Source organism: Mesoplodon densirostris, chromosome 3, assembly GCF_025265405.1.
Source record: "Mesoplodon densirostris isolate mMesDen1 chromosome 3, mMesDen1 primary haplotype, whole genome shotgun sequence".
In the NCBI taxonomy this organism is placed as follows: domain Eukaryota; kingdom Metazoa; phylum Chordata; class Mammalia; order Artiodactyla; family Ziphiidae; genus Mesoplodon; species Mesoplodon densirostris.
Window position 1 is genome coordinate 39733728 of NC_082663.1, and position 288358 is coordinate 40022085.

At 36.7% G+C, this 288358-nt stretch overlaps 1 non-coding gene across 1 annotated transcript; it reads right to left on the reverse strand.

Moving 5' to 3' along the window:
* Positions 1-200398: 200398 nt before the first annotated feature.
* On the reverse strand, positions 200399-200502 carry LOC132487266 (U6 spliceosomal RNA). The gene has a single exon (XR_009531561.1). It is a non-coding gene; the product is annotated as a U6 spliceosomal RNA (small nuclear RNA).
* Between the last annotated feature and the right edge of the window lie 87856 nt (positions 200503-288358).

Below are 288358 nucleotides of genomic sequence, written 5' to 3' on the forward strand. Positions count from 1 at the left end.
ATTATAGACAAGCAAAACTAGTTATCTTACATGATGCACCAACACATACTTCAGAGGGGAATCCAAACTAATTCAATGATAAATTCTTAAATATTCATTTTTAATTTTTTTAAAATAAATTTTTAAATATTCATTTAAAATTAATTTTTGCGATATAACTAAGTGATAATGGAAATATGGCCAAGCAACTAACAACAAATAACCATGAAGGTTAGTTGTTATTATTATTATTTGCTATTTCAACAAGAGATAGTTGTTTTGATATTTTAAAGATACAGATCATCTGATATTTAAACTGATGCAAAAAATACCAGTTTCCCCCCGCCTTCTTGCTCCAGATATTTTAGATGTTGATATGTTGATATTGGATAAGAAAATGATATATCTGTGAGCAGAGACTTTGATTTTTTTCAGGCCCATGGCATATGAGATCAAAATAAAGATTTTATTAGAAATACATCTATTTAGTTCAGTTGGTTAAGGATGCAAAGGAATTGATGTGGAAATCATGTGACTCCAAGCTAATAAAATTTGGGAACTATTTCGCTCAGGAGCAGCTAAAACATGTCCTCTCTAGTTTGAATACACCTACAGCCTAGCTGTGGGAGAGAATGCCTTTATGTAAGGAAACTGAAACCCATCTTCTATGGATGATTCTTTACAAAAACAAATGTGCAGTAGCACCATGTCAGCACACTGGCCTCTCAGTGCAGGCTGGCGAGCGGCCAGGGCCAGCCTGCTGAGAGAGAAAATTAGACGAAGAATACAGCAGCTGCACAAGGTGAAGTCTGATGGTGGCTGTGGAGACTCTTCTGGGCAAACGAGGAGAAAAAGGTCAAGGTTTTGCTCGTGTGGTGCCTTCTGAGCTGAACCCATGGCTGGGGTTTCCTAGTTCCACAAAAGGCCCAGGCTTTTTGTAGGGGAAAAATACACATATATACAAGCCATCTCAGAGCTTGAGCACTGAATTGTGCTGTTAGGAATGAATATTCCCCAGAGGCCACTGTTTTGTTTTTAGCATCTGTCAATTGTAGGATATCTAGATTTCAAAGTCTATTTACTGACCTCTGGGTTAGGATCAATGACTCTTCAAAATTAATACAATCAGTGGAAGTGCTTCATTCGGAGAAGGAATAGGAAGAAAGTGACTTCATAGCAGAAAGTTTTTCTGGGTAAGAGAGCAAAGAGATACTCGGTCTCCTGGCCATAGGCTCTCATACCCAAGTCTTCCTCAAATATGTCTCACCGAGTCATTAATTGTTGGTGTCAGGTGTCCTGGCTGGAGAACATAGAAGTCTGTTTTTCTCTGAAGACTCTCCTCACCTCCCCAACACATGCTGACCCGTCTCTTTGACAATTCCAGTTTCACAGTTCACTCAGCAGATGGTTATTGAGATCCTACTGTGTGCCACACACCTCATTAGTATTTCTTGGCTCTTAGCATACATTATATAGTTATTTGTCATTTTTCTGACCACGTCCCATCTAGGGCCACCCAGTTGCAAAGCTTGAGGTGACATCATTCATGTTGTAGTCTATATAAATGACCTCTCTTGGAGAGGACTGTACGATCTTTGAGGGCAGAACCACTGTATGTTGCTTCTTGAAGTTATCTCTTGGGTTTAACAGAAGATGCTGTACTTAGTAGTTGCTCAGATAATGGAAGCATATTCGTATATCAGTGATGATTTTAGTGAATTTATCTCCTCTGAGGAAAGAATCTAGTATATACATAGACAGTTCAAGTTGTTTGGTCCCTGAATATTCAGCAGTAAGTGCTCTTTCATGACCACCTTATTCTTATTCCTCATCTTGAGAATGTGAACAGTTATCAGACTGGGGAGAGATTTCATTGTGATTGAATTTTATCAATGAAAACAATTGAGTTTAAATCAAACAGAGCTCAAATGATCTGGCTATAGATTCACATGGTTTATTTTAGCCACAGACAAGATACACCTTTGCTTTTGCCCCACTATTCAAACTGGTTTTATAGTAAATGAAATAGAAGTATTAACTTTATCTTCATGCACACGATTATAGTTCTTTATGTATGCTTTATTACCATCTAGATTGCTAAAACTTGGGACTTCCCTGGTGGTGCGGTGGTTAAGAATCTGCCTGCCAATGCAGGGGACATGGGTCCTAGCCCTCATCCAGGAAGATCACACATGCCGTGGAGCCACTAAGCCCGTGCACCACAACTACTAAGCCTGTGCTCTAGAGCCCACGAGCCACAACTACTGAGCCCGAGTGCCACAACTACTGAAGTCTGTGCACCTAGAACCTGTGCTCCGCAACAAGAGAAGCCAATGCAATGAGAAACCCGTGTACCGCAATAAAGAGTAGTCCCTGCTCGCCACAACTAGAGAAAGCCCGCGTGCAGCAAGGGAGACCCAACACAGCCAAAAATAAATGAATTAATTAATTTTTTAAAAATTGCTAAAACTCACTTGGGGGTCCCTGAACAAGCCTGTGCCCCATTGTTTACTGAGATCACTTGGAAATGATTTAACACTTTTTGTCCCAGTTTCTAAGTTGATTTTGTATTCCATGATGATATTTTTAGTTTTCTCATAGATATGAGACAGTTTCACAAGTCATATTTGGAAACTACGTATAATTTTCACACATTAAACTTTACTATTTATTTAACTTCCAGAGATAGATTCAAACTAGTATAATTGGTAACTACAAACAAATGCAAGAAAAAAAAATCAATCAAAGACCCAATTTGCAAGTATATATTGTTCAACAACTTGTTAGACCTTGGACTGGGACATGGAGGATTTTAAACTATGGGTCTTGTGCTCAAAGAACATATAATCTGAAGATTGATGGAGAAAATTACAAGTGGTTGAAAACAATATACTGATATAATGGCTGTATTTTGCATTTAATGTTATTTAAAGGATGCCAGAAATCCCAGAAGAATGGTGTAGAAGGGGTTGAACCGGTATTTTAAAAATGAGTTGAAACTGAATGCTCAAGGATAAGTAGTTAGGTACCACTCTCAGTCTCCATGATTACTGGAACAACCAAATATTTAACATGCACCAACATCTGTCCAACTCACAGCACATACACATGCATTTCCTCTGCTTGAAAGCTTTTTCCTTAGGCTTCAAATTAAATTTTTCTACCTCAGCCCTCTGTCAACCCAGATCTGGTTAATTCTCTATTTTACTTCCTTCTTTTGCTGCATTTATCAGCTCTGAAATCAAATAATTACTTGTGTAATTATATTTTTATGTTTACCTGCTTGATCAAAACGCAGGTTCTAAAGGGTAAGGATCAGTTATACTTTGTTCATTATACAGTGCCTAACACATCCTAGGTACTTGATACCTAATATGTATGAATGAATAAGCCAAGCAGAGTAGAAGCTGGGGGAATAAAGATGAACAAAGCTTGGAGTCAGACTTGAAGAATACAGCATGTAACAAAGAAGAGTAGGTGCCCATAAAGGAGTTAAGAGTTTTAGGGACAGCTTTTCCAGAAAAGTTTTATAATAAAGAATATTGAATGTGGAGAGGATTTATAGTGTTCCTGACTTGTGAAGATCACTTTGTCCCACAATATATAATTCAAGCTACCTAATATAAGCCTGAATGGGTACATGACAAGATCTACTTGCAGATTTTAAAGAATTATGAGACAAATGCCTTTGAGAGAGTAAATGCATTTGAAGCACCGTACTTTTAAAATAAATTACAACCCGAAATGGTACTCTAGGGAGAGTGGAGAGATTCAGAATGCTCTTTGTTCTTTGATTTTTCTGCTCATTCATATGTAATTACTCTTTTCTTTTGTCTTTGGAATTATTGTTTTATGCTTCACATTTCAACTTGTTTATTATATGACAAGGTTAATAACTGTCACACAAAAATAACCAGTAATTATATGCATTTACTACTTTATGAAGCAAAGGAGATGTCAATTAGCAGGATTTAGAACAGTAGAGATTTTATTTTTAGACATATTTTGCCTAATATTAATTACTATATGTAAGTCATCACACTATTTGGTTATAGTGGTTATAATTATGTTGGAAGAAAGAAATGATAATTCAGAAGTGAATATGTATGTGTATAAATATAAGACCAACATAGAAATTGTCCTTAGTGAAGGCTTAAGAGGAATACAACTGATTCAAACAAAGCTAAACAGTTTAGTACAAAGTGAATTAAGAGAATTTATTTTTCTCTTGTTTAAAAGAAAAATTTAAAATGTATTATTCTGGTGGTAAATGTCAATAATGGGCGAAGCTATGCATGTGTGAGGGCAGGGGACACAGGGAAAAATCTCTGTATCTTCTCAATTTTGCTGTGATTTAAAACTGTTCTAAAAAATGAGGTCTTAATAAAATGAAAAATACAAAACTGACTGAAATGTTAACCATGATTGTAACAGGAAATAAAGATATGTTCAAGGAAGACAATCCTATTGGAGAATTTAAGTCCATAAAATATTTGGTTATTTCTATTTTATCATACTAGAAGCAACCTTGCTATGAATGAGCTTGATGGTAGCACCAATACTGCTGGTCTAGGAAAAGAAGCTCAGTCATCAAATGCTCTCCCTCTATGTAAATCTTATGTCTGGGTTTTAGGTATGTGATTAAAGAATACTCTCTTCCTTTTGTGTGTGTGTGTGTGTGTGTGTTTCGGTTTAGGTGCAAATAAACGTCTTTCCTCTTACTTCAGTTCAAATGTATAAATATCACATATTGGGTATATGTAATGTAATATATAATATTATGCATAGCTGAATCATTCAAGGATACATTCATCAATGAGTTACATAATACCTGACAAATAATGGCTTTAAAAAAGTTAAGTTAATTTGCCTTTGTAACAATAATTCTGGAGGAAGGCAACACCTGCAGCACAGGGTGAGTGTAGCTGCTCCAGGAAGTCATCAAGGAACCAAGCTGCTTCTCTCTTTATGCTCTACAACAGTATGTGGCTTTCATCCTCATGGTCTCAAGATGGCTGTCACACTTCCAAGTAACACATTCACATTCCAGGTGGGAGGAAGGGGGCAAATAAGGGAATTTCCCCCCAATTAAGCCTTTATTAGGGAAGGGCAGCTTTATCCAGGGATGGTTTTCTATTTCCTATTGGCCAGAACTGTGTCATAAGGCACCTCCAACCACAAGATAGGCTTGGAGTTTGAGAATTTTACTCTCCAGCCTGTTGGAGAAGAAGACAAAAGAGAAGGGGGGTTGGAATGGATCTTGATTGAGCTAATTTAAGAAGTTTTTAAACTCCTAAGAAGTTTACTTAAGAAGCTTTGCCTAAGAAGTCTAACCTCCTTTCAAGAGATCCTTATAACACAGATACTTAGTAAATGCAGATGGAGGACAACTGCTTTGGTTACTCCAGCTGTGTAACAAACTACCCCAACTTAGTGGTAAAAACAGTAACTTTTGTATAGGCTCACACATTATGTTGGTCAGTAATTCAGACAGGGCACAGTGGAGATAGTTTGTCTCTGCTCCATGGTGTCTGGGGCCTCAGCTGATATGATTATGCAAAGGGTTGGGGGTGACTTTCATCATGGGGGGACTGGAATCATTTGGAGGCTGCTTTACTCAAATGCCAGGAGTCCTGCCTAGGATGACTTGACGGCTGTGCTCAGCTGGGGGATCAGCTGGAACACCTACACATGGCCTTCTCATGTTGCCTAGACTTCTCTCAGCACGGGGGCTAGAGTCCCAGAGAGAACATCACAAGAGCAAGTGTGTCAAGTGACCCAGGCAGAAGCAACATGGCCTTTTCTGACCTAGCCTTGGAATCCCATAGTGACTTGTAGAAGCAGTCACAAGCCCACCCAGATTCATGGGGAACAGACAAAGACCCCCTTCTCTCAATGGGAGGAGGCCCAAGGAATTTGCAGCCATTAAAAAAAAAAAAAAACTGTGGGCTTCCCTGGTGGCGCAGTGGTTGAGAGTCCTCCTGCCAATGCAGGGGACGCGGGTTCGTGCCCCGGTCTGGGAGGATCCCACATGTGGCGGAGCTGCTGGGCCCGTGAGCCATGGCCGCTGAGCCTGCGTGTCCGGAGCCTGTGCTCCGCAGAGGGAGAGGCCACAACAGTGAGAGGCCCACGTACTGCAAAAAAACAAAAAACAAAGAACAAAAAACTGTCACAGTAACAAGGATGGGACTAAACGTGGAGCACGATTCTCTAAGAATGACTTTCTTCAATTTTCTTTTCCATCTTCGCCATTCTTACTGCACATTGAGAAAAGGCAGTGTTAAATCTATTAGGGAAAAGCCCCTTTACAGAATTTCTGAAGTATGGTGAGCTGTTTAACCCACTAGGAAGCAGACAGTGCCCAGAGGTGAGGCTGCGCCCCAGCTGCCGAGTCTGATTATCCGGAGCATGGCCGGGACAGGGCTGCAGCCATGTAATTAAGCAGCCCCATCTTCACTTTCCTCTAAAGTACTGTCAGGGGTTTTTCTGTGTGTGGATTCTCTGAGAGTCGAAAATCTCTTTTCCATTTTCCATGCAGTGTGGAATGGATGACCTGTGTTTGTACAAAGGCAGCCAGCTATAAAGTTAGATCACTGAATGGACAGTGAAGTGGAACCAGAGAAGGCTCCTCTTTATCTGAAGCGAGGAGTGGCATGTTGTTATATTCTTTACAACAGAGGAAAAGTATCACAGCAACATTGCTGAGCGAATTAGGTCCATGAAGAACAATTTCAGGCATTAGATACCATTTCTGATTTCAAGGCCGTTATAGTAATATCCTTTGCAGCTAAGTGCAGTGGAATGATTTAATTCTGGCTCTGACACTTACTAACTCTGGGACTCTGGGCATGTTTCTATAGCTGTCTCTCTGCTGCTTTTTCTCACCTCAGGAAATGGGGATAAAAATGCCCATCTTAGTCACTGTGAGGAATAAATTCATATTCTTGCTGGGATACTACTCTGGCCTCTCTGAAGTGCCCTACCCTTGCCTCTGTCACTGGTGGTGGACAGTCTGCAGGTCCCTGAAGGATGTCAGCTCCCCGTGATACTATGAGGAAGTGGGTCAACTGTCTCACCTTCATACTCCCAAAGAGAGCTCTGGGCTTACCCTTGGCAGAGCTCTTAACATTCAACAATGCACTTCACAAATTCTAACTGAAAAACAATTATGTGCCAGGGACTGTGCTGGGGTCTGGAAATGCAGCAATGAATATAATGAGTGATCTCTGTTCTGGTGCTTTGTATACTCTAGTGGAGCAAAAGAGGCAACAAACAAGCAAGCAAAAGGATAAAAAGAATTCCACATAGTGATAAGGGCTGTAGGGAACCAAAGAACGTGGTAAGACTGAGTGACTCTTGAGGACACCCTGTGGGCAGATGGGAAAATCCTAGTCAAGGACATGGTATTTGAGTTTTGAAATCTAAATATTGTGAAGTAGTCAGACATATAAACTCAGTACAGATACTCTTATGAGCACTGTCTGTGTATTAATGTCCTTAATTCTCACAACAACCTCTTGCAGTAGATACTCTTCTTATTCCCACTTTACAGATGAGGAGACCAACGTGGAAAGGTGAATGACGTATTGTAACTTGCACAAGATTATACAGCTAGTAAATGGCAGGGCTCAGATTCAAACCCAGACAATCTGCTTTCGAAAGCCCATACTCTCACCACTCTGTCTCTCCAAAGGCATTTGATATTGCTTTGATATTTACTTTTTACTTGTATGTTTTTCCTACTAGACCATGAATAAATTGATGGTTAGAGTTCAGTCCCATGAATAATGCCCAGCTCTTAGTCCATTCTCAATAAATGTTTATCAAATGAATGCATGCTTGCAATGAGCAAATCTAGATGAAATGAAGCACTCATTCCGTGCTTAGCATCAAATAAGTAATTAAAATCTTTGTTCTCCCTCCCTGCCTTACTCCCCAACTTCCTGTCTTAGACTCATATAGCCTTCTGCTGAACTTGAAGTAACTAGAAGATTTATAGGGGAAGGGGGTCACCTTCATAATGTATCAAAAAATAAATTAAGAAAACAAAGTATTTTAATTTGTTAGCAAAAGATGAAAAGGAGTAACTTCAGTGAGTTTTGAAGAAAAAAACACGGAAGCAAGGAACCTGTAAAGTAATAAATTTCCTCCCTCCAACATAAAAATGATGGCCCCTGTGTTTTAAAGGAAAGCAATTTGGAAAACTTCCACACATACACATTCTGGGGAAAATGTAGGGAGAAATATGAAGTTAGGTAAATGTCTTTAATAGGCACTTCAAAGTCTTGGATCATTAAATCATTTCCACAGCTTTTTGACCGTTATCACCCCCCGAGCCATTGTCAAAACCACTCCTTGAAATGTTGCAATAAATTTGAAAGACAAATCAGATTTGGAAATTTTGCATGAAAGAGAACTGTATCATGTACTTTAGAAACAGTTTTCAATGTCAGCACATAGTTGCCTCCTGCCAAAGATGAGCTTGGGAGTGGTGACCTTTGTGGATGACTTCTCTTTGTTAGATTTTTGCCCTACAGGATTTTGGAAGCCTGGTCACGGGAATATTTAAGGATACCAGGTGGTTTTGAAATGCTTGGTTGGACTGGGTGACTTATCTAGGCCTGAATGTAACAATTGAAAAAAATTACTTTTCCATGAGGAAAGTGAATATTTATACAATATGAATCAGTCACAGGGTTCTAGAAGTAACTGTAAGGTATTTGTTGCTGCTGACGAGCTTGATAGAAAAGGATGGTGCTTAGACTAGATGTTTGTGTCCCTCTAAAATTCATATGTTGAAATTTGAAACCTCAAGGTGATGGTATTAGGAGGTGGGGCATTTGGAAGGTGACTAGGTAATGAGGATGGAGTCCTCATGAATAGGATTAGTGCCCTTATAAAAGAGAACTCCCTTGACCTTCTGCTTCATGAGGTTACAACAAGAAGACTGTCATCTATGGACCAGGGAGCCAGTCCTCACCACACACACTGAATCTGGGAGCATAATATCTTGCACTTTCCTGCCTGCAGGACTGTGATAAATAAATGTCTGCTGTTTATAAGCCACCCAGTCTACAGTACTTTTTATAGCAGTCTGAATGGACTAAGACAGATGATGAGCCTAAGAAGAAAGCAAGAGATCATTTCTTATATATACTTTTAAGCCCAGTACCATGTTGAATTTCTTTCCAGTTAAACGCGTAGATTGTCACAATCAAAATCAGCCCACGCCCAAAGCAATCTACAGATTCAATGCATTCCCTATCAAATTACCAATGGCATTTTTTTTTTACAGAACTAGAACAAAAAATCTTAAAATTTGTATGGAGACACAAAAGACCCTGAATAGCCAAAGTGGTCCTGAGGGGAAAAAAAAGGAGCTGGAGGAATCAGACTCCCTGACTTCAGACTATACTACCAAGCTACAGTAATCAAGACAATATGGTACTGGCACAAAAACAGAATTATAGATCAATGGAACAGTATAGAAAGCCCAGAGATAAACCCACGCACTTACAGTCAACTAATCTATGACAAAGGAGGCAAGGATATACAATGGAGAAAAGATAGTCTCTTCAATAAGTGGTGCTGGGAAAACTGGACAGCTATATGTAGAAGAATGAAATTAGGACACTCCCTAACACCATACACAAAAAAACCTCAAAATGGATTAGAGACCTAAATGTAAGCCTGGACACTGTAAATCTCTTAGAGGAAAACATAGGAAGAACACACTTTGACCTAAATCACAGCACGATCTTTTTTGATCCACCTCCTAGAGTAATGGAAATAAAAATAAAAACTAAAAAAATAAAATGGATAACTAATAAGAACCTGCTGTATAAAAAATAAATTAAATTAAATTAAAAAGAAAATCAACCCATGCAAATTCTGTCCCAAATGCTTTATCTCTTGAAGTTTCACTAAAAATATTAGTGGGTGCTCCAGCAATGTTAGGGTGAGACTTTCTGCTAAATGAATTACCTGAGGTGGTCATAGTTAGAAGAAAAATATAGCATTATATATTGCTAACCACCTAGCATCCACACAAAGGATCTGAAAATGGCATATACTTAGTCCCTATTTTCAACCTAATTTATAACTCCAGAGTTAGAGAACTGAACTTACTAAGTAGTAAAGTAGCACAAAGGGAAAAGAAGAGACAGCAAGGAAGCAATATTTGCTGCAGCCCAACATCTCCTGTTAAAGAGTTGACAGCCAGGAGTATAAGCAACCACCAAGTACCAAGTCAAGATAGGGTAGCTGGATGCAGGGGATACAAAAGAAATGCTATGCATTAGTGGTTTACTATTACAAATGGTGGTCTGATCTTATAGTTATGGCCTTGCACATTGTAGATACTCAAAAAATTTTAAAGACTAATTCCCTGAATGAGCAGCCTGATGTACTTGAAAAGAAAAAGAAATGGGGTTTCTCATGTTATCTTGCTATTAATTTGGAAGAAAGGGTATGACAAAAGAATTCATTGAATGAAAATATTAAATGCAGTAAGAGGTTCAAAGATCATCTTGAAGTGTGATCATGTGAAAGAGTCCAGGTTGAATCAGCTTTTTTTCTTTGCACCCATCCCTTAGGTTAGCAAATACACCATCAACCATAGGTAGAATTTACAACGTTCATAAATGCAGAATGAACAGCAGGTGGCAGCAAAGGATGCTGTAAGAGAAAGTGACTTCAGCAAGTATATTTGGGAGAATTCTGAAAAACTTATTTTGACAGGTTGCAGGTAGAGAAGGCACTCAAATGTGATTGCTTTCTTACCTTTGAGTAAAGCATCTGATACAAAAAAGAAAGCATGTGGGAAGGTTGATCATGATAATTAAGTTTAGATAATTTTGTGTCGTTTTAATCACCTTTTGACTAAATGAAAGGATTGAAAAAGCTTACTGAAAATACAAGTATCCCACAACAAAGCCCAACTAATCCTCTTACAAAATGGACATTTATGCTGAAGAGAGATTTCTGTAATAAGATATGACATGCAATATTTATTACAAAAATTATCATTCAGACTAGTGAGGAAATGTGCCAGTTGGTAGGTGATTTGTCTCTTGGCTCAGAAGAGATATTAATGGAAAGATATTAATATCATTCAAAGAAAGGATATAAGAAAAGAAAGCATGAAAGAATATAAGATATATATGGGCTCTCTGAAAATGTGACAATGGCATGAGAAAAAAGAACACAGAGCCTCTGGGTCTTCTTAAAGTATTTAAAAAGAGGAATGATGAAAATACTACAAAAATGTGCATCAATTTGTTGAAGTTAGTGGGGAAGGAAGAAATGTGACAGACTGTGAATATTTATAATACAAGGGATCTACTTACAAGTAAAACTCAGGGGGACTCAAATATTAAGAAACAGTTTCTAGGTTCCCAAGAAAACCAAAGTGATGGTCCTAGTAGATCAGTTTTTGCAAAAGACTAGACTTTATTTCTTTACATTCCAGCTGTCATATCATTTGTTGCAGTTGGTGTCCAATAAGCGGATGGGTAATGGATAGAGTTGAGTGCTTCCCAAGACATTTAAAATGATTGACAGAAGGAAAGGCTCATAGTAGAATGATTTTAGGTCATGGCCTCATCCCCACTGGGCTCCAAATGCCATTTCAGCCCTGGAATTACTGTGTGATGTTGTCCAAGTTATGAAATTCCCTGAGTCAGTGTCTCTTGAATGTGAATGGGCATTTAAGAATACCCCCTCTCGGGCTTCCCTGGTGGCGCAGTGGTTGGGAGTCCGCCTGCCGATGCAGGGGACACGGGTTCATGCCCCGGTCCGGGAGGATCCCACATGCCGCGGAGCGGCTGGGCCCGTGAGCCATGGCCGCTGAGCCTGCGCCTCCGGAGCCTGTGCTCCGCAGCAGGAGAGGCCACAACAGTGAGAGGCCCGCGTACCGCAAAAAAAAAAAAAAAAAAAAAAAAAGAATACCCCCTCTCACCAGGCCATGTGAGGATTAAATATGACAATGTATCAAAATACTTGCCTCATATTAGTTACTTAATAAATTCTATATCTCTTCTCTCTTCAGGAACATTCCCAAAGATGTTGAGGTATTTTGAGGACTGTCTCCAAAACATCTCCCTCACCGACAGCCTCAGTGTCAAAAATTCCTAGTTATAACATTCTGCCTTCAGATGGATCAAAATCCCTTGGACAATTAACAAGGTATGACTATGGGCAGACACCAGCAGTAGAGCATAGTAGGGGAAGTAGAGATGGTCACGCTGCAGCTGCCAGTTGGCCACAGTTCTCTGTTCTAGCTGAACAGACTATCTAGTTAAATTTATCTGAATTTAATGTCATATTCTTGAAAGAGAGACTCTGATTTATCTCTGCATCCTTGAAAAAGAGATTCATTCTTTTCTGGTCAGTGATGGGGAGGTGGAGGGTAGGGGTATTTGGAGTCAGATTGGCTTCCGGAGTGAAAACATGGCTGCCCAGGTTCAAGTCTGTGGCTGGAAGTGGAGTTCTCAGAGTGGGTGTCATTTTACCCCCAGGTATGTATATTACTACCACTACTATCACCACACACACACATTCATACACACTCACATTCTCTTCTATATTTCTCTTATATTATCAGAAAAATTATTACAAAATGAAAGCAAATTATGGATGCTTGTTATTTTGCTTAAACATTACAGATGAGAGGTTTTTTTTTTTTTTAAAGCAAACATGAAAAACAACATTTTTTTAAACCAAGTTGCCAGGGATACTGTGAAAGTCTTAGATATCAACAAGACTTCAAAGCAAGCACCTTGGTCAAACTGGTACTTATTTACTAGGAAAAAATTCACAAGGCTGGGAAGCATAATACAGATAAGCCAGTTCTGAAGTTGCTATCATGAATGAGGTATGGGGTGTGAACAGTTTCAGTGCTGTGTCTTTGAAATGTTCGTTCTTATGGTAACCTTAGAAAAATGCCTCTTATGATTAAAAAAATCTGTATTTTACATGTTTGATGTTTTATCTTATACTTAAAAGATCTTAACAAAATGAATGTTAGTGTAACTACAGATCACCTAAATGCAAAATTATGTTATGACTCTTGGTGAGAATAGATGAAGTGAGAACCTCCATTCTGTTGCTGTTTACAATTTTTTTCTATTTCTTTTGAGATATTTCCTCTCTAGTTGCTTCCTCCCAACATACCCTTCTGTTGTTACTAATAATGTCAGGCTCTTCTGCTAAAGTTTCCATCAGTGACATTGATCTGATTCTTGAGGAAGGAAGCTAAGAAAAAGCTTCAAAGATTTTATGCAGAGGCCCCTCAAAGGACAATCACAAATCTTGGCTCACCACTTAGCCAGAGGCTCAAAATTCAGCTGTTTATTCCCTCCTTTATATCAATTCACTTGTGGAGATCATTACAAAACTGTCAAAAACAGTATTCTTGGATTGCAGGACTAGGGATTAGGTTGGGTGAATGAAGGTAATAATAAGTTGACTAATTTTATTTTGGTATATTAAGTTAGTGGTATATTTTCCTTAACATATATATGTGATTTTTTTTGGTACCATGCAAACATTTCTAACTATACTGTGACTACTGAAAAGGCCACATCTCAAGAATCTGCACTGACAATAGTTGTCATTTAGGAGAACGAATACAACAAATAGTGACACACACACACACACACACACACACATATATATATATACACAACTTTTTCATTGACAGAATCCTGTTTTTTCTGGTGTGTTTATAAATTCACTAGGTCTAGCAACTGCCTTAAAATTATCCAGTGGGATTGCTCTATTTTTATTTATTTATTTATTTTTGGCTGTGTTGGGTCTTCGTTGCGGTGCGCCGACTTCTCATAGCGGTGGCTTCTCTCGCTGTGGAGCACGGACTCCAGGCGCTCGGGCTTCAGTAGTTGTGGCTCGCGGGCTCTAGAGCGCAGGCTCAGCAGCCGTGGCACACCAGCTCAGTTGCTCCGTGGCACGTGGGATCCTCCAGGACCAGGGCTCGAATCCGTGTCCCCTGCATTGGCAGGCGGACTCTCAACCACTGCGCCACCAGAGAAGTCCCTGCTCTGTTTATTGAAGAGAAAATTGAGATACAGCTTGACTAAAAGATTTGCCCAATGTGAGACAGCACCTTACTGCAGTGTGGATACTGGTATCCAGTCTCTAGCTTTGAACCAACTGCTATTTCTAGTCTTTCTCACAATGACAATTTTATATTAACATTATTTTGGTCGTTATTGGAGCTCTCACTACCTATGTTTACCCCAAGAAAAGAAGAAAACAAGAACCTAGTCTCAAAAATCTTAAATTATTTCAAGATACAATCTGACATTAAAATTCTGAGCAAGGCGTTCCAATAATCTGAAAAAAAGAAAAATCTTTGAAATAACATCTCCCAAGTAGTCTGGGGATAATGATGGGCCATGGTTTCCAAGTAGAATTAGTGAATATCAGAGGATATATATAAAAATTTAGTGTTAAACCAATGAACGTTTCCACTTGCACTCTAACCAGTAATTATTTTGGAAAGACACAGAAATTCTCCAATATTGGTTCTCTACCCTGCTTGCACATTAAATTATCTGGGGTGGGGGAAGGGTGCCTGAGCCCCACCTAAAATCAGTGAATCAGAATATCAGGATCCCTGAAGGTAGACCGGGGCGTGCGTGTGTGTGTGTGTGTGTGTGTGTGTGTGTGTGTGTGTACATTTTAGGCTAGAGTATATTAAACTCCCTAGGTGTTTCTAGTATGAGCCTCAGCTCTCGTCCCTATCCCACTTTAGCCCGCTAAGGGACAGCATCAGACCGCTGAAACTCAGGCGTTCCTCCACGGCGTCTCTTCCTCTTTGGGCGCAGTAGGGGGCGCTCCTGCACCGGGTTTACTCGTTGGCCACCTCATGCCCCCAACCCCCTAAAACGACAGCACCGCAGAAAAGGCGTTATTTGGAAGCCAGCAGAGAGGGGAAAGACAGGGAATTGCACCTTGTGAATTTACATATCCGAGAGCCGGCAAGTGGTCGTTTAAACAATATCTCCCTATTTGGCTTTTCGGAACATCTGACCCAACGGCAGCTCCCCTTGTTTTCAGCCTTTGAACTTGGAAAAACTTAACTTCCCGCAGGGGTAGAGTTCCGGCCCGGCGGCGGGGCGGGATGGTTTACGACTTTGGATCTTGAGCAGTTCACTGTTTAAATAAATCTTGGTGAGCAATGGAGAACAATCTCCACATTCATCTTGTGTAATTAGCGTTATAACCCTCAGCAGCCTAAGAAACACTAAAGACAAAGCTTTATGCAAATGTCCCTTCCCTCGCCTGCCGCCCCTCTGCCTAGCGGGGTGCCTCTCCCCCCAGCTCTCCCTACCCTCTCAATTCTGGCTCTGGCGCCCGCGAGCCTCCTTTGAATGACACGGCCCACTAGATACCTTAAAGTTAATGACAAAGTGCTTGACTTTAAAAAATAAAAGTACATAAAAAGGATTATCAGTAGCAACCTATGGAGGGGAGGGGTTTGCGCAGGCCGAGGCTATTAGAAGGATGTAGCCTATAGGGAATTGGCACCTGCTTTTGGCAGCCAGTACTGTCCAGTTTAGGACAGAACCTGCTGTGTGGGGAGAATTAGGGGTTGGGAGGCGGCATTTTCTCCAACCAGTTGCCCTTGGGGTGCACACCCAGGGTGGGCGCTCTTTTGGCAGGAAGGAGCAGCTAACCAAGTTCACCTCCAAGGATCCCACTCTGCCCTCCAGACGCGCACATTTCCCAGGCGTTAGTCTGGAACTGAGCCCTCGGCTGAGAGTCGTTGCGAAAACGAGATACGGCCCCCAAATGAGGAGGAGAGTGTGGAGAATCTCAACACACAAGTCTTTACCTGCAATTGTGGGGATGTAGGGGGAGCGGCGCGCACAGAGGCCGAGATGCGCGCACTGCCGCGCGCACACGCCCGCACAGACGCCGAGCCAAGGGCGGGCAGAGCCCCTGCTTGGCTCCGGATTACCTGCTCTGTGTTTACTGTTTCGGAGGGCTTTACGTGAAACGAATAAATTTTTACTTGCTCCAAGGACTGGCTTGTTGTTTTAGGGCATGTACTTATTTAAAGCCTCTTCTGTCGGTGTTGAAATGGTCCAAGCTCCTAAATACCGTGCAGGGCTATGAGCATGGAACAAGCCGGAACGCAACGAGCATCCGTGGCGCAGCAAAACGCCGTGGAGAGGCGAGACTTACTCTATTCTTACACACACACACACACACACACACACACACACACACACACACACTGCTTGCTTTTCTTTTTCACAAACCAGAACCTAATGGTTTTTCATGTCTTATGCAGAGGGTGAAGGGAATGCAGTCTGGAGAATTACACCTGAAATACTGCAGGCGTTGAAGAATTTCCACAGAAACTGTATTCTGATTAGAAACAAACCTCAGTACAAATCTATTTATCCTCCTTCCATCTGTATCCGCTTAGGGCTTATTCCTCCCTTTCCCGACCCCAGCCCCCCAACGTCGTACCTAAAGGTAAGCACAGTGCTAAGCAAAAGCTAAGACTTTGCTCTTTTAACCGTAATAACTGTCCTGTCTACACTTTGTTTATGAAATGGAATAAGAATGGGAGCTGGCCGTAATTTAACGGCACAACCGGGCTGTATAAATACAATACTCACTTTTTAAAAGTGAAGTGGATTTGGTTTACTCTGAAAAACAGTAATTCAAACAGCACCTATCTGCTCCAGATAGAGTAGCTATGCACATCTATACAGGCAAGTTTGAAATTTAGAACAAGGCTTTGATTTATTCCCTTTCTATCAGTGATTAATGTCCCTTAATTAGCTAATCTCAAAGCCATTATTTACAACCAGGGCAGACAAAGGGAAAACTGATGATCCAACACTTATGTCAGTTTAAAATTTTGAAACAACAACAAAAAAATGCTTTATTCAGAGTGCAGTCCTGAGTCTTTCAAATGAACCTCAGAATAACAAAGAAACCCACAGGAAAAATATTTAAAGCCAAACCAAAAAAATAAAGACCAAATCAAGCTCCAATCCCACCCCCCCCAAACAATCCCAACTATATCCCTCCAGAAAATTCCTCCTTTTCCTTCAGAAATTGCCTGGAGCAACTTGAGAATGTAGATATTTAAACGAAAAAGGAATAAATCATTTGTATCTTTCTTTCACTTAAAATCTATGAAAGTTCTTGATTTTGGTAGGCGAGGCGGGGGAGGGGTCTGTGGTTGAGTTTTCGAAAATCGTTGACGGGGGAAGAGTTTTTGGACTTGAAAGCAGTTTTCTCTTTGTACTTTTCCAAGGCAGGCGTTCAGGACTTGGGGAGCAGGCTTGCACCTCAAAACCGGGTGCTTCAGAACCCTTCCCGTCTTGGGGTCGTAAGGTGCCTCTTAGCACCCGGGCAGGGCCTAGGGGCTTGGGAATGTCTGTTTTAACCCTGCTCCCCAAAGCGCCGCACTCTCAGAGGCTCAATTTCAAGTGACCCTTAAAACTCATTTCTGGAGAGAGCTGCAGTTGCTCGGCCCTTTCTTGGTAGAAAACCAGATAGACCGGGTATCCTGGGGGCTCTTGGAGCCTCCTTCTTGGGGGCTCGAGGGGGACTCCTCGGGAGCCGGCTGGGCTGCGGAAAGCCGCGGACGAGCCTTGTAAAGGGGCGGAGCGGGCCAAGCCTGAGCTGGGACCTTGGATCTCCACTGGGAACAAGCTGCAGGTCGTCGCAGGCCACTTGGGTCATCACGGCTGTGTATCCTTCTTTGTCCCCTTTTCAGAATCCACAGTGAGGAGAGCACCCCTCATCCCCATCACTCTTCTCCAGGAAAAACCGTTCCTGCCCTGCGTCTCGAGTCCTTTGTGCGCTTTGGCATGTTCAGAAATAGAAAATATCTAAAGAACAAGACCCAGGGAAATGTTTCTAAGCCGATGTAGGCAAGGCAAGCAAGAGTGGGACTGGGGGGGGGGGCGCGGTGGTGGCGGCGGGGGGCTTGAAAGGCGCCCAATCCGAAAGGTCCGGAGAGAAGCTGTAGATTTTTTCGTGGACTCCTGAATCCAAGTCCAGGACGGGAACAGCAAACGATCTCCGGGAATCAGAGCGTGCCCTTCAGGCAGCAATATAATGGATTTAGAAATCCCGTCTGGAAAGTAGCCGGCCAAGGAGTGGGAAATAGCACAGGGCTGGAACATAGGGAGGGGGAAGGAAAGGCTTTAGATCGGGGAGTGTGTGTGTGCGTGCGTGTGTGTATTTGGTGGTGGTGGGGAGTTCCTTGGGGAGGGAGGGAGGAAAAGGAGAAGGGAAAAAGAAGCTAGGGGAGCGAACGAGGAAAAGCAAGAGGACCCGTATCCTTTGTTTGAAGGTACCCGCGTCCTAAATCGTAGGAACGAGGTCGTCATTAGCGCTCTGACCCGGAGGAGAGATGCATTAGAGAGAAATGAACAGAGAACCCGCACCTCCCCGCCTGGTTTATTTCTCCTTCCTTGAAATCCCTCGGCCTCGAGGTTCGCGTTGCCTAAGCTTTCTCCCTCTCTCCCTCCCCCGCCCCTTCAACGCACAAAGCACCGTGGCTGAGAGGGGAGGGAAGGAGGGAGTCAGGGAGAGAAAACCAACAAGCTTTTCAGGGTAAAAAAATAAACCTGCGCATCCAGATTACCAACATGTTTTTCCCCTTTTGCATCGACTTATTTGGAAACAGTTGTTGGAGTGATCATTTAGCCCGAGAGATGATTAAAGTCTCAAAGTTCCCAATGATTGTGGAATCCTGCTTGTAAAAATACCGATTTTTTTTTTTTTTTACTGTTTCTTTTTTCCCTCTTTCCCAAATGAAACCCCGAGAATGCGCTTTGGTCTTGGGGACAGAAGGCGTGGTGGGCAGACAGCTGTTGAATGCAAACAAAGACTATACTGGACTCCACGCTGTTTGGGGTTCCATCTAGGAGGATTTTCCCTCTCTTTCCCATTGCAGTGGAAAGAAACGGATTAGGAATGGGCTCTTCAAAATTGTGCATTTATGGCAGACAGATGAGACAGGAAAGAATGAACCTTAAGCAACAAAAGGATGATTGAGATTTGTTTTCTAGGTGTACAAATTTGGAAACCAAGAAAATGACTAAGGAAGCGATAAAGGTACCAACACTCCGGAGATATCTACAATGTTGACTCGTAAATGAATTATCTCTTTCCTTCTCTATCTTCCTCTCCTGGGTCAAGAATTGTGGCCCCATCTAGCAAGCTGCCTAGGAAGCCAAAACTGCAGGATGTCTTGAGAAATAAGGCTTTACATCTGCCTGAAACTAACAAAGCAACCCTCTAGTCAGCCAGATCGCCTCTTTCTCTTCCCTCTTCTCCTCTCTCTCTCCCTCTCACCCTCCCTTCTCCCATCTTTCTCCTGCTAGCCTTGCCCAAATTAGCCCCCAACAGCAAGTCAGTCTTACACCTGCTGGGGGGATCTTGGCGGGGTGGAGGGAAATCGTGGGTTTGGTTTTCAGCAGAGCGTGGAGGCACCCTGTCAAACCTGCCTATAACCACTGTAGGATCCTCTTCAGGAATATGTTGGAGCCAGAAACCAGACAGGCTTTCCTCTGACTGAGTCACTGCCTGTGGCCACTTTCAGTTTCTCTTATCAACCAATGCCTGCCACCTCTTTCCTCTGTCCTTTCCAAACCGTTCTATGCTTCACAGAGTTTGCAAAGCTCCCCTGCTGACTTAGGGTGCCAGGTTTGAAAAGGGGAGAATAGAGTGGCTTGAAAGAGGAGAGATCCACTGGGCTCTTCTTTTTAAATTTTTAATCTTATTGACACATCTTTGAAAGGTTTGTTTTGGTATAAGGCAAAGCTGCCAATTCGAAACACAAACAGACAGACATACACCGTGTATATCAGATGTTGGGAATAAAAATGGTTTATCGATTGAAATAATAGAGGCATTACTTTGATTTGTCTTGACATAAATGCTGATTTATAAAGCTCTTCCCCCATTGATTTCTTCTTGTAGTCCAGACACATGGAAATGATAAAAATAAAAAGCTCACCTTGGTGCTAATCAAGAGTGCTCGATGCACATTATAAACCTGATATTATATTTATTGCCTATCTTTATTTGAGGGGTTAGTCCCCATCCTAAGATTGTCCCCTTTCAAAAAAAATTTGGGGGGGGATGCATCTGTTTTCACTTTGCACTTTCAATGGGCTGGAGCAGACAATAGTGTGAAAAACATCTGAAAATATGAGGCGACAGAGCTGCATGTGTGTTTCATTTCTGCAGTGTTAGGGAAGAAAATAACAAAAGAAACACGCTACACACATGCACACTGGTCCAGGACCACAGCACAAAAGGCTCGTTGACCCAGGGCTAACATACAAGACAAATTAAAGAGAGGAGAAAATCGTAGGAGGGGCTAGGGCAACCAGGGGCGGGACAACTTGGAAAAAGATCAAGGACAAACTATCGTTAAGAAATTGGACACAGGCAGGGAAAGAGCAGAGGAAGAAAGTAAAGTGTCCAGGATTGGAACTCGTGTCCCTGAGGAGGAGAATAATTAGCTTTCTTAAAACACTGAGAGTTTTCCTTTGCTGCACGATAAAAGAAAACACATATCATAAAATATACACATATCCCTCAAACGAAAGCAACCAGCGACCCCACACCTAGTTGTCTCTGTTTAATTGTTGCAGGGACACAAGAGACCCCCATCGGGCCTGAGGTTGGCTCAGGACAAGTTGCGGTAGACTGAGGAACGCCTTCTCCGTGAGCGGGCACCAATATTTGTGGGGTTTGAGGAGGCAGGAATACAAAGGTGGGAGTGAGGTTAGCTGATTATCAACGGATACGGGAGGTCCTCACTGTTGCCCCCAACAGCTGACTACGTAAAAATTAATAAAGCACAGTTGGCAAAGAGGGGAAAAAGTATCAGGGAGAGCATCAGAGGGAATGGGATTGAGAGCGGCTGCTCCGGAGCTGGACCACAGCTGCGAGATGCAGCCAATCCCCGGGCCTGCGGGAGCCGGGGACAGAGCCCCGGGGCCACGCGAGTGCTAGCGGGAGCCTTCCCGCCGCAGAGCCGCGAGCACCGGGACTCGCCGTGTCCCCAGCGAGCGCGCACGTGCCAAGGGCGTTCCTGGGGAAAAGAGGTGGCGCTCGATTTCTCCGTGTCGAGTCTCTGCCTCTGTTTTCCCCCAGGACCGGAGGACGCGCCTTCAGAAGAGACGTCGCCGCGGGTGGGGGAGGATCGCATCCCTGGGACCCTGAACGCCCCGCACCCCGGCATTAAAGAGCGAACTCCGGTTCGGCCTGCTCTGCAGACCATTTTGTTTTTCTTACTAGTATCTTAGTTCATTGTTCAGCCTGTGGCTACCGCAGAGCCCCGGGGGCTCCCCCGTTCTCCTGCAGGGTGTCTTTGCCGGGACGCCGGCCCGCCGACCCAGCGAGGGGCACGGGCGGATTTTCCTGTTAAAAACAGTCTCCGACTCTGCGTGGCCGGTCCCCTCCAGAAGCTCACCTCAGGCGGTCGCAGGAAGTTCCAGCCCAGTCCTTAGCTTTCCTCTGGCAGGGACGGGATCGCCTGCAACTCCCGACGCTGCCTTCTCCGGGCGAGTTCCACGATAATTGCGCATTTCTGTACATTTCGCTCTTTGGAGATTTAGAGAGCACGCTTTCGTTTGTACATCGTCTGCCGACAGCGTCTTCGTGTTAGGGAATCTTGTCCCCCCTCCCCACACGTACGCACACTCATTTTTATTTTTCATAAATGATTTAAAGAATCAAAACAAACCTCTGCATCCGTCCGCCCAATTTTATGCTCCATCTCCTTTGTGTATGTGTTACATTCTCTCTGCCAATCGATGAGAAAGAGTGTTTAGGGGCATTTGCAATTTTCTTGTCACTTGCCACTCTCAGTGTATAGATTTTACATATCATTTGTTTACCAAATCAGTTTGTACGTTTTCAGCCCAGGATTCATGATTTGCGTTCCTGCATTAATTAATTGCCCAGTACTCAAACGACAGGACGTTTAGAGGAGCCACCTGATGCAGAAAGGGTCGGCCCGCATTAGGGCGCTACAAGGAGGCTGCTGTGACAGATCGGACCCTCTGCAGGCTCTGAATTAACTCAAAGAGCCCTCTGCCTTCGTTGGACTTTTAAAAAATACCATAGTTGAAGGGTGGGGGTGCCTAACGTCGCCCAGCCTCTACCTCCAGGCATTACAAGATACTTCTCACCCAGCCCAGAGATACTGTGTAGTTTCATTCCCCTGACTGCAGATAATATGTAGTCACTTCAGTTCTCTTGGCCATATGATGCTTACCTGAATTCTGGCCTTGAATAGCCTCAGGTTCCTTATTGGGTCTCACTGGTTTATTTATTGATTTCTTCACTAGACTAAATCATGATTCAATATGGCTGAGTGATGTGGAGTTTGTGGATGATCCTATTATTACCCCAATTAAAATTCACACAGAAAAAATTTAAAAGTAGTTTGGTGATGGTGGCTTTCTCAGAAAGCGTCCTCAAGTTTAATTTAATTTTATTTATTTATTGTTTTATTCCACAAAATGAACTTTAAATTGTAAGGCTCTCAAAATTACTCTTTCTTTAAATTTTTGGCTGCCAATTTTAGGTTTTCATGGCCACACTACCCTAGGCCAGGTGATGGCAAACTGGACCAGATGACCACTTGTCCACGTAAGAAAATCTTGTAAAAAACTTCATCACAATTCACCCACCAGTCAAATAATGGGTATCTCAAAATGGATCAAGAGTTTTGTCTATTTCAGCAGATATCATTTTCCATGGCATTTGAAATTTATAAAAATGAACTAGTTATGAGATATATTTTGGAGACAAATTAAATTTTTGCCTGGACCATTTGGTTTATCATTTATAAAGCTATCCTTGGGTGTAGTATCTCTTTATACCAAGCTTTCGGTGGTAACTACGGACACTAAGGTGAGGTGGTGGGTGCTGTCTGAGATGCTAAGGGCAACAAGCCCATGGGTAAACAAAAGAAAGCCCTGAGGCAACAACCTTACTTCAGGGCACAGCTGTTCCACTGGGTTCAAGGTGGCTTCTTTTACTCTTGTCTTTACCATTGAACACAAGTTGCCCTTATCTAAGATTATAATAAAAACCCTGGCACACCAATACTACATCTGGACCAGGATATAGTCTCTTTCTTTGGAATAAAAGGATAAATTGATAGAAAGCCCTCTTGGTTTTCCATGATGTTGTCTTTGTATCATGGGAGCAGAAGTGAGTTAATAAATGGGATTTGGAATAAACTATGAATGTTTGCCCTCCAAATATTAAGCTACAGATCAATATAGCATAAAGCAGAGAAAAGAGGTAGAATGTCTTCCCGGATGACAAAAGTTATATTGTAACCTGATTGAAGGGTTGGCAAAAAAAAAAAGAGTAATAGGCACAAATAATAGCTTGTCCTCATCCGATCATCAGCTAGGCCAGAAGAGATTTGGGCCAAGGAAATTCCAGCCCAATTCCCATTATTATAATTCTATGTTTACTAAGCAATTTCCTAATTATAATTTAGCTTGCTGTATGCATTTGCTGAGTTATGAGAATATGATTATTGAGGTCTCTGAGATACATATCTATCATCTATCTATCTATCTAACTATCTATCTATCTATCATCCATCTATCTATCAATCTCCATGGTCATTCTGATTTTAACATTAGTCTTAATGACTTTGGTGAAAGTGATTCTATGCTGAGTGACACAGTTGTTCTTGGTTTGCTAAGAAATAAGTTTTTCAGGCCTGCAAAACTGAGGATTAACCCTGGACGCTGAAGAGCTTTCTGGGAAAGGCATCCAGCCATGTCTTTTGGCAATGGCCAGTTACATCTTCTTGGTAACAGTAGCCACTCAATGGCCATCTGCTCAAACATTTCAACAGACAGCAACTTTGCTACTGTATCCCCAGTGTCTAGACTCTAGAAGTGACTGAGAATTATTTTCTAAATGAACAAATCAAAATACTACAAATGTCTGCATCTTTTATCAAAAATTAATTCATCTAAGCTATTCTTGAAATTAATTATAGTTTTGGTTCAACACCCTTTAATGTATTGTGTCCTTTTGTGTATCAGTACAATTTAATTGAATATTCTTTAGATGCTGAATTCTGCTATTTGGTGAGAATGTGTATTTTATTATTTTATAGTCTTTGTTCTTAATTCTATTAACTCTCATTTTTCCCTAGTGAAAGGAACTACCAAATTTATTTAGCTGACCCCACAGAAAAAATTTTAATCTCTTGATTATAACAGTGGCCCACCACTTAAGATTTTATGTTAAGTTTTTCTGGTATGGTGGACAGGATTACATCCACTACTTCAGAGATGAATTCATCTAAATTTTGTAAAAGTTTAGTTCCTACCTCTAGAGCTATTGGAGGATTAAATCAGATAAAACAAGCCAAAGATTTAGCACAGTGTCTGGCACTTAGTGCTAAAAAATACATTAGTTGCTACCATTTTTAGCATAGACGTCCTCTGGCTGAAACTTTTAGGGGATGGAGTATAGAGACACCTGTTCCTTTTTTCTTTGCTTGTAGCTAAGCACTTATAATTCTTCCTCTTATAAATATATTTGAAGTTATTTTTCCCTAAATACATTTCATTAAAGTTGTTTATGCTCAGGGATTTAATATAAACATAGAGATTGGCGCTTGCACTGTGCAACTCTTTTTACAAATTATTTTAAACAAAGTTAAAATAAGGTACAATCCATCACTGATCTCTTGGTGACCTCATTTTTCACACGTCTCTGCTTATAGATAGTTTACTTACCCTTCCCATTTCTCTGAATTGTGGAGTTGGAAGAAAACTTGAAGATCAAAGAATTGTGGAATCATTGAGTTTTCAACTAGATATGAATTTAGAGATATCTGGTTTCTAGAATCTAAGGCAATTCTTCATTAATTCATGGTAACAAAGCTGTTTTTTTTAATGCTCTTACAAATGTCCCTTTAAACATCTACCTAAATTATATCTCCTAATTTCCTCTTCTTCACACAGACTCTTCCAGCCCTCTTAAAAATGCTTTTCTATTACTGGGTCATGATTTTTTAATATATATTCCATGCTGCCTTTCCTCTAATAGCTGATGCTTTTTAAAAAAGGATCCTTTGCATTTAAATATTTTTTCTCTAATTGCTAGGAATTGAAACAGAACTCCCTGGTTATCTCTCTTAATTTTTTTATAGATGGCATTTTGCTAGCAACTCATCAGAACTAGAGTGCATGAGGATTTGCATGAGAAATTATTATATTGTCACTCCAAATTTCTCAATTTCACATTTAAGGTGCTTTTTAAGAACAATATTTGAATATCATTCCATCCAGGTTTATGACCTACTTGTTACTTAACTCTTGACTATGCTGTCCTGCTATAACTATGATGACTCAGACACTCTCCAAAGCCTTCAGTAAATTTCAAAGCAAAGAAATTCTTCAGTTTTACCATCATTTTTCTTCCATTTTAAGTGCAATTTTTACAGATTATTTAATGTATATGAAAGGATGGAAAAAGGCCAACAATCTGAGGATTTGGGCCAAGCTCTGTCATTATAACTTGCTGTGTGACTATAATAAAACCCTCTAAGTTGTTCCTTGTCTATTTCTTCATCTGTTAAATGGGGATAATTCTTTCTTCCTTATTATAAATGTTACGTGGTGTTTGTGTGTGTGTGTGTGTGTGTGAGACAGAGAGAGAGAGAGAGAGGAAGGCTCATGTTAGACCATGTAATTTAAAAGTCCAAGGAAGGACCACCTCCTGTGGGCCATACCTTGTGTCAGGCATGCTATATATGCTATTCCATTCAATAGTATCATCAGTCATATTCATGAAGTACATTTTTGGAGAAATTATTCAGCTCAAATTTCCAGCTTGCTACTTTCTTCTCTATCTGGCTCCGTGTTGCCAATCAGGGTACAAGATCTTGATTTTGTTCTTTTTTCATTAATAGCCTGTGCTTGCTTTAGGGATGTGGTCGCCTCTCTTATCTCCACTAGGAAATTGATCACACAGATATTTTGAAAGCTCTATTTGTTTTGGAAACATTTTTTTTTTTTCCCACAGATTCTTCAGACTTTAGAGTTGGGAACTTTGCTTTCAAGGTTTTGGCTTTGCCTGAATTCATGCTGAATTTTGGCTATGTGTTTGTCTTTGTAGTTGAGTTTCCCTATTTGTGTGTGGACATACCTTGCCTTCACTGGTTGCAAGGAAGGTTTTATGCTATGCTGCAGGGTGGGGTGTGTAAATAGTCCATCGTCTGAGCTCAAAACATCACCGTTGTGTTTGGGCTCATCTGTTAGCAGGATGCAGCACTGTTTCTACAACTCACGCATCCACAGGCACTGGTAACAAATGTTTCTGCTGTCCTCTCTTGCCGCAAGGAGGAGAGGAGGAGGTTTCCAAGTGCCTAACTACCTGGTACTCAAATGCCCTGGGCACCACAATAAACTCATAGGGGCACCATGGGATATTTTGAGAGAAAGAGTGATATTCACCATCTGATAGACACTGCAAAAACTACTAGATCACATTCTCAACATTAGATCATGCTACATCCCTTTAGATGATACCATATTTTTGTGAAGCTGGCATTTTGGAGTTTACTGTAACAAAGAGAGAGTACCATGTGAAAGTCAATGTGGGACAGGAAATACAGGTGACAGCGTCCAATATGGTTCCAGATTTGAAGAGTTGCATAGGGCCCAATACAGATACACATCCTATTAGTAAATAGTTGTGGTTATTTAGGAATGAAATACAAATATTTTTTCTTTCAGTCATACTATTCGAGTGGCTATTAAGTTGTTAAGACACAAATGCTTAAGTTGTTTGTATCTAACTACCTAATAAATACAACTGTATTTATTAAGTTGTGTATTTCTTTTGACCTCGGGGTAGGCTGAAAAAAAAATTACTGAGACGGGAAGAGTGGTGTGAACAGAAAAGGTTTGGGAAGCTCTGGTCTTAAATTTTTCATTGTGGTTTCTAGAGCAGCTCTTCTAATGGTCTGCCCAGAACTTTTTCCTGAGTCTTGTCTCTCTTGTTGCTGAAACGGAAACAGCCCTGAAACTGCTCTCAACACTTGCAACAGTTTTAAGCTGTGGTTCCCCCCATTTTCCTTTCCCATTTGTTTTTTGTCTTTTAGGGATTCCTAAAAACTTCTGACCCCCTAACATTAGTCCTTTGTTTTCCAGTGATGTTAAGGATTTTCAGGGTGAGATGGGGTGAGATGGCAGGGGCGGGTTGGGAAGGATATAGTGCTTTGTGTTTAGCCTCCCATTTTTATCCCATAAACCACATCGGAGTCTTTAGGTAACATTGGGTTTACAGAAATTTTAAAAACTTTTTTTTCCTTCATTATTTTGCTAGGTACTCCCTCAATTATTTCTCAGCTATCTATTTTTTTATTGCACCCGACATGTCATATTTTGGAGTATTTCCTCTTCGCTTTACTTAGAGATACTTGCTGCCTTACTAAACATACTATTTTGTATAGAAGAAATTATTTTTATTTGCCAGCTAGGAAGGCAGAATTATATCATTTTGTTTCCTTGAAATTTTACTTTTTTTTTTTACTGATGTTTTCCAAATTATTTTTATAACTGGCATTTTATTTTAGGTCCTTTTCTAAAATTAATTGCATGAAGAATTATTTGGCCTTTTGTCTCCACCTTGGATGTTGAAATCACTCTTGCAATCACTATTACATACTGATTTACTCATGAATATATCTCATTCTAATTTTTGGTCACATTTCATTTAAAAAATGGAGTGTTTTCCTTTCTGATATATCTTTAGTAGAGATTTGCAATCATAAACATTGACATATGATTAATGATCCAGTTTGGAAGTTTGAATTTTTCATAAAGTCATTACTCTTTTTTGAATTGAACTTTTTAATAAAATAACTCTCCCTTTCATACTTGGGACAGCACTGAAGATTTCTCTTAGTCAGAAAAAGAGAAAAAAATCATCCCTGTATTTTAGTCATTTTGAGCTGCTATAACAGAATACCATAGTCTGGGTAGCTTAAACAACAAACATTTATATCTCACAGTTCTAGAGGCTAGGAAATCCAAGATTCAGGTGCCAGTAGATCTGGTGTCTGGTGAGGGTATTCTTCTTGGATTAGACAGCCACCTTCTTGCTGTATCTGCGCATGGTAGAGAGAAGGGAAGCAAGCTCTCCTGTCTCTTCTTTTAAGGACACTAATCCCATTATGAGGGCTCCACCCTCAGGACCCAATTACCTCCCAAAGGCCCCATCTCCAAATATCATCACATTGGGTGTTAGGATTTCAACATATGAATTTGGGAGGTCACTTTCCACCATTGTTTCTAGATTTCCTCAGTTGGCTAGCACTAAGCATAGAAAAAGCCAAAGAACTCTTTTGTCACTTATCCGCTTCTGCATATTGAGCAGTTGGGAGAAGATCAAATGAGACTCTATTTACATGACATAAAATAACCGATTCAAAACTTCAATCAAACTGGCTATTAGTCCACACACACACACACAAACACACACACACCACATTCCATCAGGTGGGTGTGCACACTTAAACACAACCTGATCCACCTGCAATTAAGAGAAAATAGTGTGGATCAAAGCTGCCCTAGCATGTGCCACCTGGAAAATTTCAGTGGATCATACAAAACTTGGGACTGCTCTCTGTCTCTGCCCTTGACTGTAGCCTCGTTCCTCGCCAGGATGCTTCAGTGCCTAAACTTACCTCCACTTCTTTTGCCAACTTGTCTAGCTATACTATTGATACATTACTTTCCAGGAATCCATTAGTTTAGTTTACCAGATGAGCTTTAATGGAGAAAGTCCTGAAGCAAAGGGGCACTGAGTAGGTCGGTTTTAGTGGATGGGCAGGATGGCAGAAAAGTCTCATGGCTTTTTCAGTGTCAGGAAGGTAGTGAAGTTGTCATGGACTGTGTGAAGCCTGGAGTTCCCAGGTTAATAGATGAGAACCCAGCCATCCAGGAAGTGGGTTTATAAAAATGGAAGCGAAGTACAAACCTTAGCTATGCTAAGACTTTGCCTAGTGTCAGCTCTGTTGTGTCTCTTTGGGTTTGTTTCTCCATGCTACATTCCTTAGATCACCATCCAAACTGAATAGGCTGATAGAATCTGAGCTTTGGCCAGAACCCTATGCCCCAAAGTGTCATGAGGTGAAAGATCTCTTCAGTACCTCTCAGAATTTTAAGCAGAATGACTCCAAATCCTTTGTATCGACAACCTCCTCAATTTCCAGGAGTTTTGCAAAGAAAATAATATATAGTAAAACCCCATTATAGAAGTTGGACCCACTATCTTGGAATTTGTATTAATTCAAATAGGAGCTTCTCTGAGTTGACCCATTACTAGCAAACGATGCAAATTAAAATAATTGTCTACATAAGGCTTCAATGAGAAAACTGTGGAAAACTTAAAAAACAAATTGCTTGGGAATATCCTTAAATTCTTTATTCTGCATTTTGTTGGTCTAATTAAAGTTTATATGCTAATTTAAAATTTTTAAATTAAAATTTCATGATTTCCACTCTTTCCTGGAAGACAGATTGCTACCCTATTGCTCCAAAAGTAGTGGTGCATGTTGACTGATAAGAATTCTCAATTTCTTAGCATAGTTTTGTCCACAACTACTTCAGAGTTGGAAAACTTGAACATATTTATTTAAGGGATATTTAAATCAAACTTAAGTTTCCTAATTTGGTTTGTATGATTGGTCATGCATTTGTAAACTGGAAATATAAACCAGTGAATAAGTTCAAAATTTTCCAGGTAATGCTAGCTGAAGTGTTCCCAAACTGAGATAGTAATCTTGATCATAAGCTCAGCTTGGCAGGCAAAGTTCCATATGTCCCATTTCTTGTTTAAATATTTGATTTTTTAGAGGATTGCTTAGAATGGGGCCACTATAACCTGGGAGAGAGAAAACACTCACTCAAAATGTAGTTATTAGAAAAAGACTTCTTTGTAAAGAAATCCTATTTTGGGTATGCTTGAGTTGTCAGTGGGTTGAGGTATGTAAGACTGAGGGCATTGTTGTGTTTGATCTTGTGATTCACTATTTAGCCAACAGAAACCATGTCCCTATCATTGCAGCATTACAGAAAAATAACTGCTCAGAGCGGAGAAAATCCTGCTTTTTACTCTGAGGTAATTTTCTTTTTCAGAAATATGGGTCTGAATAATGTAAGTAGTGAGTCAGTAGCAAATCAAAGATGACTGAAGTACTGCTTTCTTTTTTTGTAAAAAAAAGGTATATTTTGGTGGGTCTTTCTGGTCATTCTTTACCACGTCTATTTTCTTTGTCACGTGCATGCCTTCTGGTCTCTGCAAATGGCAGTTCATCCCCATTACCATGGATGTTTATTTAGCCAATGCACAACAGCACATTATATTGGTAACTGTTGTTTCTGAGACAAGGAAGCTGGGACTCAGAGAAGGAAAGTGAATTACAGTCACACAGAGTTGGTTGGTTAGAATCACAGCAGGAACAAGAACCCAGTTCTTCTGGCTCCTAATCAAATTCTCCCTGCTCCCTTCAAAGCCCTGTTCCAACCCATATCATTTCAAAATGCCTAGCTATTGCTTAAGTTTCACTTCCAGCTTTTGATATAATTTGACCCTGGAGGGGCAAGTTAGATTGAGTTGATTCATGAGCAAACAGTGTAGAGAAAGTGACAAATATATTTCAGAGATAAACATGTTTAATTAGAAAACAAGTATGAATACCTATAATACGAACCTCACTTACTACTTCCAAGGGAAGGTAAAGCATAAGTGTAATTTTTCATGCTCTATTGTTTAGGAAATGAATTATGTATAAATTGTTCTTAAAATAGCATGGTAATTTATTAACATACTTTCAATGACTTCTGGGAGAATGTTCTAAGACACAAAGGCCATGCCTGTATACAATCATGGAATTTACCATTTTAATGTAGATTGAGTTTTTGCCAGGACATCTTATCAGACCAGTTTGGAATGACAGTGGTACATATGAACTATCTTCTTTATCTGTTGTTTTTTTCTATAGGAACAAACAAAATTAAAAAAAAAAGATAAAAACCATTGAATTGACTGAACATCCTCTCTGGAACTGGTTTGCCTTTGTTTTTGTTTTGTTTTTTTTCGATCTCTCTCTCTGTCTCTGTCTTATCTTCCTTTCAGTAAATGTGAACAATGACGTAGAACGTGAAATTTTTATGAGGTTTCCATTTATGTGGACTCATTCCAATCCATTCATTATTTATTTGGCAATTAAGAGAATCTGTACTGCTATTCAGTTTATTGTGTCAACAAGCATTTGTTACAAAGCTACTAATGTTCCTGGCTTCAAAAAAGTAGAAGTCCTGGAATATTCTAGAGAGCCATAACATTTAAGAACTCAAAATACTTAGTAAATAATATCCTGTTATTTAAATTACTCTGGGCAGATATGGGAAGGTACAGTTTTATTAGTAATGTTGAGTTCAGAATGAAAGCAGGATGGAAGATGCATATATTATACCATCACTGTACAACACATTTAACACTGAAAATTTGACTCCATATCACTGTTTTTGAATATCCAGGGGATAGTTTTTACTAAGCCAGGCTCCAGCCTTCATTTAGATGTTAAGATGAAGAGTACAATTTTTCACACTGCTCTTTATAAAAGACTATTTCAGATATGAATTCATCCATAAAAACCCAAAATGTAAGATTTGATTCCTTTTCAAAACCATAAAACCTAGTTCATACAAATTAATTTCATAATTTCACATTATGTATGTGTTAAATCCTCTAATATCTCTAACGTTCTAATAACCTAAACTCTGTGTCCCTCAGCCTTCTAAGATAACATCTTGTATTCAGAATGACAAGACTGAAGAACATTTGATAAAATAAGTTTTATGTGTTATTTATGAGAAAGACACTTAAAGATTTAAATAAGCCTTTAAAATATTTACATTTCTACTTCTGACTTTTTGTTTTATACTTTTTTTAAAATGGGCTTTTCTCCTATATTTGATGTAGATTTCAAACTTTAGATTTATAGTTCAACACCTTGCAACAAATTTTGTAAATATTCGGTGGGGGCTTAGTCTTGAAATATAAACACTTCTTGCTATTGAAGCACTGAGGAAAAGCAGAGCCTCTCATTTATTATGAGACATCCAGAAGACTAAAGAGATTTTGAACTTTTTTTCTTTTTTCTGGAACATCTTCTTCAACAAGAAAAATGAAATGTCATCATGCTAAGGTGAATCATAATAAATGTTATGTCTTGTCTGACACAGAAAATAAATCCAAGTAAGTCTGGAGAAATATTGGTGGCTTTTTCCCCCATAGAGGTTTAGATCAGCTTTATAAATTAAACAGTATGCGTTGACAGCTCAGGGGCAGTAAGTAAACTATTCAGTAGATAATCTCCATAGAAACCAAAAAAGTTTAGCCATCTCAATCTAAAATTGCACTGATGGATATAAAAATAGTGAATCTTTCTCTTCAAATTAATGATTAGGAAAAAAAGTGCCATTAAAAAAAGATTTGCTATCAAATAACTTAGAAGAAACACACAGGTATTAATGGTTGTGATGGTGATCTCTGTATGAGTGTTTTCCCCTGAAGTTTTCTAATAATCTTTGCTAACTCTTGGAGAGCGTTGCTTGTTTGTCAGGCATTGTTCTAAACACTTCATATATATCAACTCACTAAATCCTATACCAATATGAGGAGATTCTGTTACCCCCATTTCACAGATGAGGAAACTGAGGCACAGAGAGTCAATTAATTCCCATCCCCCTCCCCCAACCCGATGTAAGTGGTGGAGGTTGAACTTGACCCTGGGCTCTGTGGTCTGTCGTATTTCCTAGTTAAACTACATAGCTTCTCTATAGCACAAACCTACATGAACATTTGTAGCAATTGATTTGGTGACAAGAAGAAATATTAATTATTTTGAATGATAAAATCCTGAATCAGATTTCATTATCCACCAATCTCTGGCAATGTAATCTGACAGACATTAAAAGACAAATTTTCCAAGGTTTGCCTGCTCTACAGTCTGTAACTGCCTTAAATGTACATTATTTCCCCTTTCTTTGGTGATAAAAGCATTGTAGAATATAACAGAAAATCTTGTAAATTGTGAAGGCCAGCAGCTAAGCATAGATGAGTTTCTATATTTGTTTAGCTACTATGCTAGTATCCCTCCAATATTTACATCCACCTGCAACCTGTGAATGTGACTTTATTTGGAAATAGGGTCTTCATAGATATAATCAAGTTAAGATAAGGATGGGCCTTAAATCCAATGTGACTGCCCTCCTTATAAGAAGAGGAAAATGTGGACATAGAGACATTGACACACAGGGGAGAAGACCATGTGAAGACAGAGGCAGAGATTGGAGTGATGCAGCTACAAGACAAGGAACACCAAGGATTGCCAGCAACCACTAGAAGCTAGAAGAAGCAAGGCAAGTCTTTCCCTTAGAGCCTTTGTGGGGAGCAAGACCCCACTGTACTACTGAATTCTAGGAGCCTTCACTGAAGGCTATCTATTCTGGGTGGGCCAAGACACTGTTGTCAACTTTGCAATGTTTTCCCTCTTTTTCTTTCATTCTCTCATCACCTACAATGTCTACCTCCCTTTGTCTAGAATTGTACCCGTGGTATTCAATATTTATTTATTAAATAATTAACTAACATCTATGTTGGTTAAATTTATGTATCAACTTGACTAGGCTAAGTGATGCCCGGATAGCTGGTAAAACATTATTCCTGGGTGTGTCTGTAAGGGTGTTTCTAGAAGTTATTAGCATTGAATTGGTAGACTGAGAAAGAAGATACACCCTCACCAGTGCAAGCGGGTATCATTCAATCTGCTGAGGGCCTAAATAGAACAAAAAGGTGGAGGAAGGACATCTTTTCTCTCTGCTTGAGTTGGGATATCCATCTTCTCCTGTCCTTGAACAGCAGTGCTCAAGGTTCTCAGGCCTTTGGGCTTGGACTGAATTCACAACTGGCTTTCCTGGTTCTCCAGCTCGCAGACAGCAGCTTGAGTGAGACAATCCTATAATCAGTATCTTATCCCCCTCTCGGTCTCATGTATATATCTATATCTCCTATTGGTTCTATGTTTCTGGAGAACCCTAATACAGCATCAAAAATATGGTTTTAAATACGGAATACAGCAATGAACAAGATGGCATGGGCTTTCAAAGCCTTACTGCTTACGGTCAGTTGGCCATAAGCAGTCTGACACGTAAATAGATAATTACTATTCAGTGGGATAGCGCTTGGATGGGATGGAGGACATACGTTAGGGGTGACTTCCCTCTTGGAGGAGCTGAGTTTTAAGTACAAGTGAACCCTCTCTGTCTGCTTCTGTCTCTAAACTGCCATAGGTAGGCATATTGAGGGCACTCCTTACAAGGAAATACAAATGGTTATCAGGCCCATTGTCCTATTGGATGTAGAATTTTAATAGTTGTGAGCCCATAATTATAAAAGTTTAGTCCTTATTTCTGGTCATAAGAGATATATATATATATTTTTTTCGGTACTCAGCCTCTCACTGTTGTGGCCTCTCCCGTTGCGGAGCACAGGCTCCGGACGTGCAGGCTCAGCGGCCATGGCTCATGGGCCCAGCCGCTCCGTGACATGTGGGATCTTTCTGGACTGGGCACGAACCCGTGTCCCCTGCATCGTCAGACAGACTCTCAACCACTGCGCCACCAGGGAAGCCCGAGATACGGTTTTTTGAGGAGTGGAACTTTTTCAGTGCTCCTAAATAGCTTGAAATCAGTAACCTCTGACTTTGCCTTTTGTGTGGCCAAAACTTTGTCCATCTCTTTGTCTAGAACTCATTTCCTTTATAGGTTTGGTAAGAAGCCATCCTGGTAGAATGTTAGCAAATATCTAGTGAGTATCGCTCTGTGCTGAATTCAGCATAGTCACTGGGAATACACCAGTCAACAAGAGAGACAAGTTCCCCATCCTCATCCCCAGCTTGCTGTCATGGGAAAAGAAGGAACTGTGTTTCCCTGAGTTACTTAGATCTTCCTTTGAAGTTTCCAAGCTTTGCTAGAGTTGATATCGCTAGAGCTATGAACTTTTTAAAGATTATTCTACAACAACTTCAATAATGGTTGAAAAGGGAGCATTCTGCATCATTTGTCTATTTAAATTAAGAAAGCACTTGACCTGAGGTACTCCTCCCACCTCCAGCAGAATTTAAACCAAGTAAAGAACTTGGTCTAGCGTGTAGATATTTGTACCTTCGTAGCTGCAAAAAAAAGAGACCCCCAATTAAATGCTCAAAAGCATTTAATTACTTTCCTTTGAGACTTTAACTTTAACCCCATTTATTACTCTTAAACCACTCCAGAGGGAAATATTTTTTATTGGTGACAGACTGCCCAAACTGTTGCCAGTGACCTAATCTCTTTCTGCAGACGTGACTGCATTTTGCTGAGCACTGTGCTCTGGAAGGAGGAGAACGTGTGTCTATATTAAGGCAAGTACTCTGTTCCTTGTTACTCCAAATCTGGATGTGGTTTCATACAGATCCATTATGTAGACATCACAATTTTCACTTGAAATTAAGCACTGGATACTGTGGAACATGCACAGTTGTATGGCTTAATTCTCTGCAACATTTCCTCCTTGTGTTGGTAGAAATTTGGTATTTGTTGTCTGAAGTTAATCATAATGCAATTTTTGGAGGCTAGGAGGAAAGGTCTGCTTAGGATGCCTGGATTCAAAACCAAGTGTCAGAAAAAAAGGGCCTATTTTTAACTTTGCTAATCAACTTCAGACACATAACTGACATTTGCACCTCAATTTTTTACATATATTAAACAGTACTATTCACAGTTGTGTCTATGTATGGAGTTTTGAAGAGCAGTAGTCCATATAAGATAAGGGTTAATTATTGCTATCAAAGGTAGTGGCAGTATCTCCTGGCTTAATAATCACATTTTATTATCTCTACCTTTCCCAGTACTTCATGAATTAGTGTTCGTTGGTTTAAATTGCTTGAGTCAGAATAAAATTAATTTAATGTGTTGCATCAGTTAAGAAGCATGTAATGACAGATTTGGATAAAAAAATAATATTAAAGACGTGAGATCTTTTCTGCCTTATCTCCTTGTATATATGTAATCATATGTGTATAAATACATAATTTCTTAATTATTAACATTTCAAAAGATTATTTGGCACTTGCTATCAATGAGTCCTTGCAGGCACCTGGCACAAGAATGTATATAGAGATAACAGATGATTTGACAAAGCATTTTCAAGGCAATATGCCCAGTTCTGGCACATAAACCTCAATCCCCCCCCACCATTATTGGATATGGATTAAAAGGAGAAGGAAAAGAAGGAAAGAAAAACATAGAAATCTTCTATATCTAAACCATTGTAATTTTCAGTCTCAAACATTATGATGTTTCAATGTCACGTTTACTAGGAAAATAATTGGCCTTAAATTATGCATACTTAATTTCGGAGGGTCTGGAGAGATTTTCTAGGTAAGCATGGCCTATGGTACTATGAGATTGTGGGAATGCTTATGTAGAACAAAGAATATATGAAGGTGAATTCATTCCTTTATAACTGAGAGACTAATAAGTTATGATTCTTATGCAAGCTAGATCTGACTCAATAAAATGTTTGCACAGGGTTGCGTTTTGTGAATAGGATATAATTCTGGGTGCCATGAATTTTACTTGCATCTGTCAGTGCTTTGCTGATATATATACTTTGTTAGAAGTTCAACTACAAGAAGCCAGTGGGTTAGTTAAATTTCACATGACATCTAAAGCATGGATGATGAGAACTAACTCTCTCTCTCTTTCTACATATACGCACGCATGCACACACTCACTCACTCCCTCATACAAAGATTATGTATTTGACATCGTCACAATCACAAGTTAAGAAAGAGTCTTTGCTCCTTTTTAGGAAAAATGTAAAAATATTTAAAGATATATATGCGTATATAAATAATAATACATATATTTAAAGGTCTACTAATATTATCAACTATGTTCTATATTTTTAAAGATATATAACATGATGCACTCAAGGATTGTGTTTAATTTTTAAGTAACAAAAGAAAACAAACATACTCTCCAAACTGAAATATTCCTGTAGTATAAAAGAAAATATAATCAAATCTGGGCTCTCACTCTAATTATCTAAACTGAGAATTTGTTTACTTTACTTTGGGAACAGATGTGATCCATCACAGTAGCCCATAAATAAGGTGTCAAACTGTTCAGCTGATCAATGGATATAAATTATTGAAAAATAATGCAATTCCAAGGTCACCTAGGAATCAAGCTTACTGTTATTTTAAAAGAAAGACTTTCTATTCTTAAAAATATATGTGCATATTTAAGAATCAGTGGTTTTTTTCCAAATGGAATTTCTGGCCCTTAAAGGCAGATTTGAGTTTGCTCATAGAAATAAATGAAATTCTTACACTCTCTTATCTGAGTTTCAGCATTGTCCTCATTAGGGACAATTGTTTTGGACTTCTTACATAATCTCCAATGGTAGCTAAAATATGTCCACAAATCAACTGCTTCTCTTAAAAACGTGGAGATTAATTTCACTCCCCTTAAATGTGGGCTGTTTATTAAGTTCAGTAACTTACTTTTGACAAATAGAATATGGTGGAAGTGATGGGTGTGACCCAAGACTAATCCTAAAAGATGTTGTACTTCTGCCTTGCTCTCTCTTGGATCCTCCTATCTCTGGAAAAACACAAAGGTAGGCAATGAATGGAAGAATGTGGATTTCAGTTGTTGTGCTGTGTATTAGTTCTTGTGCCGGTTGTTGAAGAGACATCAGTTCTCTGCCACATGAACCTTCACAGGCTGCTTGAGTGTCAATTTGAGGTCCCTTGCAGGCCCTTTGGCCAAACAAAATGTATACCAAGGCAGAAAAACCATGGAGTAGTTTATCTAAAATTTTGACCCTATAGGAAAAAGAATCTAGAAAAGATATTCTGGGGACAAAGAGCACCAGTATTGTTTTCTAATTAGATATGATTAGAACAAATGATCAATAAATACAATTGAATAAATGAAGGAGGTGGAGGAAAATTTGGTTTTGGTCTAATGTTAAGTGTTCAAGACCACTGTTTCTGTCCTAGGTATGAATTAACTATGAACTCAGTTATACGTGATTTTTGGCAAGACGGTATATTTTGTAGGGAAATGAGGTGAAAGAAGAATCAATATGTGGTAGGCAGAATTCTAAGATGGCTCCTAAGATTCCTGGCCTCTGGGGTATATGCACTTTCTCTCAATTATTCAAACACTAACCTACATTTACTATGAGGAGATTCTGCAGGTGTAATGTAGGTCCCATTCATTTAGCTTTAAGATAAGAAGATTATCAAGATGGCCTGATAATCACATGGGCTCTTTAAATATGGATTTTGAGTTCAAAGCCAGGAACCAGAGATTTGAAGCATGAGACCAAGCATTACTGGCTTGAAGATGGAAGGGTTTACATAGAAAGGAAAATGGTAGCCAGTGGGAGCTTAGAGCAGTCCCTCTTTCCTTGGAAGTTGTTGGACTTCTGACCAATAACTGCAAGGAACTCAATTCTGCCAATAACAAAACTTAGTATGGAAGTAGATTTTTCCTCAAAGACTCCAGATGAGAATGGCCTGGCTGACACCTTGCTTTCCATCCTGTGATACCTTGAGCAGAGAACCCAGTCTGACCACATCAGAAATTCCCACATACAGAACTGAGCTATAAATGGGTGTTGCCTTAAGCTGGTAAATTTGTGGTAACTTCTTACACAGCAATAGAAACTAATACATGATAAAATTAGTGTCACATTCATATTTGATTTTAGTTAATGGCCACAGCAAGAAAGAACAATGAACTAATTCTTGAGATGGGCTGTTTTTAATACACTAGAACACAATCATTTTTATTTATATGTGTCAGTCATGCTCCAAGCTTCACTAGCTAGTAAGAACAATGTATGTGGCATTTTGAACAATACACTAATCTGAATTATCTGTTAAATTAGGGAGAAAAGAGGCTTAACAATGAAAGAAAAAATTTCATAATGGTGTACTTCCCTAAGTGCTTTTGTGGGAAAAATAAATATTATAGGAAAAAGAGAAATGAATTATGGCAGAAAATAATACAAAAACCACAAGTGACTCCTCAACTCTCAAAAGGTCTCTGGTTTAAGAAACATGGAACTATCTGTTTAATGTGTCCACTGTCTTGAAAACATTTTAAAAATATATACATTTAATAGATTATTTTGGTCAATTGAACCTATCATTGTAAATGTTACCATTAAAAGCAACTAAGAGACTTAGATTCTCTATATAGTTGTTTACCTTTTCCCTGGAAGATTATTTTGTGTAAGGAAAGGCTTTTAAATCTTGTAATCACATCAGGAAAACACAGAAAATATTTAAGCAAATATCAATTCCTTGACACAGCTATGGTAGAATAATGTCGTGTATTTTCAATTATTTATTAGGCTAGGAAAGTTTAAAAACTGAGTATTAAATACCTAGTGACATTGTTATTCTTCTATTGTTATTGTTGGAAAAAATCTTGTGAAGAATTTTTCTTGGCTCCTTTTGAGATTTCCTTTCTCCCTCAAAATGTAGCTTATAATTCATACACACACACATCCATATATGTTATCAGTTTGAACTGATTGCATACGTGCAACCCCCCAAATTGTGCTGGTCTCATCATATCACACATACCGTTTTATCTCACTTATTACTCAACATGCTGGCCCAAGAAACTGGAATCTCTCTCTCTCTCTCTCTCTCTCTCTCTCTCTCTCTCACACACACACACACACACACACACATGCACGCGTGTGCAATAGAGCTAACAAATGGCTGTGTAGGAGCCAAGAGAAATGGGGATGAGGTTCAGAGCTGTCATGTAAACTTCTGCATCCACCATTACCCCAGACGGTCCTAACACTTTGAGAAAACAAAAGTACTATGTCTGATTCCTGCCTTAGGGGCTCAGTTAGATAAAAATAAATCTTCAAATCTTACAGTTCCACTGAAAGTATAAGGGGGAAAAATGAGCTTTTTCTTTTCTACCAATCATGAATCCAAGAATATTAGAGAGTGGAGTTCTGAGATAAACCTTTTTTGTCATAAGTTCCAGAGGCTGCTCAATGTAAAAATAATTCTCTAAGTCATGTAACTATTGTCTTAAGCAATTACCTCATCTGCAAGTTGTTTTAAAAAACACTTAGACCTGATTTCTAAGTCATTGAGACACAGAGGAGAATTTATTTTGTATGGTTTCAGGATGCCAATGTCTCTTTTCTTGTTTTACATGGTGTTGGCATGGCATTACTGAATTGGACCGGAAATGAAAGATCTATTGCTGTAATCAGTGTCTTGCCATTAATCACTTCCTTTGTCCCTTTGCTCCACCATCACTCCTTCTTGGCAATAGCTCAGAGGCTATTTCAATCGTCCACATCCATTGAAGGATCTCACGACCAAAGGGCTTAGTGCTGGATGAGTCAGGGTCCAGCCAGAAGTTAGAAACCAATTTGAGAATTTAAAACAGGAATTTCATGTGGGAATTGGTTACCAAGAACTGAAAACCCACCTGAAACTGCAGGCAAACTCAGAGATAAGCAAAAGCAGGAAGCTGCTTTGCCTCAAGTCTGGAGGGACAGAGGCAGAAGGGCTATTGCCAAAAGAAGAGAATGCCTAGGAATAGATCTGAGACTAAATGGAGTTTGGGTAGACACAGAAACCATTAAATCTTTAGTAATGGCAACTGGAACTTCAACCCTCCCATCTTTCTTTGTTAGTCTACTCTCATTCTGGAGAATGGCTCTTGCAAATATTCTCCAGATGTCTAAAACTCCCTACCCCACCATCTGCCTCCCCATACATTCAACTTGAAACTCCTCACTTTCAATACAAACTCTGTCCTTTCTCTCACCATGGATGCACCCTCTCTCTCTCTCTCCTCCTAACATAGTCACCCTCCCTGGGCTTTGAATTCTATCTTCCTTCCTCTCATCAGGGAATTTAGATAATCGATTTTAAACTCTCTTCTGTGTCTTCAAACCATTCTGCTAGTCATTGCTGGCAACATTTTAACATGTTCAAGTCTCTGCTATTCCCCCCCCCCCCATAAAGAGAGAGAAAGAGAGAGAGAGAGAGAGGGAGAAAGGCCCACCTCTGTATCCTCCCATTCACGGTCAAGATTTTGAAAACATTGTTTATAATCACCGTCTACTACCTCCTTACCTTCCATTCACTTGTTAACTCATTGGAATCTGCCTTTTGCTCCCTCTTTCTAATGAAATGGCACTCTCCAAAGCCACAAAGGACCTTTTGTCTTTCTATAATGGAGAGAAATCTTTGGACTATTACAAAAATATTTTTTTGTCTTTGGTAATCCCTAACTTCCATCCTTTAGCTCCCATAAGAAGAGCCATCATTGAAGGTTTCAGAAAATAGTTTTCTTCACTGTCTAGAGAGAATGTCTCTTCCAAATTTAAGACTGAGTTGCTTTGAGGCTTAATTCAACCCCCTTCCCCTCAATCTGCAACCAATCAGCTGTAGAACAGTAGTAGTTCTCTAAGTGTGGTTTGGGGACCAGCATTATCAACAGCACCTGGACACTTGTTAGAAATGCAAATTCTCAGAATCCAACCCAAACCTACTGAATCAGAAGCTCTAGGGGGTGGGGCCTAGAAAATTGGATTTTAATAAATTCACCAGGTTATTCTGATGTGTGATAAAGTTTGATAACCACTGAGGAAGGAAGTAAGGAAGAGAAAATGGAAAATAGAAAAGAGGTAGGGGTGAATGAAGTTTGTAGGTTCTAAAATTTTTGATTTGTTCTATTTCTGCTGATGGGATGGGAGTAGGGAACATCAAGAGCTAAGTGGTGGGGCTCCCCTGGTGGCACAATGGTTGAGAGTCCGCCTGCTGATGCAGGGGACACGGGTTCGTGTCCTGGTCCGGGAGGATCCCACATGCCACGGAGCGGCTGGGCCCATGAGCCACGGCCACTGAGCCTGTGCGTCCGGAGCCTGTGCTCCTCAACAGGAGAGGCCACAACAGTGAGAGGCCTGCGTACCACAAAAAAAAAAAAAAAAAAAAAAAAGAGCTAAGGGGTGTAGCAGAAATCTCCAGAGAACATTGCGGGGGGAAGGTGAGTGAATGAGTCGGGTGCTTCTCCAGGCAAAACCTGGGGAGATTCACACATCATGACAAATTGTGGTTCTGAAGGGGCTAAAGCCTCAAGTTCATTGTGGCCAATTTATAAATCCCACTCCACCTTGGTGACCTGAGAGCACAGCTGGAATTCTAGACCAGGAGAATCTTGAGGACAAGAAGAGCAGGACACTGAGGGCACAGACCTTGGTAACTGGAAGCAGTTTTTGTATCAAGCAGCGGTGGTTGCTTGTGCTTGTCTAGAAGTCCATATGCAATCAGTTGTACCTTGGCAGTGACCAGTCCCAGTGTGGAATAAAGTGGACCCTCAGCACAGAGTCACGAGTGCAGAGTATAGGTCCAAGATCCCTCTTTCTACTCCACTATGAGGACCCAGTAAGGTCTTCTGCACTTGCACCTTCTGAAGGATAAAGATTGGGAGGGAAGTATTCTGAAAGACTGAGAACTTATTTGAAAGGAACTTTTATAAAAATAAGAAGAAATTTTGAACTAGAAGAGCTGGTGATATCATTAATTGGAAAGTGTAAATTTCCCTTTTTCTCAGCAGGGTGAGGGCTCATGGAAAATTTTAGATCATTGATGAAAAAATAGAGAAGAGAAACATCTCCTTTTTTTTTTTTTTTTTGTACTCCTGAGGATCCTGTTCATGACCTTTCTTGATGTCTGTTGCTTTTCATGCTATTCACCACTACCTTTTTCCTGAATGTTCTCTTCCTTTGACCTCAATAGCACTGCACTTTCACTGCCTTCTTCTTACCTCTATGACAGCTCCTTCTCTATGTACATAGTAGGTTGGAGTTCCTCCATTCATTCTTAAAACATTGATATTCTACAAAAAATTATATCTCCATCTTTTATCTTTCTGTAATCTTTAATTGTGTTTTTTTATCCACATGAATGCAAGATGGTTCCAATATCCTCAGAATCACATACATCTCAGAAAAGAAGAAGAAGGAAGGGAGAAAGAGGATAGGCAAAAATCCCCCTACTTTTGAAGCTTTGCTATTTAATTAGCAAGGGAAGCCCTCTCCAAGGGAACTCTGGCTACATCTGATTAGTTAACATGTTGGAAGGCGGAGATATAGAATATCTTCTGAACTGAGAAGGAACCGTAAAGTACACATGTGAATTTTATTGTGGGTAAGTTACATATAGGGTAGTGTGGTGGGGGAGGGGATGACCATCCAGAAGCATTCGAAGCTGCACTCTGCTCCACTGAAAATGGTAGAGGGGGATTTAAAGAGGCCAAAGCTAAAGATAGAATCTGACTACTAAGGAAGAAGCAAATACAAACTGATGCAGACCAGCGGTTTTTCCTCCCCTTGGAGGTGTCATAACCATTATTCCTTGCTGATCATTATTAACCATCTGTGTCAGAAAACGGCATTCTTCCAGTTATCATATCAGATGAAGGCAAGGGTTAAAGTTGATATGGAACTTACCTGGCTTGGGTGAATTCCTTGTGAGTAGGCTAAATCTCAGTCACATAGAAAGGGGAAGGGGTAGGACTGCAGACCTAAGATGGAGCTGACAAAATGGAGTCAGTGTGGTTCAGCTATACACAAAATTGCATCACATGGCCATTTCTAGCTGCAAGAGAGTCTTGGAAGCTAACTGTTTTAGTTCAGTTCATTTACCTTAAAACAAAAGTGGGAGAAAGGATTTTAGGTAGGAAACTACTAGTGTCTGCCTCAATCTCTTTTAATTCATGTTTCATAAACAAGCCACCAAAATGAGAACCTTCTATTAATCCCCAGAAAAAAATCCTTCAGTCACTTCAATAATGTTACTCAGGATAAAAATCAAAATTCCTTATTAACAGCATGTAAATCCCTTCCTGATCTGGCCTTTGCTTTGTACTCCTGTCTTGCCTCATCACATACTCCTGCCATCATTTGATGCTTTAATCCATTTGAAGTGTTCCCAGCATTATTTGTATACTTGTCTATATTGTTTCCTCTGTGAAGAACATTGTTCCCTGCATTTTCATTTGGATAACTCATATTTTTTTCATAGGGGTTCTAATTAAATGGCAGGAAGCTTTCCCTGACACCAGAGGCTGGGTGTCTATGTCTGTCTTATCCATGGAAGCACAAATGCACTCTCTTGAAACCTTCTGTTTACTCGTTTGCCTTCCCAAGAGACTTGATAAAAGGCATTATGTTTTATTTATGGTTATATATCCATCCTGGCACATAGTATGCGCTCAATGCATAGTTGTTGATTGAATAAATAAATAAAGTAGAATCAAAGTTCAGGTTTGAGTCAGTGAATTATATACAATCAACTCAAATATATAACGATGACTGTAAATGCTTAAACTACAATCTACATTTGACCTCTATTTTAATGTTAGGGAAGCCTAGTAAGAACTACTTGGAACTTGTCTGGAGAAAGAGGATCATCAGTGAATAATTTTGATTCTAGTTGAAAGTGTCACTTTTAACCAACTTTTAACTTTCATTCTTGTTTAGTAGAGCTTTCACGATTCTGATTTACTGTGAAAAATCTTTCAAGTAATATTAATATAATCAAATTAAACAGACACTAGCTGGTTAAGACATAATAAGTTTGGGGATTCTTTAATGCAGTTTAGATTGTCTAATAATCATTTTTTTCAATGAGGTTGAAAGCATTTCAGTTGTTAATAGGGACAAAATGTGAACCAAACAAAAAGATTTGGTTCAGAGAGGATATAGTATAAAGACTATGATATTAAACCTCCCTATTGTTTCCATATTACATATAAACCCACACATGACACTCATACATTTAGGAACTCATGTTCATGTATAAATAAGTATACTAACATGCAAAAGTACAAAACTCACACAAGCTCAGCCATTTACCCAAGAAGCTATAGAAATGTTATCAAAAACATTGTTCACTGTATCAGTCAATACTGACAAATTTTCATTTTCTTAACAAGTTGAGAAGATTCCTTCTGATTTTCCTTCTTCTTCTTCCTCTTCTTTAAAGACATTGTACATTACATACCTGACTCTTTAGTGCCTACAGTGATCAGGGCCAACTTTGAAATTCTATTATTGTGTTTACACTGGCTTTTACACTCTAATTTTTTTTTGTCTTCTAAGTTTACATGGTCTTGAATTTTTGCCTCAGCTTACATAAGTTTTAATACATTTTTCATATTTCTATTTTATCTTAATTTTATTATATTCAGTCTGTTGTAATTTTTCTTAAATCCTTTGTGTAATGAGTCATGGTATAAGCAAATAAATATTCTTTCCCATGTATACTCACACTTAGATGAGACTGAAAATACTTAAGGGAGATACTTTTCTATGCTTGTGCTGAGAATGTTTCACAGAATCATCCTAAATACAACTAATCAGGAGAGTATACTTCTTTGGTTGCATGTTTTCTTAGTCAATATTCTTTTGCCTTACTGATATATCACCATGCTGACTGATCTGACCAAAACTTACACTTGCCTGAAATTATTTTGCTGGTTTAAGTATCAACACAACAAGAGAGAATTGAGTTTTAGTGAAAAGCAATGACATAGTAAAAATTTAGGTCTGTGAGAATTGATTTCAGATTTATTATAGCAGGAGAATAGAAAATACATTTGTCAGGCATCTAAAAATCTTCTATGTTTGAGGAACTATAATAAACTTTACATATCACCATCTCTCATTGTATAGATGAAGAAATTGAGGCTGAGAGAGGTTAAAGAACCTGTCACTGTCACAGAGGTGGTAAGAGACACCCTTCAAAAATGTGATGAGATAAAAAGTCTCTTGTTACCATTCCTCTGGAGGTTAGAATCACCATTAAAAGAATGGCCTTTTGTTCCAGACACAGCTGTGAATGCTTTCACCTAATCCAGCTGTGTGACCCTGGACAATTGTTTATCTCTCTGTGCTAGGGCATCTTTATCAGAGTTTGATTACAATTTTATTTATCTTTATTAAATTATTTTGAAGAATAAATGAGATAATAATATAGAACTGATAGCACAGAGCCTGGCATATAGGTAGTGGTTAATAATTGTTAACTCATAAATGAAAGAAAGGTGAATATTTTCTTTCTATATAAAGCAGTGAACTATGTATACCTTAAAAGATTTCTATAGAAAAGAGATATAATCATAAGCTCTAAGCGGTAGGTTATTTTAAGTATGAGTTACTTTATTTTCCCCTTCAGTAAACTGAGTATATTCTTAACTTGATTTTAATGTCTTAGAACATCCAGTATTATGTAAGAGAGTATACTTTTCCCTCAGTTTTTATGTGAGCTTCTTGATTCATTTAAACGGGATCTGATAGCCTTGTGTGTGCTCATGGACATATTAATGTACATTCATATTGAGAGGAAAAACATCTCCAGCCAACCTGTATTCCTATGCTTCTTTGATTATCATCATCATCATCGTCCTCGTCATCACTGACATCAACAACAAGAAGCACTGATTAATCATCACCATGATATAATAATAATCTAAGATGGATTGATACAGATCTATGAATAGCAAGAACAAACTGAGATAGTATGGTCCCTTTGGGAAAGGGAGCAGGCAGAGGGGAATAAATTGAACTGGGATTTGAATGAAGTAGAATTCTGATAAGTAAAGTTGGAGTGGGAGAGGCTTTGGAAGAATGACCAAGAATAATGAGGGGATTAGGTCAGTTAGGTGTGGTATGTGTATGCATAGGTGGGTAGTCCTGTAGGGCAGTGGTGGAAAATAAGAACAGTAGGACTGAAAATGATAGGGATGGATTTGAACATCATTTCAGGGAGAATGATTGAAGAATTTTGAATAGGATCATACTGAATCAGAATAAATAAAATTCTGTCCAAAATGAGAATTATCTGATTGTAAAAGAGACTTCCTAATTAGCTTAAGTTTGATATCTAAGTAGTCAGCATTCTAGGATGATTTCCAGCTTGATGGAAGTATACTTTCTCAGTTCATTAAGAAAAAAGTTTCCAAACCCAAATAGCCAAAGCAATTTTGACAAAAAAGAACAAAGCTGGATACATATAGCCTCATCCAGCAGAGGGCAGACAGCAGAAGCAAGAAGAGCTACAATCCTGCAGCCTGTGGAAAAAAACCACATTCACAGAAAGATAGACAAGATGAAAAGGCAGAGGGCTATGTACCAGATGAAGGAACAAGATAAAACCCCAGAAAAACAACTAAATGAAGTGGAGATAGGTAACCTTCCAGAAAAAGAATTCAGAATAATGAGAGTGAAGATGATCCAGGACCTTGGAAAAAGATTGGAGGCAAAAATTGAGAACATACAAGAAATGTTTAACAAAGACATAGAAGAATTAGAGAACAAACACCTAGAAGAATTAAAGAACAAACAAACAGAAATGAACAATACAATAACTGAAAAGAAAAATATACTAGAAGGAATCAACAGCAAATAACTGAGGCAGAAGAACAGATAAGTGACCTGAAAGACAAAATGGTGGAATTCACTACTGTGGAACAGAATAAGGAAAAAAGAATGAAGAGAAATGAAGACAGCATAAGAGACCTCTGGGACAACATTAAACACAGCAACGTTCGCATTATAGGGATCCCAGAAGGAGAAGAGAGAGAGAAAGTATCCAAGAAAACATTTGAAGAGATTATAGTCGAAATCTTCTCTAACACGGGAAAGGAAATAGCCACCCAAGTCCAGGAAGTGCAGACAGTCCCAGGCAGGATAAACCCAAGGAGAAACACGCCAAGACACATAGTAATGAAACTGGCAAAAATTAAAGGCAAAGAAAAATTACTGATAGCAATAAAGGAAAAACAACAAGTAACATACAAGGGAAATCCCATAAGGTTAACAGCTGATTTCTCAGCAGAAACTCTACAGGCCAGAAGAGAGTGGCATGACATTTAAAGTGATGAAAGGGAAGAACCTACAACCAAGATTACACTACCCAGCAAGGATCTCATTCAGATTTGACAGAGAAATCAAAAGCTTTACAGACAAGCAAAAGCTAAGAGAACTAAGCACCACCAAACCAGCTCTACAACAAATGCTAAAGGAACTTTCTTAAGTGGGAAACACAAGAGAAGAAAAGGACCTACAAAAACAAACCCATAAAAATTAAGAAAATGGTAATAGGAACATACATATCGATAATTACTGTAAACGTGAATGGATTAAATGCTCCAAGCAAAAGACACAGGCTTGCTGAATGTATACAAAAACAAGACCTATATATATGCTGTCTACAAGAGACCCACTTCAGACCTAGGGAAACATATAGACTGAAAGTGAGGGGATGGAAAACAATATTCCATGCAAATGGAAATCAAAAGAAAGCTGGAGTAGCAATACTCATATCAGATAAAATAGACTTTAAAACAAAGGATGTTACAAGAGACAAGGAAGGACACTAAATAATGATCAAGGGATCAATCCAAGAAGGTATAACAATAATAAATATGTATGCACCCAAGATAGGAGCACCTCAATACATAAGGCAACTGCTAACAGCTATAAAATAGGAAATTGACAGTAACACAAAAATAGTGGGGGAGTGTAACACATCACTTACACCAATGGACAGATCATCAAAACAGAAAATTAATAAGGAAACACAAGCTTTAAATGACACAATAGACCAGATAGATTTAATTGATATTTATATGACATTCCATCCAAAAACAGCAGATTACACTTTCTACTCAAGTGTGCATGGACATTTTCCAGGACAGATCACATCTTGGGTCACAAATCAAGCCCCAGTAAATTTATGAAAATTAAAATCATATTAAGCATCTTTCCTGACCACAATACTATGAGATTACAGATCAATTACAGGGAAAAAAAATGTAAAAAGCACAAACACATGGAGGCTAAACAGTATGCTACTAAATAACCAAGTGATCACTGAAGAAATCAAAGAGGAAATAAAAAAATACCTAGAGACAAATGACAATGAAAACAAGATGATTGAAAATCTATGGGATGCAGCAAAAGCAGTTCTAAGAGGGAAGTTTATAGCAATACAAGCCTACCTCAAGAGACAAGAAAAATTGCAAATAAACAATCTAACCTTACACCTAAAGGAACCAGAGAAAGAAGAAGAAACAAAACCCAAAGCTGGTAGAAGGAAAGAAATCATAAAGATCAGAGCAGAAATAAATGAACTAGAAACAAAGAAAACAACAGCAAAGATCAGTAAAACTAAAAGCTGTTTCTTTGAGAAGATGAACAAAACTGATAACCCATTAGCCAGACTCATCAAGAAAAAGAGGGAGAGGACTCAAATCAATAACATTAGGAATGAAAAAGAAGTTACAACAGACACTGAAGAAATATAAAGAATCCTAAGAGACTACTACAGGCAACTCTATGCCAATAAAATGGAAAACCTGGAAGAAATGGACAAATTCTTAGAAATGTATAACCTTCCAAGAATGGACCAGGAAGAAATAGAAAATATGAACCGACCAATCACAAGTAATGAAATTGAAACTGTGATTAAAAGTCTTCCAACAAACAAAAGTCCAGGACCAGATGGCTTCACAGGTGAATTCTATCAAACAGAGAAGAGCTAACACCTATCCTTCTCAAACTTTTCCAAAAAATTGCAGAGGAAGGAAGGAACACTCCCAAACTCATTCTATGAGGCCACCATCACCCTGATACCACAACCTGATACCAAGACAAAGATACTACAAAAAAAGAAAATTACACCCTGTGCTCTGCCATGGGAGAGGCCACAACAGTGAGAGGCCCGCGTACCGCAAAAAAAAAAAAAAAAAAAAAAAAAAAAAGTGATGCTGGGAAAACTGGACAGCTACATGTAAAAGAATGAAATTAGAACACTCCCTAACACCATACACAAAAAAGAAACTCAAAATGGATTAGGGACCTAAATGTAAGACTGGACACTATAAAACTCTTAGAGGAAAACATAGGAAGAACACTCTTTGACATAAATCACAGCAAGAACTTTTTCATCCACCTCCTAGAGTAAAGGAAATAAAAACAAAAATAAACAAATGGGACCTAATAAAACTTAAAAGCTTTTGTGAAGCAAAGGAAACTACAAACAAGACGAAAAGACAACCCTCAGAATGGGAGAAAATATTTGCCAGTGAATCAACGAACAAAGGATTAATCTCCAAAATATACAAACAGCTCATGCAGGTCAATATTAAATAAACTAACAACCCAAATCAAAAAATGGTCAGAAAACCTAAATAGACACTTCTCCAAAGAAGACATAAAGATGGCCAAGAAGCACATGAAAAGCTGCTTAACATCACTAAGTATTAGAGAAATGTAAATCAAAACTACAATGAGGTATCACCACACTCCAGTTAGAATGGGCATCATCAGAATATCTACAAACAACAAATGCTGGAGAGGGTGTGGAGAAAAGGGAACCCTCTTGCACTGTTGGTGGGAATGTAAATTGATATAGCCACTATGGAGAACCGTATGGAGGTTCCTCAAAAAACTAAAAATAGAATTATCATATGACCCATCAATCCCACTACTGGGCATATACCCTGAGAAAACGAGAATTCAAAAAGACACATGCACCCAAATGTTCATTGCAGCACTATTTACAATAGCCAGGTCATGGAAGCAACCTAAATGCCCATTGACAGATGAGTGGATAAAGAAAATGTGGTACATATATAGAATGGAATATTAATCAGCCATAAATATGAACGAAACTGGGTCATTTGTAGAGACGTGGATGGATCTAGAGACTGTCATACAGAATGAAGTAAGTCAGAAAGCGAAAAACAAATATCGTATGTTAACGCATATATGTGGAACCTAGAGTAATGGTACAGATGAACCGACTTGCAAGGCAGAAATTGAGACACAGATGTAGAGAACAAATGTATGGACACAAAAGGGGAAATGTGTTGGGGTGTGTGTATGAAGAATTGGGAGATTGGGATTGATATATATATACTAATATGTATAAAATGGATCACTAATAAGAACCTGTTGTATAAAAAAATAAATAAAATACAATTCAAAAATTCAAAAAAACATTAGATATATCACACTCCTTGACTTATACTACAAAGGTACAGTAATCAAAACAGTATGGTACTGGCACAAAAACTGACTCATAGATCAATGAAACAGAATAAAAAGCCCAGAAATAAACCAACGTACTTATGGTCAATCAATCTATGACAAAGGAGGTAAGAATATAGAATGGGGAAAAGACAGTCTCCTCAATAAGTGGTGCTGGGAAAACTGGACAGCTACATGCAAAAGAATGAAATTAGAACATTTTCTCACACCATGTACCAAAATAAACTCAAAATGGATTTAAGACCTAAATGTAAGACTGGAAACCATAGGACTCTTACACAAAAATATAGGCGGAACACTCTTTGACATAAATCATAGCAATATTTTTTTTGGACCTGTTTCATAAGTCAAAGGAAACAAGAGCAAAAATAAACAGATGGAACCTAATTAAACATAAAAGCTTTTGCACAGCTAAGAAAACCATCCCATCAATAAAACAAAAAGACAACCTACAGAATGGGAGAAAGTATTTGTGAATAATATGACCAATAAGGGGTTAATATTCAAAATATATAAACAGCTCATACAGCCCAGTGTCAAAAAAAAACCCAAAAAACTGATTAAAAAATGGACAGAAGATCTGAGAAGACATTTTTCCAAAGAAAATATGCAGAGGGCCAACAGGCATGTGAAAAGATGCTCAAAATTACTAAACATCAGAGAAATGCAAATCAAAACCACAGTGAGAGATCACCTCACACCTGTTAGAATGGTTATCATCAAAAAGACCACAAATAACAAATGTTGGCAAGGATGTGGGGAAAAGGGAACCCTAGTGCAGTGTTGGTGGGAATGTAACTTGATACAGCCACTATGGAGAGCAGTATGGAGGTTCCTTAAAAAACTAAAAATAGAACTACCAGCAATTCCACTCCTGGGTATATATCTGAAGAAAAAGAAAACACTAACTCAAAAAGATACATGCACCCCAATGTTTATAGCAGCACTACTTATAATAGCCAAGATATGGAAGCCACTTAAATATCCATTAACAGATTAATGGATAAAGAAATGTGGTATACATACACAATGGAAAATTACTCAGCCACAAAAAAGAACGAAATTCTGCCATTTGTAACAACATGGATGGACTTAGAGGGTATTAGGCTTAGTGTAATAAGTCAGACAAAGACAAATACTGTATGTTGTCACATATTTGGAGCCTGAAAAGTAAAACAAATGAATCAGTATAACAAGACAAACCGACTCACAGATATAGAGAAAAAACTAGTGGTTACCAGTGAGGAAAGGGAAGAGGCATGATAGGGGTAGGAGATTAAGAGGCACAACCTACTATGTATAAAGTAAATAAGCTACAAGGATATATTGTACAGCACAGGGAATATAGGCAATATTTTGTAATAACTTTAAATGGAGTACAATCTATAAAAATATTGAATCACTCTGTTGTACACCTGAGACTAATATAATATTGTAAATCAAATTATATTTCAATAAAAAAAGTTTCCAATTCCACCTTCTTTCAAATTTTATGTCAAAAATTTGGAAAGTCAAGCTGCATGACGATTGGGGTGGGAGAATGTAGAAAATTTCTAGATTATAAAAGAATACCTTTTCAATTTAGAGTTGGTATAAGATCTGAAATACCAGCTCTGGACTAAGAATTCAGACAATAAAAGACTATGTTCAGGTTTAACTCTGCAAAGTTGTTCACATTTTTCATGTAGGAAATGTTATAATCCTGTATGGCTATTTTGGCTCTATTGTTTATATACATTTACCAATTGGCTTAAGATGTTTGGAATGTGAGATAATAGGACATGCTAGAGATTAATCTTCTCATCATGCAAGAGTATCTTTAAACTTTTCTTTAAAATATTCTTCCCGACCACCTCAATACCCTTGTTACTATGATAGACAAAAACACAGATAAGACATCTGGTGGTCTACTTATTTATTAATGGGAACTTGGACCAGTAGAGTAAATACTGTGCAAACATGCCCTACTTGGGCCCAGGTGGGTGGGGAAGAAGTAAGTAAACCATGCTGTGTCTGCCAAACACCTCTGATGATAATGGAAATGGAACTATTATATTTCTCTTCCAAATGGCTGGTTATTGCCCATTTTCATAGCAGAGATAAATGGATATATTCGAAGAATCCTGCCTACATGGATGGCCCCATTTAACTGGTGAAAAGAGTCCTATCCATGAATATGCTCAACTTCTAAATTAAGCATGGGTGTGCACACACACACACACACACACACAACTTTCAAGAGCAAAAAGTCCATGGTTAACTAGTTCAAATTATTTCAGCATGGAATAGTTAATGGCTATTATCCCTTTCAATCTGTGAATATGAGATTTATAATTTTGGGCATAGCATAATACACATATTGTGTATGCCTTTGGTGTTCCTTCCACGGGTTGCAAAAGTAGTTATCACTTGTATACACATCTATTAACACAAATTCATTTACACTTGTATACACATTCTTATCATGCGTAGAGTAATACTGCTCTTTCTGATGGAACAAAAAGCACAGCACATTTAAATGAAAATCTCTGAAAGGTCAGACATACAAAAATAGCAGTGATACATCACACTTTGAAAGAACATTTCATTAATAGATGGATCAGAATACACTTCTTGTTGTATATCATTTAATTGTTATGTATTTAAAATGAGACATATTTCTAATATTCTTTCCAAGCTTTCATATACTTCAAATTTATTATAACAGTTGTTAGTGGCAATGACATCACAAGATGAATTCAAAGCAATGATTGCTTTAACATTTAAAAAGCTTAGAGTGTACCGATAATTCAGGCTGCTAAGTGAAAGTACAAATGTCAGTTTAGCTATCTATAATCTCATACTGTTTAAAGGTTCATGAATTACACATGCAGTGGATAGAAATGGAGGAACCGAATTTGACTAAAAGACCTGTTTCACAAAAAATTTGCTGAAACGGTTTCTTCTAATGTATTTTAGTGATTAATCAATTTGATTTAAAATGTTAGAATTATTTAAGGTCTGTACTTTGGATTTACTGTGAACTCAAAGCATGTTTATATTTATTGCATCAACTGAGTAAACAGCATATGCTTAATGCTTTTAAAATGCTCTCCAGTAAAATTTAGGTCAGTACTTGCTTGTTAGCTATCAGCCCTGAAGATACATTGACATATTTGATTAACAGTGTGTTTCTCCCACAGTGCTTGGTGTAATTTCTGCACTTTTATGTCATTGGCAAGAATTCAGTATCAGCTGCTATCATATATTAAAGATGTTTTACTTACATTAATTTTCTGTATTTTTCAATGTTTACTAACTTTCTTTTCTAAATTATGTTTATCTTGTTTGAAGAACAAACAATTCTACTATGGAAATTCTTAGAGTATAAAAATAGAAATAGGATGCGTTGATTTCTTATTAATACAGTGTGCTGGTGGACATGGTGTCAAAAGCAGTGAGGAGCAATAATGACTGAAAATTAGGATTATTTGAAATTTTAACTACTATCTGACCCTATTAGGTACTACTCCTATTATGGTGTAGCTATAGCAATGTGTCTACAAAACCAGATTCTCCAGCAAACGATACCTGGTTTTGAGCAAGATTACTCCTAGATATAGTAATGGATAAGTGCTACAGTGGACACAGAAAAATAAAACGAGATAACTCAGCTAGAGATTGAGGAGGAAAAATGGTTTGATTATATGTTGGCTTCTACCAAATACCACATCTCTCTACTCAAGTTGTTTCATGGTTATTAATCTTCCTACTCACCAGGGAAAGAAAAGAGAAAAGGAAAATGATGAATGTTAGTCCAAAACATTTCAATCTGTCAAATGAAAGAGAGAATGAATATATAAATAATTATATCCGTTTGGGCATTGAAAAACCCTGGTGGCTACATTTACCCAGCGAGCAAAATGCCCTGATGGACTGTGGACATTTGGTTTAAGATAATGAAGTGTAGAACCACGAGCTGAAAAATGGGACTTATAAGGCTGAGTTCACTTAATTAAAAAATTGAGGCCACCAGAAACCCCTTGCATGGGTGCAAAGTCTCTTTAGGGTGAATGCTACTGTTCTACATTGGCCAGATATACCAGTACTGGTATCTAAGAGAGACCAAGTAGAAATTATCATAGGATCCTTTCATTTTTAGTTTTTGGAGAGGTAGTGGAATCAATGGACTGAGTTCATTTACATCCGGGTAGAGGAGAAGGACACAGGCAGGATTCAAGGATTCTGCCTCATGTTTTGGAATCGTCCCCATTATCCCTATGTTTCTAAATAATTCACATTACTCACTTGAAGTTATTTGGGTCAGCACATCCTTAATATTCACCCAGATATATTCCATGCACATATTAAAAAATCCTCAGGGTATTTCCTTTTGGAGGTCGCTTCAAATTTGGCATATTCAAGTCAGAACTCACTTTGTTTCCACCCAAGTCAACCCTCCTTCCCAGAGTGTCCCTTTGTGGGATTGCTGTTACTAGTTTTCTAAGTCATGGAGATGTTCCCAATAACTCACAACAACATTTACCCCTCCGTTCCATCTTTCCAATCTGCCATCAGCCCAGCATCCTGCTGTCATTTCTACCTTACCTGGGTTTCAATATTTCAAATTTGCTTTAGTAACTGGCTGTCTTTTTCAGGCAATTCGGCTACTACTGAGCCTTTAAACTGCCATACATTTCATATAACTAAAATATTTTCATGTTCAGAAGTTGAACTAATGTAACACTTGTGATTAGCTCCAATTTTGACAAAGTCTAGTTTTCAAAGATCTCTTCAGTCTGGCTCCTTGCGCCTTACATTAGTGTCCTTTGGTTCCAACCATATCAATTTCCCTCCTGAGCTCTGTACACATAATTCCAATTTCTGATCGGAATTCAGATTTCATACCCAGAAATAACCCATATGTTTTCTTGCCCTATCCAAAACCTATCTATTCTTCCAAGTCCCTTCAGGTCTCCCAAACTTACCTTAGATGTCCCTGAGTCCAGTCCTCTTCAATGTGCACTTGTCTTCGACAATCATTCTCCCCGTCTGAAGCCATCAGGAGTATCTAGAACAATGATTACATTTTCTAGAACCCACTCCCCATATCTCTTAGCAATCCCTTTTCCTTTTCCCTTCTAGCAACTGTGTTCTAAGCTTCCCAGGAGCTTCAAACTCCCAGAACTGATTTTAAAAGCCCTTATTCAATTGTTGAACTTTCCCATGTTAATTCAGTTGAGCACTCACTTGTGAGGTTCAAAGGTATCTTTGACTTCGAGTTCCACCAAATTTAAAAAGCTTTCCTAAAAAACTTAGCCAAGACCTTTACTCCCTAGAAATCAACAACACTATTCTGGGTAGGATTTGAGTATGGGAATTCTCAGTACTTGACAATAATTTTCTAAATTCTTGCAAAAAGATCTAACTTTCCTAGGATGTAGGGATTTGGGTTCTCCTAATTCCTCCGTGGTAAGTGTCAGGCAACTAATCAGTACGTATGTGGTTGAATTGAATTGAAAACCAGTAGAGGGAGAGGAATGATGTAACAGAGAGTAAGAAACTGTGTGTTGAGTTGACCAAGTACCAGAGAGTGGGAAGAGGGATTTAGTAACTTGTTATGAAGACTTGGCAGCTGGTGGAATGGGGCAGATAAATGAGGAAAATTTGATTTCACTAACATTAGGAAGTAGACCAGTGGGTCTCTAACATAGATACACATTTTAATCACCTAGGGAGCTTTTAGAAAGTTTTATTACTTGCTCCACTCACTACATCCCTCTCCCCCGTTCTGATTTAACTGATCTGGGAAAGAGCACTAGTTGTTTTTAAAAAGCTTTGTAGGTAATTTTAAGGTGCAGAGAGGGTTAAGAACCACTGATACAGGACTTTGCTACTCAATGTGTGGTCCCAGGGCCAATATCATAGACATCATCTGGAAGATTGAATTTCCAGCCCCACCCCCAAACTTCCAGAATCAGAATCTGCATTTAATGAGATTTCCCAGATGCCTCTTAGGCACACTAAAGTTTGAGATGTACTGCTTTATGGGATCCATGCTGATTTCAACATAGGGGACCACCTTGACAAGCCAAAATTCTAGTTTAAAAAACAAAGAAGAATCTAGTTTGGAGTTACCTTGGACACATTCACTGCACCTGGCTCAGACACAGCCCATCAACTTCCTGTGGCCGCTCACAGGCTGAATGGGTCTAAGAGAGGCAGGGAGGGTGGAAGAGAGAAAATGGGACCAATAGGGAGGCAGGGCTGGCAATTACTTCAATTATCACTGCCTCTTTTTCAGCATCAATTTTGTGTACTGTGACTCAGCACTTCTGCCTCCTTCCTGCCTTCTCTTCTAACAATTTCACCCTCCCCCCAAGAAAATCTATTTCTTCGTTGATTATCCACAGTTTTAAAGCTACTTATCCAAAGCTTCTTAAGAGGAGTATTAATGCTAATGGATTTAGTGCTAACCACACCGATCAAGATGGGAACCACATCCATGAAAGGATATTCCTGTTTCCTGACTCTTTCATGCTGGGGAAATAATCAATAGGAAATTTGGAAAGGATGTGTGTGTTGGGGAGAAGACATAATCTCTCAGTGTTGACAAGGGCTCTCTGTCTTTCAGTAACTAACCCAAAGTTTCTTTTTAAACTTTGAAAATTTAACATGTTACCTCTATCTAAGGAGATCAGCCCTGGTTCACCCCCAAAGTCATCAGGTGGAATGGTCCAGTACCGCACTGTCCAAAAGATAGCCATTAGCGACTGATACAGGACTACTGAGCATTCTGAATGTGACTAATCCAATCTGAGCTGTGCACACTGTATTTTGAATGTAAAAACAACTGATTAATAATTTATGTTGATTACATCTGATTGCATATGTTGAAACCATAGTATTTGGATATACTGGACAAAATAAAATGTTATTAAATTAATTTCAACTGTAATTTTTTAGTTTATAAAAATGGGACTACTAGAAAATTAAAAATACACATGAGGTTTGTGTTATATTTCTATTGGATAGCACCAATCTAAAAGAACTAAACAGCCCTTTCAGACAGTAAAAGTCTAGGTCAGTATTTACTCTTACCCTAACTTAATTATAAAGCTAATTTACAATGAAGTAGGAAGCTCATAGACTTCAGCTACAGTTTAGGAGGCAGTTATGGCTTGGGTGGCATGGGCAGGGACAGGAAATGGCAGAAATATTAAGTTATAGATAATTTGGTTTGAACCCATTTTTTTCCTGTCTACACCAGACTATCCAGAAAATTTATAAGCTTTCATAGTCTCAGGGTGATTTTCACTAGTTCAAGAGAAAATTTTGGAGATGGTTTTGCATGTGCTGACATGAAGAGATTTAGTGTTTGAGAACACATTCAGGAGATAAATCATATCTAAATAACAAGTATTTACTGAACACCTATTATGTGCAAGGCACTGTACTATGTGATGCTCCATGCTGAAAAGAGTTCATATTTTATAGGGGAGATGGCAAATAGGAGACAATGAAGATATTCAGTCTATTGGACCCAGTATGTCCAAACAAAACCGGTGGGCAATGTCAAGAACATGTAACACAACAGAAGTTGTGTCTTTATGAATTAGGTGAGCTAAATGCTCCACATCCGCATCCAGTTTGTTCTTACCATACTGGCACTTTCAAATCAATTCTCAGAATTATTTCCTTTTTTTTTTCTTTTCTCCTTCTCTATTGCTGAGAGTATTAGCTACATTCCTTCTTGGGCTTAGGTGGGCCAAGTTTCAGGCTAACCTTGTGTCAAATCTTACTGCTTAGAATAGATGAATTGTCAATAGTTGGAACAAATATGCTATATATTTGTTTTTTCTTGGGGAAGAATGTGATGATGAAATTAGACTCATATCGATCTGTGGTTGCCAAGTACTAAATTCTTAAGGTATCACAGGTAGGTCATTTATTTCTCTGTAGATTATTAAGTGAAATAATCTTTCCATGATATTCAACATCTATAATAACTTTCTTTTGACATTTTAAAGGGAATATTAAAAAACACAATATAAACTACCAATTCTATATAAAGAAATGATACACTGTGAATAGAGACCAATAACTGTCAGCCTTGACCAGGTAGTTATAATGCTAAGACAGATAAATTCTAGATAGAAAAATAGGAAACGCATCCTGAGCCCAAAGAGAATTGATACAGTGTAACGCCATTCATGGCAAAAGCGAGCAAATATATTATCAGAAACAGCACGTTCACATAGACCATTGCCAGGAGGGTGGCGATGGACTGTGCTTTAGATGTCATTAAGCCAGTGTTTTTCAACACTAAAAACAAAACTTAATAGGATTTAAGTTTTAAATCCTATTTAAGTTAACCAGAATTAAAATAAATAGCATAGCAAGTTATAAGAGTAAGTACTGTTTTATGAAAATATTGCTTTAGTTGTATGTGGGGTGTGTGCGTGTGTGTGTGTGTGTGTGTTCTGGGTCACCAGGTAAAATGTATCTCTTGTTGTGGACAGTAGTCAAAAATATTTAAAGATCAGTATAAAACACATTTTAATGGATGGCCATTAAAATGATAAGTCAGAAGTCTAGGAAAACTACATCTTTCCCCAAAGCCACAGAACTAATGAGAAGTGGACATAGAAATTTAATGACTCCCTGTAAACTTTACTATACTATACTGCTGCTTCACTTCAATCTTAAATATTTTACAGTTGAATATGGAGAAAAGATTCTGCTTCAACTTCAAAAATAGTTGAAGAGCTTACTACCTCATAGATTATTTTGTACATGACTTTACAGATGAGACAATTAAGAAAGTATACTCGTTGAAAGTTTTCTTCTAGTCATATTGTAGGTTTAAGTAACGGCAACTATGTTCATATTGAAGAAAAGGGTGACTGCTGATTTTCTCTCTTCTGAACAGATTCTAGTTGACAGAAACAAGTGGATGGACAGGAATTACCAGACGGTGAATTTGGTGAGATACCATAAAAGCATGTGCTGCTCTTCTGCAGCTCTTTAGGATTATTGGACCCAGTGGCAAGTGCAATCATGAATTTTAACCAACTGCCAAGGGGTTTATTCAATAGATTTGGGGGCAGGATTCAATAAGCTTGGTGTGGAAGCTGCAAAAAGTCTGAATGAAAGTGCTTAAAGACAGTAAGTCATTGTAAGCCTGTAAACTATTGTAAACCACTATTAGTCCTTGTAACAATTTAAATGGAAGGGAAAAAAACGCTTTGTAACCATAAAGATGTGTGTTCTAAATGGAAAAATAGTTGAACATATGTCTTCAAAAATGGGGATGTAAGATATTCATCAACTTTTTACCATAGTATAAAGACACATTTGTATGCATCCTTAAAATCATTAGCATCCACTTTAAGTGTATATTAAGAATGCAGTGACTGGCTGCTTTAAAATCCCTGTAGAGATAAAACTCAGGCTGAGACAAAATGAAGAACTTTGGACAAATCTGGATTCATTCTCTTCCTTTTCTCAACCCACCCTGAACCACTGAATGTAAGTTCCACACAAAAGTAACTATCATTTCTAGCAACCCTAGCATTTTGCTACTTTCTTTTCAGTAATTAGCATGAAAACATGAACCTCTTTCTAGGAAAGTATTCTCTTACTATTTGATGTCTTAAGTACTTTAGGACTGACTTGGCAATTTTTTCCAAAGCATTTATGGATGGTTTATATACATGTATATGTGCATACACACATAATTTAGACAATTATATTAGAATATTTATAGAATTACTTTTAAATTACTGGTAGAATAAATATTTTTCAGTGCAGCTGTATTAACCTCACCAGTATTTTTACTGACATCTTAATTGTTGTAAAAACATGTATTTTAATATAATTATCATTAACCTACAAACAATAACCTTTCTGCATGTTTAAAGTGGTTACAGAGCTTGTTATTATAGACTGCTTTCACTACTGTTCATTTTGTATGCTGTGTTTTTAACACAAATGTAACCCACTCTGCATTTTCCATTTAAAATGCATAAGGCAAAGTGCATCATAACAGGATGTAACTACGTATTAATCAAATTAGCACAACACTTCAAAGTCTTGGGCTTTTTGCTGGGTTACTGTTAGATCACAATTCATGAAGGAGAGAAGCAGCATAATGAATGGCTTGGCAAGGGAGCAGTTTATTTTCCTTCCAGAAAGATATAGAGTGGGTTAATTTTCATGACGGCAAAACATGTCAAGAAAGGGTAACAGTAAGCATTAAGCTAAAGGACAATAAGTAGAATTTAGGATACTATGTGGTTTTGCCACTGATAAAACATAAATTCTATAATTATTTGATGACACAACAGAACTCCAATGACCTACTGTTAAATTATTAAATCTTCATGACCCAAGCAAATACAAGCCAGTATCATCAATATTAATATTAAGAAGATGGCAGGTTAGATGATTCTTTGCCATTGTGAACAGCATGCTCTATAGCAATGGAAAATATAAAACATAGTGCATCTAAATACAGAACTCAGCGCAAACATAACATAAACCATGTAGTTTGGTATAATTCTAATTAAATAATTACTGATCTTTATCAGTGTTTGGCTTTGCACAATTTTAAATATGCATTCAGCACAGTGGACCAAAAAAAAAAAAAAAAAGGGAAAACATCTGGATGGAACTTAGCTGGGACTAATGATAAAGAAGAAAATAGATAGCCAAAAAAATGGAAGTCAATTATTTTGTTGAACATTCAACTGATTGTTATCATTAGATGCCTGGCACATGCAAACTTCCTCCTCTCTGTTACTGACAAATAACAAATGAACAGCTAATTTCCTTTTAATCTAAAACATTTTTTTTTCTTGCCATGGGGATTAGGATGAGGGGAGCTCACTGAGAAGCACCCATCTACCTCCTGATTTTTTTCCTAAAATAAGCGTACGAGATTATTTTAATGCTAAGCTCAGATTTTCTTTTTCCCATGTACAAAGTCCAGGATAGTAGTCTACTTGGGGCAAGAGAGCAAACAGAGAATTTTCAAAGCCAGAACTAGATTAAAGTAATTGTAATTTCTGAGTGATTCCGAGTTATGTGAAAGTCTATGCAAAGAAGAACTCTGCTTCCATTACACAAATCTGGATATCTGCACATATACAAAGGTGAGTGGTTTTAAGAGTGAGAAGTGCAGAAGAAAAGAATAAGGGTTGAGAGTGTGTTGGAAACTGGGCAAAGGGGGAGAGACAGGAGAGAGGAAAGAAATGGGAAAGGAGACCAGTGAAGCGAGGTAGAGGGGAAATAATAAGAAAATACACATGGCACTCCGCATCCACAGTTCCACATCGGCGGATATGGAGGGCCGACTAAGGGGCTTGAGCATCTGTGAATTTTGGTATCCATGGACAGGGGGAGGAAAGGTTGGTATCCTCAATCCCCAAAGGATACCAAGGGATGACTATAATGGCAAGAAGAGAGAAATTGGTGAGGGGGGGGAGAGGAATATAGAGACGATGGAGAGACCTGAATGACCCATCACCAGGGCAAGCAGTTTAACTGGACATCTCACCTCTGTTCTCAATCTATAAAATGCTGGTGGTGGTGGTGATGGATTACAGGAGCTCTGAAGAGTTTATAATTCAAAAGTTCTGTGACCTGGTGGCTTTATGACTAAGAAGTTCTACTGCCAAGTATTTCCACAACTGTCTGGCAATAATTCTCTTCTTTTTCCCCCATTTTTTTTTTAATAAGAGAAAGGATTTTCGTTTTAAAAGGGAGGTTGCTAGGCACAACAAAAGTCTCAGAAAAGAACCTCTGAAAATTCAGGTGCATTCACACTGCTAAATCCTACCACATGCTTTGTGTGTGTGTGTGTGATTGTTCACTTTTCTCTTTTATACAGAGTGGAATCCAAGTAAACCAGAGTTTCTCTACCTCCACACAACTGACATTTTGGGAAGAGAACTGTTTGTGTGTCATGTAGATTGTAGGATGTTTAGTAGCATCCTGATCTCCAGCCACTAGATGCCAGTGGCACCACCCCTGAGCTGTGATAACTAAAAATGTTTCCAGACATTGCCAAATGTCCCTGAGGATCAAAAATTGTACCTGATTGAGAACCAGTGACTTAAACCAAAAAGAGATCATATAGTCAGGACATTCAAAGGACAAAGATAAAGTAAATGAGAAACTTTTTATATTTCATAGCACATAATCACCAAATGGTTCAGGTAAATTGAAAAAATCTCCAGGTCAAAAGAGAAATTTGTGATAGCCTAATTCCATTAAAAAAAAAAAAAGACTCTTAAAGTGCATAAAACTTCAGAATTCCAGGGAGAAAGTAAATCTGAGTTTTTTTTTTTTTTTTTTTTTTTTTTTTTTTTTTTGCGGTACGGGGGCCTCTCACTGTTGTGGCCTCTCCCGTTGCGGAACACAGGCTCCGGACGCGCAGGCTCAGCGGCCATGGCTCACGAGCCCAGCCGCTCTGCAGCATGTGGGATCTTCCCACACCGGGACATGAACCTGCGTCCCCTGCATCGGCAGGTGGACTCTCAAGCACTGCGCCACCAGGGAAGCCCCTAAATCTGAGTTTTAAATAATATTTTGAGATTGAAAGAAGAAATGCAAGTATGGTGCAAATGGGTTTGAGAAAGAGACAGACAGACAGAGAGACTCCGCCTTTAGGTCAAAGACCACATAATTTAAATGTGACACATTTTGAAAGAGCCCATATGAATTTAGTAGACACATCATGAGCTGTCTTGAAAACCTTCCCAGAGAGACTAAAATCTACAGTTGGGTCAATTTATACTCACATCAGTCACAGATGAGAATCCCAGAACAGCGGGGAGCAACATGGCGCTCAACCTCATGACTTTTCTGGGGAGGGAAAAAAAATATTCTGTGCTGACCTTGCCTGAAGTCGGGTTTTCTTTGTAGCTGTGCTCAAGGACAGAAGGTTTAAGTGAAAGGACTTTGGTACTGAGATTCTTCTGGGGATAATTTGGTTGAAGACCCTGTGTTTTCCTCACACTAGACATGTAATGGTGGCTCGTGGCAGCCAAGGGGCAAGTGGGTGTCCCTCACGTGGAGCTTCACCCTGCCATAGCTCTCCCCCTGAAGAGTGGGCTTCAGAGTCACCTGGAGGGCTTGCTAAAATACACGTGGCTGGACTCCAGCCCCAGAGTGTGACTCAGATCTGGGTGGCTCTCAAAATGTTCATTTCTGACAAGTTCCCATGTGATGCTGCTGTGGCTGGGCTGGTCCAAAGTCCACATGTTGGACTATGTCTGCCTTAGTGCTTTCCTAGATGAACTCCAAACCAAGGGATTATTCCTTTCAGCTGATATATATATATATATATTTTTTTTTGCGGTATGTGGGCCTCTCACTGTTGTGGCCTCCCCCGTCGCGGAGCACAGGCTCCGGACGCGCAGGCTCCGGACGCGCAGGCTCAGCGGCCATGGCTCACGGGCCCAGCCGCTCCGCGGCATATGGGATCCTCCCAGACCGGGGCACGAAGCCGTATCCCCTGCATCGGCAGGCGGACTCTCAACCACTTGCGCCACCAGGGAGGCCCAATCAGCTGATATTTTTTATTGTTCAGGTGTTTAGTTAATGATGCCTATCTTACATTTGTTTATATGTTGCCTTTGACTATTTCACTAATTTGGGGGGGGGGGATAAAAGCCCTGTCTCCTTCTGTAGAACAGTTGCCCTGCCTTTCACTTATCACATAGGGCTGAGTGCACAGTAGATTCCTAACAAATGAGTCCTAAATATAGAATGAATGAAGACAATGTAAAGTGTAAAGTTACAGTATATTTTATCCTTTTGATTTTTTTTTTCATCACAAGTAGCTATGTTTTAGCTTGGCTTAATACCAACTCCATTTTCTTCTCACTTTAAATCATTTTTCCCCCCTGTATATAGACCTCATTTAGGAAGAACAAGAACACATATTATGGCTTACATATTTCAACATGAAAAGCATATAAAAAGACTTTATAGCCATACTTCTATTTTCATTATCTCAGTGTATTAGTAAAAGCAAACCTATTACATCTTCCTTTTGGGAAAGCCAAAAACATCTGGAATTTATGTTATGAGAAAGAGCTATGACAGACTTTATTTGACATGCACATCAACTGTAGAGAAAAAAAAATCACTAGAGGAAATGTTAAAGTAAGTTATGATGCTGGCCTGCCCAGAGAAGATTTAAGCTGGTTGGTTGGCTGTGTCCTGAAGATGCATGAAAATACGAAGGCACAGGATGGACAGCTGTTTCAGAGAGATCCACCCTGCATTATCCTAACTGATAAATAAATGTGCAACAGAATGTATAACTCTGGTTTGGGGCTCCAGATCTGAGATAATTCTTAAGAGCAAGGCTCAAGTGATTTGTTACCAGATCCTTGGAAGCAATGCTTTGTGTTACATTGTTGCACACTTTGCTTTTATTTAATGGGAGCTATATCATTTTTATTTGATTTCTTATTTATATTTCAGAATTCTTGAAAGGTTATTCTGCTATCAAAGTGAAACTATGTATATACGGCCAAGCCATTTGAGCTCATATATGTATAAATAAGGGATTTCCCCTGCCCCCGACTCTTCAAGGTTTACTGAGAAGTTCCAATTTTCATACTATGATCTGTAAGAGGGAATAGACATAATATATCTGTCCTTTTTTCCCTCTCTGGCTCCAGAACATACCTTTACTCCTCTTATTTGTGCATAACATGCCATATATATATATATATATATATATATATATATATATATATATATATATATATATACACATGCATTTGAACTTCAGATTCGGAAACATAATATAATATTTGAAATTAAGATTGCCTTAGAAAATCCATGACACACAATCATTTTAAGACTGTAAGTGTAATATTTAGAGACAGGGTTTTCTAAGAAATGTATGCTTTCAGCATCACAGCTACCTACTAGGAAGAAATCTGGAGGTGTTTGCTCCCAGCTTTCTTAGCTTCTCTTCTGCACCTGTCCACTTCCCTTCATGGTCAGGTTGCATTCCCTCCAGGAAAGTCCATTGCTGCCCCAAAGGAGACACAGTGAGGCAATTCCCACTCATGTGACATAGGTACCTGGCTGTGCTGTGGGGCAGATGTTCTGATCACATACTGCCTTCTCCTCCTTAAACAAATTTGCAAAGTGCTTTTCTCTATTGTTGTAAGTAAGTGTAACCTCTTCAATAGCATTGGGTCAGAAGATCCTGAATATAAAAAAATTGAGAAAAGCCAACACAGGATTGAAAAAATTAAAGCATCTAGTATTAAAAGTTTACAAAAGCCAAGACATTGTAAATATGAAAACAACCTAAATGTCTGTTGATGGATGCATGGATAAAGAAAACATGGTATTTACATACAATAGAATATTATTCAGCCTTACAAAGGAAGGAAATCCTTCCATTTTCAACAACATGGATGGACCTGGAGGACATTTGCTAAGTGAAATAAGCCAGACACAGAAGAGCAAATACTACACGATCCCAATTATATGAGGAATCTGAAATAGTCAAACTCATAGCAACACAGAGTAGAACGGTGGTGGCCAAGGGCTAGGGCAGAGGGGGGAACAGGGAGGTTTTAGTCAAAAGGCTTGAAGTTTCAGTTATGCAAGATGAAAAATCCTAGAGATCTATGGTATAGCATAGTGCCTATACTGTAGTTAACAACACTCTATTGTATACTTGAAATTTTGCTAAGAGGGTAGATGTTACATTAGTGTTTTTATCACACACAAACATAAATAAATAAAAATAAAACAAATAAAGAGGGCAAGAAGAAACGGAGGTGATAAATATCTTTACAGCACAGATTGTGGTGATGGTTTCACAGGCACATATTAATAGTTATCAAGTTGTGCACATTAACTATGTACAGCTTTTTGTATGTCAATCATACCTCTACAAAATTTTTTAAGTAAAAGTTTGTATATGACAATACTTTCAAACACTCAAATTTAAGACAACATCATTAGGTTATGCACAAAATAATGTTTTATCTTTAAATATATTAATTTATAATATGTAGTGGGTGGTATGTTCTGGTAATGACATGCACATCTAAAGTTGTATGAAGAACATTAACTTCTTTCCATTTTAGCAGTTTGTCTCTGGGAATATTTGTGTAACTTTATGTGAAAATAATGTCAAAAGTCTGTATCTGAGACCCTTCATGTATGTGAGGTCATATGGATGATCGTATTGGCTCACATTGTATAGGCATATGCAAGATATTTGCCAACGCACTTTAGAGAATTAGGCTTATTATTTCACAGATTTAAAGCATCCTGTAAACATGGAAGAAACCAGGTCCCAAGATTACTTAGATTTTACTTTTTATCTAGTGTAACTAAGCTAAACGTAACCTTCGTGCAAAGAAAAAAAAATACAAAAAAAAATCCACTACTGGTTAATGCAAGAAGAAATTCTGGTGCTCAGTACCTATGTGACTATGTATCAATGCAGTTGAACACCAGTGAACGTTATGTCCAAGCTTTGGTCAAATGCTAGTTAAGTAGGATACTTTTACTGGAGAGACTCAGAAACTCAATCTATTTACATTCCATATAAAGAAATTTCCATCTTTCTATCTAATTATCACTGTCAAATTTAGTCTGTAGATTTTTACATTTTAAATCAAGAGAATCCCTGTCCCCTTCTTTTTTCATTTTACTACTTCGTGTCACCTATTGTGTTGATCGTTTTGCAGTGTATACAAATGTGAAATCATCATGTTGTACACTTGAAACTAATATGATGTATGTAATTACACTTCAATTAAAAAATACTTCATCCCTAGGGGATGGGCAGAATGGGTCACAAATGAAGATAAAAGAAATGATACTCTTCCTGTCTTCAGCTAAAAAGATCATACTGTTGACAATAACTTTAAGGGAACTTCTCTTTGTTACAACAAAGCCAAAAGAGGAAATGTATAAATTTCATCAAGTGTGACTTTGCACCAGTTAATGCACTTCATAAAACCTTTATACAGTGGACCCCACTATACCCTCATTTAAAGGCAGTTCCCAGTGTATAATGCCGATTGCTCCAAGTCAAGGAGTGATACACATGCGTGCTTCTATGGCTTTGCCTTTTAAGGATTTGGAAATGATTATCTTGAATAAGGTGATATGGCTTTGTTTTCAGATAGCATATGTTCTTGAAAGTTTAAACTATTTAGAGATTTTGTTACCAAGTCATTTCAGGTGATAAAGTCAGATTTGCCTGGTTAAGCCATATTTTACATTGTAGACCCCATTGGATTGTTGCGTCAGGCTTTTTATATTCAACTCCATGTTCTGAGTCCTACTGCCCCTAATGTCTCTGTGTGGCCAGTTGAGACTCTCTAGTTATCGCTCTGGACAAGGTGGAGATAAAGTTATTTTTATCTGGAGCCCGATTCCAGCAGTTCTCGCCAGTTTGGGTAGCTTTCTCATATTCATCCTCCTAAATTTCCATTAACTAGATGCCTCCTTTACTGCATATAACCTGAGGCATATGTCTAAGAACTGTTTCTTTACCCACACTATTCATCAAGTACTTGTGGTTTCTAACTCAAGTTCTCTAAAACTCCATATTTCTCATTTTTCTTTGGATCCTTATCCACTCTTATCTTTTGAAAGAGTTACTTCTTTACAAGCTTCCAATTTTGCATTTCCTATGTAAACACTAGAGGTCTAATCTGGAGACACAAATATCTGTTATTTTTTTCCTTCCCAGGGACTATTTCCCTTAGCTCTCTGTAACAGTCACTCAATTTTCCTTCGAGTAATCACCCTTCTTCACAGTGATCCTGTGATCTGGGTGAGGCTAATTTTGGCCTTTGCTCTAGTTACAGCCATGTACCCAACCTTGGCCAATGAAAATGAAAGCTGGGACTTCAGCTGCAACAATTAGTAAAGAAAATCTTTCTTTCTACTAGGGTGACTTAGCTGGTAGGCAATAAACCCGGAGCTGTCGAGGGCCACTACCTAAAAGGGTCTACCTAAGAGTGAAGCTAATTCTGAGGGAAGCAGAGCTGATGTGCCTGATTCTTTAGTTATACTGTCAAAACATACTTTCTTTTCCTCTCCCTTTCTCTCTTACTACACTGGTTTCTCAGTGCCCATTATGGACCCATGAGCATGGTAGGAAGTGGTGTGCATATAAAAAGACATCCTACATGTTAATTTTATAGATAAGACCAGCACCCATGACCCAGAAAGCAGCAAACACCAGTGTATATTTAAATCTTAAATGCTAAGACACAGACCATAGATGTAGTGAGTCAGGAGAAGGAAGAGACCTTTGGGGTGATGTTAGCTGAAGTTTCCTTTGGAGAAGAGGTGTTCATTAAACCAGAATTTAAAGACTATGCAGAAGTTTGGTAGGTGTAGAGGAGTGGAGGGAAGTCTCTAGCTGGATGCTGAGGAGACCTCCTGACTGCAGGCAGGTTTGTGTTGGTAAGTTCTGTGTGATATAGTTAGCTAGGTCATGTGATACTATACTATGAAAAGTCTTTAAGGTAAGTAGAGAATTTTACATATATACAATGGAGTGTGAGGATGGAAGCAATTCTAGTTTGATAAGCAAGGAATGATATGCTGAAAGCAGTGATTTAAGATTGTGAATCCTCAAAGCTGGTCTACATTAAACTGCCCTGAGGGTTGATAAAAATACAGATTTCAGCTGCCCATTTCAGATATACTGAATCAGAATTTCCAGGTGGGGAGACCAAGAGTCTCCGTCTTCAACAAGCATCTCTAGGTGACTTTAATACACAACCAGATTGAATGGTTTGCACATCGAACACAGATTACCTTCACAATCGTATTGAGTTTTAGGCTTCCCGCAATTTTTTCTTATCATCATTTCATTCAACCTCCCCATCATGAGATTCCTTCTCTGCCTCTTTTTCATCTTAACGTGTACTCCAAGGTGTATATTAAAAACAATAATGGCTACCTACCCTAATGTAACTTAATGTCCTCATTTGTGAAATGGGTTTAATTAGGCCAATGCAATTGCCTGGTACTTCATGGGGGCTGAGAATTATTATCTCTCTCCATCTTCTCATCCTTATTTTCAATCTCATTGGAAGAAATTTATTTTCTCCTGCTCATTTCTACTGTGCTGTGCCATCAACCTCATTCCCTGACTCTAGTCTCAAAATTTGTCTGTTCAGTGATCTCACTCTGTTACTTTTTTTTTTTTTTTTCCTTTTTCTGGGCAGGTGACTGCATCCTGAAGTCCCCACTGTTCTTTCTCATTATTTATTTTTTTAATGGCCAAAATAGCTCAAAAAATTATCCATACTTGCATTCTTCATTTACTGAGAGTCTACTCATTAATTCCTTCTGCTGGTGTTTTGCAGAGCTAACAAATAGTTCCTCTCTCTCCTTTTCCTGGAACTTGGTGCCAATTAAGGGACAAAAATAGGGGTCAGGGTGAAAGAGATCAAAATGTCAGTTTTATTATCAGTAAAAACAATGTTGAACTATATGCTTACATATGAACTTTAACTTGATAGCGATATTGAATTAAACTTAGTCTCCCTAAATACCGACTTCGGTGTATGTGTGTCATGGGGAAGGTGATAGCACCTATCTCACACTGCTTGTGGCCCGGCTGTGACACTGTCTGCAGGCAAATGGATACCAAGAAATAATCTGTAAGTAGTTGAACTGAGCATGTCCATTTTTTCTTCTGGACTCACCAGTCAGATTTTTCTCCCAACTTCCACCCCTGGAGGAGAGAGTTAGGCGACAGGAAAAGGCCTGGATTTACAAATGGAAGCAATTCTCATGGACATGAGCGGGAAGCAGTGTGTGATCCAGCACTCAGTGGTCTTCACCTCTCCAATGAAACAGTATAATTGAATGACACAACTGCCAAACCTCTTCTGTTGCCTTCCTCTGTCATCTTTTTAATGGACTTCCCTGAAGTGTTAACTACACATGGGCCATGTAGAGGTGTCTGGTTTGCTCCCTTGCTCCAGCACCCCAGGTGTTCTCTAGAATGAATGTATCCACCCAGAGGAAGAGGTGCCATTTTTTACTTACAATGCAGAATGCACCTTGGGTGAAGTCTGCCCAGAAAGGCCACCCTTTTATAATTTGTCTGCTAGAGTGAGCCTCTTTTCAAAATTGGTTAAAAAAAAAGAGCTCTGAATACACACTCCTAAAAACTCTTCTATACTCCCCCTCTACCCCACATAGGATATAAATCTCTATTTGTCTCCTTCTATTTCTTTGACCATTCCCTGAAATTTTTTTCTGACTATTTTCCATACCACCCCTCTGGTTACCATTGTTCAGTCTTCAGCCTCAGCTAAGTATTCTTTCACTCTGTCTAGACACTAAGACAAGGCTGATGTACTTGCAATAGTCTAGAATGGTGGTCTGCACTGCTCAGGGTGGAGTGAGACTATCAGTTCTGTTAAGTTAATATAGGCTTGTCTGGTTTTTGGGGTTAATCATGCCACACCATTGGCTTATATTAACTCATCATAGTGGAAAAAAACAAAAGCCCTGCAGTATTGTTCATATATGCTATGATTTCTAGCATCTCTCCTGCTGTCTTTGATTTTTAATCTTATTAGGTGTGATGTGCCATTAACTTCTGCAAACTCAATCCTGGAATGTGTTTCATCCAGGTCAAGTGATGAACTCAGTTCAGGTAGAGCTCCCTTATGATCTCCTCTGCTCTGTTGGTTTGGGCCTCTTGCCAAACTGTTCCCTCTGCTTTCTAGTCTGAGGACTATATCCTGGGTAAAGAATGTGAGCTATCTGAGCACAGGATCAGTGTCATTCTTTTGTATCCATAAGGCCTGGCTTAATGTTCACTTGGTATATTAGTGAATGAATGAGAAAATGGACACAGAATTAGAGTTGTGCTTCCTATTTGGCTCCAAATAGTGAATTTATCCTTTTCTTATCCTTTTCTTAACTCAGCACAAAGCTAAATAGTCTATTTTTTTTTTCCTTTTCCATGTCCCAATTTATTCTTTATAATCCCTTAACTCTGACCTCTTATCATTCTTGGTTGGGTGCTCTTCATTCTGTCTTTGTGCAACCCCATTTAATACCTGCACCTGTGGAAGAGCTCCTTTCTTGCTACACTGGATTCTTAGGTGTTTGCTTGCCATCTTCTTTTAGGTAAATCAGAATTATCATGGTTTCTGTTTAAGAGCTTCTCTTGAACAACCCTTTTCAGGATCAGAGACTATTTTTCCTCTGGAATCTTTCAAAATCTGTTTTTCTAGAGTCTATAATCCATGTCTGACTTCCTGTCTATCACAAATTCTGATATTATAATACTACTAATAGTAATAAACATGAGATATTTCGTTGTCATGAACTTTTAATTTACCAAGTCTATTTTTTAAAATTTGAGAATGACTCCTTTCAAAAAAGATTACTGTTCCTTTTGCTTCACTTATACACTCCTCCTAGCAAGTCAGAGTGGTGGCAATACCTTCTGCCACTTCTTCTACACTTTGAGATATTAAATTGTCACCAAGAAACATTAAGAAACAGCTAGATATTCTTTTCATTGAAGGAGATGTCTAGCAAATGTATGAATGACCCAACCCCCTTCTCTTTATTTCTTGCATTTGATTTTTTACCAAGTCTTATAGTTTCTTCCCTTGCTATGTCTTTAGGATCTTTTTCTTCTTACTATCATTGCCCTAGTTGAGGGCACTTCAACCTGGATCAATGCAAAAGGCTTCTGACTGGCATCTCTGTCCTCAGGTTCTTTTCCTTTCAATTTATTCTGAAATCAACTAACAGATAAATCTGAAAACACTGTGTATAACACATAATGCTCCTACTCAAAAATCTATACCATATCCCAAGTAACAATAGGATAATTCCTGAGCTTCTCAGCTTGACATTCAAGGTCTCCACAAACAACTTTGCAGATTTATCTTCCTCTACTCACTGTTTCTTGACAGTAGTCCTCAGGGCCAGACACATTCACATGGCCCCATCTCTTAGATGCCTTCTCCTTTCTGGCCTCTGTACATTCTAACTCCACTATCTTTGATACACCCTCTTGATTCAGCTAGCAAATATTTTTTAATATCCATTCTGTATAATGCATTCTGTATAATGCATATAACAGGCAAAATTTCTGCCTACAAAGAGACTTGTGACTTGCAATTTATTGAAGTAGTATCTGTAATTTTGTAGTATGAAGAACATATACTGATACAGAAGGGAGACAATGACATGCTAAAACAAATGCCTTTATGTAAGCTTTGGGAAGACAAAATGAAAAGTAATTTTTTTCTGACCGGGGATTTGTGAAAGGCTTTATGGGAGAGAGGCCATTCCAGTTGGATTTTGACAGATGGATAAGATACCAATATATTGGAGTATGGGCATCCTGGGTTAAAGGAATAGCCAATCGTTCAGGATGTTGAAGTGTAGCTTGTGTATTTGGTGGGTGTGGAGGAGAAAATGTCTGAGATAAGGCTGTAGAGTTAGAGAGGCAGGGCTAAAGGGTTTACATTTTGCCATCTAGTCAAGAGGAGACTTTGAAAGAGTACGAACCATGGAATAACACCATAGAATCTGTTGTTAATCAAGATATCTCTGGAAGCAATATATAATGGATGGCTTTAAAAGCAAGAAAAACTAAGCTGGTGATCAAAGGAGGGGCTCTTGTAATAATCTACGCCAATGGTGATGAAGTTGTGAACTAGGCAAAGTAGTAAGATTGGAAAGGAAGGGTTAATAGGAAAAGCATTTTTGCAATAGATTCTATAAGCTTAGAAAAAGACAGAGGTAGGTGTTGGGAATTTGGGAGAAATAGTGATTTATTCAATAACATTTCATAGGACACTTAATATGTGTCAGAGCTCTGTTGTGGACTAGAAATACAAAAATGGATGTCATTTCACCAAACTGAAAAAGCTCACAATCTAATCAAGAATAGAAATATAAACAAATAAATACCATGAAAAGTAATTAAGATCTATCATCTATCTATCTATCTATCATTTTTTTCAGGGAATGGAGATACAAAAGTGATGCCTTACTAACATACTATTTAAACTGGTGATTAAAAGATAAATAGAAATTTGATAAATAACGTGGGGAAGATGAGATATTGAGGCACAGAGAAGAGCTTTTGCAAGCACTTGGGTGAGTTAAAGCCCGTGGTATGTTCCGAGAGTCCCTGAGCAGCTGGGGAAGGCAACAGAAGTAACTGATCGGAGGTAAGAAAGAAAATTACCTACATTGTGCTCAACAGTGCAATTTCTTCTGAAGGTGATTAATAAAACAGAAAAGGATTTAAGCCGATATCTGTGTTTAGAAAAGAACATTGAGCTGAAGATGAGCTGGGGGGTTAAGATGGAAGGCAGACGGTTCACAAGGGAACTATTGCAATACTTCAGGTGAGAGAGGATGAAGCTCTGGGCTTGGGCATCAGCAGAGGGAAAGAAAATGGAAGATTAAACGTTTATGTAGTTGGTGGAAACTGGATATAAAACAAGCTGAGTGTGGAAAGAGGTTAGAAGGTGACTGTGAGGCTTTTAATACGGATGATTGAGCTGTTGCTGCTGCCGTTAACTGAGAAGGAAAATACAACCCAAAGAACAGGATTTATGCAAGAAAGGGTAAGTGATAATAACAACAGCTAATATTTACTGAACATTTATACCAGGATCATTCTAGCACCTTTTGTGAATTAACTCTTTAACCCTCACAATAGAGTAATGATATAGGTACTCTCATCATCTCCATTTTACAGGCGAAGACATTAAGGCACAGAGAACTTAAGCAAATTGGCCAAGGTTGCACAGCTACTAAGAAGTAGAGTCAGAATTTGAACTCAGATAATATAGTTCAGGAAAATGTGTTCTTAACTTTATATTGCCTACCCTTACATTTGACTTAGGACACATGGAACTTTCTGTATTGGTAGAGCTGGAATTCTGAAGGGTGGGAGAGAGGTCCTAGGTAGAGATGTGGAAATGAGAGTCAATAACATGAATAATGGGTGGAGTAAAAGTAGAATGACAAAGGAAGAGGAGTGAGGATTGAAACTTACAAAACATTCCTCATCAGTGCTTGGAAGTGGTGTGTGAGTCAAGGCAAGACTCAGGTGTGATCAGAGGTGCTGGTGGAGAGGAAGGTGAGTGTCTTGTCACAGAACTCGAGAGGGCAGATCGTTCTAATAAGAAAGATGTGTTCACCAGCACTGAGACCAAGATGGGCAAGGACTGATAACAGACCAGGGGATTCGGCCTTTGAGAATGAATTCATATCTTTTGAGAAGGCAGTTTTCCATAAGTGTTACAGAGAAAAGCTAGCAGTCCATAGGTTGGGTTAGGCATTGCAGGGTGGGAGGAGGGCAAGCACAGGCTTTGCTTTTTTAAAAATTGTAGTAGAAAACACATAGCATGAGCTCTAGTCTCTCAAATATTTCAGTGTACAGTACAGTATTGTTAACTATAGGCACAAAGTTGTACAGCAGATCTCTAGAATTTTTCATCTTTTTTTTTTGGTCACACCATGCGGCTTGCAAGATATTAGTTCCCCAACCAGGGATCCAACCTGGGTCCCTTCAACAAAAGTGTGAGTCTTAACCACTGGACTGCCAGGGAATTCCCTAAAAGTTTTTCATCTTGAATAACTGAAACTTTATAACCATTGAATAGCAAGAAGAAGAGATAGGTAAGTAGCTGAGGAGGGCTGGGATTTTCACTTTTGTTTTTCTTTTTAGTGTTTTGGAGACAAATAATACAGTAGGCCAACAAGGAGCAGCAAACAATGAACTAGATGAGGTTTCAACAGAAAGACAATGTGAAAAATAGAATGACTTTCTTGGTGGGGGGGCGGTGGAGATTGGCTCTAACATACATATGGAAATTGTTGGTTTTTTAAAAAAAGATGAACACAGCTTCCTATGAATATTAGGGACTGAGAATTTGTAGGACAGCCTCTAATCCTTTGAAATGAATTTAACTAATTTCACAGTCATCATACAAGGGTACCATTATATTAAAAACCTGTCTCAGGTCTTTGCAATGTTATCGATGGGATTCATCCAGACCACCTCCCACTAGTGAAGCTCATCACCTTTCTCAGCATTCTTGGTCCATTGATTCCCTTGTACTGAGACTCAGCTTGGGTTTGCCCTCCGTTTTTGGTGTCTGTATTCTGTAACACCATGTAAGAAGAACTACTCTCCTTCCCTCCCCCATTCCCGGTGAAACATAGTAGCTTGATCTGCCTCTAGTCTTATGCTCTGCATTAAGGGAAAGGGATCAGATGGAAAAAATCTACGAAGAGAGCTTACAAAGTGTATGTTGGATGACTTCAATCTCCTGAGGGAAGTAGGAGGTGAGGTCATTTGCCGACAGTGGGTGAAAGGATGGACTTAAGGGCTTGAGGAGAATGGAGGTCGTTTGGAAGAATTTGAAGAATTCACTGTGAATAAAAGGATTTCTAAACAGTCCTGAGGGGCCAACTTAGATTAGATATCATAAATTTGTAGGGGAGCCAACTGGCAGTTTCTTGACTTTTTCCAGTATTACTTGGCACTAGGATGACAAGAGCAGAGAAAACATCTGGCTGGATTTGTCCAACCCTGGGGATTGGCAGGACAGCTGCAGAGGAAGTGTAAGATGGGTTAGAGGATTCTTGGTTATCAGTGAGGGAGGAGAAATGGGTGACCACAGAGCTTAGGCGAGGTAGACAAAGAAGTGAACCAATGAAAGCCAGAAGCTGACTGAGGAACAAGGGAGGGCAGAGAGGAGGGGAGAGTCTAGAGACAAACTGAGAGTCTAAAGGACAAGGAACAGGGTTAGTAGGTGTGAGAAGGAGTAGAAATGGCAGACGGACTTGTCATTACTTTTAGAGTGGAGTGGTCCGCTTTAGCATCTGTGAGCATGCTGGTCAAAGAAGAAAACGTTCAGGTGATGATAGGATGTGACACATGGCTTCCAACATGTGGGTTTCCAGAGCGGAATAAAGCAACGTGGAGGAAGTGAAGGTCTCAGATGTTGAAAAAGTAACCCGCTATAATGTTGAAATTAGCTATGGGGTGGGTTGGAGAAGAAATCTGTGAGGCAAGTGTGAAATCCCTCAAAGGTGAGAAAATGAACAAGGTTGTGAGAGATTAAAAAGGCCTGGCATTAAAATCATATCAACCTGAATGTGTGTCAGCTGTATACCATCCATATAGAAAGATGGAGGATGAAAAAAAAAAAAAGAGAAACAAATAGTTTGTTTAGATCTTATTTCACTGGTATAAAAACATTTAAAGTAAAACAACAAAAAAGCCACAATGGCACTTTAATGCCACCAAAACAGTAATTGCCTCTCTTTTTCTGAATTAACAAATGTAAAAGAAAATGTAAAGAAGATTCCTTTGTGATGTCTGCAGAAAAGTTCTTGGTCATATTCGTGTGTCAAGCCTCTCAGCTCTATTATTGATTTATTCATTAAGTTTTATTTCTGGACCATGGACATTATTTTTAAAATTCTGAAAATAGCAATAAAACTCCATATTTAACACAGGGATTTGCAACCACATGACCAGCACATTTCAGGAATAATTCTGTCTTCTCTTTCAATTCTCTTCCTGAGATGATTCCATCACATGGAAAGAATTATCAGGCAACAGTTTCGCAATGCTCAAAAGTGACTGGAAATGATCGCTTTGCTGTTGGGACGTTGGATGATGTCATCTGCTTTCCCATCCAGAAAACAACTGCACACCTCAGTACGGCCGCGGTGAGAACTGCAGCTCTGCTAACTGCCAAGCAGAAAGACCTGCTAGGTTATCAAACCGTTCCTGGCCAATACAAGATTCGTCACATTTACCTATTCCTGAGTGTTTTATCCACTGTCCTTTTAAATGCCTTAAGTCACTTGACTCCGGCTCCTTAGATTATTCTGTCTCACTTTGTCCTTGTTCTCTGATAGTCTCCGAGGAAACACTTAAATATTCTCCTCAATTTTCTCTTATTCTGTCTCACTCCAATCAGTAAGACCTCCCCCCCACCCCCCATCTTAAATGGCAATGCCTCAGTAAAGAAATGTTAGTATGAGTTATCTAGAAAAGTATTTTGAAGGTGGCACTGCAATAGTAAATACTTGGTGGGTTGATGTGAATATGCCATTAAGTAATTTATAGTGGGTAGGGGGTTCTTGTCATTGAAAGGATTATTCTTCATCTATTAAACTGGTTTGGTAATCTCCCTGATACAATTTTGACCCAAATTGTGTATATTAAAACAACCACTAAAAAAATCTGGCTTTTAGATAGTTTATCCTAGTTGTCTCCACTTCACTTGCTTCCAACTCAGTTCTCAAAGTCATCTTTCTGTCTTACCTTTGTGCTTAAGAGTTGGCACTTCCTAAGCTGACCAATCTTTCAATATCCATTTTTTAGTCTTTAAATTACTGGAAGTCTCTGATGCACTTGCTTTGCTGCTGTTCCCCTACACATCACTCTTTCTTATTATTCCTGTAATCCTTGACTCAAGTGCCATCTCCTTCCAGAAACTGTTGTGTGTTACCTTCTCCCTACCTTTCTCTGAAAGGAAAAGTACCTCTCTTAGGTTCTTCTGCAATATTCAGTGTGTAATTCTATCCACACACTGTCATGTTGAATTATAATTATTCATATCTCAATTTCTACTACTGAATTTTGAATTTCTTAATGGGAGAACAATGTCTTATTCTTCTTTGAATTTCTTGTGTTTAAGGATAGACTAGGCAATCAGATCATGCATGTTGAGTGAAATAATATACCAAAAAATAACAAAATCCAGAATTTATTTTTACCATGTGGTCAATGCATTTGGATCCTTAACAACTTCAATAAACAATAATTAGTAAAACAATGTATTTATTTTGATTAGGAAACAAGCAAGGCCAGATAAAGTTGGATGTTGCATATTATCGTATCTCTATGAGTGAGTGGACTGGTTTGCTCTACTATCCCTGTAAATGCCCCCCCCCAAAAAAAGTGGGGGTAGTGATAGTGGTGTTGGGGAGACAGAAAAGCAATTCCAGATGAATGCATATTTTTATGATTAGATCCTCAAATCCAATTCCACCCCAGGGAATTAGTTGGACGACTTATAAGACAAAAAAAAAAAAAAAAAAAAAACTATTCTTTTTCCCATTAAGGATCAAAAATTAGGCTAGAGCTTCCCTGGTGGTGCAGTGGTTGAGTGTCCGCCTGCCGATGCAGGGGACACGGGTTCGCGCCCCGGTCCAGGAGGATCCTACATGCTGTGGAGAGGCTGGGCCCATGAGCAATGGTCACTGAACCTGTGCGTCCAGAGCCTGTGCTACACAGCGGGAGAGGCCACAGCAGTGAGAGGCCCGCAAACCGCAAAAAAAAAAAAAAAAGAATTAGGCTAGATAGCACACCTATGTTCATTGCAGCATTATTTACAATAAGCAAGAGGTGAAAACAACCGAAGCGATCATGGATGAATGAACAGATAAAGAATGTGGTGTATACATACAATGGAATATTATTCAGAGTCTAATGAAGAAGGAAACCCTGTCAGAACCTACAACATGGATAAAACTTGAGGACTTTGTGCAAAGTGAAATAAGCCAGTACCAAAAAGACAAATATTATGTGATTCCATGTGTGTGAGACATCTAAAGTAGTCAAAAATCAGATCAAAACTACATCTACATGTGGAACAACTCCAACAGAACACATACTGAATGCTGGCAGAAGACCTCAGACTTCCCAAAAGATGCCCTCAGGTGACCTACATGCAGAGGTGGAGCCAAATCCAAAGCTGAACCCCAGGAGCTGTGTGAACAAAGAAGAAAAAGGGAAATTTCTCACAGCAGCCTTAGGAGCAGTGGATTAAATCTCCACAATCAACTTATACACACTGTATATGTGGAATACCTGAATAGACAACGAGTCATCCCAAAATTGAGGCAGTGGACTTTGGGAGCAACTGTAGACTTGGGGTTTACTTTCTGCAAACTGTACTATCATAATAAGGTAACAGACACACTAAAACACACCACTGGACGTGGTCCTGCCCATCAGAAAGACAAGATCCAGCCTCATCCACCAGAACACAGGCACCAGTCCCCTCCACCAGGAAGCCTACACAACCCACTGGACCAACTTTACCCACTGGGAGCAGACACCAAAAACAAGGGGAATTACGAACCTGCAGCCTGTGAAAAGGAGACCCCAAACACAGTAAGTTAAGCAGAATGACAAGACAGAGAAATACACAGCAGACGAAGGAGCAAGGTAAAAACCCACCAGACCAAACAAGTGAGGAGGAAATAGGCAGTCTACCTGAAAAAGAATTCAGAGTAATGATAGTAAAGATGATCCAAAATCTTGGAAATAGTATGGAGAAAATCCAAGAAACGTTTAATAAGGACCTAGAAGAACTAAAAGTAAAACAAACAATGGTGAACAACACAGTAAATGAAATTAAAAATTCTCTAGAAGGAATCAGTAGCAGAATAACTGAGGCAGAAGAATGGATAAGTGATGTGGAAGATAAAATAGTGGAAATAACTACCGCAGAGCAGAATAAAGAATGAAAAGAATTGAGGAGAGTCTCAGAGACCTCTGGGACAACATAAAACACACCAACATTCAAATTATAGTGATCTCAGAAGAAGAAGAGATAAAGAAAGGGACTGAGAAAACATTTGAAAAGATTATAGTTGAAAACTTTCCTAATATGGGTAAGGAAATAGTCAATCAAGTCCAGGAAATGCAGAGTCCCATAGAGGATAAATCCAAGGAGAAACATGCCAAGACACATATTAATCAAACTATCAAAAATTAAATACAAAGAAAAAATATTAAAAGCAGCAAGGGAAAAGCAACAATTAACATATAAGGGAATCCCCATAAGGTTAACAGCTGATCTTTCAGCAGAAAGTCTGCAAGCAAAAACATAGTGGCAGGATATATTTAAAGTGATGAAAAGGAAAAACCCACAACCAAGATTACTCTACCCAGCAAGGATCTCATTTAGATTTGATGGAGAAATTTAAATGTTTACAGACAAGCAAAAGCTAGAATTCAGCACCACCAAACCAGCTCTACAACAAATGCTAGGAAACTTCTCTGGGCAGGAAACACAAGAGAAGGAAAACACCTACAATAACAAACCCAAAATAATTAAGAAAATGGTAATAAGAACATACATATCGATAACTACCTTAAATGTAAATGGATTAAATGCTCCAACTAAAAGACATAGACTGGCTGAATGGGTACAAAAAGAAGACCCATACATATGCTGTCTACAAGAGGCCCACTTCAGACCTAGGGACACATACAGACTGAAAGTAAGGGGATGGAAAAAGATATTCCATGCAAATGGAATTCAAAAGAAAGCTGGAGTAGCAATTATCATATCAGACAAAATAGATTTTAAAATAAAGGCTATTACAAGAGACAAAGAAGAACACTACATAATGATCAAGGGGTCAATCCAAGAAGAAGATATAACAATTGTAAATACTTATGCACCTAACCTAGGAGCACCTCAGTACATAAGACAAAGGCTAACAGCCATAAAAGGGGAAAGCGACTGTGACACAATAATAGTAGGAGATTTTAACAACCCACACTCACCAATGGACATTATCCAAATAGAAAATAAATAAGGAAACACAAGCTTTAAATGATACATTAAACAAGATGGACCTAATTGATACTTATAGGACATTCCACCCAAAAACAGCAGATTACACTCTCCTCTCAAGTGTTCATGGAACATTCTCCAGGATAGATCATATCTTGGGTAACAAATCAAGCTGTGGTAAATTTAAGAAAATTGAAATTGTATCAAGTATCTTTTCCAATCACAATGAGATGCTATCAATTACAGGAAAAAATACAAACACAGTGAGGATAAACAATACACTACAAAGTAAGCAAGAGATCACTGAAGAAATCAAAGAGGAAATCAAAAAATACCTAGAAATAAATGACAATGAAAACATGACAGCCCAAAACCTATGGGATGCAACAAAAGCAGTTCTAAGAGGGAAGTTTATGGCAATACAATCCTACCTCAAGAAACAAGAAACATCTCAAATAAACAAACTAATCTTACACCTAAAGCAATTAGAGAAAGAAGAACAAAAACACCCCAAAGTTAGCAGAAGGAAAGAAATCATAAAGTCAGATCAGAAATAAATGAAGGGAAAGATAGCAAAGATCAATAAAACTAAAAACTGGTTCTTTGAGATGATAAAAAAAATTGATAAACCATTAGCCAGGCACATCAAGAAAAAAAAAGGGGGAAGACTCAAATCAATAGAATTAGAAGTGAAAAAGGAGAAGTAACAACTGACACTGCAGGCATACGAAGGATTATGAGAGATTACTACAAGCAACTATATGCCAATAAAATGAACAACCTGGAATAAATGGAAAATTCTTAGAAAAGCACAACCTTTTGAGACTGAACCAGGAAGAAATAGAAAATATAAACAGACCAATCACAAGCACTGAAATTAAGACTGTGATTAAATATCTTCCAACAAACAAAAGCCCAGGACAGGATGTCTTCACAGGCAAATTCTATCAAACGTTTAGAGAAGAGCTAACACCTATCCTCAAGGGAGTAACACTCCCAAACTCATTCTACAAGGCCACCATCACCCTGACACCAAAACCAGACCAAGATGTCACAAAGAAAGAAAACTACAGGCCAATATCACTGATGAACATAGATGCAAAAATCCTCAACAAAATACTAGCAAACAGAATCCAGCACAACATTAAAAGGATCATACACCATGATCAAGTGTGGTTTATCCCAGGAATGCAAGGATTCTTCAATACATGCAAATCAATCAATGTGATAAACTGTATTAACAAACTGAAGGAGAAAAACAACATGATCATCTCAATAGATGCAGAGAAAGCTTTTGACAAAATTCAACACCCATTTATGATAAAAACCCTCTGGAAAGCAGGCATAGAGGGAACTTTCCCCAACATAATAAAGGCCATATATGACAAGCCCATAGGCAACATCATTCTCAAAGGTGAAAAACTGAAACTATTTCCACTAAGATCAGGAACAAGACAAGGTTGCCCACTCACACCACTATTATTCAACATGGTTTTGGAAATTTTAGCCACAGCAGTCAGAGAAGAAAAAGAAATAAAAAGAATCCAAATCGAAAAAGAAGAAGTAAAACTGTCACTGTTTGCAGATGACATGATACTATACATAGAGAATACTAAAGATGCTACCAGAAAACTATTAGAGCTAATCAATGAATTTGGTAAAGTTGCAGGATACAAAACTAAAGCACAGAAGTCTCTTGCATTCCTATACACTAATGATGAAATATCTGAAAGAGAAATTAAGGAAACACTCCCATTCACCATTGCAAAAAAAAAAAAAGAATAAAATACCTAGGAATAAACCTACCTAAGAAGACAAAGACCTGTATGCAGAAAATTATCAGACACTGATGAAAGAATTTAAAGATGATACAAACAGATGTAGAGATATGCCATGTTCTGGATTGGAAGAATCAACACTGTGTAAGTGACTATACTCTCCAAAGCAATGTATAGATTCAATGCAATCCCTATCAAACTACCAATGGCAGTTTTCACAGAACTAGAACAAAAAATTGCAGAATTTGTATGGAAACACAAAAGACCCTCAATATCCAAAGCAAACTTGAGAAAGAAAAACAGAGCTGGAGGAATCAGGCTCCCTGACCTCAGACTATATTACAAAGCTACAGCAATCAAAACAGTATGATACTGGCACAAAAACAGAACTATAGATCAATGGAACAGGATAGGAAGCCCAGAGATAAACCCATGCACACATGGTCACCTTATCTTTGATAAAGGAAGCAAGAATATACAATGGAGAAAAGACAGCCTCTTCAGTAAGTGGTGCTGGGAAAAGTGTACAGCTACATGTAGCAGTAAAAGAATGAAATTAGAACACTCCCTAACACCATACACTAAAATAAACTCAAAATGGATTAAAGACCTAAATGTAAGGCCAGACATCCTAAAATTCTTAGAGGAAAACATAGGCAGAACACTCTCTGATATAAATCAGAGCAAGATCGTTTTTGACCCACCTCCTAGAGAAATGGAAATAAAAACAAAAATAAGCCAATGGGACCTAATGAAACTTAAAAGCTTTTGGACAGCAAAGGAAACCATACACAAGAAAAAAAATACAACCCTTAGTATGGGAGAAAATATTTGCAAACTAAGCAACTGACAAAGAATTAATCTCCAAAATATACAAGCAGTTCATGCAGCTCAATATCAAAAAAGCAAACCACCCAATCCAAACATGGGCAGAAGACCTAAACAGACATTTCTCCAAAGGAGATATACAGATTGCTAACAAACACATGAAAGGATGCTCAACGTCATTAATCATTAGAGAAATGCAAATCAAAACTACAATAAGGTATCACCTCACACCGGTCAGAATGGCCATCATCAAAAAATCTACAAACAATAAATGCTGGAGAGGGTGTGGAGAAAAGGGAACCATCTTGCACTGTTGGTGGGAATGTAAATCGATACAGCCACTATGGAGAACAGTATGGAGGTTCCTCAAAAAACTAAAAGTAGAACCACCATATGATCCAGGAATCCCACTACTGGGCATTTACCTTGAGAAAACCATAATTCAAAAAGAGTCATGTACCACAATGTTCATTGCAGCTCTCTTTACAATAGCCAGGACATGGAAGCAATCTAAGTGTCCATCAACAGACGAATGGATGAAGAAGACGTGGCACATATATGCAATGGAATATTACTCAGCCATAAAAAGAAACAAAATTGAGTTATTTGTAGTGAGGTGGATGGACCTGGAGTGTGTCATACAGAGTGAAATAAGTCAGAAAGAGAAAAACTACTACCGTATGCTAACACATATATATGGAATTAAAAAAAAAAAAGGTTCTGAAGAGCCCAGGGGCTGGACAGGAATGAAGACGCAGATGTAGAGAATGGACTTGAGGACACGGGGAGGGGGGAAGTGTAAGCTAGGTGAAGTGAGAGAGTGGCATGGACATATATAAACTACTAAATATAAAATCGATAGCTAGTGGGAAGCAGCCACATAGCACAGGGAGCTCAGCTCGGTGCTTTGTGACCACCTAGAGGGATAGGGAGGGATAGGGAGGGTGAGAGGGAGATGCAAGAGGGAGGAGATATGGGGATGTATGTATATGTATAGCTGATTCACTTTGTTATACAGCAGAAAGTAACACACCATTGTAAAGCAATTATACTCCAATAAAGTTGTTAAAAAAATAGTCAAAAATCAGGGAAACAGAAAGTAGGATGGTGGCTACTGGGAGCTGAAGGAAGGGGGAAATAAGGAGCTGTTGCTCAATGGGTATAGAATTCAGTTTTGTGAGATGAAAAAGTTCTAGAGATCCATTGTACAATGATGTGAATATAGTTAACACTACTGAACTATACACTTGAAAACGGTTGAGTTGGTGAATTTTATATTATGTGAATTTTACCACAATTAAAAATAAAATAAAATAAAATAAAATATTCTTAAAGAAAAAAATACTAGGCTAGATCTTAGTAAGGTGGGTAACTGACCTTCTCCTTCATGCCCAAATCCTGATATTGATTGTCTGGTTCTGAAAGATCTAATGTTGGCGAGAGGTGCAGAAGCATGAACCCAAGAGGAGATAGTCTTCCCTGCTTCTGCACCAACAGCAGAATTGGTCTAGCATCACAGTCCATGAATCTTTTACCATTGGCCTCATATTGGTGTCTACAGTAAAATTTGAGGGTCCAGTTCTCTCTCTCTAAACTATGAGGTAGTCTAAGAAAAGGCCCACCCATTGCAGCAGCTGCATAGAATAACCACAAATAATTATAAAGAAGTTAGACGAGCTACATGTTAAGGAATGTAAACTTTATACTGCGGCTAATATATGCTTCTGTTAGCCTTTTAGCATAAAGTGAAATAATCAAATATGTAAGTTAATGCAACTGCTCTGTTGGAGTGCTGTCTGGGTTGCTAAGGGAAAAGAGACGAAGATGGAAAGAGTGTTTAAATGCACCAGTGTTCTTTGGCTTAGATGACTGGGTAATTACTAGAACAACAGATTTAATGTCATAATGGAGGTAAGATAACAAACCTGGTGGCTTGAGAAGTGAATGGGAATTGAGAAATTGGAAAGAGTGAGTATAACTGGTGTCCTGTGAAGGGAGACACGTAAAATATTATTTAGAGGTGAGACAGTTGAGTGGATTTTTTCTGCCGAGGATGGAAGAGACTTAAGCATGACTAGGCAAGGAGTTAACGGAGAGGGAGAATTAGAAGATACAGGAGACAGAGGGATAAACGTCAGATCAAGTTACAGAAGGGACCAGTGAAGATCTAGAGCTAGGAAGAGGAATTAACATTTGAAAGGAGAGGGACACCTCTATTTTCAGAAGAGGGAGAGAGAGGATACATGTGAGATATTGGACGTAAAGATTTCTGAGGCTGAACAAGTTAGCTTCACTTCTCAATTTGCAAAGTGACAGCTTAGAGTCAACTTTTTGTAAGTATTATCATGCTTAATCTTGATTGGGTTAACTTTGATGAATCATTTTCTAGCCAAGGAGAGTTTGACTAAAGCAATGGATGAAAGAGTCAAGGTGATTATTAAGGGTAAGTTATAGATGTTTCTTATCTTTACTGGAAAATAGGACAACTAAGACACAGAGGTTTTCCAAAAATGTCCTTTGTTGTGTTGAGCATAATGGCTACTTGCCAGATGAATTGGCATCTCAGAGAAGCGTCAGCCCAGGGCTCAGATCAGTGCAAGGAAAGCCAGTGAAGGAGATGTCCAGTGAAAAATAAACTTGTTTAAATAATGCATAATGTGGCTTGGGCTGAAATTCAAATCATTTTCTTATTAGATGATTTCCCAGTGGTCATTTTATAGGGAGACTGGAAGTTTGGGAATCTTTTTTTGATGATTTTGAAGTTATTTCATGATGATTCAGTTTCTATTTCTGTTCAGAGTACTAAGATTATTTATAATCTTATAACAGTTTTTTCCCCCAGTTATTTTTATATCATCACAAAAGAACTCCTTCAAAATGGTAAATTGCTGACACCCTTTTCATATTGCCTTAATGATTCCTCCTCACTTCATTATTTTTATCATATAAATAACTGTATCATAAAATTTTCAATGCAAGCTCCCATTGAGATGTGAAGGGCAAGCCTTCCCAAGAAACACAGTCTTATTAAAATGCATTGCTTTACAGGAAACACTAAGGCCCATTGTGAACACAACAACATGCAGTCATAAAATGATTAAAATGTCCCTGATAATAAAATTTTGACCCCACGTTACTGACAGCAGGTTGCCATCGTTTAACCATCGACCACTACCTGTTACTATAGGAGGTGGAGGGGGAGAGGGAGAGTATTAGGAAGGTCTGTTGAAGACTAGACAAATTCCTGAGTGTAGAGGAATTTTCCATTATAAAATATAACACATTCTCCAAAACATCTGATTCTTCACATATACTTTGACTATCTTCTTTCACCACTGGACGAATATTGAACATGTGGCTTCTATTGGGCATTTAATGATAAAACGCTTTGTCCGTAAATGATCCTTTGTCATTCTCTTCTTCCTCAAGACAATTTCTTTTTTTTCTTTTCTTTTTTTTTTTTTTTTTTTTTGGCGGTATGTGGGCCTCTCACTGTTGTGGCCTCTCCCGTTGCGGAGCACAGGCTCCGGACATGCAGGCTCAGCGGCCATGGCTCATGGGCCCAGCTGCTCCACGGCATGTGGGATCTTCCCGGAATGGCGCATGAACCCATGTCCCCTGCAGCGGCAGGTGGACTCCTAACCACTGCGCCACCAGGGAAGCCCAAGACAATTTCTTTTTGATCAGGGAGACTAAACTGTTTGAACTGAAATATATATACATATATATACATAAGCACATGTATACATATGTACACATGTGCATATATATTTTAAAATGTTAATGGATTTTTGTTACATAATCACTGTAACAGCTTGAAACAATTCTGGGAAATATGAAGATAAAAGTAATCATCTGAAATCCTGTTGTCTTTATGTTAATTAATTAATTACATCTTTTACTCAATAAATATCTATTGAGCACCTTCTGAGCCCAAGGCATTATGGTTGGTTCTAATGAGTTGGTACTTCACTAAAGCAGTGAGCAAAATTAGCATGGTACTTGCTGTTATGATAATGGCACTGTGTAATATTTGGGCTAACATCTTTCTAGATATCTCTCTGTGAATACGGTTATATGTGAGTGTGTGCTCATATTTTAAATGCATACATACACACATTTATATTTTACATAAAGAGGTAAACTAATGACTCATTGTCCACAGCTTTCTTTTCTTGGGGAACAGTAGGTCGTGACTATCTTTGTCAGTAAATATAGGGTAGAGCATCACTTTCCTTGACTGCATCGTCATATATTGACTGAAAGTCTTAGGTGAGGTTCCCTGGTAAACAGAGTGTGAGACAGAGATGTGTCATGCAGGAAGACTACAGAGGAGTGGTCTTGTGAACATCTATGAGAGAGTGAGGGAAGAAGCATTGGTCACAGGGAAGGGTTGAACTGCAATGGAGTTGCAACCAAGGTCTCATACAATCACAAAGGAAACTCAGGAGCTGGCATAGCCCCTCAAGGATGTCTCCAGTTGAGGCCAGGCCTTTGCATCCCCACATCAACCAATCATTGGATGAAGGCTATCCTCAGGGAAGGGGTACACTTTTGGATGTAGGAGCCTAGGGCGATTACTGAAGAGGGACACCTACGTAAAGTGTTGAAACTGTTGCAAACGATCTTTGCAAATGGGGGAAGAAGACACTGTATGATTTCTTTCTTTTTTTTTTTCTTTCCAATTTGTTAGGGTGTGTTTTATGAAACAGAATGTGGTCTATCTTGTTGAATATTCCATGTGAGCTTGTGAAGAATGCATATTCTGCTGTTGTTGGATGAAGTAATCTTTAGATATCAATTATATCTAGTTGATTGATGGTGTTGTTGAGTTCAACTATGTCGTTACTGATTTTCTGCCCTTTGGATCTGTCCATTCCTGAGGGAATGGTGTTGAAGTTTCCAACTATGATAGAGGAGTCATCTATTTCTTCTTGCAGTTCTATCAGTTTTTATCTCATGTAGTTTGACGCTCTGTTGTTAGGCACACACACGCATTAACAAATACCGTATGCTAACACATATATATGGAATCAAAAAAAAATAGGTTATGAAGAACCTAAGGGCAGGACAGGAATAAAGACACAGACATAGAGAATGGACTTGAGGACGTGGGGAGGGGGAAGGGTAAGCTGGGATGAAGTGAGAGAGTGGCATGGACTTATATATACTACCAAATGTAAAATAGATAGCTAGTGGGAAGCAGCCACATAGCACAGGGAGATCAGCTCGGTGATTTGTGACCACCTAGAGGGTTGGGATAGGGAGGGTGGGAGGAAGACGCAAGAGGGAGGAGATACAGGGATATGTGTGTATGTACAGCTGATTCACTTTGTTATACAGCAGAAACTAACACACCATTGTAAAGCAATTATACTCCAATAAAGATGTTAAAAAAACAAGAATTGTTATGTCTTCTTGAAGAATTGACCTCTTATCATTATGTAATGCCCTTTGTTCATGATAACTTCTACTCTTTTTCTACATTTTGTGGTTTTAACTGAGCAGTTCAAATGATTCCATTTTCTTTCTTTTCTTTGCATATGAGTTATATTTCTTTTTTGACTTTTTTGAGTTGTTGCCTTAGAGTTTCCAATATACATTTACAACTAATCCCAGTCCACTTTCAAATAACGTTATACCAGGTCATGGGTAGTGTGAGTAACTTATAATAATAATAAAATAATCATAATTCCTTTCTCCTGTGCCTTGTACCATTGTTGTTATTTGTTTCACTTATATACAAACATATATAAGGATATACTAGAATATACATACAGATATGATAGATATATACATAAGCATACATAATCAAATATATCTTTGCTATCATTGTGGACAAGGCCAGGTAGAAGCCTCTAAAACTACCTCTCCTCCAGCCAATGTAGTAACTCAAAAATAATATCACATCCCAGGGACAATGGTAGAGATTAGTGACACCTTTAAGGATATAAAGTGTGCAGAGGTGTTTCTCATCCTATACCCCTTTCATTTATCAGACTGACTCCTACAAAACCAGATGGATTCTGGTGGATGACAGTGTCCTACCACAAATTTAGCCAGGTAATAGTCCTAATTGGAAAGGTTGTGGCTGAGGTGTGAAATTTGCTGAAATATATTAATACAACCACAAACACATGGTATATAGTTCTCTTCCATCTCTGTAAGAAAGGAAATAGTTTGATCAGAGATCAGAAATAGTTTGTATCCATTTGGGGCTGCCAACAGTATATACATAAGCTCTTGCCCCATGGGTATGTTATTTCTCCTGCCCTTTGTCATAATATAGTCAAAAGCGGGCTGGACTCATTGGATATTCTACAGATGATCATATTGATCCACTGTATTGCTAATATTTTGTTAATTTGACAAAATGAACAAGGAGTAGGTATACTGGAGGCCTGGGTAAGATGTGCTGCACAGGGTGCTGATAGTCATTCTGAATATCAGTGAAGTTTTTAGGGGCCCAGTGTTCTGGTACCTATGAGGACATCCCCTCTAAATTAAAGGAGGTGCATCTTGCACCTCCCACCACTAAAAGGAAGCACAGGTCTCTGTAGGTTCTAGAGACCACATATTTTATTCTTGGGACTATTGCTCCAATCCATTTCCTGGATGAAAGGAAAATCTGCCAAGTTTGAGTGGGACCCAGAAAAGCAAAGGGCTCTGGTACATGTCCAGGCTGCATTACAAGTGGCCCTGCATTTGGAGTCTTATAACCTGGTATTAGATATGCCCTTACTTAAGGCAGAGACTATTACAATAATCCAAATAAGACTTGGCAGTAGCTTGGACCAAGATGGTAGAAGTCAAAGTGGTGAGAAGTGGCTGAATACATTTTGAAGGTAGAGATAAGAGTGTTTGCTGATTAATTGGATGTAGCTTGTAAGAGAAAGAAATAAGTCATGGAGGACTACAGGTTACCTATCAGAGTACTAGTGTAAATATTTGTTTAAGCATCATGTCCAGCAATGAGACTGTAAATTCCTAGAGAGTAGAGATCATATCCTATTTCTCTTAAGTCTTCTGGACCTTGCTGAATGTCTGGTGCATAGTAGGCCCTCAAAGCAAGTGTCTAAACCAGTTTAATACTCATGTGTGTTTGCAGTGCTGCCACTGCAAATATTGTGATGGATTTTATTCACTTAAAGATTACTTAATCAAAATATTTCATAATTATTTATAGTTGTAGAACATTAATATTCTAAGCTGGATTATTTTTTTTGGTACAGAAATATAAGAGATAAATGAACAAGACATGACCTGGAATAGTTCAATGTTATTTTTCCTGATTCCAAAAGCACAATTATTGATTTTATTTTTATCATGGTTAGAATAACACTAAAATTTGTCACTCTGTCTTTTAGCACTCAGCTCATGTGGAACTATTAAAAGTTGCCCTTATAGATTGTGCCATAAATAAAACAGGGTTGCTGTATATGGTAAAACATACCCTTTTAGAAGGGTAGACAAATGCAGTCTATATGCTGTAATGTTATTATGACTAGGACATTTGGGTATTGATCAGTAAAGATAATGATGAAGATGCTTTACGGATGAATTATGTATCAATTGTTTTTCTGAAAAAAAAATACAGTGGAGGAGAACTTTATTTATGACTGGATTTCTTTAAAAGGGTTAGAAAGGTTGCTGTTTTATTGTATGCTCTAGGTTCTCAAATCAATATTTATACTTTGTCCTATGCTAATGCAATCCTATCCATTTGTTAAAATAAATAGTAAAATGTGACCTAGTTACAGTGCTCTCAAGTCAGTTTGCCTAAGGGTAGATATTGGAGAATTAGTAATATAAGATCTCTTTTTCCAATGGTATTTTAGAGTTTCTCATGAATACATTACTTAGGCATTGTCACCCTTCCTTCTATATTTATTCTCTGGCCACTTGGTACTTCCAAGTATCCTTATCTATCATGTAATGATTCTTGAATTAGTGTCTGGAGTCCTTGTGAAGAAATATTTCTCTTTACAAAGTTATAAGATCTATTAATAAGCTCTAGATGTCAACTACACTTTGATCTGTGGATGCTTTGCCCCACCCTCGTCCCTTTCTTATGAATGAAGAAGGTATTTTTGCCCACTTGCACGTTTGTCTTTGGTGTTTTTTAGAGCTAAGATGACAGATTGTCATGACCAGTATTCCCTTTTGGATAAGATTAATTTAACTGGCTCAGAACTAAACAGAAACTACTAACCTTTTTTTAAACCTGACCTCTCTTTCTGGTATGAGAAAAATGATTCAAATGTGATTTGCATCCAGAGTAGCTATTAGGTGTAGCAGTTTGGTAAGAAATTCATCAGTTGAACCCACCATTCATCTCATTTGATTGGGAATTATCTTAAATCATTCTTGTTTAACAATTTAATTCCAGGAAGTTCAGGTGTAATTCATCAGGACCCATTTACCAATAATGATTATAACTGCTTTTTTTTTTTGTTTTACTTTTAGGTGGCTCTCTAAAAGGGATATGAATCGTGTAGATTCTTGATCAAGAGAACACGTAATAGATTTAGGTTTCAAATATAAACTACACAACCTCTAAATCCTGTAGTAGGGGTTGTGCAGGGAAAGTTTGGCTTAGTAGGTACAGACTCATTATAAAGAACACTGGAATTCTGTTTATGGCTAAATTTTCCATAAACAGTATCACTGAAAAAATTAATATGCTAAAGTAAAAGTCAAGACAGAAATTTTCATCCTGTCTGCAATTGTAACACTTCACTATTTTGATTCAGTTTTGAGATTCTCCTAATTTACTGCTTCTAAAACCCTGATAAAATATGGTAATTAATAATAGACTACCTGCTAACACTGGGGGAAATTAGACAATTTAATAATTTTTACAATGATGAAGCAACTGTTCATTGAAACACACACAAAAAATTTATAATTAAGTAAACACTGGTACTTAAGCGATTGAAAGTAAATTAAGAAACACTGAATTTACATTTATTCTAAAAATTAATCATTTTAAATGATTTCATAATTCTTTATAAGCATATACTGTTTATATTTGGATATTTTCTTAGATTTTACAAAGTGTAATTCTATACATAATTGAATGACATAAGACACAAATGAAACTACTTTTGAAAAGATTTTTGTTTTTTCAAAAGAAAACTGTGGGGAAAGATTAGATGACTCATCCACCCAGTGATCAGATGTACTTTATTAAAAACCATAAGTTAGGGCTTGTTGTACTTACAACCAAAATAAGAAAAACAGGAGAGTAAACTATGTTATAATAATTATTTCACAGTGTCTACTTCTGATGTAAAACACAGCACCATGATCAGAGATTTCAAGCTGTTTCGTATATCCTATTAGAAAAACATGGAAGAATATAATGGAAAGAACATTATGCAACTTCAGAATAGTGCAATTAATTACGTTTATTTAGAATTTTGGGCAAGATAAATTATGAAAGCTACTTTTTCCTAGACTCTTTTTTTCCAGTTACATTTGATTTACAGTAGGTTCTCATGGAGTTGCTTAAGAAAATAAGGGAACACTAATTTTAACAAATCATGTTTTGCTGATGATCTTTAATTTTCTATCATGATGAGGGGTAGTGAGCAAAACACAACGAAATTTCCCCAAATTTTCTGAATTTTGTCCTTTTCATTAGTGAACTTTGACTAAGTTAAACTTGGTTATGAAATACAAAAACAGACAAGTTTTGATTCGATTTTTTCCATTGGGAAAAAACATTGATAGTGTTTTAGGAAAGATATAAATCAAGTAAATTAGTATAATTACTACAGAAATAACAACAACTGTAATTACAAATACTGATATCTGTTTTGTGTTTTGTATCAGTTGATTCTTACAATAACCTACTGAGGTTCTTCAATAAGTTACTATATCTTAATATAAAAATGTTTTTAAAGGCTTATTTATTACCAACCAGTTCAATTCAGCATATCAACTGTGATAATATGAATGATAGAAGTGAAATTACAGGTTCATTACCTGTAGAAGCCAGACTTTGTACTGGATAATATTACATATATACACATAACTTTCATTTGAAACGTGTTTTAGAATTCACAATTTGCTTTCCCAAATATTATCTGGTTTGATGTCCCAAACAACCTTGCTAGGAACTAAGGCAAATATTATAGTCCTATTTTTATGGGAGCAAACAGGCTAAGGAACTAAGATTTCACTAAGGCAAAAACTCAGATGAGATCCAGGATGTCCTCACTCCTGAGTCCTCCGATTTCAATAATGTAAAGTTTTGGGTGAGGAGAATTATAGGCACTCAAGGAAGCAGACTAACTCAGGCAAGGAGGTATCATTAATGACATAATTATTGCTAGGAATGCAAAAAATAAGGATATATTCCTAAAGATGTTCACAAATATTATCAAAATAAATCCAACCAAATCCCCATATTGTCAATTCCATAGGCTCAGTGTATCTCCTAACTTCCTACCATATTTAGAAAGTAGCACATATGAAGAAAATCACATCTACTTTAGAATCAATAATTCTTGCTTTTAATATATGTATACAATATTCATTTTGGCTTTCTGAGGAATAAAGTCAGATATATAACAGAAATTGTCTGAACTTCATGAAAAAAAGGTTGCTATATAAATACGGGTATTTTTATCATCATTAACATTTATAATGCTTGTCACCTCTCTGCCTCATAAAGGCACTGTAAACATTTGAATGAGGTAATGTCTGCGAAGCTGTATAAGTTTTCCAAATGAGAATTAAGATATAAATACAAAATGTTTTTATCAATAAAGTATTGGGTGAATCTGGTCTAGACAGAAAGTAATAAAATTTGGTTAGTGAAGTAGATGCTGACAGCTTTTTCCAAACAATGCCAGTGATTGGGTTCCACTGGTTTAGATTTTGAAATATAAATCTTTGTTTTCCTAAGATTGTATTAGCCTTAAATAAAATTTTAAATAAGATTCATTTGAATATTCTATACAGAGTAAGCTTATAGTTAACAGTCCCATTTTTAAAAAATACAAACTTCATAAGAAAAAGCCAATTTCTGTATAAAGTAATGGTTATTGCCATTTAATACAATTGAATCTTTCAGTCATTTTTTTGGTATCTTTTTCTCGACACTTGTGTCTATCCAATAGAAAGAGTCAATTGAAGTAACTAAGTTTGCAGATAGAGCAGATAACATTTTGTCATTTAATAAGATTATTTTCTTTTTCATTAATCATTCTTGTGATCGTGCATCAACTTACAGGTAAGCTGAAATACATTTTCAGGATACATATACAGTAGTCATAATATCCCTACTCAAGGAAGTTTGCAGTACTCCTTTGAAAATAGCATTTAGAGACACTGCTAATAGAACTAGGCAGACTATTTTAAGAAATGTTGCCTGGGCCTCCCTGGTGGCGCAAGTGGTTGAGAGTCCACCTGCCGATGCAGGGGATACGGGTTCGTGCCCCGGTCTGGGAGGATCCCATATGCCGCGGAGCGGCTGGGCCCGTGAGCCATGGCCGCTGAGCCTGCGCGTCCGGAGCCTGTGCTCCGCGACAGGGGAGGCCACAACAGTGAGAGGCCCGCATACCGCAAAAAAAAAAAAAAAAAAAAAAGAAATGTTGCCTGAAGAGCGATCCTTGGCTGCTTTTCACTAGTTCCTTTGCTGTTTATAGTTATCATTAGTGAAATGATCATCTCTTCACAGGGAGCCCTGCAGAGTCACATTTAAGGAGTTTCATATTTACTGCTGTGATGTTATATTAGCATTATTCCAATTGACAATGGATTTCTAAACTAAATAAATTAATGAAATGGTTTGTCCCTTGTCAGAAAAAAAAATCAAGACTTTGTAAGTTGAAGTCTTCATTACTATTTTAAAAGATTTCTCCTTTTGGGTCTAGTCTGTAAATCAAATTATATCTTTACCTGTAGAAGTTTTTAAATTAACCTCCATGATCAGACAAAGACAAAAGCATTACAGACACTTCTGTTCTAGCCTGTCATTACAGTAGCACAATGCCTGTGGGAACAAAATGAGAGAACGAGGGTTTCTTTATGCCGAAGTAACTTCAGAATCAAATTGAGGGCAGAAGTTGAGGTACGCTTGAGGACAGCCTCCCACAGACACACACAATAAAAGGCATCATATTTGCTTGAATCATTTTGATAACTAAAAAAATTACTTAAGGAGTGACTAAATTATGGAGACTACAGCCCAACCTGTCTCACTGTGGTGCAGAAAAGCTTACTTTTTGATATCAGTCAGGTTGGAAGGCCATATCTAATGCTCATTGGGAATAATAAACAGCGAAGGAGAATCTGGGATTAAGTCCTTTTCTCTTCTACCTCAGATATACTGCTTAGTTTATCTCCTGATTTCTTAAAATCTGAAAAGCCAGAGGCTGAACCAAGTCACCTGTTATTTCAAAGGGAACTTTAAAAGTATATGGAGATTATTTTAACAATTAATAGTCACAGAAAGTTTCCTGAAGAGCTTCTTTGGCATCTATATATTGGATTTTTAATTTTCTACTATCCAATTCAAGCGTTGAATCTGGATTTCTTTCCACCCCACCTTCTTTCCTTATTGGAGGAATAATGGCTGTCCTTTTCAAATCTCCTAGAATAGTCTTCTGCTCTGCATAGTTGTAACAGGATGTGACATCCAGTCCTGGTTAATCAGTGTTCAGCCCAAACCCACAGTGGCAGTGAAGGAGGTGGCACTTACAATTTACCCATGACACTGACCAGGTTTTTAAGGAATAAGAGTGAGGGAAAATAGCATAAAATACTTAAATTTTTATGGAAAAGGTATAACTTGGTGAAAAAGCACCATCATAAATTCCCAAAAAGTGTATCTTAATGATACACTTAGAGTAAATCATTTGCCTTGAGAGACAGGAGGTCTCTGGTGACCTGCATTGCAGCCACATGAGACTCCTAGACTAGCTACTTTCAGCTAAATGTACTCTCATATTAATATTTTAAAATGCCATAATGCCTCTCTGAAAACCTCAGAGGACAGATACATCAATTTGCGAGGTCTTCACTCCAGGAAATAGAAACAGGGATAATCTGCCATTAAAAGAAATAGTTCATTATGTCTGCTTCTAGGGAGCACATAAACTATGTCCCTCACATACTTAAGTTGCAAATCCTCACTTTAATGTGAAGGGAAACACCATGCCCCAGAGCTTTATTGTCTCACTGTTTATTAGTACAAAAAGGTTTGTTGTGGTATGAAATCTTAAGCTTGTTGCAGTAATCAATCAGCTTCAAAGAGTCTTTACCCTGAGCTAGATTCATTACAAATAAATCAATTAAACATAAAGTTTCTATTTTCAGGAGGTTTCCAATGTAGAATAGAAGCAAATGCATCACAGTTAGAGAAAAGAATTTTCCTGGAGCAATGTCTCTTCACAAAGAGCCCTTTTGCCTTTATTGCACAATGGAGCACATACTGTAGTTTGCTCTTTTATTTTAGTTAATTGCAGACATTCTTCTTCTTAGCATATATTTTTCATTGGGGGAAAAATCACATCCATATGAAAAAGATACGTGGTAAGCTAAAAATATTGCTGGAGTCAGGAAAAAGTAAACAATTGGTTTGTGTCTTCTTGTCATTACAAGACTGAACCTTCGTTAGGCATTTGGACAATTTTCACTCTTAAAGCGTTATTGTATTCTTTCAACCTCTGTGCTAAGATTGTTGACAGTGCAGGGAGCACAGTGGCAGAAGCAACAAAACAAAACAAAACCCCCCAAAGAAAACAACCGACCAAGAAATGAATCAACCAAAAACCTCTCAATATAAGGCTTCCTCATTATTAAACTAAATAAAGAACTACACATTCTAAACCAGGTGACCTCGTTCATTCACTTTGGGAGGGTAGTGATGAGGGAAAATAGGAGATGGAGAGACATCTTTCATTTTATCATCAAAATTGATGAGTGAAAATTGACAAGTTTGACTTATCAAGTGAACATCACAAAATTACTAATCAGTGACTTTAAATTCTTGTCCACATATTTTGTCTTCATGTGTTTTTAATACCATTAGCAGTTTGCAGAGATTCCCAGAAAGAGAGAGACCTTGGCTGTGAGAGAGGCCAAACCCAAATGATTTCTTACAGAAATATAGTCAAAAGTCTTACGGTACAGGGCTAGGTTGGGTGGAGTGGGGAAATAGGATGTGGGGTGTAGGGAGGTGGGGTGGTGGGCATAGGAGCCAATCTGTCTTATGTATCATTCTGCCTATCTAAATAAAAGGCAGGCCAGTCCAAACTCAAAACAAACAGATGAAAAGGTCTCAGCACCCCAATCAAGTATCTTTCTCTCATCAACCAGGACTAACAGTTGTTTTGACGATATATGATATGCTCTACATATGGTGACATGTGACAGCTCACTTCTGGAGCCATCCCAGAGAAAAGGGTAGAGAAATGACCGACTCTAACAGTAGCACTTCCTGTGCCGTTAACACCCTCTGCCTGCCTCCATACAGGGTACCCATTTAATAGGAAGTATAAAGCTCCAGTTAAACATTTTCTCTTAGGCTCCCAGTTGGTCTTTTAGAGAAAGAGGGGGAAAAATCATCTATTTCCAGGAATTGACAGTGTGATGGCACTGATATTTTTTGTCTGTGATGAGGTTCTTTCAAGACTCCGCAGTGGTAATACAACACCTGCTCTGAAAATAAACAAAACGTGCTGGAAAGAGAAAGGAAAATATCCCCATGAGCCATTGGCAGGCTTGTCCAACGTGTTTTAAAGGTTTTTCAGATGTGTTGCTTTCACAATATGCATTCCTTCTATTTTATCTTCAACAAAAACTTATTTTTTTTCCTGTGTGGCAATACCAAAATACACTCATGACAACATCAAATTAGCTAATATTTATGTTATTAGAATACAAATGCTCAAGGGAATAATGAATTTGTATTTTAATCAAGCAAATCAGAACTTGCCATGGTAATTTTGTCACTAATGGACAGCATGTATGTATTCTGTAGACATGTGCATTCTCTATGAAAGCAAATCTATTTCCTTCACATTTGTTATAGAAATATCTACTACTAAATCAGGTATTTAGTTAATTTCAAAGAACTCTAAACTTGAGAATTGGCTTGGGACATATTATTTCCCAATATGTCGATAGGACTATAATTTATATATGGTTTAGTTATATCCCTTAGTCTAAAAGGTCTTTGATGAGAAAGAAAATACTACTTAAAAAGTCAAGATATTTAAGTTAGAATTCACATGACAAAGCAATAGATAAAACACTAAGTACAGTAAAATAATTAGGTTATTTGTAGAAAGGTGGTTGATTCAGAGTACAACCAATAAGGAAACTTGTGCTACTTTCTCCTACATCCTTACTGGAATTATCTCATATGACAATGGAAGATCACTAGGTGTTCGCTTATAAAAAATGAGGACCTCTTCAGGGGATTTAGAGCTGATGATTTTATAAAATATTCTTCTATTTGTATAGAACATGCTATTAGAAGTTTAGACTCTATCTTTAAGATAATTAAGAAATATAATGATGAGACAAAATAGTTGATCACACAACAGATTTTAAAATGTGTAATATCTAAAATAAGATGTGTGCTCTTAATTGGTTCTGAAAACACATTCGCTTTGGCTATTTTAACTGAGCTTAGTCATGGATCAGTTTGGTAAAAATGACTCAAACCAGAAGTGTAGACATAGCCAAAGTAACAGTGTGTTCTGGACAGACCATCATGAAAAACAAACGTAAGGTGATGGTGATGATGATGATGGTGATCATGAAAGACATAAAGAGGAAAAAGATAAAGTTAGTGTGATTTTGGCATCATTGATATTGAAAATTTATTTTTGACTATAAGTAACCAATAAGTGAACTAACTCCTTAAGAGGAATTCTGAATTAAGGGAGTCCGACCATGAAATACACGTCTCTATGGTATTATCAGTGCAGAGAGAATATTTATTTTTACACTTGTTATGAAAGAATGTTTGTACATAATTATTCAAAAATATGATATTAACTTGACCACAGAAAAGTTCAAGTGTAAGGATAATAAAGAACATTCTGATTAGATAATTTGAGACAACTTGACCTACTGCTGATAACCAATTTCTATTTTAATTACAAGGTTAGTGTTATGATGAACGTTCTTCAAGAAAATTAAAATTTTATCAATATTTTGGCTCATCTGTAGATTTAGAAAAAGAAACACATGGTGATAGAGAATGAAATATTGCAATTGTTCTGAAAGATTTTCTCAGTGATGTAAAAAAAATGACTGAGTGATCAGTAGGTTAGCTATGCCTGAAGCCTGCTTGCCGCTCACATAGGAGATGAGACCCAGTGCTTAGACCGGCTAGTTAGTGAGAAGAAAGTTGGTAAAAAAGTGTGATGCTGGGGTTCTCTGGTGGCGCAGTGGTTGGGAGTCCGCCTGCCGAGGCAGGGGACATGGGTTCGTGCCCCAGTCCGGGAGGACCCCGCATGCCGCCGAGCGGCTGGGCCCATGAGCCATGGCCGCTGAGCGTGCGCGTCCGGAACCTGCGCTCCGCAACGGGAGAGACACCAACAGTGAGAGGCCCGTGTACCGCAAAGAAAAAAAAAAAAAAAGAGTTTGATGAGTTTGATGCTGAATCCAGTGAGCCCTTATGTACACAGTTTGGGATATAAAGAATTTCCTTTTTGTTAACTGAAGAGGTAGATATCCATCACTCAGAAGAGAATTTAGTTCAGGAGGTAAAGGATTTTTTGGGGGGCGGGGGCATCTATCTATCTATCTGTAAAGGCACATGATTATATATATATATATATATATATATATATATATATATATATAAAATCATGTGTCTCCCTGATTCTAGCCAGGGACCATTCTTTCTTTCATCTCGAGAACATACAGAGACTGACAAATGGCTACAGATTCAGGAGAAATAAGTTACTCAGTCATCCAGAAAAATTTGTGCCTATGTCCCCCTACTGAAATTATTCTTTTGGCAAATATGGCCTCAAATCTCCATTGTTGTGATAAATACTTTTGAATCTCAGGACTTCCCATTGAGTATTTCTGTGATTCATTTTTAAAAAAATACATTACTTAAAAAAAAAAGTAATGCATTTTCTGCTGAGTCTACTTGAGAGAATATTCTGCCTATTTACCATGGTACTTCTGGCTTCTCAGCAGCCGATGTCACAAGATGGGTTAACCAGTCTTCTATCACAGCTGTAAAAAACATGGAACATTCAGGGCATGTTTGGACTTGCCTGGATCAGTTGTGATGTTGTTAGTGGAGAAACCTCTCAGAAGACAGTTGGAACAGAGTGCTTTGAATTCTTTGCACTATAACGGAGGTTACTCATAGTATTAGAGAAAATCTTCATTTCATTTCAGCCTAATAAAACCTCTGAGCTTATTATTCCAGCTAAATATTTAGACTTGGGAATAAGTGTTACAGAACAAATTTAATAGGGAAATTCTAGCATATTCACTTTATGAAGACGTTCATATATACAAAAGGTAATTATTAAATACTCAATAAAATTGGCTTGTGGATCAAAGATATTATTTTGTTTTCTTGGACTAGCAAGTAGGGAAAGAAGATTTCAGAGCCAGAATGGAAAAATTGGACAGAAGGTAGAGACAGTAGAGACAACTATTTTAAAAGTCTAGCAGGGAAAGAAGAGGGGAAAAAAATGGTGGAAAAGAGGAGAACTTCAGGCTTGAGTAAAAGAACATTTTTTTTTCAAAGTATGGAAAAAAAATATGCGGGCAATGGAAAAAGAGGGAGAGGTTCCCCATGAGAAAAAGCTAGGTGATAACTAACAGGTCGTGTCTCTGATCATTATAAAGAAACAAGGGGAGCTCTGGAAGTGGGTCTTAGTCCTGAGTATGAAGGGGGAATTCACTGTGATGGTTTTGTTTTTCTAAGGAAAGTAAATGATGAGCTAATCTGTTCGGAGTGAAAGAGAGGAAGGGTATATTGGAGATTGAAGGGAGCTAAGACGTTTAGAATTGTTTTGTGAGCAATATCGGAGAATATTTATATGAGTCTAAGGAAGAGTTAAATCAAAAGATTTGAGACAGCCACTGTGAACCCAGTTTGAGTGAGAAAACTCTGATATCAATTCTATTTTTAGGCTGCTTTGACCTACTTTGAAATTTCCCAAATGCTCACAACTTTTCTGCTTTCTCTCTGGACTGCCACTGTGAGGTCATACAGTGCCCCTTCGCCTCATTTAAAAAAAAATGTGTTTCAAACCTTTCCCACCTCCAAAACCAAATTTCATTTGTTTCTTGCATCATACCAAATGAATATGGTAAATACGCAAATATAAAAAGGCATCCTAATTGCTTTCCCTATCCCTACAAGCTCTTTTGACTGTCATTCCTCCCAAAGAAACATTCTTTTTTCAATAGGATAATTTAGAAAATATTTCTAAATCTTAGAAGAGAAATACAAAATTCAGGGAGTTTCAAGTAGGATGGGGGAGCTTGTGAGGCAACTTATGTGGGTAGTGAATTTTGAAGGATTCCTTATATCACATCACATCACATAATTGGCTACGAGTAATATAAAATATATTTGTGTTTTTATATGTGTATATATACAATATCTATACAATTATCTATATAATAAATATTACTAGTACATTATGGATATTTTTCTTTCCTGAAAAGCTAGAGAGGAAAGATTGGGCTGTAGCTGTATAAATATTTCTCTCTGATTACACAGCATATAAAAATAAAATGACACTTTCAAAATACTTTATCCTGAAAACTTTTCTATTACTCAGGGAAGCTCTTCTTAACTGCTCCCTTCGAGTTTGGCCTGTGATTTACTGGGACCATTTAGAGACAGCTCATATTTTCTAGACATACTGTAGGTATTTTAATGCCTTAATCAATTTTTGCCACTTTAGTTCCTCTACTGGGCTAGATTAATCTTCCCCTAGGTTCCCAACTTTCAAAGAAGATCACTTATCAAAATCATCTTTACAGGAAAAAATGAAGCTGCAATTAAAAAAAAAACATATCTCTCTCAAGTCATATATCACAAATATTAACTATGATATAAACAGCTTTTAGAATAAAGGCTTAAGATAAATGTGTTCTTCGGTTCTAGAAAATGTGTAAAAATGAATATGGTTTGCTTTCCAGTTTAAGTTAATTTGATTTTTGGTTTTACTCTGTTAATGTATTATAATATGTCACTTCCAAAAGAGTAGAGATATCATACCGGAAGATTGTGGAATGGGTGAAAATGAGGTTTTAAAGCAGGGGAAATGAAATAAAGTAGGAGAGGGCATGGGAAACCCTATATAAACCAATCTCCAGTATCCATTTTGGGGAATATCTTAGTCAGTAGGATGCTGATTATCTTCTCTAGGATTTCACTTCCACTGTGAGCTTCTCTGGGCTCATGTGGTTCCCCACATACATGCTCTCTCCTCTTGACAGCAGTCTTCCCCGTCCTACTTTTCTAGGAGGCCTCAACTGCCATGCAAAGGGACATAGAAGAAAGGGAAAGTGGTTTCTTTTCTCTTCTGCTGCTGTAAGAGCAGAGACAACAAATTGGATTAACTACTTTTTTCCTCCCTTTTTCCAGAAGTCAAGGGGTTCCAGGAATACTGATCCTGACTGGCTTATCAAGGCAACGGATTATGATATTTGACTCTCAACATTTCCCCTGTGATGTCATTCCTCTTTGGTAAGTATCCAAAAGGAAGAAACACATTCTTAATTCAGGTAAAGTTACTTCTCTAGGTTCTCTTGATGTCTATGTTGATAAACATCTATGAAGGGGACATAATTGGCAGTCTAATCTTGGAATCCCAAGATCATTTTCAAAGAAATATTTTAAAACACTTCAAAATTTGCCAAGAGCTTATGTTTTCATATAATGAAATAAAATTTGGACCTCCTCTGAAATAAATTTAGGATCATTTCCCTCTGGAGCTAAACTTTAACATGAAAAAGTTTCTACCCCTCTCTCCCTTAAAAAAATTTGCTGCCGTTTCACATGTTTTACTGATAAGGAAATATAGTTCTGGTCGATCATGTCTATAAATATCTAGAGATGTTTTAATTACCTAAAGTCTTTGTGGTCATTGTTTATTGCTTTGGTGAGCCTGGAAATATGCTAACTCTGGACAAGAGGCAAGAAAGAAAACTTTGGGCTGAGAGTCAAGAGAATTAGAAGAGATGGGTTCCTGGCTGGACTCCAGTGTTAACTTTTTTGAAATCAGGTACACAGTTTCAGGGGCCTCAGTTTCCCCAGCTATAAAATGAGGAACCCAAGCTAGAGTACTCTCTGGGGTTTCTCCTAACAGTAAAAGTCTATATTTAAAAAGCTTTGTCCCAAGGAAGCAGCTTTAACTATTCAAAAAAGGTCTAAAATAAGGAAACTGATTAAAAAAAAATTCAAAAATGTCAATTCTTTGACTTCTCAATGTCTCTGATTTACCTCAAGTCGTTTTTTTGTTTTGTTTTGTTTTTAAATACATGTGCATACAGCTAGGTGAACTGGATATTTCCTTTCCTTGATTTTCTATATTCAGGACAGCCCAGCAGAGCTGTGAGGGGCCATAGTAGCGCCCTGAAGTCAGAAAGGAAGGACAGCTTGCGACCGTCACTCAGAAAACAGACTCAGGCTGATGGGAGACATTCTGAGTGGGATGGTGGTGCCACTTCCTGATCTTGTTTAATTGAAGCTGCATATTTGGAAGCCCATTGATAGGTTAAATAGAAATCGGATTCTATGCTTAGAAAGAAAACTGTTAATGATATGCTGTGGGAAGATGTTTTTCTTTTCTGCCCAGCAATTTGTATAGACTTACTCCTTATTTGTCTCTTGATAACCTCATCAATCTCATCCATGCCCTCCTGACCACAGTGCCTGATTGCAGTAATTCCATTTTAGGGGGGCTTTCAGGAGAACTTGGCTTTTGCATTTAGCTAGAGCTGCACGATCGTTTCTTCCCGAGAGTGAGCCGCCGAGATCATATTATGCTTGCCTTGATTTCTTTGTAAAGGCTGCCTATAGAATTTCATATTGATTTTAAGCTGGCGCTGTTTCATCTTTAACTCCTTTGTAAGCCAAGAGTCCGGTTATATTAGCGTCTCCTCTCTGTCATTCTGGCAGACACTGGTTATCTGCTTTTTGCAGACTTTACTCTATACACCATGGTAGCTCTTTCAGTATAGAATTTGTTGCCTTTACTCTTTTATATTGTTATTGTTTTGTTTGAAAAGCCCAGAGCAGCATAGTGCCAGGTTGCAAGGCTGAGATGCAATTAAAAAATAATATATAAATGAGAAACAAAGAGCTTCAAAAAGACAGAGAGGTAAGTAGAGGACGGGTGTTCATGCTGAGGACTCACATTGGCATTGGCAGCCTTACATTGTTCCAGAAAGGGTTTTGAAGAAGTGAGCCTTGCCAAGTAATGTGAAGCAGGGCCCAGTTGTCAACTGAACAGTGAGAAATGACTACAGGTGTGACTTATTGAAACCATACCTTAGTTTCAATGTTTATCAACTGGCTGTCCTCCAGAACCTCAATTTGGTGTCATTTGGCCACAAGTTTGACCTAAAGCAATACAGATTTATAAGTGGCACTGACACTAATCGCACAATCATTTTGTAGTGCTTTGGAATTTACAAAGCCTTTCAAATCCATCAACTCATTGGATCTCCACAAAGGCCCTGTAACATGGGCAGGGTAGGTCTTAATAGGCCTACTTCAGAGGTAAGGCAACAGAGGCCAAGAGAGTACAAATTAGTCAATGAACAGACGTATTATAGATAGAACCAGGGGCTGGAATTTCAGTTTCCGCACATGAAACTTGTTGCTCTTTAATTCTGTGGTAATCTGAAGTAATACAAGCAAAAATATCACTTGCATATGTTTTGCATTGCCTTTATATTTACAATTCCTTATTTATTTCCTTGTCTTTGTACTTTCAGGGTGTCCCTTCAGATTTACCTCCAGCACAGCAAAGATACTTTTATCACAAAGGAGAATCACAGAAATCAAGGTCTCCATGTTAAGCATATTATTCTTAACTGCTTAGAGAATTTTCCCACTGGGTTGCCCTATTGTGTTTTAAATTTTATTTTAACTCTATTTTCTCATCTGTAAAGTGAAGGGGCTAGGCTATGTTCTCATTCTATGGTACTATGATTAGGAGGAGGTGAGGAAAGAATCAGAGCTGCGAGTGAATATGATTATCATGGAATCACAAGTACAGTGCATTATGCATGTTTTAAAACTGGATATAGTATTTATATTCTAAAGTGTTTCCTTATGAATTACCTTCATCCTTCAATGTACTGTTTAGTCTTACTGCAAGAATAATCCTTACACAAATCCAAATCAATTTGTTTGTTCTCCACATAAGCTACTTAGAGTTTTCAAAATGTGTTTATGTCCAAAGACAATTCTCTCAGTTGATATAGGACTTTGCAAGATTGGCTATAAATATCCACTAAAGTACTCACATTTTCCCCCTAAGTCACAACTTTCTAGAGTACTTAAGCATTAGCTATCACTTTTAATTTAGTGATTCCATATTCTTTATTTAATGCCTCTCTGCTATATTTGAGACCAAACCATGCATTTCAACACTCAAGACCAAATGAATTTTGAAAAGACTTGTGTTGGATTCAATAATTTTTCTCTGAAAACTATTTCAAATTTTAAATGAGATAAATTTCCATTTCATGTTTTAATAATTGTTCTTATTGCATAGAGCTAAACTAATTGTTCATCGTGGTTATCTGCTAACCTGCTCATTTCTTAGCTGATAGAACAGGAGGAACTTAAAATATTCAGAGACTTAGAACAAAACAACGTTCATAAAATCTGCTCTTATAAAGCCCTTGAATAAATGCTGACTTTTGAAAGACTCTTGGGTTACATGTCCAGGCTTCAAATATGGATTTTGGAAACCAGTGACATCAGCATCAATAAAAAAACAAACACAACACAAAGCCCAGGGAAGTACATTTAAGCAGTAAAACTTTCTCTTTTTTCCTTCAAATTTAATTTTTATAATGCTATTAGTAGATTCCTAATAATACACTCATAATTTGACCTTTCATCTTCTTGTTTCTTTATAAGTCTAAATAAATAGGAACTCAAATTGTGAGGAAACTTAGGGCTTAATTCCTATTTGTGATTTCTAATATTTCATGTGCAGAAGTACAAACCCAGGCTACATGACGTGCTTTCAATTTTTGAGCATGATCTCCCCAGAGTTTATTAGATGCAAAGGCCACATGACCGCTTTTTCTTCTTAACACATACACTGATTTTTCTCCCAAGATTTTTAACATGATGGCTTTTTATTCCCTTAAGTTCAATCCTAAGGTGGATATGATCAAAACTGGTGAAAAGCAAACACATTCCCTTAAAAAAATCCATAGTCATAGTTACATCTGTGCACAGCTATGGCAGTGAAACCCCAAATCAGGCAAAACTCACCACTTTTTCTAAAAAATATACCATTCAATATGCAGCTCAGTTTCATTAGATGGCTTGTAGAGGTCTGAATGTCTCTCCACGAATCTGGATCACCTTCTGCACACATTCTGGGACATTTCTGGTTTCAGATGGAATTATTCCTAACTCTCAGTGTGCTGAGGTTTGCTTTGAGCCTTAGAGTTTATTCATATTGAAACTCGGGAGATATAAACTGAAATAAAAATACTATGTTCAAACTGTTGCCTGAAAGTTGAAACCACCAGCCTTCCACAGCTGCAGCCATTGTGATCCTCTGACCAGAGTCTCTGGGAGGCTGGCTTACCCTCAGTGAAGTCATTAACAGTGTAATTGCTCCAAAGTTTTATAGGCACATCAACTGGTGATGATAGAGCTTGGTTTAATTTTTCTAGTCTTCTTGCTTATTATCTCAGACTTATTTTCTGCGAGGCTTGCTCCCAGGACCAGGAGAGGTAAAGAAAAAAAATACAGGGAGGCAGAGTCGCAACTCCTAACGTGCATTCCCACTGCTGTGTCTGGTGGAGAATCTTAGAGTGGACTTCAGAGTGGCGAGCTGTGTGAGACCCCATATTGATGACTTGGTTGGCAGTGCTTCTCCGCTGAGTGCCAAGCCACAGATGCATTCCTAATCAATTCCCACAGAGCTACAGTTCAGAGAACTATTCTGAAAGAAAAGGGCATGACACTGGGGGCTGTGAGATGCAGAAACATCAGAGAAGGATTCGAAGAGAGCAAATCTCCAAACAAAGCAGAGCTACAGTAGACCTAAAGAGACAGAACTGCAAAATGAAGGAAGAAATAAGCCAAGCGAAGTGTGTGAGTGCATGTAGAATAGATGTAATAAAAACAGACTCAAAACAAATTGTCATGAGTTTGTTAGTTGTGAGGTATATTGGGGATTGCCCTATGCAGTAGAGACCAGATACCTGTTGTTGAATTAAATGAAATGGAATAAGCAAATAAAATCCTTAAAAACCCCAGCTGTTGAACAAACAAGTAAAAATATTATGTATATAATATACATTACTTTTTAATGAAATTTTTTGGTAATAATAAAATCTGATTGTATAACAATTATAGTTTGAAAACTGACTTCACTTACATTTTATCTGAAAACCTTGCATGCTATGTTCTGGGATCCATTTCTGTAGCTTCAGAGATTGTCCAGTGAGGGTCTTCATTCTCTACATGTGTGTGTAAATATTATGCTTAGGTATATGCTAATATAAATGTATTATATATGGGTATATGTAATATACAAAATTAACCTATTTTTTAAAATTCAGTATAAATATTGAATATGTATATACTATATACATATTGTTTATATACCATTTATGATCTGGTAAATAGGACTTACTGGAGGATTAAAAAAATGTCTGAAGAGAATTTTTTAAATATAAAACATTTTATATTTAATTTAAAGTTAAAAATATTCATTTTTAAAAACTGAAGACCCAAAATATTTGATTTTCATCTATGAAATGCTTAAAGTGATTAAAATGGACAGAAATTCACTCTTAAGGTAATGACTTAAAACTCAATATCAAGTAATTGTAAAAAGAGTTTTCTAGTAGAAAAATGAAAGAGCCTGTTTTTTTAATGTCACTGATTTTTAACTCAATGATTTAAAAATATGTACTTTATTAAAAATTCCACAATATTTTCTTGAAGCTTATGTTCTAGCTATTAGATTGGGTAACCAGCTGACTTAGGTAGAAATACATGATAGACTGAAAACTACATGTCAGTAATTCCTATAATAAGCAAGCATCATGGAATAAAAAAAATCAAAATCAATGAATAAAAATTGTCATATTTAACTAAAGAAAACATGTAGACATTCATTTTTAGTAAGTTTTATAGGACATGGGAGATAAGGTATGTATGAGCTGAAAATTTCAGAGCCAAAGTTCTAACAGGAAAATGAGTTGTTTACAATATTGTGAGGTCTCTCTTAAAAGTGTCATGGACAATTTGCTTTCAAAGGGAGTCCAGACCCAAGTAAGGAGCCTCAACAAGGAGCACATAAAATCATATTCAAATATATATTTCTTTTGCCTTAGACACTCCATATTTTGCAGCTTTATAAACATACATTTCTTTTTCAGATAAAAGATTTTTTAATATAATAAAAACTGATTATATAGCAATTACAGCTTGACAATTACTTAATTTCATAATTTCAATGTTATCTTTGGTTCTTCCAACCATGCTGTAAGGTTATTATCCCACATCCCAGGCAAGAAGCCTGGGTCCATGATGGTGAATGGAAATACTAAAACAAAACCATTCATTTCAAGCACTGATTTCCTTGGCCCATCTCACTTTTCTGGGATATAGTGCTGCAAAAATATATTTAATAAATACTTCATGATATATGGATAGAGTGATTATTATTAACCAAGATTCTTATCTCCTGTGAGATATTTATAACAGCATCTAAGAAAACAGAACAAACACCTCCTATTTTTCATGAGCTCCTTTGGCTTCTTCTATCTTTCCAGGAGTCAAGCCCAACAACTATGAGATCAACAAACCTCCTTTCAGGTACAAATACCTTTTCCATCCTCAGAACTCCCCTTCTCCATCCCCATGGCACCCTGATCAATGTAGTGCAAAGGGTCAATGGGTTTGTTATCAACCACTATGGACTTACTGAGCACCTGTTCTGAGAGGCATAGAAATGTTCAAAATAGGGCTAGGTGGAGTGGGTGAGCAGAGGAATAGCTGGCTTTTCATTTTTTCTTTCTTTTTTAAAAATTTTTATTGGAGTGTAGTTGATTTACAATGTTGTGTTAGTTTCAGGTGTACCACAAAGTGACTCAGTTATACATATACATATATCCACTCTTTTTTAGATTCATTTCCCATATAGGCCATTACAGAGTACTGAGTAGAGTTCCTTGCGCTATACAGTAGGTTCCTAACTAATAATATACAGTAGGTTCTTAACTAATAGATAAAATATCTGTTTTATATATAATAGTATGTATATGTCAATCCCAATCTCCCAATTTAACACCTCCCCTTACCGCTGGTACCATAAGTTTGTTTTCTACATCTGTGATTCTATTTCTGTTTTGTAAATAAGTTCATTTGTACCCTTTTTTAGATTCCACTTATAAGTGATATCATATGATATTTGTCTTTGTCTGACTTATTTCACTCGGTATGACAATCTCTAGGTCCATCCATGTTGCTACAAGTGGCATTACTTTTTTCTTTTTTATGGCTGAGTACTACTCCATTGTATATATGTACCTCATCTTCTTTATCCATTCATCTGTTGTTGGATATTTAGGTTGCTTCCATGTCTTGGCTATTGTAAATAGTGCTGCAATGAACATTGGGGTGCATGTGTCTTTTTGAATTATGTTTTTTTCCAGGTATATGTCCAGGAGTGGGATTGCTGGGTCGTATGGTAGCTCTATTTTTAGTTTTTTGAAGAACCTCCATACTGTTCTCCATAGTGGCTGTACCAGTTTACATTCCCACCAACAGTGTAGGAGGGTTCCCATTTCTCCACACCCTCTCCAGCATTTATGCTGGCTTTTCTTTACAACTGAACTGGCCATATGACTTTAGGGAAAATCACTTTCTCACCTGCCCTACACCTCAGTTTCTCACCTGTACAGTGAACATATTTGACAGGTTAATTCTGAGATTCCTTCTAGCTCTGATGGCCTCTGTTTCTATTTATACAACCTCTTTATTTCCTGGAGTGGGTGTGGTAAGGGCATTCAGAGAAATACATTTGGAAGATTGGTGACATTCTGAAATATACAGTTTGTTAAACTCATTCCAAAGAAGCACACATTCTATATTTTCTTCTCAACCGCTTTCTCATCTTTAGGTTTATATTTTCAAAATGACACCTTCTGAATAAATAGATATGGGCAATAAAAGCAGCCATAAAAGCAACCCAGTAAGTTGGCAATAAAATATGAATCATGGTTCCCAGGATCAGTAGCATTGTCAGAATGTACACGTCACCTTGTACGATGCTAACAACTGTTGTGTTCACTGAGGGGCAGGGGGGAGACATGCGCTAACCAAGGTCTGAGCAGACATTGAGGTAAAAAGGTGGTAAAGGGCATAACAGAATCCTTTCATGTCTCAGAGCCCATCTGGCTCAAAAAACTACCATTTGGAAGAGTTGTAGCTGGATCCAGGTGTGACCCAGCAGACAAAATGGGGGCCAAGGAATTGTAGGAGGCCATTTCTGTCTCTGATTCTGTCCTCAATATGTTGTGTAATGTTGAAGAAAGTTATCAACATTTATATATCAATTTCTTCTTAGTGAAGTGGGTGAAATAACTTTTACTATTTCCCTTGGTTGTATTTTTTTCATAGGTTTTATAAACCTATTAAACGGTTTTGGTTTCTTTATACAGAAGAACTCAACACAACTGATAAAAAGAACTGTATTCTATGGAGAACAGTATGGATGTTCCTTAAAAAACTAAAAATAGAACTACCATAGGACCCAGCAATCCCACTACTGGGCATATACCCTGAGAAAACCATAATTCAAAAAGAGTCATGTACCAAAATGTTCATCGCAGCTCTCTTTACAATAGCCAGGACATAGAAGCAACCTAAGTCCATCAACAGATGAATGGATAAAGAAGATGTGGCACATATATACAATGAAATATTACTCAGCTGTAAAAAGAAATGAAATTGAGTTATTTGTAGTGAGGTGGATGGACCTAGAGACTGTCATACAGAGTGAAGTAAGTCAGAATGAGAAAGACAAATACTGTATGCTAACACATATATATGGAATCTAAAAAAAAAAAAAAAAAGGTCATGAAGAACCTAGGGGCAAGATGGGAATAAAGGCACAGACCTACTAGAGAATGGACTTGAGGACAGGGGGAGGGGGGAGGGTAAGCTGGGACAAAGTGAGAGAGTGGCATGGACATATATACACTATTAAACGTAAAATAGATAGCTAGTGGGAAGCAGCCACATAGCACAGGGAGATCAGCTCGGTGCTTTGGACCACCTAGAGGGTTGGGATAGGGAGGGTGGGAGGGAGATGCAAGAGGGAGGAGATATGGGGATATATGTATACATATAGCTGATTCACTTTGTTATAAAGCAGAAACTAACACACCATTGTAAAGCAATTATACTCCAATAAAAATGTTAAAAAAAAGAACTGTATTCATTTTTCATCACAAATGTTCATGAAATAAAATGAATGGTGTCACAGAGCAATTTGTTAAACTATATTTTGTTAGTACAAATAGGAAATTTCTGCCTCACATACAATTTAGTCTATCGAATTAGGATGAACATTAACCAAAGAGAGCACAATACAGGAGCTGTAATTTAATGATCACACTAGACAGCCGCCTCTCACATAGCAAGAGGTTATCATAATTATTTACATATGGGTGCAGAAATAAGACAAAATGTGTCATCTTTTTGGTTGCTGCTTACATTCAAAAAGGAAATGATCTTCCTGAAAGAGTGCAGTCAGTAGAATGAATTAATTAAAAGTCATCAAATTTGATACTGGAAACACATTTGTATCAAATAAAGAATTTCTCTAATTCAAGACGAGGTTCTCTAGAGAAGAGTATCTTAAAAAGACGTAGTGAAAGGAAATCACGACTTTTTGACATCTCACTGCAGCCACATTATCAACAGTTAATTCACACAGTGGTGGAATCCACTGGAGAAAAGCAGATTCTGAGGGCTCTACACCTTGTCTCCTATTTTTCTTTCATTCTCAGAATTTCCAAGGTTTATATTTAGTATGTATACTGCTCTGCTAGACACAGAGAGATGTTTACAGAATATGTATTACAACCAGAGAGGGTAAACAATGACTTTTTGAGTTGACTTAAAACAGTGGCCATTTCCTGTCCAGCTGCTTTTGGATAATCAGCTTTTTATTTGAATAGAAAGTAGATTTAGGGATAGAAGATGATCCTAGGCAGAGGTGCTTTCCCTAATCTTCTAATGAAATCACCTACCTCTATTCCTTTCTTCTATTCCAACCTTTCCTAAACATTGAATTGAGTAAGAGTTTCAGAAAAGCCTTGCTTTGGCATATGTTCTCCCCCACTGAAGTGGTTTTAAGGATAATGATCTCACTCCATGCTTCATAAATATGTCCTCATTAGTTTATCGGTGGGGGGGTGAGGTCATGATCTGCATAGACTATGGGATCTGGGTGATAAGACTTTCTAGTTCTATTTATGAGAAAAGAGGAATAAAAAGGGCCAGGACCAAGAAAAATCAAACAAAATGTAGAGCAGATTGGAGTATTGGAATGTGCTAGAAAATGGAGTATTTCCAAAGGAGGTAAATTGAGTGGTTTTCAGAAATAAGGGAATTTGGGCAACCAGGAGGAGAGAGGAGGGAACTGGAAATATTTTACCTAAAAGGAGCTTAGAGGTCAATTTTACCTACTTTACATCTTTTCCAAGCTCATGTTCTGGAAAACTTTATTTAATAGTCAGTCTATTTTTATTGCATCTTCTCTGAATACCTGGAATTTGGTTAAATTGAGCAAGCGGAACTTATCTATCATGTTATGCAATGCTTCATGAACAACATCAAAAAGTTGTGTCCCTTTGAATGTCAACAATTATACCCAAATTCATAAGAGCTATATGAGACAAATAAAAGTTTATCCAGAAATTCAAACAATATTTACTGAGTGACTACAATATGCCAAGCACACCTGTAGGTTCTGGGAATATCTTAGAGAACAGTTACAAATACCCCTGACCTCAAGGGGCTCATGTTCTACTGGGGAAGGAGATAGGCAGTAAGAGAATAAATATGGAAAATATGTAGTGTGCCAGAAGATCATAAGTTTATAAAGGAAGATAAAATAAGAAGAAGGCACAGAGAGTTTACCAAGCAGGTAGATTGGGTGGGGATGTGCCATTTTGTCTGGAAAATTCAAAAAAAGCTTCACTGAGAAGGTGGCATTTATGCCACACTTGAAGGAGTTCAGGGCAAATTTATGTACAGCATTTGAAGGAAGTCTTCAGCTTTTAAATGATCTCATATGAGCTCAACTGTCAATGTGACTTATCTGAATTTCATTTGAGTCTTTACCTCTATCGATGTAGATTAACTCTCATGAAGTACATATTACAAAATATAATTATTCCCTATTGTACTACATCTTTTCTAAGAAAGACTGGAAATCTAAGCTCATGAGAGATTTAACTTTTTAAAATTTTTACAATTGTCATCTCTTTATGAAAAGTTACCTCATGAGGAAAAATATAAACTTAATTCTTACTGTAATGCACTGCAGTGTTTAGCGGAGAGCATAAAATTGAAAATTAAGAGATCTGGGTTCTAGCTGTGCAATTTATACATGATTTATTAACCTCAGTTGGGAGGTTTCACTTTATTTGGAAAATGAGTGTATTGGACTACTTCAACATTTCCAAAAGGATGTTCCTCAGAGCCTTAGTGCTGGAGACATTTTTGGAAGAAAAGGGACTTAATGGAAAATTGCATTTGGAAACACCATTTATCACATGGACTTTAATTAGAGAGTTCAAAGCAAACAAAGAATCTGAAGAAGTACTGGCTATAAGGAACCCATTTCATGGTAAACTTCATTTAACTCAAACTTTCTAAACATACTGGAACAGACCTGGGAAAAGCTGACATAAATCATAAATGCTAATGTTTCCTACAGTTTAGAAATTTTATAATTGTTCTTTTCTATTATGTTATTTCTGCTCTATCAGTAAAGATAGATTAAATTATACTGAGGTTAACAACCACTGAAAATCTTGAGGCTTAACACAAAAGAAGTTATTTCTTATGCACCCGGCATGTCCCATGAGGATTGGCTCCAATCTTTGCTCTGTTTTTACTGAAGTTCGCAATGGACAAAGTAGTCACAACCTAGATCATCACAGTCACTGTGATGTTAGGAAAGAAAGCTGAGTATGACCTAATTTTAAGGTGCAGTTGGAAGTATGTATTTAACATGTGTTTGAGAAGAGTACAGGTATTTGGTAAAAGCACTAATGACTCCATATTTACTGCTTGAAATAATTTTATGGTTAAACTAACTCCAGTGGATGGTGGCTCTTATGTTTGTGAGTGCTGGATTTTGTTGTATTCCAATAACGAACAGTGGATTTCATTCTGGCAAGCAATATGATTGCTCATGAATAAATTTTATCCTTTTGAGTCTTGATTTCAAGTTTTGGGGATCGCTTTAGACTACCTTTTTTATTCCCTATGGCTAATTTAGCCCCAATTCTAAGGGGTGACCTTTAGGTGGCCTCTATTGAATGTCCTGAGTATTCAAGGACACTTCTCTACTCTGGCTAGTGGGAATTCCACAGTTCCCTGGCTGTGTGGACTCTGGAAATTATTCACTGGTCTAGCTCCCCAGAAATTTTCTTTCCTCAGAAGTTGCTCTTGCCTTGCATCTTGGGGTTTCACTCTACACATACAAAGGTTGGTCTTAAACTAAAAGATTCAAGAAGATGCCTCTGCATAGTTTTGTAACCCTTTTGCCACGTCACTAACTCCTGCAAATGCTCTGCAAATTCTAACTCCTTCTTCACTCAGGGAGTACTCCAGGCTCTGTCTGATTTCACCTCACTGTGTTACCATTTGGATATTTGCTGTAAGCAGAAAGCTTGCGTAACTGTAGATCTCATTCTTTTGTTTCCTTTCTCTCAGAGACCACAGTGTTGTGCTGTCTGTTGTTGAAAGTATGAAAGTACTTATTTCCTGTATTTTGTCCAGTTTTCTAGTTATTTATGGCAGAGGTTAATTCAAAATCCTGGAGTCCCTTATGGGTAGAAACTCATGTCTCCTAAATCTAAATTTAGCTTGTGTTTTGTAAACACTTTGTTTTTCAGCAAGGCAGAGCATCATGTCTTGAAGGTCAACAAAATGGATTTCTTATTTTTTCCTGGGAGAACAGAAAACTATAAACATGATAAACTCCAATACTATACTTCTAGTTTCCTGAAATTTAACACTTGGAACCAGTAGGAAAAGCATATACTGAACTAGGTAATTGCCAAGCTATGTAAGCAAAGAGACCAATTTCTAAGGCAACTAACTTATTTATCTCTGAAGCATTAAGACATAGTGAAAATATTCCACATCAATTTGTATTGAAGTCATGTAGAAATTAAACTACATTATCAAGGAAGTAGTGTGAACTTAATCTAGAAAAATAACACTACTTTTATTATACATGACATTTCATGGTAAGTCAATGGCTTGAGTTTTTACATTGGATGATCAGGCATTTCCTTGTACTAGTTTTGACAGTAATAACCTGACAAATGTCATGAAAGGGCTGAAATCTAGACTGTAGTTCTTGGAGCTGCTGTATCCTGGTGCCTACAAGAGTCTTAGGCACATTATAGGCTGCCTAACAGATATTAATTGAATGACTGGATGAATAAAAAATGACAAGAAAGGATGCGTTTGCTGTGATATAGCAAAGATCTTTTCTTAGAAGGAAGGTGTTACTCTTTACTTCCTTGCGGTAGTGAGTTCTGAGAAAGTGTCTAAGGTTGAAAAGGGCTGGTTTCAACATTATACAGATGGACAGATAGGCTTCTCACAAGAATTCTGGAAATAATAGTAATAACACTAATAATAGTAAAATTATGCAATAATGATGTTATAATAAAATGAATAATAATGAGTAATAAATTATTCACTGCATACTTTCTATACACCAGACACTGTTCTATGCACTATTTTTTTTTTTTTTTTTTTGTGGTACGCGGGCCTCTCACTGCTGTGGCCTCTCCCGTTGCAGAGTACAGGCTCCGGACACGTAGGCTCAGCGGCCATGGCTCACGGGCCCAGCCACTCTGTGGCATGTGGGATCCTCCCAGACTGGGGCACGAACCCGTGTCCCCTGCAACGGCAGGCGAACTCTCAACCACTGTGCCACCAGGGAAGCCCCGTTCTATGCACTTTTTATGCATACCTAATTAATCCTTTACCTCAATACTTTGAGGTGTATACTATTATCCCATTTTACAGTTGTGGAAACTTAGATGATAAGTATAAATAAGATAAACATAGAAATGCTAAGTACCTTTAGCATGGTGACACAGCTAGATCATATAGATATATGACATGTGATAATATAGGTAAGTATAGCATGGAGATAATAAGTGCCATGAGCGTGGTGACACAGAGCTAGCTAGTGGCAGAATCGGGTTGTAAATCTATAGTCTGGCTCCAATGCCCACAGTTTTAACAACAGGACTATACTCTCCCTTCGTACATGGGACCAAGCATAGAGGAGCCCACGAGCACTGAAAGTAAGGAAAATCCCTTTGGGAGTTTATAAAATTAACAACAAACGGATCATTGAAAAAGTATGAAAATCATCCACGAGAGGATATCTCTCAAGCCAGCAATACTTGACAGACTCTGATTGGATGTGTTAACATATCCTTTAAAAAGATCAGAGAAATCTGAATGGAAAAATGCTGGTCAAAGATGAAAACCTTAAAAACTAAATTTGGTATGAAGAGAAGATGCTCTGGTCCAAAAGTTCAAGCTGCTACTCTCAGTGGTAGGTGCCCCTTTCTATTGTGGAGGTGTATAACTCAGACTTTCTTTAGCTAAATCATTAAAAATGAAATCCTGTATTTCTTAGCCATGCACACTAAGCAACTTTCTCATTACAATTTTTCCTTCATGTAGTTTGCCTCTATGGAGTGAAGATGCTGAGTGGGGATATAAGCATATACCTCAATAGAAATTAAATTTTTCTTTCCTTGTTTAGATACTTAAAGTCTTCAAAAATTTAGTTATTTTTAATCTTTACTATCCAAAACAATGAACTCTAGTAAACTGACAAAATGGAATCTCCAGTTCATCCTAGCAACTTAGAAATTCTGCCTTGAAAAACTGATTTTCCCTCCAGGAGTGACATATAGATCTTCCTAGACTTACGATGGGGTTACCTCCCTATAAACCCTACAAACCCATGGTGAGTTGAAAATATCCCAGGTTGAAAATGCATTTAATGCACCTAACCAAGCTTAGCCTCACCTACCTTAAACGTGCTCAGAACATTTACTTTAGCCTGCCGTTGGGCAAAATCATCTAACACAAAGTCTATTTTATAATAAAGTATTGAATATCTCATGTAATTTATTGAATACTGTACTAAAAGGAAAAACAAAAAAACCCAGAATGGTGGTCTGGGTACAGAATGGTTGTAAGTGTATCAGTTGTTTACCCTGGTGATCGAGTGGCTGGCTAGGAGCTGCCCCTGCCCAGCATCCTGAGAGAGTATTGTACCACATAACCCTAATCCAGGAAAAGATCAAACTTCAGAATTCGAAGTATGGGTTCTACTGAATGCATATTGCTTTCGCACCATCATAAAGTTGAAATGTTGTAAGTCGAGACACCGTTAAGCCAGGGACCATCTGTATTCAATAAATTACACAGTATTCAGCACTTTATTATAAAATAGGCTTTGTGTTAGATGATTTTACCCAATGGTGGGCTAATGTAAGTGTTCTGAGCATGTTTAGGTAGGCTGGGCAAAGCTATGATGTTTGGTAGGTTAGGTGTATTAAATGCATTTTCCACTTATGATATTTTCAACTTATGCAAATTTATCAGCATGTAACCCCATCGTTAGTCAAGGAAAATCTGTATTGGCTTAAACGGCAAACTATCCTTTAAACTTCTGTCCTCCTTACTGTTGCGGCCAAAGAGAAAAGAATTATTATTTGGTTGTCTGTCTAGTGAAATCATACAATTTTGAAGATTTGAATGGATATTCAGAATTACAGCTGTAAGATTAACATTGATGGAACATTTACCATGAGCTAGACACCATCCTAAAAGCTTCACATTCTTTATCTTACTGAAGCCCTATGATGCACTTCCTATTAACTGTCTCATTCTGCAGAAGAGAAAATTGAGGCTGAGTGAAGTTTAATACCTTACCTGAGGTCACAGAGCTAGTCAGTAGACCTGAACTCCAGTTACCTCCAAAGCCTGTGTGTGCCTTCTAACCCTTTGCTATGCCATCTTCTAATGTAGCGTCCTTGTAGAATACAGATAGTTTAGAATCTAAATCTAAATATATAGCCAGTATATTAATTTCCTTTTGTTTTCTAACCTTAAATTTTTTGCCATTGGTACATCTGATGTTACATTTGTCTAATACCACCAGGTTTGCAAATGGCAGAGAACAGTATCTCCTATGCTGAGTGATTCAAAATGTAGCAACAATAAATTCCACTTCCATACCTTACAGTCATTTATAGTCAGTTCAAGAGTGCCATTCAATATTGAAAGTTCTTTGGTGGTCTACCTCTAGTCTATCTATTTCTCCACACATATTGTGATGAATGATGAATGATTTTCTTGTATTTTATTTTTCCCTGTGATTTGATTTGTGAGGAAGAATAAAAGGGTTAAAGTTCCCAGGCTCAAAGTACAATTTACCAGAAATAAGGATATGTGTAATAATTTCCAAATTGTATTTACGGATACCATTTTATTCTATTGATTGGAAACTGTACTCAGCAAAGGGAATCATACAAAGGAGATAAGAGAGAATGAGAAATTGAAACAAAGCATTGATGGAAGTTTCCTAACAGCAAAAAATGAGAAGGCTGTGCTATCCCAGGGGAAGCGGGGGTGGACCTGATGCCTGAAACAGTGAGCGTTGTGATGGAGTCAACTGCAGCAAATCCCGTAATTACTAAATTAGACTGTTCCATTTCTGGATAATGCATACTGCATTTTGATCTTGATTTAAAATCCAATTAGTTCAGGATCATCACTCCTGTTAGTTCTAGCTTCTCTCCAGTGGCTTTGAGAATAGAGAAATAGATGAATATTTTTGTGTTTGTTCTTTGTAGGGAGTCTTTGAAGACATGGCTTTTTAAATCTATGGCAACAGGTGTCCCCCCACCCCCCAACTCTCACATATTTTACTCATTACTCTCTCAGTTTATCCTCAAATTGTCTCAAGTCATAGTAACCGATGAAAATCTACATTGGATGACCCTCTTGTCTTTGAAATTACTGCTTCCTTTTAATTTTTTTATGCTTTCTTTCTTATGTAGAGCGGTTACCTTTATGAATTGGTATTATTCTTAATGCTCTTGTTTTTATTTACTGAAATCATTAGGCAAGTCTTATTTACATTATGAAGGAATGAACCTTCAAAGGGAAAGAACAGATTTTAGATTTGTCAAATGTGAGAGATGAAGACTGCTGGAAAATGTGCATTTGATTGTTTTCTGGTGAGAAGGAAGAGGGAACTTCAGGCAGCCCATTGAAATGGCTTCAGTTTGCTCACGTGATTACATCAGTAAGTAATTGATTGAAGACAGTATGAAATAGCCTCAATGGAAAGATTATAGGATTTATATATTAGAATATATTAATCTGTGGTTCATAATTATGAAATTATTCTGAATGTAGTTTTGCTTTTTCTTGTTAAATACATTTTTAAAACTTCTAGAATGGTGGTATGATATACATTATAAAACTATGTTCTTCATAGTGAAGCATGGGATTACAGTTTACAATAATTTTATACCCCAAGAAAGAAAGACACTTTTTTCCTCCATGAGCTTGCTGAAAAAATGTGAAACACTGATTGAGAACTACTTGTTAATTCACACTAGGGAACCATGTAGATTACTTAATTTTGAAAATTGCAATGTAAACAAAACCAATGCCATAAAGCAGTTCAAGGGCCCTACATCAAAATAGTATTTTGTTCATTTACTTTGACAAGCGCGGTTCATACACTCAAGTGTTACTTAGGATTATATTGCGTTTGAATTAACATAGTGCATTTCATCAAAATGATGAAATCTTATTGATATAGTAACTTACAGGGAAAGTTCATCACATTTTTCTGATACAGATATTTTAAACAATTTATATGCATTTATGGGTGCATTAATGTTACCCCGTCTGTCCCTCTCACTCTGTTTCCCTCTCTCTGCTTCTCTCTCTCATGCACAGAGGGATTAACAGTAAATTTAAGAATTCTGCTGCCTTTTTATATGCTCATAGATTATGATCATTATTAAAAATTGTTGTGTGGTTGATAATTCATACATTTCTGTATTTTTAGTCTGCATGCTTCATATTTTCAAAAGCAGTTACTATATCTTTGCTCGCGTAGCAGACATTTTATGGTGACTGATTGTTAAACAATATTAAATCTATTAAAACTACTAGCCTAGTAAATTAAATAGTCTTATTATTATACATCAACAAAGAAATGGAGAGATGGAAATATTAGCTTATGGATATCAAGGAAGGAAGAGATGTAAGGGTTCATCATTTTTAAAATTCCTTTTTTATTAAGCTTATACTCCATAAAATTGATTAATTTTGCTTCTAGGTTCAACTTTTTAAATTAACTTTGTATACCTTAACAAAAAGAGTATAGAATAACATATTGTTATTTTAAAAATCATTATCATTTAAATTTTACCCTAGTTACCAAAATACTAGAATAGATAGAATAAAAATTAGGTGAAAAAATAAAAGCAATTACAAATGATCTGGAAGCAATTAGAAACGATCTATATATAGTGAGCAATTTGGTTTTATGTGTATCTAGTTATGGTATGACATATCATGGTATTTATTTTAAAGAAAAATTCCTAAAATAAATTATATCAGTAATACTTAATTCTTTTTTGTGAAATGATTTAGCTTATATTCTAATTAACTTAAAGTTTACCCATCTTTAAAATATTCTACTTTAGTTTATAAACTGAGAAATAATGTAACGGTGTCCTACAAATTAAAAATCAATATTCAACGAAACAGTTACTTTTAAGCAAGAATATGTAATACATGATTTCTTTGTGAGGTATGAGATATTAAAATTTTTGATGAATTTATTGTGTCTAGTCAAATTGCTCTAATTGATTTAGGCCTTGAGAGCAGGAGCAAGTTGGTATGAGTGGAACCTGCAAAGCTCCCCATCAGGACCAAGAGGAAACCTCAAGACTCATGCCCTAAGGATAGAGGGTCAGGAATATTATCTAAGCCTCAAAACATTTTATTTAAATATTCCTTTCATGTATTAGGAAGCATAATATCAAAATCAGTTTATCCAGGTAATTACAAGACTACCAACTCTCCAGTAGAATTTTGAATTAAAAAAAGAAATTAAATATCATAATATAATGTATTTACTAAAAGTAAAAATTTATTTTCCTCCCCTCAATCTCATAGAAGCAACCAAGTAATTTTTCTTTATTATTAGAGATGTTATGATCACAGAAGAAGCCCAATTCCAAGAAGTTTGATTTTAGGTACAGTTCTTCCATATGCAAAAGCACCATAATTAACAAAAGACATACTAACTCAAATACTGTACTGTGTGATACTATTTTAAAAAATATCAAAATGATATGGATTGAGCTCATGAAGCTATGTTGTACATCTACTATAAACTGTATAGTGATAGGTTTTAATATACTTACAATGAATGTAATACTTATCCCATTGTTTTCTGTTACTTTATTTTCTTTTAGGGATTAGAAATGAGCATACACTTATATATTACTTTTAACAGTTTTAAAAGAAAATACCCCTTATATGGCAAATAAAGAAAGTGAAAAATGTATTTTTTCTTACAATTGCTTATCAAATCCTTTGTCTCTAGTTTATAAGGGATAGCCTAGAATACCTCTCAGATCCCTTACCAAGATTCTTTACTTCTAAAGAAAGAAAAGCAGATTTTACTTGTTACCAGCCCATCTCTGCTCTATTAAGAAGTGAATGAGTAGACACTTCTGGGTTACTTTATCCATAACGAATGCATGGATATTGCCTGTTTCTCCCAGAGAATCACAAAGATAGGAGATGGCTTTGAAAAGAAAAGTGCTAGTCCCTAGGGATCAGAATCCTGTACCTGTCAGAAAGTTAAATGTGTCTCAGTTGAAGGCAGCTGTTCACTTAGACTTTCAAAAATGAAAACCCTTTTGATGGATTAAAAAAAAATTATATATACACACACATATTGAAAAATGTCAAAGGGTGTGTGCAAATCAAGGACACATATATGGCTTGCTTTAGCAAAAATGGAGAGATAGTGATGAAAAAAAATTAGACTTCCTGCCAGCATCGGCATGGTATTTCAGCTATGTTAGTCTGACCAAACTCAATATTCCCATATCAGTTTTGGCTGAGGCCCATACAATTACCATGGAAGATGTGAAAGGTGTGAACAGATAGCAACTCCTGGATAACTAAAGTGGCAGGGTCTTGGGCAATTTTAATGTACAATGGGATGATGGGTGTATAGTACAATATGTTTTAAAATTGTAACATGGTTTGAAGAGTCCACCAAGATCCAGAAAGTTAACTAGGGCTAGTTTCTGTTCTATTAAGAGCCACTTAATTCACCTCCATCAGTTATGTAAATGTAGGTTTAATGTAAGTTTCACTCGTCCCTTGGAAAGGGTATGAAGACATATTTTATTTTTGAGGTTTCCTGTAGTTTAGCAATACTGCCTATCACTTTAGTTTTCAGAATTGCAGCGTGGGAGTGGGGTAAGTTGAGGTTTATGGGAAAGAAGGAACTGCAATAAGATAGTGACCTTCCTAAGATTCAAAGTTAGGACAATGTGTTTGGGTACCCAGTGTGGCCCTGGCTAAACTCTGTTGGCAGCAAAGGGCTCCAAGGGTTAAAAGATGCTCTCTGCAAGAGAGCTGATGACTCAAGTTCAATACACAGCCATATGCATTCACGAATGATGATGATTTCTGGCCCAGGGTGTACTGTGCCGAACCACTGTGGTGTGATACATGCATTGAAGAACAATAGGCATTATGAGTAAAGAGAATTATAACATTATAGCTCATATTTGCAGCACATCTGCAATTGAAGGTGTAAGGTCTAGAAGCAAGTGCATCATTGCAGTTGTGAGACCACAGTCAATTAATTCCTCATTGCCCAATTTTCATTTGCTAAAGAGGGTTTTTTTCCCTATAGGGAAGATCTTTTTCTTATAAGTGATTGATGATATATATTAAGTGACTACTGCAGTGTCTGGCATTTATGTGCTCACTAAATAGTTGCTAAAAATAAGCGCTGATTATTATTGGATATAATAAAGAAGCAGCATACTGGGATGAAAAGTACCTATTATTCAGAACCAGAAGTCTTGAATACAAGTTCGGGCTCTAAGTGAATCTAAGCAATGCCTTACAGATATCTAGTGTTTCATAGAACAGAAAACCATTTTTTAAAACAGCACATCATTTAATCATTCTCTCTGTTTAAGCTTTCTCATTTGTGATATTGGAGAGACAGTAGTCCCTGCCCTACCTACTTTACACACTTGCTATGATTATGAAATGCAATGGTATTTCAGTGAGCACCATGTAAATGGCAATGAATTATATACATGTTAATTATTATTTCTGTCATTATCAAGAAGTGGTACTGAACTAGGGTCCACAGGAGCACACTTGTGGGCAGAGGTGAAGGCTCAGTAGCTTTACCTAAAACAAATGGAGTGGAGGTTCTGAAGATCCCCATATGCAAACAAGGTCAAATGAAATTAAGTGATAAAGGATGGCAACTTTTTCGAACAGCTTTAGGTGATTGTATCTAAATGAATTAATTTGTATTTACTAAGCACTTAAGTGAATTAAATCTGTTTATTAAGCACTTATAATAAAACTGACACAAGACAGTAAGCTTTGTGGGAGCAGAGGCTGGGTCTTTGTTTACCATTCTTCCTCAGCGTCTAGCTTTGAATAAATGAATAGCACTGTGTTCGCTGCTTTGAGAGATACACTGAAATGCAAGACATGGTCCCTACACTACCTGTCTCCCTTCCTCAAACATTTATTGAGAAGTTATTATATGATAGGCACTCTGCTAGACGAGGGAAACAAGCAAACAAGAACTACTGACAAGCTAATGGCCCAGAGAGAGATTTACATGTAGAAAGATGATGAGATGGATATGATACAATGTGACAAGTGATATAACAAAGCATGAACAAGTGCTGTGGGAGACTCAGGGACAGAACACTTCATTCTGCCTAGATCAGACTAGTTCCTTCTATACGAAACATCTGAAGAACAACACAAGGCTGTGTATACTCAAGTGGTGGAATAGATATTGCAAGAACGCAGAGAATAGAAGCCTATTTCTATTATGCAACTAAGAATACACTGTATAGTATCAGTACCTAACAGGAAAAATCATGTCATTCCTGGCCTATGGACCAATGGAAAAATAAATATGAAACCTCTCTAAGGAAATCCCTTGCCAGGTTAGATCCCAAGTTGGTGCTCGACTGACTCCCAAATTAGAAGGCGCCTGGAACAAACCTTTTCGATCATACCAACAGTTCCGGGCATTCACACATTGATAGTACATTTACAGATTCAAAGCTTTGGTAATATGATTCCTTGCCAAGAAAATGGAAAAACAAATCTTTGCGTCCCCTAAATAGTCCCAGCTTGCTGACTACGAGAGACCTTCAACCAACTTAGGTGATGTTGGCTCCACTTCCAACAGATGAGATTTTAAGCTCCTGACTCACAGTTTTCTTGTCTGTCTCTACCCCTACCTTCATTCTCCTTGGCATCAGGACCTCCTCTTGCTTGAATTCCTCCTCTCCAATGTCCTTGTCCTCTACCTCCTCTTAGCTGCCTTGTTCATGCCCTAAATTATACACCACCATCCAAACTTCCACACAACTTAAATCTGCATTTTGGACAGCCTCTTTGAAAACTGAGCATCACTTTTGATGACTTCCACAATTCAATCTTTCCCCTGCCCGTTTAATCCATCATTAAGCTCCACTGTGTTGTGTCGACAATACATCTTGCATTCATTCATTCTCTCCTCTCTTTGCATCACCTTTGGCTAAACCATCATCAAGCACTTAGATACTACTAAGCTGGTAGCTTAACACACCAGTAACAACCCTAATAAAAATACTAGCACAGTTAAGCAGACACACTGAATTTCCTATTTAAAAAGATTAAATATAAGATTTATTTTATCTTAAAAATGGGAATGTAGCTTACATGACAATGTAAATAAAGCTTAAAGTGCCTGATATACAGAGATAAATGCAATGCTCTGTAGGAACCAACTCAATGTCTACATCACACTGACATCATTTTCTTTTTATGATCACATATGAGTTAACTGATGTTACAAAAACATGTTCAGAGCAAATGATATCTCTGTGTAAATGCTCTAAAAGCCAACATTCTATAACAGTAAGTCTTATATTTGTTGGAAATTTTTAAATCATTTGGATTATTAATGAATATGAATGAATTCATATATCATGTAAAGTTAGATCATCTGAATTTTAATATGTGTTGTGCCCTTTAAGAGCCATATGACCTTTGGCTAGTCACTTGGCTAGTTGATGACTTCTTTTGAGCAAAAAAGGAAACAATTACACTTGACTTACCTGCATCACAGGATAGTTATGGTGATCAAGTGAGTACAAATGAAATTATGTAATGACCATAATGAATATACATGAACTTGAGCGCTAAATAATACTATATAAATGTAAAATGTTTAGATTATTAGGAGGAAAAACTTATTACTGGCAATTGCTAAATCTTGTCTGTGTATATCAGCGAGATAATGTGAAAGTGCCCAGCCTCTGGGGTGCACACCTATGAAACTCTACCTCTAAACAAAGAACAGTGATCCAAACTCTCAAGGAATGAAGAACAACCTTTTCATAAGAACTCAAGTTGATTACAGGAGAAGCAAAAGGACAAATATTGCAGCAGGACAAATGTGAAGCAAAATGAATAAGCCTGGGAACTGAAACACATTCCCGCTGCCAGGATAATTTATCCTGGGGCTTTTGTGACAATGGAGTGACCCAAGGATGCTTATCTCTGAGCATCATGGTTTCTCCAGTCAGCAACAAGGACACACTGCATATGGGGTCCCCACTGCCAAAGAGAAATGCATATTTGGTGATAACTGTTCACAGTCATTTACTACTTTGCGAGGCATTGAAGACGGCAGTATAGGGAGTCATAAGGCAAGTCACTCTTCAGACTGAAATCCACATGTAACTGTACCTATGCCTACACCAATACCTATACTTATATCACTTATAGGTGTTGTGTCCTTTAAGAGCCATATGACCTTTGGCTAGTCACTTGGCTAGTTGATGATTTCTTATGAGCAAAAAAGGAAACAATTACACCTGCCTTACCTGCATCACATATATCTATATTTATATAGATATATTATATATCTATATTTATACAGATATATTATATATCTATATTTATATAGATATATATCTATATTTGTATATCTATATTTTCTATGTATATCTATATTTTCAATTGTTAAAGAGCAAGGCAGAAGTTAAGGCTGAGATTCAATATGTAAAAGGAAGATTTGGACGCTTTGGGTGAAGTTTGTTTCAGTGGACAAATAGTTCAAAACTGAATATATGGAGTAATGGAAAAACTTCCATAGATGATATAAGTCTCAGAGACGAACACTGAAAAAGAGTGACGAGAGATGATGGATTTAAAAATGGACTCAATTACCTAGTGATTTGATGGCCTTGAAATAGAAATCAGAGGGATGGATAAAGGAATACAGTTATTGGAGGAATCCAATTTGGTGTTTAAATGGGGGTTGAAAACCTCGGAGGAGCAGATTGCAGTTATAATTAGGGATAATGTTTCACTTCGTTTTAAAAATGAGTCATTGGAAAGTGAGAGGGAAAAAACACTACATTTCCTTGGTCCTCTAATCAGTTCAGGAATTAGAACCCTAAAGAAAAGGCTAGGAGTATTTTAACAGGCCTTTTGGCTTCATTCCTTTATTTTTCAATCACTCATGCAATATACAAACAATTAGTGAGTACCTCTAGGTGAAAGTCCAGGATAATGTTAGGTATGTAGTATAAAAGCACAAATTAAAGCCAAAAACTGAGAGCCGTTGTTCATACAACAAGTGCATAGAAGGTCCATATAAATAGAATGCCTTCACCGACCTATTTTACTAATGTTTTTATTTTTAATAAAAAATAATCAATTTTAATAAAAACAACACATGTATATGGTTAAAAATATTTAACATAAAATACATACACACATATGATTCTTGCCGGAATCTAAGTCCTAAGTCCTATATCTTAGAGGTAATAATTATTAATATTTTCTATATTTATTTAAAATACTTTAAAAATACTAGGATTCCACAATTCATATTTTCTGCAACTTGGCTTTTGTTTTGTTCAACAATATATATTTGAAACTTTTCCATGTTGGCACCAAAATTTATGTAACTTTCTTTCAATTACTTAGTTTTCCATCACACGTTTGTGGCATAGTTTTTGCAATAATGTGAATGAATATATAGTTTAAATTTTTTTAATATTATCACCAGCAATGCTGCAATATCCATATATGCATATCTTTCTCTTGACCCAGTTTTACTTTTGAATAAGTTCCTGAATTAGAAATTCTGGTCAAAACCATGTCCATTTCCAGTGTAGACTGATGGTGCCAAATATGCATTATGTGTACATATTCACATTCCCTCATCACTACAGTACCCTCTTGCCAACACTGAATATTATAAAACTTTGCTATTTAGTCAAATGGATAAGTGATAACTCATATCTTATATAGTGTGTGTTCCTTTAAATACAAGAAAGAATGTACATTTTTCCATATTTTTAAACTTAATTTTTTTTTGGAGTATAGGTGCTTTACAATGTTGTGTTAGTTTCTGCTGTACAGCAAAGTGAATCAGTTATTCATATACATATATCCACTCTTTTTAGATTCTTTTCCTATATAGGCCATTACAGATCACTGAGTAGAGTTCCCTGTGCTATACGGTAGATTCTCACTAGTTATCTATTTTATATACAGTAGTGTATTCCCTTCCCGCAGATTTGACTGCCTTTTCCTTGCCTCCTTCTCTCCAAATCATGAGTGTGGTGAAGGGACCCCATAGGAGGAAGCAGACCCCCCCATTCCATACGGCTATGCGGTTGCCGGGATGACTTAACACTGCATCTGTGGTTTCCTCCCAGCCAACAACCAGAGCAGTGACTACATTTTATTTTATTTAACAAATACTCAGAGAGCACTGACCCTGTGCCAGGCACTGTTCTAAGCCCTTTACAAATGTTTCCTCACCTGGTCCTCATGGCAACCCAAAGAAGAAGGTACCATTGTTAGCCACACTCCTAGAGGGGTAAACTGAGGCACTGGGCAGTTAGGAAGTAGCCCAGGTTTGCAGAGGCTATGGTTTAGAACCCAGGCTGTCGGTTCCAGTCTGTGCCCTTGGCCTCCATTCTTGTTGCCCCCTTTAGAGAAGTGGTGAAATCTGACAGCTCTGAGGGGACCCACGAGGACTGGTGACAGCCAGTCCCTCCCTTCCTACCCCCAGTCCTGCCTGAGAATCCCATGCCGGTTTCTCAAAATCTGCATACACAAGACTAATAAGCAGAAAACTCTTCTCTCCCCCAGCACTTCCAATTGTGGACTCTGCCCATCTCTCACACCCTTTTACGCCACTCCCATTCTCAAAATGACCATATAATTTATCGTCCAGTGTCACTTTGAGCGTGAAAAGGTCAACTGTTAATAATTACCCCAGGACCACAAGTGTGGACTGGAACTGTCCAGGTGAAGCAGGACACACAGCCACCCTCTTTCCACCACTTTGCAAAGACACAGAGTACTGGTGTGGCATTCTCTACGGCCCTTGCAGAACTGCTCACTTGGAGTGGCTGGGCCACCCTTACAGTTCTCTCCCTTATTTGGGGCATTGGGTCCTCCTGACCCAGTGTCTGTCCTGCCATTTGCCAAATAAATGTTTATTTTGTGGCCAGAAGCACTGAGGGATGAAAGATGAGGGAGGATGTAAAATGTCTCCACAAAGCAGAAAACTTTGGAGGCAGGAGGCTTTGGAGGTCAAGCATTTTGGATCTGACAGATCTGAGGTCAAATCCCACTCTGCTCCCTATATACAGTGTAGCCTTGAGCAGATACTTCTCTGAGCCTGTATCCCACCTGTAAATGGGGACAATAGTGCTAATTCACAGAGCTGCTCTGAGGAGCAAGTGATGTATATAAATGTAATGTCAATAAATCCTGCTGTTTCTCTGTGATTGGCCTCATTCTCTGGATTCTTTTTCTTTTTCTTCTTGATGTGAAATGAGTCAGAAGGTATTAATAGATTTTGCCTTTGCCATATGTATTGGGAATATGTTTTGCTGATTTATAACTTACATTTTTACTTGGTTTGATGTTTTACTATAAAGGAAATTTTAATTATTTGTGTGATTAAATTTATAAATTTTTTTGCTTTATGAATTCTGGGTTTGCTTTCACACTCTAGAAATATAAAGACATTTCCCCATAATTGCATGTAGTTCTTTTATAATATTATTTTTTTTGTTTAAATATTTGATCCATATGAAATCATTTTGACAGGTTTATTGATGAATGATTGACACATGGTAAACTGTACATATTTAAAGTGTGCAATTTGATAAGTTGAGATATGAATATACTTGTTAAATCATCACCATAATAAATATGGTGGACCTATTCATCATTGAAAAGTTTCCTGTTGTCCCTTTAGGTTTCTCCCTCCTGCCCTGTCCCCACCCACAGTACCCTCAGGCAATCACTAATCTAATTTTTATCTCTTCAGATTGGTTTGTATTTTCTAGAATTTTATAGAAACATAATCATCAGTATATACTTTTTGGCTAGCTTCTTTCACTCAACACAATTATATTGTGACTCATTCGTGTGGTTGTGTGCATCAATAATTTATTCCTTTTTAACTCTTGAGCAGTATTCCATTGTTGTGGATATACAACAATTTGTTTATCCATTTACCTATTGATGGTCGTTTGAGTTTTTTCAAGTTACTAGCTATAACAAATAGAGGTTTTTTTGTTTTTGTTTTTGTTTTTTTGCCGTATGCGGGCCTCTCACTGTTGTGGCCTCTTCTGCTGTGGAGCACAGGCTCCATACGTGCAGGCTCAGCGGCCATGGCTCACGGGCCCAGCCTCTCCGTGGCATGTGTGATCCTTCCGGACTGGGGCACCAACCTGTGTCCCCTGCATCGGCAGGCGGACTCTCAACCACTGCACCACCTGGGAAGCCCCACAAATAAAGTTTTTATGAACATTTGTGTACAAGAGTTATATGGACATATGCTTTCATTTCTCTTGGTTAAACTCCTAGGAATGAAACAAGTAGCTCATCTGATAGGTATATGTTTCATTTGGGGGAGAAACTGTCAGTCCATTTTCCAGTGAGGTTGTGCCAGCTGTCATACCAGCAACAAGTGACAGTTCCAGTTGTCCACATCCTCATCCTTACTTGGTACCTTTTGTTTAAAAAACTGTTTGCCATTAGAATAGGTGTGTAGAAGTATCTTATTGTAGTTGTAATTTGCATTTCCCTAATGACCAATGACACCAAGCAAGTTTTCAAGTGTTTATTTGCCATCTACTTAACTTTGGTAAAATGTCAGTCCAAACCTTTTGCATATTTTTTGGTAAGATGTTTTCTTATTATTGAGTTTTGTGGGTTCTCTTTGTATTCTGGATGTAAATCTTTATCAGATATATGCTTGCAAATATTTTCTCAGTCTGTTTTTCTTAATTTTGATGAGGTCCAATGTGTCCATTTGTTTATGGATCAGTTCTAGGTAAGAAATATTTGTCTAACCCAAGGTCACAAAGATTTTTTTCCTGTTTTATTGTATAAGTTTTAGTTTTTAAATTTAGGTTTGTAATTCATTTTGAGTTAATTTTTATATGTAGATCTAGGTTTGTGCTTTTTTTTTTTTTAAAGATACAAGCTAGTCAGTCTTTAGGATTTTTTTTTTTTTTTGGAAAGCTCACTAGATTATCATCAACTGATTTTAATTAATTAATTTATTTTTGCTGTGTTGGGTCTTCATTTCTGTGCAAGGACTTTCTCCAGTTGTGGCAAGTGGTGGCCACTCTTCATCGCGGTGCGCGGGCCTCTCACTGTCGCGGCCTCTCTTGTTGCTGAGCACAGGCTCCAGACGCACAGGCTCAGTAACTGTGGCTCACGGGCCCAGTTGCTCCGTGGCACGTGGGATCCTCCCAGACCAAGGCTCGAACCCGTGTCCCCTGCATCAGCAGGCGGACTCTCAACCACTGCGCCACCAGGGAAGCCCGGTTTGTGCTTTTTATATATAGATATCCAATTATTGGTAAATGGCTATTCCAGCACCATTTTTGAAAAGACTCTTTTTTTTTCTCCACTGAACTCTCTTTGATCCTTTATCAGACATCAGTTGCCGTTTTTGCATGAGTTTATTTCTAGAGTCTCTATTCTGTTCCACTGCATTTTGCCTATTTCAACTTCAGTACCATTCATCTCAACCTCCATTCCTCTGTCTATGGACATTTAGGTTATTTCCATGTCTTGGCTATTGTAAACAGTGCTGCAATTAACTTTGGGGGGTGCGTGTATCTTTTCAGATTATAGTGTTCTCTGGATATATGCCCAGGAGTGGGATTGCAGAATCATATGGTGGCTATATTTTTACTTTTTTAATGAACCTCCATACTATCTTATAATGACTTGTGATGAAGTAATGTTAGTTCTTTAATTTTTTCATCTTTTTTAAAGCTCTTTATATATTCTCACTCCTTTGTATTACCATCTGAAATTTAAAAGTAACTTGTCAATTTCTACCAAAAGCCACTGAGATTTTGATTGGGATTGCATTGAATCTGTAGATCAATTTGGTGAGAACTGATAGCTTAACAATATTGAGTTTTACAACTCAAGATTATTCAGGAGGGTTTAATAAAAGGTTAACTTCAGGGCCTCCCTGGTGGCGCAGTGGTTGAGAGTCCGCCTGCCGATGCAGGGGACACGGGTTCGTGCCCCGATCCCGGAGGATCCCACATGCCGCGGAGCGGCTGGGCCCGCGAGCCATGGCCGCGGAGCCTGTGTGTCCGGAGCCTGTGCTCCACAACGGGAGAGGCCACAGCAGTGAGAGGCCCGCGTACAGCAAAAAAAAAAAAAAAAAAAAAAAAAAGGTTAACTTCAAAAGTGTGGGTTAAGGAATATGGAAGCCACCAGGAATAGTGAAGTTCCTCGGGCTGTTACCACTTATAGTTGAGTTGCAAATAGAAGGCAGTGTTAAATGAAACCGAAAGGAACTATAACATAGAGAGGTCTGCTTTGGGAGAAGTTGTGATGTTTGAGGGAGTTGAAGGTATGAATACGCCTATTCTCACTCTCCTTCCTCACTCTATTCTTTTCCTGGGGTTCCCCAAGCCCCAAGCCCAACTAGATATAGAAGAGTAGCAAGCAAATATCGTCTATTATTAGGATGACCATTTTCTTTTTCTCCTTTAACTTACTTACAGAATTTCTACAGTCAAACTGCCTTTATATTCCTGGGATGGACTCAACTTGGTCATGTTTCACTATTTTTACATATCTGATATTATATTTAGGATTTTAGCAACAATATCCATGAATACTATTTACCAATATTCCATAGTTTTTCTTTGTTCTACTCAGATTTTGGAGGGCATTATGCTAAATGAAATAAGTCAGACAGAGAAAGACAAATACTGTATGATATCACTTATATGTGGAAACTAAAAAATACAACACACTAGTGAATATAACAAAAAAAGAAGCAGACTCACAGATATGGAGAACAAACTGGTGGGTTACAATGGGGAGAGGGGGGAAGGGACAATATAGGGGTGCAGGAGTGGGAGGTACAAACTATTGGATGTTGGATAAGCTCAAGGGTGTATTGTACAACACAAGCAAACAGTATTTTTTTAATACCTATATGGAAAGTAACATTTAAAATTGTGTTAAAAATAAAAAAAATAAATAAATGCAAGGGTGAGGGGGAAGAAAAAAAGAATTTCAGATACAGACAGGAGAAAGAAGTTTCTAGGGAGAAGAAAGTTATGGTTTATTTGAAAAGGTGTGAATAGTCCAGTTTGGTTTGGGGCAGAATTGCGGGAGAGAAAACTGGTAGGTCATTATGGACCATTATGAGACCCTCAGAGGATCTTGAAAGCCAGATTAAGAAAATGAACATGTTTGTTATAAACTGGCCTTATTAAAAACAAAAAACAAACAAACAAACAAAACAAAACAAAAACCCCACAGCACAAATCTCAAGGATAATAGAGCACTCATGACTTGAAGGGATTAATAGCCAAACATACCATATGAATAAATACACTCTTCATTAATATCAGTGAAATAAAGTCTATTCAAGCCAAGATCATTAATTATAAACTGCGTTTGTTTCTAACAATGCCACAGCTGATCGCAGCCACTTACTTGCATCAGTCAGGATGCAGACTTCTTAAAATTGACTCCTCTGAATGGCCTGGGCATGTTCTCTTTGTCTGTGGCTTGTGGCGTAAAGCTGAAACATTCCTTTTAGGATTTGAACCAGTGATTTTTTTTTTTTTAATGGAATGTTGGAACTCTCTACCCTCCCTTGTTCTGGTATTTTCCACAAGGATGTATCCTTCAGTCATTTCCAATACCACTAAAAATAAAGGTCATTACCTTCAATTGCATCCTCATTAAGCAGATTTACTGTTTTCTCTGAGTTTTTTTTTTTTAATGGTTATTATCACTAAAATTTTCACTTTATAACATGACTTTGAGGCCTGGTATTTAAAAAATGGCTTTGATCAAATGCACACTCTACAAGTTATTACAAACATAGAGTGATAATATGTATTCCTTTATCAGGAAGATGTCTGCGATTCAAAGTAAATCCTAAAAATGCCAGGTTTGAGGAGGGAATGAGAATATAAGTTATATCTTCTAATGTTACTACCTGACAAGATAAATGAGTTTACATAATAATACAACAACAGTAATACATTCTGCATTCATCAGTAACATTACATGCACCTGAATTTAGAATTTTAGAAATCAAGCCTCTTAGAATCATTGGAAGCTGAGGAGACTAATACTGATGAAACATAATGTAGACAGGAAGAATATAATATTTATATTGGACAGATTTTTCTATGTATTCCCCAACCCCTCTTTCAGTTTCAGTACTTCAAAGAGTCTCAATGAAAATTTAAAGAGCTTGTGTCCAATAATGAACTTCAGATCTTGAACCTGGTACAGGAGTAGGTTTGTTGTAGCTACCACACACTGTGATTTATATGAGAAGAGAATTAGGTTTTCAGTGCTTAAAAAATAAATGGTTTATTGTCCTTTAGCTGTAGTTCAGCTACGAATTCTGTAGGAATCTTTCTCTTTTCCTGATACTGGGAGAGTCACACATTCTCTGTGTCCTTATAAATATCTGATTTTACAATTCACACTTTGTGTTAAGTAAGCATTTATTTGCTTCTGTCCACAATGGCACTGTGACTCATTCACTGCTGAGTTCCCAGTGACCTGCAGAGTGGATGGAACATAGTAAGTCTGAAGTCTGCAGTATAGTAAATAGAGGAAAATTATATTGTACCCATGTTTCTTGAGTTAAGGATATGATATGTCAATGGATAAATTATTATTCCTTATATGGGAATTAAAATTATCAAATTACAAAATAGACATGACAGTGCAGTCATTCTTTGAACAGTCCACTGACTACATTTCCCACAGGTTTTTGCAATATTTGGGAGCAAAATTAATTTAAAGGACTAATGTTTAAGCAGAAGCTTCCATTACATTACAACTACATGTTCACATGGGCATCCATACCCTTTGGCATCTGAAAATTCATTAACAGAGAAAAGCTATTTTTATTTTTCAGAAACACAAAGATTCAACTCAGAAATATGGCTCAGTCTTTGAGGGAATGACAAGGAAATGGACAAGAAGAATTTGACTCTATGAAATAGTTTTTAAGTTGTATGAGAACTTTTGCCGTGGAAGTTAAAAGCCACGAAAAAAAAAATCGCTTTTCTAGCCTTAACTTTTGTGCTTCTCCACCACACAATCACCTTTTCATTTTATCCAGCTTTCTCTCATCTCAGAAAAAGGAATGCATTTCTTTGCTGAAGCTAGTCCCTCTATTTCTACCTCAATAGGTTAGTGTTCATTGACCTCCTCTGTTATTCCTTTTGCTACTCTTTTTATATCAGGCTTTTTTAAACTCATAAAAATTACTTTCCCCCTTCTCTTTTTTGTCCAGTACATTTAGATCTTTGTTACTATAATTAAAAATAAAATCCAATAGCCCCTGGAAATTCATGAAAAATGTCCAACTGTCCTCATAATTTTATTTTTATTATTTAATAAAATAAATTTATTTATTTTTATTGCAGTATAGTTGATTTGCAATGTTGTGTTAGTTTCAGGTGTACAGCAAAGTGATTCAGTTATACATACGTATAGATCTGTTTAGATTCTTTTCCCTTATAGGTTATTACAAAATACTAAGTAGAATTCCCTGTGCTATACAGTAGGTCTTGTTGGTTATCTATTTTATATATAGTAAAAAAATATGTTAATCCCAAACTCCCAATTTATCCCTCCCCCACTTTCCCCTTTGGTAACCACAAGTTTGTTTTCTATCTCTGTGCATCTGTTTCTGTTTTGTATATAGGTTCATTTGTATCATTTTTTTCTTAGATTCCATATAATTATAAGTACAAAGTAAAATGATACAAGTTCATGCCTATCAGATCATCAAAACTTAAAAAGTTTGGCAACACAAAAATTTGGTAAGGGATGGGTCAACAGGCTGTCTCAGTGAGACTGGAAATCAGTACAATCTCTGTGGATAAAAGTTTGGTAATATCTATACAAATTTAAAATGCAACTATAAGTCTAGGATTTTTCCACAAAAATACAAAAATACATACTATTAGGTTCATTGTCATGGTTTGCAAAAGTAATTTAAAAAAAGTATCAAAAAGTAAATGTCCAGTTGCAAGGGATTAACTAACTATCTTATTGTCATACATATAAGAGCCTAGTATGAAGCTGCTCAAAAAAGTAAGTGGTATGTGGAATACTGTCCAAAATATTTGTGGTTTTATTGATTTTTTTAAAATCAAGGTATGTAAATATGTACAAATACACACTCATATCACTTACACATGCATAGAATTCTAAAGAATACATAAAAATTATTACCAGAGATTACTTTTTAGAAGTTAAACTGGAGGTGCCAAAATATTTTATTTTTCATAGTCTACCTCTCAGTATTATGGTTTAAATTTTTTGCTATGTTACTTTCATAATTAAAAGAAATTTATTTATATAGCTGATGGGGTGGAGTTTGAACTATAACAAAAATCCCATCATTTAAATTCAGGCTGTCACTTTTAGCCTTGATATTTTTTATTACTCTGTTCATTGTGTAAAATAAAAATAACATCAAAATTGAAATGATGCCTTCTTTCTCCCCAGTGTGTCTAGATGCCATTACCTAGAAGCAATCATCGTTAATATTTTGGTACCCTTTCTTCCAGCTCTCTGTCCATCTCTCTTTGCTCTTGCCTGGGCTTCCCACTGTCCCTAAGGAGGGGGATGCATTGTGGGTTGGGGCACTGGTTCTGGAATCATTGCAGTCCTGACAATATGACTCTGGTCAACTTACCTAATTTCATGGTGCTTCTGTTTTTATCTTATGTTTAATGGAACCTATTAATGTTTTTGTGGAAAAGGGAAAATCCATGCATATCACAACGATATCTAGGACATAGTAAGTGCTCATTAGAGGTGGTTATTATCCCCATATTCAGGTCATTCTTTTCTATTTTTCCTCTCCACATCTTACAGTTCTCCAGGCTCTCCATCATTAAAGTGCTTATCCCTTGGACCTTGCCACACCTTCCATCTATTATCCTCTCATTTTCCCTCTGCTACCACACCTTGAGTCTAGGTTGCCTTCTACATGGCTACTTCCTTTAACTACCACTCTGCCCTTTATCCTTCTCCATCTAGCTTTTGTCTGCATTATTCTGCTAAAACTGTCCCAGAAACACTTGCTAAAGGCTCAATGTAGTCACTAAATAAAATGACAATTCCTTAGTGCTGTGCAACCTTTTCATGGTATTTCAAGCATTCCTGTTGATCTTTCACCTCTTCCCTTGGTTTTCTTGACAGTTTTCTTGGTACCCTTCAAACAAACCTCTCTGACTGTTTTCTGCTTTCCTCTAAATGTGGCAGTCCATGTGCTTCTTTGACTATTTTGTTTTTTTCTTTTACATTTTATCCATTGGCAACAGCATTCAATCCAAGGCTTGAGCTTTCAAGGCTTTGAGGATTGCTCCCAAATCTTTTCATCCCATCATGTGATTTCCATAGTCCCCATCCTACATTTCCAAATGACTATGTTGCATTTCCAGTAGAGATGGTTGTCAAACTTCCACCAAGCTTCATTCTTCTTCCTCCACCTCCATCTGGGTTCTCTATTTTTTGCAAAGAAAAGCCATCTTTCTCTGTCACTTAGGATTAAATTCATAGTCGTTATTAATTCTATTCTTTCCCTTATCCCCACATCCAACAGGTTGCTAACAACCATCAATTTCACTTTTTTTTAACATCTTTATTGGAGTATAATTGCTTTGCAATGTTGCTTTAGTTGCTGCTGTATAACAAAGTGAATCAGCTATATATATACATATATCCCTACATCTCCTCCCTCTTACATCTCCCTCCCACCCTCCATATGCCACCCCTCTAGGTGGACACAAAGCACTGAGCTGATCTCCCTGTGCTATGCAGCTGTTTCCCACTAGCTATCTATTTTACATTTGGGAGTGTATCTATGTCCATGCCACTCTCTCACTTCATCTCAGCTCAATTTCAATCTTTAAACTGGTTCCAAGCTGCTCTCAGTTCTTTGGTCATGATCTAAGTTGAGGTCTTTATCACTTTTTCACCCTCCCGCTTGAAAAGCCTTTGAACTGGCTTCTATGCTTTAATCTCTTCCCCTTTTTAAACCTTCCTAAATAGTACTTTTGAATGAATTTCTTATCCCCCAGTTTTGATCAATATTATTAAACTATTTTTGATGCTTTCTTCACTTCTTATCAATCTCCACTGAGGCAGTTTTAGTATAATTATTAAGGACATAGTCTTTGAAATCAGTTTCCCTGAATGTGAATTCTAGCTCAACCACTTACTAGCTGAGTGAACTTGGGAAAATTACTTAATCTTTCTATGCTTTTGTTTTCTCATCTGTAAAATGAGAATAATAATGGTACCTATCTCATAGTGTTGTCAGGACGAAAAAAGATAATACCCATTGTAAATTTTGTGAGGATAAAAACAACATCCAGTTTCTTTTATTTATTTTTATTATGGTATGGCCCTTTTTTTAACATCTGTATTGGAGTATAATTGCTTTACATTGTTGTGTTAGTTTCTGCTGTATAAAAAAGTGAATCAGTTATACATATCCATATATCCCCATATCCCCTCTCTTGTGAGTCTCCCTCCCACCCTCCCTATCCCACCCCTCTAGGTGGTCACAAAACAAAGAGCTGATCTCCCTGTACTATGTGACTGCTTCCCACTAGCTAGTTATTTTACATTTGGTAGTGTATATATGTCCATGCCACTCTCTCACTTCATCTCAGCTTACCCTTCCCCCTCCCCATGTCCTCAAGTCCATTCTCTATGTCTGCATCTCTATTCCTGTCCTGCCCCTAGGTTCTTCAGAACCTTTTTTTTTTTTGAGATTCCATATATACGTGTTAGCATACTGTATTTGTTTTTCTCTTTCTGACTTATTTCACTCTGTATGACAGCCTCTAGGTCCATCCTCCTCACTACAAATAACTTAATTTTGTTTCTTTTTATGGCTGAGTAATATTCTATTGTATATATGTGCCACATCTTCTTTATCCATTCATCTGTTGATGGACACTTAGGTTGCTTTCATGTCCTGACTATTGTAAATAGTGCTGCAATGAACATTGTGGTACATGACTCTTTTTTCTTTTTTTGAATTTTACTTAATTTATTTTTTTATACAGCAGGTTCTTACTAGTTATCCATTTTATACATATTAGTGTATACATGTCAATCCCAATCCCCCAATTCATCCCACCACCACCACCAACCCCCGCTGCTTTCCCCCCTTTGTGTCCATACATTTGTTCTCTACATCTGTGTCTCAATTTCTGCCTTGCAAACTGGTTCACTTGTAGCATTTTTCTAGGTTCCACATATATGCGTTAATATGCGATATTTGTTTTACTCTTTCTGACTTACTTCACTCTGTATGACAGTCTCTAGATTCATCCAGGTCTCTACAAATGACCCAATTTCGTTCCTTTTTATGACTGAGTAATATGCCATTGTATATATGTGCTACATCTTCTTTATCCATTCATCTGTCGATGGACACTTAGGTTGCTTCCATGACCTGGCTATTGTAAATAGAGCTGCAATGAACATTGTGGTACATGACTATTTTTGAATTATGGTTTTCTCAGGGTATATGCCCAGTAGTGGGATTGCTGTGTCATATGATAGTTCTTTTTTTAGTTTTTTAAGGAACCTCCATACTGTTCTCCATAGTGGCTATATCAGTTTATATTGCCATCAACAGTTCAAGAGGGTTCCCTTTTTTCTACACCCTCTCTAGCATTTAGTGTTTGTAGTTTTTTTGATGGTGGTCATTCTGACAAGTGTGAGGTGATACCTCATTTTAGTTCTGATTTGCACTGCCCTAATGATTAGTGATATTGAGCATCCTGTCATGTGTTTGTTGGCAATCGCTATATCTTCTTTGGAGAAATGTCTATTAGGTTTTCTGTCCATTTCTGGATTAGGTTATTGGTTTTTTTTTTTTTTGCGGTACGCGGGCCTCTCACTGTCGTGGCCTCTCCCGTTGCGGAGCACAGGCTCCGGATGCGCAGGCCCAGCGGCCATGGCTCACGGGCCCAGCTGCTCCGCGGCATATTGGATCCTCCCAGACCGGGGCACGAACCCGTATCCCCTGCATCGGCAGGCGGACTCTCAACCACTGCGCCACCAGGGAGGCCCAGGTTATTGGTTTTTTGATATTGAGCTGCATGAGCTGCTTGTATGTTTTGGTGATTAATCCTTTGTCACTTGTTTCATTTGCAAATATTTTCTTCCATTCTGAGGGTTGTTTTTTCGTCTTGTTTATGGGTTCCTTTGTTGTGCAAAACCTTTTAAGTTTCATTAGCTCTCGTTTGTTTATTTTTGTTTTTATTTCCATTTCCCTAGGAGGTGGGTCAAAAAGGATCTTGTTCTGATTTATGTCATAGAGTGTTCTGCTTATGTTTTCCTCTAAGAATTTTATAATGTCTGGCCTTACATTTAGGTCTTTAATCCATTTTGAGTTTATTTTACTGTATGGTGTCAGGGAGTGTTCTAATTTCATTCTTTTACATGTAGCTGTCCAGATTTCCCAGCATCACTTATTGAAGAGGTTGTCTTTTCTCCATTGTATATTCTTCCCTCCTTTAAGAAAGATAAGGTGACCATATATGCATGGGTTTATCTCTGAGCTTTCTATCTCGTTCCATTGATCTATATTTCTGTTTTTATGTCAGTACCATACTGACTTGATTACTGTAGGTTTGTAGTATAGTCTGAAGTCAGGGAGCCTGATTCCTCCAGCTCCGTTTTTCGTTCTCAAGATTGCTTTGGCTATTCGGGGTCTTTTATGTTTCCATACAAATTGTGAAATTTTTGTTCTAGTTCTGTGAAAAATGCCATTGGTAGTTTGATAAGGATCTCATTGAATCTGTAGATTGCTTTGGGTAGTATAGTCATTTTCACAATGTTGATTCTTCCAATCCAAGAACATGGTATATCTCTCCATCTGTTTGTATCATCTTTAATTTCTTTCATCCGTGTCTTATAGTTTTATGCATACAGGTCTTTTGTAACCTTAGGTAGGTTTATTCCTAGGTATTTTATTCTTTTTGTTGCAATGGTAAATGGGAGTGTTTCTGTAGTTTCTCTTTCAGATTTTTCATCATTAGTGTATAGGAATGCAAGAGATTTCTGTGCTTAATTTTATATCCTGCTACTTACCAAATTCATTGATTAGCTCTAGTAGTTTTCTGGTAGCATCTTTAGGATTCTCTATGTATAGCATCATGTCATCTGCAAACAGTGAGAGTTTTACTTCTTTTCTGATTTGGATTCCTTTTATTTCCTTTTCTTGTCTTATTGCTGTAGCTAAAACTTCCCAAACTATGTTGAATAATAGTGGTGAGAGTGGACAACCTTGTCTTGTCCCTGACCTTAGTGGAAATGGTTTCAGTTTTTCACCATTGAGAACGATGTTGGCTGTGGGTTTGTCATACATGGACTTTATTATGTTGAGGAAAGTTCCCTGTATGCCTACTTTCTGGAGAGTTTTTATCATAAATGGGTATTGAATTTTGTCACAAGCTTTTCTGCATCTATTGAGATTATCATATGGTTTTTATCCTTCAATTTGTTAATATGGTGTTATCACACTGATTGACCTGCGTATGTTGAAGAATCCTTGTATTCCTGGGATAAACCCCATTTGATCATGGTGTATGATCCTTTTAATGTGCTGCTGGATTCTGTTTGCTAGTATTATGTTGAGGATTTTGGCATCTATGTTCATCAGTGATATTGACATGTAGTTTTCTGTTTTTGTGACATCGTTGTGTAGTTTTGATATCAGGGTGATGGTGGTCTGGTAGAGTGAGTTTGGGAGTGTTCTTCCCTCTGCTATAGTTTGGAAGAGTTTGTGAAGGTTAGGTATTAGCTTTTTCTAAATGTTTGATAGAATTCTCCTGTGAAACCATCTGGTCCTGGGCTTTTGTTTGTTGGAAGATTTTTAATCACAGTTTCAATTTTGGCACTTGTGACTTGTCTTTTTATATTTTCTATTTCTTCCTGGTTCAGTCTCGGAAGGTTGTGCTTTTCTAAGAATTTGTCCATTTCTTCCCCGTTGTCCATTTTATTGGCATATAGTTCCTTGTAGTAATCTCTCATGATCCTTTGTATTTCTGCAGTGTCAGTTGTTACTTCTCCTTTTTCATTTCTAATTCTATTGATTTGAGTGTTTTCCCTTATTTTCTTGATGAGTCTGGGTAATGGTTTATCAATTTTGTTTACCTTCTCAAAGAACCAGCTTTTAGTTTTATTGATCTTTGCTATCATTTCCTTCATTTATTTCTGATCTGATCTTTATGATTTTTTTCCTTCTGCCAAGTTTGGCTTTTTAAAATTCTTCTTTCTCTAATTACTTTAGGTATAAGGTTAGGTTGTTTATTTGAGACATTTCTTCTTTCTTGAGGTAGGATTGTATTGCTATAAACTTCCCTCTTAGAACTGCTTTTGTTGCATCTCATAGGTTTTGGGTAATCGTGTTTTCATTGTCACTTGTTTCTGGGTATTTTTTGATTTCTTCAGTGATCTCTTGTTTATTTAGTAGTGTAGTGTTTAGCCTCCATATGTTTGTATTTTTTTACAGTTTTTTTTCCTGTAATTGATATCTAGTCTCATAGTGTTGTGGTCCAAAAAGATAGTTGATACGGTTTCAATTTTTGTAAATTTACCAAGGCTTGATTTGTGACCCAAGATATGATCTATCCTGGGGAATATTCCATGAGCACTTGTGAAGAAAGTATATTCTGTTATTTGGGGAAGAGATGTCCTATAAATGTCAATTAAGTCCATCTTGTTTAATGTATCATTTAAAGCTTGTGTTTCCTTGTTTATTTTCATTTTGGTTGATCTGTTCATTGGTGAAAGTGGGGTGTTATTAAAGTCCTATAGTATTATCATGTTACTGTTGATTTCCCCTATTATGGCTGTCAGCATTTGCCTTATGTACTGAGGTGCTCCTCTTTCGGGTGCATAAATATTTACAATTGTTATAACTTCTTTTTGGATTGATCCCTTGATCATTATGTAGTGTCCTTCTTTGTCTCTTGTAATAGTCTTTGTTTTAAAGTCTATTTTGTCTGTTATGAGAATTGCTACTCCAGCTTTCTTTTGATTTCCATTTGCATGGAATATCTTTTTCCATCCCCTCACTTTCAGTCTGTATGTGTCCCTATGTCTGAAGTGGGTCTCTTGTAGAGAGCATATATATGGGTCTTGTTTTTGTATCCATTTAGCCAGTCTATGTCTTTTGGTTGGAGCATTTAATCCATTTACATTTAAGGTAATTATCGAGGTGTATGTTCCTATTACCATTTTCTTAATTGTTTTGGGTTTGTTATTGTAGGTCTTTTCCTCCTCTTGTGTTTCCTGCCTAGAGAAGTTCCTTTAACATTTGTGGTAGAGCTAGTTTGGTGGTGCTGAATTCTCTTAGCTTTTGCTTGTGCAAAGCTTTTGATTTCTCCATTGAATCTGAATTGAGATCCATGTTTGGTAAAGTAATCTTGGTTGTAGTTTTTCCCCTTTCACCACTTTAAATATGTCCTGCCACTCCCTTCTGGCTTGCAGAGTTTCTGCTGAAAGGTCAGCAGTTAACCTTATGGGGATACCCTTGTATGTTATTTGTTGCTTTTCACTTGCTGCTTTTAATATTTTTTCTTTGTATTTAATTTTTGATAATTTGATTAATATGTGTCTTGGCATGTTTCTCCTTGGATTCTCCTTGACTATTCTCCTTGACTATTTCCTTTCCCATATTAAGGAAGTGTTCAACTATAATCTCTTCAAATATTTTCTCAGTCCCTTTCTTTTTCTCTTCTTCTTCTGGGACCCCTTTAATTCAAATGTTGTTGCCTTTAATGTTGTCCCAGAGGTGTCTGGGACTGTCCTCAGTTCTTTTCATTCTTTTTTCTTTATTCTGCTCTGTGGCAGTTATTTCCACTATTTTATCTTCCAGGTCACTTTTCCATTCTTCTGCCTCAGTTATTCTGCTACTGATTCCTTCTAGAGAATTTTTAATTTCATTTATTGTGTTGTTCATCATAGTTTGTTTCCTCTTTAGTTCTTCTAGCTCCTTGTTAAACATTTCTTGGATTTTCTCCATTCTATTTCCAAGATTTTGGATGATCTTTACTATCATTACTCTGAATTCTTTTTCAGGTAGACTGCCTATTTCCTCTTCATTTGTTTGGTCTGGTGGGTTTTTACCTTACTCCTTCATCTGCTGTGTGTTTCTCTGTCTTGTCATTTTGCTTAACTTACTGTGTTTGTGGTCTCTTTTGAGTAGGCTGCAGGTTCATAGTTCCCATTGTTTTCAGTGTCTGCCCCCAGTGGGTAAGGTTCTTTCAGTGAGTTGTGTAGGCTTCCTGGACGAGAGGACTGGTGCCTGTGTTCTTGTGGATGAGCCTGGATTTTGTCTTTCTGGTGGCAGGACCATGTCCACTGGTGTGTTTTGCAGTGTCTGTGAACTTTTTATGGTTTTAGTCAACCTCTCTGCTAATGGGTGGAGTTGTGTTCCTGCCTTGCTAGTTGTTTGGCATGGGGTGTCCAGCCCTGGAGCTTGCTGGTCTTTGAGTGGAGCTGGGTCTTAGCATTGAGATGGAGATCTCTCAGAGAGCTCTTGCTGATTGATATTACGTGGGGCCGGGAGGTCTATGTGGTCCAATATCCTGAACTCGGCTCTCCCACTTCAGAAGCTCAGGCCTGACACCAGGCTGAGCACGAAGACCCTGTCAGCCACACGACTAGGTATGTAGGGTGTTTCTTGACTTTTACAGAGTCTGAAGTCTACTAGCAGCATTCAGTAGGTGTTCTTTAGGAGTTGTTCCACATGTAGGTGTATTTTTGTTGTACTTGTGGTGAAGAAGGTGATCTCCACGTCTTCCTCCTCTGCCATCTTGAAGGTCCTCCTCCAGTTCCTTTTTGAATCCTCTAGAGTGCCTAGCACAGTACTTTGCATATGGTAGATCTTCCACAAATATTCACTGCATAAGTGAATAAATAAACACATAAGTGAAGGAAATCTTAGAATGTGAAAGATATTGAAAATGACCAAACTAAATTTAGGAAAAATAAAAGGAATTAATATGATCATAAACTTATTATCTGAAGTAGTAATATCTGCAGAAAGTATAAACTAAATAGATACTAAAGTGAGTTGTTAATCCCTTGTCAAAGAAGGTGAATGAATCTAAACTTTAAATATGAGTTTAAGAAGGTGAAAGTACCCTCCTGTAATCTAAAGATGATTGAGCTGGAAAGGTAGAAACATTTTCAGAATCTCTAGACTGAAATATATTGCAAGGCTTGAGAAATACACTTTTCTCTGTTAAAATACCCTTGAGATAAACCCATTACATTAGAAATAATTTACTCTTAAGTTACTTCATAACCATCCACCATAGTTATTTCTGGTATGCAGAAGTATCAGTTATAATTCAGTTGCAAAGTTAAACTAGAAGAAAAAGCCATCTGTTGCTTTAAAATATTTGCCTTTGAATGGAGCTATAAAGAACCAGAAGAACACTCATTTACTAAAAAAGGAAGAGTCATAAGAATAAAATTGCTAAATTTCAGCAAATAAATTTTAAAATAGCATATCAGTGTATCTACAAAAACAAACTGGAAAACAATGCAACATATATGACAGTCAAATAGTCAAATATGTTATTACAATTTCTTTTGTAAAAAAGTCATTACAAATTAATTTTTAAAAGATATACATCCCAACTTAAAAATGGGCAAATGACATGAGAACAGGTCTAATAAATTAAGAATGAGTAATGAATATCCAAAGATATTCATAACAAATATCCAAAAGATATTCATTTAGACAAACATGAACATTTGCTTTCTATCAAAAATTATATATAAATACCTCTTGTCAGATTATACATATTAATAACCTAGTACTGCTGAGGGTGCAATAAAAATGATTATTGTATATGACACTGCAGGATGTACAGATTGATAGAATTTACTTGAAATAATTTGTTAACATGGATTTTTAAATTGTACCTTTTTATTCATTTATTCAACAAATATTTCTTGATCATCAGGCATTGTTTGTGGGTACTGAGGATAAAGAACAAACTATAAACTATCAAATAGATATAAGTCATGGAAGGAGTAAGAAATGTTTGAAGAAAAGTAAAACAGAATAAGGGAATAGATAGTACCTTGGGATGCTCTCTGACGTATGGAAGTTAGGGAGTGTCCCATTGGGATAGGTACCATTTGAACATAGAATTGAATGAAAGGAAGGAGTGAGCCATGGGGCCATCTGGAGAGTATTGCAGGCAAAGGGAGAAAGAATGAAGACCTTGAGTGTGTTTGGGACCAGGAATTTCATGTATCAAGTGTGCAGGGCACAGTGGCAGGAGATGAGGGCAGGCAGGTGGCCAGGACCCAGATCTGATAGGATCTTATCCTAGGCAGTGTTAAAGACATCAACTTTTTCTGGGTATAATGAGAAGCCACTGGGATGTTTACCTATGAGAGTAATATAATGTGATTCCTTTTTTTTATAGGTTGCTGTCTGGAAAATAGACTACAGAGGGATCAGGGCAAGGATGGATGCAGCGTTAGGGAGACTATTGCCCAATAATATTTTAGGACTCAGAATCCCTTGGAATCTGTATTTTAAATGCACTGTCAGTTTTCTGATTGATTTACTGGGGTTTTTAAAAAGTAAGTTTTCCTCTGTTCTGATAATTTTATTTTAATTAAAAACAGGTATGTCCACTGTCCCTTCTGCTGTATCTTACTACATATGGAATTGTGCTTTAGAGCACTTTGAGTTTTTTAATAAATTTTTCTAGGAAAAATTTTCTGGGAAAGTCTTTAGCCTAATTCCTGCAATAAGTGATAATATTTCTCACCAGAATTTTGCATATGAGGCAGATAAGGCCCAAGAGGTTAAGAGTCTTCTCAAAAGTCTCAGAGCTACTAAGTGGATGAACGCCGACCACAGCTAAGCTCATCTCTTTCCACTAGCACTTGGAAATCTTCCCTTATGGATGACTCTGAATACTGAGGAAGATGGAGCACTTGGGTTTCTCGGTTTGAGAGAGGAGTCTGGTGTGTGTGTGTGTGTGGTGGTGGTGGTGATGATGAGAGTTTGATGCAGAAGGCTACAAAGCCTGCCACTAACCAGGCTACTGCTAGGTATCATTGAAGGCATCTTTCTGCCTCATCATGACGCCAAAATGCTACCCAAACAGAGGAGTTAGCCAAATTCCTTAGGCAAAACCAAACTTCTTACTTTCAGGAAAAAGAGCATTCAAAAATTTCTTGGATACCCAATAATATTTTGTTAAATAATATTTTTATGACTTAAGTGTGAACAAATCAGAAGCACAAGTTTTCAGTTTCCTGGGGAATAATGATTGCTTTAAAATTAACCTAAAGGTGCCAGGTAGAGTTTAGATTTTATTAAGTCCCAAACATTTGGCAAATAGTTCAAGATGTTGGACCCAATGAGCATCTGGATTCATCCTGTCCTGATGTAAATTAGATATTGCAAACATGTGTTGAGTTGTGTGGCTTTGATCTCCTTTTAAAAGGGATTGGATTCTCGGGAACTAACTTGCTCTCGCAAATGGAAGTTCAGTGTGGTGTGTGCCTGGATTTTCCTTCTCTCCACTAATATTTTCCATTAACTCATGGGAACATGGAGGAACATTTGGAAAGCCAGTTTGGAAATGTGGCATGACCAAAGGAACTTCATATTTAAAAATTAATAAGTAAAAATGTTAATGATCATCACAAACCTGCTCAGAGGACCTTTTAAATTGGTAGTTAGCTTTTAGAAACTGTTCTCATCTGAGAAATTATGGATCAGAGTTTTGTGAACATTCCAACATAGTTAGGATTCATGATCATAGGAAGTGATGAAGCATAGACATGTATAGGAAAAATCTTTCTAATCTTATTCACCGTGATTGAAAAAAGAAGGGGGGGGGAATGGAACCTCTTAAAGAAGACACTTCTTTGGACTTTAGCTCACATTGACATCCTGGTTATAAATGACATGAAACCAGCATGATTCTGACTAATGTTATTCAGTCTAAATTGATAATAGTTTACAGACACTGAGTGAGCTTTATTTAATAGAGCATAATTTATTATGTTGTTTTTCCAACAATTTTAACTTTTTCTTACGTAAGCATATGTGTGTATCTTCCAGTTTGTTGAGGGGAGGCTATACCACAGAAGGCAGGAGCCACAGGTGTCTGAGCTGGAAGAGCCAGACTCACGCCATAAGACTGAGTTGCATTTCTTCTTCTATAGCATCAAAGAATCATGAAAAATACTCTTTTCTCTTGATCTTATAATATTTAGCCATTTCTCCTTTATATCCCAGCTGAACCTCTAGGTTGTTTGCCTCAATGGCCCCCAATTTCCATTTGCCAGGGGAGCTTTCAAAGCTGTTTGGCTTACTTTTTTTTTTTTTTAATTAATTTATTTATTTTTGCTGTGTTGAGTCTTCGTTTCTGTGCGAGGGCTTTCTCTAGTTGTGGCAAGCGGGGGCCACTCTTCATCATGGTGCACGGGCCTCTCACTATCGCGGCCTTTCCTATTGCGGAGCACAGGCTCCAGACACGCAGGCTCAGTAGTTGTGGCTCACGGCCCTAGTTGCTCCGCGGCATGTGGGATCCTCCCAGACCAGGGCTCGAACCCATGTCCCCTGAACTAGCAGGCAGATTCTCAACCACTGTGCCACCAGGGAAGCCCTGGCTTACTTTTATACATATCTATTTTGGTTTCAAATGATCACTTCAACTTTTAGTTCGGTTTTCATTATTTCTATAGGTTTCCTTTATGATGGGATTAAGTATGATAAAGACATAAAATAAAAGAAAAAAAGCAAATTCAGAGGTTGGTGGAAGGCTTCAAAGTTAAATTGCTTAATAATCTTGAGGTTTTTTTTTTTTTTTTTTTTTTGCGGTACGCGGGCCTCTCACAGTTGTGGCCTCTCCCGTTGCGGAGCACAGGCTCTGGATGCGCAGGCACTGCGGCCATGGCTCACAGGCCCAGCCGCTCCACGGCATGTGGGATCTTCCCGGACTGGGGCACGAACCTGTGTCCCCTGCATCGGCAGGTGGGCTCTCAACCACTGTGCCACCAGGGAAGCCCTTGAGATATTTTTAAGAATTCTTAAATGAAAAAGTAAAAATATTTTGTGAACTGAATAGAAAGATATTGGTGCAATTTCATCTGATTGATTTTCTTTCTTTTTAATAGGTTTTCTTTGGTGAACACCTGAAGAATGACTACAAACAGGAAGATATAAATCTTTGAATTATCCTTACTTCTATTGCAATTTTATTCTGTAATAATTAATAATCTATTTTGTGTGGTACTGAAATATCATACATGTTCATCACAAATCATTTACCAGTTTTCTAACTTTTAAGCTTATTATTTAACTTCTCTATGCCCCAGTTTCTTCATTTAAAGTGGAAAAAATAATACTACTATTTGATAAAGTGAGTTCATGCATGAAAAGCACTTAGAACTATCCCTAGGACATAGTAGGGGTTCAATGCCTTATGATTATGATTATTATTATTTGAAGGACCTACAATTGTGACTTGGGTCTATAACATAATCAGAAAACACCACAGACAATATTTGATTGCAGCAAAGTACCAAATTGTTCAGGTCAAACCAGGCTTTATGATGGTGGAAAACCTAGACGTGAGAGCTCACTGAGGCAGCCTAATAGATTGGTGGTAGCAAAAAGATATTAGATCCAAATGCTTTTTTTTTTAATGTCTTTATTGGAGTATAATTGCTTTACACTGTTTTGTTAGTTGCTGCTGTATAACAAAGTGAATCAGCTATACTTATACATATATCCCCATATCCCCTCCCTCTTGCGTCTCCCTCCCACCCTCCCTATCCCACCCCTCTAGTTGGTCACAAAGCATTGAGCTGATCTCCTTGGGCTATGCAGCTGCTTCTCACTAACTATCTATCCAAATGCTTTTTAGATTTATATTTTGAAAAGATAATTGGAGAATGGATTGTAGAGGGGCAAGAGTGAATACTGGGAAACCAGGTAGGATGCTGTTGTAATAACACAGATGAGAGTTGGTATTTCAACTAGAGTAGGGGCAATGGAGTTAGAGGAAAATAGACATATTGAAGATTTACATTAGAGGTAGGTCCTTCAGCATTTGCTAATGGATTGCCTTTGCCTGGTGAGGGTGAGAAAATTTGAAGAATTAAGCAGGAGTCTCTCTTTCCTCTTTAAATTTTTGTTTGTTTGTTTTAACAATAGAATGCTTGGTGATATATTTATTGAGATAAGGAAGGATGGGAGAGAAATGAATTTTAGATCCAAGAGGTAAAGGTCCCAATGAGGTGTGAGGCCAGGGCCCTGGACCAGAGATGTACAACTGGATGTCCTGAGCTTATAAAGCACTTTAAAGCATGGAAATAGAGAAGGCCATATGGAGATACGGTTCAGACAGAGACAAGAAAAGAAATCCAGGACCTCCAACTTTGCAAGATTGGGATAAAGAGGAAAAGCCCTAGCAGGGAAGCTGAGAATGAATGATTGGGGGAAAACCAAGATGAGGTGGATTAAGAGGGTGGAAAAAACACAAAGCAAACAAAAGAAATAGCTACTTTCTGAAGGGCACATCAAGTCATGTCTCTCTTCCTGCATTATCCAATATTGACTAGATAAACATGTCTTCTCCATAATCATATCCACAAAGTTCATTAACATGAGCCGGGACAGCAGCTTTTCTCAGCAGGCATTAGCAAGGCAAAAAGGTTGTTTCAGATAATGAATGACTCCGGTTTATGTGCAGCCCACAATGGTAAGGTTAAGATAGGAGCCAGAGATCTTCAGATATATGGCCCCTCCGTTCAGGTGTTTTGGATAGAAGATAAATCTTTGTTACCAATAGGCCTTATTCCTCTACCATAAAGTGAGCTGAACTAGCTGGAAATGCAGCCTAGAAGAACCTTTCAAGTTCACACTTAGTCTGTACAAGCTGATGGTTTATTTAAGGCAGGGCCAATCAACAAACTTCCAAAAAAGTATCCAGAGGCATACCAGCCCTTTTCCTGATATTTAGTCTACATTGTGATATAGAAATCAGCAAAATTACAAATATAAATATTTTATGCCTCCACACTATCGCTTAGCTTTCAAGGCAGAGTACTTGCCTTATTCATTTCTGTAGCCCCAGCATGTAGCCAGCACCTGGCAGAGAGTGGGAACTTAAATCAGCATTTCTTGAATGAGGAAGTAAATAGATACCCAATACAGAGCACTAAAGAAGTAGAAATAAAGATGATAGAAAAAAAATCTTAGCTTCTATTATGAAAATTCTTACATCGTCTTTTATCTATGTCCTACACAAAGTATTGATATGTTTCCTGTACTATTATAATTCCAAGGCCTCTTCCTAGGCATCAATATTTGTACAAAGCTATGAATTTTCCATCATACATTTTTTTTCCACTCAAGGAAGCTACTTTGCTAATGCAACAAAGCCAGTGAAAAGAACCAAGCCAAAACTCTATAATACCAATGGTGATGCTAAGGCTGAGCTGTGACATGGTAAATACTATATCTTGTTTTACAAAAAAAATCCAAATTGATATTTAATAGTCTGATAGTTGTGCAAGGAGCACACAGAATGCAGAAGAAACACTTGTAGATTGCAAAGTGATATTTAAAGAAAAATGCAGACCCGATAAGCATTTCCATGTTTTGTAGATTTGTTTTTCAAGAAAAGATGTTGAATAGGCCATTTGATAGGTTAGCTGAATGCAGCTGTTTAGATGTGTGTTGGGTCTGCTACTGAATTTTTCATTAAAAATATGTGGTTAACAGCAGCCAACCTGATTTGCATGTGTGTGTTTCTGATTTGTTCACCGCTATGCCTCCCATCTCCTACATCTTAATCACACCCAGGCGCCCGCCCCATTACATTACCAGAAGGGAAGTGATGGACATCCTTTGACTCTCTTCATGACCCCCTGATAATCCTGTTTCACACACAGGCTCCCTGCTGTATGAAACACAAAAGCTGCCACTGTAGTTCTTTTCTTCCAGTCGATATTCTGACAGACTTGATCTAGCAAATTAGTATGCTGTGGTAGGGGCACGACAAAAGACCCTTTTGACACACTCTGAATCAATACCAAGGCCGACAGAGAGCCATTTCACTGTAGTTCTGTTATTTTTTTCCCCTTTTGATGACCCTTTGCTTTTTTTTTACCAGCTTATCTGACCTTGTCAGATTTAAAAACATAATGTTGGAAAAGTCATCCTTGCACACACATGTGCATGGGTGCATGTGCACATACACACTTGCACACACAAAGACCATCAATAGCATGCCAAAATGCCTAATAAAGATATAAAACAGAAATGTAGTTGGTGAGGAAATTCAAATGCCTCTCATAAAATGATCCTTCTTTCTACTAATAAAAAGGGAAAAATTGGAAAATAATTGGCCAACTCAAACAGCTATATATATTACTGCATATAGTTTAATTAAGCCAGACCAGTTTTCATATCAGGTTATACCTGTATATTGCCAGTTTTCAAATTCTGCAACTTGTTAGAATAAAACATATAATTCCATGGGTGCTGTATATTTCAGATTGCTCATCAGTTATTTTAACCAAGGCTCTTGAGTAAAGGATATTGAACATTCTATTAAATTTCTGAGGTTAATACTATTAGTAAACTTCAAATAGTTACAGAGAGCAAAATAAAATCACTAATAAAAATATAAATCTTCCCTTTACAAATCTTTATCATAACGAAATCTTACCTTTTTAATATCATGAATTTTTTGTACAGGAATTCTAATTTTCCACACTTATTCGTAGTATACGGAATCCCAATATTATATCTCACTTGCCACATACATAATGTGGCCTCTCTAATTGTTTGGTTTTTAAATAAAAACACATACACATTTAGTTGAAATGTTGATGGTCTATTAAGTTTAATCTAAGCATATCTGGTTTATGCAGCTGTTAGAACTTCATTTTATTTTATTTTGAAAACATAATTATGTATATTATAAATACTAATTCAACTAAATGATGTGTCTTTATTCACACTTTATTCAGCAAATAAGAAACGCATGCTCTAAAATTAACTGTGCTGCAATTGTATCATTGTCTCCTTTTTTTGCAACCACAGAACACAAGAAAAGACTTGAAGATGCACTTGAAAATATTTCTCAGAGCTTACTATGTAAAAATTAGACTAAAGAAAAGTTAGGTCCAAAAATAGAGGTTCCCAGGCTGAGAAAACACTTTACCTTTACTACCAAAAACAAAAAAAACCCCAAAAAACAAAACTCTCTCCTAAAACAGACACACAGTTGATTTCTAGTGTTTTCCAGGGAGTATGTATGCCACCTATGTGGCACTTCACCTTCCAGTACAGAAACCGTGTTCTCTCAAATAACTCTATAGACTCAATTCAGACATTATACTACTTCAGTTAATCCTTTCTATAAACATGTTGGCAAAATTATCCAGTATAATTCCAAATCCTCGCTCACTTTTTTTCATTGAAACATTATTAGGAACTCAAATAGTCTCCAAAATCATTCCAGCTTGGGAACAGTTTTTGTTCTTTTGATTTATCAGTGCTGATATCAGGGCATACTGATTCATGGGCCTCTATATACAGATAGGGCATGGAGTTGGAGGATATGGATAAATCACAGCTGTAATGACATTACTTGTATAAATCCCTTTGTGAATTCTACAATAGCGGGGCAATACAATTCTGGAATACATGGTATCTGCATTAAAAAAAAGACTATTGTTAATATAATTTATTTTATGTCTTCTAAGCTGTACAGACTCTGGGGAGGATAAAAATATAGATATAAATGATATCTTTACTGTTATTTCAGTTTAGATAATTAGTTAAGAGACAAATAGATGAAGATAAGAAAAACGGTTTTCTTAGAAAGCTGCGTCTGCAAGACACAAGCATTTTGAATTTCCTGTATTTTTTGTTTCAGGAATATACACAGTTCTTACAAATAAATTAATTAGGAGAAACTGGGGTTTTTTTGGATGCCTGTGGCTGCCTGTCCAAATAAATCACACAAATTTTGTAGTCTTTCTAGAATTTGACTTCCCCAATCCAATGTACACACACACACACACACACACATACACACACACACACACAGTGACTGTAGCTGCTCTACCATTAGTCAAGGGGATGAAATTCCCTTTCACATGGAGCAAAACTTTAACTTTAGATGTTGGAGTCCAATTACCTGAAGGAGGACAGTTAGACAACACAGAGGGGTATAAAGAAATTTTTAAAATATCTATTTGTGATCCAGAGAGAAGATCTCCATCATAATGAACTAAGATCTCTACAGTTTTGTTACTGGTTTGTTCATCCTCCTCCCAGACCTCCCACTCCCCCCTACTTTGCACTTGAGGGTTTTTTGTTTTGTTTTTTAATGGTTCTCTCCAGTGCTAATTATTACTTGTTCTTGGATTCGATTTTTTTCTTATACACTGTCATGACTTTATACTATTTATTTCAGTCTTAGGCCTTAGCTGATTGGAAAACCTGCAGTCCTGCCTTACTTAAACCTTGCATATAAACAGTTTTCTTTTTAGAAAATAATCTTTTACAAATCTGTCTCTTTTTGGTTCCTACAGTTTTCATCTTGCAAATTCACACTTCACCCATGAGGACTTCAGGTAACTGAGCTTAGATAGAAGTTGAGCTCACAGGAAAGGAGTCATTTACCTGGGCAGGAGGATATTGTGTGTCTGGATGTCCTAATTTGCCCTATACAACCTGTTGGACTAAACTCCTCATGATGCAATGAAACCGGATGATTTCCATGGGGTGGCTTGATAAATTTAGATCAGAGAAGATCATCTCTCTGTTTTCTAAAATAGATTTTTATGTTACTGTTATGTCACTTTTCCATCTGTACAAACCATTACTTGCACATGGTTTTTGAGGTATTTCCCCTTATTTAAATGAAAGTTCAAATTGAGTCAGATATACTCCATACTGAAGAAAATACCTGTATAAAACTTGAGTATTATATGAACATTATTTTCTTAAAAATGAATCATTAAAATCTGGCATGAGGTTTGAAAGAATAAATGTGTTAATTATGGGAAATATTTCTTTATTCACAACATTAATGTGAATACCAAAGTCCTTACACAACTAAATCCTGATTACTTAGTAACATTTTACCCAATTTTTTTTCCAGATAAAACCTTTTTTACTTTTTGAAATATCGCCTGCCTCCTGATGACTTCATTTCCTCCAAGGGTCTCACCAGTGCTAAACAAGTAAAGGTAGAGAAAAATATCACTCAAGGCAGTCATCTGTGTAGCTCTTTAAAAATGATCTTCTTTTATTCTATAGTTTTCAACAATTAAAACATTGAAATGTTAAGGTGGATGACTACATCATTTACAAAAGAGACTAATATGACACAAATAAGACTTGTCAGAGATTTTCAAGCTCATGTTCAAGTAATTACTATGAAACAACATAATTTCCAGGAATGAAAAATATTCCATAAGAACAAATTACCATTGGTGGGAAAAGAAAGCCAAACAAAAGAGCAATAGAAGAAAAGGTGACACAAAACGCATGCTTACAAGGCTTATAAGGTATTTGCTAATGATTTCTGCATGGTGGTTTTATATTTATTCTATTGACCCAGTATTTTGGATCTTTTCCCTTCAAAATATCTTTAACTATCAAAGTGATTACAAATGGGAAAAATTGCACTAGAATAACTGCTATCTTCATGGTTTTGAGAATTGGAATAATGTAGCAAAAGAGTAAATCCAATGTTTAGTGCTATCCCCAAATTCATTATTACCCTGACTAGAGCTTCAGTAAGTCCTTCAGAAACAAGAAAGGAAAAACCATGAAAATGCTTCTGGAGCTATTCTACTCTCTAAATTAGGCAAGCCTGGTTTGGCTGGAGTAACACTCACTAGAGTAAAACCCAAATGATAAACACCCTCACCCCAAGAAATCAAGAACAGTAGGTAACTGTTTCCATGAGCCAGGTGAGAGGAAGCTAGTGGAGGGATGTAAGTCTCTGTCACCATCGTGAACAGTGGTGGAGGCACGTGGTGGGTTAGCCTAACCAGATATGAACAGGCCTGGTTGTGGACTGTGGAGCAGGGAGATAGGTGATAGTGCTTGGTGGTCTTAGCTGGGAGTATGGCATGATGCTTAAGTATGACAGCACTGTGTCTTGCCATACACAGTGGAGGTGTAGAGAAGAGACAAAGCCTTGGAAACAAAGGGCAATTTCTCCTAAGAGAAATTGAGTTCATTCTCCTGCTGGCTCCTCATACTTCTGGGAGGGAGTCCTTTAGAATCTATGAAGATGCTAGAAAATATTTCTGGATAAAGCAAAGCATAATAAACTCTACTGAAATTTCTCGTTAGGAAGATGGCAGGCAATTCTGATTAATGTGTTTTTACTGTGAAGAGGAGGGGCAAAATCAGAAGCATGTTGTGATCAGTCTCTTCACTCCACAAAGACAGATGCAAGTGTAGAGTGCATTGTCCTGGGTCTCCTAGTCTAGCCTAGAGGGCAGTCCTTATCTCTTGACTTGCAGAGACTCAGGTACCTGCATGGCCCACTCCTTCACCTTGCTATGTCGCATTTGAGAGGGCAGGGGGAAAGGGGAAAAAGAGGTAGGAAGTATTGACTGAAAACTTGTTGAATTATTGAAAAATTGTTTGAATTATTTTGGTGGGTTTATTCATGTTCCACCTCCCTCTTAATTACCATGAAAATGTATGTATATGACTGCATCAAGAAGTACTGAGTACATTTTTTTTCAACAAATATTTCCCATACTTAAGCAGCACATCACATAAATATGTGATTAGGACTGACTTCTATTTTAGAATCTGGAATTCATCACTTAGAAAAAAAATTTTTTTCTCCTTAGATCAACAGCCTTATCCATTGCAACTACATTCTTTAAAGTCACAATTCTACCTATAGTTTGCAGTTTTCTTGAACACAATGTCAAATTATAGAGCACTATTGCAGTGTAAAAAAGCATTCATTGAGATTAATTGATGAACATCTGTGAGGTCAACTAATCTTTACAGTGCCCCGGAAGAACTTGAAAGTACAAAATTTGGTTTACCGACATTTCACAATTTCAAGGTTGAAGCTTTGCTGAGAAAGGTAAATGTGGAAAACCCTATTAAAAATTACATATGTAAAGATGTGGCTTCAACATCACCTGTCTCTATTTGCTTCCCTTTCTCCTTATTGATTTAGTTCCTGTCCTTTTTTCTTCTCTCTTGTTCCTGTTCTTCTTTGGATTCCATACTCTTTCAATTCTAAAGATAACTTCAATGCAAGTGCCTTGTATATCCATATTTCTAAAAATTCAGAATCAAGTTTCTAAGCACATGTACACAGTTCAATACATCTCTAACTGAACCCATCATCCAAAACCTGAAACAATCCATTCCCTTTGCTCAGACTCCAAATATCTGAGTCATCATCAACTCTTCTCTTGTCCTTCTTTTCCTATCTATTCAGTGAGCAAATCCTACTCCTACTACCTCTTCCATATTCTTTATTTCTTTTTCTGCTTCTCTATCCTACCAACTCTGTTTTTGTTCATGTTCTCCTTACCAGCAACTGTGAGTATTTCAACAATCTCCTACTGTGGAAGAACAGTCTTCCACACTGACAACAGGACTATTTTATTAATCTTATTTAATCTTATTATTTTCCTACTTAAAAAACCTTTAATGACTAATCATGTGACAAAGAATGAAGTTTTCATAGCTCTTTGTTATTTGATCCCATCCTACTTTATTATCCATACTCCTTATGTGAATGTCCACCTTTAGCTCTAATACTTAAGGCAAAGCCCCAAAAGGATGCTTCCTATATCTGAAACACCCCTCTGTCTTGCTTGCAATGCTCTATATCCACATAATCAACTGTCAATGGCCTACACATTTTCAAAGTTCAGTTCATCTATTAACTCCTTTCTGAGACTTAAAAAATACCAGAGATAGAACTATTCTTTTCCTTTCTTATAGAACATTCTGCCTTGTGTTGTAACTAATAATAAATGTATCTCTCTCCCTAAGTCATTCCTTATTTTGCATTACATCATGTAGTCATCAAAAATATTTGCTTAATTGTCTAGTTCTTTTGCAAGCATGAAGTCTGAGAAAGAAGAAAAATGTGAGTGAAACATATCTGAGAAAACAAGCTGAATCCTCTATTTGTCACAACTCTTTCTCTCCCTAAGTCATCTCCATAACACAGTATCTCCACCTCGTCCTTTTGAGTCCAGTTGTACTCTTTCAGTTGTTATGTCTGGAATTTGGCCAAGATGGTGGAGTAGAAGGCCCTTGAGCTCACCTCCTCTCATGAGCACAACAAAATCACAACTAACTGCTGAAAAACCATCAATACATAAAGACTGGAACCTATCAAAAAAGATATTCTACATCCAAAGACATAAAGAAGAAACCACAACGAGATGGTAGGAGGGGCGTACTTATGATATAATCAGTTGTTATATCGTCCTTTTTCTTTTCTTGTCAATCACACTAAATTTCACCTAAATGTGTAGGCTATATTTCCCTAGGATCTGTTGATTCCTTCCCACCAATATTCTCTGGCTTCTTGCTTTTCTTTGGTTTCTAAGAAAACATTTGCTGAAGGAAAATACACCTACATACTAGGGGTTTTTTTTGTTTTGTTATTTTTTTAATTGAAGTGTAATTGAAATATAACAGTATATTCATTTTAGTTATAAATATAATAATTCAGTATTTATATGCATTGAAAAATGATCACCACAGTAAATCTAGTTAACATCCATCACCATACATAGTTGAAATTATTTTTCTTGTGATGAGGAAGAACTTTTATAATTCACGCTCTCAGCAACTTGGCAACTGCTTTTTTGTCATTGTTGTTGTTGTTTTTAAGTTCCTAGATACCATCTCCACAAAGACTTAATCTTTCTTGGATTCTACTTATAGCAGAAGTCAAAGCATGGTAGAATGTTCTGTAGTAATTTGATGACAGGCACCAGAAGCCAGCACTTGAGTTTTTAGGGAAACTTGTTCCTGACCAAATAGGATTAAGGCTGTTTAAAAATGTAATTCATTTAGGTTTCTCTTTTCTTTCAGACACGTGCCTATAGTGCTTATTTTGTCTAGGTGAAAAACATATGAATTGCTGCAGGAAAAGAAATTCACTTAGTTTATGTCTGGGGTAGTTTTTTTCTTTTTTTAAAAGGGTTAGAATTTCTCGATGAAAAACTGTTTCCAGAAACTAAGCATAATGAACCACCTGATTGCAGAACTGCAACACCTTACTCTCCAGTCAATGAAACTTTATACTACCCAAAGCTTATGGCAATGTGCTACTTTGTCTACTACCATGAATCTTAGCTAAATCAAACCCCACAGCCTTTCCCAGTACATTGCACAGCAGACAGCAGGTTCAAATGGAATGACAACCATGGCTACACACTAAGCCTGACTCAGCAGGATGAACTGGCCACATGAATATGTGCTTTCTCTTTTTTCTTCTTTTCCTTGGGCCAATTTCCTAGTCTAGATAAATAGTCATTCTACCTCCCAACCATTTCTCCCCCTGTGCTATTTTAAAAGCTTTGTCTCTCGTTTTTGGAAACAAAGTCTCTCTCCAAGAATGTTTTTTCTCCTGGTATTTATTTTATTTTAAAATATCATTGTTGGTTTTTCTGAATAAGAAGATCATATAAAGTATATAGAAAACTCCCTCAGTTGTCTCCAGACTACCTTCCATGCTTCTTCCTTCTAAAAAAAATTCTGATATTTTTCAAGTTCTTACTCCTCTCCTCCAAAGCCCTGTGTCTCCATCCCCTAGGGCAGAGGCAGGTCTAGTGGGTTTTAAGGTTATCTATTCTGCTAACGTTGGCTGAGAAATGAGAATGTGAGCACGTTTTGGTGTGATGGAGGGAGACTCTGCAAAGGAGTGTGTGAGAAGATTCTTCACTTCAGGAAAAAGAAAGCAAGAGGATGTCTTTATTCTTCCTCGGGACATTTTCACAAATGTATGATATCCTTGTATCATTGCTCTTGATATCTGCCTAACGATCAAAACAAAACCAAAGATGGCAGAGAGCAGAGATGAAAAAGACCTACTCCTGGATGACATCCTCAAGCGGCTGGCTCCGCCATCAGCCCAACCTCTGGATTGACTGTTCACGTGAGATAATACGTTTTCTTGTTGTTCGAACTATTTTAGTCAGTTTATGCCTTGCGGTTGAAAATATCCTAACTGATGCAAAGGTGCACAAAATTCAAGCCCTAAAATCCATGGTAATCTCACTCGTTTCTCTTAATTCCGGTGCCCATCTCAATGCCCAGTGTCTACGAAGAGAGAAAAATTTCCTGAAAACTTTAAGGTTTAAATCTCCCTCTTCTTTAGTATGAAAATCCAGCCTGTACCCTTCCCCCCAATATCTGGTAAACTGGCACTATTAAGAGTTAACATTTTAACAGGGAAAGCTAGAGAGCAAAGCCTTTCACCTCTGAGATATAAAAGAGCAAATGGAGAGAAGGACAGAATTGCAAGACCAGCATTACCTGCTTCTGTTTGAGCTGCAGGTAAACTTGACAGCTACCATATGCTTACATGCTTCTTCACGTAAGACCATAAATGAGCATTTTATATCCCGATGAACAAACGCTGTCTTTTTTTTTTTTTTTTTTTTTTGGTAACACATTTATTCAAGTCTTTGCTGAGGGCACAAGATATCATTATAGTCCTGGTGGGACAGTGATTATTTGTCAGACATATTTCTGCAAACACTGAGTTTACAGTGCAGGGGTGAAGAGAAGGTAAGGGCTCTGCAATCAACCTGGGGAAGATCCTAGAGATGGTGTAGATAACAACACCCCATCACATTTCTCCCATATGGTGCTAGGTTCAGGAGAGGCACAATATTGCCTACACAGTGGTAACCAGGGGTGCTCACCAAGCTTCAGGTGCTCTTCATTAAGTCACTCTGCTGCTGGCCCTCCTGGATGCTACCACTATGGACATCCCCCCAGTCCAATGATTATTATTATTATATTTTTTTGCAGTACGCGGGCCTCTCACTGTTGTGGCCTCTCCCGTTGCGGAGCACAGGCTCCGGACGCGCAGGCTCAGTGGCCAAGGCTCACGGGCCCAGCCGCTCTGCAGCATGTGGGATCTTCCTGGGCCGGGGCATGAACCCGTGTCCCCTACATTGGCAGGCGGACTCTCAACCACTGTGCCACCGGGGAAACCCCCAGTCCAATGATTTTTAACCCAGTTTCAATGTGACTTGAGCCAGTTTCACATGACATGTGTCATGAAGCTGCTAATCCATGGAGAAACACTGCACTGTAGTCTCTTTTTAGAGAGGTTACTTCTCTGGCCTGCTTTGACACATGTCATGCCTGTAACCCTCAGTAGTGGCCAAAGGCTGGACTGGGTCCCTCAAACCTGCTGAAGTCTGGGCCTTGCTAGTAAAAAAACTCCTTAGAGTTTTCTGGATTTTGTCTCACTAGCCTGTGCCCAAGTATTGTTTTTATTCATTGAAAACCCCATTCTTTAAGGCTACCCAATAATCATAGGCATGGATGGGAAAAATTCGGATGGTCACATACTATGAAATCAATAATAATAATAATATTAATAATAGCAATCACAAATATTTATTGAGCATTTACTGTACTCCAAGCACTGAACTAATTTGGTACTGTGTCACTTGACTTTCACAATTGCTGTCTCTGATAAATAGTATTATTTTACCCATATTACAGATGATGAAACTGAGGCACAGTGAAATTAAATAACTTTCCCAGGGTCTTATAGCCACTTTCCTGACCCTACAGGAATGCAAGGTAGACAAAAGTTGGTAAATAACCTCAGTTCCATACCTTAAGGGAGAGTTTATTGCTGTGCAATTTCTTAGGAATTGGATCGACAGGGATAGGGAGGACAATGTGAGATTGACAAATTTAAAAATCGGTACACATCTAGACTTGCCCTTAAAAATTCTCAGTCTAGGGCTTCCCTGGTGGCACAGTGGTTGGGAGTCCACCTGCCGATGCAGGGGACACGGGTTCGTGCCCCGGTCCGGGAAGATCCCACATGCCGCAGAGCGGCTGGGCCCGTGAACCATGGCTGCTGAGCCCGTGCGTCCGGAGCCTGTGCTCCACAAGGGGAGAGGCCACAACAGTGGGAGGCCTGCATACCGCAAAAAAAAAAAAAAAAAAAAAAAATTCTCAGTCTAATCAGGGAGATAGAGTATTTAAACAGGAAAGAGTTAATAACAATACCAAGTAATGTGTTATACAGCTAAATGCATTATCTTACAAAATGATTTACAGTAGGATGTCCACGTGAGGAAGGTGCCCATACTTCATCTTTGAATGAAGGTGCCCAAGAGGAGGCATCCAGACACATTAACTAAAGTGACTCCCTTCTTCAATGTCAGAATAAGCAATGTCTAAGAAATTTGATAAATAATGTTTGAAATAGATTGGCACCAGAAGACCCTGAACATCTCAGGATTCGTTTTCTAAGGATGTATTTCCCATATTTCTCAAAAGTGACAGAGATAAATAATGGAAGCTAGTTGCATAGGATGGAAGCACAAAATCAAATACAAGCCCTCTTCCCTATGATCCCATGCCTATGCTCCAGTCTCCACCATGCTGGGATGCTCTCTCCCCACCTCCATCTGTTGAAATGTATCCCATGCAGCTAAAATATCAGGTCTTCTAATAAGTCTGGCCCCAATCCTCACTTTGACATGAACTCTTTCTCCTCCAGAGTCACCTCCTCCTTTGCACTTATCTAACGACTTTTATCTTTTCTATTTTGTATCAGAGCTACTTGCTCACCTCCCATTACATAAGCTGTCAGTGCCCATCCTCATTTTCCCAGCTTCCTCTGCATTGAGGGTTCAGGTATGTGACACAAATGCAACCAATAAGATGCCCCTGCCCCAAATTTTGAGTCAAGAATTAGTGACATGAAGAAGCAGGAATAGTAGAGAATCCGTTCTGGGGGTGAGGGGTGATAGCAGTGGCAGCAGTGACATCCCCTTCCTAGGAGCAGCAGTGGAGATTGTTAGGGTGGCAGCCAGTAATGCTGGCAGAGCACACTGTGTGTTCCAGGGCAGCAGCTGAGGCAGATGTGTCCTTATGGTACCAGTTTTGTGATATTGTTTGGCTCTACCACTGTCTATTCCTCCCGTCCTCATACCTCTGGCTTCCAGTTCTTCAGCCTTCCCATTGATGGAAAACTTCCCGGTACTTTTTCAAGAAATTCCTTAACTGCTTAAATGAGCCAGAGATTTTTTTCTGTTACTTTTTACTAAGAACCTTGGTGGGTACATTTGCTTAAGCTATTGTTTCCTTGTTCTAGTGTTAGTAAAGAAGGAAGTTGTTAAATATTACCCTGTGTAGGATAACTTTTATAAGGACAAGGACTAGCGCTATGCCAGTTACCTGTCACTGATGGAAAACTCCACGGGTTGTTTGGAATAAAAGGGAGTATTGTTGGAATCGGTATATCCATGAACCTATTATTTTTTTTGCGGTACGCGGGCCTCTCACTGTTGTGGCCTCTCCTGTTGCGGAGCACAGGCTCCGGACGCGCAGGCTCAGCGGCCATGGCTCAGCGGCCATGGCTCACGGGCCCAGCCGCTCTGCGGCATGTGGGACCTTCCCAGACCGGGGCACGAACCCGCGTCCCCTGCATCGGCAGGTGGACTCTCAACCACTGCGCCACCAGGGAAACCCCATAAATCTATTTTTAACCTAGCTTATCTCATGTCTGTGATTCCTGTCTATCTTTAAAAATGGGGACAAAATGGTCAAACAATTGCCAAGCCATCTACCATCAGCACTCTCTAATTAGATGTTAGAGAGGAAACTATGTCATCTTCCTTATTCTTCACCTTTCAAAGTTAGACGACAAGGGTGATATTTCCCTTTAGCAAGACTACTCTGAGTCTCTTGACACCGCTGAATTTGTGTATAAGGCAAGAGATTTAGAAATAATTTTTTGAAAGGACACATGTCTTACTTCACTACAGTGTTTACACTGATGACTTCTTCATGTGCTACATTCATTATGTTTCAGCCTAACATTTACATTATGATTATTCTTTTTTAAAGCATTCTTTTACCTAAATTATCTTACTTGATCCTTAAAACAAGTCTGTGGGGTACTGATTTGTAAGTCCAGATCCAGAAGTCATTGATTGAATTCTTGCTTTTTCAAAAAAGGTGTTCTCTGTTAAGTGATTAGATTCAAGTCACCCAAACCAGTTAGTGAAAAGCCAGAAGTATACTGTGGTCTTTTGACCCTGAGAAAGTTACTCTATCAGACTTAAAGTACTGAAATGAGCTTATCAGTAAATCAATGTGTCAGCCAAGTATTTTCTTAAGCCTCTGCAGGGTCCTTAACACTGTGACAATCCCTGACACTTGAGATACAGAAAAAACATTTAACATGGTCACAGCCTACAAATATCTTACTCTTCAAATTATTCCCTATGTAAAGGGCCCAAATGAGACATAAAGTGGGGATAGAGTAGAGGGAGAAAGGAAAGGGCAAAATATCTCATTTTTGCAGAAAAAGTAAGAGAAGAGATGATTACCAGTAGGTCCCTTCCATTCCTCAGATGTATAATACACAAAAACTTATATGTAACAGTAAAATGAGCCTGGTCTAAGCAGTTATGATTTGGGAGAATCTATTTTCATCACCCTTCTTTTGTGATTGTTCTTCTCCTTCGATAATCTTCTCAGCCACCTATTCCTTCTCCTCCACATCTAATACAATCTACATTCCATCAGACCTTGGGAAACTGTTTTCCAAGCTTATTTACAGTAAGTTGTTAAGGATTGATAATTTTTTAATATGCTACCTGTCCCTGCGGAGCCTTCAAAGACTTAATGAAGAAGACAAATTACATGGGACCGTAAGGTACCTTGTTAGTTAATGAAGGGAGTGTCAGAAACAGAGGATTTTTCATCAGCTTTTAAATTAATACCACTATACTTCGTACTTTCAGTATTTAGATTTTTTCATTCATACGGAAAGATCTATTATGTTACAGATGTATTTTGGTTACCTCTGAGAAAAATGTGATAGATTACCTAACAGATTAAAAGAAGATAATGCTGACATAATAATAATAGTAATAGTAACAAAAGCTAGGGAACAGTACAGTGTGCCAGAAAAAAGTACCTGGAGTGTGTAGTGAGTCTAACTGTGGCCCTGCCGCAGAAGATACGTCTGTATCCTAACACCTGGGACCTGTGGATGTGACCTTATTTGGGGAAAGGCTGTTCGCAGATGTAATCGAGTCAAGATCATTTTAGGTGACTTGTAAATCCAGTGACTGATGTCCTCATAAGAGACAAGCAGGGGAGAGACATCAGACAAAGAGAAGGCCATATGAAGCAGAGGCAGGGGTTGGAGCCAAGCAGCCACAAGCCAAAGGATGCCTGAAACCAGCACAAGCTGGAACAGTCAAGGAACGGAACTTCCCTTAGATATTTTGAAGAGAGCTCAGACCTGCTGACATCTATATTTTGGACTTCCAGGCTCCAGAGCTCTGTCAGAATAAACTTCTGTTATTTTAAGCCACCAAGCCTGTAGTAATTTATTTTGGTAGCCCTAGGAAACGAGTATAGAGTACAAGTCTGAAGACATAGGTCCCACTTTGTTTCTCCTTCTACTATGGCCCTGTGACCTTGGATTCTAATACTTCTCCCAGCCTCAGCTTCTTAACTGTTCAATCATGGGGTTGGTCTTCCTCATAAAGTTCCTTCTAGCCTTAACAATTCCAATATTCTGCTTATGTATAATGTTTTCTATTTTAATGTCTTTTTTCCATAACTGTCCTGTGGAAATTTAAGCCAGCTGCTTTCGAGATAAGAGCATTGGGGCACAGAGAAGCTCACTGTCACATTCAATTATTCATCCAAAATGTTTCTCAGCACCTCTGCTCTGTCCAGGCACTTTCTTGTGTATGGGGGGTATAGAGACAAAGTGACATAACTGAAGTTGTTAGCTGGCCTAGTAGAGACTGATAATTATCCCCAGCAATGGAATTATCCTCTTCTCTCTCATCCCAGTAGGCACATGGCAGTTAAGATTAAAAATTACATTTCGTGGCCGCTGATGCAACTATGCATGGCCACATGACCAACTTGCAAGCAATGGTCTGTAAGAAGAGGTGAATATCTCTCAGAGGGGAGTATCCTCCTTCAGCTTTCTTCTTCATGCGAGGTAGAATGGCAATGTAGTGTTGGAACCCATGTTGGACCATGAAGTAATTGCGAGTATGGAAAGACATGCAAGAGAGCAACAAGATGAAGATGCAGAACCCGTCACACCAGGGTGCAGTACATCATCCTGAGAATATTACATCTAGATTCTTAACTGATAGAGATAAATATCTTCCATCTTGTTTATATCACTGTTAATGGTTTTATGTTATTTACAACGGGATCTTTTCACTAATGGCAAATGGAAATCTGCCTTTCTGTTTCTCATGTGAATACACCTCTTCTCCTCCCCACCCATTGCATAGCTGCTGAAGATACTCCCGTGCACAGGCGCCTTGAGTGCTTAATTCTCTTCCTGTGTCTCACTGGCACGGTTCCCTCTGATCCTGTTCTGTTTCTGTGTCTTTGAGCACTTTCTCTCATATCTGCCATCACACTTGGCAGCTGATCCATAAGCTTGTCAGAGACTGAAATATAGGCTGCGCTTCTAGCAAACACGTCAGGACCCGTGGCTTGTCCTGTGAATGGATTCAGAGCCAGCTTTGTACTTACTTGTGGTGCTTAATGTACCATGGAGCTGTTGGATTGCCTGAAGGGCTCAAGTCAGAAGGTTATGGAGTTGATTTGGAGTCTCAGACACCATTGTCTTTTGTCACTGATTTAGTGACTAGCTATTTTGCTGGGATAGAAATAAATTCTAGGTCTTCCTGAATACTTCACTTACTTTATTATATCCCAGGTTCAAAGGGAAAAAAGGAAATATAATTGGGCAACAAAATATTTTTTTAGAGCTGAGCAAATAAATAATTAGTTTTGACTCCAAAACTGTTTATTGAAGTCCATGCCCAGTTTTCTTGGTCTGGGAAGAAGCCTGCACTATCAACATGGCTGTTAGGGATTACTGTAGGCAAAGATTTTAGCAAACTGAAACTGCAAGTCACAACAAGATCTACAGGTGTTTCTGACAGTCACAAAGGAAAAGGCACGATTTATGCTGCACTTTGTCTACAGAATTTCTGTTTCCATGCTGGTGTCTATAGATTAACTATCACATAGATCAGTTGCCCCATACTCAAAAATTAAAGAATAACATCTATAACTCTATACTGATACAACTATATCTGTATAAATGTAAATGTATGTATATCATGTATATGCATATATATATACAAATGTACACACATATGCATATACAGATAGGTATGCGTGAAATGACCGGCTTTTTCCATGCCATAATTTGTCCTTTAAGTATGATTCTTGCTTTAAAATTAAAGGATTAATGTATTCAGATATCTTTTAGTTTCGTCCCCCTCCCCATTAGAATATACTAAATGTAACAAAAAGTTTCATGTCCTTGCACGTGTTTGTGCTCTCCTAAAAGTTCTCATGCTAAACTTTGGCCTTTCTGGTTTCAATTCTATCCAACCAGTTATATTTATTAAGCAAAATCAGTAAAAATACTTCAAAACTCCATAGTCTCAAGATTTCTTTGTTTTTAATTCGAGTTTCATTCTTTTTTTTTGGAATGTCTCTTTTCCATAGAGCCAATTCTTTCTCTGACACTCATATATTTAATAGCTTCCGAGGTTTTCTAACTTAAGTATCCCTTTCTCAAGAACATAATATTTTTCACCCCTTTCCTTTCTCCTAAAGGGAATCTCACTTTGTTTTTGTTGTTCCAGCACATTCAGACCCTCTGTTAACCTGTCCCTTTGTACCCACATCCTTGCTTCTACAGTGCAGGCCCTTCTGTCTTAATATTGTATTTGGTTTTAACCAGAAGTTTGTCAAATAAGACGATGGTGTCCTAATTCTATTTTCTATAGCCTATCACTATTTCTTTTACTGTTTTCTTTCCATTGACTGCCAAGTTTTACCCTATATTTTATCATCTTCTTCACTATTTCCTCTCATTGATTGCCTTTCACTTTTCAAAAATTTTTTCAAGGAGAGAATACCTTTGTCAAAGGTCTTCAAAATATATGAAAGCCATATATCATTAATAAAAGAAAAAAAATCTAGCACAGAACCTGTTTCATCAATCTTGCTTTGTCTTCAAATGGTGACATAAATTTCCCATAGGTTTGCTTTTGATTCTACTCTTATTGTCATTCCTGATTATGGCTACATTGTCTTCTTCTCTAAATATATCCATTCCTTACTGGATCATCCATCTCTTCTCTATTATCAATATTATATTATCTCTCCTTACCACCCATTTGTATGTTTTTATATTTTTTTTCAATTTTGCCCTGGGCCTTCCACTATACCTGTCATATCTTCCAAATTCATAGTTTTTCTTATCAAGTATAATGCCATCTGTAGAAACTGTGCCTGAACTAAGCATACAAATCACCATTCTTTGATAAGAATCTCCATTTTCTCTAAGATAAGAAGTGAGTTATTTTAAGATTGGCATGTGGGCCTCCCTGGTGGCGCAAGTGGTTAAGAGTCCGCCTGCCGATGCAGGGGATACGGGTTCGTGCCCCGGTCTGGGAGGATCCCATATGCCGCGGAGCGGCTGGGCCCGTGAGCCATGGCCGCTGGGCCTGCGCATCCGGAGCCTGTGCTCCGCAACGGGAGAGGCCACAACAGTGAGAGGCCCACATACCGCAAAAAGAAAAAAAAAAAAAAAAAAAAAAAGATTGGCATGTATTTTGACCACACCTAAATTAAGAACTACATAAATAGCCACTATGCCTTGCTTCTCCTGGCATATAAATTTGTCTTCTCGACCACTCATTGAGGGTAAGGATACTGGTCATATTCATATATGGTCCTTATGTATTTCAGCTATCTCAGAGGGAAATATTCACAGTTGGCCAGTCAAAAGCCTTTTCTTTAGAAACATGTAATAGATACCCCCTCACCTCTGGTGAGATGTGTCCCTATCTCAAGATTTCTTTTCAGTCTATCAAACAGTGCCTGTTTTATACTCCTTTTACTGCAATTTAGCATTCTGGTTTACTATAGCTGTTGATGTTCTTTTAAATCTTTCAATAAGACCCATTCAGAATGTTTTTAATTAGAGTTTTATATTTGCAATCTTAAGTTTTATTCATCCTTCTTCTCTCCTTTAACAAATATAGCTTTATTAACATTTCATGTTTCATTGTGCTTGTCTTTTCATTCATAATTTTAATCAATTACCTTCAACCACGTACTACTTAAAGATGTTGTGTTAAGGACTGAAAGGAAACCAAAGATAAATCAGGTACAGATTTTGTCTTTTAGAGCTTATGATCTGATAACCATCCTTAAGTACAAATATTTGAGAAAAATCACCCATGCATAGCACTAAAACAAGTTACAGAGTTATGAGTACCATAAGTCTCTCCAAACCAATTACTGGGAGGGTTAGACAACCACACAGAGCTCCCAGGCAGCAACCCCCTTCAATGGAGAAGTCTTGTGGGATCAGAGAGGTATCTATGTAAGATAAAAGGTGTGCTCAATACACTGGTAGCAGACATCTCTGAGGTCATCAGATGGAGGAATAATTCCCAAATTTACCTGCTTCACACTGCTCATTTCCTTTCTTGAGCATTGATGCCTGCTGCTAAATGATTTGTTTCCTCATCCTTTGACTGGCTGATGGATACCCTGAATGAGACTTTGCCATTTCTTGATGCACTATTTTCCCACTCTCTTCCTCCTCATCCACCTCAAGACCATCCTGCTTTAAATTCTGTACTGTCAGCAGCAACTCTCTCTTTCTCCAAGTCCAAGGGTTAAGCTGCTCTCCTACCAGTAGGTATCATTTACTTATAGAGGAAGCTGACTTGATATGCAGAACTCTGTCATCTAAATAGAGCAGGTATTGTTATCCCCATTTAATAACAAAGATACTTGAGATTCAGAGGGAGTCACTTCTTCTAGGTTATATAGCTGTTTAATGAAACAACTGAGACTCATTCTACCATTAAAGGGATATGTTTGCTTTTACACTGTGCATTGAGATTCAAATGTTTTACTATGGAGAGGCAGTAGAAAAACTAAAACCTTGAAGATGGAGTAGGTATAAAGGGAAGAGGAATACTGTTTCCTAAGAGTCTGTTTTATGTCAAGTGTGTTTTAGACAGATGATAGATAGATGGATAGATAGATAATAGAGATATAACTTAATTCTAGCAGCAACACTATGAGGTGTTACTGTCTCCATTTTCACAAATGAGACTTAGATAGATTATGTTCATAACTAGCATTTACTAAGCAGGCACTGTAGTAGATACTGTTAGCCATGTTTCATTTAAAACTCAACCATAGAACTGTGTGGAAAGTATTATTATTTCCATTTTACAGAGGAGGAATCTAAGATTCAGAGAGACTATGAAATTTTCTTGATGCAAACTCTTCCATTACTATTTTTTACAATTTTTGCCCATCATTTTCTTTATTTTTTTCCCTAAAATCCCATCCCATTTATCTTAATATCTTATTTTATGCATTGATTCAATTTGTTACATTTTCTCTTACTTTTTTTCTCACCTATTTAGTTCTAAGTTCTGGGAAATTCCTTTAACTTTGTCTTTCAGACTCTTTACTGAACTTCTTATATGGTCAATCATGTTTTTATTTCCTAAGATCTTATATTGTTTCTGACATTTTATTCTTTTAATAACATTATCTTGTTTTATGGCTATAATATATCTTGAATCTCTCTGCAGATATTAATTCAAACTTGAAAATGTCTTTTCTATATTATCTGTTATCTTTGGAATTATTTGCTGTATTTATTCATTTTGAACTTACTTTTTCATGATATTGAGTTTCCTCAAATTTTGTTCATCTTAGTTCTCTTTTTTTGTTAAGGATATTTGTTCAGTGACTATTAGTTATCTGTCATATATAGAGTGAAGACATAGGCTAATTCATAAAGGTAAATGGTATGAGCTCGCCTTCCTATTACATAAGTAGCTCTGTGTTTTCACTAGGCCTTTCTCTGAAGGGGAGTGGCTGCCTTGGACTCCGTTTGTGAATAGACAATGTCACTTCAGAAACTTATGTTTATGGAGTGCTGATATGGATAAAGCCCTTTTAATGCTAGAATGAGTTTCCTCTCTGGGGTTCTAACACCCTCACCACAAGTACCAGATTTTCCCAGACAGATGGTTGAATTTCTTTAGAAAACAGTTGTCCAGTTCCTGCCTGGGGGTACACACAGGACAGCCATTTGGTTTGGGTCAAAGGAGGGGGAAGAAAGATAGGGAGCTGACCAGAGCAGATGCTCTGAAAATAGTCTTTCAGTGAATCACTGCTTTCTGCCCCACTACCAATTCATGATCTACATATTTGCTAAGGAAAACTGTGGATCTTCTCAGGGGTCCTACTGGAAATATGTATTTCCATATGATGGAGAAAGATTTATCTTTTGCATATTCTGGCCTTCAGATTCCACCAACTTGTTTTATTCAGTAAGCCATTTTCATTCATTGGGTTCTTCTGGAGGAAACTTGACAGTACTTCTCTGCTCTGACAATGACTCCTACCCCATTTGTCTATTTTCCTGGATATATCCCTCTTTGAATTTCTTGCTAGCATTTTGATGAAGTGTTGGAAAAGGGAGGAGGCTAAAGCCTGAGCTCATTTTTATTTTTATTCTGAACTAAAATAAGTTTAAGATGACAATAGGTTAAACTTGAAAATCAATGAAAAAAATGCTTAATTTTGGTTTAAACCATTGGGGCTTCTACTAAGATTTTGGATAAGGGAGCAAGAGTGTTATAGTAGTGGAAGTTCATTTTAGAGCCCTGAATTAAGTGGCTGAAACTCTGACAGATGAACTTAGATAGAATTGCTCTTAATGAATAACATATACCAACACTTTTAGGGAATGTATACTAAGACTATTTTTTTCTCAAGTCTGTGCTATTTGGGCGTGGAGGCAATGACCTTTTAAGTAAATTTCTATATGTGACATAAATGTTTATTCTTCTGGACCTTGCCATTTTTGCAAATATTTATGCAAATTCACAGGTGTACTTTAAAATACTAAATAAAAGGCAAGAGAGTCATAAATAAATCAGGAATCTCAGCTGAGACAAAGCTGTCAAAAAGTGTGCCAAATAGAATCCAAAGTTACTATAACATTTTCCCCCCTATCTGTGGTTTAAACTACACAGTCAAAATTATTTTTGTTATTACAGAAATAAATCGCCTGCTGAAATTTTTGGATACATTCTTACATTTAATCAAATTATTAAAGACTCTGTAGTGTGTAACATCTTTAGGCTCTATTGAATCAAATTGACTATATTTAGGTAAAGTTTGGTGTACCTGTTGGTAACAAACTAAAACAACTTTCTTCCCCAGTACTACTCTTAAACACATCAATTTTACTCAAATCCTGAAAAAAAGAAACTCATGCAATCTTTTGGCCTTGTCTTGTGAGAATCATATGAAAGTGGATTAAAGCATCCATAATGCATCACAGTAATCAAGTTAGATTGCAAGATGCCATATTGGAATGAAAGATTTAAAATGATAATTGAAATGCTTTTTAAGGTTTATTTGTTGGCTATTTTATTAATAATTTTCCTTTAGGTAATTTTTTTCTTCATGGGCTCAGCCAGTTGATTTCCATCAATCAGACATTCTTAGAACCTTTAAGGTCAGAAGGATGCCTTAAGCAGGTTGACCTTGGCATACAGGGTCATGTAATTCCCCAGTGAAGGTGAGTCAGAATGCTCTTCTTTTTATACTATATGAGAGCCACATTCATAGCAAGCACACACACACACAAAAGGTAAATGAATGAATCAAATAAATGAAACATATTTGTGGAGGAGGAGCTACAGTGTCATTAGGAATGATTAGATGGGTCTCCAAATATTGTTTCTTTGTGTTGTTTCCTGGGTGTTTAAAATTAAAAACAGGAAAATAATCACTAGCTTCTTTGGCATTTTTGGTCTCACTCAAATACCATCTTATGACAGTAACATTTCAATTCAACTACCTCATGAGATTAGAAAATTATTCACCCAACCCAGCTCACAAAATATTGATTTTATGACTTGACTTACCATATTTCTTCCTAAATGTGTTTTATCTTTTATGGTCTCTCAGCTGGAATCATCCTTGTCCACATAGGAGTCTATCAAGGTAGAAACCTGGAAATCATCCCTGTCACATCCAGTTCTCACTTCTCACATGATTCATTCATTGGACCCACAAATATTTACTGAGTGCTGCTTGTGCTAGGCACGGCTCCAGGTGACGGGTTTGGAGCAGTGACCCAAACAGACATTGCCTCTATTCTCACAGAGCTGGTATTCTAGTAGGAGAAGATAAAATAAACAAATAGGTATGCCAGGTGTTCAGTGGAGAGAGATACTCTGAAGAAAAAAATACAAAAAGAGATAGAAAGCTATAGGACTTCATCCCATTCTCATCCTCCCTTGGTTCAGAGTTCCTCATCCTCTGTCAGAGCAGGGCAGCAACATTCTTCTTACTTCATCACATCTGCCCTAGTTGATGTTTAAATAGTCTGTCTAAAACAGTAGTCAGAACTTTTCAATTTCCTCCTTAAATTTTTCAGTGTTCTGTCACATTTAAGAAAAAGCCTTAGCCCCTTTCCATAACATATTGGCTTTCCAAGATCTTGCCACTGCTTTTATTTCTAGCCTCTTTGTTTCAGCCTCTGCCTCTCTGTCCCAAGTGTAACTTTTTAGCAGTTTCTTGCAGTTTCTACCATAGATGGTCAGAGATGTTTTGTGTCCATGTCTTTGCTCTTGCTGCATTCATAATAGTAGCTAACCTGTTCCACTGTTTACCACATATTGCTGTGCCCACTGCCAAGGAGGTCACTCCTACCCCTTCACCTGCCTGATAGCTCTTCATTCTGTAACACTTTTATCCAGGAAGACTTCTGTGATCTCTCCATTTCCCCTGACCTATTAAATGCATATCAATTTCATAAGCTCCTATAATGCCTAACGCTTATCTCTGCCACTCTAATTTGCCATATTAGATTGTAATAATCTTTTTGTGACTCTTTTACTCCTACTGGGAACTGCTTGAGAGCAAGGCCCATGTTTGCCTTTGTTCTGTCTACTCACTGTCTAGAACAGTGCTTGGTCCATATTAGATATGCAAGGCATGTTTGTTAAATGAATGAATGAATGAATGAATGAGTTAGTGACATTTTAAAGATCCAAAATCTAGGCATCAAGGAAGTTCTGAAATATAGAGCAGGGGGCAGACGAAGGAGAAGGAAAATATTCAGGAATCCTGAGAAGCCAGAAATAATAATAGTACTTACTAAAGCCATGCAGTAAATAACAGTGATGGTACCAAGCCATTGATAGTCCTCATTTTATTGATGAATAAAAACATACATAAGGAAAGCAATTTACAAATAAGATAACAAATATCCAGGTAATTACTTGAAAGGTAGAAACATTTAGAGGATAGCATTGTATATAAGGTAATATTTATGACAAAACGCAAAAGGTATTTATGTAGGAGAGAAATCCAGACCAGGACAGGGATGGGAGATGGGGATTAAATCAGATTCAGTGATGACCAGACCATAGAGAGGTTGAGATAGAGGGACTGTTCAGAAAAAAGGGGCAACACTAGTAAGAGCTTTAAGGAAGGAGCAAGCAGCAGCAGTAGAAGAGAAAGATTAAAATCCAAAATGGAACCCTTAATGGAACCTGGCTTCATATAAGCATTTCTATTGTAGTGCTGTCCCTAGGACAATTGGCAGCATGGAGGGAATAATTGAGTTTCTCAAGGAAGTCTATTGGGCAATGCCACCATGGTCTCATTGCCAGCACACAAATGAGAGAAAAGCTATGTGCACACATAACATGTGCTATTATGTGTGCACATAACATGTACTAGAGATATTTGTCCTGATTTTTTTTTAAATAATACTTTTATAATAAGAATATTAATGCCTCAGTTTGTATTGCAAGTCTGTTAGGCTTCGTAATTCAGAAACTAGTTTGGCTAAGGTAATTCAGACAAAGATTATGTCCAAGTATCTAATGCTGAAATGGTGTAAATTCATATTCATACAATTATCTTAAATAACGTTTAGCTCTTAATTAGGCTCTGGGAATATACTAGTGAAATAAACATGTGTAGAAAATACTGGAGACAACTTAAAGTCCACCACCAGCAGAATGGTTAAATAACTTGTGGTGGGCTAAGAAAAGGGATGTCGTAAGCAATGGAAATGCGCTAGTATTACTTGTAAAAAAAACTGGATGAACCCCTCAAACATTTAATTGAATGGAATTTTAAGAAATTATTAAAGAATAAACTCAGCATCATTCCAGTTATTTCAACATCTGAAATAAGAATATAGTAAATGTTATTTACAGATGAATCTATGAGGAAAAGTATGGAAATTATTTTTTAAAATTAGTTACTGTTTACCTCTTGGAGGAAGGAGGGAGATTCCATAATGGAGAGGCTTCTAGGGAATGTAAAGGTTTTGGTTACATTCTACCTTTAACTTGAGGTGGAATGATGGCATTTATTTTATCTTTCTTTAACTATGCACTATATACACGCATTGTATATAATGTATATATAATATATAATCTATATAACAGTACATAATATACATATATTTATACATGTGTGATAGGGTTCATAATTTTTCTTAATGACGTAACACTTTTTATCTAAGAAACAGTCCTGTATTAGTTGGTCTGCATGTGAATCAGAAGTTTTAAAATGCGTATTAATACTCCAGGTCTCTGCCCGCACCTGATGGGCTAAGTGAACTGTCACAAAGCTAACAGCGTTATTTCAGTCAGCCTGGCAATTGATACCAATCACTGCAGCTGACTTTTCCACCTAGCAATCTGTGCCAATTGTTAACATGGGTGAAGTGAGCCACTTGCTTGAGACCAGGTTTTATTAATTTATATTAAAATTTAGCCTTAAACAGGATGGGGAATTAAAATAGAGAGGGCAAACCAAAAATGCCAAAAGGAATCTAGAATATTTTGAAGCCAGTGCTTTCATTTTAAAACATAAACCTTTATTCAGAATGATTGGAATTCAAAAGCCTATTTGAGTGCACATCATTTCTGGCAATTGTATAATTCATATAGACAAATGGCTTATGAAACGCTGCAAAAAACGTGTACTCCTAAGGAGGTATCATCCATGCCAAGTTTACTGCTGAGATCATAAACCAGTGACAATTGGGGTTAATAATAGAAATGTTGGTAGTCCTCTACTTATAATAGAACAAACAGTGCTGCTATAATTACAATTTTCTTTTCCCCCTGTTACATAGAAATGAATCAATATCCAAGTAGAGAGAGGATAAAAATGTCTTCAATAATTTGAACTGCTCTTCAAAGGAATTGGCTTCTTAGGTCTGCAAAGTCAATTGTATCACTCAAAATTATTACAAGGCTATTTATCAAATAGCGTAAATTAAAATTTGTTTTGACCTATTGAAGGCTATTTTATGTGATTTTCAACTAGAGACAATAATCACGCACAATTTCCTTTTCTTTGCCAAGTTACTTTAAAAAAGAATCAATATGTTATTTCAACGGTTATTTAGAAGAGTCAGCTCTTCATGTGATCCTTCACTAAGTTATGCCGACACCAAGCCAATTATATATGGATGCTCCTTGCCTGGCTTGTTATTTATTAGGTCCAGGGAAACATTTGATTAGTGATTGTAGTGATAACTCATATATCTTCCATGAACTATTATTATTTCCAAGAAAAATAACAGCCAATCTGATTGAACTTCAATAGAACTATGTTATAGGATGAGTAAATTAGTAAGACTTGGGATGTATGCAAATAAGAAATGTATATTTTCCACATACCCAGAACTTCAGCTAGTTTGTAAAAACTTGGAATGTGGTCTAAGTTAAAACAGTAGCAAGTCTAAATTCTGTGTGGTGCTTTGTTTCTTATTTTCTTTGCTATTTTCTTGGTAATCTGTGTTTGCAGGAGGAACCTGGCATGAAAGATTGCTGAAATTTTGCACTAAATACATCTTTTGAGAGAAGAGTCATATCTGCAAACCTACTTGCAAACCTACATAATGAATTTGTTGAGATCAAATTCAAAGATGAAAATAAAACTTGAAGAAGGAAGCAAATTCTGAGTTTTTGTTTATGTACTTCTGCTATTTCTTTCAATGAGTATTTCATTACTGTTTTCAGATGCAGGAACACTTTTTTGAAGAATAATGCTGATTGACATTCTCTTCTTTCTGTTTAGTCCTTGGTCTGATTAACTAATTTTTTTTCACTTATTAATCTGCTAGGTTTCTGCCTTGTGATTCCCTGCTCATCTTTAACTCTTTAGGTCTCACTATTAGACACCAACTGTACTCACAGGAGCCCTGACTCCCTCTGAACTGCTCTGTGATGGTAGATATGGGACTCGGTTTCTCTAAAACTCATTTCACTCATTCCTAAGAGCTTTGGGTAAAGAAGGGATTCTGAAATAAATGTGAAAACTCTCAGGATGCCCCCAAAATTCCATTCTGCTTGCAAGCTACATCATGACCACGTGGCTAATAATACAAAGAGAAAGGTAGCAATGCTCTTGAACACCAAGTATTCTACTAAGTGTTTCCTGTTTCATCTCCTTGAATTTTCTCACAACCCTATGAAATATGTATTATTTCTACTTTAATCTTACAGATATGGAAACTGAGGTTCCAAGAGGTTAAAGTCTCCAGAGCCCACTCATTCAGCCACTATGCAGCCTCTTCAAATATTTGTTCATAATATATTAAAACATTCAATAAAATGAATGAAAAAAAGCCAATACACTTTGCTAACTTCAAAATAATTGGCTCTTCTTCCTGAAGTACTACTCCATATTGAATAATGAATAGTCACAGCTTCTACCTCTTTGTGATCTAAATCATTTCCCAGTTTTATGTTTCATTTTCCTGCAGATGGCATTCAATTTCACCAAGTCGATCTTGGTACCTCTCTAAGTGACACATTCTATTTATGGTCTAACACAAATTTACCATCTTGCCAAATTTTTGAGTTTGACTCTGGAAATAATCAACTTCCTGACATTCTCCTCCGGTTACACTTTGAAGAATCTCCTTACATATTTGAAAGAAATGAAGATGCCACCATCTTTTATGTGCACTTTTCTTATTTCTACCACCAAGCTAATGTAAGTGTTCACTTTGTTCAAATGGTTTTCTATACCAAAGTGTTATTATTTCATCCTTCTTGATATGTGTACTATTTCTCTCATCATCCTTGCTTTCAGAAGTAAGTTTATTTGTTGATGTCTTTACAAACTCTTATTCTTTGTGTGTGTTTATGTAGAACTCTACACTTCTTTGTTCTAGCACTTAAGGAATGACACTAAGATTCTTATATATTTATTCTTACTATTCTTATTCTATTAATACTATGCATTTTCTGATGTGCATAATATCTTGTAATTCATTTTTATGAGATTGAGTCTTATACTCTTTACATTTTAGGGTTCTGTAGGCAGGTATTGTGCCCTCCAAAGTTTTAAGCATTCTATAGTGACTAGCAAGTGCTAAACGCTATAGCATTTTTTTTTAATTTTTTAAAGTTTTTGGTTGCATTGGGTCTTTGTTGCCGTGCGCAGGCTTTCTCTAGTTGTGGTGAGCAGGGGCTACTCTTCATTGCAGTGCACCGGCTTCTCATTGCAGTGGCTTCTCTTGTTGGAGAGCACGGGCTCTAGGCATGTGGACTTCAGTACTTGTGGCTCGCAGGTTCTAGAGCACAGGCTCAGTAGTTGTGGCGCACGGGCTTAGTTGCTCCACAGTATGTGGGATCTTCCCGGACCAGGGCTTGAACCCATGTCTCCTGCATTGGCAGGCAGATTCTTGAACACTGTGCCACCAGGGAAGTCTGATATAGCATTTAGCTAATAAAGATTAAAGAAGCATTATAGATCCTTCAGCTCAATCTCTTCATTTTACACAAACAGAAACTGAGGATACACACTGGAAATACTAGATTAACAGCATTATTTTCCCATGCACACATTTATTATTTACATTATTGAGAACCTAAAATGTTCCAGACACTTTTAAGACATTATCCTCAATTCCACAACCATTAGTGGGGTGGTCATTTACCACTACTTGCAGATGAGGAAACTGAAGCAGAGTTTCCTGTCTTGTCCATGATCATACACTTAGGGTAAAGCTGGGATTCAGAGTCTTTTTATCAGGCTCCATAACCTAGAGTAACTACTTTATTTCATCATACTTCCTCTCTAAGATACCAGAGCTTCCATTTTACTAGCAAGCTCCGTGCTGGAAGTACCAAGTCATGTAAGACCATAACGTTTGAGGCCATCAGCTCTTTCAAGCCACTCCACAAAGCCCAACTAAAACTTAATCATTTAATTGAAAAAAAAAAAAAAGAGATGAGTCCTTTCAGAATATATTTGCATGTCTGAATAAAAATCACTAAGAAATTGGTCCTAAGGAATTCAATGGTGCCTTTTAAAATGTGTTCTTTTGCTAACTGTTCTGAGCACATGACATAATTCAGGAAGTGGAAGTATTCTGGGATAGATGCCCTTCATATTGCACTTTCTTACTGCTTGCCAAGAATTCTAAGATTCACAAAATGTCCTGCCCTATTCCTTGGGAGTAGTTTCTCCCATGATTAAGTTATGTTACATGGCACAGTTAACATTAAGACAGAGAGATTATTCAAATGCGTCTAACCTGATTACATGAACACTTTACTTATTTATTTATTTATTTATTTATTTATTTTTATGGTACGCGGGCCTCTCACTGTTGTGGCCTCTCCCGTTGTGGAGCACAGGCTCCGGACATGCAGGTTCAGCGGCCATGGCTCACGGGCCTAGCCGCTCCACGGCATGTGGGATCTTCCCAGACCGGGGCACGAACCCGTGTCTCTTGCATCGGCAGGCAGACTCTCAACCACTGCGCCACCAGGGAAGCCCAATTTATTTATTTTTTAAAGCCTTTCTTTTTTCTTCTTTTTAAAAAAAGAAAATTATTTATTTAATTAATTTATTTTTTTGGCTGTGTTGGGTCTTCATTGCTGCACAACGGCTTTCTCTAGTTGTGGCGAGCAGGGGTTACTCTTCGTTGAGGTGTGCGGGCTTCTTATGTTGATGGCTTCTCTTGTTGTGGAACATGGGTTCTAGGTGTGCAGGCTTCAGTAGTTGTGGCACACGGGCTTAGTTGCTCCACAGCATGTGGGATCTTCCCAGACCAGGGCTCGAACCTGCATCTCCTGCATTTGTAGACAGGTTCTTAACCACTGTGCTACCAGGGAAATCCACATGAATACTTTAAAAGTAGAGTTTTCTCTGGTTGGGAGCAGAAGAGGAAGTCAGAGAGATTAAGCCTAAGAAGGATTTGACACCCCATTTCTGGCTTGAAAATGGATAGGGCCATGTGCCAAAGAGGGCAGTTGGCTTCTACCATTTGAAAGTAATCTCTGGCTGACAGACAGCAAAGAAACAGAAACTTTAGTCCCACAACAATAAAGAACTGAATTTGGCCAATAACAAGGATTGGCTTGTAAGTAGGTTCTTTATCAGAACCTCTACATGAAAACTCAACCCCTGTGGAAAATCCAGTTATCCCATGCCACATCCTGATCTATAAAATTGTGAGCCAATACATGGATATTATTTTAAGGCATCGAAGTTGTGATAATTTGTTACGCAGCAGCAGATGACTAATATAATCTTCCTTAAGTCAGTTGACAGCCTCCATTTCATCATAATAAGTGCAGACTTTGAACACACATCTTCAAAGACTTCCATTACAATTACATTATGAATCTTTTTCTTTCTCAGTTTAGGAAGGACAAATAATCTGAATGTTGGACAACAACCTTAACTGAAATTTGGCTTTCCTGAAGAGGCACAACTTTCCTTGCTGTTTTCTTAAGGGAGAACCAATTTTTTTCTCTCATTCCACATGTAGGTCAAGACCAAAAAATTTGAGTTGTTGGTCTCTTTGCTTTTCTAATGACTTCCAGACTGTTACTACCATTACTATTTCTGCTTGGGTACTTGAGACAACTACCCTATATATGTCTATAGCACCTTCTTCCCTACTATAATCTTGCACACACTTCATTAACCATCAAATATTTTCTCTCTCACCTCACTGTCTAATACTATTCCCAAAAGCCTGCTATTGTTCTTGATGACTTGAAAATCCACAGAGATGAAGACACCAACACTTTCCTTAGCTTCCTCTACTCTTTTACCTGTTGCTTCATTCTGCCTAAGCAATTCTTTTCCCAGATTTTATCCTGTACTTTGTCATCAACAGATACTTAACTCCCCAAATCTATGTTTTAAACACTCAATTTCTAGGCCATTTGCTCAAGCACTGTCACCACTACCATTCTTCTACCTCATGAGGTTTCCAGTGCTTTCTCACCACTTTCTTATTAGCCTCTGATTCTCCCAGCTCCAGGTTCACCTTTATTTAGCACAAAGTCTAAGATTTATCATTCTAACACAACCTTGCAAATACCTCTACTTCCTTGATTTCTCTCCCGTGATTGTGCTTGTCTCACAAAACCTCAATTTTGAAAAAGGCCTACCATCACCCTTCTCTGTGCCTTACGGAAGCAGCTATATATTGCTGGAGGAAACCACCCCATTGAAGCTGGCTGGTTTTACATTAAAACTCAAAGATCAAATTGACACTTAATAATGTCCAGCCATCTTATCATGTTTCTACAGAAGGCATACTTTACCTACATCCTGAAAGACTACTTTATACATTCTCCCCTCTCTTCAAACATTCCTCATCCTTATTCTACTCATGATAAGCTGATAACTTCATTTCATATTTTATTGAGAAAACAGAAGGCATGTGATAGGTAATGTCTCATGTTTTCTCCACCAGATCTAAAATCCCAACTATACTGAAATATATCTTCTTTTTTTTTCCCTCTTATTTCAGTGGAGAAAGATCTCCCTCCCTTCCCCCAAGCATCAAATGCAAACTCCCACACTCCTCCTCTGGACCCCAGTCCCTCTTCTCACAGTACTCATGACTCTTGCTTTTTTCGTTATCTCTTTTCATCCCTTCTACTAGATCATTCCCATCAGCATACAAACATAGTCTAGAATCTCCCATCATAAATAAATATGCATCTCTTTTCCTCACCTATCATCCCATTTCTCTGTACCCCTTCAAAGTTAAACTTTTATAAAAGTTGTATACATTAGTTTTTTACATGTCTTCACCTCCCATACCTCAACCCACTACAGAGTGATTTTTCACCCTATAATTCCACTGAAACTGTACTTATCAAGATCACAATGACATCCAATGACCTATTTTAATAAACCACTTTCTGATTTATATTATTTAAACTTTCAGCAATCTTCACCAGAGTCAACCACTCCCTCCTTCTTGAAATCCTGCCCTCTTTGAACTTTCATGACAATGCTTTCCTGGTTTTCCTCAACTCAGAAGCTACTCCCTTTCCCCCTCTTTCTTTCTCTTATTTTTCTTTTTTTTTCTAAATTCTTGAATTCCTTAGTGCTCACTATTGAGCTTTCTTATTTTTTCTACATATTTTTCTTGGAGATTTTACCCATTTTCATGAATTTAAATGTATCTTCATCCTAATGACTCCTATAATTCATCCTCCACCCAGATTTCTCCTCTAAGGAACACTCTAATAAAGGAAATAAATTAAATTTTAGTCCCTGATAGATAGGTTGAGAAGAAAATGAGTACATAATGATATAGCCCCAATTCTATAGAATAATGAGGAAATTAAAGATAAATCAAGATCATCATGTCATGGTAACACTTAGGAAAAGATGAGTTGGGATTGAAATTGATGACTAACAGCGTAGAGAAAAGAGACAATAGAAAGAAACCATAGAAGAATTTCAAGACCATTGGATGAGAATGAGCGTGCTGTGTTGGAAAATATAAGAAACTGGCTGAACTCCTGCAGTATTTATGAGAGAAGGTTTCATAGCTAGTGCTGAGACTAACAAAGTCAAATCTATTTCAAGTTGTGTTTATAACTGAGGCAAAATAAGAAGAAGGAGAGTGGCTTAGCAGCTCTTGTTGCAGATGCACAAGGACACACTCTTGGATTAGAGCGGTAAATGAGGAAATGGTGAATCAGCTGAATCTCAGATAATTTTGAACTCAGAAGATTTAGAAACATCTGATGACTCTGAGGGCAAAAAAAGACTGCAGTCAAATCTCATTCTACATAGTGAGCCCAAAGGACTGGGAGTTTGGGGGCTATTGATAAGAATGTTCAAATAAGAAAGAAGAAATGATTTGTGGGTTGAGACAGCTGAAGTGTGATTCAAATAAGTACACTATCATGAAGATATGCATGAGGAACTTTCTCAAAGAAATGGAGGGAAAAATCTGGACACCTTGGACACAATATGTTAAAAATTCTCTTTCTAGTCCCTCTATTTCCAGCTAAACAAACTTCATTCATGTGTTTGCCATCGTGGTGATGATAACACCATGGATCCAGTTATTCAAGTCAGAAATGTGAGAGTAATTTTTAACTTCTTCCATTTCCTTAATCCAATATCCCATCAATCACCAAATTCTGTGTTTCTGCAACCTAAATATTTCACAAATCTCTCTATCTCTTGTCTGAGTTTTTACCATCAGATCCAACTGGTTTTTTACATTCGCCTTCCCTCCATTTTCTACCAGTGGTGTGCAGGTAAATATTTTGCAATCACTGTTCTGAAGAAAGAATAAAATCCCTGATTTGCAGTATCTGCCAATTTCCAGGAGGTAAATAGTCACAGCACGACTAATTTTAAGCAACCAACATGATACCAGTGAATATTGAGTTGAGAAGTGACACTAATCTTTGACTCTCCTGAGTTTATGAGTTGATTCCAGCACAGAACTGTTTCTAATCAAGTGTTTCTCCATTCTGGCTGCATACTAAGATAATCCAGTATTTACATATATATGTGTATGTATACACACACACACACAATGCACAGACCTTGTTTCAAGAGCTGAATCAGTTTAGCTCCCAATACTGATGTATATAAGACTTCCACAAGTCTTTGTACAACTGAGGTTAGTATCAATTCTGTGCACCTGAGTGATCTTTCTAAAATCAAATCTGATCATGACCCTTAATCATCCCTAACCCTATGCCCAATTAAATCAATCTTCAAAATAAGAGTCAAGTTCTTAACAAAAATTTTAACACCATATGACCTGGCCTTATTTTTGTTTTCTATGCCTAGGGTATTCCTTTTGCCTGGTTAACTTCCCTCAAGTTGTCAAGTCTAAATTTAGATAGCACTTCTTCGAGGAAGCCTTCTTGCATAAATGAAGGCTGGATTTGGTTCTCTTCTTGCTGTATCACAGTACTTTGGATCCTTCACTAGTTCCATGAAGACTGTGATTAGGTGTGTCTTATTCATCATTGTATCCCCAGAGTCTAGAACCTAGTTTTTAAGTGAAATTTCAATAATATATTTGAATGAAAGAATGAGTCTTATTTTCTCATTTCCTTATTAGTATAAAGTGCTTATTAAAAATAATATGATATAAAAATTAGAAAACGTAGAAAGTCTGAAAGAAGGCTACCCATAGACCTACCTTCTCCAAATCTATCCACTCAAAAATATATTAGTATATATTTTTTCAATCTTTTTCTAGGCATAGATTATTTAATATGTCTAATACATGTTAACAAAGATTATCATCAATACTTATATCCACTGTGTGTTTAGGTTGACTTCTACCTTTATAAAAATAAAATAATCAGAATGTAATATACACACTAAATCTCCCCTACTTTTTGCTTTTTTAGAGAAGCTATGCTTCTTTGCTTTTGAAAATTAATGTGACCTAGTAGAAAAAGCTGAATTCAAATGTGGCTCTGCTTCTTTTGGGCTGTCATTTAATTCCTCTGAACTACACTTTTCAGAAGTGAATAAATGGGATTAATAACACAAACTTTAAAAGGTTATTGTGAAAAAAAGGTTATTGTGAGGATTATAAGAAATGACAACTGTATAACATATAGTTTTATAGTTTGATAATGTTGAATGCTAGAGAGTTTGGTGGAGAATCAGGATTGAGAAAAAATGAGTGGCCAGAAGAGGATCAGTCACAGCAGTCCTTCTAGAGCGTGGTTCTATAAGGGTGTGGAGGTCAAAGCCAGGCTGCAAGGACTTAAAAAGTAACTGTAGGCTATAAAAGCAGACCACTCACTTTGACAAAGAAAGATAAGAGGGAAATACGTAATATCTAGAGGGGGCAGCAGAGTCAAGTGAAAGTTTTTCAAGTTAAGAGACAGCAAAGAAATTGGTGGCAAGGAAGAGTGTGAGAATGAAAGAGAAACATACCTCAAGTGGGAGGTTGGAAAGGTCCAGATGCCAGAGTGAGTGCTAGACTTAGTACCCAAACTTCATCACTAGAAGAATAACTTTCCTTTAGACTTCAGGCAGTTCAGATTAAAATGAGTACAACTGATATTTTTAAGACCTGCATTTCTCCTCAGGAAAAGAGATAATTCTATTAAAACATACCATGAGGTAATGTTAATTACTGAAAGACATTTGAAGGAATAGATGCTGATGTTTCCAGTTACTAGCAGTTAGCTGCTACATCATCTTTGCATTTTTGATCATTGGTCAGAATTAAGCACAGAAACACTTGGTAGCCATATTTTATATCCACCTCAAAATCATTGTTATTGTTTTTGCTCAAAAGAAGTTTGAGAAATCAAGGGCTAAATAATTTTATTTATTTAAAAATAAATAAAGATTTGAGGTAAAGGAGACCTAGAAAGTGTCACACTTCAAACAAAACACTGTTTTGGTGCCTTTTTGTCTTCCTTCACTCAGTTTGTCTTTTGGGTCATGGGCACAAAGCTACTGCTCTCATGGAGTTTACTCCTTTTTTTATTTTTAATTTTTTAAAAAATATTGGAGTATAGTTGATTTACAATATTGTGTTAGTTTCAGGTGTACAGCAAAGTGATTTGTCATGGAGTTTACTTCTGAACAAGGGAGTCTGATGGGACAGAAGTAAATAAGTAACTGCACAGTGCCATATTGTGATAAGTGACAAGTGCCTTAAGAAAAACAATGCTGACAAATGTGGTAGAGTGTCAGGGGGCAGGTTGCATTACTGTAGTCAGCTGGGTCAGGAAGACCCTCTTGACAACTTGATGTTTGAGATGAGACTTGACTGGCACGAAACAGAGCCATGGGGAAGTCTGAGAGTATGGTATTCTAAGAGTTCAGCAAATTCCACCTTCTTAAAGTGGAAAAGTAGAACATGAAAGGAAGGTCCGTTGTAGTTGAAGATCAGGATAGCAAGTGAAGGCCAGGGAGAATGGAACAGGTGAGTCTGGAACTTAGGCAGGTGGCTTGCAGACCATGGTGAGGAGTTTAGACTGATTGTTAGTCATTGTGGGTTAATCAGAAATAGGATCTGATTTCTATGTTACAAAAAACTTCTGGAAACTGTGTGAAGAATAAATAATGTAATTTCATTATATTACTAATTACTACTGGTTACAAGATGCGTAAAAGCTCAATTCATTGGTAGCCTGTTTTGATGAAAGGGGTTTTAAGGATTCTCTAGCAGTTTCTTTAATTTCTTTATTTTACAAATGAAGACGTTAAGTCCCAGCTGTGAAATAATATACCTAAGGTCATCCAATCAGTTACCAGCTGAACCAGGATTAGAACATGTTTCCCTATATATTGTTCTTCCCACAGTGACTCACTTTCTCCCTTGGTTCTGTCACACTCCATAGATATAAGGCCTTCCCTAAATATGGCATCACAGGAAGGATGCCAGCCTTGGATCATTTCAGTGGCTCTTCCAGAAAGCATGGAGAGTGCTGCTTAGAATGTCACACCATCTACATCAGTCACCTAGGTCTCTTGTTACAGATGCAGCTACTGATACTAAATCTCTGGGAATGGGACCTAGTTATTGCACCCAGAAGAAAGAAATACTGGAAAATTCCAGGAGTTGTCCAGTTTTCAAGATGGAACACTTGTCAGGTTTAATTATACTCAATCTTAAGCAATGTGATTATGCTCTCTCTAGTGGACATTTTTTCCAACACATTTCATTTCTATTGTCGCCCCACTTCCCAATACAGTTTTAACAGATTGTCTTAAAAAACAAGAAGTCATCTTGTGAATGGAAATAGCTCCCAAACCCTACATAGTCCTATGGGCAAACCTACAAATCGAGGACAATGGCTAATCTAATTACCAATAATTTGGTATCATTCAAGTAAAAAGGATTTAGATATGGTATACTGATTAGCAAGGAGGGAAACTGAAATATATTTTAGAAATATATCCATCAAAAATGTCATTTAAGCAGTAGGATTTTGGTACTTGGAAAATTCATTTATATTAAACATTCCGTCTGCCTGATGGTAGTATATAAAGGGTCATTAATAATGCTTGTCTTTTATCATTGGGGAACATTCCTAGTTGAATTGTATTTGTTGACTACTTCTTATAATTTTCTTGTTTGTAAATATAAAATCTTGCTATGTACATTTTAAATTTTAAGTTTCACACTTGCTTTCCAAACCAGTATCTAGTCGTGAGGTGACCTTGAGGGTGGGGCAGCAGCTTCTGAAGGGCATTAATACAGTAACAGCAAAAAATGTCTGCTACTTGTTGAACTTTTACTTCGTGCTAGAGGCATGGTACCAACTTTATATGCATTGTCTTATTTAATCCTCTCAAAACACTCGTGAATAGGTATTAGATCCATTTTACAAGAAAAATAAAAACCCACTACCATTTTACTCAGTACTTGTTCATATTGGGGAGTTAATACCAATCTCCCGAGCAGTAGAGGAATTTTCCCAGGTTTCTGGGTGAGGGCTTGATCTGTGAGAATTTCAAAAATTGAGTACAGTTGCTCCAGCCTGGTAAAGGGAAACAGGCAGGCGCTGATAGAAGATGCTACAGATTCTTTCACCTTTTCTGTATCTTTGAAAATTTTCATAAGAAGAAATTGGAGAAAAATCATAAAACCTTCTTGCTAGACACCAACAAAGCAATTAATAAAATCCAACATTGATTTTGTAGAATATTACTAATCTACTATCAAATTAGTAACAGAAGTACTTCTTTAACTAGATCAAAGGTATTTAACAAAAATTCTTCATCTGACTCCCAAGTTTGGCAAAATATTGGAAATATCTCCATTAAAGTCAGAAACAAGAAGGGAATGGCTACAAAATGGCTGCTCTTCACCATTAAAACAGGGTTCTAACCAAAGATGAAGAGAAGATAAAGAAATGACATATGTAAGATTTGAATAGGAAGAAGCAAAGCTGTTATTACTTGCTGGCACTATAATTTCCTACCAGAGAACATCTAAAATAATCTATAAGCTAATAAAACAAGATCACCATAGATCATGGGAACCCAGAATGTTCTTATATAAAGCAATAACCAATAGAAAAATGCAATAAAAAGGGCTTTCTATTCAGAATAGCAACAAAACATATATGGTCCCTCAGAATAAATACAACAAAAGAGGCCCAAGGCTTGTACTGAAAAAATGGCAAAATGTTATTGAAGGAAATAAAATAGATTTGAATAAATAGACAAAGACAAACTATTTTCATAGATGAAGTTCCCAACATTATTACAAATGTTCAATACAATTTTAATCAAAACTTCAATGTGGTTTTTACTGAAACTGAACAGAGTCTAATATTCCTATTAAAGGGTAAACAGCTAAGATAACCAAGAAAAGTCTAAAAAAGAGGAATAAAGACAGGGGATCTGTCATATAGATATTAAGGCCTGTTATAAATAAATACTTAATTAAAACAATGTGAGTTTTATGCTGGGATAGATAAGAAGATCTATATAAAAAATAAAGAGTTGAGGGACAGACTCAAACATATATACAAACTTTTATACCATAGAAGTACAATAGAAACACAACTCTGTGGGGAAAAGATGGACTCAATAAATAATGCTGGAAAAAACTGGCCTTCTACATGAAAGAAGTAAATATGATCCTTACATAAAATTGTAAAATAAAATAAATTCCAGATGGACTAAATTTCAAAATGTGAAAAGAATCTTAAAAATATATTAGATAAATATTTGGAAGAACATGTTCTGAAACTTGGGATAAGAAAGGATTTCTTAAGAAATACACAGGAGGATGACTCTTAAATAAGTAGGTTATTATATTTGCTCATATCAAAATTTGAACTTCTATATGACAAATAAAACTATAAATAAAATTTAAAACAGGTCTCATACTGAGAGAATAATTTCTAAGGGCCATTATGACAAATCCCTGATGATTAAAAAGAAAGAAAGAGAGGAGGGTGCGGGAGAAAGGGGCAGAGGGATGGAGAGAGGGAGGAAAGGAAGGAAAAGGAGAAAGAAAGGAAGAAGGGAGGGAGGGTAGGGAGAGAGGAAGGATGAAAAAAAAGAAAGCATCCCAAGAGAAAAATGAGCAAGGGTCATGAACAGTAGCCTCTAATTTAAGGGAGAAAAATTTGAACAAGCAAAAAAGAAATGAAGGACACTGGATCTAACTAATGACAATCAGGGAACTGCAAATGAAAATTAAACAGAATATGAAAAATAATATGTATATATATATATATATATATATATATATGACTGAGTCACTTTGCTGTACGGAAAAAATTACCATAACATTGAAAATCAACTATACTTCAATATAATTAAAAAAAAAATAAAACTATGTGACTTCTCTGGCAGCGCAGTGGTTAAGAATCTGCTTGCCGGGCTTCCCTGATGGCGCAGTGGTTGAACGTCCGGCTGCCGATGCAGGGGGCAGGGGTTCGTGCCCCGGTCCGGGAAGATCCCACATGCCGCGGCGCGGCTGGGCCCGTGAGTCATGGCCGCTGAGCCTGCGCGTCCGGAGCCTGTGTTCCGCAACGGGAGAGGCCCCAACAGTGAGAGGCCCGCATACCGCAAAAAAAAAAAAAAAGAAAGAAAGAAAGAATTGGGGCTTCCCTGGTGGCGCAGTGGTTGAGAGTCCGCCTGCCGATGCAGGGGACACGGGTTCGTGCCCCGATCCCGGAAGATCCCACATGCCGCGGAGCGGCTGGGCCCGCGAGCCATGGCCGCGGAGCCTGTGCGTCCGGAGCCTGTGCTCCGCAACGGGAGAGGCCACAGCAGTGAGAGGCCCGCGTACAGAAAAAAAAAAAAAAAAAAAAAAAAGAATCTGCTTGCCAATGCAGGAGACACAGGTTCAAGCCCTGGTCCGGGAAGATCCCACATGCCGCAGAGCAACTAAGCCCATGTGCCACAACTACTGAGCCTGTGCTCTAGAGCCTGTGAGCCACATCTACTGAGCTCTCGTGCCACAACTACTGAAGCCCGCACACCTAGAGCCTGTGCTCCACAACCAGAGAAGCCACTACAATGAGAAGCATGCACACCGCAATGAAGAGTAGCCCCCCTCACTGCAACTGGAGAAAGCCCGTGCGCAGCAATGAAGACCCAACGCAGCCAAAAATAAATAGATAAATAAAGTAAAACTATACTGCAATATCATTCCATAGCAATCATATTGGCGAAAAGAAAAGTTAAGCCTGACAAAGTCAAGCACTGATAAGGGTATGAAACAATGGAAACAGGCATACTCTGCCTATGGGTTATACATTGGTACAGCCACTTTAGAAAATATCTTGACACTATCTATTGAAGCTGAGTATGTACATATCCTATGGCCCAGCCAGTAAACATACTCTTAATCCTGTGTACCAGAACATTCTTTGCAAAATTGTTTGTAATGGAGAAACAATGCAACATAAATGACTGTCAATAGGAAAATGGGTTAAATAAATTGTGATATATTCATATCACGACCAGCAGTGGTAACTTAATCTGTATATATCAAGGGAGTTACAAAAGTATATACCATTAGGCAATTTGCTGAATTATACAAAGACTTTCATGTAAAAAAAGAGCTTAAAAACACACAAAACAATACAATATATTGTTGGTGGAGATACATATGTTTGTAAAAACATTAGAACATAGATTGACTCAAGAAATCTAATCAATATCTTGACATTGGTTAGGGGAGGGAAAGAGTGGGTAATGGATTTAAGGAAAGCAGCAAAGGGGACCTTCATTTATACTATATTGTTTTATACAAAATAGAACATTTAGTGTATATATGTGTGCATGTGTATGCACCTGTGTGTGTGTGTCTGTCTCTATAATCAGAGTTTAAAATGACAAAAATTAACATTTGCAATATTGAGTGGCAGTGTTTTTACATCAAATTTTACATTTTTCTACTTTGTAATATTAAAAAAAGAAAAACCCAACTGCGACTCCAATGATGAATTATGATAATTTGGGGCCAAAGGACTACCAGAGGTATTAGAATCCTAAGAAGCAATCTGCAAAGTATTATGCATCAAAAATGTTAATTTAGGTAGGTTTATTCCTAGATATTTTATTCTTTCTGTTGCAATGGTAAATCAACATCATTAATCATTAGAGAAATGCAAATCAAAACTACAATGAGGTATCACCTCACACCGGTCAGAATGGCCATCATCAAAAAACCTAGAAACAATAAATGCTGGAGAGGGTGTGGAGAAAGGGAACACTCTTGCACTGTTGGTGGGAATGTGAATTGGTACAGCCACTATGGAGAACAGTATGGAGGTTCCTTAAAAAACTACAAATAGAACTACCATATGCCCCAGTAATCGCACTACTGGGCATATACCCTGAGAAAACCATAATTCAAAAAGAGACATGTACCAAAATGTTCATTGCAGCTCTATTTACAATAGTCAGGACATGGAAGCAACCTAAGTGTCCATCAACAGATGAATGGATAAAGAAGATGTGGCACATATATACAATGGAATATTACTCAGCCATAAAAAGAAACGAAATTGAGTTATTTGTAGTGAGGTGGATGGACCTAGAGTCTGTCATACAGAATGAAGTAAGTCAGAAAGAGAAAGACAAATACCGTATGCTAACACATATATATGGAATCTAAGAAAAAAAATGTCATGAAGAACCTAGGGGTAAGATGGGAATAAAGGCACAGACCTACTAGAGAATGCACTTGAGGATATGGGGAGGGGGAAGGGTAAGCTCTGAAAAAGTGAGAGAGGCATGGACATATATACACTACCAAACGTAAAATAGATAGCTAGTGGGAAGCAGCCGCATAGCACAGGGAGATCAGCTCGGTACTTTGTGACCACCTAGAGGGGTGGGATAGGGAGGGTGGGAGGGAGGGAGACGCAAGAGGGAAGAGATATGGGAACATATGTATATGTATAACTGATTCACTTTGTTATAAAGCAGAAACTAACACACCATTGTAAAGCAATTATACTCCAATAAAGATGTAAAAAAAAAAGTGGTAATTTACCTGCCCTCTTAAGGGGAAGTCAAATCGCGGTGTCAGGTTCCAGCCGTGCTGCTTAGTCAACGCCTGGCTCTAAGAGTCTCGAGTGTTTTCTTGGAGGAAGCGCTTGAGGACACAGAGGCAGAGCTGCAGCCAAGAAGTTCTGGGGGAAATGAGGCTGGATAAGGTGGAATTTGAAAGTGTATTTTCACGTGGCCAGGGGAGGTCAGCAAAGTAAAACAAAAACGTATGAAACCCTGAAAGGCTGAATACAGAAGAATTTTTTCTATTTGGAGGTGCCCTTAGGCCACTACAATTCTTTCTTTAGTCCAGTCTCTCTCCTCTCTCTCTCCTCCTCTCTTCTTTTTCTCTTTCTTTCCCTCCTCATTCTCATCCTCCTCTTCTTCTTCCTGCCCCCCTCTTTCTCTCTCTCTCTCATCATTCACTCCCTCCTTTTTTCTTTAAAGAAACCAAAAGAACATGGAAGTTAAGACGTGAGAGAAGGTCACATAAGGAATTAATGTTTCATATTTTGATTTTGTACTTTTCAAAACACCCACTTGCTCTTACTATCCTTTCTTTCTCCAAAACAAAAATTACTGAGTACTTCAGATCTTTGTAACTCGAAGTCAAACTAAACTTAGTTTTGTGGCTTAGAAGATACTATTTTATATCTATGTAAAATGTTTCTGTGGAATTTGAGAAAAATTGTTTACAAGTAAAAGTGGAGTAATTGCTCCAACTTTAGATATAATATAATATACTAAGTATAACATGTTCCTTTTTTGAAATGTGAAATGGCATACACATTTTTTTCTGAATACATCCCTAAGGTTGTTCATGTTCATTACAGCATTATTTACAGCCACCAAGACATGGAAGCAACCTAAGTGTCTACTGATACATGAACGGATAAGGAAGATGTGGTATATATATATATATACACACACACACACACACACACACACACACACACACATACATACAATAAAATATCACTCAGCCATAAAAAAGAATGAAATCATGCCATTCTGACAATGTGGATGGACCTAGAGGGTATTATGTGAAGTGAAATAAGTCAGATAGAAAAAGATAAAAACTGTGTGATTTCACTTATATGTGGAATCTAAAAAACAAAAAAAATGAACAAACATAACAAAACAAGAAGAGACTCATAGATACAGAGGGGGGGTAGGTGGGGGAATGAGTGAAATAGGTGAGGGAGATTAAGAGGTTCAAACTTCCAATTACAAATAAAGGGTCATGGGAATGAAATGTACAGTGTGGGGAATATAGTCAATGACACTGTAATGACTTTGTATGGTGACAGATGGCAACTACACTTATTGTAGTGATCATTTTTAATGTACGGAACTATTGAATCACTTTGTTGTGCATCTGGAACTAACATAGTGTTGTAGGTCAGTTATACTTCAATGATAAACAAACAAATCAAATCTACCACTCAAAACAAATAAATAAGTAAAAATCAATATACAGTTAAAAGTGACAGAAAATATTTTTACTTTGTGTAGAGACTTTTGCTATATTGTTGACCTCTGAACAAGTGGGTTAGGGGTGCCCACCCTCTGCACAGTCGGAAATCCAAGTTAGGTTTTACAGTCGGCCCTCCTTATATGTGGTTCCACATCCCTGGATTCAACCAACTACAGATTATGTAGTACTGCAGTACATACTTAGTGAAAAAAATTAGCATATAAGTGAACCCACGCAGTTCATACCCATTGAGTTAACACCAAACTTTAGTTGACTCTGACCTTTGTGTTATCAAAGGTTGTTTTTGACCTATGAGAACTCCTTCTGGGTCTACCTCATTATCTTCTTGGTTCTGAGAGGAGACAAGAATTTCAAAAGGAGATTTCAAGAGAACTGCTACTCTTCATGAGGTTCAAGTTTTCCAACTGAAATGGGTGGAGAATTCTCAGAGTCTGGGCTCCTGCAACAGGTGGGTAATGAGCATCTCTTGGACTGTGCTATACTGCTTCTTCTGGTCCTCCATATCTGTGTAGCATTGTCTGTGCTAACAATTCCTTTATTGCCATCGTGATATCTACACTGTTTTTCTACCTACTAAATTTCACTAGAAGTGATCACTCTAGTGCCAGAATTCCTTTAAAACATATGGTTGCAATTTTCAGATTGAAAGGACAGCATCACAGTTTGCAAATTCTAGAATAAACATATATGTGGAATACACCTGCCAATAAGAATAAAACTGTTTTTTCTATTCCCTAATGAAAACATTTATAAGCAAGATATAAATTTGGAAATCTGCCATTGGTCTCAACTAAATACACACACACTCACACACAGAGAGCCAGCACTTTAACCTGTGTGACAAAGGGTAAAAATATTTGCTTACTTAATACCTGAGATAGAATGTTTATTTTGATCACGTTTATTAAAAATATGAAAGAAAAGTCTAATCCTTTATAATTTATGTGGAATTTTCTGTAATAGCTGATGTTAACAAACTTTGTAAGTCCTTCAACTCATTCAGAATATAAATCTGTTACTGTCTGTAAAAGATTAGTCGATGAAGGTTCAAAACCATAAGCAGGTACTTACTGGAGTTTAAAATTCCTGCTAAAGTAAAAAATTTTCTTTTTACAAATTAATTAAACAGGTTGGCTTGGGAATGATTCTCATGCAAAGAAGTATCAGTAGTGTTTTGACTTGTTCTCTGTCATTTGTTTCAGGAACGTCAGTAGTGGAGCCGAAACCTAAACCTGGATTTGTTTGATCTTAAAACGTGTATTCTTTCTATTACCTGGAAGGTTGAAGAAGGAAAGAAGTGATCCCACAGGTAAAGAGAATGGTGCTAGCAAAGTTTTGAAGACTTGAAGCATTGTAGTGTGTGCAAAGAAACGCAAATGGCTAACTCAGAGTTGGAGGTTTACCCCTCAGGCAGCAACTACAGGAAACCATGAATCTGTGAGCAGTACAGAGCCAAGAAAGAATTAAGCAGATAGGATGCAGGGTAATATTTGCCTTTTAAATCTCAGCAGTCAAAATAAAAAGGATGAATTTTCGGAGGTTATTGAAATAATCGCGTTTCTCACCTAAAATTCTGCAGGAGATGAGGTTGGTGGAATGACTTGGAAGAGAGGATTTGAGATATATTTAGGAGGCGAAATGAAAAGGAGCTGGCGATAGGCTAGTTGTGGGGAAGAACAGTCAGAGAAAGAATGAGACAGTAGTCACCTCTAGTGGTCAGGCTTGGGTGACAGGAACCTGGAGATGTCAACAATGAAGAGCAGGGGCTTAAGAGGAAGAGCAATCCCATGGAGTGCTAAGGGTGGAAAATGATGAGTTCAGTTGGAGAAATCATGCTGCCTGTGTGGACATGTCCGCGGGTGAGTTGGATATGTGGCTGATGCTGGAATTTTGTAGATAAAACCATCAACAGGGATACAACTGATCAGAGGTAGACTGTGGAGTAAGCAGGAAAGTGATCACAGGAACACATTTACTATGGAGGTCAAGAAAGGAGGGCTTCCCTGGTGGCGCAGTGGTTGAGAGTCTGCCTGCCGATGCAGGGGACGCGGGTTCGTGCCCTGGTCCGGGAAGATCCCACATGCCGTGGAGCGGCTGGGGCCGTGAGCCATGGCCGCTGAGTCTGTGCGTCCGGAGCCTGTGCTCCGCAACGGGAGAGGCCACAACAGTGAGAGGCCCACGTACCGCAAAAAAAAAAAAAAAAAAAAAAAAAAAGGAAGGAGCACTATTAGGAACAAATAGGACTACAAAAAGTCAGAAAACAAAAGAACGCTGTGTCGTGGAAAAAGAGTAGAGAATTTGATTTCAGTAAACAGAATTAGTAAGACCTGTTTTGGGGTTAAATATACCTGTGAATCTACATAAATAACTGTGATTATATATATATATATATATATATATATAATATATATAATCTCATATATATATAATCTCATATATATACATATCCATCATATGTTTTTGTATTCACCTATGCATGTTTTTATATAGAGAGACATATGTTCTGTATATATCCTATGGTTTTATATTATGTGCATATATGAAACTAGTATATATGCCTATATATTTATACAGAACAAAATTGTATATATACTTATTATTTGTTTATTACATGCATGTAATACATATTCATATATATGTATATACACATATAATGAATATATATTGCTATTATTTATGTCTCTCTCTCTATATATATACAGAGAGATGTTTACCCAACTATAAGTCTTACTATACCTGTAGTCTGCTACACCACACACACACACACACGCACACACACACACACACACACACACATGCACAGACAAAAGAGAAGGAACTGAGTTGAATACTTGGCTGAATGTTAATAGTCACAAGAAATAAACAAGAATTCACTTAAGACTGGGAATTCTTTCAGCCATTTATCTGAGTTTTTAGCTTTTACTATTAGCACTCCCCCAAACTATAATTTGCTTACAAAAAAAGGACATGTTGTGTGTTAAAAAGATTAATAAATTACATTCTGTTTTCCAAAGTTATTGAATTTCTCATTTCTTTTCAGATCAATCTGGTAGACTTATTTATACACATATTATTAGCTAGACAGTCTAATTGTGTTGAAATAATATTAAGATATGTATCATGCATTAAAAGACTGTACTGTCCACTGTAAATGGTAGACATGAAATACAAATAAATAATAGAATATATACAAGCAATAATAAAAATATATGCAATATCCAGTAGGAATTAGAGGGTGAATTTATTAGTTAATTGTTCATTTATTCCTCATTTATTTAAGAATGGATTTAAAGTTCAAAACAACATGAGATAAAGGCAACATGAATAATGAAGTGGATTCAGAGAAAAAAATAAATTTTAATGGATAATTTGAAGTCAACAGCAAAGCGCTATACAGAATACCATAGTTAATGTCTAGAATATGCTAGAACAAGCCACTGGTTGGCCTCTAGGCTTTCTGGAAAGGAGACAAAAATGAGAAAATCAATCACTCTATTCATATTACCTACAAAGAAAACCTATTTCTGGTGCCAAAACTAAAGAGTTTTTCCTCATAGATAGTAAAAAAAAAAAAAAAAAAAAAGAAAGAAAAGAGAAAGAAAGAAAGAAAGAAAAATAAAAGAAAAAGAACAGTGTACCACCCTAAATACACCTGTACACTATATGGATTTCATGGGCTGACTGTTTCCTACAGTGACTCTAAACATAGGCCAATGATGACAGAATGCCAAATTATGTTTCATAAAAGCAGTTTTACAAGAGAATAGACCATATGGTGCAGATGTGTGGAGACCGGCTTGCGTGGTTTATTCCAAGGATGAATTTTTTTGTGTCTGTAGAAACACGTGGACTATATTTCACAAAGGCAATCCTTTGCAAATTTATGTTGTTCAACCATGTATTTGATGAGTATTAAGCAGCAGTGAGTTCAAGGTTAGTGCTCTTGACAATCACTTAGGTGCAGCTACTTCAGTCTACTGCTTAAATAATGAAAACTCCCCCTGGGAATGGGATGGGTGCAGAGAAAAGGAGCCTAGAATTTTAGCTGTTTTTTAAAAATTGTGGCAAAATACACATAAGATAAAATTTACCTTCTTAACCAATATAAATTGTACAGTTTAGTGGCATAAAGTATATTCACATTGTGATGCTACCATCACCACCATCCCTCCACAGAATGCTTCATCTTGCAAAACTGATACTCTACTTATTAAACAATAGCTACCCATCCCCCCTCCAGCCTAACCACCATTCTACTTTCTGTCCCTATGAATCTGACTACTCCATGTTCCTCCTAAAAGTGGAATCATACAGTTTGAAAACATGGAACGCACAAATTTGCATGCCATCTTTGCCCGGGGGCCATGCTAATCTTCTCTGCGTGGTTCTGATTTTAGTCTATGTGCTGCTGAAGTGAGCACTTTAGCTGGTTTTTGAGGGGAGAACAGGAACTCATCAGACTTAAAATGGGGGTCACAACTCCTGTATGAAGGTAGAGTGGTCTAAAACTGTTTTCTGTGCTGCTGAAGACTGAGGTGAGGAGGGAGGCTGAAAGAGATGAGGTTAAAGGGACAGGAAGGAACGAGATGCCAAAGGGCTTTGTAAGCCCCTTTTAAGAGCCTGCACTTACATACAGTGAGACCGGAACAGGGAAGTAAAATTCGTATTTAAAAATAAATTAATTCCAGGAAAAAAGAGAGGCCTGGAAGAGGATAAAATTTGAAACAGAAAGACCAGTTAGAAGGCAGCGACAACTATGTAGGTAAAGTTTTCCTTTTCTATTTCTGCAAATCACTAGAGTGTTAGAGTAGGTATTCAGAATTGTAGCTCATGAGGAAATAGGCATCTGCACTGTGGATCTAGTGTCCAATCTTCCTCTCCATGCTTAGAGGAAAACTTTTGACATTTTGGAAAATTTTGTATTTTAACAAAGAATCCAGACAAGCCAAAGTCAAAGTCTAAATTCATATTTTAATCAAGGAAAGCATGTTTCTCCTCACTGATCTCTCTCTCCTTTTCCTCTTCCCATGTTTTAGAGGAAGAAGATAATCTGGGGAAAAGATTAATAGAGAGCATATCAAGACTGTCAGACAGAAATGTTAAGAAATCTGGAAAGGGCTGGAATAAAAACTTGCATTCTAGGATGTCTAATCTTGGCTTGGTTGCCAATGGTGTTTCTTCCTATTTTAACACGGAATTGTTCTTAAGATAGCAAGAAACTGAACTACAAGAAGGCATATTTCAACTCAAAATAAGGACAACTTATTAGAGCTTCTCTACATTGAAATTGGTTGCTTTGGAAATATGAGAAGTTTTCATAAGTGTATAAAAATTCTAGATAAGCACTTATCAAGTATAATGTATATAAAAAGTTGAGTTGAAGAACGGATAGACCCTAAATAATTCCAAGGTTTATGAATTCCACAGAAGGATAATATCAGATTATCTCTTATTAGAAACTGATGATTTTGAAACTCTAACAGAATTTCTGCTGATACTCCCAGTACATTGATATCACTCAATTAATGAACTATACCAACTTGCTAAAGAGTAACTTCCTCCTTAAATATTTTAACAAAGAGTCCCCAAACCATTATTTTGCACACGTAATTGTCCAAAATTTAAGCAAGTTTATCCTGAAACCTGAGTGTTATATCAGGAACAGAAGCATAGGCATTTCTTTTGCTTCTATGTTAATCTTCTCAAATTCCAGTTTCCAAATGACTAAAGTATCAAGGAAGCAACTTTCCACGAAAATAATTCTCTCAATGAAGATAATGAAATAGAGAAAAATGGAAAAAAGAGCAAGAGAAATCTTCTATTTTAGAAAAAGCCCAACATCTAAAGAAATGTACCAAATGTATCAAAAGTGAAAAAAAATGATGAAATACTTAAAAACTCCATTTATTTCATAATTAAAACTCTCAATTCCCACTCCTCTTTTTCCCCAATTTTAAGCGTCTTCTTGCTCTCTCTTCTCCATTCCATCTAACCTGTCAGCATTCAAGCCTTAATCACGAACGTTTGGACCACTGTGGTCCCCATGCTCTTTCTTGTATCTCTGATCAATCATCAAATGCACATATCTTTAAAAATACAAGTCTGATCTTGTAATCAAACTGTTTTACAATCATTTTGCAAGGGAGGAAACTACAGCTTATAGGATCACAAAGCTATGAGCATCAGGCTGGAACTAGAGTTCAGGTCTCCTGGACCCAGTTCCAGAGTCCTTTCACCTCACGTCAGGGTCTTCCTAGGTATTGTATGTATATTGTAGGTACTAACAAAATTATGCTGCCCCCCAATAAAGTTTGAACAGAACACTGGGACTGTACTTTTACCTTAAAATTTTATTTACAAAGTACAGAAAGCCTATTCTTCTCAGTTGTCAAAGTTCAGTGTTGCAGAGCAATTGCTCCTAGCACGTAAGTTGCCAATTTTTAAAATCATTTCCCTCTATTTGATTGTCTGGGATTTAACTCCCTCTTAAATATGCAGCAAGAAGCATTTTATTTTGTTTTCTTTTTTGTTAACACTTTCATAGTAAACATGTGTCTCATATACGTTAAAGGAAAATATTCTCAAGATTAACATTTGTAATATTATATTAACTGTTTATATTTTCTTAATGCTGTGTAAAATTTACAATTGTAAAGAAAAAAGGAATATCAAGTGTATTCATTTTCTGCTCTTCACTCTAATTCCCATTTGATTCTCATATTAAAAATTTCCAAATTCTACCTTGAAAAATTCATGATTTAAAGTAATGAATTTGAGTTAGTTTGCTACAATGTTAATACATGCAAAATTATAGTAAGACATGGAATAGATAAATATTTTGTTTTTAAAATTAGCCAGACCTAAAAGATATTCTGTTATATATTTTATCAGATAAGATTGTTAGACTTATTGCAACATAATTAGAATAAACTAAATATAACTGAATTATACAATTATGACTTTAACTTTCATTTTCAAGTTATTTCTGCTTTAAAGATATATTTAAAAATTAAAAGTAAAATTTCCTGATAGAAAGTTAAAGTAAGCATAATTTTTAAAAATTCCATCTTTGTATATATCAACACAGCTAACTTGTAAAAATATTTAGTTTCCTTGTTGTTTTTCTATGATAATATTGGTGCTATAGTACAACACAAAAATATTCAAACGTGTTTCTTAAATTAAGTGGTGAGATATATTTTATAGTAAGTAATATGTGATTAAGTTTTGAGTTATATACATATTTGCTCACTAATATCAAAATGTGCTTAGACTTGGATATACTATAATTCACTTTATTTACTGTTAGTTTCAATCATAAAATGATCAAAACATGGTCTTGAATATCCTAGCTATTATTTTTAAAACTACCTAGCACCAAGAAATAAAAACCTGCCATTGATGTTGACCACTTCCATTATTTTAAAAGACTGAATTAAATCCAGCACACATTGTGAATTGTTTTTGCTTCTTCTTTTTAGGAGAGTTGTAAAATAACCAGGCAGCCTTATCTTAGGTGAGACTGTTTCAGCTTGGAAATAAACAAAGCTCTCTCTCAATGAGCTAGGTTCATTTCTTATTTGTGTAATACTCTGGAAGAAATTAGGTTTCAATAAAGTCCATTTTTGTCACTGCATGTAGCAATGAATATCACACCCAGCAGGGCACAGTGGCACCTGGCTGTCCAGACCCCAGTGAGCACAAACCATCTGGGGGGTAATTACAACAAGGTATTCTTTAAGGACCAGATGGGACCAAGGAACAGAAGCCCCGACCCCTCCCAGTCATTTACAACATAATTCCTTTCAATGATATACTTAATCCTCCCACCAGCTATGCTTTTCAGCTTGCTGTTGTCACTGTTCCTTTATGTTAATTCAGTTTCAAGACCGAGCAAAAGAGGGGGAGAGAGAGAGAGAGTTCAAGAAAAAAGGGGAGGGGGGAGAGAGAGAGAGAGCCACCGGCGTCTCTGGAGACCAAAAGAAATTATTCATCTCTAAATTGTTTCTACCACAGCAAGTACAGTAACAATTTTTTTTTTAAAGGGGGCTGAAATTATCGTAAAGAAGGTCAATGCGACAGCCCTGTGTGGCACCAGCTGAGGTTTACTCAGCCACCTGTTAGCTAGAAAGCTCTCTGCACACACGCTTATGATGCATTTAACCAGTTTAAAGGGTCTTTATTGTCGGCCCAGCCACCTCCATTCAGCAGGCCCGAGCCTTTAGGCCTGCTTTGTGGTCATATGTGGCACACAAGCCTTAATTCAATTACGCTGTAAGCCTATCCAGTCTGCATCACTGCCCTTTCACTTTTGTGCCATTTGTCTCGTATGTTGTAAAGAATTTTATTTTGAAGAGGGAAAGGCACCCTACAACCCACTTGTCTTTACTTTTCATTTAAGGTTTGTGCCGCAGGTGCGCTGCCACTCCCGAAATGGATTCATCTTTAAGCGATATTTTAGATGGAGCGTTATTTATTGTTTGGTGACAATGCTTTCCTGGTGTTGCTGACTTTTATTTTTTTTTTAATTAGGTGTTTGTTCCAACTCTCCACCAAATCAACAGTCTCTGAACTTGAGACTTGAAAATTCAAAAGGAAAAACATAAATGATAGATGAAAATGACAATTAGCCTTGTACTACCATTTTTTAAAAGAAATACATTTCTTAGAATGAACGAATGTCAAATTTAGGATTTTTGGTTTCCCTTAAGTTTCTGACACCCAATATATATCAGTTTATATGAATGAGGCTTGGTGAAGCTCTGTTACTGAAAACTTTGTTTCAGATGAGATTATTAAATATATTAAATCTGTTCATATTGTTTGTATTCTGGGGCTTCCAAATTTCCTTGGCATCATAGCAGTGCATATCATTGTCAAATGCTTGGCATTTTTATAACAATTTATGGGCAATGAAAACATAAATAAGATTTCTCAAAGTCAGGGACTCATGTTTACTTTCATACTAAATTTTTCTTAAAAGGAAAGTTTGTCTCTTTAAAGCATGCTCAACCTAACATTCTTATAACTGTCTAAATCCTACCCCCTGAGTTCAGTGCCCATATGAAGCGTATGGGTAATTTCAAATCAACATTCCCCCAAATCATTAAGTGACTTGTCATGGGAGACTGAAGGGACTTCAAAGGAGGGAGAGAAGAATCTTCTTTGCTATTTCATATCAATTTCTCACCCAAGTTAAGGAAAGAACAATAGTGCTAAGTTATCAGTGTTACTCAAGTTGTGTGTATCAATTCTCACTGTAGCAACTTTTACACGTCTTTTGTATGGAAGTCCTATCTCTTTAAATTACTGAATCAAAACCACAAATATGAAACATGCAAAACGGAACAAGACATTCTAGTTGGCAAGGCAAGAAAAAAATAAAGATATTTGCATATAATCTTCAAAATAAATAGGATTTCAAAAACTGGTTTCTGTATACATATAAATTTAATGGATATGTTTCTCTCAATAATTCGTTGCCCATTTCCATTTCCTTTAGGTCCCCATTTTATAAATAAGAAAAACTAAGGGATAATAGAGAGACTAAGTAGCTCACTTAAGAGGTCAAAATTCTTCTGATTTCTTATTGAGGGCTCTTCCTATTACATCATAAAACCTTTATATAATTATTTCATAAACTTCACAATTTTGACCCATCTGCACAATTCCCTATACATATATGTATTAGAGAACCTTATCAATATTCTGTGAAGTGTGAATAACAACTGAACTTATAAAAGTCTAGACAAAAGCAAAAATAAACAAATGGGACCTAATCGAACTTATAAGCTTTGCACAACAAAGGAAACCATAAACAAAACAAAAAGACAACCTACGGAACAGGAGAAAATATTTGCAAATGATGTGACCAACAAGGGATTAATTTCCAAAATATACAGACAGCTCATACAACTCAATATCAAAAAAAAACCCAATCAAACAATGGGCAGAAGACCTAAATATACATTTCTCCAAAGAAGACATATAGATGGCCAACAGGCACATGAAAAGATGCTCAACATTGATAATTATTAGAGAAATGCAAATCAAACTACAATGAGGTATTACCTCACGCCAATCAGAATGGCTATCATCAAAAAGTCTACAAATAATAAATGCTTGAGAGGGTGTGGAGAAAAAGGACCCCTCCTACACTGTTGGTGGGAATGTAAATTGGTGCAGTCATTATGGAGAACAGTATGGAGGTTCCTTAAAAAACTAAAAATAGAGTGACCATATGATCCTGCAATCCCACTCTTGGGCATATCTCCAGAAAAGATGAAAACTCTAATTTGAAAAGATACATACACACCAATGTTCATAGCAGCACGATTTACAATAGCCAAGACATGGAAGCTAAGTCATTGACAGATGACTGGATAAAAAAAATGTGGTGTGTGTATATATATATATATATATATATATATATATATATACACACACACACACATATGTATAAGGGAATATTACTCAGTCATAAAAAAGAATGAAATACTGCCATTTGCAGCAACATGAATGGACCTAAAGATTATCATACTAAGTGAAGTCAGTCAGACAGAGAAAGAAAAGACAAATATGATGTCACATATGTGGAATCTAATAAAGTGATACAAATAAACTTAATTACAAAACAGAAAGACTCACAGATATACAAAACAAGCTTATGATTACAAAAAGGGAAAGGGGAAGGAGGAGGGATACATTAGGCTTGGGATTAGCAGATACACACTATTATATATAAAATAGATAAACAAAAAGGATCTACTATATAGCACAAGGAACTATCTTACAATATCTTGCAATAACCTATAATGGAAAAGAATCTGAAAAAGAATATATGTGTGTGTATGTATATATATATATATATATGTGTGTGTGTGTGTGTGTGTGTGTGTATTACTGAATCACTTTGCTATACACCTGAAACTAACAAAATATTGTCAACCAACTATACTTCAAGAACAACAACAAAAGGTCTAGAATTACACCCAAACAATGAGAAAAATGGACCAACTTTGTTACATTAAAAAAAAGAAAGCTCTACATAGGTATAAGAATATGTCTTTAACCACCTTTAAATCCTTTCATAGGATTCTGAAGAAAAAAAACGGCAAGGAAATTTGTCCAGTTTCACAATCTTCTGTATGAATCACTTAACCTGCTTGCATTGTGTACCTCTACATTTTAATATCAAAAATATTTGAGACAGGGCTTCCCTGGTGGCACAGTGGTTGAGAGTCTGCCTGCCAATGCAGGGGACACGGGTTCGTGCCCCGGTCCAGGAAGATCCCACATGCCGCGGAGCGGCTGGGCCCGTGAGCCATGGCCGCTGAGCCTGTGCGTCCGGAGCCTGTGCGTCCGGAGCCTGTGCTTCACAACGGGAGAGGCCACAGCCGTGAGAGGCCCACGTACCACAAAAAAATATATATAATAAAATAAAAAGAGTTAAAAAAATATATTTGAGACAATTTTTTAAGGACATTGGCATTGTGAAATTCTAGAATATCTAAAGGCATCTTTGATATGAAATGTGAGAACCCAACTATGTATGCTTTAAAGGCATTTTAAAAGAAAAGAAATATAGAAGGTTAGTTTCATTATAGAAACTATCTTTTTATCAGCATTTTACTACCTAAATTTTTTTTCCAAATTTCAAACATATCATATAGCCTTTGAAATAATGGAATCTGTAATAACCCCATTAACAAATTCATTATTATATACCAAAGGAATAGCTCTTAAAATTTAACTGTCCGTTATACTTTTTTTTGGTAGCTCACTTTATACAACAGGATAGAATTTTATAATATTCATTTTGTATTCTTGGTTTCCAATAAAAATCATACACATAACTTGTGAAAATAACTTTTTAAGGAAATGTTGAACAAAAAAATAAAAATATGTAGAAAACCCAAAACAATAACTAATAGCCATAACTGTTATCCTATATATGTATGTGTATATATAATATCTATATACAAAATATATAAATATACATATAGTTTATAAAATTTATATAAATATTATATGTATAATATTTGAGAATTCAAACTTAATATAGCTCACTAAATCAAAGGACTAATGAATAGTTTTGAATATTTGTTATTCAGCAGCTAATATTTTCAAAAAATATTCAAAGCTGAAATTTGAAAACAGATCATAATATCAAATTTATAATACTTTAGGAACATTATTCATTATTTACAAACTCTCATATAAAGAGAGTTGTAAGGGAAAAGCTCAGATAAAAGGAAACTGATGACCTTCACACTACAGTGGAACACAATTTTAGCTTTGCAGCATACAGATTCTGTCCAACACAATGGTGCCTCCTGAGATTCAAATGTGGTTTGGAGAAAACTATCACTTCACAACCAGGACCTGCTCCTGCAGACCTCCCTTCTCTTTCAATGGGATTTTCAAACACATTTAATTAACACAGAATGGGACATATGTGAATGTCTCTAAGCCAATTATGTAGTTTGAGTTCAAATAAACTACTTCTTTATCAGATTTTCTGGTTCTTAAACATGCATGAAACTATTCGTCAGTCTTGAGTTTCCAAAATTTGTCTAGAAAATTCATGAGATTTTTGTGTATATCCTTTTGCCATAGTCAATTCTAATATTAAGAAATTTCACATGATGTCATGTGTCTAGAGGAAAAGTGAAAAGTCAAGTCAACTGGTTTTTTTCTGTGTGCAGAATGCCAAATCATGGGTGGTGTGATTTTTTCCTTGAATTCATCATTTAAACTTTGTTTGGCAAAGTTATATGAGCATTTTATTGCTACGGCCAACACTTCTTAGTTTGGTATGGTAGCTAGAAACAGGAGATAAAATATGGCTTCATGCTAAACTGAAGAATGAAGACAAGCAAATTCTCACTAATCTAAAGGGAGATGAAAATACTAGAATGAAAGCTAGAAGACTGATGAAATAATCTCATAATTATCTTTTATTCTTATGTCTCCACCACTCCAGACACCCAGGTGACCCTAGCTATCTGAAAGAGAAATACAGTAGGTCAATGACAAATGTTCATCTTCAGGGAAAAAAATCTCCTGCATATCCTCCTATTCACCCCTAAAATGGATTATAGATGTCTATTACTTCAACTTTCAGCTCTGTAACAATTTCTCAAGTAACACTTGGTTCTGAGATTACACCAGAAGGCAGTCAGTGTCGAATGGGCTGTTGTTTCTTTGCATTAAGAAAGAGGGAAAAGAATAAATTGTAGATGTCTGTAAGTACAGATGAATATGTGAGTGGGGAATAGGGTTTTGTGAGATGGTTCATTTCTTGGTTTGGGCATTCTGCGGAGTGTTTGTGGATGCTAAGTGTAGCCATGTATGTCAGAAACACACATGCATCCACATGATACAGGAGAAATTAGCACCAATAGGGTAATTCCAGATTTCAATGACATATTTACTTATTTTACCCAAACAAACACTGCATATTGAGAACTATTTAAACAAAGTCATTTAATCTTTAACAATCCTGCAGCTTCATTGTACAAATAAGGGAACAGAACCTAGAGAATGGTGTAATTTACCAAGGTCACATTGCTAATAAGAATGAAAGCTGGGGTTTGAACCCAAAGATGTCTGAGTCCTGAGCCTGTGCTGGTAACCACTGTATGCCAAGAATTAAACATATGATAGGTAGTAGCTGTATGATATGTCTACAGTACTAATATATTTGCAAGTTCTCTTTTCCTTCCTCTTATTCTGACCATCATTAGAAGTAGTCATGAAATCTGGAAATTATCACTGGGGTCACACCTGGATGCAAGAGTAGATGATTATCCATTGTTACAGAGGCTTCCCAACATCTCTCCCACACTCTCTGAAATGCTACCTAATATAAGTTGATTAATCGGCTACATCTTTTGAAATAAAAATGTCTGTCAGAGTAAGGCTCTCAATTTCCCTTGCCTGGAACAAATATAAAGTCTCCATAAATATTTGAATAAATATTTGAATGGATGAACAAGATATTTCATTTAATTATATTGTTCTTTACTACTTAGGGGTGAATGCACCCACCTACGGGAATGGAGTTTCATTAGATGTTTCGGAGAAGGGAGCAGAGAAGGGAGCAGAGAAGGGGAAAGGCGGTCCAAGTGGAATGCCAGAGTAGAGAATTCAGGATGGCCTGGAGGAACATGTGAACACACAATGAGGGGGCCAGAAGGCTGCAGAAGATCACAGTTTAGAAGAAAACAGGGGAATGCCCATGATTATATATATATATATGTATATATTTTATTTCACAAAGGTTCTCTGGCTCAGTCAAGGCTAGAGAACCTTTGCAAAATACTATATATATATATAACCTTTGCAAAATACTACATATATATATATATAACCTTTGCAAAATACTACATATATAAAATATATATATATAACCTTTGTGTGTGTTTCCCTGACTCTTCCCACGACCGTATTAGAAAATGCTGATGACCTTGTCCTTGGGGCTTTTTAACGAGAGGCGAGAGGCGTGGTGCATGTGGCGTCGCCGGGGTGCTTCCTTCTTCAGGTCCGGCTGAGGGCAGAGCAGGACCAACCAGCGGCCCCAGGAGCCACCGGAGCCTCCCTTCACCATCTGCTTTTCAACTGCAGCGGCGGCACAACCTCCAGGAAACGCGGGGCGGGAAGGTGTCTGCAGACATTCTCTGTTACTAACCTTCTGGAAGGCTATATATATGTAACCTTTGCCAAATACTATATATATATTATATATATATAATGTATGTATATATATATATATATATAACCTTTGGAAAATACTATATATATACATAACCTTTGCAAGATACTATATATATATATATATATATATATATATATATATATATATATATATATATATAAAACAAAACTGTGGTCCTCTACATCCAGGAAGCACATTAGCTTCTGGTCCTAAGAGCAGACTTGTCTAAGCCAGCTGTCAATAAACACAGCAGACTGCCATACAGTCCTGACTCTACTACTCTACCTTCATTGTCATCCCTTCTTGACAAAGTTAAGAAACATTCTGCCCTTTGTCTGAAAGCTTTTTCATCCAATTTCCAATGTTTGTGTATTTTCCCCATAGTTTTGCCATTCATGTACACAGGGTGAGAGAGATGATATTATAATATCAACACTATCAGCATGTAACACGTGTTGCTTGGTCACTGGGTGCAGGCACTCTGCTAAATACTTCACATTTTTTTTCTCCCAAGAAGGCTAGAGGAGATTTTATTATTATATTCCTCTTACAATTAAAGCAGCTGAGGTGGAAATCATGAATCCAAGTACACATGTGGAAAGTAACCCAACTGGAATTTGAATCCAAATAGTCTGACACCAGAACCACACTCATAACCACTGTACCAGACTCTCCCCCTAGGTTTGCTCATTAATAAACTAAGTGATTCATCAAGACCACTAAATGTTCTCAAAACTATGCTAAGTCCTGGAGGGTACAAAAATGAATGGAACAATAGCTGCAACAGCACGGAGGAAAAACACCTGTTTCTATCTCTGCTGGTCTGGATATCTTCACGGAGAATGTATTTCGAAGAATGAATAAGAGAGAAACAAGGGAATGTGAGGCTGGGAGACACAGTCTAAGCAGGAAAAATACTACACAAAGCAAACAGGGCAAAGAGTGTTCACCCTGGCCTACCTCAGGCTTTCCTCCTGCACATGCGATGCGCCCTTTCCTCTGCTTCTGCTGATTGAAACTATTCATTTTTCAAGACTCATCTAAAATCCTCCCTCTCCCAAAGTCTGAGATTCTCACTGCTGAGATTGAGCCTCAACCTCCTTGAATTCTCTCTGGTGCTTATCTTAATCCAGCTGATATTCTGATTACTTCTGGACCTGTTTTATTTTCTGTCCCAAGCATCAGGTAGTGTCTTTCTCATCTCCCTTTCTCTCACTACAGGTCACAAATCCTTTGACTTTCACCGCAAATATTCCCTCTGCTTGGTACACTTCTTCCCTCCAGCTCCTTTTTTTCTTCTTCAGGCTCTCCTTTTAAAAATCACTTCCTTCAGTAAGCCCTCTCTAATTCCCCAGGGTTCTCTTAGATGCCCCTCTTATGTGCTCCCATAGCACCCACTATGTCCCCCATGAGAGCAGGTGACACACTGTTTCATAATGACCTTTGTACAATTCTGTATCCCCCCACTGGACTGTCTGCTTGGTGTGTCATGTTCACGTAAAATGGATTTAACAGACATTTGCTGAATGAACAAAAGAAGAAATGACTTGTTGAAGTTGACTGCTCTCTTCTTCCAGGAGGGAGGCCAGGAGTGAAGGGTGTGAGTGGGAGAACCATGGTGATAGGGTGGAGATGAGATACGATCAGATCAAGGATCATATTGGATTAAGGAATTCTACCACGCTGGTAGATGTAGATCCATGTGTGCTCCATTTAGGACCATTTTAACCCTGATATTTAAGAAGGCCTGCCAAGACCCTAACAAAGAAGGTACTTCCCAGAAAACTTTAAGTACCCGTCAGCATTCCCAGACTGAATTTCTCATCTGAGGATTTCAGTTCTAGCCTCCCTTTTGTTGCAACAGGAGGTGGTATCTTTAAACTTCAAAGCTTGTAACTCAACGGGTACGTAAAAATGTCCACCCTCACTGCAGCCTAGTTTTATTATCTCTACAATTCAGTGGACATCTGTTATTTTTGCCTGTGTAATTTCTTCTAGTAACATTACCTCCTTAAGAAACTATCCATCCCTTGTCTAAAATCCAGGACATGACCCCAGTTAGGTCCTCTGTATCTGAATCTTGAGGAAAGTGTCACAAAAATGAAAACCTTTCAGAACTCAGTGCCATTATTTCAGTGGCACGCTGAAGGTAGTGGTGAGACTGGGTAAGCTGCTTAACTTCTCTGTGCCTCAATTTCTTCATCCACTAAAATAATAATAATAACAATAATCTGTTGGCCCAAAAGTTCATTTGGGATTACGGAAAAACCCGAACGAACTTTTTGGCCAAACCAATAATACTACTCCTAATAGTATCTACCTTATTGCACTGTGGTGTGGATTAAAGGTGTTCATATGTGTAGAACACTTAGACAAGGCAGGCACAGAGAATGGGCTAAATAAGTGTTATCTATTGATATTATAGCATGGCTGTTAGAATTTTGAAGTTGCTCTGTTTCTGTCCACTATGGGGCCTGGCTGTAGGATTTTTCCTTCAGGTTTCTAGGTTACTCCAATTTCCTTCCAAAAAGAATTTTTTAGCTTAAGTTGGCCTGAGTCAGTTTGTGTGCTGCCAGAAAACTCTAATGGTTGCTTTTTTCACATACCGTAGGTCTTTTCTCCCCAAAGTGTTTATTAGGCTCCAGAGGGCAATAACCATATATTATTAACCTCTGCATCATCTAGAACACCAAGAGTAGCGCTTTGTATGTAAAAATATTCATTTTGGTGACTGGAAGACCAAATACATGAATAATACCATTGACCTCTTTCTTTAGGGCTTTATCACTGTTTTTCTTAGCAATAAAAATCAGATCTAAGAGCATCATGATCACCTTCAGGACTCTAAAAGTGGCCACCACAAAATATTTAACTTCTCAGAGAGGCAGCTGGTGCAAGGAAAAGAAAGCTAGAGTCAGTCACAGGGAGCTGTGTTCCAGTTCCCACCTCACCGATTCTTACCTGGGGGGTGTTAGGTGAATAGCCAAGGCTCTCTGAGTCTCAGTTTCCTCATATGAAAAATTCAGATAATAAAATGTATCCCACAGTGACTTAGAAACCAACAGAACAGATCATATGACCCATGATGGATACTCGATATATAGCTACTTGTCTTATTTTTTGAAAGAGCTCTTTCAGAGTGTTAGTTCATCAACAGAAGAAAAAGGAAATTAAACTTTTAATGAAAATAAGCCATTTACAGGAGTATGGAGCTTGACCTATAACTAAAAAGTAAACAACTCCTGCCAATTAAAGAGAAAACAATAGACAAAAGGAATAGGAAAAGCATAAGACCATCGGTTTGGGGGCTTTAAGATGATGCCATTTTACCATGAATGCAGAACTAAAGGTACCTTCATTTTTACCATATTACTGATTAAGTAACTGGCAGATTCTCTTTTCATGTTGTTCTATATTTTGTATCACACTCATCTAATAAGCAACTTGTTTAAAAATTACTATAGCATGACCATTGTTTGTTGAGAACCCAACTGTTTCTGAGTAGTTTTTTGAAAACATTTTAATAATGGGGACATTTTGTGTGAAACTATTTATCTTCTGTTTGCTTGTTTATTCTTTAAAATCATTTATATTATTTTTAAATGATAGAAATAATATAACCAAATGAAAAACCATTTGGAAAATTCAAAAATAAAAATGTTACTTATAATATCACTATACTGTTTCCTTTATGTAGATTTTTCTTCACATTTTATAAAGTCGAATATATTCTATCCTACTTTTAAATTTTAACACACCATAAGCATTTTCTGTTTCTATAGTTTTGTAACAGTCATTTTTTCTAGGCACAGATCTTAATGTTGAATACATATTTGAGCTACTTACAGTTTTTAAAATCATCTTGCTCCTGTTTTGAATAGTTTTTATAAGTATGCTTGCATTTTGACTTAAATATATCTCATTTTCAAAATTTAACAATATTTAAATATTGGTAATAAATGTTATGGCTCATACCTTGTTGGTATTCAAGAGATACTCAGTAGATATACTTCATAGCCAAATTATATTTATATCTGTGTGATGGAACATCTTGGAGAACTATAAGCACCGCTTTGATGATTACAGCCACATCCAACTTTAAGATCCTGGTAATTACAGTATGTACACATTTAATTTTCCTGAGCATTTCTCCTAGTTCTTCATTTCTCCATTGGTGAAGATGGAGCTGGAAAAGGAAGTCTGAGGAAAAACAGGCTTTAGTGAATCTGTTTTGAAATTATGTCATAACTAGAATCTAGCTTTTATTTAAATTATTTAGCATAATTTGGGGGAGGAGTTGATAGAGATTATGGACTCTTAAAAGCCCTTAACCCTCACCCCTCATGCTATACTCTAGACAGACGGGTACATTCTGTGATGTATGTGGTCTTATATAGGGGCAGACTAGGACAATATAATGTGGCTCCAAATCCACTCATTGGGGGCAGGGAAGGAAGTGTTTCCTCAGCAGAGATTTAAATTAAAAATGGGGGTGGAGGCAGGTATATGGATACTGAGCACAAGGAAATATTCAAGAAAAAATGAACAACCCTTACAAAAGCCTACAAGTAGGAAAGGGCAGACCCTTCTGAGAACTGTAAGTATCTCCTAGGGGATAAAGTGTACGGGGTGAGGGTAGGAATGACCAAGACCAGAGAGGCACATAGAGCAGAGGTCTAAAGGACTTCCTACTACTTTTATAGTTAGCTCTTTAGATGGCTCTGTGCTGGATTCACAGTATGTTTACTCTCATTTATTTATTCAGAAAATGTTTATTTGCTGCTTGCAATATGCCAGGCTATACAGAAACAAACAAAACAGACAAAAGCCTTGGGACTTCCCTGTTGGCACAGTGGTTAAGAATCTGCCTGCCAATGCAGGGGACACGGGTTCAATCTCTGGTCTGGGAAGATCCCATATGCCGTGGAGCAACTAAGCCCGTGCGCCACAACTACTGAGCCTGTGCTCTAGAGCTCTCGAGCCACACCTACTGAAGCCTGTGCACCTAGAGCCCGTGCTCTGCAACGAGAAGCCACCACAATGAGAAGCCTGCGCTCTGCAACAAAGAGTAGCCCCTGCTGGCCGCAACTAGAGAAAGCCAGCACATAGCAAGGAAGACCCAATGCAGCCAAGAATAAATAAATAAATAAATATAAAGAGTTCTGTTGTTGTAGAAATTATAACTTGGTGAAGAAAGCAGAGACTAATTTATCAAATAACCACAAAAATAAACATGAAATTACATGAGGTACTCTGAGTGTGTCAAGGAGTACTGGACCATGCTGAGAGCTCAGGAAGGATATATAAGAATTGTAGAAGGATAAGTAAAAATTGGCTAAACCATAGGAGAGAAAAAGGCATTCCAAATGGATAAAATTTCATGTGCAAAAGTCCTGGGGTAAGCACAGAGAATGCTAAAAACTGAAAAAGAACCAGGGGGCCCAGAAGACAGAGGTGGGGATGGGTCAGAACAATAAGATGGAATCGTATTAAGGAGTTTGTCTTGTCAGTATCCTAAAAGCAATAGGAAATTGAGCAGTGTTCAACTGAGTTGTGACATAACCAGCTATGCACTTTATAAAGATTACTCTGGCTACATTGTAGAAAACATATTTAAAATTTGAAAGAGTATATTCCATGGTGACCCAGGAGAGGGGTTTAGCACCTTGGGTTTGTGTGGCAGAGATGGCCGTGGAGCATTTTGGATATACTAAGAAATAGTTAAAAGGTAAAATCCACAGGACCTAATGGATTAGATATGAAGGTTAGGAAGATGTAGGTAATTGATCTATATCTCCATTTGGTTTCTTTATTTTATGATCTTTTATATCTATTTTCTTACTTCTTGCTTATTTGAAAAATATATAAGTTCAAAGCATTATGTATATCTAAATATGAGTGAAGAATATTAATGCAGCAACATGATCAAACTAGTTGTTCAGAAATAAGATAAACATTTATTTCACCATAAAGAAATTATTTACCATGTTGTAACGATTCTGTGTGAAATAAACTTGGTATTGTTATGCTTTTTTTTGCTTGGAAATATGATTGTCTTGTTTTTCACATTTATTTTTGCTAATCTTCCCATTAAAGTTATGTTTACAGTATGTTAGTGAATACCTACCTCTGTTTCCCTATAAGTGAAGATAGAGTAATAAATCCATAACCTATTAGGAAAAGAAGTGGCATTTTTTAAGAATGTGAAGGAAGATGCTTCAAACTCCTTAGAAGAAGATCTCAATCCAACTGATTTACAAAAATAAATAGGTCATTTTAGAAACAACAATAGCTGCTTTAGAACCATGGCTACAATTCCCCATTTAGCAATTTTTAAGGAAGGAAAACTTGCCAGTTTGATTGAAATTTGGTTTAAGCAGGATCTGTCTATTACAAATTGAAAAGACAAATTAAAAACATAATTAGTTTGAAGCAAAGGCTTGTATAAAGATTGGACTCATTTTTACTTCCATTTTTAATATTTTAAGACTTTCAGAAAACAATTTCATTGTTGTATGCCTGAATTTCCATTAGAATGCACTAATTACAATATTTACATTGAGTTCCTTAGAAAGAGAATGAAATATTATATAGAAAATAGTAAATATTTGAAGCAGAAACAGGGACTTCCTTGGTGGTGCAGTGGTTAAGAATCCACCTGCCAATGCAGGGGACATGAGTTTGATCCCTGGTCCGGGAAGATCCCACATGCCACAGAGCAATTAAGCCCATGTGCCACAACTACTGAGCCTGCGCTCTAGAGCCCACAAGCTACAACTTCTGAGCCTGCGTGCCACAACTACTGAAGCCTGCGCGCCTAGAGCCTGTGCTCCACAGCAAGAGAAGCCACCGCAATGAGAAGCCCACACACCGCAACGAAGAGTAGCCCCTGCTCTCTGCAACAAAGAGAAAGTCCGCGTGCAGCAACAAAGACCCAACACAGCCAAAGATAATAAATAAAATAAATACATTTATTAAAAAAAAACAGAAACAAAATAATTCTTCATGGAATTATTCAGATGTTAGATAGTTCAGTCTTTTTAAACAAAATAATATTTACATATACTAAATCCAGACAATGTGTAGACAACAATATACTGAAGCATTGAAAACTGGAGAGCCAGTTTGCATTTCAAGAATAAAAGATAAAAATACTGTTTAATTGTAAAAACTACTAGTAGAGTTTGATTTTAATATCTGTAGAATAAAAAAGGTCAGCATTTTGCTTTGTGTTTATATACTATCTGGTTATTACTCAAAAGAACTTAAAGGTAATAGATCAGTAGCCAAGGACTGAGAGGATGTCATCTAAATTTGCATACAAACTTTGTAGACACAGACAACTTCTTCCGATTTGAGAGAAACTTCCCCTGAACTACAATAGATTTAAATAAAGAAAAGGAAGTATAATTTTAAAATCTGATTCCTGAATTTTTGGCCAGAAACAACAAAGAGAACATGCTGATGAAGTCAGGTTCCCAAAAAGGAAATTGAGCTTTTTGCTCTGGCAAACAAGAATTCAATATTTTCATCAAATTTGATCCCAATCGTACAGTGTTCTCTCTCTCTGTCCCTTTGTCTCTCTGTCTCTTTTCCCCCTTTATCTTTTTATCTTTATCGCTGAGTATATATATTCAGAGGTTTGTACTTTCCAGATTTTTTATTGTTTATGTATTTATTTAAATAGACTGCAAAAAAGAGTTGCCAACCAAGAAATACTGATCATTTCTTTCAAATATACTGCATGCTTATTTCTGATGCAACCACTGTATTTGTACTGTTTACTATAAATTGAATTTGATTGAAGTACAATGAAGTAGCTGACATTCATGAATTCATTATTCAAAAATAGTTTTATCTTACCTCTTTCCTGACACTGGATTCTTAACAAAATTCTCATCTGCATATTTCAATAGAGTCTTAACTGCTCTGAGGTCTCTAGCAATTCCTTTCCAAATCCATCCTACACATTGCTGCCCGGTTCCAACCTCCTGTAGTTCATCTTCAGTCATTGCACTCCCCTGCTCAAAATTCTTTAAAGTTTCTCTACTGCATATTAAATTAGGAGCATTCATGAGAAGCAGGAATTAGGTCTTTCACGATCTGGCCCCAGAATCTTCGCTGCCTTACACATTTTAGTTACCCTCTTTACATACTCTACACTCAGTTAAACTATACTACTATGCTACAACTTTGCACTACACTGTCTGCATTTGGGTTTACTGGTTGCTTTTTTGTTTGTGGGCTTTTATTGTTGATCCCTTTGCTTGATATATTCTTCTCTGATACCCACATCTCTATCTCTTGAAATTCTACCTTTTCATAAAGGTCATCTCAAAAACCATTTTCTCCATGAAATTGTGTCTGATATTCTCAACTAGATGTGGGATTCCTCTCCTCTGACTCTTAATGCATGCTTAGTTCCTCATTAAGACACTTTTATTTGACATTGTAATATATTTATAGGTCTGATCCCATGGTCATATTTGTCTCTGACCACCGTAGCATCTGGCAGTATTATGATTACAGTAATATTCTAAAAATATATATTGAATTCCAGTTAAAACCTAGAACCACTGAAGTCCCTAGTGCTCATCCCAAATTCTAAAAACACACTACTACAATTTTGCCTTCTTTAAGACACAGTAGGGAAAGTGAAGTGAAAAAGAACGCCCAAACAAATTTTTTTAAATGATAATTTTGTGATTTCAAAGGTATTTGGAGTAGAAAAGTGTGTCGAGAGAAGATGAAATAGTCCTGAATACTGCTCCAGTATGAGCACATGTGATTTTGAATGTGTTATGTATGTATGAGCCTACCTACCTACTTATTAATCTAAAACAATACTAGAAATGCACTGTCATCAATTGAGTTAAAAATGTATATTATTTTTACTAAATCATCTTGCATGAAATTTACTTAGTATATCAAAAATGATATGCTTATTTAGCCTCCCTCTCTAAAACTGGAATACATACTAGAGTTACTTAACTACTGATATTTAATTATCCATGTTAGGTGTCATATTTTCATTCTAACACTTCAAGGTTCTCGCTGTGAAGAATTGTATTAATAAAGACTATGTTGCTGTTATTATTCAAAAGTATTCTTTTTAAGCAGGGCAAGATTTTTCCAGTGGGAGACACACATACACAACACACACACACTCATGCAACAATCTGAAATCAGAAGGGCAATGCTAACCATATTCCAGAACCTCCCCCCCAAACATACAATGTATATTTTTAAAATATTAAATACAGTGATCATGTGATTAGTCTCACTATCAATATTATGACAAAGTCTTTTACAGATTGTATGTATATTTGGCCCCAGAAAATGCCTTTTTTTAAAAAAGCTGATTATGTCTGAAATACATACCAGGAAAGATTAATGTAAGATGAATATGCAGACACTGCTCACAATGCCAGCAAACGTCTTTGTTATAAATACTTTTTCCACCTCCCAAAATATTAGATTTACATAAAGAGTGTTCTGATTTCCTGCAGATACAAATACACTTTTAACTATTCTTCTGGCTAAAGGAAAAAGTTGGAGCTATGAATTTATTCGTATATTCTTTCCTTTAGCTCATTTGTTTGATCATTGATTTGGTCATTCTTTCAATAGCGATCTTTTACTCTCTTGCTAGATGCTATGCCCCATGCTAGTTAGTCAATGGCCTATCAAGGTAAGACACAACTCTGCCATTTTAAGTAGAGAAGAAATGCAGCCCAAGACCCCATTCTGTTTGACAGTAAGTTTGGTGCAAGACGGTCCTAAAGCCATATTCTGTAAAACTGGTAATACAGAATTCAGTAGTCATAAAGTGATATTTCTATAAATTTGGAAATAAATCGGGAAACTTACTCATCGAGCCATGTTCTTTTAGGTTGGATAATGTATTCAAAATAACAGTCGGCTATGTTTATTTTCCTTGACTTACCTTCCTACTCTGAGGAACTATTAATTGTCTAAGAGGTCTGATTGCACCTTTCAAGCAAGGAGGTTTTGACCATGATAACCCTTCCAAATATACCAACACTGTGATCAAAGTCTTGATTCCACTTATATTTTCATCCATTTATAAATGCCATTTTTGTATATTCAGCTTATCTCCTTTGTTTCTCTCTGCCTTGGATAATATAGGTCACTCTTTCACTTTTGTATTCTAAGGATGCCAGACTGAGACCACACATGAAGAACAGTCCCAGCTTCTCCTCTTTACCTTCCTTTCGTAGCATGTTTTATTTGCCAACTGATTAAAGATTGTGCTTCTAGACAACTCTCCATAAACAGCTGGTAGAAAACAATGGATGCTGCTTTGTTTACCTTGTGTATTCACAAGTGTTCCTACTGGAAGAACCCCAGAAGTCCCCCTCACTTACATCAAGTGCTTTTAACAATGGTAAGTGTGCCTTCTTTAGTTTGCCCACACGTGTGATATTTTGGAATAAACCGAAGCATGGTAGAACCTATTCACATAAACAAACACAACATTAAAACAGAACTGGTAAAAACACTGAGAGGATCACAGAAAGAAAAATTGTAAAGATCCATTTGGTCTCCATGCATAAATAATTATTTAAAACTTCACAAACAGAAAATATCAATATGCATCTTTGAGGAAAGCTTGTTAGCTGTCCTTATTATTACCTGCTTCATTAGCTTTGAGGACATCCCTTCTAAAATAGGAAAAGCACAATCTGTATGCTAGGAAAACTACAAAGAAGCAATAAATTATTGCTGTAATGACATGCTAATTAAAATTTTGCTTGTAACTCATGTAAGTGTTTGAAGCCCAGCAAATTTCTCTTTTCATTTGTGAAGTGTGAAGGTAAATTGCCCAGTGACAGTGGGACATCGCTAACAAGTACAAATTGAATAACATGCTATCTTGCTCTATTAGCCCTGACTAGCATGTCTGAATTAGATATTCAGCACACTCCCCATTGAAGGCCTGATTGATAAATGCTACGGAGAATTTGTCAAAACAACAGGGGCTACACCCAGTGGGACATCAATATGCCCCATTTAGTCACCCACACAGCACTTCCTACATAGGATTGTCACATAAAATTAAGACTAGCCACTAACCAGCCATCAAGCTTGTAGCAGACGTCAGGCAGCCTGTGTTCTGTATGCATATTAGTCACATGCTTAACAATTTGGGCTGTCAGGACAGAAGCATGCAGTGACCTCTGGAGCAGAGGTTGAATTTTCCAACTATATGGAAACATCATGCTCAGCTGTTCAAGATTTTAGACCATTTCCTGCCAGATCTGTGCACAGATGCAGTGCCCTAAGCTATAATCTGTGGCCGCGTCCAAATGACAAATGGCACAGGGAAAATTATTGCATTATATATTAAGTACCACAAGTCTGTAAATTATAAGTAAACTACTGTTCAGACTGTCTCCTCCAGCTTTCAGGATGATTTTCCTCTCCATTCTTTTTTAAATAAACCTAATAAATATTGGGTGAACCCAGAGATGAAAGCCCAGAGTTTGAATTAGCCATCTCCATTGCTAATTAGCTGCTTGAATATCAAACAGTTTTGGACCAGCTGTAATTTAATAAGCCATGATTGAGGTTGGCCTGATTTTGTTTCCCCACTGAAAATTCTTCTCAGGTGCAAGTCTGTATGATTTTAGAATTCTTGGTGATAGGTTGTTTTTGTTATTTCCCTTGTAAACATAATTAGCCATAAGTATGGAGTAACAATAATAAAAATCATTACAAATCTAATAGAATTTTTAATTGGGTCAGTTATCTTATTTCTATTGCATTATATTTAAGCTCTTCATGTATGAGGTTATCAGCTCAGACAATAAAGAACTAAAATATAATAAAGTCAATAGTGTGAAATAAAATGTATTCTCTGCAAAATCGAAAAACTTGTCATCCTCTAATTCAGACCTTGCCATCTGGCATGAAAGCTAGGATAACATTTTAAAATAAATTGCTTAAACTTTGTTTTACAAATAGTCTAACAGAACATCTGTATGATATGTTAAAGAGAATATGTCAAATAATTTTTGTTTTTGAAAATCATATATCTGTTGAAACCTGAGGAAAACGATTCTAAAAACACTTAGCACTGATCAATATTCTCCATGTATTTTGGAATTCTTGCTTTTGTTCTGAGACCCAAAGCAGAATTACTCAATTAACATGAGAAATTATATTTCTTATGACACTTCTATAGAATACAATTACAAGAAATATGTGGTATATGATGAAAAATCACTATTAGACTTGAATAGTATTTCTTCTTTCTAGGATATAAAGACAAAACCTATTTCTTTTTTCTAGGACGAAAGGCAACTTGCTACTCGAATTCTGTATTTTCCTTTTCAGAGATAACACGTAAGTGAAATCTTGCCTTTTGCTACTTTCTGAATTTTATATATCCTAGAGTTTGAAATTTTTCAGCTTTTTGATACACCTCAGGGTATGTATCTCTGTTTACGTAACAAATCTAATCATAGGGCTCCTTACATAAAATAATTATTCTCCATGAAAATAAAAGACACCAGCTTCCTTAGCATATACAAAATAAACATTTAATTTCAAAAAATTGGTGAACTGTGAAATTCTCATTAATTTACATTAAACTACAATAAGCTGTATGTCAAACCTAAAACGAAGTTTGCTCAATGTGGTTCAAGGGACAACCAAAATTGTAACAATGGTCTAAACAATGGCTAGGTAAAATCACACTGTTGGGGGTTATTATGAAGGCAAGTTAGGGCAAGGAGGAAATAGTTGAACATTTAGCAGTATTAATCTGATGACTTCCTCTGAACAGCTATAAACCTTTTTTCTTCCAATATTCTTTTAAAATTGAGAACTATCCCAGTGATATGAGTGGGATAGCTCACATTTATTAAAGCTAGAAGCAGCAACCAATTCCATTTTTAAAAAGTGCTCATTTTAAACTCTTTGACAAGAATTTTTTGCATAAAATTTTTATTATGAATTTCATAAGTTCCCATTTCCTGCCCCCACCTCCCCTCAGTCTTCCAGCAAGAACAGAAAAACAAAGGACAACAGGGTCCTTTTGCCTTAGGCAACAGTCTGCTGATGGATATTGTAGCAGCTGAATTGTTCTCCATTCACATTCTAAACCCTCTCTCCTAATTGTCATCAGTATCATCAATGTCACTAACTGAGACCACTGCCACAATTTTACAGCCCTTCAGAGCAAGATTGCCTTTGGCTTTTCTCCTGGGGCTTGCTCCTTGCTTGGTGCAATCTGTGGAACCACTTAGCAAAGGATCTATGTTGACTTATAACAGGTACCAGATGATGCGTCCAGACCTCTAGGCTAGTTTTATGTCCTTATGGTTGGTGCGCCTGCCACTGATGTGTGTGTGTGTCTCCAGATGTCAGGGAAGAGGTGACATTTCTGCTGCCATTTTCATGAAAGAGCTTCAGGTTGGTGGGAATGAACTCAACAGTATGTGAGAAAACCTGATGTGATGTGTAAAAGAAATAGTATCTTTCTTAATCTTGATAGCTTTGTACATTATTGAACCTAGCCCATAATTTTCACTAAGCATATTTATATGTCTGTGTTATTGTGATGCTTGAGAAAATAGACAAAATTGCCTCTCTCATCTGATACCCTTGATATTTAAATATTCTACATTGCTCTTGCAATTTATAACATTTATGGGAAAATATTCATATTTACAAGTTATCTATAAGGATTTGGAAAGAAACTACTCTCAAGTGGCTATTTTTTAATAACAATTTTTATTAATAATGTTCTCTCAATGAGAAAAAATCATTTCTTTTCCCATAAATTCATATTTAATATTTCTTCCTAAGGGTCAAATTTAGATTAAAGTTCATCCATAAACATATATACGCAAACATAACGAGGGAAATTATATTGTCTCTGTAATTGTTACATATCTCTCTTAGTAAACAAATAATTAGATATAAATAATAGCATTCACTTCTCATGGGGTATAAATATAGCATCGCCAAATATATTAACAATTAGGACAACTGTGTTTGTGAAACAGGTCATGATATATCTACATTTTCTCTATCTGAACTTCCATAATTTCAGCTAACAATTGTGCATTCTTATTGAGATTATTTTATCAATTAATGTCTTCTTCTATGCAACTGTAAACTCCATGAGAGAAGAGATCGTCCCCCTTTTTACTTATGATTTTATCCACAGTGACTAATAAAAAAAAAAATCTGGGTCATTGTGAAGATTGGTTGAATGAATTATTATATGAGCAAATTAATAAAGAAAAAAAATTAATAAAGGAGTGGATGAATGAGTACATAAAATTACTGGAATTACTAAGAAATTTTTAGTACTTCAAATAAACATTGGACAGGCAGCCTGACATGAATGCGGTTAATTCTAAATGCTGTTGAGGGGCTCACTGTGCTGCCTCTACCTGGAATAGCATATTGCCACCTCCTCTGAACTTTTAAGTAGATCCAAGCCTTGAGGAAACTCACTTTAGGTAAGCTGTTCGAACTGGAGAACAAAGAAGGAAAATTCCTGGGATAACTTAATCTTCAGGAGGGATTCTGATAATTTACTCTTTCATTGTACCTAGGGAATGCCACTTCAGTTGGAATATCTTTTAAGAATTGGGCTTTTGTAATGTATTTATCCTCTCAAAATATGGAAGAAAACAGGGCATTTTTCATAAGGTGGATACAGTGAAATAGAGTTATACAGCAGTTCCTCTATTTTAAACAGAGTATTACTAGTAATGCATTTGATTTCTTTCCCACATCTTAGTCTAGGTGGAGATTTCCACCATTTCTCTCTTTTCTTGGTTCTATGATGATTTGCTATACAGATTGGATTACAGAAATACTGTTTGCCTAAGGTTTCCCCTGAGGACCACCCAAGAGCTTTCCCTGCCACAAATGGTAACAGCCTGTGACTTTAGAGGATTCTTTGCCTAAAGCATATAGTACCTATAAAATATAAGGGACATCTGTCCTGCAGTTCAGATGGTTATGAAGTAAATCATTTGAAAATTAGTTCAAAAGCTTTCTGAACAAATCAGTTCAGTATAATGCTTTTGACAGATAATCAGCAATGTTTGATCCTAATGATATCTATGTGTGTGTGTGTGTGTGTGTGTGTGTTTAAAAGTCTTTAGAATATCCTTATTTGTGCAATTAAGGTCCATCATGGCTATCCTCCTGCAAAAAGCAATACAACTGGTTAATGCCAGTTTGTCTTATTCTGCATGGAAGAAAGGATTTTTCTAGGGTCATAAATCTAAATTTGATATTCTAATAATACATCTTATATAATAATCCTTTCTGGTAAACATGAATTTAAAATTGTTTAATCCTTGAGCCAATAAATGTTCTGTAAAGTTAAAAACAATGTAATATATCAGAAGCAGTGTTTTATGATATTTACTATATACTATGTTTATTTTCAATTGTAATACATATTTAAAAAGTGAAAAATATGCTTATGACTATTAAACTTTTATTTTCAAGGCAAAAATTACATATACACACAGATTGATTCTGTACGGGAAAGCATAGTGGATAAATAACTGAGAAATATGGTTTCTGCTATAGACAGCAAATTAAATCATTTAATTCCAAAAATTTAATTAAAAATTGAAATCCATATTAGATTTCCACATTGATCAAAGTAATGAGGTAATTTTCCCAAATTCACTTCATTCACTGTGTGTGTATGTATTCATATGACTATGGTAAAGAAAAATTCATGTATTCCTTTTAAATCACCATGCCTAAAATAAAACCTGTGTTTTTTTTTAAATTTCTTCTTACAATTCCTTATTTTATTCAATATTGTCACTGTCAGATTTTCAATCACCTAAAGGCTTGTAGTTAATTTTGGACCCTCCTTCCTTTGTAACTGCTACAGGACTTGGTAACAGTCCATTAGTGAGAAGAGCTATACATAAGTCCTACACGACTGCTTTTAAGAACAAACCCTTCCATGCTTGCCAGTTCTAACTGTCACTACTCTATTCCAGGTCCTTATCACTTGCCTTCTAAAATTGTCTTTCAGCAGCCTCCTAAATGATCTCCTTGCGTTCATACCTCCCACACTCAGATACCCTTAAAAAAAATTGTTCATTTTATTACTAATGTCATCAGAAGTATCCCATGGCTACCCATGGCTACTAAGGTAATTCTGAACTGCTTTGCCAGAATTCAGGGCTCTTGATAATTTCCCTTCAAGCTCACTTTCTGTCATTCTTTCCCACGCATCACTCAAGCTGGACTGTTCTACTTGTAATGCTCTGAATATTCCTACTTCATTATTTCTGTAAACACTTATCACTATTTTCTCATACTCAAAATGACCTTCTCACTTCAAACCACCGGGGAACCTGCCTCAGTCAGCCTTTCTAATGTCCTCATCCCTGATGTCCTGCTTTTTAGTAATCACTTAGCCCTTGTGCTATATTATATTGTATGATTATCATGTTTATGGTTACATATGTTTTACCTACCACCTAATCTCATGGCTCTAACAGAGCCTGTTTCCTCTTCCCCCACTGTGTGCCTCACACAGGTAATGTCTCCAAACTACTTACTGAGAGAATAAGAAACTCTACACAAAGGTTAAACTATTTTAACTGTATAAATACTTTACCTGATAGAACCAAACATTTCCTAGCCTATTAGGTCATATCATAACAAAATGATCATATCAAGCAGACGTTTTATATAAAATACATTTCCTTTGATGCCAAGATGTGAAATCTCAGTAAAAATTAGCAAAACTGAAGTTAAATCCTAATCAAAACTTATCCTTTTCTTTGAGAAGCACCCACGTCTCTCATAAATAATCATGTTATTTGAAAACAAAGAAATTTTTTAAATTACATTTTCATATATATATATATATATATGAAAATTATTACAAAATGCAACCTGAGTGAGCCTTATTCATTTATCTACTCGGGGACTAGCAGAGTACCCTGCATATATTGTACGTTCAAAATAACATGTATCTGGAAACAAAGTGAAATATTAATGACTGAGATCCGACAAACTATAGTCAGAAACTTGTCCCAGTGCACAGTGGTTGAATTATTCAGCTTCCTCCCACAAAACAGTATTTTAAAAGCCACCACTAACATAATGTTATAATACAGTTTAAAATTTAAATATCACATTTGCTCCTGTGTGTGACACTCTGCAAGAATTTTTATCTCCAAAAGCTCTTTTTACCCAAAGATAAGTAGCCATAATAAAGTATATATATTTAGGGTTGTTTTCCATGATATCTTTGATGATTCTTGAAAGTCCAAAGTAAGCTTGCTCATTTTGCAGATTTGGGCTGAGAAGTACAAATCATGTAGTAGAAAGCTACCAGAAAACTTACATTTGCGGAAACAGGAACACCGGGGGATAGAGCTTTTCTTTCCATGACTTGCACAAATTATTTTATGGAATTTGTTATTCTGGCCACTGTGACACTATTAGATGAATATTTTTTTAAGTTACTTCTCAGTTTCTAACATCTTCCTGCAAGGCCAGAGAGTTAGAGCAGTCCGTTAGTGTAGGACTCGATTAATATCCCCCGATTCATCAGACAGACTTCCTCTGTCATACAATCACAAATAAACTTGTCATCTCATTTAACGTTCAAACCTGTGCTTCTAATCACAATAGGATGGAGAATTATTAATAGGTCTTTTCTGACCACTGAAAACAAAAAAATAAATCAATCCTTTCATGATGAAGAGTAGCAGCACCAACTTTAATTATAAGGAACAGAGTGGGGTTTCCCTGGTGGCACAGTGGTTGAGAATCTGCCTGCCAATGCAGGGGACACGGGTTCGAGCCCTGGTCTGGGAGGATCCCACATGCTGTGGAGCAACTGGGTCCGTGAGCCACAACTACTGAGCCTGCGCATCTGGAGCCTGTGCTCCTTAACAAGAGAGTCCGCGACAGTGAGAGGCCCGTGCACCGCGATGAAGAGTGGCCCCCGTTTGCCACAACTAAAGAAAGCCCTCGCACAGAAACGAAGACCCACACAGCCAAAAATAAATAAATAAATAAATAAATTAATTAAAAAAAATAATAATAAGGTACAGAGTGAAAAGATATATGAAAAGTAGTAAAATTAGTAAAGAAATCCCATATGTATATTATGAACTTTATTAAATATGCTTTAAGTGAAAATATCTAATAGTTATTATTAAGTTCAATACTATACATAAATATTATTGTTCTATGTATAATATGATGTAAAACATATAACCTATGTATTCATGTTTTGTACAGATATATGCTATATAAGTGTGAATATATGATATAGATGTGTATATATATATATATATATATATATATATATATATAGCTCCATCTCCATATCTGTCTATCTATGTAATAATTCTCCAGTATCAAGCTAAAATGACAACACAGGTAATCCAAGTATGAGTTATTTTTTTTTAATTTAGCATTCAGACTAATACACTTTTGTTACCAGACCTAAACCTTATTTTTTCTGGCACATGTACTAAATAATTTGCTTCCTGAGTAAAATTTCACAAGGTAAATTGATTTATTGTTCTTCAGTTCTTCTTGTCAATTCTATTCTATTTAGCATTATCTAATTAGTTCATATTCCTAGTCACCATATTTACTACTGAAGGACATTTGGCTCTTATCGACAATAAAATTCATTCTTGGAAAATCAAGTTTCACCATTACTGAGAGTGATCAAAAGAGGAATTCCAGAGATATTTGACAACTCATTGCATCATTATTGAGATAATTGTTTCTGCTCCAAGATCAATGCTACCACATTCTTGTCAAGATGAACATATTTACTGGAAAACATCTGCCATATATGTGTGTGTGTGTGTGTGTGTGCACGTGTGTGTATAGATAGATTCACTGAAGAAAGATAGAGAGAGAGATAGATTCACTGAAGAAACCCAAAACTAATTTACTTTTCATAAGATTAATAGTACTACCTACATTTTGTGTTTTTGTGGGGAAAAGTTGTAATTTTGTAGCATTATCTTGTACTTAGTTGTCATAAAAGATAATGAGTGTTATTATAAAATAATGGTGGATTCCTCAAGCTATATGTAAAAATCTATTTTACAATTTATCTCTCATGTGTTCTTGGTAACCTAAGGGATCTGAAACACGATCTAGACTGAGTCAGCCTTGTATTAGCTATATGCCCTAGGGCAAGTCTTTGAGGTAGCTTACACATTTGCAAAATGGGTAATATCTAGTTATATAATATTTTTAAACCATAAAGTAATTGCTTCATTGGTGAATAAAAAGTACATATAAAGGAAAAGTACTATATGAAAATATATGATCCAAAAATACTGAAATTCAAGAGCAAAAATCAAAGATACAGAATAAATTTTCACTGGTGGTGACAATGAACTAAAATACAAAAGTCCTTTCCATTTTTAAGTGTGCTATCCTATTGATTAAGAAAATATTGGGCTTCCCTCATGGCGCAGTGGTTGAGAGTCTGCCTGCCGATGCAGGGGACACGGGTTCGTGCCCTGGTCCGGGAAGATCCCACATGCCACGGAGCGGCTAGGCCTGTGAGCCATGGCCGCTGGGCCTGCACCTCCGGAGCCTGTGCTCTGCAACAGTAGAGGCCACAACAGTGAGAGGCCCACGTACCACACACACAAAAAAATTAAGATATATTTTTGTCCTGACCATGATATTAACATACAAAATAATATTCAAATATGTCTTGTTTTTAACACTGCAAATGCAGATCTACTATAGTACAGGAAGAATTAACTGAAAGTAACGAGGGGTCATATCTTTAAAAGATATATTGCTGTTGAAAAATATGGTTTAATCACACTGGTTGACTTTTTTCTGAAAATGGGTTAAAATTTACACACCACTGGAGATCTGTTTAAGAGCATGTGGGTTAAACACACTGAATCTCCATCCCAAACACAGTAAGGCAGCTACAAGTCAAACATAATGACAGTGCTGATTAATTAGATACTCCTACCCCCAGCACTTCAGAGTGATTTATGGAGACACATCTCTAGCCTGATCCATTGTGCTGACTGGATTAATGGAGTGAGCTAGAAAAATTCACTGGCAACAGTATCTGGCAGCCTAGCAAAACATTAACCCTTGGAGTTTTCTTATCTAGCCTATTGACAGAATATTAATTATGACAAAACATGCATGTCTCACCTAATTATCTTTTGATAGCTTGGTTTATGTTTGACATATAAATATAGATGTATATATTGTGTTGAATATTTGGATATACTGAAATTCCTTGCATTAGAAAGAAATTGCACATAAACATTTAAGAAGAACAGAATTAGAATAAACTGTGTATCCATTATGGAAAGGAAACTATGCAAGCATATCTTTTTCCTCTTAACTATATGCTTAGAGACACAGAAATTTCTTACAGAACAAAGAGAACATAAAAATTCTTTTTCAAACAAAAATTATTCCCATTGCATTAAGAAATATCAATGTGTAGGTTGCCTAGTGGTAGTGAATTCTGGAATCAAGAGAAATTCTGCCTAAGGGAGAAAAAGGTGTCACTGATATATAAACAATTAAACATATTCTGAAGTATGTCTGATCAGAAGTGAGCATATTAGCACATAAATTGCTTCTGGTGTATATAAATAAAGAACCATATATTATCTGAATCTCAAAATTAAAAAGCTTCATAGTGTTATTTCTGCACAGTATTTAAAGCTTTGTAACAGTGAAGGTGAACCTTCCCTAAAATATCTAGAACAGTTATGAGATATATCAATACATTCAGCTTTAATTATTTTTGTGGTATTTGAACCATCCCAGTTATATTTTCTAAATATGTTATGTTAAACATATGAAACACAACTTTTAGGTAGACTTGTTTTAAAAGTCTCTAGATAAAAGTGTCTTTCAATTGGAAGCAAAAAATAGAACCGAGTAACAAACTCCTAATCAAGCAGCTCTACCTTGCACTGAGACTAAATGAATAAAGAGCTAATTAATTAAAATATTTGTAAAAACTAAGTTATTATAACAGTATAGAAAGGGTAATATAAGGAAACTTGCAAAACTCTGTATTCTTACCTCTCTGGTCACTCAAGGTTCATACTTAGAAGGCTTAGATTGTCGTGTATTTTCTTAAGTTCAATCATGGTACAAAAGAAAGGAAATGCAAAACTGACTAAATCTAAGTTCATGAATTTTTATTGCTCATATCATCAAAAATTAGAAACTTAATATCAGGCTTTAATCTCCATAAGTACCATGCCTCATGAAACCAATAGGTTAGATCAAAGCTGCTGTCATAAATTGCCAAGTTGGAGTTTCCAATGGTTCTGCAAGGGTAACGCTAAATCAGTGGTTCTCAACTGGGGGCGATTTTGCTCCCCAAGGGGACATTTTCCAGTGTTCAGAGACACTGTTGATTGTTCAAAATAGGAGCATGCTACTGACTACTAGTGGATAGAGCTCAGCTGATGAATATTCTACAGTGTGCAGGATAGCTCCACACAATAGAGAATTATCCAGCCCCCAAAGTCAGTAATGCTGGGGTTGAGAAATCCTGCCCTAGGTAAAATACATTTAAATAATTTTATCTGAAGTTTTCAAATGAACTTACTAATGTTGAGAATTGATCTATGAATAAATGTCAAGGCTTTATGATCAGTTATTGCAAAAAGTGGTAGTATCCACTTAAGGATAAAAAAGTACTCTGAAAACTGGAAAAGTGAGCATAAAGCTGTTAACACTCTCAAAGGGTGTCATCATTAAAACAGCATCAAGATATTAAGAGGCCCTGAAAATAGAACACAGAATAGTCAATAATTTTATTCATAATGTTCCAGATGCACAACTTTTGAATTTGAATATTTTGGACTTCTAAGGCCATAGAGTATCTAAAAACATTATTAAGTACTGGAAGAAAAGCTTTTTCTTATTTAATGATGCTAAAATTATGATTAGTGTTTAAAGAAAACAATTAGTAAACCTTCTCATGCAAAATATTATAAAACATCACAAGTTAATGAAATAAGTATCTCCACTCAATACATGACTGAAGTTAAAATTGTGCATGATACGAAAAATTTCAGTTATTTTCCAATTAATGAAAACATTTTCAAACCAAACTGCTCATCTAATATCATTCAAACTACCACTGGCATTTTTCACAGAACTAGAACAAAAAATTTCACAATTTGTATGGAAACACAAAAGACCCCGAATAGCCAAAGCAATCTTGAGAACGAAAAATGGAGCTGGAGGAATCAGGCTCCCTGACTTCAGACTATACTACAAAGCTACAGTAATCAAGACAGTATGGTACTGGCACAAAAACAGAAAGATAGATCAATGGAACAGGATACAAAGCCCAGAGATAAACCCACGGACATATGGTCACCTTATCTTTGATAAAGGAGGCAGGAATGTACAGTGGAGAAAGGACAGTCTCTTCAATAAGTGGTGCTGGGAAAACTGGATAGGGACATGTAAAAGTATGAGATTAGATCACTCCCTAACACCATACACAAAAATAAGCTCCAAATGGATTAAAGACCTAAATGTAAGGCCAGACACTATCAAACTCTTAGAGGAAAACATAGGCAGAACACTCTATGACATAAATCACAGCAAGATCCTTTTTGACCCACCTCCTAGAGAAATGGAAATAAAGACAAAAATAAACACATGGGACCTAATGAAACTTCAAAGCTTTTGCACAGCAAAGGAAACCATAAACAAGACCAAAAGACAACCCTCAGAATGGGAGAAAATATTTGCCAATGAAGCAACTGACAAAGGATTAATCTCCAAAATTTATAAGCAGCTCATGCAGCTCAATAACAAAAAAACAAACAACCCAATCCAAAAATGGGCAGAAGACCTAAATAGACATTTCTCCACAGAAGATATAGAGACTGCCAACAAACACATGAAAGGATGCTCAACATCTTTACTCATTAGAGAAATGCAAATCAAAACTACAATGAGATATCATCTCATACCAGTCAGAATGGCCATCATCAAAAAATCTAGAAACAATAAATGCTGGAGAGGGTGTGGAAAAAAGGGAACACTCTTGCACTGCTGGTGGGAATGTGAATTGGTACAGCCACTATGGAGAATGGTATGGAGGTTCCTTAAAAAACTACAAATAGAACTACCATATGACCCAGCAATCCCACTACTGGGCATATACTCTGAGAAAACCATAATTCAAAAAGAGACATGTACCAAAATGTTCATAGCAGCCCTATTCACAATAGCCCGGAAATGGAAACAACCTAAGTGTCCATCATCGGATGAATGGGTAAAGAAGATGTGGCACATATATACAATGGAATATTACTCAGCCATAAAAAGAAATGAAATTGAGCTATTTGTAATGAGGTGGATGGACCTAGAGTCTGTCATACAGAGTGAAGTAAGTCAGAAAGAGAAAGACAAATACTGTATGCTGACACATATATATGGAATTTAAGAAAAAAAAATGTCATGAAGAACATAGGGGTAAGACAGGAATAAAGACACAGACCTACTAGAGAATGGAGTTGAGGATATGGGGAGGGGGAAGGGTAAGCTGTGACAAAGTGAAAGAGCGGCATGGACATATATACACTACCAAACGTAAGGTAGATAGCTAGTGGGAAGCAGCCGCATAGCACAGGGAGATCAGCTCGGTGCTTTGTGACCACCTGGAGGGGTGGGATAGGGAGGGTGGGAGGGAGATGCAAAAGGGAGGGGATATGGAAACATATGTATATGTATAACTGATTAAATTTGTTATAAAGCAAAAAATAAAATAATAATAATAAAAAAAAGAATCCCCAAATCACTCCACTTTCATAAGTGTTAACAATAATGGTGATTCCAAGACTCATAAAAAAAAAAAAGTTTCTATTTAGCAAAAAATAGACTCCAAAGAGAATAGCTTCTCCTTCTAATAATTTCTGGTAACAAATTTGAGATGTTTATGTGGCTCCTGTCTCCAAGCTTTTTAATTTCAAGATTAAAATCTAATTATTAACAATAATAACATCCTTTGCAAATGGTTGCTTCTCACTTTGGAAGCCTTTTTCATATTACAAATCTATTAAAAAATTTCTAGGTTCAAATATAGTCCCAGTCTAGTCAAATCTAGTCAAATCAAATCAAGTCAAATCTAACCTTTCCCAGCAATTCCAAGTCACTCACAAACATCTTTTCCTCCTAGAAAGTTAGAGAACTTAAAATTTGTATCACTCATTTTGGTACTTAATGCTGTATTGCCTCACTTTTTTTCTTAATTAAATCTTTTCCATTCATTTTTTTATCTTCCCAGTTAAATACTCAGACTATAAATTCCATATCATAAATATCTCTTCTAATGATAAACTTAGTAATATTAAAATAAATAAAGGAGGAAAGAAGGGATGGAGGGAAACAAGAAGGGAAAAAGGAAAAAAAAGAAAGAAAAAAGGAGAAGAGAGAGGAAGAAAGGGAGGGAGATGGAAAAGGAAGGGTGTGTGTGTGTGGAGAACAGTCCTTCATATCACTCTTGTGTTATTCAAGAATAAAAGATTTCTCTAACTCTCCTTTAAAATGAAAGTGTTTTCAACTGGCTCAGAGATACTGAAATGCATCAATTTCAATTCAGAAATGCAGACCCTGATCCCTATGCCTAGGCATAATATTTGAGGTTTCTCTAGCTTTTCTCATTTGAGATCAGTAATTCTTAAGAATAGAACTACCGTATGACCCAGTAATCCCACTACTGGGCATATACCCCGAGAAAACCAAATGAGACATGTACCACAATGTTCATTGCAGCACTATTTACAATAGCCAGAACATGGAAGCAACCTAAGTGTCCATCGACAGATGAATGGATAAAGAAGATGTGGCACAAACATACAATGGAATATTACTCAGCCATGAAAGGAGACAAAACTGAGTTATTTGTAGTGAGGTGGATGGACCTAGAGTCTGTCATATAGAGTGAAGTAAGTCAGAAAGAGAAAAACAAATACCATATGCTAACACATATATATGGAATCTAAAAGAAAGGGATGGTTCTGATGAACCTAGGGGCAGGACGGGAATAAAGATGCAGACATCGAGAATGGACTTGAGGACACGGGGAGGGGGAAGGGTAAGCTGGGACGAAGTGATAGAGTAGCACTGACATCTATACACTACCAAATGTAAAATAGATAGCTAGTGGGAAGCAGCTGCATAGCATAGGGAGATCAGCTTGGTGCTTTGTGACCACCTAGAGAGGTGGGAAGGGAGGGTGAGAAGGAGATGCAAAAGGGAGGGGATATGCGGATATATGTATACATATAGATGATTCACTGTGTTTTACAGCAGAAACTGACACAACATTGTAAAGCAATTATACTCCAATAAAGATGTTAAAAGAAAAATAAAAAGTATTGGAAGCCCTCAATTTGTAAATGGTCAGGCAGGTCAGAGGCTTGAGGAAACCCCAAATTTGCTGCTGACATCTGAAATGGGGGCATTCTTGTGAAGGACTTGTGGGGTCTGCACTAACTCTGGTTAGTAGGTGTCTGAGAATTGGTGTCAGCATAGTAAACATAAAATGATTTTATTCATAATTTAAAAAATGAGATTATTAGAACTATCAGATTCTACAACATAAAGTTAAGGTTTGGGAGAGTAAGAGGAAAACAAATGGATACATTGAATTTTTTTACATGTATTAAAACTAGACTACACTGCATGTGAATTTAACATATAATAAGTGATTTCAAATTACTGGCCAAAAAAAAAATCAGCAATTCTAAGCTCTACTTTAAGAGAGTAAACCCAGCTCTTAGGGAAGAGTATTAGAATATGAGGCAGCATTAACTTGAAAGGCATAAAAAGTTTAACATAATTACATATTTAGAAAGAAAACCCTTTACTTTCCTAAAATAATATACAGAAAGCAAAACATTTGCAGCCAGGGTAGGCTTCTTCAACCAGATCTCAGCCAATTATTTTCCCATCAAAACCCTTAAATATCTTCCCATCACCTGGAGGATGAACTCTAATTCTTAAACTGTATAGGCATTCTTTCTACTTCTTTAAATCTCTTCTCTTTTTAGTTGCTAATTCAGACTCTTAGCTTGAACCAAACCAAACTTGTTTACCTTTTCCTAAAGCTCCATGCCATCTCTCTCTTCACTTTGCATATAGTCATGTACCTCAACCCAATTCCCAAGTCTCCTGGTCCCCAACACATGTATAAGTGCATACACACGTACACATATGCAGTCGTTATCTACTTCCTACTTCACTTCTTGTAGTTATTCCAGGACCAGCTGCTTCCAGGCCAGGTATCAGGTCTCTGGGTTCCACTGAGAATCCTGTACTCCCTCTGGAACTTCCTCTCTCCTGACAGAACCATACAGAATGAGATTGCATGAATGGTTAGTATGTAAGCTCTGTGAAGACCTCTTACTCTCCTGGTGTTTCTACTACCTAGTACAGAGTCAAGCAGATATGTGTTTCAATAGATATTTATTAGACTGAACTAAAACAAACTGAATTGGATCAGATTTAATGCATTTAAGTTCAATATACAGATGCAGAAAATTTTTATTTTGATCAAAAGGGGATTTGGTGTTTTGTTTTAAAAGATTGATAAACACATATGCTCAGATCTCCATAAGTTCTCAATGCCTTTCTCCTGTAGGGAATTCATTTTGTGTTTCACCTAGATCTTTTTCCTTACAAGAGTCAGCTCAAGACAGATATTAAAAATTCCTAGGGCTACTCAGTGTTTACACATCTGCTATTACATAACTGACCTTTTTTCAGTCTTAAGAAGACTTTCTTCCCTTAAATGATACTCTCCTCTACTCCCCCAAAGCACCTTAAATTAATTTGTAATATGTTCTGTATTTAAAATTGCAGGACATTTTACTATTCACAGTGTTTCTTTATGAAAATATCTTCTAATAAAGGTTTTCTTTTCCTTTCCAATAATTGAATTAATAAATAATCATTAGTAGAAATTTTGAAAGACACAAATATAAGTAATATCACACACAGAATACCAATACCCAGGGATGGCCATTGATAACATTTTCTTGAATTTATTTTCCATTTATTTTCTATGCATGTACTTTTAAACAGTTAAGATCAATCAGGGCAAATAGACTATATCCTGAATTTCTAAAATAATTTTATACCATAAGTATTGCCCTATGACATTATCTTTGTACTACACTTAATTTTAAATGACTAATAGTATTATATGAATATATCACAATTTATTTCCCCATTTCCCCATTAATGGCCATTTAGTTTTCTCTATGTGTTAGAGTTGTTTCCTGCTTTCAGGAAACAGAGGCTATAGAAGCCCTTGTGCCAATGTACTTGGATGGAATTTTTTTCTTCCTTCCTGGTTCATGTAACTTGCAATACAACAGTTGCTTCAGTACAATGATATATTTAGAGAACTGTTCTATAAGTGCACAAATAACATAATTGGGAATTTGGGGAAAGAACCATGTCTTCCTTTGCCTTACACATTGCTGATAAATACAGTCATGACTCAGGTAATGATAATGAGTCATTTAATTTGCTTAAAGCACTTCCCCTCAGATTCAGCAAAATGGCAAGCTTAAAATTGCTGGCAGCTGAAGATGTTGTAGCTCTTTTATATTTAAGGGAGTAGGAGTGCTTTCTGCACCGCTTGCCTGAAGGTCGATCGTTCCAGAAGCGTAAAAGATATAATGACTGCATATCAGTACATTGGTATGGCAATAATGCCAATAACGACGATAAATGGATCAGGTTTCAGCGTTCCAAAGGTATGTAGGTATAGGGACAGGTTCTCCCACAACTTGGTGAATTACAGCAAAACCCATTAAAGTGTCTATAAAATGAATTTTTCTAGATGGAAATATTCTTGGCAAAAAGGTCAGTAACATGTCTGTTAAGAAAAGTCATTTATGCCAACAATTTGCTTCCGCTATTGATGAGAAAGAAAGTCAAATAACTGGATTAAATGGCTTTTGCAGTTTGACCTCCCGGAACAGGATGAAAAAAACCCCAAGTGCTCTAAATGTTCAATTATAAAGTGCTTTGACGGTGAAACACCCTTCCTCGGTCCTAGACACTATATTCCCCGTAAAAGATTCGACAAATAATTTCCATTTGAAGGATACTTTTGTTAGGATTTTCCATCCATTTGAGAGATATTACATTTTCTTACCTACAAAAAGAATCCAAGAAAGGGTAAGAAGAACTCCAACTTCATTCATGAAGTTAGACCAGAATTCAAGGACTCTAATTTTTTTTTTTTTAATTAAAGAAAGCAACAGAAATAATAGGAAAAACCTTGGTCTTAGATGTAAGGCTGGCCATTTGACACCCCATGGCATAGATGGGAAGGTCTCATAGATGGGGGAAGAGAAAACAAAAAGGAATCTAAATAGGAATGTGGGACAGAAGGAGGAAGCATTCTGGAAGAGTACCAACACCAGCACTTGTCCTGATACTGCCCCAGAGGATGGCTGTGTTGGGCCAGGCCTGGGGACTGTTGCAGACCAACTGAGTACTGACTGTCATTTCTTTAGCAGATGGCCAAACAGGCAGGTGGGTTTCTGAGAGGACGCTCCTGGACCTTCACCCACATTCTCCACGTACCTGGGTACGCAGATGGTAGCACCAGCTGGCAAATGAAAAAGATGAAGTTTATGTGTTGTATTTACTCCCATAAATTATAGAGAACAAAGCTTATCTTCTTATATGTACAAAATTAATTCTCAACACCATATATATCTCTTAACTCTGATGTATTCACTTAACTACGATGATTCTATTTTTATTAAATTTTTAGAAGCTATAATTTTCCATATTGTTTGTATAGACTATCTAGGTTTTTGAATGACATGCTTTAGCTTGAATATCTAAGAGAGTGCAAAGAAAATTTCCAAGAACAAAGAAACAAAAATCTCATTTTGTACTTATATTTTCTATATTCATTAAAAAGAGTTGGAACTAAAAATTTAAAAATATTTAGAAGTTCAGAAAGAAACTGTTTCTTAACTACTAATAATTCTCAGTAAATGGATTGTCATCATCTATTTATTACTAAAAGTACCATAATACAAAACAATACTTTTCCATACATTTAAAAATACTTTAAAATAACTAATTATTTCATATTTTAGGTGTGTATGTTACATATAGATATGAATAGAAATGCTATCACATAAAACAGTATAATTTCATTTTAATCAAATAGCATTTATTGACTTTTTTTTTGTTTTTTTTTGTGGTACACGGGCCTCTCACTGTTGTGGCCTCTCCCTTTGCAGAGCACAGGCTCCAGATGCGCAGGCTCAGCGGCCATGGCTCACGGGCCCAGCCGCTCCGCGGCATGTGGGATCTTCCTGGACCGGGGCACGAACCCGTGTCCCCTGCATCGGCAGGTGGACTCCCAACCACCGTGCCACCAGGGAAATCCCATAGCATCAATTTTTAATTTGTATTTTGAAATCCAGATAAGAACATTTTGAAGTGATTACATATTGCCAAAATAGACAATGCCATTTACGTACCTTGAAAATCCCTGACAGAAGTAGGAATGTATTAGGCATTTGAGTCCAAAGAGGTTAAGTTGGTCCTAGTGGTTCTCCACGTGGGTGATGTTGATCCTCCAGTGGACATTTGATGACAATGATGTCTGGAGACACTTTTGCTTGTCACCACTAGGGAAGGGGGTCCTACTGGCATTTTGTGGATAGAGGTCAGGCCTGTGCTAAACATCCTGCAACCATCACCCAGCCCAAAATACCAGTAGTGCTGAGACTGAGGAACCCTGGTTTATCCCCATATATATCTGCTAAATCCTCAAAGGAAAGATTAGCCCAAAAGAATGAAAAGATTGGCCAAAAAATTAAGAGAGCGTAATATAAGAGATTAGCCTTTTCTGCAATCACAGCTATATTTTACATGAAATTAAATCATTTTTTAAAAAGTTTCCAAGTCCCTCTTCAATTTAACCCTACTGTTTGAATTAGTTCTCAAAAACTTCCTCAAAATGGACCTTTTACTGTGGTCATGTGAATCTCCTTAGTGTCTCACAAGTAGTTACAGTTACTGCCATACCATTATTTTTTTTTCTATTGTTCTTTTAACCTCCAACAGTTTCTTTTCTCCAATACCTTTCCTCTCCATCTATTCAAATATTTTATACCCTCTGATAGTTACATAAGATCATTTTCCAAAAAAAAGAACAAAAACTGAACTTTTGTGCATTTATTATCTCCGTCACATAATTTATCATTTAATCATTGCCCATTGTCTTTTGTGGTTTTATGTCTTGCTTTTTATGTAGACTATATGCTCTTGGGGTAAGGATCAGACATCATCCATAAACTGTATGATTCTCTTGGTATCCAATACATAGACCAGCATATACAGTAAACGTTCATTAAATTCTCATTACTTTATTAAGTTATTCATTTAGAGTGATAGGAAAATCAAGGTGAAGAAAGATAAGGAGGAAAAGGATGAAATTAAGGGAGAAACAGGCCTTGTGACAAGTTAATAAATATTTTCATTGATCTTTGCTCACGTGAGTTGCATCTCTTATAATTTAGTCTAATTAACTTGAATTTTATCCTGTCTCAGTGTGTATTTATGGATGTGGAAATAAGTTACTGTTTTCTAGGAAAAACCAATCGAAGGGGAAGCTCTCATATACTCACTGGGAAGAGTAGACCTGATTCTGGCAACGGAGGGTGGGGACTTCAGTTGGTCTTTGGAGACAGACTAGCTGGGGCTGAATCCTGGATTACCCACGTATTAACTGTGTGACATTGGGGAAGTCAGCTTTTCTGACTCGGAGTGTTTCATCTATTCTATGGGAACATTAATAGTGCCCAGTTCAGATGGTTGTTATGATGACTAAATGAGGTAATCTCTGTGAAAGGCTTAGCACAGTGCCAGGCAGAGCGTGAGGGCTCCGTAAATGTGAGATCGCCTCATTACTCAAAACATAACTTAATCCTGTGAGCCCTCAAGATCTTATCTGTTAACATGACCTTAGATCTAAGATCTTCAAATCACCTGAACATTTCAAACATATGGTATAATGTCTTCTAAATGAAATTATTTTTTCTCAATTCCTCAAGAAATAACGTTTTACAATTCACTGTGTTTCATGTGGGCAGATTCACGTCATTTTCAAATGTATTTTACATTTTTAAATCTGTCTAACTTAAAAATCTAAAAGTAAAGAATAAAAATGTTCTTAATCTCACATACTATAAATCTGCTTTTGTGTGTTCGTAAACACTGGGTTCATGGTGAAATAAATTAGCACTGTAAAGTACACATATGTCAACAATTACTGGGTGCAGTAATTTAAGGCCTGATTCACTAAACTTTCCTTTGGCCAATAGGCACCCTTGAACAAGAAATGTGATTTAGGGTGGGGAGTGGACTAAAGCATAAATATTGTACTGAATCCATCTTTCATATTCCAAAGTGCTATAACTTTCAGGGTACTATTTCCTACCTAATTAGTTCCCTCCCACCAACATTTATTTATGTCATCATTTTCCCTGGATTAGTTCTGATTTATAAATAAGCATTCTTGTTGAAAGCAAAGTAGAAGTATGATTTAACCCAAGGTAAGAAAAATGTGTACTTTAGTTGATCAAAACTTGTAGTAGGCATTGGTGAAAAAAAATTACCTATACAATAAATGGCAAAGTGTTTAAGCTTTCCCTGCTTGATTTAGAAGGGTAATTAAGTCAGAATCCATTCTTCTATTTTTAAATGTAAAATTTTAATTGATAAATACTGACTTCCAGAGATGTAACACAAAACTTCTCAGCATGGCTGGAATATCTGACTTCCTAATATTTCACCTGGATTCATTTTTTTAATTTATGGAAACCATTTCAAAAGTATGACTCTAAGAGAGAGCGTTTATATTTTAGAAAGAAATACCACATGTGTGTTTCTGCATATTGTAACAGGGAAGATAGAACATCACAATGTTATTCCCCACTAAAGGGTACTTGAAGTAAGCAATAGGCCAGTCAGCAATCTAGAAAATAGATTCTTTAAAGGCACCCTTCTCCCCTTGCTGCAAATTAAACAAGCAAATAAACATACAATGACAGCAACAAACACCTAGAAAATAAAGTGGCTAAAATGTGTGGAATTTATTGTTAAATTTCTTTACTACCAAGAGAATTGGAAGGTTTAGTGTAAGTACTCTAAGACTGGCAAATATATGTTAATTCATGTCTGTCATTAACAAATAGATATGACTGCAGTGGCCTCTTTATGTGCAGTCTTTCTGTACCTCTAGTCTATGCAGTATATTTCCCTTGGATTATTCTCCCTGAAAATGCTGATTTAATTTCACTCTCTTCTGCTCTAAACATTCACGGCTTATTGTCTGTGTGATCTTGAAAAAGTTATCTTTCCTAATTCTCCTCATCAGCAAAATCCCTATTAGGGGTTTAATGAGATAATGTATGTGGATATAATAGAAGCTGAGTCGATTTGAGTTTAACATGAATCTGAAATATTCTGTTTTTAGAGGCATATTCCTGTGGCTCATCAGAAATACAAATAGGCACAAATCCAATAGAAATTGAATAAAATGTGTATTGAATTGGTTATAATGATCTCTTCTAGATCTTCTTTACCCCAGTTTCTCCAACACCAATGATTTTAATACTATTTGCAGATTAATTTTCTTAAACAATGTCTCTAAGGGCATCATTCCTCTATACAAAATTTTTTCCATGGTTTTAAATTGCTTAAGAAATGAGGACAAGCTCTTACCAGTTAAAAGCCCTGTATGACATAACCCAACATACCTTCTACCTCCTCTCTGGCATCCAATATTAGACCACAGGCTGCTCCACGTATTTTCAGTGTTCTCCTGCCTTTACTTATATTCCTCCCTCTCTGCCATTGGGGCTTGTTGAACTTCTATTGAAGGATTTTCTCAATAACTATTTGATGAATTGAATGAAAATTAATGAACTAACTATAATTTGTTCTTTAAGTTTATAAGATGATCTGTTTTATTCCCTAAAAACTTACAACCGGAGGGTGGGAGGGAGGGAGATGCAAGAGATATGGGAACATATGTATATGTATAACTGATTCACTTCGTTATACAGCAGAAACTAACACACCATTGTAAAGCAATTATACTCCAATAAAGATGTTAAAAAAAAAACTTATAACCAATTGACTCTGAGTTCAGGTAAAATCAGTTTAGTGTAAAAAATAGTACAGAGTTTATTTTTGGGGTGATTTGACTGAACATTTAACTTTTCAGCCAGTTAAGCCTATGTCAGAAAGACATGCCAAGTTACTAATGTGTCACTTCACACTTTTGTAGAATTGTTTTGGAGCCCATTTACTGCTATTAATAAATACCAAATATGGGAAGTGCGCAGGACATTTTCATTAAGATTTGGAACACTGGAGGTAAACAACAACACACATCTTCAGAGTGAACCAATAATTTTATTAAAGCCACTTGCAAATACATGCGTTCTTTCTAAATTTGGATGTTAAAATGAATAAAGTAAATGAACAAGAAAATAGTATACATATTTTTAATATCCAAAATGAGATTGAGAAGGCCAGAAGTCTGGTGTGAAGGTCACATCTGAGCAGTTGCACTGATATTCTCTGACATGATTTGTCCGTAGAGACCACAAACTGAAAATTGAGTTTAAACCAAAAATTGATCTAAAAATACTACTCCCATAATTCACAGATAGGAATTCTGGCATGTTCAAAGAACATTGCACGTGCAAGATAGGTTGATCACATTTAATACTAGTTATTTAAATTAACTCTCTTTTCTAGGCCCTGATTTGCTTCTTGGCAAGTCTTTTACACATGTAAGTTCTGAGGATGTTTGTTGAAGGGAAAAGTGAGACCATGAACAGCCACATAGCAGTGATTTAATTATCTTACTCTTACATACAGCTCAAGATTATTTGTAATTGAATCCCAAGATCTCTCCTATTTTTTTTTTACAAGGACTGGATTTATTAATCTAACCCCTACCAAGTGCCAGACATAATGCTAAGCACTGGGGATAACAATGAATAATAATTCAAAGTCTTTGCCTAAACGAGCTTACAGTGCAGTGAAAAAGAAAATGCAAAGTTTAAGATTTATAGAGGAGCTGTCTGAGGAAGTCATCAATCAAGACCGATGTTCTGTTGAAGTTTAAGAAGATAGAGAAGCATTGTTTGAGGAAAATATGAAGACTCTGGGCCACTGAAGCATTTCAGCAAAAATCTATGAATGTTAACATTATTTTTATTTGCAATTTTTGATTTTTTTTCAAATTGTCCATATTCCCAATTCTCATTCTTGGTTACTCATCTACACAGAAAAGCCTCAGGTCTGAATTTCAGATTCCCCATCTTAAAATATGTGCTAATAAAACTGATGACCTAACATTGTTTTACGTTGGACTTTAAACTTTGTACTTATTTTCATACTGAGGGTTATCTTTTGTCAGAAATGTCCCTAACAAAAATATACTCCAGGCTGGAAGTAATTATTACCTCTGAGGGATTTAAGGGAATAAAGAGAAGGGAAACCTCACTTCTTATTTTACCTACTTCTGTATTTTTTATAATGACTATATCAACTTTGGTGATTAAAAATAAATTAGAAAGTGTGCATAAAAAAGGGGGTGAACATTTATTGGTCTAAAACCACTTTCAGAAAACTGAATCAGCCTAAAACACTGATACTAACTCCTCTCATTTGAAAGCAGAATGGCTGTGATGTCTTGGCAAATATGGAGAAATCAACTTATAGTCAAACAATAGATGGTATGGAAGAAATGGTTGAGTATGGTCCACACACAAATTAATAAAACTCCCACCACAACAACCAATTGGTTGACTAAACTTATGTTTTCTCAATGTTTGAATATACATACACACTTTTCGAGTTCATGTTTAAATGCTTTAAGAATTATGGGAGGACTTCCCTGGTGGCACAGTGGTTAAGAATCTGCCTGCCAATGCAGGGGACACGGGTTCGAGCCCTGGTTCGGGAAGATCCCACATGCCGCGGAGCAACTAAGCCTGTGCGCCACAACTACTGAGCCTGCTCTCTAGAGCCCGCGAGCTACAACTACTGAAGCCCGTGTGCCTAGAGCCCGTGCTCTGCAACAAGAGAAGCCACCAAAATGAGAAGCCCGTGCACCACAACAAAGAGTAGCCCCCACTCGCCGTAAGTAGAGAGAGCCCGCACACAGCAATGAATACCCAACGCAGCCAAAAATAAATAAATAAATTTATTTTAAAAAAAAGAATTATGGGAAAAGGAGGATATATGATGTTAACTGTGTGTCCATTATCCATTTTCTTCAAACTCACAGGGTTAAGTTGTTGTACCTAAATACATAATATGGTCATTGCTCATTCATAATATAGGAATTTAATGTTGATAATTCTTCTTTGTAAATCATATTATCTAAATCTGATGCAATTTAAAATATTTTAAATAGATTATTGAAAAATAAAAACAGATGATCCACAATGTAATAATGATTATTCAGAGGAGAAAAAAACTAAAGTGATGTAAATGCTGTATTTTCTTTAGCCTCTTAAAACTTGCTCCTCTGTCTAGAGTGGAACTAGCTTAAATGTTAAAGTTGGAGGTCAAGGTCCAGGAATGTGGGAGATGTGGTTCGGAGTTGCCTTCCTCCCCCACTTGGCTCCATGCTTGTCTTTCAAACAAAAACTGCTCTACTGGTAATTAAACAAGAATTGAACAGCCACCACATGTAAGGCACTCCACTGGGTTGTTGGAATACATGCACAAATAATCATCCTACCTAGGAACTTGCAGATGCTGTATTTACCAGTTTGTCTCAGAACTGAATCTTCTAATTTTTCTTTTTTCAGGGATTCTTCCACAAATGTGTTCTTTAAAATGAATTGACAACCACATTTCTTGCCCTTTGACTTCAACATTCTTCCTTTCAGCTACATCTTTGTTTTTTTCAATTCTCTGACTATAATTCCTCTCCTTCAAAATTTTGTCTTAAAGGTGTAGTTTATTTCCAGACACCTCATCTTTTTGCCTTGTTTTTTAAGCATTTTAAAGTAAAATATTTATGCATATAATAGAGAAAAGTACATATTTTCTAGATGAACAGTATGATGAATTTTTTAAAAATGGTCACCAGAGAAACCACTATTATCTCCCCAGGGATAACGACTCTAATGATTTCTATCACTTCAGATTAGTTTTGTTTTGAACTTTATATAATTGAAATTATGTAGCATGTACCTTTTGTTGCTAGTTTCTTTTGCTTAACATTGTGTTTGTGAGATTAATCCATATTATTTTGTGTAATGATAGTTCATACATTTGTATTGCTATATAGTATTCTATTGTATCCATATTTATTTGCTATTTGAATACCCACTTTTACTAAATGTTCATTCAAGTAATTTGCCCAAAGTGGGTAGGGAGTGAGGTGGCTCTGTAGTGTATTTATTGATTTGGAGAATTCTTTATATATTCTAGATTCAGGGCCTTTATTAAATATATATATTACACATATTTTCTCCCACTCCCACTCTGGGTAAAAAGATGCTCTTGATTTTCAAGAAAGTCTAATAACTGATCTCTCCTTTATAATTAAAGTTTTCTGTCCTATTTGCTGTCTGTAAAGTGATGAAGTTATTCTCCTATTTAAGCTTTTGGAGACTTTATTCTTTTAGGTTTCAAATTTAGATATACAATCATCTTTGAATTTGTGTGTGTCTGTGTGTTTTGTGTGTGTGTGGTGTGAAGTAAGAATCAAGATTGTTTTTCAATTAATATCAAAAACAACATTCATTGAAAAGTTCATCCTTCCCTTCTGACACTAGAGAAGTGCATTCGCCATATATCATTTAACAATACGTGTCAGTTTGTTTCTGGACTCCATTCTGTTCCATAGATCTGATTGCTTTCCTGGGCACCAATTTCATGCTGTCTTAATTTCTGAGTTTAGAATGTCTTAGTATCTGTGTCTTTGTTTTCCTTCAAGATTGTGTTACTTTTTGTAGTCCTCAAATTACATGTAAGTTTTAGACTTAACTTATCAGTTTTCACTAGGACAACCAGCTGAAAATTTGAGTGAAATTTCATTTAATCTATAGATCTTGTCTGTAGATTATTGACTGTAGGCCATGTCTGTAGATTATTTTGCATTTTTAAGTACACAGTCATGTTAACTGCATGTAATGATAGCTTCCTATCTTCCTTTACATCACTATATATGTTGCTCATTTTTCCTGTCCTCTTGCACTGGCTAGGACTTCCAGGGTACAGCTGAATAAAAGTCTCCCTGTTGCCTTGTTTCCAAATGCTGGCAGAAGCCTTTTACTCTTTTATTTAATATGAAGTCTGCTACATACTATATAATATAATATTGATAAATTAAGGTCATTTCTTCTATTCCTAAATTACTTAGACTTTTTATCATAAATGGGTGTTGATTTTTATCAAATGTTTTTTCTGCATTTATTGAGTTATTCATACATTTTTCTTATTTTATGTTAATGTGTTGAATTAAGTTGATAAATTGTGAATATATAGCCATACTTGGATTTTTGGAGTAAATTCCACTTTATTATTTCTTTATGCTCTTTTTAATATATTGCTTAATACAGTAGGCTAATATTTTTATAATTTGAATTTATGGTCATAAAGAGAGGTTGACCTAAAATTTTTCTCCCCTTTCAATAGTCTTTTCACATATTGGTATCAAGGTTGTACCAGATTCATAAAACTAGTTGGGAAGTGTTTACTCTTTTTCTATTATCTGGAAAAGTTTTTATATTTTATTTCATCCTTGTATGTTCCCTAGGAAAAAATGGTTGGTTAGATTGGTGTTATATTTTAAGTATCTAGTTGCAAGAATTCACCTGGGAACTCAACCAGGCCTGGAGTTTTCTCTATGACAAATTCTCAATTTTTGTGATAATATTGCACCATATGGATTTTCTATTGTTGTGTGTGTTACTTATTCTAAGGTGTTATTTTTTCCAGGAATTTTTTCATTTCATCTAAATTTTCAAAGTTATTTGCCTAAACCTGTTCTTTGACCTGTTATTATCTGTAGGTTATGTAGTGACATCAACTGTTTCATTCCTGATGTTAGTAATTTGTGTGTGGTGTAAGGGAGGTGGTAGAGGTTTGATCTGTTCTATTAGAAGTGTATCAGAATATCAGAGAACACTATAATTTGAAAAGATACATGCACCCCACTGTTCATTGTAGCACTATTTACACTAGACAAGACATGGAAGCAACCTAAATGTCCATCGACAGATGAATGGATAAAGAAGATGTTATACACACACACACACACACACACACACACACAGTGCAATACTACTCAGCCATCAAAAAGAATGAAATAATGCCATTTTCAGCAACATGGATGGACCTAGAGATTATCATACTAAGTGAAGTAAAGCAAGACAGAAAAGACAAATATCATATGATATTGCTTACATGTGAATCTAAAAAAATTACAAATGAACTTATTAACAAAACAGAAATAGACTCACAGACATAGAAAATAACCTTATGGTTACCTAAGGGGAAAGGGAGGGAGGGATAAATTAGGAAGTTGAGGTTAACACATAAACACTGCTATATATAAAATAGATAACCAACAAAGACCTACTGTATAGCCCAGGGAACTATACTCAATATTTTGTAATAACCTATAAGGGAAAAGAATCTGAAAAAGAATATATAACTGAATCACTGTGTTGTACACCTGAAACTAACACAACATTGTAAATCAGCTTTACTTCAATTTAAAAAAAATGGTTGTCAGGATTTTTAGTCTTTTCAAAGAACACATATTTGTCTTTGTTGATTTTCAGTATTATGCTTGTTTTCTATTTAATTTTTTTGATCATCTTAGTTATATACTGATTTCTAATTTATTTAGCATTCATGTGATTTTGTACCCATAAATTCTTCATATATATCCTTATATGATTGATGTTCAGCCTTTCTTATTATTTTAATATTTAACCCTATATATCCCTAAGCCCTATTTTACCTGCATTCCCTAAAATTCTATATGTGATATTTTCTTTCTCATCCAGCCCAAGATATTTTATAAAATTGAATTTTTTTCTTTGTCCTACAGGTAACTCATAATCGTGTTGCTTAATTTCTTAATATTTGGGAATTTTGAGCTATGTTCAAATTCTTATTCTTGTTTAACTCCTCTATGGTCAGAGAAGGTACTTTGCAGGATTTTTAATCATTTGATATTTGTTGAGATTTGATTTATCATCCAGGATATAATTTTGCTTACTGTTCTATATAATTTTAAAAGATGAATATGTATTTACTACTTTAAAATGTTCTTTATTATATTTTCTAAATATCTGTGCCCCCATCTCTGATCACTTTCCTTCTTTTTAAAGAGCTCCCTTTACTAGTTCTTCTATTGTTGGTAATATATTATTTCATTTTTTTGTTTTTCTCTCAAACATCTTTATTTCACTTTAATTTTGGAGATACATTTTCACTGTATTTAAAATCATAAATAGGCAGCTTTCTTTCTTCCTTCCTTCCTTTCTTCCTTCCTTCCTTCTCTCCTTTTTCTTTCTTTCTTTCTTTCTTTCTTTCTTTCTTTCTTTCTTTCTCTCCCCTTCCCTCCTTCCCTCCCTTCCTTCCTTCCTTCCTTCCTTCACCTTAAAAATGTCATTTCATTGTATTCTAGCTTCCATCATTTCTGTTGAGAAACCAATTGTCAATCTTGTGACCACCTGAAGTTAAAGTGTCTGTTCCTCTGTCCACCTTTAAATTTTCTCTTAGGTTCTGATGTTCAGCAGTTTGCCAAATATGCCTGAGTGTGTTTCCTGCCTTGTGACTACAGAACTTCTTGAATACGTCACTTCATAATTTCATCAGTCCTGAAAAGCTCTGTGCCATTCTCTTTTTTTTTCTCTTCCTAAGACTTCAATTATAAGTACAATACCATAATTTTTCACCTGACTTCACATATCTTTTGTGTTCTTTTGTTCATTTTTCATCCTTCTTTCTCTCTAGCTTGATCCTGTATAATTTCAGCTAACTTAACCTTTTCATTTACTAAGTCTTGCTTCTGGTCTATCTAATTTACTATTATACCCATCCACTGAGTTCTTAATTTTAGATATTATTTTTTTCAAATATCTAGAATTTTTCTCTCATATGGTTTTTGTATAGACTCCAGGGCTCTGGTAAGATTTTCCTCTTTGGCATCTATTTTCTTAAGCATACTAATCATAGCTATTTTAATTCCATGTCTGATAACTTCAAATATCTGAATTACAAGCCAGTCTACTTTTTAATTCACTGATATTTGTTGAGGTTTGCTGGGTTTTGGGTCACTTCATCATATCTCAATAAATGGGTTGTTTCTATTTTTTCACAATGACAACCAACACCACAATAAACATCTTGAAACGTGTCTTCTTGTGCTCGTGTGTAATAATTAAGAATGAGTATAAGTACAGTAGAATTGCTAGGTAAATAGATCATGCACAGTACAGGTTTCCTAGAAACTGACAAACTATTTTCCAAAAGGATGGTATCAATTTATATTCCCATCAAACATATAATATTTCCCATTTTTCATAATCTCAGCAACAATTGCTTTTGCTAGACTTTTAAATTTTCTAATCTGATATGTGTGATGTATTTTTATTATGATTGCCCCCTCCTCAAATCATGTTACATTTTTAAAAATTGTTATGCTCCTAAAGATTGAGTTTCTTTTTCAAAACTGCAGGTAAGTTCATCTTGGCTAACACGTAATTAAATGAGTAACAATCATTTAAACTAATATATTTTTATATCATTTGTGGTTGTTTAAATTTTATTAAAATTGTTCCTTTTAATTTACTATTAAGATGTATTATTTTCCTAATTTGCTAAATGAATCATTGGCTCAGAAATGATTTATTAAAAGGCAAAGCGACACAAAAAATCAGATGAAAAATAGTGTTCAAAGCTAACACTGAAAATACAAATAGGGAACAGATACATGGTATGAATATAAAATATGGCTCAGTGTATGATGCAGTAAGTAAATCCAAAATGTAACGATTTACATAAGTGGACATAAAGGAGAAGAAGTACTAATAGTAATTGTAACCCTCTGAATGTTGGATTTTATAGGATTGTTGTCCCATTTTCCCCTTTCCTCCATTGCCTTGTCTGATAAGAATATGGCACTGGGATTTGTTAACAGTGGTGCAAATTGTCAAGAATTTGACTTTTTTTCTAATATTCTTTAGTCTATATTTACTTTTCCCTACTAGATCCTAAGGTGGTGATGCTATGTTGGTACTTGGCATTTACTAATATTTTATAGATACGCTTATCGCTAAGATTGTGAACCAAAGAGAAAGCAGTGGTTTTAAATCTACTGTTTGTCTTCTTGAGTAATTATGCCCCATGAATTATCTAGTGTAAACTACACAATGATTAAACCATTTTGATGCAAGTAAAAAGAAAATGACTGCATATATTTCTTCTTTATGCACCTTTCCAACTTTATGTAGAAAGCAATGGATTTATTATGAAAACATTTCATCTGAATTTATTCCAAGGACTCTAACTGGTATGAAATTTTTAAAAGTTATGCAATATTATTTTAAATTTAAGATTATTTTCAATGATTTACCTTACATCCGACAGTGTTTAAATACCTGTAAAAAGTACACAGTCATTTTCCTTCCTTCCAAGACAGTCAGTGCTGAGAAGTGTCTAAAGATTCTTCAGAAGCATTTAGTGTTTTCATGCTGAAATCTACTTCTTATTTTTATGCTCCCTGGTTTTTCTTGGTGTGTTCCTTGACCTTTTTTTCAAGTGTATTTGTACTGGGCAAGAAGCCAGTGGTATTAGTGCATGGAAACCAGGTTAGTTGTCAGAAGAACTGTGGCAGCATGTCTAATTTTGCTGTATTAAATCTGTCACAAAACATTAAGCAGGAGATTATAGGAAGTATGCATAGAGCATGTGGTTTGTAACTTAACAAACTTGTAGTGTTGGGAACAAGCTAAAACCCCTCTCTTTTATCTTCTTTCCCATTTGGTTTCACCAATCTCTTTAAACCACTGCTAGAAGAATGGGTGAAACTACAAAAAAATTTCATGACCACAAGAAAGCTCTCTCCCAAGTAAAGCCAAACCAACAGTTAGTCAGAGATACTTGAGAAGTTAACAAGGATTTTCTTTTCAATCCACACAAATATCTCGTGTGCCATGAAAGTATGATGAATCCTTATCATTGCTCCTGTCTAAATAGATTTTTAATTTCTGACAAATCAGATTCTTTGTGTAACTAGCAGTGTCTGTGGTAGAAACCAAAGGATATCTCAATACAGTTTTTTTTTTTCTTTAGGACAGAAAATTTTGAGCTTAGAAGTAAGTAGTACTTGCTGACTTTTTTTTCTTAATGAGCACAGATAGATCTAAGAACTGTGGTGCATGAAGTGTGCATAATTTGGAGGGCACTGTTTCAGAAACAGAAAAATAATTTACTAGTACAAAGTTAGGTACAAGAACTAATATGTAATTAGAGTATGAAAGAAGTCATAAGTTAAAAAGTATAAAAAGCTGACAAATACCACAAAAATCATGAAAACAACAATATTTCTATGAAGTAGCAATCTTATATGTCCTTGGTTATATACTTTAGTACGTAGTATGTTATAGGTTCTATACTATGGCCTTGGAATGGCTGAGACTCACCTTGTTTCTTCCAATCTTTTCAGAGGTCCTTTTGACCCTTAAGAGTATAGCACATAATAGGCAGTAAGAAATGTTTGTGGAATAAAAGTGGTCTAAGAAATAAATTAAAATAAAAAGATGACTGTTGCAGCCTTCCTACCTTATAAATTCAAAGGTTCATCAAGTCCACAATAACAGCTAAACTAACCAAGGCATTGTGAATTAGATTGATACATGACATTGTGTATGACATAGGGAAGGATTTTTCTGCACTCAGAAAATAAAACCTAATGAAGACAAAGCTATTTAAAGTAATTTAGCCTCTGAAGAAAAAAATGATGCAAAAAGGAAAATGATTGCATGACCTTCTTTTCAATAAATGTGTTTGCTGTTTCAAAATATAAATGGGGTCAGAGCCTCCATCTTCCACATGAGAGATCCTAAAAGCACATGTTGGATACAGCAATCAGAAGCCTTGATATAGGCTTAATCCCAAAAGCAGATATGGAAACAGAATGTCTAAGTGTGGAAAACTAAGTTAAAATGTGGCCAGGTCAGCTGGAATGCAAAGAGGGGAAGTTTACATTGGCTGCCTGAAAGGCAATAGGGAGAAGATCAAAGACAGGAATGGGTCAAGGTCAGGTTTAGTTGAAACAAAAGAGGCAAAGGTAGCAGGTGAGGCATAAAAAGGGATGTGTAACCATGTAATCCTAAAAGCAGAAAGGTCTGAGCTGACAGATATGTATCTTTTTACAAGCTAACATCTTCTGCTATGGTTTTAAATGAACTAGGAGTCTGGAAAGTCCAGTTCCAGAATTGTAGATGTTGCACAGCCTTTAAGTCCAGCAACACTCCTTAGGCAATACCTCCTCTTCAGGGTCACTCAAGTCTTCCAGAAGTCCAAAATGACCTGAGTGTTCCCAGTTTTGCAGTCCGTCACTGTTTAAGTCATTCCCTTTCTCCCTCCCCAAGCTAATGCTCTCTCAATGTTCCCACCCTTTATAGGGTGGCCAATTGTTCCATATTGTCTGGGACAGAAAGGCTTCCTCTGATGCAGGACTTTCAGTTTTAAAATTAGGACAGTGAAGTCAAACCAAGATGAGTTGATAACCTTGTGGTCCAAATTATCTTGCAAACCAGGTCTAATTTCAACACGGAATAGTGATAGAGGTTAACTTGTGCTCTGAACACTAGACTTCCAATCCAGTGTACCTTCCACTATAGTTTGTTCTTATTATGATTATTAAGTCCTTTTCTTAAAAGATGTTAATTTAGTAAGTGTGATGGAATTTATTTTCACATTTACAATTACAATGTATATACAAAGTCCTAGACTGATAAAAAATAGATTTGGGTTGCTAATATAGAGATTTTTGGTTTTATTTCACAAGTGCACTCTATCTCTCTCTCTGTGTGTGTGTGTGTGTATGTGTGTGTTTAAATTACAGTTCTCTGAATGAAGTAGGATGAAATTTATCACCAGATACTCAGACACCATGGAACAAAAATTCTCATTCTGATAACTACTCAATTTTCTTGGAGTGGCCCTGCCATGGAAATTGAGCCATTGAGCTACTGAGAAAAAACATTTTCTAAGCTCTACAGCAAAGTAGATCTTATGAAGCCCATAAATTAACATTTGGAATAAGATTAATGCATCATAATCTCATTCCATTTTGCAAATTCAATCCTCTATTTCAACCTACAGACAAACTGAAATAATGAAGAGCCTCAAAAAGCCCATCTCACCTTAGAAATGCTAAGCCAATGGTGTTTTTTTTTTTTTTTAAACCAGCATTTATGACTATATATGTGTGATACAGGATGGGGGATTGGAAGCTTGGTCTTCTTAAGGGATAAGAAGCAAATTATGTACTTTGAATCTACTTGGATGTCTGTAAATGATGGAGCTCAGTGTTCTGGGGATCTTAGCATTTCAAACTTGAACACTTTGTGTTGAGATTTCATTGAGTGGTCCTCTTATATTTCTTTGTCAATCATGTTTAGCATTGGAAAAAAAAATGCAACCCTGCACAGTGAAAGCTGCTGAAGTATTCTGAGAGAATGTGAGTTGTAATCATGAAATATTGATTGTGATAATCCACAGCCCAGGAAATGATGTATAGGAACTACGGAAATTAAGGCATGTATTCATCACTGTGTTGACTCCCAGGTTCTCAGCATGATATAGAAGGAGGAGCATTGGATTGGGCAATAAAATGGGAGACCTGACTGCGGGTCTGTTCATACTGGTTGAGAGCATACTACATGGTACTAAGAGCTTTTTATATGAATTTTTAAATTTAATTCCCAGAAGAACTCTATTAGAAAATACTTTCCCATTTACAGAGGAGGACACTGAGGGTTAAACAGTTTAAACAACTTGCCCAAATTGACCCAGTGGCCAAGCTAGAATTCAATCTCAGGCCACAAAGTCCACCAGAATTCTTTCTCTGTAAATGAATCTTGTAATACATAATGAAGCCCATCTCAGGCCCGGTGAAGATATGCCAGCACTACAAGTTTCATGGGGATAATTTTAAATGCTGTGTTTATTTAATGGAAACTCTCAAAGGCATTACAGTGTTTGATTGAGGATACAATATAGTTTTTGCCAAGATGAGACAAAAAAGAGGATACAAAAGTATACTTACAGGGCTTCCCCGGTGGTGCAGTGGTTAGGAATCCGCCTGCCAATGCAGGGGACACGGGTTCAAGCCCTGGTCTGTGAAGATCCCACATGCCACAGAGCAACTAAGCCCATGCGCCACAACTACCGAGCCTGCGCTCTAGAGCCCACAAGCCACAACTACTGAGCCCGCGTGCCACAACTACTGAAGCCCACACACCTACAGCCCATGCTCCACAACAAGACAAGCCACTGCAATGAGAAGCCCATGCACTGGAATGAAGAGTAACCCCTGCTCGCCACAACTAGAGAAAGCCCACGTGCAGCAACGAAGACCCAATGCAGCCAAAAAAAAAAAAAAAAAAAAAAGTATATTTACACTGTCATTAAAGTTAAGATAAATAACATAATTTCATAAATGGAAACCAGAACTGTAAAATACCAAGAGTGATAGAGTTATGCATATATTTTCTATAGTGTGATAATATTATTTTAACGATGAAAAATTCAGTAAATTTGCAAAATTAAAAAAAATGGAATAAGAGAATACTGGGGGAGAAAACCCAACATTACCAACATATTAGAAACATAAAGTGTGACTATTTTTACAAGCAGAGTGCTATTGGAAATTTAACCTATAATAGAGTCCTTAATTTCTGAAATTAAGTCCATTTCAAGTGTTAGGTGAACTATAAAAGTATTTTAGTGTTTCAGTCCACAGATTTTTAAAAAAAAATTATCATTATCCTCTTTCAGTCCTACCGGGGATGAATATTAAAGGGTGGGAACCATTCATGCATGAAGGTGTGGGCCCTCTGTAAATATTAATGATTAACTGACTGACCATATGACACATTTACCTTTTTTTCTACAACATGCATCTACACCTGTTTTCTTATAACCTTGGTTACAGCCTGAACCAATGAATGTACCTGTGTGAGATTATCATTTGCTCAATGAAGAAATTTTATTCAATCATGTATGTTTAATATTTCATCTTTTCTCACAGACTCTCCTACCTTGGAATCATAAAAGGCTCTTCATTAACATCTGCAATTTAGTTTGATTAGTATTTCACAGAATCACCTGATATTTTGTTAACTATGACTTATTAGGCTAATATCATTCTCTAATAACAGGTTTGCCATAAAAATAAAACCCTGGTGAAATACTCTGAATTTTAAGTAAATTTGTTGAACATGGTAATGCAATTTATGATTATCACACACAAAAAGTAAATAGGATGGAGAAAAAAATATGAGGCAAGTTTGTAGAGTAATAGATATTTTAAAACTCCATCAACCTATGTCATGTTTCAATAATATAATTAACAATAACTAACCCTTTAAGGTAGGAATTATTATCCTCATTTAAAAATGAAGAAACTTGTGCTCATTAAGGTCAAGCAACCCAGGTATCTCCAGCTTCGATGTCCATGCTCTTAACTACAGTTCACAGTCCCTCTAAAGCAGTCACCTGGGGAAGCTGGTGAAATTACGTGGCCATCACTCAAAATATTGCTCTTCCTTGAGTTGCTTTCATAGAACCTTAGGAGAAACACTCCAAATTAAATCCTGTTACTTTATAGCCTCAATTCTCTATTTTAGCCAACTTTTTTCAAACTTTTGGCTATTTCCAAAAATCTAGACATACCTATGAAGAACAAAGATCCTACATCAATGGGTAAGAATCTACTCTGAAGTCTGATCCAAAAGATGATGTTAAATACTTTGAATAATGTCAACGGTGTTAAAGCTGATGTACAGTCTCCAAAGGTGGAAACTCTGATGGCAACATACTCGTTAGGAAGTTTATGTTTGATTTGTGGAGTGGATAAATAGTTGGTGTCAATGCCAATGTAAAAGTTGTAGAAACTGCAGGTGATGGTGCATTCCTTTTGAACACATAGATATTAAGATTCCCTTTGATGAAATATATATTGAGATTAGTTCTTGTGTGAAATCTTTTATGGAATAAATTAAATATTGATTCATATTTAAGCAAAACATGCAATTCAGTAATATTGCTCTCAGTTTTATTAAACATTATAATTATAATTATAAACAATATAACATTATAGATTATAAACTTCTAAAGAAAGTTGATCATGTTACATACATTTTGGGTTTCCTACACAGAAGCTATCTCAATAAATACTGGCTGAATAAATAAGAATAGTTAACATGGTTGTTTTCTGACCATACCAAGGATTTTGGTATATCTATTTAAATGTAGGAGTGTGTATGTGTTAAAATTTATATTTTCCCAGTGCGTTTTTTAATCAACAATTTAAATGCAGAAAACAAATACAAAAGCTTGACTAATATAATACAACATGTGTAACGACTTATAAACCATCAACTTTACATATACAATGCTAAATATCATTAAATTAATTCCAACATCACTGTATTCCTTTGCACTTCTGGTATAAGTTGGGTTTTTGTGCTTTTTTATGCTTGTATTATCCCCGTAATCAGGTGTAAAGTTATTGAGAACAAAAGTTGGTCTTCAATATATAGATAGTTTTTCAAAATACACAAAAGTTTTTCTCTCTTCAAAGTACACTGAAAGTATCTGACTAGCTTCTGTAATCATGAAGCTTAAATAGGAACTTCTCCATCAGTGACAAAAGCAACCTGAAATCTAGCCATGTTCTGCTTTTTAAGATAGAGTTTGCTGATTTATCAGTTTGTTTATTTTCACTCTATCTATATGACCGTCATTTTAAAAAGGAACTGCTGCAGGTCAGTGTTCCCCTTTCTCCTTGAATTACACCTGCAGTTCTTCAATGGAAATATCAGCAGGAGGAAAGCCTGTTATCACTGAGAATTATTCCCCATCATTAACCGAGGAAGCGATGCCTTGCTACAGCTGGAGGGAGACTTCTTCCCAAACATCATGGTGTGCCAAACAGCAGAACTTCCTGAATTGGGTGTTAACATACCTAGTTCTAGTCCTGGCTTTGCCATGAAGCAGTGTGTAACCCTAGGTAAGTCACCTTGACTCTCTAGTTTCAGTTTAATTTTCTAGAAAGTGAGGAAGTTAGATTGGATTGTTTTTGAGGTCCCTTACAGAACTACAACCGTATGATTTTCAGAGGTAAAACTGCTCCTTCATGCAACTGAGGCAGACCTAATAACAAAATGTTTATTTTTAACATGCATAAAGAAATCAGCATTGCTTTCCCTTTTTAAATAGCGCAAGTCCTGCACCTCTTTTTTCACATATCCCTTTTTGAAAATGGTGAAGCCTGAAAAGTTTCAGGAAAGAAACAGCTTATGGTTTTCCCTCATAAGAAAAAAAAAACAATAAATAATAATAAGAACCCACTTGGAACAGACTGACTACTACTCTAGAATTACCAGGTACATCAGAGAGAGCATAAATCCCCCATTCATATATCTACATGGAAGGATGAAGATTTAATCTTTGCTTTTGTTACTAAAAATTGGAAATAAGTATTTGAATGGTACAAAATTGTAGGACTTGAAGACTTCAAAGCTTCTCTTAAATACAACTGTAAAATGAATTTTTGTATTTAAAAAGTGTACTTACACTTAGGGCACATGTCACAGTTTGAATGCCAGGGGAAGTTTTGCACCTATGAAAGGTAGCCTGCATCCAAGCTGTCACACAGAATGCCACGTGGTATCCCCATAGAGGGGGGAAATCTCCTTTAAGAAAGATGGTATATGGGATTGTAACGCAATTCAAAATTTTGTTTGGTTTGGTGTGGTTTGGGTTTCTTACTGCTCAACTCACCTCTCGATTTGTCATAAATGTCTCCATTTCCTGAGTTTGATTCGCTGCATAACGAGCAAGAAGAAAAAAATCATCGGAATCACTTCAACCGCTGGGAAAACCGAAGCAAAGCTGCCTGTTAAAAGCTGTTAATTGCAGTTTACAAAGGAGAAATCCCTTATCTTTGAAAGTTCACTTGCTTGAGTGACTAATTCTTCCTGGGAGGGATTAATGCTTAATTAGAAAAAGATGCTAAACAACCGGATGTGCTTCCTGAAGGAAAACCTTACCTTAGGTTGAAAGATTCTTAACAAGGTAATATGCTAATTATTTAATGAATGATTTGTGCTGAGAACTAGAGCTATGTGTTAAAATAGCAGTGCTTATCGCATCTGGCACAGCTCCCAGAAATCAGTGCACTGACTGTTCTAGAATTTGGTTCCAAGCCTGTTTTTTGTTGTGCTCTGTGCTGGGTTTTGTTTTCCCACCTTTGAGTGTAAACATGTTTGTCAAGGTACACTGTTGGGAAGGAAAACAGAGAGGATCGAGGTGGGTAAGCCTTGTGGTCAAGGAGGCCAGAGGGGGGCGAGGGAGAGAAGAGAGGAGGAAAAGGCAGCCAGAACGCCATCCTCCTGTTGGAGTGTGACTGCATTCTGCTTACAAATACCTGGAACTAGCAGCTCTCCAACAGAGCTGTGGGGTATGAGGAAGTTAGAAAGAGGAGCATGTACACTTCAGAGGAAGGTAACAAGGCATCACTGCAAGCCCAACTTCACACTTTGCTTGTCTGTCAGGGGGTTTTCTCCTTCATGACAATACCCCCAATGTTTTGGTAGGCAGACTCCAGTTCACTTAGTAAGTGAGAGGCATGGGTGGAATGCCAGGTATGTCTACAGAGCAAAGCAGTGCAGGCAGGCTGACGCCAGGAGAGAATAGGCAGGTACCTATTGAGTTACAGGATTTCTACAAATCTAATCCGCATGTAATGTGAGACTTATTACAGAGCTAGCCTCTGCTAGGGCTGTGAAGTCTGAGGATATGAACAGTCTCTGAGGTAATGATCCCAGTTAACCCATTGCAACCCAGCTTCACTTGACCAAAACTAATAGCCTCTTATCCTTGTAATGCTATTTAAGAGTGATAGTGATTACAAGTTGCTTACTAACTGTATAAAAAATACTCAGAGTAAGTAGGACATTACCGAACTGAAACAGAGATGTTTAATATGCCTACAAACAGTGAACAATACAAACACAGCAACTAGGGCTATTTTAAGGTACTTTCTATTTAATATGTCTGACACTGGATAGTCTATACATTACTAATGATGGGTATCTATAATTTATGGTGCATTTTTGCATGTGATAAATTTGTTACGAAAATTTTAAATAGCAAGTTATTTATTAGTATTTAAAAAGCATCTACTTAAGGGAAGCAGTTTTTTTCCTGGGGCATCTTCATTAATTATCATAATAAATTGATGACACTTATTAAAGGAAGAAAATCAGAATTGCCAACACAAATAAGAAAGAGGCTCAGGTACTAAAATTTCAAATATTCATGATGTATGTCATATACTTTTGTTGATCAGCAGCTAACAAACATCTTTGGAAAGTGGGTGAGAGAAATGAAAACATTGTTTCTAGACTTAATATATGATTGAAAGAATTCTCTAAATCAAGCTTGATTGATTAAAAATGATCAGTCTTCCAACAATCCCATAATTACACAAAGATAAAAAAATTAAGACAATAGTTCTTTATCAATGTCATAAAACTCCAACCATAATCCAAATCTCCATATTACAGATCATTCTTAAGACTGATTCACTAATAAATAACATTTAACCTGAGAACTATTCTATGAAGAATGGCTCCAAATTACCTTTATGTTTTTCTTACATGTTGATACCTTCCCCACAGGCCTTTAGGTCCATTACCATATTTAGATGCCTTGAATAATCTGAAACATCTCTTTGTAGAGTTTCATATATTAACACAGAGGTACCAAAATCAAGGAATTAAAGGTCTAGATACTGGTATGAGAAATAATATTTATAAAAGTGTCTTCTGGGCTTCCATGGTGGCGCAGTGGTTGAGAGTCCGCCTGCCGATGCAGGGGACACGGGTTCGTGCCCCGATCCCGGAAGATCCCACATGCCGCGGAGCGGCTGGGCCCGCGAGCCATGGCCGCGGAGCCTGTGTGTCCGGAGCCTGTGCTCCGCAACGGGAGAGGCCACAGCAGTGAGAGGCCCGCGTACAGCAAAAAAAAAAAAAAAAAAAAAAAAAAAAAAAAAGTGTCTTCTGTGACCCATGTATTCTAATAAGTACTTAGCTAAGTTAATTTATTTATACATTTTTATGATTCCTACTTTTCAGATGAAGAAAATGAGGCTCAGATCAAGCAACCAGTGAGTAACTGGTGCAGGACTTAACCTAGGACTGGTTGACTCAAAGCCTGTTGAGAGTGGAACTAAATGGAGCACTCCACAAAAATAACACTCCCCCAAAGAGGACAAAGTCTAAGCATGAAAAGAACATTAGATTTGTTCACTAGAGATCTGGGTTGGAAAATGGCTCTGCTTCTTGATAACTTCTGAACTGACATAAATTGTAGAGTTTCTATGCACCTCAACCTCCTTGCCTTTCAATAGAGAGGGAAAATTATATCATCATGCTTTGGTGAGGACTGAGATAAAACTGATGCCCATAAGTGTGTAGACGGTGTGTGGTGTCTTGAATCCTGTACTGTTCCTATCCACATACACTGCGTCGTACAAGTGATTCTCTATTTTGAACGTGGGCAGGAGGGGGAAGGATAAAAAACAGGCCATTCTTCTCCTGGCTGAACTGGTAGAATTTACTGAAGGAGCTTGCCAATATTGAAAGTTTGCTTTTAAGTTGGTTTGTAACATTAAAGCCAACCCCCATCCTAAATTTGTTCACTCCCCTACTCCACTTGTTTCTTTCAAGATATTGCCAATTTTATCCCTGTTTAACCTTTGTGGTAGATAAGCAGATGCTATTAAATCTTGGACTACTGAGTAGGCCTCTTGAAAACAGCAGTCAGTATTTGACAAAAGAATGTAGAGAGATATTCTAAGCAGGTTTTTTTAAAGCAAAAAACATTAATTAAAATGAATAAATTGAGGACATTTGTAAAATAGCGTCTTCTTGAAGGTGTTCTTAATTCCTAAATTAGTAACATCTTTAATATTTGGTAAAGATAAACATGCTCCAACCTACTGAGTGATTTTACTGGGTGATAGTATTCTATATTAATTGCTGTTTTGACTTTGGTTTTAGTATAGTATGAAGCATTTTTCTTTGGGCCAGACACATATTTGAAATACCAAATGTATCTCTTTAATTAGATATATTTCTATATTTTATGGATGTTACATTTAAAATTCCCAAAGAAAATGTGGTTTAGAAGAGTTCATTTCTACAATAAGCAAAGTAGAATAAATGCTTGTAAATTAAGTTTTTAAAGAAATGCTACAAAGATTTAAAAGTGAAGAATAAAATACCTTAATAATAAATGGGATCTAAATCTGAATTTCTTAAAATTCAATTTCTTGGTAAATATTCTGTGTGCACTTGAAAAAAATGTGTATTCTATTGTTATTGGGTGCACTGTTTTATAAATATTAATTAGACTAAGTTGGTTGGTAATATTCTTCAAACTTACCATACACTTGACTTTCTGTGTACTTGTTCTATCAGTTATTCAGAGAGACAAGTTGAAATCTATTAGTATAATTATGGATTTATTTCTTCTTGCAGTTCTATCAGTTTTTACTGCATGTATTCTGAAGCTCTCTTGTTTAGTAATTATTTGTGATTGTTATGAATTGAGCCCCTGTTCGTTATGAAATGACTATCTTAACACTGGAAATATTCTTTGGTCTAAGATCTACTTTGTCCTATACTGATATAACCAGTCTAGCTTTCATTTGATTGGTGTGGGCACTGGTATCATTATTTTCCCTCTATTAATCTATCTGTTTCTTTATATTTTAAGTATATTTCTTATAGACAGCATATAGTTGGGTCTTGATTTTTTTAAATTTAATCCAACAATATCTGCCATTTAATTGTTTTGACCCTTTACAGTTAATGTGATTATTAGTATAGTTAAGCTTATATAATTTTTAATATGTCCCATCTTTTCCTTATTTCCTTTTTTCTCTTTTTCTGGCTTCCTTTAGACTGGGTATCTTGATGATGCCATTTTATTTCCTTTGTTCGTTTTATTAATTATAACACTTTGTCAGTTAATTTTGTTAGGCTGTATGGTAAGACAGTAACTTATCACTGTCTCTGCCATCAAGTGATATTATCCCACTTCATGTATAGTATACTTTCATTTCTCCTCTCCCAGCCTTTATGCTCTTACTGTCATACACTGTATTTTTACCTGTATTTTAAATTTCAAAATATATTATCTTTGTTTAAACAGTCAATTTATACTTTAAAGTCATTTAAATAATAAGAAAATAAAGTCATTTTAATAATAAGAAAATATACATATCTGGTTCTAATTTCCAATATTTTTTTGTGTAGATCCACAAAGGGTTTCATCTAGTGTCATTCAGTTATATTTCATTTTGTATCATTTTTCTCCTCCTTGAAGGACTTCCTTGAACATTCTTTGTAGTACAGATTTGCTGGTGATCAATTCTTTCAGCTTTTATATATCTTTATTTTGCCTTAGTATTTGAAAGATATTTTTGCTGCCGAGTATAGAACTCTAGGTTGACAGATTTCTTTCCAGTACTTCCAAGATGTTGTTCCACTGTTTTCTCACTTGAGTTCCTGATGAGGACTCTGCTCTCATTCTTGTGTTTGTTCCTCTGTATGTAATTTTTTCCCCCTCTGACTGCTTTTAAGATGTTCTCTGTATCACTGTTTATGAGTACTTTGATTATAAGGTGTAGTTTTCTTCATGTTTCTTGTGCTTGTAGTTCACTGAGCTTCTTAGATATATGGATTTATTGTTTTCATTAGATTTAGAACAGTTTTGGCCACTATTATTTCAATTTTTTTTTCATCCCACTCCTTTTCTTCAGGGATTCCAAGCATGTGTGTATTAGGTGGCTTGAAGTATCCTCCAGGACTCTGAGGCTCTGTTCATTTTTAAAATTTATTCTGTTTTCCTCCTTGTTTCATTTTGTATCATTTCTATAGCCATATTCTCAAGTTCATTAATCTTTTCTTCTGTAATACCTAAACTTCTGTTAATCCCATCCAGTTTATTTTTTTATCTCACACATTGTAGTTTTTATCTCAGAAATTTGATTTGGGTCTTTTTATATCTTCCATAATCTCTACTTAACTTTTTGAACATATAGAATACAGCTAAAATAACTGTTTTAATGTCCTTTTCTGCTAATTACAGCATCTCTGTCAGTTCTGGGTCAGTTTCCATTGGTTGATTATTCTCCTCATCATGGGCCCTATTTTCCTGCTTTTTGCATTTCTGAATATCTTTGATTGAATGCCAGACATTGTTAGGTGAGGAATATTTTGCATTCCAGTAAATATTCTTGAACTTCGTTTTGGGATGCTGTTACTTGAAATAGTTCAATTATTTTGGGTCTTGTTTTATGATGTTTTTAGGTGAGCTTGGCTCAGTGACCATTCTAGGGCTAATTATTCTTTACTTCCAAGCAAGATTTTACTAAGTACTCTACCCAATGCCCCTCGAATTATGAGTATTTCCAGCATGGATGGTAGAAAGAGTCACTCTCCCAGGCCCCATGTGAGCAGTAGGTACCGTTCCCTTTACTCATTTTAGATGGTTCTTTCCATAGCCTCAGTTAGTTTTTTCACCTGCATGTCTGCTGAATATTTAGGTGGCTTTCTGTAGATCTCTGAGTTTCTCTTTCTATGTGGTATTTTCCTCTCCAGTACTTGCCACCTTGGTCTTCCCAGATCCTCTGCTATGTCTCCTCAATTTGCGGAGATCTCCAGACCCCAACTGGGTTTCCCTTTCCTGTGGTACAGCCAAGATACTCTCTCAAGGCAGAAAGCTGGGAAAGCCATAACGTTCACTTTACTCCCTGTCTCTTAGAAATTACTATGTCTTGTTGTGTAATGGCCAATGTCTTAAAAATCACTGTTTTATTTCATGTTTTGTCTTTTGTTGTTGTTATTTCAGTCTGGAAGGTAAATCTAGTCACTGTTTCTCCATCTTGGCCAGAAACAGGTAAAATTCAATTTCTGAACCAGACAGAGTAATTTATTTATTCTAGGAACAGGAAATATTTTTGCTAATTACTAGCTAATTCCTTATTGTATAGCTGAGGACATTAATGCACAAGAAATTGAGTCTTTTTTATAATCTCACACAACTAGTTATAGTATTGTTCTTATGATTTTTACTATCTTTTAGTACCAAGAATTTATATCTTCTTGTACTTGTTTCCTATAATTTATCTGTGTAGGTCTTAGTCATAGATGAATTTGAAAGGAGTCAAAAATGTCATCTTTTTTCACCCCCCCGCCACTCCTTAATTTTCACATAATGAAACTGAGAACCAGAAAGGTTATCATATGGTGTGGAAACAAAAGGCTACTGTGGATCTGGGCAAAGAAAGAGAATTAGTTGTTTCCTTCTTCTGAGTCCTGTTCTGCCCCAAGCTGAAAGCAGAACACCAGAGTTCAGCTTTGAGAAATAGACCTACTGTGCTGATTCCAGTTTAGTCATAGTTTGAAGACTAAACCAAAACCAAGAAATCTGCCATGTAAAGAGAAATCTTATGAAACCATTTTATCCTGAGAAAGTCGGGAAGTTATAGAGCCAAGGTCATTTTGCAAAAAACAGAACAATTATCAATGGCATTGCCTAAGATGATCACTAGCTCCCCAAGTAAAGGCTCCTGCTAACCACATGGTTAAGGATAGATGAAAGATGAACAAGTGAATAAGGAATTTATGGACAATGCTTATGCCCCAAAACTAGTCCTTTTATTGCCCTGCTATTCCCTCAGTTCTTTCTTCTAGAATACCACCTACTAAAAAACTCAAAGAGACATTGATTTATACTACAGATTAAACCTCTGAGAGACAAACACTGGTGTTACCTCACCCAAAGTATTTATAATTTGAAGGAAGAATCTAATAATTCTAAGCCAGCATTTCCAAAAGTATATTCCATGATCATTAATAGATGGTCACAAACTTTAAAAAAAAAGTTTTGGGGTTAAATATTTGGCTTCTCAAAGTTAAGCAGCTCTCTTTATTGTGGGTTTTTCAGTTTTTAAGTCACTGTTAGACATCATGCATCTCTAAGAGAGGAAAGAAAATATTCGCCATTTCCCAAATTTCTTCATAGAACCATTATTTTGACTAGTGTTCTATGAAAAATATGCTGGGAAAAGTTAACCTAAGAAATAAATGCTATGGTTACATTTTCAGGTGCCATGGTAGTTTGATGAGAAAGTATTGTTGACACTAAGAACTATTTTTGATATCCTAAGAGAATGAACAACTTTGATCCTTGTAAAAATTGACCTTATGGATTGGTCAAATTAATATTTTGAACACTATCTTTCTAACAGGCTTTCATAAAAACTATGCTTGAACAAGAAAAATGAATAGAAAATTTCTATCTATGATGCTTCCCAAGCAGGAGCCATTACCCCTTAATTACAGAACACTGAAACTGTATTTTGGGGAACAAAGAGGAAAAGCCTTAGATGGGTGGCATAAGGAGGAGGAATTAGGGGTTCAGTTTTATTTCCTTCCAAACTAATTGCCTAAGGAGCTTTTTATTTCATCAGGAAGTACACTAACAAATGGCCTCCTTGACTTTTGCTAATCATTTTATTAATGCTTTAGCCAGATTTTAAAATATGCAGTAGTATGAATATCTGTGGAGAAAAACCTTTATTGTGCATAAATTACAAATTTACTATCTCAATTGCAGTTGAGTTTTAATGTTTCCTTTCCAGAAAAGCCCTAGTGCATATTCTTCAGGGAGCAATTCTGCACTCTTAAGGGAATGAACTGAACGACCTAATGGGTCCTTCCATCTTTAATTTCTGTAATTCAGGAAAGCCTCATAAAACACAAGCTTCCTTTGTGAATTAACTTTTCTCTGAAAGTATTGAAACCACTTTCTTGCACACTTTGGAAGTACTTTAAAATGTTTAACAATATTAGAAATATTTAGTGGACCCATATTGAAAAATATCAGCTAAGTAATACTTAATGGTTCAAGTGTAATTCTTCTGAAACAAGAATTATGGAAGAAATATGGCACATGACTCCTTCACTCCCTTTCAAATGATAGAAAGCCATCTTTTCACAACACCAAGAAAAATAAAGATATTTTAGAAAGAATCTAAAACAAAAATCAAACTAACAACTAATTATGAACTGTCTTTTATGCATAAAGTATGGTGCTAAAGTATCATTGTTAAAAAAGCAAAGGCATTTACTGAAAACGCAAAAGGCGTATTACATCTCCATTTTAAACTATCTAGTAAATGTAAAATAAATAAGAACTTTTATTGCAAAAATAATGTGTTCTAGAGAGTATGAAAGATTTAGTGGAATATAAGCCATGGCTGTTTATCGTAAATGTTTGCAGTTTAAGAGGGAAAACAAAACAACCACAATAGGGGAATTAGAACATAATGAGTCATGAATTTTAAGCTGTGAGAGTTCTGTTGGCACTACAAAGGTGCGAGTATGCATTAAGAAGAAGAATGAGTTGAGGGGTGATTTGCAACTCCTATCTGTACCTCACATGACTTTGGGTTAAATATCCATCAAGATTAGAATTTTTTATTCTGGAATTCAATACTTGGAAGGGCTGGGCTTGGAGTTCCATGAACCATAGTATCATCTGAGAAATTGTGTGTGCGTGCCTTTGCATTAAAGATTTTTATGATGTATTCACAGGTATTTGTGACCCTAATATGTTTAAAGAGAATAAGTATTGTCTTTATATGGCTATAATTCTAAACTAGAATAAAAATTCATTTAAATAGCATACATTTTAACATGCAAAATAAAACCTATTCAGATAATATTAATGAATTAGTAGTAGCCCAATTTTGTGACTCAGCTAATGGAAACTGTGAAGTTATTTCCAATTGCATATTATTGACAGTGGTAATAACTTCATTTTTAGCATGTATCTTTTCAAAGTTCAGACATAAAGCTACACCAAATGGACCTTAACTTTTCTATGGGCTTTAGACAAATGTATTAGAAAATGACATTTCTAGTTAAAAAAATTATGGAGTCCATGAACAAATCAATATATAAACAAAATGTAGTATAGAGATAAAATGAAATATTATTCAACCATAAAAAGGAATGAAGTTGTGATACATGCTACAGCATGGATGGATCTTGAAAACATTATACTAATGAAATAAGCCAGACATAAAAGGACACATATTAAATGATTCCACTTAAATGAAATATATCAAATAGACAAATTAGAGGTTACTAAGGGCTAGGGAAAGAGGAGAATGGGAAATTATGGCTTAATAAGTACAGAATTTCTGTTTGGGGTGATGAAAGGGTTTTAGAATTAGTAATGATAGTTGTACAACATTGTGAATATAATTAATGGTACTGAATTGTACATGTAAAATGGTTAAAATGGCAAATTTTATGTTATGTGTATTTTAAAATAAAAAATGTTTAAAAGTAATTAAGATTTTTCTTGTTTTGCCTTTCATATAAGGATCATTACAACTTAATTATCTCACTTTGATAACCTAGGGGATTGTAAGGTATTTATAAAAGCCCCCCATTCTACAGATAGTGGCATTGAGGGTAATAACTTACTTTGATTAGTAGCCTATGTTTGGGAAAGATAAGAGGAAATAATGACCATATATGAGCACTGGTGGGAAATGAGATAGAAGACAAACAAGAAAAACACCTTTGACCCATGTCAGCAGTGGATTAAAGCAAACAGTTATAGCATTTTCTGGGACATTGAGCTATTTGGTAGAAAGAAGAGAAATGATGTGGTTGATGGAGAAGAAAGGGCTCGAGGTTAAGAATCTACATTCTAGTCTTAATTCTCTTATTTTCTACATACAGAAGCTCACATCTCTGGGTTTTCCTTCTCTTACTTAACATAAAAGGGCTAGATGAATATTTTTCATTCTAATTGTAAAATTATGTGAGTAGTTAATTCAAGGCATTGAGATTCAATGACAAATTACTTGCTGAAGCCAAGTTTTAAAAATCAAAGTTTGGTCATTTTGATAAAATTTTAATTATCTTATTAATTATTGTCAGTACAGTCTAGCTATTTGGCATTGTCACTTGAATCTAACAAGTTAATTTTTGTGTATAGATACTTTTCAGAATTTAAAATGACATGAATTGATGATTTTATTAAGATGCTCTTATAAAATGCTCTATCAACATATTCTTCTAAGAACAGAGTATGGCATTTATGCTTGGTGACTACTGAATGCAACCACACTATATCCCATATGTTCAACTCGTATTTTTTTTTTTTTTTTTTTTTTTTTTTTTTTTTTTTGCGGTATGCGGGCCTCTCACTGTTGTGGCCTCCCCCGTTGCGGAGCACAGGCTCCGGACGCGCAGGCTCCGGATGCGCAGGCCCAGCGGCCATGGCTCACGGGCCCAGCCGCTCCGCGGCATATGGGATCCTCCCAGACCGGGGCACGAACCCGTATCCCCTGCATCGGCAGGCGGACTCTCAACCACTTGCGCCACCAGGTAGGCCCTCAACTCGTATTTTTGACCATATTCCTAATGAATCTGGAAAATAATCACTGATTTTAAAACTCACTGATAATTGTTATGGTCTGATACAGTTAACTAAAGACTCCCCAAATGCAGCATCACCAATGTCATATTCTTCTATCTCACAAAAGAATCACAAATATATCTTGAACTTTACAAATAATATTCCCTTTGACTAGATAGTTCATCCTATGTATTTACTATCCCTCATATTCTTTCAAATCTACCTCAGAATTCTTTCCCAGAAATTTTTCAAAATTCTCACCGAACCAGACACTTGTAGAAGGTTAAAGCTAGGATGTGTTCCCAGGTTCACTGCATGAGAGTCCATGAGACTTTTACAAAGCCATGTGGTTTTGAGGTTGAAAGTGGCAATGGTAAGAATAATCCCATTAAAATTCTAAACACAAGTTTTAAAATTTGTCTCTCAAACATGTATCTTTAATGTGTAAAATTGTATTACCATTTGAAATGTTTCACCTCTTTCAGATTGGTTGATTTGTTTAGAAGTTGGATTTCCAAACAAAATTGCTAAATAAAGGAAATTATGTCTTCTAAGTGTTGTTTCGATCCCAGCCTAGTATAGTAGCCACTAAATCACACAGTAGGTATTAATGTTTGTTGCTCCAACTTTTTTTTCTACTGTCTTTGTTTTCTTTTGCTTCTTATAGCTACATCTTGTTAAGAGACCTCAATGGCTAAGCCAAATCTGATGTACACAAGGGGCATCAGTAAACTCACACCTACTACGGGTTAGGGCTTGACTTTTAGTCCTGTTATTCCAACCCCAGGATCTAGGTTCCCCAACTTCCCTAAATCCACTGTACTGCCAACCAGACTTGGGATTGAGCATGTCCAAGTGGCCTCTAAGTCATGGCTTAGGATGGTATTTGGGCTTGGGTGACTCAGCCCATATGCTGCATTGGTTCACTACTTGAATTTCTCCATCCTCTTCAGAACTGAAGCCTTGCCCTTTTGACTGTACCTTGGGATTCTTGAACATCACTAGGTCCTGTCAAACTCCCCCATGATGGATTCCATTATTGATATTTTGTGAGGGGCCCTACAATAACATGGACAGATCTTCTACTGAGTAAACTCTAACTTTTTCCCCAAATTATAGTGCTAGGTTATATATTTCACTACCATGCCCCCCCAAACACACACCATTGAGCCCTCCTAGAATATGTAGCAACTGATGCAGAGTCACTCTTCTCTCAGTGCACAATAAACGAATATTCCTAACAATGTGTCTACAATCATTTAGGTTTCTTTCATAGTGATGTTCTTTTAATGATACAAGAAAATGATGAATTATTATTCCTGTCAGGACGAAAAAAAAGGTGCAACATAACTTAGAATTATACAACTTAGAAATAGATATTTTAAAAGGTAAAAATTTTTTAAACAGTTGCTTTAAGTAATCCAGTAACATACCATTTGAAAATATCTCAGTCATCCAGACATATGATGCCATGAGAGGCTCTTTCCATTTCATAGATACATTGTCATAGAGAAACTACACTTTCGGGATACTATCTGCAAATGTTTCCCAGAAAAAAGATAAAGAAAGCTATTCATTTTTAAAATAAGTATGGCATCTCACTGGTCCTCTATTGAGCCTTACATTAGCAAATCAACAACTGTGTAAAATTCCAGATTTATCTTAAAAATAGACGCTCAATAGTAATCATCTTGCAAAATGATTTATAAGCATCGAGAGGAGAGAGGGGAAGGACAGGGGGAATACATATTCAGCTTGCTGTGAATACACTCTGTCATCCCATCCAGCAGTCTGATACAGCCTTCATGCTTTGGAGTGCAGAAAAGCACAATCTGGGAAGTCTTCCAAATCCATTTTTATAAAGAGGAAGCACTTTCCAGGATACAGGAAGCACAAACTACAGTCCTGGTCGTTTGTCATGTTACATCAGCAAGCTTTGCCAGAACTATCCAAGGAGGTTTCAGTACTGATGGGTGATGAGAAATTTGAAATTTGAAATTTGAAATTTGAGATATGACCTTAGCCCAATGTCAATGAACTGTTTTTTTCTGGGTGTTAACTGTTCTTCTGTCAAGTATAAAATGAAGGGTTCTTAGGAAAATGAGAGTATTCACAGGTACAAGATCTGACCCTAAGAAATCTAGCACATATGTTGATTTGTTTTAAATTTCTTATTTACTTTCAGCATTGCAGCTGGAATATTAGATATTATAAGAAGTCTGTTTCTGTGTTTTAGTATAGTTTCAACCAGATCTTCACTGACTTTGCAGAGGTATCTTTGATTAAAATTTAGAATAAAAAAATCTAATGTGGTTTTACTAGGTATTAGTTTATCTAGTTTATAAAAGAATTATTATTTTACAACAATTTACAAATAACTATTGCAGTGTAATTGGGGAACTAATAAAGTCAAAATTATAGGCTTCTTGTCCTCAAAATATACACATCCCTTCTACTTCTTTGAGAAAGAATTTTGATCTCTTTATATAAAACCATTATATAAGCTTATTTGTTTATGTGTATTTATTTATTTATTGCCTTGTTCTTAACAGTAAGGTTTAATGTAGAAGTATATGTGCATCATAGGATTAAAAGGGGGTGAAGTCATTGTCACTCCTTTGAGTTTAATGATGTATTTTTCTCTCTTTGCAAGCCCTATAGTAACTGCAGCTTTTATTCACACAACTGAACAATCAGTATTTGTGTGGCCAATGCAATTAGCTTATACTCTTGCTGAAAGAAGTGAACGATTTCAGGCAAAACAAATTATGAAATCATTTTTTGTTGATTTTTTTCTAATATCTTGTGGAATTTGGAAATGGCTCCAGACTATTACATTCACAAAACATAGTTTAGGAAAGAGTAAAATCATCTATACCGAAAATAAATTAACATAGTAATGAAAAGTCTACATGGCTTAACTAAAGTATTAAGGGGGTTGAAATTAAAACCAACTGCATCAGCCTGAATTTTATTAATTCTTTTACAAGCTGTTTCTTATTTGATGCTTTCTTCCCATTCAACCTCTTATTGCACCTAGACCAATTCAGACCTACATTACCTCATACACAGACTATTGCAACAGCCTTAGTCTGCTGCCTTAATCCATTTTGCACCATGCTTTCAGAGTAAACTCCCACAGTACCACCAATGTTCTTGTCACGCTCTGACTCAAAAATATTCCATTACTCTACCTATTAATTTGATTCCAGTCTATCTTATCAAATATATTTGACTAATCTTTTAAAATGAGCCTCTACTTCAACTGGTTTACTCAACTTTATCCCCTGAATGCTTCTTATATTTATTTATATTTACTCACTCTAATGCCCTTGTTTATAAGTTGTGCTTTCAATAACGCCTCTTACCTTATAAATAAAATAACAATAAAATTAATAATAGTAATAGTCATAACATATACTACTTTAATGACTTAACACAAATGTTTCCTATTTTATGAAGAATTCTATGATCGACTCAACTAGTGAAAGTATTTTCTTCCTCTAACTCCCTTTAAGCATCTAATGCCAATACATTGCTGTGTCCTAATGATAATCTGAATCTCTAACTATCCTAGAAAAAGTTTAAAGGTATTATTGCTCTTGCACTGTCTCTCAGTATTGCTGCCCCTGAGTTTTAGGATAAATAGAATGAAAAAACAGTTTTTATGGCAGGTGAGGCACAGAGGGCATGTCAGAGATACTCTTTCTGATTCTGCAGCTGATCACAGACATGTTGAAATGTGCCCTGACTGCCCCATGGATGAGCAATTAGGAGTTATTTTTCTGATTCTTATTTTGATACAAACAAATGGAAAGCCAAGAAAATCCTCCAAGGATCTTTTTCAGAACTCCAAGGAATCTATAAAGACATTCAAAAGGACTTAAAGTTAAATCCTTTTATAAGCAACTTACATGAACAGCAAAATTTTACTCTAGCAAATCTCAGTGGAAAATATTAAGCTTAGTCTTTAGAAGCAAAAATGGTTTGGGGCTAGGGTTGCTTATAGCATGAATTCACTGAGACAAAATAGAGAGGTACAAATTACTTCATGATACTTTGAGGTATTTCTCTCAAGTTAATAGCCTTCAATTTAATACAAACTCAAAGGAGGTTATCATGGAGATTTTAATAAAGAAACTATTTGCAAAGATCTGAGGTTTCAGGAAAACCAACAAGAAATAATGCAGCACCCAGAGGTAGCAATCAGGGAGGCTTACCCACCTTTAACCCTGTAAGTACAAGTGTGGGGGGAGTAGTTAACATAACCTGGCAAGAGCTATAGCTGTAGTTATAACGTAGGAAGGGACGCCTAACAGAAACTATGCCCTATAGGAGAATAAGATCACTGACAAATTGAGGACAAGCAAGGAAGGAGCTACAAGAATAACTTCCCTGACATTTCTCTCTTTCCTCCCCTCATCCTGGGCCAGAAGGACCCAAACTGATGAGGGTTATAAAGTTCAACCTTTGGGGCACAGAATAGAGTGGAGAATAGATCTGGAACGACAAACAGAAAATATCCAGCACACTCCCAAAAGTCACGTTATATGGGAACCAATTACCCCAGTCATTACATCACATTCGATTAACCACTTAAAGTTGAAAAATCATCATAAGGGGAAATCTATCAGTACTATCTACAACCTGTTCTCAGATATGGACATCCATATCCTACATACTCTTTACACTAATTCTTTTTGTAAAGTTTTTCACTCAAAATGCAGACTTCCCAAAGTTAGGATGCAGAATTTTGCTGGATAAGATCACAAAAATTTACCTGTGCATTTTCTTCAGTGAAGTACTCTTTAATACAACAGTCTATATGATTATTAGATTTCACAATTTCACAGATATGTTAACCTACTGCTATATTCTGTTATATACAATTAAGAAAATGGATAGAAGACATTTAATATTTTTCTAGCATTGATTGATCTAGTAGACTTCGATTCTGTGAATTTTGTGGATTGTGTCTGTCCTTGAGCTCAGTGTAATGAGCTCCATAAAGGCTCCAGGCTTCCATGAAGCTTTTAGCACTTAACCATATGCATTTACTCATTCATTATATATTTACTCATGGTCCAGTACATACCAAGCATTCTGCTAACTGCAGGGATGAATGACAGTATCAGAGTAAGGAGGAATTGGGTTTTGACACATCTTTAAACATTATGAAGTTTTTAGATGTTCAAGTTTCTTTCTCCTGGATGAGATTCCACTACAGTTTTCTAGTATTGACTTCTAACATTGAGTATATTCTGGGAATATTTCAGATGCCAGGGATTTAATCTCACAGAGCTCTCAGTGTATCAAAATAGACTTATAATCCTTACTACAAAATGTACACAGGAGTCAGATCTGAGTCTTGTAAGTTTCAAAAGGGAGCTTGATATCAGACTCTATCCAAATGACAATGGGAAATCATTGACAAGCATTAAGAATGGAAGTAACACAATTATATCTAAGTTTTAGAAAGAGTTCCCAGGTTACAGCAAAGAAAATGGATGGAAAGTAACCAAGAATACACACAATGACAAAAGTTACAAAACTATTTAGTAGTCCAGAATGAAAGGTGGTAATGGTTTAGATTACATGGGGACAATAGAGGTGGACAGAAGTAGACTAATTCTAGAGGCATTCAGAAAGTAGAATTCTTGGAACTTCATGAATCATTTTCATGTGAACAGTAAGGAAGAGGAATCAAGGACAACTCCAATGTTTAAGGCATGGCCAACTGGATATAGAGAGTGTAATTTGCCAGGATAAGGAATAATAAAGATGGATCGTTGCTTTTTGCTTTGAATTTTAATGTTTCTGTTACTCTTTTGTCAATAGCCATCCATGATTTTTTAAAAAAGATTTTCTTTGCCTTTTATATCTTCTTGCTTATCCTTATTTTTCAACTTTTCTGTGCCACTTTATTTTTGGTGTGTCTCTCTTAACAACCCATAGCTATTTATACTTCTTAATAAAATCTTATGTTGGCAATTTCATATTAGAGTTTAATCCATTAATATTTATTATGATAACTGACATTTGGCCCATTTTATATATTAGTTCTGCTGTGTATATTCTATGTGGTTTTTCTGTTTCCTTTTACTCAATTTTCTGTCATCAGCTATAGAATCCAATTTCTTAATTCTCCCTTTTCTCTGACAATTTGGGAGTTACATATATCATTTCCTTTCTATTAAAGATTATCTTTATACCTTATCTTGAACCTGTGTTTTTCTATCAGTATTAAGAACGAAAAAACCATCACCACTACCTCCACTACTTCTGCTCTTTAACACACTGACCCACATGTTTTGTATTTATACTGTCTTCCTGAGTTCTAACTCTGGTTGGTTTTTATATCTAGAATATTCAAAATAAGTTATTTAGGAAAAGTATGAGAGGCGTGCCTTATGAGTCTGTATTGTTCTGAAATATTAATAAATAAATATTACATATATATTCTTAATGGTCCAATTTTTGCCCTATAGACATATCATTTATGCATTTTAGTCACATTAAAATGGAGGAAAGGCAAGTATAAGAGACTTTTATGTGAATTCTAAGAAGGTATGCTCTGACACTCTAGGGGATGCAAAACTAAATGTTGATATTAATAAACATATTAGGAACATTTAAACATATGAAATTGAATGTGAAAATTACCAGCCACTGTTTTAGTCCAGTATTGTTTTGCAGTACATTGATTAAGGCATTTACTAATTTTTAAACTCAAAGTTCAACTACATATTGAGTTTTCTTGCAATAGAACCAAAGATGTCAGTTGATTTCTAGTTTATTTTGTTAGTCCCAAAGGTTTTTTGTTTGTTTGTTTGTTCGGTTGGTTTTGGTTGTTTTTAAGGTAGGGAATAATAAACCTTATACGGTATTGCAATTGTTTCAAATAGAGAAAGATCAACTCTAAATTCAGCAACTAAGAGATTTGCTTGCATTTTGGATAGATAGTTAAGGGAAAGAGAATAAGATATTTCTTCTTATCTTACATTGATGACCTACTTGCATTAATTGCAGTTACATGTGCATCTGGGAGTAGAAGTGCTCCATTATTTGCCAACCGCAAAATGACAATGTTATATAGGAAGTTCGTATGAGCCATGGTCTTTTTTTCCCCCAAAGTATCACTCTTTCTCTGCCATTAAATGACCTTTATTAAATTCAGCAACTTCTCTCAGCATGATTAATGATGAAAAAACTCGATTAATGGATGTGTTCCTTTTCAGCATAAATAAGACACACATATCTTTAAATCATTCAATGGATTATTACAGCTTCCGGGCATGAGCCCAAGCTACTTAGCATGCCATATAAGACCCTTCTCAGTCTTGCCCTACATTCTTCCCTCTTCACATTATACTCAAGTTATATTAAAATTCTCTCCATCCCCCAAATCACCAAGGTCTTTTTCCTTTTCCTCCTCCATGACTTTATAATTACAGCTCTCTCCTGTTGGACTGCTTTTGTTCTCTCTCTACCCCTTTCATCTGGACAGCTCTGTTTCAAATAATTAAACTTTATTCATTTAAGAATAAAGTTTCAAAACTACCTCCCCCTAAGAATTTGTTCAGATTACCTCAATATCAACAAAAATTAGCAGGCATTCTTATGTCCAACAATAATGAGCTATGCTTTACTAGTTTATAGCACTTATAACAGCAACTTATAATGATCTGTTCATTTGTCCACCTCCCCCAAAAGACTCCATTTCTTCATAATGGGGATTGTATCTCATTTACCTTTCTTATTTAGCACTGAAAATATTTATCCACTATAATATCCTACTCCCTCCCCCCAAAAAACCTTAATTGACAACATTTGAAGCAATGTTGATGTTAAGATTCTCTTGAAATTTTGAACATTTGAGTTTTGCTTCATTGTCATTATACTGAAGTGAACTTTCATTTTGAAAAGACCACATCATAAAAGTTGATAGAACATCAAGAAATCTCTGTCCTGATTTTGGTAAGGATGGTGTGCAGAGCAAATGTTTTAGGAGATCTGGAACTCTCATTTTCTCTGCCTGCGGTGGAGTTAAAAAAAAAAGATTTTGGGAAGATAAAATAGTAAAATACCTCAGCTTTATGATAATAACAAAAATAATAATGATAGCAATAACAAAAATACAGAAGTTTGGGTTGGATGTTGGAATCCTCTGTTGAGTTTTAAAAAATATAGATGGCTTTATTTCCAGACACTGGAAACTTACAGTCAGAAATTTAATGCTTGGGGAACTGGTATGTTGTGTTTTCTAAAGTCTCCAAAGGCCACTCAAACCTACAGATGACTTGAAAACTACCATAATATTATTTCATAGCACTTATAACTTACATGTTGTTTTTCCATATATCTTCCTTTTAATTGTCACAAGAGATAAGTAAAGTATATCCTATAGCCCTAAGAGATAAGTAAAGTATATCCTATTTCATAAACAAATAGGCTGAATTTCAGAGGTAGTTGGCAATATTTAGGGGACTCATAATCAGTTCTGATTTCAAGCCCCAACCTTCCCTCTAAAATATTAAAGTTAAATATTTCAAATAGCTAAACCCAAAGTGCCTGCCTTACATATGTTTAATGCTCTGAGATTTATCATTATATTTCTGATAACAGAGAAATTGGAAAACAGTTTACTTCATTTTGGTAAAATGTGAAGATACTCTTCAAATGTTTAAGGTCTTAAGATTTTAAATTATGAAATAAGGGATACAACAGTCATTATTTTTATGATAGTCTTTTTTTTTTTTTTTTTTTTTTTGTGGTATGCGGGCCTCTCACTGTTGTGGCCTCTCCCGTTGCGGAGCACAGGCTCCGGATGCACAGCCTCAGCGGCCATGGCTCATGGGCCCAGCCGCTCCACGGCATGTGGGATCTTCCCGGACCAGGGCACGAACCCGTGTCTCTTGCATCGGCAGGCAGACTCTCAACCACTGTGCCACCAGGGAAGCCCGATAGTCTTTTTTAAATTGTTCAAAGTCATTATGACCTAGTCATTACTATCAATGAGGATAATTAAGACTTTTCAAGTAAAACAAAAATTTTCAATGGGACCTATTCCTTTCATCTCTAAATTTGAAATCATTTATGATTCCTTGTTTCAGTTATTCTAGGAAGAAAAGTAAATGTATGGTATTTTAATTTTTGATTGAAATGTAATTATAGACAGATTTAAGTTATAATATGTAGATGTAATATATCTTAACTCCATAAACTCATAAATATTATTTCTCATAATAAAGGGCCAGCAGCGTAAATAATTCAAAATTTTACAATGACTGGTGATTAAGATATTATTTCCTAGAAAGAAAACTACTGTATTTATACTAAAGAAAACTAAAAAGTACTTTTGCAATAAGAGCTAATTTCAAAGGACATAGTTGATGTGCTATAACATTGAGCCAAGTTTTCCCATTACAGAACGACTCTCAAGAGGATCTCTTTAAAATTCATAGGCTAATCCTTCCTTCAGTGTGTATTTGCCTCTAGGTCAGAAGGATGGAAGAAAGTGTTGGGCATTATTTGTAACGTGCTCCCATCTGATAAAGAAAATCAGAGAAAAACATATTTTTATATCCAAAGCATCCTGAATTTTCTCAGATTACCTTGCCTGTCTTTTAAAATTCTCATGTTGAGAAATTTTGAGAGTGACATCATTCCTTTACTCCTTAGCTACTCTTTAGAGCAGATATAGTGAATGGACCATGTCAGTCTGTTTGTAGCACTATGAATGAAAGATTTAAGACCTTTTATCTTGAGACTACCACTCGGCGCCAGCAGACAAGCAATATGCTCCTTTACCTGTCCTCCCACTATTCTAAGCTATCTCCTCCAAAAAATATGAATTTACTTGCAGAGTACAGAGATATAATATTAGCTCCAAATCTAGGAGCAACAGATACATATTCTTATTTCACTTAAACATTTTCCAAAGAAAGAAGATACAGTATTAAAGTATGATTAAATGATTTTTCATGTGTGAGACAGAGCTTTTGAAACATGGCTTTTAACCTAAATGCAGATGGTTAGAGGGCTACATTTCTTCAAAATATTATTCAAGCAAAGTAACTTGTATGCTCTATTGACACTCCATAATTTCCTTACAATGACAATGAGAAAATGAGCATAATTACAAAATTTCAAAATGCTTTTTTCTAGTTTTCCCAAATGGCTGTTCCTTCGTCATTCATTCAATAAACATTCATGCAAAAGGCATTGAATACAGTAATACTTAAAATTAGAATATAAATTCCATGATGCAGGTAGGGATTTTATTTCCGCTCTTCATTGATTGGTTCCCAGTACCTAAAAGTGCCCCTGTGGCTCTTCATATACACACAACAAATATTTGTTGAAGGAGTGAAAAGTGTAATAACGAATAGCTAAGCATTTTAGATAAGAAGATAAAATAAGAAAAGATCCCAAAACTCCAGAAGCTCACAGTCCTTTCCCCTTCAAGTTATCTTCCAAAACTAACCTCTGTATCTGTAGGATAACAGGTCAGTCTATGTAACAGGACTAGAAAGGAGTGAGATTCTGGAATACAACAGCGGTAGAAAGTCTCTGGTCCACTTTAATATCCAGTGTTGTCACTCTATACAGCAAAAACCTTTCAGTAAATAGTAGCACTGAAAATATTTATTTTGTTTAATGTTTGAAGGTTTACTTTGATAAGGAACATAAAATCCAGTCCCAGTTGGGGAACTAAAACATATTTCCTATGTTGCTGCAGTCAGATTATTAAGGCATTTCCAGGAATCCATTTATAGTTCATTTGTTTTTCCATGTAAGTTTAATTTTTTGTTTTCTTTCAGCTTTTGCTTGTCCAATGAATGATCTACTCAAGAAACTTATTTTCTTACAGATTAAAAAAAGTCTTCATTATAAGAAACCATTTTTTAGAAAACTAGCACACTTTAATATCAATGTATATAGATGAATAAACATATTTGAGGTGTTTATAATTAGCTTACTAGGAAGACTATTAACTCTTTTAGTTAGTTTACATAGGAAATTACATAGTAATTTACATAGTAAATTTACATAGTAAAATTACTATGTAATTTATTCCAGTGCATCAGATGCCAAAAAGAGCTAATACACCTCAGAGTTCATAACAGCAATTCTGATGTGAGAGATTTAACGTACTATTTACAGAAAGATTATTATTCTCAAGTATTACGTTTCACGTACGTGTTAATGTGTAATTTCTCATATGGTGAAATTCACTGGAAAGTTTTGCTAAATTTAGTACTCTTCAAAATCATGTTCTCAGAGAAACACATCTCTGAGGTGTTAAGCTAATAAAACAACATTCCCACAACCTGTTTGAGTCACTGAATTCTGAAAATGAGAGACTTCCTCACACAGACTCAAGTAAGGTTCTTCCAATTGGTTCTTAAGAACTTAAGGATGTTCAAAATTAAGCAATAAAATTGCCATTTGATGTGTCTGGAAAATTAGAGGAAGACAAAAGAGTACTATTTCATTACTACAGTTGAAATAGACATTATTTAAATATTAAAGTAATGTTTTACAATCTAAATCAGAGAAGAAAAGAAATCAGTTTTCTTATGCACTGTTCTTAAAAAATGCATGTTTTTATACATATGTAGAGTCCACTTTAAAACCAAAGGTACATTTTCAGGAGATCAGCTCGGAGCTTTGCGACCACCTAGCGGGGTGGGATAGGGAGGGTGGGAGGGAGTCGCAAGAGGGAGGGGATATGGGGATATATGTAATATATAGCTGATTCACTTTATCATAAGCAGTAACTAACACAACAATGCAAAGCAATTATACTCCAATAAAGATTAAAAACAAAAACAAAAAAACGACCCCAAAGGTGCATTTTATTTTCTATGTACAGGTCACCTGATGTTGTTTATGTTAGCAAGTGTGGATGTATACATTAGCAGTGTATGGACAAACATAATGTGGTTCTTGATTTCTGGAAGAATTCAAGTATAGAGATCCAAAATCCCCTTTTATCCTTCAACATATAGAATCCTTATGTTTTGCACTGAGGAGTTAATTTAGCTCTTTGCCCATACTGTCTTCAGCCTTTGTCCAGCCTTCCATAGATGTAAGCAAAACTATTTACTTTGTGCTAAGCTTATAATCCTTTGCATCCAAGAATAGTATTGCTGACACAGTCTGCTTACAAACCTCTTTCTGTGTGTGGTACTGTGTCTGATATGACCATATATGAACAGCAGTCCAGAGCATCCTGATGATCCAAATTTTCTGCCCTCTGGTCAGCAGACACATGCCCTTCTTTGCCATTCTCCTGGAGAGTTCAGGAATCAAAGGAACACTAGTTTGGGTTTAAGGACCAAACATTTGGAATTTTTAAAAAAAGCAAATTGCATCATTTTTTAAGACATTTATTCAGTGTCATGATCAGACTATTACATTTAGCAATCAACAGTGTGGGTGCAAAATAAAAAAAAAATTAAAAACTACATTAAACCTTTTGTTGGAATGCTTTACACTTTCCACAGAACAGAAACTAAAATAACCTGTATACAATTAGTCACAGATACAATCCTCGAGTTTTTTCACCCATACACATGTATTGTCTAAAACATGTTTTCTTTGTAGCAGCTAGGCCCAGCCACCACTGTTCTTGGCTGAGTTCACAAATCTGTTGTAACATGTGGATCTCCTGCCACTTCTCTGGCTCTCCTCTCCCTGCTAAGCTTTGTTTCCTGGCAGTAATTAAAACCTTCTGACACTGCCATAGCTACTGCTGCTGCTGAAAGTGCCAGAGCCACCTTGGTTTCATGGTTTGGCAAAGTATTGGTCTCTACCACCATAGGGGCCAGAACTTCCACCTCCAAAGTTTCTTCCTTTCATGGGTCCAAAATTTGAAGATTGATTAGTGCAATTGCAAAGTCATTGTAGCTTCTGCCACCTCCAAAACTGCTTCCATCATTACTAAATCCATTATAGCCATCCCCACTGCCACCATATCCATCTGTCACCAAAGCCACCTCTGTAAAGTTTCCTCCATGACCAAAGTTGTCATTCCCACCAAAACCACCTCCATGATCACCACCAAAGTTTCCAGAACCATTTCAACCTCTTTGGCTGGATGAAGCACTAGCTGTCTGTTGCTTGGGACATTCCTCACTTCACCTGTGGCCATTCACAGTATGGTATATCCAAATGACAGTCTTGTCTACGGAGTCATGGTCATCAAAAGTTATGGGCTTCCCTGGTGGCGCAGTGGTTGAGAGTCCACCTGCCAATGCAGGGGAGGCGAGTTCGTGCCCCAGTCTGGGAAGATCCCACATGCCACGGAGCAGCTGGGCCTGTGAGCCTGAGCATCCGGAGCCTATGCTCCACAACGGGAGAGGCCACAACAGTGAGAGACTCACGTACTGCAAAAAAAAAAAAAAAAACTTACCAAAGCAAAGCCTCTCTCTCTCTCTCTCTCTTTTTTTTAAATGAGGTAGGAAAAATCAAGAAAGTCTTTGGTTTTCAAAGTTTTGCTGGTTAGTTCATGACAAAGTTCTTAAAAGAATTGTTGAACATAAAGATAGAATATATTTCTTTTAAATATGTAAAATTTGCCAAACTTAGTGTGATTACAATGACTGCCCACAGTGTCCTCGAAGATTTTTTAAAAACATAAACACATGTAATCTGTCTGTTGGATTTGAAGTTGGGTGTTTCAACGTGTACGAGTAATTACTTTTCAAGAGTAAATCCTGCAATGGACACAGCATTTTGAAAAAGATATTTGGAAATGTTTCTACCCTTACAGAGTTTTACTAGTAAAAAAAGTGTCATCTATTTTTTAATGGTCTTTTCTGTATTTTATTTTATTTTTTTGACTTTTTATTTTACATTGGAGAATAGTTGATTAACAATGTTGTGTTAGTTTCAGGTGTACTGTAAAGTGATTCAGTTATACATACACATGTATCTATTCTTTTTCAAGTGCTTTTCCCAATTAGGTTGTTACATAATATTGAGGAGAGTTCCCTGTGCTATACAGTAGGTCTTTGTTGTAGCCTCTCTTCTTGCCACTGCCTCAGTTAAGATTTCAATCACTTCAATTTTCTCATACTGTTCAAAAGAATCTCATTTGTTTATTTTTGTTTTTATTTCCACTACTAAAATATTTTGCACAGCAAAGGAAACCATAAACAAAACAAAAAGACAACCTGTGACTGGAAGAAAATATTTGCAAACAGTGGGAATGACAAAGGATTAATTTCCAAAATATACAAACAGCCCATACAGCTCAATATCAAAAAAACAAGCAACCCAATAGAAAAATGGGCAGAAGATGTAAATAGACATTTCTCCAAAGAAGACACACAGATTGCCAACAGGCACATGAAAAAATGCTCAACATCACTAATTATTAGAGAAATGCAAATTAAAACTACAAGAAGGTATTACTTCACACCAAGTCTACAAGTAATAAATATCGGAGAGGGTATGGAGTAAAAGGAACCCTCCTACACTGTTGGTGGGAATGTAAATTGATACAGCCACTATGGAGAACAGTATAGAAGTCCCTTAAAAAACTAAAAAGAGAACTACCATATGATCCTGCAATCCCATTCCTGGGCGTATATCTGGAGAAAACTCTAATTTGAAAAGATATATGCACCCCAATGTTCATTGCAGTGCTATTTACAATAGCCAAGACATGGAAGCAACCAAAATGTCCATCGACAGATGAATGGATAAAGAAGATGTGGTATATATACACAATGGAATATTACTCAGCCATAAAAAAGAATGAAATAGTGCCATTTTCAGAAACTTGGCTGGACCTAGAGATTATCATGCGAAGTGAAGTAACTCAGATACAGAAAGACAAATATATGATATTGCTTATATGTGGAATCTAAAAAAAAATACAAATGAACTTATTTACAAAACAAAAACAGACCCACAGACATAGAAAACAAACTCATGGTTACCAAAGGGGAAGTAGGGGAGGATAAATTAGCAATTTGGGATTAACATATACACACTACTATACATAAAATAGATAACCAACAAGGACCTACTGTATACCACAGGGAACTATATCCAACAAGGACCTACTGTATAGCAGAGGGAACTCTATCCAATATTTTGTAATAACCTATAAGGGAAAAGAATCTGAAAACAATATATACAGATATATATATATATATATATATATATATATATATATATGAATCACTTTGCTGTACACCTGAAACTAACACAACGTTGTAAATCAACTGTACTTCAATGAAAAAATAACAATAATCTCTCCGGTGATGTTCTTTAGCGTCTTCTTTAATGCACCAACAAAACCATTTTCACAGTTAAGTGGGCACAAGGTCTTTGAGAATCTTCTTTTGTGACAGCCCTCTTTGGTTCCATAACTCTTCCACCCAGCATGTGTGACTTTGCATGTGTGGCTGCATGCACCTCCTCCACAGTTGCATATGTGACAAACCCCAAGCCTCTGCAGCATTTGGTGTTTGCATCTCTCATTACCAACAGTCCGTAAGTGTTCCCCATGGCTCAGAAAGGCTCCTCAGACTCTCTTCAGTTGTTTCAAAGCTCAAGCCTCGAATGAAGAGCTCTGCAGCTTTTTTGGCTCTTTGGGAGTCTCTGACCTAGAAAGGAGGACAGTTGTCGGGGAGACTTTAAAATGCTTACTTGGTGATGTTCACTGGTAGACAGGGTAACTATCATTTCAAATTCAATTTTTAAAAAATTCAATTAAAAAACAATAATTTGATTTGTTCTCTACTCTATTTGAACTTTGGAAACGTCAACAAACACTAAGAATTCATAAGGTATTGTTTCCCCCATCCTGTTGAATTTTTGTTGTTTCCCATTCTTCTGATATGATGAACTCTCCTGAACTGATCTCTACAGCACAAGATTTTATGTCCATGTTTAATGACTGTTCTATAAGACTTCCTTATGTGAAGTCATTTCCATTTTGTTGCTACCAATGAAACCCATTTATGGACAAAATATGTAACAGCAGTCATAAGTCTCACACAAACTTCCTATTCTCCCCACTTCTGATTATGGGGGCCTACCAGAGCTATTGCAAATTTAGATCTCCAAAATTCTTGGACTCATTAATGTAGCAGAGGCTCATAGCAAAGCTTCACAAAGCACATTACTTGATCTCTCTAGGATGGCCTCTGGGCCTTCCATTGAAGGGTGACAAGAGTCTCCATTCTCCAATAACCAAATAGACTCTAGCTTCCTTTCCAACAATATCTGCAACAGTTAGCCATTTAAAAACGCATTATTTTCCTTTTGAAAACTACAGTCCATAATCCTTCCTGTTAATCTAAAGAGATAGCAGCCATAAATAGGGATCGCACTAAAGGCAGCACATGGAGGAAATTTTAATGTTCCCAAGAAAGGACTTGCTTCACTCAGGAACCTGAAGAAAATGCAAATTTAGAAAATTTCATTATCGTCGTACTCCAAATTCTTTGCTGCAATGTTTCTACGTGTGGTAGTCTTTTCTCCTGCCCTCTAGTTTTCTATGGCTTCATGTGAAATTCTGGTTATTCTTTTGGACTATTCCCCGATATGGATCCCAATATTCACTTCACCAAAGGTAATTTACATTAAAGTGTGAACTTCCAGATTCAATCCTGGTAGAAGGAAATTTGGAATCTCAAAGAGTAAATTTCACTTTAATATCTCAAATGTAGATGCAAAGATAGATGTTAGATAACTAGCTGGCTAGCTAAATAGATGGCTAAGACAAACAGATACCTAGATAAAAATCTTCTTGATGCCTCTTGTGCACTCATATTATTTCCTCAAACTAAAGAGACATAGATCACAGGGATCAACAGTGGGTACTCCATTTATGAAAGCTTGCCCATATCTTCCTTGAATAATTCATTATAATTTAATAAAACCTGAAGACTAGTGTGTCCACTGATACACAATATAGGCATCATATTGTGAATACTAGATCTTAAAAGACATACTTGTACTAGGTTTTAAGTAAAAATATGATTTAAAAATTTTTCTCAATAATAATATGTCTGACCACAGTACAGCCTGTTCATTAAACAGGCTTCCATCTTTATGTACATTCTGCATTAAAATTATAACTAGATCAACAAAGAGCATCTTCAAGTCTGAACATTCTCTATGATACAATTAATATTTTGTTTTTCTCTTTGGAATACAGCTGGATTTCTTAAGGGCACACTCTCATTGATACTGTAACGCATGGCATGAAAACATAGTGCTGGTTTCCTTAATTTTTCTAACAGGGTATGACTTTCCTATCATCATCTAAAAATCTCTTATTTATGTTAATAGTGGGTGCTATTGCTGATAAGCTACTTGTAATAAATAAGTCAAATAAAAAGGCACAAATTCTGCAGATGGTGGAATAATTCAGTGGGATAATCTGCATAAGCAGATTCAGATTTTCATAGAAAACATTTTAATTTAATGTTGAGCTTTGATCACTAGCTTACTGAACATCCTTAATTTTTTTCATCTAGTTCCCACTTTCTTTTTAATTAAAAATTGTACTGCAATTAGTGATTAATCTTTTTCCAAGTAGCAACATGATTATATTATGCTATGTTATATGGCACAGATTTTCCACTGTTATAATTTTACTTATATATATAGCTTTAATTCACCTGCTCTTTTAGTGGAAT